This window comes from Mobula hypostoma, chromosome 10 (genome assembly GCF_963921235.1).
Source record: "Mobula hypostoma chromosome 10, sMobHyp1.1, whole genome shotgun sequence".
In the NCBI taxonomy this organism is placed as follows: domain Eukaryota; kingdom Metazoa; phylum Chordata; class Chondrichthyes; order Myliobatiformes; family Myliobatidae; genus Mobula; species Mobula hypostoma.
In genome coordinates, this window is record NC_086106.1 from 119,164,861 (window position 1) to 119,453,218 (window position 288,358).

At 43.0% G+C, this 288,358-nt stretch overlaps 1 protein-coding gene across 1 annotated transcript; it reads left to right on the plus strand.

The window, feature by feature from the left end:
• Nucleotides 1–5,939: 5,939 nt before the first annotated feature.
• Nucleotides 5,940–184,929, plus strand: LOC134353154 (melatonin receptor type 1B-like). Its single transcript, XM_063061122.1, has 3 exons — nucleotides 5,940–6,780; nucleotides 171,407–172,265; nucleotides 184,866–184,929. Exons 1-3 carry the CDS (start codon nucleotides 6,600–6,602, stop codon nucleotides 184,906–184,908), a joined length of 1,083 nt encoding a protein of 360 aa, XP_062917192.1. The 5' UTR covers nucleotides 5,940–6,599; the 3' UTR covers nucleotides 184,909–184,929.
• The last annotated feature ends 103,429 nt before the right edge of the window (nucleotides 184,930–288,358 follow it).

Below are 288,358 nucleotides of genomic sequence, written 5' to 3' on the forward strand. Positions count from 1 at the left end.
TAAAGTAATGCTCTGCAGTGCCAGTGACATGGGTTCACTTCTTGCTGCCGTCTTTAAGGAGTTTGTATGTTCTCCCCGGGTGTATGTGGGTTTCCTCTGGGTACTCTGATTTCCTCCTATATTCCAAACATGCATGGGATTAGTCAGTTAATTGGTCACGTGAGTTCAATTAGGCAGCCGACAGTATCTCTAAATAAAATGAAATGAGTGGAGAGGAAAAAAGATAGATAGTGCAATATAGGAATAGTGAGGTAGTGTTTAATCATTCATAGCCCTTCAGAAATCTATTGGAGAGCGGTAGAGGCTGTTGCTGAGATGTTAAGTATGCATCTTGATAATTTAGTATCAGCTCTCTTCTGAATATTATTGACATGTCTGCTTCTACCTCCCTTAGAATTCAGCCTGAGGAACCAAATTGCAAAGAGTTATCCATTCGTCTGTTGGTCATTATCTCTGGTTTCAGTCTTTGTGCCAATTTTGGATTTAATTTGCAAGCAATCCTTGAATCCGTTTAACAGGTTTACATTCTGATCCATAGGAACTCGTTAAAAGCCACGCAACACTGTGATCACCTCCAAAACTCTGCAGAACGTTCTTTCCAGATGCAAGGTGTGTTTGGAAGTCTTTGCACGTGCATTATTTCCAGAGATTTGATCACATGTGCTCTTCATGAAACTAACTGCTGGTGCTATCCATTGAAATTCGACCTGGCACACATACAACTTTTCAGTCCGCAGAAGTCTCTTGAACCTCTGCAATAGATTAGTTTAGTTTATTGTCACATAGATCAAGGTGCAATGAAATTACTTGTTAGCATGAAGCTCACAGAGTAAGTGGTATACATGGTAATAATACATACAACAACAAACACAGCAGACATTCTATAACTTTGCACAGGAGAGCATTCTGACCAGTTGCATCACAGCCTGATATGGAAACACCAATACCCAGGAATGGAAAAGTCTACAGAAAGTGGTGGATACAGCCAGTTCATCACAGGAAAAGCCCTCTCCACCATTGAGCACATCTACAAGGAGCAGCACCACAAAAAAGAAGCATCTGTCATCAAGGGCCCCCACCATCCAGACCATGCTTTCTTCTCATGGCTGCCATCGGGAAGAAGATACTGTCATGGTCCGGTTCGTGAAGTCCGTATTCCCGTTCACGGTCCGGTCCATCGACCCTTGCACCAGGTTTTCCTGTTTACCCTGTTTCTGTTCTTGTTTAGCTCTAATTGAGGCAGCTGATGCTCATTGGGGCCGGCTGCATAAATAACTCCAGAGACCAGGAAGTGGTTGCTGGATTGTTCTTGTCCTTACTCCTTGTATCCCTTCCTCTGCCTTCTGTTTCCTCGCCTGAAGCCCTGCCTTGTCTTGCCGGTAACTCTCGCGTCGCCTGAAGTTCTCGTCTCGCCTTGTTTTGCCAGAAGCCCTGCCTTGTCTTGCCGGTAACTCTCACCTCGCCTGAAGTTCTCGTCTCACCTTGCATTGCCTGAAGCCTTCCCTTGTCTTGCTGGTAACTCTCGCCTCGTCTCGCCTGCAGTCTTGTCCTGGAGTCACCCTGTACCTAGCTCCCTTCCTGTCCCTTGCCTCCGCCCAGGTAAGCCAAGCCGTCTTGCCGTTACCTGCGGTTGGTTCTGTCCCTTGCCTCTGTCGGGTGGTGATCCGCGCCCTGCCCAGGTGATCCGCGCCCTGCCCAGGAGGAGCCTGCCTCGCCTCTAGCCTCAAGCCTGAAGACTCCAGCCTCCTGCCTCCTGCCAAGCCTTGTCTCTAGCTTCTAGCCTGGAGCCTGCCTAGCCTCAAGCCTGAAGACTCCAGCCTCCTGCCTAGCCTCAAGCCTGAAGACTCCAGCCTCCTGCCTAGCCTCGCCTCGTCTCCTGCCTCCTGCCAAGCCTCGCCTCAAGTCTCTAAGACTCCAGCCTCGTCCTGCCTGCCAGCCAAGCCTCGTCCTTGCCTAGTTCTGGGGTCCGAGCCAGAGGCAAGACCCAGGTACTGGGTCCTTGTCCAGTCTCTGGCTCAGAGTCCAAGCCCGGGCTCCTAGCTCTCTTGTTCAGTCCTGTTCCAGGTTCCTGGTTTTCCTGTCCATGTCCTTGCCATTGCCCTGTATCCTAGTCCTGTCCCTAGTACTTCAGTGTCTGTGTCTTGCGCTTGGGTCTGTTCCCAGCCACCGCCCTGTGACAGATACAGGTTGAAGAACAGTTAATACCCTTGAAAAATAAGGCTCCTGAACCAGAGCGGACTTGAGGACAACCTGAACCCGCACTCACCCTCAACTCACTCCACAACCTGTGGACTCACTTTCAAGGACTCTGCAAATCATGTTCTCAGTATTATCTATCTATCAATAAATTTATGTACTTATTTATTTTCTTTTATTATTTTCACAGTTTGTATTTGTGTGTAGTTTTTCATTGATTCTATTATGTTCTTTATTCTGTCTTACACACCTGCAACAAAATGAAACACAAGGTAGTATTTGGTGACATATATGTACATTGATAATAAACTGACTTTGAACTTTGAATATTGTAGTGCAACCTGAAGGAGTGCCAAGAAAATACTGAAGGGAAATCTGCAGAATAACTCAGAGTCTGAGAACATGGTAGCACCAGTGGGAAGGGGATGTGAAAGAGGTGACTGGTTCAGGTGTCTGATAGTAGTGGAGAAGAAGCTGTTCTTGAGTCTGGTGGTCCAAGCTTTTTGGCTCCTGTATCTCCTTGACCCCTCTGGTCTGAAACATTTATCTCTCTTTGTCGATGTCCTCTGATGTCTATAATGAAAGGCCTAAATAGAGTGGATGTGCAGAGAATGTTTCCAATACACATCTCAAGAACATGCTGAAATGTCCACTTATAATAATTATACAGATGATCAATAATAAATGATGGCACGCATTCACATCCAAGTATCCAGATCCCCTTTCTAGTTGATTACACCAGTGTCCACAAATCTATCAATGACTTATTCACTAGTCATGACCATTAGAGGAATCACATTCCAAGATTCTAGTGCGAGAGTCTAGGAACCTGTGTGCACAGTCTGAGTATACAAGGCCGCCCCTTTAGAACAGAGATGAGGAGAAATAAGCTAGAGAAAGTGTGGAATTAATTTTCACAGACGGGTGTGGAGACCAATTCATTGGGTCTATTTAAAATGGAGATTGATAGGTTCTTGATTAGTAAGGGCATCAAAGACACAGGGATAAGGCAGGATAATTGGGTTGAGAGGGAAAATAAATCAACCACGGTTGAATGGCAGAGCAGACTCGATGGGCTGAATGGCCTAATTCTGCTCCTATATACCCCCCACCTTTCTGATTTTTATAAATGACCTGGATGAAGAAGTAGAAGGATGGGTTAGTAAGTTTGCTGATGATATAAAGGTTAGGGGTGTTGTGGATAGTCTGGAGGGTTGCCAGAGATTACCCTGGGGCATCAATAAGATGCAGAACTGGGCAGAGTAGTGGCAGATGGAGTTCAACCCAGATCAGTGTGAACCAGATCATCTCGGTAGGTCAAATATGAAGACAGCATATAGTATTAATGGTAACTCTTGGCAGTGTGGAGGATCAGAAAGATCTTGGGGTCCATGTCCATAGGACACTCAAAGCTGCTGCGCAGGTTGACAGTGTTGTTAAGAAGGCATATGGTGTGTTAGCATTTATCAGTCTTGGGAATGAAGTCAAAAGCCATGGGGTAATGTTACTGCTATATAAGACCTTGGTCAGAACCCACTTGGAGTACTGTATTCAGGTTCTGGTCACCTCACTACAGGAAGGATGTGGATACTATAGAGAGAGTGCAGAGATTTACAAGGATGTTGCCCAGATTGGAGAGCGTGCCTTATGAGAATAGGTTGAGTGAACTTGGCCTTTTCTCCTTGGAGCGACCTGATAGAAGTGTACAGTGGTATGCAAAAGTTTGGGTACTCCTGGTCAAAATTTCTGTTACTGTGAATAGCTAAGCGAGTAAAAGAAGAACTGATTTCCAAAAGGGATAAGGTTAAAGATAACACATTTCTTTAATATTTTAAGCAAGAAAACTTTTAAATTTCCATTTTTTTTCAGTTTCAAAATAACAAAAAAGGAAAAGGACTCAAAGCAAAAGTTTGGGCACCCTGCATGGTCAGTACTTAGTAACACCCCCTTTGCCAAGTATCACAGCTTGTAAATGCTTTCTGTAGCCAGCTAAGAATCTTTCAATTCTTGTTTGGAGGTTTTTCACCCATTCTTCCTTGCAAAAGGCTTCTAGTTCTGTGAGATTCTTGGGCCGTCTTGCATGCACTGCTCTTTTGATCTTTTGAGGTTTATCCACAGATTCTCGATGACGTTTGGGTCAGAAGACTGAGGGCCATGGCAAAACCTTCAGCTTGCACCTCTTGAGGTAGTCCGTTGTGGATTTTGAGGTGTGCTTAGGTTCATTATCCTGTTGTAGAAGCCATCCTCTATTCATCGTCGGCTTTTTTACAGACGGTGTGATGTTTGCTTCCAGAATTTGCTGGTATTTAATTGAATTCATTCTTCCCTCCACCAGTAAATGTTCCCCGTGCCACTGGCTGCAACACAAGCCCAAAGCATGATCGATCCACCCCCGTGCTTAACAGTTGCAGAGGGGTTCTTTTCATGAAATTCTGCACCCTTTTTTCTCCAAACATACCTTTGTTCATTGCGGCCAAGAAGTTCTATTCAAAAGGTTCAAAGGAGCATCTAAACAAGCCTGATGCATTTTGGAAAACAAATCCTGTGGATTGATGAAGTTAAAATCGATAGTCAGTGGCTTTTTCCTTGAGCTAAAATGGCTAACACAAGGGGGCATAGTTTTAAGGTGCTTGGAAGTAGGGGATATCAGGGGTAGGTTTTTCCCACAGAGAGTGGTGGGTATGTGGAGGGCACTGCCAGCGGCAGTGATAGGGGTGAATACAATGGGGTCTTTTAAGAGACTCTCAGATATGTACACAGAGCTTAGAAAAATAGAGGGCTATGTGAGTGGGTAATTCTCGGCAGCTTCTAGAGTAGGTTACATGGTTGGCATAATATTGTGGGCTGAAGGGCCTGTAATGAGCTGTAGATTTCTATGTTCTATGTTTTATGTTTTATGGTCTTACGATCTTATAATACAAACATTTTCCCCTTATTACTTCCTAACATATGCAGGTTTATTATTTTCTTTTTATTTACTGCTAATTGATGTGTGCCCTCCCTGTACATACTGCTCATAAAACAGAGGACGTACATGGCTTCTTGAATAAAACACAGTTAAGTGTGATTCAAAGTTGTTTCTAGTCGTACGGATAAGTTCGTGTGTGCACGGGTGGGATGAAAAGCTTACTTGCAGCCACGGAGCGGCAGATAAGCAGCTTTCGCAAGATAAAACATACTGTTAATCAGGCGGAAGGCATACACAATTTTAACAGGAAAAAAACACATAACAAAATAAAAAAAATGTTCCCGTTAGAGCAAAGTGGTCAGTCCTGTCATAGTTGTGATTAGCGCATTAAACTGTACCGCAATGATTAGGGCTTTGCCAATCAGTTCAACCAAATTCTGCATGGTTACTGAGATAAGAGACAGAGTAATATGATATTCAATATACACCAACGCGCACAAAATGCTGGAGGAACTCAGGACTGCCAAATTCGGCTCGTAACGTCGACTGTACTTTTTTCCAGCGATGCTGCCTGGCCTGTTGAATTCCTCCAGCATTGTGTGTGTGTTGCTTGGATTTCCAGCATCTGCAGATTCTTCTCTTGCTTACAATATATGCCGGAATATTTTTCAGACTCGTGGGCCGGAAGGGCCTCTTACCGTGCTGTATCTCTAAATTAAAAACAATAAGAAGGAAAGTTCAGACGCAGGGTTTCGACCCGAAACGTCGTCAATTTCTTCCCTCTCACAGATGCTGCGTGACCTGAGTCTCTCTAGCAGTTTGCTTCGCCCTCTCACAAAATACAGTCCATGCCCAGGTACAGACGGGATAAATACTTCCCCTCGCTGCGGATTTGATGAAAGTTTGGGCGGAGGGACAGGGACAGGGGATGGTCTCGTCCTAGAGTCAGCCCGGTTGCAGTGCGTGGGTGTCGAGCCTGAGCTGTCGCTAGATGGCGCTCTCTTCAGGTTATTTTTCACTCCGACCACTTGGCGAGGAGACGGAGAATGGCCGGGGACCAGAGGGAGGAGGGGTGGTATCCTTACAACAGGTTATTATTAGTGATGCTGTCTCCCCAGAGCCGCCCTACAAATAATAGTGCCGGAGGCTGTGCACATGGACAGGTCGGAGAGGTGACGTGAACGGAGGGGCGCTGAATATTTCGGTGGCCCACCCAGCAATGACAGAGGACTTCTATATAAAGATAGTGCACGGGTTGACAGGAGAGAGCGCAAACGCAAGTGTGCACTCAAAATAAGTCTGCAGCAAGGACGTTTGCGGAGACTCGATGGGGCTTGAAGGGAGTGAACTTCGCGAACTTTGAAGGAACCAGCGAGAGGAATGGGGATGATCGGTCAGCCGTCTCGGAGAGACTCTCAGTCAGCTTGGCCCAAGGCACGCTGAAGGGACTCATTTCATCCACTGAAGGTCGGAGGTTGAATGCAAAGCGGCGGAGATGTCGGAAGATGGGAACTGTTCGGAGTTGATCTCCTGGGCATCCGAGCGTACTCCTTCGGCCGGGGTTGGAGTCACAACGGCGCTGGCCGCGGTCCTGATCTTCACCATCGTGGTGGACATCCTAGGGAATGTACTGGTCATCATCGCGGTCTTCAGGAACAGGAAACTGAGGAACCCTGGTAAGGTAGAACTGGCAGACTCGCTTATGAAACTTAGAGATCTGATCAACCACTGGATGCCAGATGATCGCTGGCGATATGAGCGCCTTCACACACGGGTGAAGCAAGACACGGAGTTTGGAAAATACCTGAGCGACTGTTGAATTAAATCCATTGGGTTGAATGTCAGGTCAACTTAGTTACAAGAAATGGGGATTACATTATGAAAACACCCTCCTGTTTTCACCAACCCTTACAACTTCCTGAGGCGAATAAGTAGTGGCCTGTGTATTTGGAAAACACAGTAAAGTATTTAAGTAGTTTCCGAAGTCCGGATCAGTTGTATTGCGTTTCTTAGTCCAGATCCATAGGCTAACCCGGAATGATAGAGATACGTTGATTAAAAAAAAGATAACGATTATTTTGTTCTTTGACCATTAATTTAGAGAGCAAGTTCCCACAAGCAAAACAAAACTTCCCCAGAGGTTGTGAATAATCAACAGGAAATGCAAAATAATTTAATAGAAGTAAATTCGGTATTTAGAATTGTAATCGCGCACGCTGCAGATCAACCCAAAAGACAGAATACAAACGGCAGGTTGTGTTATTTCCGGGTAGCTTGTCTAATCTGATCACAAATTGCAATACATAAGTTCAACGTACAAAGTACATTTATTATGAAAGTATTTGTGCCACATACAAACTTGAGATTCATCCTGCAGACAGCCACACAACAATAAAAAGCACAACAGAATCCACGCAAAATTAAACCCATACAACAAAGACCAATGCGCGAGGAAAGAACAAATGGTGCCAACAATAAAAAAAGTGAACAATAATGGACAGAGCTTGAGTCGCAGAGTTCTCCGAAAGTGAGTCCACAGAGCGGAGCTAGTTCAGCGCTGATTTCACTAATACTCCAGGCTAGCCTGTGTCAGCCAGCACACACACACTAGGGACAGATCATAACAAATCATATATATTCTTGTACCCGTATAACCATAAACTAACAGTTAACACAGAATGTGGATTCCGGATTAGCCTCTACAGCCAGCGGCAGACCTACTAATAGACAACCGCTTCGGAGAACATCATACTCGACTCGAGTGATCGCACTGCTAAAAAACCCACAAACCAACTCGAAACATTCTCAAAGCACAATGCAAGGAGAAATTACAGACTTATTGTATATCGTTTCCAAAAAGTATCAACTGCCAAATTGATTGAAGTAACTCCCTTCTGTTTGAGCTGCTTTATCTTTTTTAAATACTTATTAGACATAGAAGTTAAGAAAAATTTCCTTTAACGAAACTGAATAGATTGTGTTTGTTAATAGATTGTCTTTGTTAATCTGATTCAAGGATCAAAAATATGCAGATTAACATTAAAATCTCTAAAGCAAGGTTTTAGTGAACAAGAATATGGTTATATATCCAATTGACTTTAAGACCATAAGACATGGGAGCAGAATTAGGCCATTTGGCCCTTTGGGGCTGCCCTGCCATTTCATCATGGCTGATTTATTATCCCTCTCAACCCCATTTTCTTGCCTTCTCCCATAACCTTTGATACCCTGACTAATCAAAAACCTATGAACTATTAAGGTAAGATATTTGATTCCATAAACCTGCAAGATATAGGAGCAGAATTAGGCCATTTGGCCCATCGCGTCTGCTCCACCATTCCATAATGGCTGATTTATTATCCCTCTCAACCCCTTTCTCCTGCCTTCTCCATATAACCTTTGACCCCCTTATTAATTAAGAACCTATCAATGTCTGCTTTAAATGGTTTATCCTCCACGGAGTTTGTGATAATGAATTCCACAGATTCACCACACTCTGACTAAAGAAATTCCTTCCCATCTTTGTTCTGGTTCATGTGGATTTGACAGGAACAGCAGGAAGCCCTTGTTGGACAGTAACTTACCTATCTGTCAAGTCTGGGCAATAAAACTTCACAAGATGTATACATAATGGTCGACTTACTGAACTGTAAGGGGAAGTTCCAAAAATAGATTTGAGGGCATTGCTGAGCGGCTGGATTTCTGTCAAAGTAAAGTGCTGTACTTTGGGGCAGAAGTTAGCACAATGCTGTTATAGTTTATATGGTGTTCTAGGGTTCAGAGTTCAATGCCAGCGCAATCTGTAAGGAGATTGTACGTTCTCCCATGAACCACATGGATCTCTGCTGAATGCTCTGGTTTCCTTGCACAGTCCTAACAAACTGGTTAGATTTGGTTAGTAGTAGGTTAATTGGTCATTGTAAATTGTCCTGTCATTAGGCTAGTGTTAAATAAGTAGGTTGCCGGGCGGTGTGGTTCCTTGGGCTAGAAGGCCTTTGTTCCACCCTGTATCTCTAATAACAAAAATACATTCAATGGTGCAGAGTGTTACAACGGTGGCGGTTTAACTTGGGAGCCAAAACCTAATCTGATTTGTCAGCCACATAGAAGCAATGCATGTCACCTTCGGGGGATGGGGGGAGCTGTAATCTCACCAGCCACAGGATGTCAACAGCCTGCGGGAAGCCCCAGAGGCCTCTGAGGAAATGTAATAACGTTGAAGGAATCTTTTCTGTATAATGAGCAGCTGTGCGGCACCTGGTGCAAGTGTATCTGTGCCCAGCGATGTGACTGGCAATGTAAAGAAGTCAGCTCTCACATTCCGGCAATACTCTGCACACTGTACTCTTTGCACTGTCGCTGTACTGGGAGCTCTACAGTACAATGTGGCAATATTTCCTGGAATTGCAAAATTAGCCTCGGGCACTGATCATTTCACCAGCACTCTCTGTGATGTTTGAGCGATGAATTTCTGCCTACTTTTCCTGGACAATCAATAGGCGGGTATTACTGGAGTACCGTAGTGGCTCAGAACTGACACAGACTTCCCTGAGACACAAGAGGCTCTGCAAATGCTCGAAATCTTGAGCCACACACAAAAATTGCTGGAGGCACTCAGCAGGTCAGGGAGCGTCTCTGAAGAGTCGATGCATCAGACCAAAGCCTCAACTGTTTATTTGCCTTCAGAGATGCTGCTCGATCTGCTGAGTTCCTCCTGCATTTCAAAGTTCAAGAAGTTCAAAGTAAATTTATTATCGAAGTACATACTGCATATGTCACCACTTACAACCCTGAGATTCATTTCTTTGTGGCCATTCACAGTAAATGCAAAGAAACACAATATAATCAATGAAAAACCACACACAAATGACAGACAGCCACTGTGAAATGTCCAAATAAAAAATAAATAGGGATTATTAATAATAATAATAAAATAATAACAATAATAATAAAAAAGTAATAAATAATATTGAGAATATGAGTTGTGATGTCCTTGAAAATGACATTTTGTGTGTATTTGCACAGAATTGCCCAAAGTAGGGTATCTCATATGTCAGGATGGAATTTAAACTTTTAACATAGCCTTCAGCTCCAGATAATTTTGCGGCAGACTGGTGATAACTCAGCACGGGCAAGGGGGCAGCTGGCAACCTTAGCTAACACTGAGACAAACAATCCATACTTATTAGCTCAGGGAGTGTGTGCCTCAGCATCACAAGCAGGTCAGCGTTTGCCAGAGTATTAACTGTGTTTCAACTCTGTAAACTGGGAAGATAAATTGAGTGATTTAATGCTTTTTCTCTTTTTAATTGTCTTCAATAGACTGCTGTTTCTTTGTTTAGCTAACTAAATATAGAGTCAGTGGTCACTTTCTGAAGTACAACTGTGCACTTGCTCGTTAATGCAAATATCTAATCAGCCGATCATCTGGCAGCAACTCAATGCGTAAAAGCATGCAGACAAGGTCAAGAGGTTCAGTTGTTGTTCAAACCAAACATTGGAATGGGGAAGGAATGTGATCTAAGTGACTTTGACCACGGAATGATTGTTAGTGCCAGACAAGGTGGTTTGAATATCACCAAACCTGCTGATTTCCTGGAATTTTCACGCACAATAGTCCAGAGTTTATAGAGGATGATGTAAAGAGAAACAAAAAATCCAGTGAGTTGCAAAAAATGCCTGTTAATGAGAGAGGTGAGAGGAGAATGGCCAGACTGGTGCAAGCTGACAGGAAGGTGTCAGTAACTCAAATAACCAACAGTGGGGTGCAGAAGAGCATCTCTGAATGCCCAACACATCGAAACTTGAAGTGGATGGGCTACAGCAGCAGAAGAATAGGAACATACACAGAGTGGCCACTTTATTAGGTATAGGAAGTATAAGACAATATTGAATGTGTTGATTGAATGTGCGAGCTGTATTAAAATGTAAATGTATGAACAAAGTAATGACAGTTAAGCAGAGCATAATTCCCAGATTATATATGTATACTGTCATCATTTGATCTATGAAAATCTTAATTTACATTAAAGATTATGGGTGGCGCTGTTTTATTGCGCCTGCAATTACCACTCAGGGTTTAATTCCCGCTGCTGTCAGTAAGGAGAAGATGGCGACGCGACGCAGTGCGTGCGGCCTCTCCAATGAAATGATATCGTATTTGTTAAATAGGGGCCATATGCAATTCTGATTTGATGGAGACAGAGGATAGAAGCACGGAGGAACATCTGGAGAAACTTCTGAAATGCCTGCTTCGCTGCTGCTGCTACTGTGCGATTGAGAACCTCCGGAGGGAAGGGCCCAAATCCTCGGCTTTTTCTGTTGCTGGCAGCTGGGGCTGGGGTCAAAGCGTTTGGCAGAGATGGTGCTCGGTGCTCGGTGTCGGAGGCTTGAAGTTTTCCGACGACTCAGAGTTGGACTGTAGTCGGGTGCTTCCAGGATGCTGCATCGGCAAGTTTGCAGCGCTGGTAGCTCATGGCAGGAAGAGAGTTTTCTTCCTTCTCCCGTCTGCATGAGATGATGGGACTTCCGAGAGACTTTGAGCTTTTTTTTACCGTGCCCATGGCCTGTTCTTCATCAAATTACGGTATTGCTTGCACTGTTGTAACTATATGTTATAATTATGTGGTTCTTGTCAGTTTTTCAGTCTTGGTCTGTCTTGTGTTTCCGTGATATCACACCGGAGGAACATTGTATCATTTCTTAATGCATGCATTACTAAACGACAATAAAAGAGGACTGCGTGTCCTCATAATCTAAACAGGAGTTTGTATGCTTGCCCCGTGACTGCATGTGTTTCCTTCAGGTGCTCCAGTTTCCTCGCACAGTCCGAGGACGTACAGGTTAGAGTTAGTGAGATTTGAGCGTGCTACGTTGGCTCCAGAAGTGCAGCGACACTTGCAGGCTGCCTCCAGCACCATACTTGATTTTACGCAAACAATGCATTTCACCGTCTGTATTGATGCTTCGATGTACACATGACAAATAAAATTAATCTGTTTCTTTTCATTAACTATGTTCAGTGACTGTGCTTTTAAGTGTGTAGCATCTGAGATAGGATAAAATCTCATTGGAAAGATGAATAAAAAAAGTTAACGTACTTACAATGAACTATAAACATCATTATAGGTTATATCATCTGCAGAGTCATACTCAAGAATTATATTTAAAAAATTCAATATAACGTGATTAGTAAAGATTTGATTCTCATTTCCAACTCTTGAACTTCGTGTTGCAATACAATGACCTTTTTTGTGTTGGTTGTCCGTCATATCCTACCCTGACAAGATACCTGTGGGGGAGGGCTTTTAAGGTGAAAACGCTGCCGCACTGGGGGTGCTTCCACTCTGTCAGCCTCAGAAGTCTGGGTCCAGTGGTTTGAATGGTTATCACAACTCGGGTCTTCCTTGGTTGCAGTAGGTGACCATAAACGCAAAATAATCTGCAGATGCTGGGGTCAAAGCAACACTCACAACATGCTGGAGGAACTCAGCAGGTGGGGCAGCATCCGTGGGAAAGATCGGTCGACATTTCGGGCCGGAACCCTTCGTCAGGACTGTAGAGGGAAGGGGCAGAGGCCCTATAAAGAAGGTGGGGGGAGGGTGGGAAGTAGAAGGCTGGTAGGTTCCAGGTGAAAAACCAGTAAGGGACCTTTCCTTTTCTTCACCTTTCCTGCCTATCCCCCCCCTGCTTCCCCCCCCCCACCCCTTTATCTTTCCCCTTACTGGTTTTTCAGCTGGAACCTACCAGCCTTCTCCTTCCCGCCCTCCCCCCACCTTCTTTATAGGGCCTCTGCCCCTTCCCTCTACAGTCCTGATGAAGGGTTCCGGCCCGAAATGTCGACCGATCTTTTCCACGGGTGCTGCCCGACCTGCTGAGTTCCTCCAGCGTGTTGTGAGTAGATGACCATGACTTCTGTGCATTGTCGTACCCTTCATTCTCCACAAAGAATTGCAGAACCATCTTTCTGGCCACGGTGTTTCATTGTAGATCTCATTCACCCAGTCTGCCGGATCTGACTTCACATGCTGGGACAGGCAGGTCCCGATCTCACTGCGGTATGAGGCCTGCCAGCTACACTCGCCTGGTTTAGCCCGTCTATTGAAGCGGTGTACCGGGCTGTGGCCACTGTCCCATGCAAACAGCTCCTTGGAGCCACAGATTCAAGCTGAGTGTCCGGTGGGGACCGAACGTGAATGAGCTGCCCCAGAATGGACACAAGCCCCTTCAGCAGAGGTGCTACCCCATACTCCCTAACTCTATTATAATGTACATTGTACATTGGTTTTAAAATCAAAACATAAACACTTCCTTTTAAGCCTGAGTTATAGGGATGTACAGATGACTGTATAAATCTTCAGCACCTTTAGGTTCAAGGGAATAAATCACAATGGTGAAATAAATGAACTTGGAGAAATGAAATATATTAAGGTCTGGGTCCAATTTCAGATTTAAAACAAAACTTGACTGAAGTATTTGAACAAAAATATTAATTGTGAGGATGAAGTTGTGTTGATTTAGAACTACTGTTAATAGCTTTATCTTAATGTATTAACTTGCAATTAATGCAAGGTATCTGATTCTTCCCAGGAGGTGAGATTGCCTGATAGAGCATTCACAGGATATATAGGCAAAAACTGTTGCAGCAGTACGGGTCATAAGCTCCAGAATTTCAACTCTAAAACTCTCAAACACTAATTCAAGAGACAAGTCCTGACATCCAGACAAAGCAGAGTGAGGAGTATGTAAGCTGGAGTGTGGGGTTAATTATGTCAGTTGTTTGTAAATGTGCACTTTGATTGAAAGACAGAATATTCTCAGTAGGTCAATCAGCATCTGTGGAGAGAGAAAGGGAGTTAGTTCTTCAGGTCAAGATCACTGACTGTAGTCTACCATCACTGCGGGACTTGTACGTGTCCAAGACGAAGATGGGGACAAGAATATTCATTGCAGACACGACCCATCCAGCAAACTACCTTTTCCAAAACCTCCCTTCTGGAAGGTGTTAAGGGTATTCAACCAAAAATTTCACAGCACCTTAAAAGTTCCTTCCCCCAGATAGTTAATCTGACCAACTGTTTTAGCTAGTCCCCCAACGCCCGCTGTCTATTCTCCCGTCACAGCATTAAACTATAAACACTTTAAACCATTTTTTATAATGCTGTTTACAATGTAAATACATGCTGGTATTAATGTATTTATGCACATTTTATTCCATATCTGTACTTTAAACTCTAACTTTATTTTTAAATGATTTGTGATTCTTTATGATTGTTCAATGTTGCTCTTTGTTGCATGTCACTCCAACACACCACACATAATACACGCAAATGTCTATGGTGAATAAAGTTGATCCTTGATCCTTAATCCTCCATTCTTGATTTCTTTAAAACTCCCCATATCTCCTTCCTCCCTGTTCAAAACTCTTACTGCTTATTCTCCCAGACAGAAAATCCTCAGCAGATAAGATAGCATCTGTGGCGAGAGGAAGAGGGTTAATTCTTCAGGTCAAAGATATTTCATTAGAACTCTTCACATCTTCTTCCTTCCAGTTCAACATTCTTTCTGCTTTTTTTCCCCTGTCATGCTGCGTATTGTCGTCTGCAGGACTGAATGTGCAGGAGTGAATACTTTTCATTGAGAATCAGTCCAGTGCTGCTGGCAATGGACAGTCTGTTTCTCTATCAGCTTAATTCAGTTTAAGACAATTGGCACAAGTTTGTAGGTAATGGTGTTAGCAACTTCCTGAATTGTTCTCTTTCACTTCTTTATTATGCTCTGCACTAAGGGTTTGACCTTCCACTTTAGTTTCCCTGTTCAAACTGAAGTATGCTGGAGGGATGTTGAGCTGTTTGTCGTCTCCCAGTCAGGAAACATTGCAGGATTTTTTGAGGTGGATTGAACAGATGTAAGAAACAAAGTCAAAAGTCTAGTCATGCGGAATGGCATCCTAACTAACTTCATTATCCAGGCAACAATCTACTCATTCAAATTTGTCAGAAGTGTGAGTTGAAATGTTCATGCCTACAGGGCCTGAATTGCTCTATTTAGGAATGCTTACTGTGTGATCACGTGTTGGTCTCTGATGCAGGTCATGTACAGTAATGGTTGATAAACCGCAAACTAAAAACTGCGATTCAACATTATTGGCAGAAAAAGGACCTGAAGTTCACGGGGTCACCACCAGAGGGATCGTGCTTTGATTGTTCCAGTTCATGCTAACCACACTTCAGAAGGACACAGGTAGAAAGAGTTGCAAAGAGAGATTATGGAATATAGGCCTTCATAAATCAAAGTATTGAGTACAGGAGTTGAAATGATATGTTGAAGTATAAGGTGTTGATGAGGCCTAATTTGGAGTATTGTATGCAGTTCTAGTCACCTACGTGCCTACAGGAAAGACGAACCATAAGACGACAAGACATAGGAGCAGAATTAGGCCATTCAGCCGATCGAGTCTGCTCTGCCATTCCATCATGGTTGATCCTGGAACCCACTCAATCCCATACACCTGCCTTCTTGCCATATCCTTTATGCCCTGACTGATCAGGAAATTAACAAGTTCCGCCTTAAATATACCCACAGACTTGGCCTCCACCACATTCTGTGGCAGAGTATTCCACAGATTCACTGCTCTCTAGCTAAAAAAAATTCCTTCTTATCTCTGTTCTAAAAGGTCGCCCCTCAATTTTGAGGCTGTGCCCTCTAGTTCTGGATACCCCACCAGAGGAAATATCGTCTCCACATCCACCCTATCTAGTATTTCAACATTCAGTAGATTTCAATAAGATCCCCCAGCATTCTTCTAAATTCTAGTGAGTCAAATGCTCTTCATATGTTAACCGCTTCATTCTCAGAATCATCCTCGTGAACCTTCTCTGGACTCTACCCAATGACAACACATCCTTTCTGAGATATGGAGCCCAAAACTGTTGACAATATTTCAAGTGCAGCCTGACTAATGTCTTACATGGGCTCAGCATTATCTCCTTGCTTTTATATTTTATTTCCCTTGAAATAAATGCCAACATTGCATTTGCCTTCTTTACCACAGACTCAGCCTGTAAATTAACCTTCTAGGAGTCCTGCATGAGGATTCCTAAGTCCCTCTGCACCTTTGATGTTTGAACCTTCTCTCCATTTAGTGATAGTCCTCACAAGTGTTCCTTTTGCCAAAGTGATGTCTTGTACATTTCCCAGCACTGTATTCCATCAGCCATTTTGTTGCCCATTCTTCCAATTTGTTTAAGTCCTGCTGCAATCGCATTGCTTCCTCAGCACTATCTACCCCTCCACCTATCTTCATATCATCTGCAAACTTTGCCACAAAGCCATCAATTCCATTATCTAAATCACTGACAAACAATGTGAAAAGTAGTGGTCCCAATGCTGACCCCTGGGACACACCACTAGTCACTGGCAGCCAACCAGAAAAGGCCTTTTTATTCCCACTTGCTACCTCCTGCCTTTCAGCCATTCCTCTATCCCTGCCAGTATCTTTCATGTAACACCACAGGATTTTGTCTTGTTAAGCAGCCTCATGTGTGGCACCTTATCAAATGCCTTCTGAAAATCCAAATAAATGACATCACTGCTTCTCCTTTATCCACCCTGCTTGTAACTTCCTCAAAGAATTCTAACATTTTGTCAGGCAGGATTTCCTTGACAGAAACCATGTTAACTTTGACTTTTTTATCATTAGTATCCAAGTACCTTGAAACCTCATCCTTAATAACAGACTCCAATACTTTCCCAACCACAGAGGTTAGGCGAACTGGCTTATAATTTCCTTTCTTTTGCCTTCCTCCGTCTTAAAGAGCGGAGTGACATTTGCAACCTTTCAGTCCTTTGGGACCATGCCAGAATCAACTGATTCTTGAAAGATCATGACCAATGCATCCGTTATCTCTTCAGCAACCTCTCTCAAGACTCTGAGATGTAGTCCACCTGGTCCAGGTGACTTATCCACCTTAAGATCACTCCTGCTCCCTGACATTCTCTCACAGACCTCTGGCACACGGCTAGTGTCTTCCACAGTGACGAGAGAGGCAAGGTACCCATTAAGTTCATCTGCCATTTCTTTGGCCCTATATCTACCTCACCAACATCATTTTCCAGTGGCCCAATATCAACTCTCACCTCCCTTTTACTCCTTATATAACTGAAAAAAAACTTTTAATATACTGCTTTATACTATTGGCTAGTTTGCCCTCATATTTCATCTTTTCCCTTACCGTCTTTTTAGTTGCCTTTTGTTGGATCTTAAAAGCTTTCCATTCATCCAAATTCCCACTCACTTTTGCTACCTTGTATGCCCTTTTCTTGGCTGTTATGCAGTCCTTAACTTTCCTTGTCAGCCATGGTTGCCTATCCCTGCCATTTGAGAACTTCGTCTGTGTGACATAGCTATCCTGCGCCTTGTGAACTATTCCAAGAAATTTCAGTCACCGCTCTGTCATCATCCCTGCCCCTATCCTCCTCCAATCCACCTGGGCAAGCTCTTCTCTCATGCCTCTGTAATTCCCTTTATTCCATTGTGATACTGATTCATGTGACTTATGCTTCTCCCTCTCAAACTGCAGTATGAATTCAGTCATATTATGATCACTGCCTCCTAAGGGCTCCTTTGCATTAAGCTCCCTAATAAGATCTGGGTTATTACACAACACCCAATCTAAGATAGCCTTTCTCCGAATAGGCTCAAGCACAAGCTGCTCTAAAAAGTCATCTCTTAGGCATTCAACAAATGGGAAATAGTGAAGTGGTGGGGGGGCATTACTGGAAGTTCGAGAGATTGATGTTCATGCTAGCAGGTTGGAGGCTATCCAGAAGGAATATAAGGTGTTGTTCCTCCAACTTGAGTGTGACCTCATCACGGCAGTGGAGGAGGCCAAGGATAGACATATCGGAATGGGAATGGGAATTAAAATCAGTGGCCACTGGGAGATCCTGTTTTTTCTAGCAGACGGGGTGTAGGTGCTTGGCAAAGCAGTCTCTCTATCTACGTTGGGTCTCATCGATATACAGGAGACCCACACCGGGAGCACTAGACACAGTAGGTGACCCCAACATACTCACAGGTAAGGTGTCACCTCACCTGGAAGGACTTTTTGGGGTCCTGAATGGTAGTGAGGGAGGGGTTGCAGGGGCAGGTGTCGCTCTTGTTCTGATTGCAAGGATAAGTACCAGGAGGGAGATCAGTGGAGAAGAATGAATGGACAAGGGAGTCACGTAGGGAGCGATCACTGCAGAAAGCAGAAAGTGGTGAGGAGGGAAAGATCTGCTTGATGGTGGGATCCCGTTGGAGATGGTGGAAGTTGTGGAGAATTATATGCTGGACACAAAGGCTGGTGGGGTGGTAGGTGAGGACAGAAGGAACCTTATCGCTGGTAGGGTGGCGGTATGATGGGCTGAGAGCAGACGTGTGTGCAATGGAAGTGATACGTTCTATAGATGCTGCCTGGCCTGCTGATTTCCTCCAGTATTTTGTGGGTGTTGCATGGATTCTCTGACCCTATGCCACCTCTTCTATAGATATAATTACAACTATTACCAAAGAGTCACACCACCGCCTATGCCTTCCAGCCTGTCCTTTCGATACAAAGTATATTCTTCGATGTTAGGCCTTCTTTCAGCCATGACTCAGTGATGCCCACAACGTCATACCAACCAATCTCTAATTGTGTCACGAGTTGGTCCATCTTATTCCGAATGCTACGTGCATTTAAATACAGCATCTTCAGTCCTGCATTCTTTGCCCTTTTGAATTTAACTCCTTGCTCTATCTGCATTTGTACCTAATCATTGGCTTGTCCTTCCTTACATTAATGTTACATCCATCATCGACTTATAAACCTGCTCGCTCTTCCTCAGCTCTAACACACTGGTTCACATTAGCTTGCCATATTAGTTTAAACCACTCTCAACGGCTCTAGTAAATCTGCCTGCAAGAATATTGGTCGCTCTCAGATTCAAATGCGACTGTTCACTTTTTTGCAGGTCACACCTGCCCCAGAAGAGGTCCCAATTATCCAGAAATCTGAATCCCTGTCCCCTGCTCCAATTCTTCAGCCACGCATTTATCTGCCACCTTATTTTATTCCTATCCTCACTGTTGTGTGGCACATCAATAAGTTTGAAAGATTATGGAGAACATTTACAAGAGTTTTTCTGATACCTGAGGCTTTGGGTTAAAGGTGAAAGTTGAAAATGTCTGGACTTTATTCACCTCAGCTGCCCATCACTTCCTTCTGGTGCCCCTTCTCCTTCCCTTTTTCCCATGGTCCTCTCTACTCTCCTATCAGATTCCTTCTTCAGTCCTTTACCTTTTCCATCTATCACCCCCCCACAGTTTCTCACTCCCTCCCACCTTCCCCATCCACCCACCACCCCCCTCACCTGGCTTTACTTGTACTCCTTTCTTTCTCTTATTATTTTGCCTTCTTATTTTGCCTCCTTCCCCTTCCTTTCCAGTCCTGATGAAGGGTCTCAGCCCAAAACATCAGCTGTTTCTTTCCCTCCATAGATAGTACCTGACCTGCTGATTTCCTCCATGTGTTTGTGTGTGTTATGGGTTAATTGAAAATTGTGAATGAGCTCAGATTTGTATGTGAGTAGTGGAATCTGTGGAGGAATTTATGAGAATGTAGCACAAATAAATAATGAGATTATTGAAGGTTTGATGTAAGTGGGCACTTGACATTTGATAGGCTAAAGGAGCTTTTCCCCTGTTGTATCTCACCATGACTCACCATCAATGATGACATTTCAAGAGTGAATGAAGATGCGCAGAATTTGAAAACGAGCAATTAATACAGCTGGCTTGCAAAACTGTGGAAAATTTCTTGAGATAAGTATGGATAGGATAACTCTTCTAGGATGTCAAAGTTAATTGCATATTTGCTCGTTCATCATGTGCCATGTAGTATGATGTGGATAACCATACTACATGGCACATGACCATGATTGTTCTTGGCAAACTTTCTACAGAAGTGATTTGTCATTGACTTCTTCTGGGCAGTGTTTTTACAAGTCGGATAACCCCAGCTATTATCAATATTGTTTAGTGATAGTCTGCCTTGCGTCAGTAGTCACATAACCAGGTCTTGTGATATGCACCAGCTGCTCATACGACCGTCCACCACCTGATCCCATGGTTTTGTGTGACCCTGATCGGAAGGGCTAAGCCTTGCCCAAGGGTGACCTGCAGGCTGCCACCCAAAATGGCATATTGCAGGTCTTTAATTTCTTGACAATTTAGCATAGCGGTGATCACAATACCACTTCAGCTTGGGGCATTAGAGTTCAGGGTTCAGTTCCAGCATCCCCTGTAAGCAAGGTTGTACCTCCCTTCCCACGTGCATGTGGGTTTCCTCCCATGTTCCAAAGATGTACGGGTTAGTAGGTTAATAGGTGATTGTAAATTGTTCTGTGGTAAGGCTGGCATTGAATCGGTGGGTTGCTGGGTGGTGGGGCTGGAAGGGCTGGAAGGTCTGTTCCATGTAGTGTCTCTAAAATAAATCAGCATTTGACCATTACATCTCTTCCATAAACACCATTTGATACTTCATATTTGGTATTTGCATTCCTACAGGCATTCCAACAGTGCAGAGGCTGGTGCAGCACTTTACAGCACCAGCGATCACCAATCGGGGTTCAATTCCCACCACTGTCTGTACATTCTCCCCGTGTCCGCAGAGGTTTCACTTTACCAATCGGGGTTCAATTCCCACCACTGTCTGTAAGGATTCTCCCTGTGTCCGCAGAGGTTTCACTTTACCGATCGGGGTTCAATTCCCACCACTGTCTGTAAGGAGTCTGTACATTCTCCCTGTGTCTGCAGAGGTTTCCTCTGGGTGCACCAGTTTCCTCCCATTTTCCAAAGAATTTTGGGTTAGGGTTAGTAAATTGTGGGCATGTTAAGTGAGAACATGGCTACACTTACGGGCCATCCCAGCACATCCCCAGATTGTGTTGGTCATTGACGCAAAGAATACATTCCACTGCGTGTTTCATTGTTTCAATGTACATGTGACAAATAAAGCTAATCTTAAACTGAAATTCCATTAAAAAATTATGAGCATTTAATCCAGTAAGTAGAAACTGTGCAGCCAATTGTGCTGAGTGATTTTGTTCATCTTGATGGTAATGTTAATGAGGACACACAAGAGACTGCAGACGCTGGTATATGGAGTAACACACAAAATGCTGGAGGAACTCAGTAGGTCAGGCAGCATCTGTGGAATGAAATGGTCAGTTGACAATTCACATTGTGACCTTTCATCGATTTTCCCTTTCCACTGTCCACTTCCCTCCATAGATGCTGCCTGACCCACTGAGTTCTTCTTGCTTAGTGAGGTGATAATCTACTTCCATATGTAAATGAGAAGTCCTTATCCCTCAGCTTTTTATAGTTTTATAAGCCAACAAAAGAGTTGTTTTCTCTCTCCCCAAGGTTATTGTGCATGTGAGGGCCTCAGCAGGGATAGCATTGGACCCCCTCTACCTCACACCCACCCATTCATCTTTCCTTCTCAAAGTTTCTGTTTGGAGCGAAGGGGAATGAGAGGGAACTTGACAGAGGTGCACACGAGGATAAGAGGTATTGATAGAACGGACAGCCAGCACCTTTTCCATAGGGCAGAACTGGCTAATATGAGAGGGCATAATTTTAAGGTGACTGGTGGAAAGTGTATGGAGAATTGTCAGAGCAGGTTAAAGGCTAGGATCCCTGTGGTATGTAGCTTACCTCCTGACTCCCCAAACCCTGTCCACCATCTACAAGGCTCAGGTCAGGAGTGTAATGGAATACTCACCACTCGCCTGGATGAGCGCAACTCCATCAACACTCAAGAAGCTGGACACCATCCAGTACAAGACGGCCCACTTGATTGGTACCCCTTCCACAAGCATCCAATCTCTTCACCATCGACAAACAGTTGCAGCAGTGTGTACTATCTACTAGATGCACTACAACAACACACCAAAGTTCTTAAGGCAGCGCCTTCCAGACCCACGATCACTACTATCTAGAAGGACGAGAACAGCAGATATCTGGGAACACCACCACTTGGAAATCCCCCTCCAAGTCACTCACCATCCTGACTTGGAAACATATCGCCGCTGCTTCATTGTCGCTGGATCAAAATCACGGAATTCCCTCCCTAACAGCACTGTGGGTGTACCTACACCTCAGAGGCTGCAGCGGTTCAAGAAGGCAGCTCATCACCACCTTCTCAAGGGCAACTAGGGATGGGCAATAAATGCTGGCTCAGCTGGCGATGTCCACATCTTGTAAATGAATAAAAAAAGATTGATTTTTTTACACAGTGCCAGAGGTGGTGGCAGAGGCAAATACTTTAGGTAGATGGATGAAAGAAGAAATGGAGGGTTCCATGGGAGGGATGGGTTTGATTGATCTTGGAATAGGTTAAAAAGTCAATAGAACATCATGGGCTGAAAGACCTGTGCTGAGCTGTATTGTTCTATGTTCTATGATTTATTACCACTAACTGAAACACCACTGAGAAAGATTTGGGAGTTCACATTCTGTAACCAAATGGAGTCCAGATATCCAGTTTCCCTGCAGCCACAGACCTCCTCATTCACACTCACATTCTATGCTCTTGTTCGACTGGCTAATGGACGCATTGAACTTTTATCTCAGGGGGCTGCATTCACATCCAATGTCAGCAGTGGCACTGACTCACATAGATATAATTAGCCATAGAAGCCAACATTTGAACATACCTGTAAAGTAGGTTTAGTGCAATAACGGATGTTGTTTACTTGGATTTTCAGAAGGCCTTTGACAAGGTGCCACACATGAGGCCGCTTATCTATATAAGAGCCCTTGGTATTACAAGAAAGGCACTGGCATGGAGAGAAGATTGGCTGACTGGCAGAAGGCAAAAAGTGGGAATAAAGAGGGCCTTTTCTGCTTGACTGCCAGTGACTGGTAGTGTTTTGCAGGTTTGGTGATGGGAACACTTCTTGTCACGTTATATGTCAGTGATTTAGATGACAGAATTGATGGCTTTGTAGCCAAGTTTACTGCTGATGTGGAGATGGGGGGGGGCAGGTAGTGTTGAAAAAGCAGGGAGTCTGCAGAAGGACTTACAGTAGATAGGTTGGGATAATGGGCAATGAAGTGGCAGATGGAATAAAGTGTTGGGAAGTGATTGGCCATGTGCTTTGGTAGAAGGAATAGAATCATAGACTATTTTCTAAATGGAAAGAAAATTCAAAAATCAGAGGTGCAAAGGGACTTGGGAGTCTATGTGCTGGATTCTCTAAAGAAGGGATTTCCAACCTTATTTCTGCCAAGGATCAATATCATTAGGTGAGTGGTCTGTGGACCCCAGGTTAGGAACCCCCGTCCTAAATGTTATCTTGCAGGGTGAATCAGTGGTGAGGAATGCAAATGCAACGTTAGCATTCACTTCAAGAGAATTGGAATATAAGAGCAGTGACGTAATGCTGAGACTTTATGAAGCATTGTCAGACTGCACTAGAAGTATTGTGAGCAGTCTATCTAAGAGAAGTTGTGCTGACATTGGTGAGGGTCCAGAGGACGTTCACATGAATTATTCATAGTAGCATAGCAGTTAATGTAACATTTTGCAATGCTGAAAATCAGGCTTCAGTTCCCATCACTCTCTGTAAGGAGCCTGTACCTTCTCCAGGTGCTCTAGTGTTCTCCTACATTCCAAAGTCATATGGGTTAGTAAGTTGTGGGCATGCTATGTTGGCATCAGAAGCATGGCAATACTTGCAGGCTGTCCTCAGACAGTGATAGCCATTGACACAAACATCTGTAGGCTTCATTGTTTCATATATACATGTGGCAAGTAAAGCTAATCTTTTTTCTTTGTATTCCTGGTATGATTTCCCTGGTTAGGATATAAAAGATGTGCTCTATCCAGTCCTACAACTGGAACTACAGCAGGGGAGCCTTTATATGGTTGACTTTGATAAGGCAAGACCATAAAGCTAAAAGACATAGGAGCAGAATTAGGCCATTCAGCCCATCACATAGGCTCCACCATTCCATCATGTCTACTTTAATTTCCCTCTCAATCTCATCCTCCTGCTTTCTCCCAATAACTTTTGACACCCTTACTAATCAAGAGCTTATCATCCTCTGCTTTAAATATACCCAATGACTTGGCCTCCACAGCCATCTGTGGCAATGAATTCTGCAGATTCACCACCCTCCGGCTAAAGAAATTCCTTCCTCATCCCCCTTCTGAAGGGACAACCTGATATTATGAGACTGTCCCCTTTGGTCCTAGACTCCTCCACAGTAGGAAAACCCTCTCCACTCTATGTAGGCCTTTCAATATTCAGTAAGTTTCAATGAGATCCCCCTACTTTGCTTCAAAACTCCAGTGAGTACAGGCCCAGAGCCATCAAAAGCTCCTCATACATTAACCCTTTCATTACTGGGTTGCAACATAAAAAATTGAATGTTGCATGTCTCATTCCTCTCCCCACCCCATTCCCCCACCCTGATTGTCGATTAGCTTTTTTTTGGTAATTTAATATTGTACTCCACTATACCTTTCTTGCATATCTGTTTTAATTTCTCCAGGACCAAGTTTTGGAATATTTTGCATTGATCTTCCAGGTAGGACATAACTTCAATGGTGAACTTCTGTTTTTATATTTCTCTTTTATGCTGCAACAGATCTTCCTTTCAATGTGGGCTTTGTATGTTGAGCCAGCATTTATTTGCCCATCTCGAATTGCTTTTGAGAATGTGGCAATAAGCTGCCTTCCTGAACTGCTGTGGTCGCTGAAGAGTGAGTTCCACAATTTTGACCCAACCATAGTGAAGGAATGGTGATGTATTCTGATGTCAGTATAGTGTGTGGCTTGGAGGGCAGCCTCCAGGCGGGATTAAGTGCACGTCGGGTGCCCAATTGCTCTTGCAGTATAAGGCGTGAAAAGCAGAGGGTCCTGTGGCAAAGGCAAGCCCTACAATTTTGTCAAAAATGCACATAGTCTTTGGCTGAAGGTTCAAGTTTAATTCTTTCAACCATATATGAAAACCCATGAATGTGGCCATCTCAAACAGCTTTACTCTTGGGCCAAGGTACAAAACACAGTACCAACGGTGATACACACCACAAGACACATATAGCACATATAGGATATCAGTAAAATACAGTCATATAAAAATATAGTGCTGAGTCCGTGAACGTTGCAGCAGTCTGCAGTTGAACACAATACGGCTTGCCTTCTGCCAAGTGAACACTGGGGGGCAGCACCAGCTCCAGCTTGATTACCACGCCAAGCTGAACTCTCTAACTATCTAACAGTTGACAGGGTATTAGATTATGAGAACACGCAGTCCTCTTTTATTGTCATTTAGTAATGCATGCATTAGAAATGATACAATACTCCTCCGGTGTGATATCACAGAAACACAGGACAGACCAAGACTGAAAAACTAACAAAACCACATAATTATAACATATAGTTACAACTGTGCAACAATACCATAACTTGATGAAGAACAGTCCACGGCACAGTAAAAAGGTTCAAAGTCTCTCGAAAGTCCCACATCTCACGCAGACGGGAGAAGAAAGAAAACTCTCCCTGCCATGCCCGATCAGCCCTCCGACACTGAGTACCGAGCACCATCTCTATCCGAACGCTTCGACCTCAGCCTCGGTTGCCAGCAGCAGGCAAAGCCAGGGATTTTTGGGCCTTCCCTCCGGAGATTCTCGATTGCACAGTAACAACGGCAGCGAAACCAGGCATTTCAGAATTTCTCCAGATGTTCCTCTGCTTCTCACGTCTGTCTTCATCAAATCAGAATTGTCCATGGCCCCTATTTAACAGATACGATATCATTTCACCGGAGAGCTGCACGCGCTGTGCCGCGCTGCCATCTTCTCCTCCCGCTGTGTACCAGGAATACCGGGTATTCCTGGTACACCGGCCACCTTTCACAGTGCGGTTGACTAAGATAGGTCAGAGGAAAACCAGGACCATAAGTTTACAGTCATCTTACTGGAAACTTACCTTAACCCCCACCTGTCCTCATTCAAGCCAAACCCTCAGTCCCCCTGTCTCATTCACACGATTGTTGCTCCCACTATGTCTGCCCTGCTTAAATCTAACTTTATTTTAGCCTTTGTCAAGTGCCTAATAATCCACACAATCTCAAGCTCGGCAGAGAACATCGATAGCAAGCATCCAGATAAGCGATGTCACACCCAATCACACAAAGTGCTAGAGGTACTCAACAGGTCAGGGAGCAACTGCAGAGGGAAATGGACAGTCAAAATCCCTCAACTGGACTGCAGAATCAGTGACATCTGGCAGGCTGGATGGGGTGTCCTGATCCCAGATGTGGATTGTCCTCATCCCTCCATTGCTGTTGCATTCCTTACAGATTTCCTCCAGTATTTTGTAGTTTGACCCAGATTGCAGCATTTTCAGTCTCCTAAGTCTCATGTCTGCTTTTTGTTACTGTAAATTTGATCACAGAACCTGGTAAGAGGCTCTTCAGTCCATAGTGTCTGTGCTGACTCTCAGAATTAGAATCAGGTTTAATATCACTGGCATATGTCATGACATTTGTTTTCAGCATGGACAATGCAAAATAAAACAATAAATTACATTAAGATATACGTAAGATATAAATTAGTGCAAAAATGGATTCGTTGTCCATTCAGAGGTCTGAGGGTGGAGGAGAAGAAGATGTTCCTGAAACATTGAGTGTGTGTCTTCAAGATCCTGTTCCTCCTCCTTGATGGCAGCAATGAGAAGAGGGCATGTTCTGCAAGGTGGGGTCCTTAATGACAGATGTTGCCTTCTGGAGCCATTAACTGTTGAAGATATCCATGATATTGGGATGCTGAGGATGGTGAGGATAGGGTGAGGATGATGAGGATGATGAGGATGATGAGAATGGTGAGAATGGTAAGGATAGGGGGGATAGTGAGTATACTGGGATGCTGAGAATGGTGGGGAAAAAGACGATGATGAAGATGTTGATGGGGAGGATGGTGAGGATGGGGAGGATGGGGAGGATGGTGAGGATGGTGAGGATGGGAAGGATGGGGAGGATGGGGAAGATAGGGAAGATGGGGAGGATGGGGAGGATGGAGAGGATGGTGAGGGTGGTGAGGATGGTGAGGCTGGTGAGGATGGGGAGTATAGGGAAGATGGGGATGGGGAGTATAGGGAAGATGGTGAGGATAGTGAGGATGGGGAGGATGGTGTGGATGGGGAGGATGGTGAGAATGGGGAGGATGGTATGGATGGGGAGGATGGTGAGAATGGTGTGGATGGGGAGGGTGGTGAGGATGGTGAGGATAGGGAGGATGGTGAGGATGGTGAGAATGGGGAGGATGGTATGGATGGGGAGGATGGTGAGAATGGTGTGGATGGGGAGGGTGGTGAGGATGGGGAGGATGGTGTAGATGGGGAGGATGGTGAGGATGGTGTGGATGGGGAGGATGGGGAGGATGGTGAGGATGGGGAGAATAGGGAAGATGGGGAGGATGGGGAGGGTGGTGAGGATGGGGAGGATGGTGTGGATGGAGAGGATGGGGAGGATGGTGAGGATGGGGAGAATAGGGAAGATGGGGAGGATGGGGAGGGTGGTGAGGATGGGGAGGATGGTGTGGATGGAGAGGATGGTGAGGATGGTGTGGATGGGCAGGATGGGAAGGATGGGGAGGATGGTGAGGATAGGGAGGATGGGGAGGATGGGGAGGATGGTGAGGATGGGGAGGATGGTGTGGATGGGGAGGATGGTGAGGATGGGGAGGATGGGGAGGATGGTGAGGATAGGGAGCATGGTGAGGATGGGGAGTATAGGGAAGATGGTGAGGATGGGGAGTATAGGGAAGATGGTGAGGATGGTGAGGATGGTGAGGATGGGGAGGATGGGGAGGATGGTGAGGATGGTGAGGTTGCTAGAATGAGATTTACTCTACTGAAAAACCTTTTGCCTGTCCATAACGTACACACAATACTTGGTGGAGTCAGCTTAATGCAGTCTTTCTCTGAAATTCATTCTTCTGAAGTCAGAAATCTGAAAATTCAGAGCCAGAGTTTTGCAACACAGTGATATGGTAGTGTGCACTGACCCAGTTTCAGTTCCATCACTGTTTATCAGGAGTTGTACATTCTCCCTGTAGTTTCCCCCGGTACTTCTGTTTCTTCACATATTCAAAAGATGTTCAGTTTAGTAGACCTAGTTGGTCACATGGTGTAATTCGACTGAAATCTTTTTTAAGCCCTAATGATTGTTGACTATACCTCTTTTCTCCCTGTGTCCTGTAAAATTACTGAGCTTTTTGTTAGTCCATTTGCTTCAGTTGCATCTGTTCCCAGGATGCAGCTTTCCTTTCCAGGTCATCAGAAATGTCCTCCTTCTTCAAAGGATATGGTTTCCCTTACTGATCACTGATACTGCTCTTACCCGCATCTCCTCCATTTCCTGAACATCCACACTCACCCCATCCTCCCGTCGCCTTAACAGTGACAGAGTTCCTCTTGTCCTTACCTACCATCCCATGAGCCTCTGCATCCATCACATCATCCTCCACAACTTCCGCCATCTCCAGAGGGATCCTACCACCAAATACACCTTTACCTCTCCCCTTCTCCCTGCTTTCCACAGGGATCACTCCCTCTGTGATTCCCTTGTCCATTCGTCCCTTCCCACTAATCTCTCTCTCAGCATTTATCCCTGCAGGCAGCCAAACTGCTAGACCTGCCCATTCACCTACCCCATCACTTCCTTTCAGGGCCCTGAAGAGTGCTTCCAGGTGAGACGATATCTGCTGAGGTCGTCTATTGTATCCAGTGCTCTTGATGCAGCCCTCTCTAAGATCTCTTGTAAATTGGGGAACCGTTTTGTAAAGCACCTGTGCTCCATGCGCCACAAGTGGAACTTCCCGGTGGTCAAATGTTTTAATTCTGATTCCCATTCCCATTCTGGCATGTCAGTCCATGGCCTTCTCTTGTGCCAAGATGAGCCACCCTTAGGGTGGAGGACCAACACCTTATAATCTTAAACTCAGGGTAGCCAACAATCTGATGGCTTGAATATCGATATCTCCTTCTGGTAAAATAAATACTTCCGTCTCCCCCCCCCCCTTCTTCTATTTTCCCATTCTGATCTCTAACCTCTTCTCACCTCCCTTGACCCACTCCTGTGTTCCTTCCTCTTTCCCTTCCTCCTATGGTCCACTCTCCTCTCTATCAGATTTCTTCCTCCGGAGAGGAGAGTGGACCATAGGAGAAAGGGAAAGAGAAGGGAACACAGGAGTAGGTTTACTTTTCCTTCCCACCTGGCTTCACCTTTCACCTAGCTATCCTCCTTCCCTTCCCCCCACCTTTTTATTCTGGCGTATTTCCCCTTCCTTTTCAGTCCTGAAGAAGGGTTTTGGCCCAAAAACGTCAACTCTTTAAACATTTTCATAGATGATGCCTGACCTGCTGAGTTTCTCCAGCTTTTTGTGTGTGTTACAAATAAATAAAAAAACATAAGCACGAGGAAATCTGCAGATGCTGGAAGTGGAAGGGTCTCGGCCCGAAACGTCGACTATACCTCTTCCTAGAGATGCTGCTTGGCCTGCTGTGTTCACCAGCAACTTTTATGTGTGTTGCGTTAAATAAAAAGCATACTTCTGCTACTACGTTGCACAATTAGCTGCGATAAATTTTTAGTAAATCCAGTTAGTCACACCCAAGTCCTCATGCCCCTGGCCTAGTAGATCCTCCTGTATGCTATATATCTGATTCTATTCTAATAATCACTATGAAATCTACTTCCACCACCCTTTCTAGTCATGTATTCCAGAACGATTTGGTGCGTAAAACTAACTTTTAACCTTCTGCTTCTTTTTGACGACTGTTATGCATCTGTTTCTACAAGTTACCAATGAAAATAGCTCATATGAGTTTTTGATGGGCTCTATATCAAGGTGTCTTTAGGGACTTTCGTTATTGCTTGCACAGTAGGGGGCGGGGGGGTGGTACCTCTGCTGGTGCAAGTGGGGGAGGGTTGCTGCTTGTGCGTTGGAGGGAGGCTTTGGGGTTCTGAAGGCCTATCATTCACTCTTCAGGGTTTCTTGTTTTGTGAATGTCTCCGTGAAGAGTAAGAATTTCAGGTTGTATACCTGTACACATTTTCTGATATTAAGTTGAACCATTTGGATTATTAAATAGCTTATCGAATAATGGTGAGTTGGAGAACAGGAAGGCGATAGAGAGCTTACTGACGGTGTCATGACAACAAATCCCCCTTAATGTCAACAAAATTTTAAGGTGACTGGAGGAAAGTATAGGGGGAACGTCAGGGTTATGTTCTTTACACAGAGCATAATGAGTGCTTTCTGGATTTTGTATCTTCTGCCTAATGGGAGAGAGGAGAAGGGAGAATGCCCATGGTAGGTGGGGTCTTTGATTGTTGTTGTGGTTATCCCTCGAGGTCGAGGATGATAGTCTTCATTCCGAAGAAGTGGCCCACAGAGTGAAGACGCCTGTGCGTGTGTTTGTTTAACGTGTACTTGATGTTGCACTCCAAGAAGCACACGATACTTCACAAATCAACCAATTGATTCCAGTGGCGTGGAAACCATGACGATTGGAGCTGATTGATTTGTTGCAGCCTTCATCTGCCTCCACAGCCGTTGAGTTTGAAGTAACTTCGTCTGCCTGTTCCACCATTGAGATCTTGGATGGATTGTTCTTTGTCAGGGAGCTCACCCTCGACCTTACCACCATGGGTGACCCAACCAGGAGCATAGCTCCAGACGGCATTGCTCTCGAGATCACAGGACCAACAAGCTTCTCCACCACGACAAGGTGACAATCCATGGAGAAGGGGGGGTCTTTGATAATGCTTTCTACAATACTGAGGCAGGGAGAAATATGGACAGAATTCATAGAGGGGAGTCTGGTATCCATGATGTAGAGGAAGAGATATTAGGGGCATTTAAGAAACTCTTAGATAGGCACATGGATTATAGAAAAATGGAAGGCTCTGTAGGAAGGAATGGTTAGATTGATCTTCGAGTATATTAAAATGTTGTCACAAAATTGTGGGCCAAATGGCTTGTACTATGCTGTAATGCTCTACATTTTGATCTTCTTTCCTGTTTACCTGCACTGCACTTTCTCTGTAGCTGTTAGACTTTATGCATTGTTACTGTTTTACCTTGTTCTTCCACTTCAATGCACTGTGTAATGATCTGATCTGTATGAACAGTATGCAAGACAAGCTTTTCACTGTGTCTCGGTACATATGACAATAATAAATGGATCAGTTCAATTCAATTTACTCTTAGAATTTTAGACCTCTTTTATCCTTTTGATCATCTCTACCCCAGTGAAAAGAGCTTTCACTCTACAGTCACTTCAAAGGCTTGGCATCGCATGGCATGTGTCAACCAGTGTACTCATTCCCGTTTCTGTACCATCATTGTTCTGTATCACATCAAATGCTGCTGGCAGATCATCATCTTGGCTCTTTGGTCTTGTTGGTCTGCCAACACATCGAGATGTCGGTAGAGGGATTCTGCCCACTGGCACATTCCAGACTGCTGGAGTAGGTACTGCGGGTTAAACTGAAGCTTGGTGCAGTCACCGCAAGGGCTCAGTGGGGTAGGACCATGATGTAGGGATCTACTGCTGGAGAGGGAGGGGCTGGGTTGAGGGGAGGAAGCCCCTCAATTATTATTGTAGCAGTATATCACCCCAGAGTAGTGGCAGTAGTGTTATATAAGCTCAGATAATGACACACTAGCCGCAAAATCAGAACACGGACAGAAGTCTTCACAGTATGAAATAAACAGCACATTCACTGTCGTTCTCAATATATATGTGATAATAAACGAACCTGAGTCTGAAAACTGATGGAAAATAAATGCTGGCATAAAGTGAAGCAGCAGGATGTACAAACAACATTGCCTTTGAGTTTATCTGCAGCAGTCACTCCAGGTAGCTAGTTCACTGAGGCTTCTCACAGTCTTAACTTGATTGGTGGTCCACCCACTAGTTAGCGATTACAAAGATGACCAGAATGACAGCCAGGTTCAATATCACTGGCGCATGTTGTGAAAGGTTCAGAAATCTGACGGCAGAGTAGAAGAAACTGTTCCTAAAATATTGAGTGTGTGTCTTCAGGTTCCTGTACCTCCTTCTTGGTGGTGGTAATGAGAAAAGGGCATGTTCTGGGTGATGGGGGATGACGGAAGCCCAATTTTTGAGGCACAAGCTTTTAAAGGCATCTTCAATGTTGGGTAGGCGAGTGCTCATGATGGAGCTGGATGAGTATCTATCTTAGTCATAGTAGTCATAGTCATAGTCATACTTTATTGATCCCGAGGGAAATTGGTTTTCATTACAGTTGCACCATAAATAATTAAATAGTAATAAAACCTAAATAATTAAATAATAATATGTAAATTATGCCAGGAAATAAGTCCAGGACCAGCCTATTGGCTCAGGGTGTCTGACCCTCCAAGGGAAGAGTTGTAAAGTTTGATGGCCATAGGCAGGAATGACTTCCTATGACGCTCAGTGTTGCATCTCGGTGGAATGAGTCTCTGGCTGAATGTACTCCTGTGTCCAACTAGTACATTATGTCGTGACATTGTCCAAGATGGCATGCAACTTAGACAGCATCCTCTTTTCAGACACCACCGTCAGAGAGTCCAGTTCCATCCCCACAACATCACTGGCCTTACAAATGAGTTTGTTGATTCTGTTGGTGTCTGCTACCCTCAGCCTGCTGCCCCAGCACACAACAGCAAACATGATTGCACTGGCCACCACAGACTTGTAGAACCTGCAACTGCAACTTCTTCTGATCCTGTGCAGTGGCCCCTCTACATCAATGATCAGAGGGAAAGTACCTACCAGATCTTGCATGGCCTCAGTTATCACTGAAGTAATCCGATTCCCAAAGAAACCCAGCGCCAATAATTATCAGCAATCAAAACGAAGTTCATTAATTACGACACACAGAACAAAAATAATGCTGGTGAACGCAGCAGGCCAGGCAGCATCTTTAGGAAGAGGTACAGTCAACGTTTTGGGCCGGGACCCTTCGTCAGGACTAACTGAAAGAGGAGATAGTAAGAGATTTGAAAGTGGGAGGGGGAGGGGGAGATCTGAAATGATAGGAGAAGACAGGGGGGGGAGGGGAAAGTTGATTGGCAAAAGGGATACCAGACTGGAGAAGGGAGAGGATCATGGGACGGGAAGCCTGGGTAGATAGAGAAGGGGGGAGGGGAGCCCGGAGGGTGGAGAGCAGGCAAGGAGTTATAGTGAGAGGGACAGAGGGAGAAAAAAAAAGAGAGAGAAAAAAAGGGGGAAAAATAAAAAATATATAAAAAAATATATTAAATAAATAAATAAGGGATGGGGTGTGAAGGGGAGGAGGGGCATTAACGGAAGTTAGAGAAGTCAGTATTCATGCCATCAGGTTGGAGGCTACCCAGACGGAATATAAGGTGTTATTTCTCCAACCTGAGTGTGGCTTCATCTTGAAAGTAGAGGAGGCCGTGGATAGACATATCAGAATGGGAATGGGACGTGGAATTAAAATGTGTGGCCACTGGGAGATCCTGCTTTCTCTGGCGGACAGAGCGTAGGTGTTTAGCGAAACGGTCTCCCAGCCTGCGTCAGGTCTTGCCTATATATAGAAGGCCGGATCGGGAGCACCGTACGCAGAAAGTGCAATATTATAATTCTATTTTCAGAGACTGGCATTTGGAAAAAACAAACCATAGCATATCTAATATTCTGCTATTAATTACTTTCCTGTTTTTTGACACTTTTAATATTTATCTCTAACACAGTAATAGTAGAAAGAGTGTGCTTTATTGCTGTTGTTATTGGCTATAAATTACTTCATTGTATATAGTTCAGCAATTACAGTTTTATTGTGCCTTGTCTTTGTTGCTTAACACTTGAGTTTACTTAAACAAGGGAATCAAATGATGTAAAACTGTTCAAGTGGATTGCATATAGTTCAAAGTAAATTTATTATCAAGGTCCATATATGTGTCACCATAAACAGCCCTGAGATTCATTTACTTGTGGGTACTCACAGTAATTACAAAGAAACACAATAGAATCAATGAAAGACCGCGCACAAAAGGAGGGGCAAATCACCAATGAGCAAAAGATAACAAATAGTGCAAATACAAAAAAGAAAAAAAATAAGCAATATATATCGAGAATGTGAGACGTAGAGTCTTCGAAAGTTAGTCCATAGGTTGTGGGAACAATTTAGTATTGGGGTGAGTGAAGTGAAATTATTCCCTCTGGCTCAAGAACTTGATGGCTGAGGGGGAATAACTGCTCCTGAACCTGGCGGTGTAGGTCCTGAAGCTCCTGTACCTCTTTCCTGATGGAAGCAGTGAGAAGAGAGCATGATCTAGATGGTTGGGGGGAAGGGGGTGGGTCGTTGGTGATGGATGCTGCTTTCCTGCAACAGTACTCCATGTTGGTGTGCTTAGTGGTGGAAGTCTCTGTGTAGATCATTAGCTGGATACCCATGTTCAAGCCTCAGTTTTTATTAAACTCACTGACTGTATGGCCAAAAAGTTGGAAGAAATATATTACATTCATCTAGAGCTTGGCACATCCTTAAGTAATGGCAGAAACATTCAGAGCTGAACTTACACTCAATTACCAATATTATAATGTAACATACAGTCAGTGGCCACTCTTATTAGATATACCTAATTCAACTATCTAATCAGCCAATCATACGGCAGTTCAGTTGTTCAGACCAAATACCAGCATGGGGAAGAAGTGTGATTTAAGTGATCTTGACTTTGATTGTTGGTGCCAGACAGGGTGGTTTGAGTATCTCATAAACTGCTGATTTCCAGGTATTTTTGGGTACAACTGTCTCTGGAGTTTACAGAGAATGGTTCAAAAACAATAAAAAACATCCAGTGAGTGTCAGTTCTGTGGGTGAAGACAAGTTGTTAATGAGAAAAGTGAGAGGAGAATGGCCAGACTGGTTCAAGATGACAGGACGGCGACAGTAACTCAAATAACATGGTGCAACAGTGATGTGCATCTCTGAACACACAACACGTCAAACCTGACGAAGGGTCTCGGCCTGAAACGTCGACTGTACCTCTTCCTAGAGATGCTGCCTGGCCTGCTGCGTTCACCAGCAACTTTTATGTGTGTTGCTTGAATTTCCAGCATCTGCAGAATTCCTGTTGTTGTACACATCAAACCTTGAAGTGGATGGACTGCAGCAGCAGAAGACTACAAACATACAACCAGTGGCCACTTTATTAGGTACAGAAGCCATCTAATCAAGTGGCCACTGAGTGCATTTGTCATGTTTTATCATGACATAAAAGGAAACCATTCAGCCCATCAGGTCTGTGCTAGATCTCAGAACAATCACATCAATCCCATTCACTGCAACCTCTTCTCTCTCAGTTACCAATAAACTCCAGCCTAGCACCCACCTACATTAAGAATAATTTAGGGATGATCAAGTATTCCAGCCACATTAGCCTATTAACTACATTAACATACCAATCATTGGATGAGAGGGCGTGTGCTATAATGAGAGGTTAGACAAAATTAGGTTGTTTCTCTGGAGCATAGGAGGCTGAGGGGAGATCTGATGGAGGTTTATACAATTATGAGAGGCATAGATAGAGTATTCAGACAGGTTTTTTAAAATCCGGGGTTGAAATGTGTAATACCAGAAGGCATTCATTTAAGATGAGAGGGGGTAATTTCAAAGAAGATGTGAGGGGCAGGTTTCTTATACAGAGAGTGGTGGGTGCCTGGAATCTCCCAGCTTCTTGCTTCATTCCACCCCTCCCTCCTCCTACCCCCACTCATCCACCTTCACTTTTACCTGTCACTTGTCAGCTTGTACTCCACCCCCCACCCTCTGCTTTCCAGTTCTGGTTTCTGACCCTTCCTTTCCAGTCTTGATGAAGGGCTTCAGCCTGAAATGTTTTCTGTCTGATCACCTCCATAGATGTTGCCTGACCTGCGGAGTTCCTTCAGCATTTTGCCTGTGTTGCTGAAGATCTCCAGGTTCTGCAGAATCTCTTATGTTTATGATCTGCAGACCTTTGTTGCCTCTAGCTATCAACTCCCATTGTCTGTCACTATTTCCACTCTTCCCATCTCCATCTGCCTTTACCCTTCCTCACCTGGATCCATCTATTGCTTGGTGACTCTTGCTCACCTGCCCCTTCCCCCCTTTACCCTGGCCATATCTCCTCTGATCTTTTGGCATTCCCTCAACCACTGCTGCCTGATCTGCTAAACCGGAATTCAGCTGCAGGATTGGAGAAAGCTGCAGAGGGCTGTAAACTCAGTCAGTGGTGGATCTATCATTGAGAACATCCATTACCCAGCACAAGCCCTCTTCTCATTACTATTGCCAGGGAGACTGAAGCAACACGCTCATTGTTTTATCCTTCTTTGCTGTCAGATTTCAGAACCAACTATGTTGTATGACGTGGGTGATTATGGTCTTTCCATGACCATGATTGTTCTTGGCAAATTTTTCTACAGAAGTGGTTTGCCATTGCCTTCTTCTGGGCAGTGTCTATACAAGACGGGTGACCCCAGTCATTATCAATACTCTTCAGAGATTGTCTGACTGGTGTCAGTGGTCACATCACCAGGACTTGTGGTATGTACCGGCTGCTCATACAGCCGATCGCCCCCTGTTCCTATGGCTTCACGTGACCCTGATCGGGGGGAGGGCTAAACAGATGCTACACCCTGCCCAGGCTGTGGAGGGAAGGAGCGTCTTACACCTCCTTTGGTAGAGATATATCTCCACCCTCATGAATACTACCTCACTCGTTTTGTTCACGTTTCGCACTATTTACATTTTTCTTATTATAATTAATAGTATATTTTCTGTATTGCACTGTACCGCTGATGCAAAACAACTACTTTCACGGCATATATTTGTGGCAATAAACCTGATTCAGATTCTGAATTCCTCCAGCAATTTGTTTGTTTTTTTTTGCTTCTCCCCCCGTTAACTTCAGTAGTTTGATGACTTTTTGGAGGATGTATTGGTTCTCCACAGAAATATAGTTAGCTGGACTGTATTGACAGGAATTGTCACAAAATATCAGCTACAGTTATTGGTCCTAGTGCAGGATGGCAGGGTGATTACACCTTCATAACAATATTACAGATATGTCATTGTCAGAATGCGTCAATAAGCATGAGGTTTAAAGTTTGAAGGATTGTGTATGGACTCACACTTATTTCATGACATACATGCAGGAATATTTTATTGCTATGGTACAGAGTTGAACAATGAAAGATGGTCATGTGCCATATTGGGCTAAATGATTTTGATGTAATGGCTCCAGGAACCATGTATCAGGGATTTTATTGTGAGGAAATTTTCCAAGGACAAGGTGATGCCTCAAAGAAGATTGCAAAGCACTAATGCAAAATGCAGAAAGTTAGACTTGCATTTGAATAGTCCCTCAGAAAAACATGCTCAACCATTTAACCACTGTAGATCAGCACTCACAGTTGCTTAACAGGCAGTTAGGCTATCAAATTGCAAATATTAAATTGTGTATAAAGTACAGGGATGAAGGATGAGCCAGCTAGGATTGGGTTTGTTTGGTGAAGGCTAAATTTTGAGGTGAATGGACATCGGGAGAATGATAAATGCAAAAGACTCTGCAGGTGCTGGAAATCTTGAGTAATACACATATACACACACACACACACACACACACACACACACACACACACACACACACACACACACACACAAAATGCTGCATGAACTCAGTGAGTAGAACAGCATCTATCGAGGGGAGTGCTATCCAAGGATAGTCACCTTATCGTGGTGGAGAGGTTGGTGAGTTCCTGAGTTCCTGAAAGAGATGCCATTAGGACCTTAGCTCCAGTAGGGTTATTCATGGTGATAAGGTCAGGGGGGTGGTTCCAGACAACAAACGATCCAATCAAGACCTTAATGGTGGAGCCGGCTGGAAGATGATGGAACATCACAACAGCAGTGAGTGTGGAGGAAGGCTGCAGTGGTGAAAGGTCCCCGGTTGTCCTGCATTCCATACCACTGGCCCCTAACCCCATGTGGTGACTGTCCATGCAAAAACCTCCCTATGTCAAATTAAGTCAAATGAAGAGGGATAACCCCTTAAGGGAACTTCATACCCGAATAGAGTGATTACATTATTACTACTGTGTAGACTATAATATCATGTTGCTACTATAATATTATATTACTACTATAATATCATGTCTTGATTATTGCCACATTTATCATTTCTACCCCATTCCACAGTCCAAGGTGTGCAAACATAGTCGGCAGACTGGCAGTAATCCAGAATTCTGGCTTTTTGATCAAAAGGCATGAGTTTGAATCTTTAAAAAAAAGATTCAGTTTAAAAGTTTCAAAGGTTCATTTATTATCAAGGTATACAACTCTGAAATTCTTCTTCTCCAGATAGCGATGAAACCAAGAAAGAAAAGTACAGCAGCATTTCATCAACCCCCAAATCTCGCCCCCCCCGGCACCAAAAAACGAACAAAGACAGAACAGGCACATTGACCCCCAAATCGTTCAATTGGCCTGGGTGTGAGGTTGAATCGCTCTGGATGCCGAGCTTGTTTGAAGAGCTTGAGAGCGGCTCTGGGCTGGGCCCAGAGCAAGTCATTGGGTGGTGTGGTCTAGGCCCAGTGCTCGGGTCCTAGTATGAGGTACCTTACACCGTTTAGACAATCTAAATGCTGGCTCAGATCGGAGGCGAGAGCTGATTTCACTCGCTCTCTGTGATCTTCACTCCTCTCTCCAGGGCGCTGAAGCCTTTCGCTGTTCTGTTGTTTGGTCAATTTAAACATTGGCCTAGACAGACTGAAAAGACAGGGTGTCGGTCAGGATGAGAGCCCATTTTGCTCGTTCTCCGTGATGGTCATCCCCATGGCGCTGAGGCCATGAAGTCTGTCCTGGCTGCTGTGCTCCGTACCTGCTAATATGAGGAACTTATAAGTGAGGCTTTGGGCCTACACTGAGATGCTCCAGTGTTCGGATCTGAGGACCCCATTTTGGTTTGGACTGCTGTTGTTTGCATGTCTTGTGTTTATTTTCTTTCTCTTATGCATCGAGTGATGGTTTTTTTTTGCTCTTTTTTTCTTTTAATGTTTTTTTCAGGTTTCTTGCTTTGTAGCTACTTGTGAGCAAGCAAATCTCAAGGTTGTATAATTTATACATTCTTTGATAATAAATGAATCTTGAATCTTAATCTTGAAATCCCCTTCCCCCGCACACAAAAAAATGAGAAAGATTGGGCAAAAAATAGAAAGTATAAAAACAGTGAGACTGAAAAACATGTCCATGGGCCAAGTCCATATCCAAAATGCAGAAAACCTGGATAACATTGTCCAGGCACAGTAGCAGTTTCCCTCTCCGATACCAGAGTGATCCCACCAGATATCAAAAAGCAGTCTTTCCACTCCAACAGCAGAGTGATCCCACCAGCAAGCAGAAAGCAGTCTCCCCTCTCTGGCAGCAGAGTGATCCCACTGGTGGTCAAAAGGCAGTCTCACCTCTCCATAGCAGAACGATCCCACCAGTGATCAAAAGGCAGTCTCACCTCTCCGTAGCAGAGCAATCCCACCAGCGATCAAAAGGCAGTCTCACCTCTCCGTAGCAGAACGATCCCACCAGTGATCAAAAGGCAGTCTCACCTCTCCGTAGCAGAACGATCCCACCAGTGATCAAAAGGCAGTCTCACCTCTCCGTAGCAGAGCAATCCCACCAGCGATCAAAAGACAGTCTCCCCTCTCTGGAAACAGAGCGATCCCACCAATGATCAAAAGGCAGTGTCCCCTCTCTAGCAGCAGAGCGATCCCACCAGTGATCAAGTACTGTAAATTGCCCCTTAGCGTGTGGCTGAGTTGTTAGAATCTTAGGTTGGAGAGGTGGGATGTTGAATGGATTCTAAAGCAAATTACTGGGGGAATGGCAATGGTCTGAGAGCTGGCATAGATTCAATGGGCCAAATAGCTTTCTTCCACGGCAAGGAAACATTTGAATCATCTACACTTAAGTGGTGGAGTGGAACTTGGATAACTAACGACATGCCACAAAACAAGTCTGAATCCAAGTTTGCTGGAGGCTGAAGGCTGCAGAAGACGGTCTGTCCTGGCTTTAGAGGACTCTGTATGTGTGTGGGTGGGAAGGAAGGATGGGGCTTGTTTTGCTGTTGTTGTTTTGTTGCTTGCTGTGTTCTGTGTTGTTCTGTCAAACTTTGTGGGCATGCTGGGTTGGCGACACTTGTAGGCAGGCCCCCGGCACAGCCTCGGGTGTGATGGATGTTAACGCAAATGATGCATTTCACTGTATAAACTTGAATTGATAAACAAACTATTAGGTTCAATCTTGAATAAATTAAGCTGAGATCCAAATAGAAATTTAAATAACACCATAACCTAATTTAGAATAAGTCAAATGGTTTTGAGCACAAATTGAATTCTGAGATTGAACTATTACTTCAGGGTGCCTTGCAGATACACTTGGTAGCCACTTCAGGTATTCCCCCCTGTACCTAATAAAGTTACCACTGAGTTTATGTTCATAATCTTCTGCTGCTGTAGCCTGTCCACTTCAACGTTCGATGAGTTGCACTTTCTAAAATGCTCTTCTACACACTGCTGTTGTAACATGTGGTTATTTGAGTTATTGCCACTTTCCTGTCAGCTTGAACCAGTCTGGTCATTCTGACCTCTCTCATTAACGAGGTGCCTTCACCCACAGAACTGGCACTCACTGGATGCTTTTTGGTTTTTTTGCACCATTCTCTGTACACTCCAGAGATTGTTATTCATGAAAATCCCAGAAGATCAGCAGTTTCTGAGACACTCAAACCACCCTGTCTGGCACCAACAATCATTCCATGGTCAAAGTAACTTAGATCACATTTCGTTCTCCATTCTGATGTTTGGTCTGAGCAACAACTAAACCTCTTGATCATGTCTGCATGTTTTTATGCTTGGAGTTGCTGCCATATGATTGGTTGATTAGATATTTGCATTAATGAGAAAGTCTACAGGAGTACCTAATAAAGTGGCCACTGAGAGTGTAAGCCAAATAAGCATTGCAAAAAGTCCACTGATCTATTGGTTATGAGCACCAGACCACTTTTAAAGATTTCTCAGCATCATTCTGTCAAATGCAGGGCAGAACATTTTCAATTTAATGACATGGGCTGCTTCGTATTTATTCTGCAACTCTGCTTCTTCTTCCTTGCAAAGATGAAACTTGTGTTACATTTGAGCAATGTGTGCATGATCTTCATGGCCTGGATTCATCAAAGGGAAGTCTAGCTCTGGAGAAAGTTGGCAACCATCATTGATGCCAGATGTTAAAAGGCTTTGGCAAAAGAGAGGCTCTGCTTTCAAGGGACCAAGATACTCCATTGCCCTGGATATACTTCATAGTATTATCTGAGTGCACAGCAATCTGGAAGGAAGCTATTTATTCCATTGTGTTACCCTAGCTCTTTGAAAGATTCAATTAGTCCCACTCTGCTGCTCTTTCTTTCCTGATCATCATTAAAAACCCCACCATCCAGGCCATGCTACTACCATTGGGAAGGAGGTCCCACACCACCAGGCTCAGGGATGGTTATTATCCTTCGACCATCAGGCTCATGAACCAGTGTGAATAGCTTCACTCACCACAGCTCTGAACAAATTCGATGACCTACATACTCACTTTCAAGGTATATTTGTAACTCGTTTTCAGTATTACCTTATTATTTATTTGCAGTTTCTCTTCCTTTACAGATTGGTCACTTGTCAGTCTTTCTTTATGTATCGCTTTTCATAAATTTTATTTTTTTTGCCTACAAATGAATCTCAAGGTAGTATAGGGTGACATTATGGACAGTTAAGAAACTCTTAGATAGGCACAGGGATGAGAGAAAAATAGAGGGCTACGTAGGGAAGGGTGAGATTGACCTTAGAGAAGGGTAAAAGGTTGGGACAACATTGTGGACCGAAGGGCCTGTACTGTGCTGTTGGTGTTCAATGTTTTATAAACTTACTTTGATAATAAATTAATTTTGAACTTTGATAGAATAGAATCAAATTGAATTTTATTGTCATTGCTCAAGACAATGAGATTGCAGTGCCACTCCAGTCCATCGAAAGCAGATATTTACAATGCAAGGGGTACAGATTAATTAAAAAAAGAACCTGCTATCGTCTACTTATTGGCTATATAATCGAGTTCTCCATTGGAAATTACTATTAAAGCTGCTCCTGATCATATACAGTATATACATCTTGGACACCACTCCCCATCTTCAGGCACTGCATTCTGCACCATGGCAAAAATACTTCTCATTTGCCACTTTGCTCTTTTGCTAATTGTCTCTGCTGACCACCAGTGGAAACAGGTTCTCAGAATAAAAATCCTTCATTTATTTTCATCTTTCATTATATCATCCCCTTTTCTGTTCTGAGGGAACAATCTCAGCTTTTCTGAAGTTCCACATTCATGCTGTCATATTAGGAAAGCTCTTCTGCACTCTCTCCATGGTGAGCAATCTGATGTGTAGTTCCCAGAAGAGATCTGAGCACTGGGGCTACAATCTATCCAGTGATATCAGTTTTGAAGAACCTTCCTGCTGTAGCATTCAGTGCTTCCATCTAGAGCCAGGAATCCCTGTGTGTTTTTGACAGTATCAGACCGCAACAGAGTTCAGAAGAAATAGGGGCAGAATTAGGCTATCTGGCTGACTGAGTCTGCTCTGTCATTTCATCATGGCTGATGCACTTTCCCTTCCACCCCAGTCTCCTGCCTTCTCCACATATCCTTTCATGCCCTGACTAGTCAAGAATTTATCAACCTCTGCCTTAAATATACCTACTGATTTGGCCTCCACAGTGGCCTGTGGCAAAGAATTCCACAGATTAATCACTCTTTGGCTAAAGAAATTCCTCCTCATCTCCATTCTAAAAGGATGACCTATTCTGAGCTGTGTCCTCTATTAGACTCTACCACCATAGGAAACATCCTCTGCACATCCACTCTATCAAGGCCTTTCAACATTGGATGTATTTCAATGACACCCCTCATTCTTCTGATTTCCAGCGAATACAGGCCCAGAACCATCGTACGCTCTTCATATGACAAACCTTTCAATCCCAGAATCATTTTTGTGAACCAACTTTGAACCGTCTCCAGTACCAGCACAAACTTTCTTAGATAAGGAGCCCAAAACTGCTAACAATACTCCAAGTGAGGCCTCACCAGTGCTTTATAAAGCCTCAACATTACATCCTTGCTTTTATATTTTAGTCTTCTTGAAATGAATGCTAATATTGCATTTGCTTTCCTCACCACTGACTCAACCTGCAAGTTAACCTTTAGGAAATCCTGCACAAGGACTCCCAAGTCCCTTTGCAGCTCAGATTTTTTTTGTATTTTCTCTTCATTTAGAAAATAGTCAATCATTTAATTTCTTCTACCAAAGTGCATGATCATACACTGACACTGTATTCCATCTGCCTCTTATTTGCCCATTCTGGTAATCTGTCTACATCTTTCTGTAGTCTCTCTAATTCCTAAAAGCTACCTGCCCCTCCACCTATCTTCATATCATCCGCAAACTTTGCAACAATACCATCAAATCCATCATCCAAATCATTGACATATAATGTAAAAAGGATTGGTCCCAAAACAGACCCCTGTGGAAAACCACTAGTCACTGCCAGCCAACCAGAAAAGGCTTCCTTTATTCCCACTCTTTGCCTCCTGCCAATCAGCCACTGCTTTATCCATGCTAGTATCTTTCCTGTAATACCATATGCTATCAGCTTGTTAAGCAACCTCATGTGTGGCAGCTTGTTCAATGGCCTTCTGAAAATCCAAGTACACAAAATCACTGATTCACCTTTGTCTATCCTGCTTGTTATTTCTTCAAAGAATTCCAACAGATTTGTCAGGCAAAAATTTCCCTCGAGGAAACCATGCTGATCTGGACTATTTTGACAATTGACTCCAACATTGTCCCAAACACTGAGGTCAAATTAGCTGGCCTATAATTTCCTTTCTTCTGCCTCTTTCCCTTCTTGAACAGTGGTGTGACATTTGCAATTTTCCATTCCTCTGGAGCCATGCCAGAATCTAGTGATTCTCGAAAGATAATTACTAATGCCTCCACAATCTCTTCAGCTACCTCTTTCAGAACCCAGGGGTGTATACCATCTGGCCCAGGTGATTTATCTAACTTTATACCTTTCAGTTTCCCAAGAACCTTCTCCCTAGTAATGTCAACTTCACACACTTCTTCCCCCGACACTCTCGAACTTCCGGCATGCTGCTAATGTCTTCCACAGTAAAGGCTGATGCAAACTGCTTATTCAGTTCATCCACCATTTTCTCGTCCCCCATTACTACCTTTCCAGCAGCATTTTCCCATTGTCCTATTTACCCTCTCGCCTCTCTTTTACACATTGTGTATCTGAAGAAACTTTTGGTATTCTCTTTAATATTATTGGCTAGCTTACTTTTGTTTTCATTGCATTCTGTTGTTTTTTAAAAGCTTACCAATCCTCTAACTTCCCACTAATTTTTGCTCTATTATATGTCCTCTCTTTGGCTTTTATGTTGGATTTGACTTCTCTTGTTAGCTGCAGTTGTGCTATCTTGCCTTTAGAATACTTCTTCCTCTTTGGGATGGATATATCCTGCATCTTTCAAATTGCTTCCAAGAATTCCAGCCATTGGGCTCCAAATCTCAGAAAGTATGTGTTGTCATTGGGAGAGTCCAGAGGAGGTTCACGAGGATGATTCCAGGAAATAAGGGGTTAACAAATGAGGACCGTCTGGCAGCTTTGGGCCTGTACTCACTGGAATTTAGAATTATGCTGGGGGATCTCATTGAAACCTACCAAATGTTGAAAGGACTAGATAAGGTGGATGTGGAGAGGATGTTTCCTATGGTGGGAGTATCCAGAACTAGAGGGCACAGCTTCAAAATTGAGGGGTCACTCTTTAGAACAGAGGCAAGGAGGAACTTTTTTTAGCCAGAGAGCAATAAATCTGTGGAATGCTGTCCCCCAGACTGTGGTGGAGGCCAAGTATGTGTGTATCTTTAAAGCGGAAGTTGATTGTCTCCTGATCAGTCAGGCCATCAAAGGACCTGTCGAGAAGGCAGGTGTATGGGGTTGAGTGGGATCCAGGATCAGCCGTGATAGAATGGTGGAGCAGACTCGCTGGGCCGAATGGCCTAATTCTGCTCCAATGTCTTATGGTCTTATGATCTTATAATCTTCTTTCAGCCATGGTTCAGTGATGCCCACAAAATCATACAAGCCCATCTGTAATTGAACTACAAGTTAATCTACCTTATTCTGTATACTGCGCGCTTTCAAATATAATACCTTGAGTCCTGTATTCACCCTTTTCGATTTTGTCTGCCTTTTACATTGCAACTCATCCTGTTGACAGCTATTTTGCCCCATCATCACCCTCTCCTTTCTAGCAGTCTCGCTACACACTGCCTTTGTTTGTAAACTATCTCATCCTCAGTACTATCACTCCATTTCCCAGCCTCCTGAACAACTTTAGCAAACCTGCCTACCAGCATATTGGTCCCCTCCAGGTTCAGGTGTAACCCATCCATTTAGTACATTTTGAAGAGATTCCAATGATCCATAAATCTGAACTCCTGCCTCCCCCTCCTGCACCAGTTCCTCAGCCACGCATTCACCTGCCAAATCATCCTATTCTTACCCTCACTGGCGCTTGCCACAGCCAGCAGTCCAGAGATGATTACCCTGGAGGTCCTGTTTATCAGCTTTCTACCTAGCTCCTTAAAATCTCTCTTCAGGACCTCCTCACCTTTTCTTCCTGTCATTGGTCCAAATACGAATCAAGACTTTTGGCTGCTCACCCTCTCCCTTTAGAATTCCATGGACCCAATCCAAGACATCCCTGTCCCCGACCCTGGAACCTGGGAGACAACATACCATCTGGGTGAATCTATCACGCCCACAGAATCTTGTCTCTGTTCCTCGGACTATGGAATCTCCTATCACCACTGCAGTCCTCTTCACCTCTCTTCCGTTCTGAGTCGGAGCACCACCCTCAGTGCCAGATACCTGGTCACTGCAGCTCCCCCTGGTAGATTACTCCGTCAACAGTATCTAAAGTGGTATACTTATTGTTGAGGGGAACAGCCACAGGGGTCCTCTGCACATTTCCCCTCCTTCTCCTGACAGTCTTCCGGTTACCAGTGTCCTGAAACCCAGGGGTGCCTACCTCCTTGTAGTTCCTGTCTATCACCTTCTCATTCTCACATATGAGCCGAAAGTCATCGAGCTGCAGCTCCAGTTCGTTTATACGTTCCTTGAAGAGATGCAACTTGGTGCACCTGGTGCAGATGTGTTTATCCAGGAGACTGAAGGTCTCCCAGAGTTCCCACATCTCACACACAGTTCAAAACACTGCGGCTGGAGCCACTCTCACTGCACTGATTGTGCCCTAAGAGGTGACGAATGAAGAGTTAAGAACAAAAAGAGAAACTTATCAGATACTTTACCTCGCCCTAGCCTGATGAGCCAAAGCCACTCCAGACACTGACGCACTCACAACAATGGCTGCTCTGCTTCTGTTATTTTTATTTGCTCTTTCTAATGACTTGCACTTGGTGATTGGTCACAGTCCAACTCTGAAAATCTGCTGTGAAGTTCTGACTTTTCAATCTTGAGTGCAGACTTAATTAAAAAGATAGCTCTTTTTACATACTCTTGCGTGGTGATTGGTCACAGTCCAACTCCAAAAGAACTGCCATGAAGTTTTGCATTTTTAATCTTGAGTGCGGACCTGATTGAAAAGGAAGCTCTTTTTGCACACTCCCAATCAGTGATTAGTTGCAGTCCAGTTCCAAAAATGGCCACAAGTCATAGTCATAGAGCACTACAGCACAGAAACAGGCCCTTCAGCCCACCTAGTCCATGATGGACTGTTATTCTGCCTAGTCTCATTGACCGGCACCTGGACCATAACACTTCATACCACTCCCATCCGTTTACTTATCCAAACCTCTCTTAAATGTTGAAATCGAAACAGCATCTACCACTTCTACTGGCAGCTCTCACAACCCTCTGAGTGAAGAAGTTCGCCCTCAGGTTCCCCTTAAATGACCCTTAGTTCTAGTCTCACCCAACCTTGGTGGAAAAATCCTGCTTGTACTTACCCTATCTATACCCTTCATAATCTTGTGTATCTCTAATCAAATCTCCCCTCATTCTCCTACATTCCAGGGAATAAAGTCCTAACCTGTTCAACCTTTCCCTACAACTCAGGTCCTCAAGTTCCAGCAGCATTCTTGTATATTTTCTTTGTACTCTTTCAATCTTATCGATATCTTTCCTGTAGGTAGGTGACCAGAAGTGCACACAATAATTTATTGATGTGTAGTTCTGGTCTCTCTATACCAGCACTTGCATTAATACTGAGTGATTCGATTAAATTGCCTATCCTCATCCTTACTGCCATAAAGCACCATACTCTTCTTCAGCTCGATAATTAAATGTTGATCACATACCAAGTGCCGGAGGAGCTTAGCAGTTAAGAAACATCCATGGAAGGAAGTGGACAGTTGATATTTCAGGTTAAAGTATTTAGGGTAATGAACCTCTGAAATTCTCTGTCCCAGAGGGTGTTGAAGATCAGATCATCATATATATTTAAGGTGGAGGTACCTAGATAAATATTTGTAAGATTTGTAAGACCTGACACAAAAGAGAAGTTGAGACCAGCATAGATCACCTTAAAAGTACGGATGGAACCATTGAGTAGCAAGAGGTGTCTCTGCCCTCTGTCCCTCTATGAAATGCTGAAATTCCTCTTAGTACCTCCTCACAATGGCATAGCAACTCAGTATGCCATGTACTTACTCACTCAAAACTGTCCCTAAAGCAGAAAACCCTCCATGCAGCAAGTGAAGGTGGCAAAGCAAATGGTTGTCATTTTGCAGTTTAAGTAACCTTTTTTTAAATGTGGAATTATGAAGGAAGTGCAATTACGAAGAAAGCATGGCAGCACCTCTATTTCCTTAGGAGTTTGCGAAGATTCAGCATGAATGTAAAACTTTGACAAACTTCTATAGATGTACTTATGGTAGAGAGTGTATTGACTAGTTGCATCACAGCCTAGTATGGAAACACCAATACCCTTGAGCGAAAAATCCTACAAAAAGTAGTGGATACGGCCCAGTCCATCATGGGTGAAGCCCTCCCCATCATTGAGCATATCTAAACAGAGTGCTGGCAGAGGAAAGCTTCATCCATCATCAGGAAACACCATCACCCAGGTCATGCTCTCTTCTCACTGCTGCTATCAGTAAGAAGTTACAGGAGCCTCAGGACTCACACGTCCAGGTTCAAGAGGAGCTATTACCCCTCATTGATTAGGATCTTGAATCAGAGGGAATAACTTCACCCAATTTCACTTGCTCCATCACTGAACTGTTCCCACAACTTATGGATTCACTTTCAATGACTCTTCATCTCATGTTTTCAATATTTATTGCTTGCTTGCTTGCTTGTTTGTTTGTTTGTTTGTTTATTTATTTATTTATTTTCTTTTTTCTTTTGTATTGACATGGTTTTTTATCTTTTGCACATTGGTTGTTACCTGTCCTTTCAGGTGTGGTCTTCCATTGATTCCTTACTGGATAATGATATTTACTGAATATGCCCTCAAGAAAATGAATATCAGGGTTGCTTTTACACATTTATGTTTTGTTAATAAATTTACTTTTAATTTTGATTATGGAACATTAAAGCCTATGACTTTAATGCAAATATAATGGGTTGTCTGTGCTTTGATGTGGATGGTGGCTTTGCTGGAGATGGCTGCTTACCTGCTGTTTGCTGTTCAGTGCACCTTTGACTCTGTGCCAATGCACTGCAGTGTGGAACACGGAGATGTGCTGCAGATTACGTGCCAGCGTGCGCACTTCTCGTTCTAGCACGGGACACTTATCCAACTTGGAACGGCTGTAGAATAGCAATTAGAGACCTTATTCAAGTGAACATCATAGAGCTATTTTGGAAATATAATTAATGAGAATAAAATGAACATACAAATTGTAAGTAGTTGCAGCCACATGGTCCTCTAAACCTGCTCAGGCACTCAATAAGATTACACCTGTTATTTCAACTCTCCATTCTGTCTATCTCTGGCAACTTTTCATCCTCATGATTACAAAGAATTGTCCAGCTGTTGGTATAAAGAAGTTTTATGGCTTTTTTTTTATGCAACACTCAAGATGCTGGAGGAACTCAGATGATCAGGCAGCATTAATAGAGGGAAAAGAATAGTTGACGTTTCAGGTCGAGACTCTTCATCAGCACTGGGGCGGGTCCTGATGAAAGGTCTCAACTAGAACCATTGGTTGTCTACTTCCCCCCACAGATGCTGTCTGATCTCCTGAGCTCCTGCAGCATCTTGCGTGTTGCTCTGGCATTTCCAGCATCTGCAGTCTTTTTTGGTATCTCTATTTAACTACGATTTTGTTTGTTTCCCTTATTCACTATATAATTGTTTTATCTGAGTACCATTAGCTTGTTACGTTTCTGTATTTAATTATTTTAAAACAATTTTAATTTTTATTACTTTAATCTAATCTAACTAGGGCCACAGTTCACTTGAATGTCTACACTCTGTAATCTTCAAAGGTGGCAGGGTAGAGATACATGTCCACCAAAGGAGATGTAAGATGTCCTTCCTTCTTCTAGCCTGCAGATCACCCTTGGGCAAGGTGTAGCACATGCTTAGCCCCTCCATCCCTCACTCCAGTCAGGGTCACGTGAAGCCATAGAAGCAGGTGGTAGATGGTTACATATCACAAGTCCTGGTTAGCCGACCACTGATGCCGGGCAGACAATCTCTGAAGAATCTTGATAATGGCTCGGGTCACCCGTCTTGTAAGGACACTGCCCAGAAGAAGATATTGGCAAACCACTTCTGCAGAAAAATTTGCCAAGAACAATCATGATCATGGAAAGACCATGATCACCAACGTCATATGACAGTGCATAATGAGCAAACAAATGGATCACCTAAATCCCAAGTGTGCTATAAAGAGATTGCTCTAGAAAGCATTAGAATGGGAATTCATTCTAATACACTCTCCAAGGGAGTAGATCTTCTACTATCATTTTATCTTCCCCAAGGATCCTCACCATGTCGTGATGGAGAGGCTTGTGAGTTCTTGAGATCCTGCGAGTGATGCTGGCTAGAGTTTAGCCATCTGGTGTTTAGGTCCTGGTAGGGTCACCTCTGGTAGTAAGTTCAAGGGGAGATTCTAGACAAAGAGCAATCCAACGAAGACCTCAAGGATGTGTGGTGGCTGCCCATGCATCGGCCTCTCCATGTTAAACAAAGTCACACACAGGCATTCTCCATTAGGGGATAAAACCCTTTTGGAGAACAATGTATTTGACTTGAGTGATTGCACTGCAGTACTTTATAAAAGCATCCAACTTTATGATTATGAAGACACGTAGTCCTCTTTTATTGTCATTTAGTAATGCATGCATTAAGAAATGATACATTATTTCCTCTGGTGTGATATCACAAAACACAGGGCAAACCAAGACCGAAAAAACTGACAAAACCACATAATTATAACATATAGTTACAAACAGTGTAACAATACCATAACTTGATGAAGAAGCCCGTGAGCACAGTAAAGTTCAAAGTCTCTCAAATGTCCCACATCTCACGCAGACGGGAGAAGGAAGAAAAACTCTCCCTGCCATGCCGACCACAATCCGACTCTGAGTCATCCGAAAACTTCGAGCTCTGATCTGCTCTCCAACACCGATACTGAGCGCCATCTCTGTCTGAACGATTCGACCTCCTTCTTGGTCGCCAAAAGCAGGCAAAGCTGGGGATTTTGAGGCCTACCCTCCGAAAGATTCCCGACCACACGGTAACGACAACAGCGAATGGACGTTTCAGAAATTTCTCCAGGTGTTCCTCTGTGCTTTCACGTCTGTCTGCATCAAATCAGAATTGTCCACGGCTCCTACTTAACAGATACGATATCATTTTTCACCGGAGGGCTGCGCACACGCAGGTGCGCTGCCATCTTCTCCTCCCGCCTTTACACGATTTATGTTAAGTGCGGAGGGATCTAAGTATTCTTTTAACTGTTTTGTGGCAATAGGTGAACTAATTTTGTTTTCCCATCCTTACTTACCTATGCTGCCTTTCTTTTGTTTCTTTGGATTAATTTTATGGATCAGTCTAAGTCCCATTAAAAACTGGAATGGTTCCACAATTGCACTTTCTCAAAAATGCCAGCCTTAATATTCATAAATAATGGTTGGATGGCTTAAAATATACTGTATTCTGTGTTTGAAGAACACTATGTACTATTCTATCTCGCTTGGAGTTGTCCTTGAGCCATGAATGGTGAACGAATTTTATATTCAGGTGTATGATATTGGCCCTGGAAATTAGAATCAGAATCAGGCTAATTATCACTGACTTACACTCAGTGGCCACTTTATTAGGTAGCTCCTGCATCGAATAAAGTGGTCACTGAGTGGATGTTCGTTGTGCGTTCAGAGATACTCTTCTGCATTCCTCTGTGGTAATACGTTACTAATGCGTTATTTGAGCTACTGTCACCTTCTGTCAGCTTGAGCTAGTCTGGCCATTCTCCTCTGACCTCTCTCATTAACAAGATGTTTTCGCCCACAGACCTGCCGCTCACTGGATGATTTTCTGTTTTTCACACCATTCTCTGTAAACTCTAGAGACTGTGGAGTGTGAAAATCCCAGGAGATCAGCAATTCCTGAGAAACTCAAACCACCCTGTCACAGTGAGTGTTGGCAATTACTGAACCCAGGTACGAAGGAACAGCAGACCCCCATGTAGAGGCAGAAACTGAAGGTTATACATGGGGATTTCAAGAGGACATCGGTGGCATGACTGAGCAACACTGCGAGACAAATCATTCGCGACACAAGGACTCCATGATGGGAGTCTGCATTAAATAATCATAGAAAGCGGAAAATCCGAGCCAGTCACAATTAACTTGAGAAGATTAAACAGAAAGTACAGGGGCTTAACGACTCCAGTTAATAGAACATTTAATGTTCTTGAGTAACTTCGAAGTCCAATGCTCTACGGTATGCTGCAGAGGCTTGTAAGGCTCATGACAACTCCATCTGGCACCGAGATTCATTGCATGGTCAAAGTCACTTAGATCATATTTCTTCTCCCTTGCTGATGTTTTGTCTGAGCAACAACTGATCCTCTTGACCGTGTCTTCATGCTTTTATTCATCGAGTTGCTGCCACATGATTGGCTGATTCGATATTTGTATTAATGAGCAGGTGTATGGGTATGCCTAATTAAGCGGCCACTGAGTGTATGTCGTGAAACTAAGTTAACACAGCATCTGCAAATGAAAGCATTTGTGGTTATAATTTGCAGTTATAATTTCCCATTCTGCACTTGCAGAGAATTCCATTGCATGGATTATGATGTTCCATAATAGGGATTTTTGGCACTCAAGGAATTGTTTTGCTGTTTTTCTGATATGCTGGTGCAGAATTTCAGCTTCATTAGCTGATCTCAGCAGCCTCTACTCTGCTTCAGAAGCTCATTCCGCAAAAGTTCATTGGGATGACACTTCAGAAACAGAGTGCAGCGTGTATTTCCCACTGTTCAACATTGTTAGTGTAAGTGAACGGATGCAGCGAACCACTTGGGCTGCAAGTTTATCTGACTGCTACAGCTTACAGACTTATGGTTGCAAACGTGGTGTTCTCCAAGCACTTGGTTTGCTGTTTAATATGGTGAAGTTATTTGTCCATATCCTGTAATTACTGAAGAGGCAGTATTCATTAAAGTTTGTCTGTTTGTTTATTTATTTCTATCTTTCTTTTTCTTTCCTTCTCTCTCTCTCCCTCTCTCACCTCTTTCTCTCTTTCCCTTTTTCCTTTCTCTTCTTTTTCTGTTTTTCCCTTCTTCCTTTCTCTCTCTCCTCTATCCCTATGTCTCTTTCTATCCTCCTTCTCTTTCTTTCTCTAGTTCATTCCCCGTCTCTTTCTTTCTCTCTTTTTTGTCTTTCTTTCCTTCTTTTCTCTTTCATTGTTTCTTTTCCCTTTCTCTCTTTTATTTTCTTTCTCCCTTTTCCCTTTCTGCTGTTTGTTTATGTATATTCTTTCTTACCCCTCTTTTTTCCTTCCATCCATCCCCCTCTCCCTCCTTCCCTCCTTCCCCCTCTTTATTTTCACAATCCATCTTTCTCTTTTTCCCAGTTTCTTTCTCCCTCTCCCCGTCTTTCTGTTGTGTGATTTATTGAAACGCATAATGACCAGACTTGGCAAAATGAGCAAACGGCCTCAATCACCACTTGGACAGGGGCTCCCGGGTGAAGACCCTCCTCTAAAGCAGAAGGACCAGACCTAAGCTATGATTCTCCGTCACCACCTAGTGTCTCTGCTTGGAGTATCATTGCCCGAGAACTGCAACCTGCCTGTGTTCACAGCAGCGGCCGAAGAACAGTTCAGTGTGGACAATGGAAAACAACGAGGCAGGAGGGGGCAGTGGTGGCAGAAACAACAGATGAGAAGAATAGTACTGTTTAATTTACATTTGCTTCATAAACCATCAGTTATCAGTGTATTCAAGAGCGTAAGTATTCTCTACTGTATTCGGATGTAATGGTACTGTCTGTCTGTCTAGGTACTATATCCGATGCGGACTTTGGTGACCATGGTTTTCCATATAGATCTATCCTTCGTTTTTTGGATGACTTCCATTTCCTCGATGTGTAGCCACCCGGCTATGCTTTTGATGTACATAAGCCGGAGTCTTCCTCTAGGTTTACTCCCCTCAGTCTTTCCAGAGAGCATGAGTTTTTCTAGTTCATCTTTCCGCATGATGTGTCCTAGGTAAATGTAATGGTACAGGTAAAAAAAATTGGAGATTAGCTTTACCTGTCACATGTTCATCAAAACATTGAAACGTACAGTGAAGCAGTCGAAGGGTATGCTGGGGCAGGCAACATGTGGTGCCATGCTTCCGATGCCAACATAGCATGCCCGTGGACAAAAGGGTACTACAGATGCTGGAAATGTAGAGCAAGCAACACACACACAATGTGCTGGAGGAGCTCAGCAGGTCAGGCAGCATCTATGGAAGAGAATAAGCAGTCGCCATTTCGGGCCGAGAGTTTTTATTAGTCCTGATGAAGGGTCTTGGCTTGAAACATCAACTGTTTGTTCCCGTCCATAGATGCTGCCAGACCTGCTGAGCACATTGTATGCACAGCAAGCCCACAACTCACTAACTCTCACCCTACAACTTTGTAATGTGGGAGGAAACCAAAGCAAAGAAGTCAGAGTTATAGAGCTACACACACAAAGTGCTGGTGGAACACAGCAGGCCAGACAGTATCCATAGGAAGAAGCGCAGCCGACGTTTCGGGCTGAGACCCTTCATCAGGACTAACTGAAAGAAGAGATAGTAAGAGATTTGAAAGTGGGAGGGGGAGATCCGAAATGACAGGAGAAGACAGAAGGAGGAGGGAAGAAGCTAAGAGCTGGAAAGTTGATTGGCAAAAGGGATACAAGGCAGGAGAAGGGAGAGGATCATGGGACGGGAGGCCTAGGGAGAAAGAAAGCGGGAGGGTAGCGCCAGAGAAAGATGGAGAACAGGCAGGGAGTTATTGTGAGAGGGACAGAGAGAGAGAGAGAAAAAAAGGAACGAATAAATAAATAAATGAATGAATGAATGAATGAATAAATAAATAAATAAATAGGGGATGGGGTAGGAACGGGAGGAGGGGCATTAACGGAAGTTAGAGAAGTCAATATTCATGCCATCAGGTTGGAGGCTACCCAGACGGAATATAAGGTGTTGTTTCTCCAACCTGAGTGTGGCTTCATCTTTACAGTAGAGGAGGCGTGGATAGACATATCAGAATGGGAATGGGATGTGGAATTAAAATGTGCGGCCACTGGGAGATCTTGCTTTCTCTGACGGACAGAGCGTAGATGTTCAGCAAAACGGTCTCCCAGTCTGTGTCGGGTCTCAACAATATATAGAAGGCCGTACCAGGAGCACCGGACACAGTATATAGAGTTATTGTGCACTGCAGGACAGAAACAGTCCTTTTGGCTGATCTATTCTGCCATTCTGAGTAGTATAAATTTATGGACATACAATCAGTCTATGCATCTAACAGTTACTTGTACATTGTGTTTTACAGCATTGCTTTTATATTGATATTTATTGTTTTTTTATTGAGTTCTCTATCCTTATTGTGTTTTTTATGTTGCATCAGATCCGGCATAACAATCCTTTCGTTCTCCTTAACCCTTGTACTGAAGAATGACAATCTTGAATCTTGAATCTTGAGTCAAAAAGCCAGATATTAACAAGCACCTTAAAGAAGTCAATTTAATATAAAAAGAGGGTTAAGGGGAGACAGCCAAGTATCTTGCTTTTTTTAATAAAGCCACCTTACTGTTTCTTTTCCTTCAAATCATCTCAGGTTCCAAATGGTCTTGACGTACCCTGAGACATTCAGATGCCATCAATCCAGACCCTTTGATCACAAAGGAGAAAGTTTGTTCCCGAGACCTTTAAATTCAAAGTTGACAGTTCAAAGTTCAAAGCAAATTTATTATCAAAATATAAATGTATCACCATATACTACCCTGAGATTCATTTTCTTGTGGGCATTAGCAGCAGAATGATAATAGAATCAGTGAAATACTATACACAAAGACTGACGAACAACCAAATTGCAAAAGACGAGAAACTGTGCAAATACAAAGTAAGTAGATAAACAAACAAACAAACAGATAAATTGATAGATAGATGGATAGATAGTTAGATAGATAGATATAGAGCACATAAGTCGTAGAGTCCTTGAAAGGGAGTGCATAGGTTGTGGAATCAGCTCGGTGTTGAGGTGAGTGAAGTTATCTACGCTGGTTCAGGGGGTTGAAGGGTAAACTGCCTTGGTCTGGTTTTGGTCAACAGAACATGACATCAGAGTCATGGGTCTCTTCTGATGGATTCAATTATTTCCCACTTAACGTAATCAGTTGCTATAGACCATCGATTGAGCTCCTTCAGGATTGTCAGCAGGAAAGAAATTGAAATGTACCCACTAATCACTTACCTCTTTTTCATTGGGCTCTGCCTTGTGGCCGGTGTGATTTGGAAGTCATCAGGGATTAGTAGGTTCTTTTGAAGGTGGTAACAATTTTTACCACTGCTGCCTGACACGGTGATTGCTCTATCCTTCCCAAGCAGACCCTGTGAGTAAGCACTTGTGAAGGGCAGGAGCTGGGATTGATGTTGACAGTGTTCAAGATGGATCTAAATGAAACAGGGTGAAAGATTCCTGAAAATGGTGCAACAATGTACGTAGATTACAACTTACTTATATTTACATTGAACATTACAGCACAGCACAGGCTCTTCAGCCCACAATATTGTGTCGACCTTTTAACTTACTCTAGGATCAATCTAACCCTTCCCACTACATACCCTCCATTATTCTGTCATCCATGTACCCAACTAAAAGTTTCTTAAATGCTCTCAATATTTTTACCTCTACCAGTGCAATCCACGAACCTACCACTCTCTGTGTAAAGAACTTACCTCTGACATCTCCTCCTATGCTTTCCTCCAATCACCTTGAAATTATGCCCCCCTTGTATTAACCATTTCAGCCCTGGGACAATGTCTCCGTCTGTCCACTCGATCAATGTTTTCTACTATTGTGTACACCTCTATTAGGTCACCTCTCATCCTCCTTCGCTCCAAAGAAAAAAGCCCTAACTCACTCAACTTTTCCTCACGAGACATGGGCTGCCGGCAACGGTGGTGGAGGTGGATAAGATAGGGTTTTTTAAGAGACTTTTGGATAGGTACATGGAGCTTAGAAAAATAGAGGGCTACAGGTAACCCTAGTAATTTCTAAGGTAGGGACATGTTTGGCACAACTTTGTGGGCCGAAGGGCCTGTATTCTGCTGTAGGTTTTCTATGTTTCTACATTTCTATGACACGCTCTCTAATCCAGGCAGCATCCCGGATGCAGCACAATAAAGTGTTAGTTAATTTATTAGCAAACACTAAATTGTCTTATGAGTAACACACACAAAATGCTGGAGGAACTTGGCAAGTCAGGCAGCATCTATGGAAAGGAATAAAGGGCCTACGTTTCAGGCCGAGACCTTTCATCAGGACTGCAAAGGAACAGGGTAAGAAACCAGAATAAGAAAGTGGGGGGAGGAGAAGGAGAACAAGCTAGAAGGTAAAAGGTGAAACCAGATGAGGGTGAAGGTAGTTGGGTGGGGTGTGGGGGGATGAAGTAAGAAGCTGGAAAGGAGAGCTGGAAAAGGTAAAGGGCTGAAGAAGAAAGAATCTAATAAGAGAGGAGAGTGGACCACAGGAGAAAGGGGAAGAGGAAGGGCATCAGAGGGAGGTGATAGGCAAGTGAGGAAAAGGAGTAAAAGGGGACGTGAGATCATATTTTTTTCTATTATTTTGTAGAGGTGGTGGTAAATAGACTTTTCTGGTTCATCTATCGCTAATAAGCAGTTGGATCGGAAGGTGCAGAATCTTTATGGGTTGAGCTAAGAAATTGCAGGGGTAAAAGGACCCTGATGGCAGTTATTTATAGGCCTCTAAACAGCTGCAGTGATGTGAACTACAAATTACAACAGTAAATAGAAAAGGCTTGTCAGAAGGGCAGTGTTATGATAATTGTGGGGGATTTTAACATGCGAGTGGATTGGGAAAATTAGGTCGGCACTGGATCTCAAGAGAGAGAATTTGTAGAATGTCTGCAAGATGGCTTTTTAGAACAGCTTGTTGTTGAGCCTACTAGGGGATCGGCTGTACTGGATTGGGTACTGTGTAATGAACCGGGGGTGATTAGAGAGATTGAGGTGAAGGAACCCCTAGGAGGCAGTGATCGTAACATGATTGAGTTCACGGTGAAATTTAAAAAAGAGAAGCCGAAATCTGATGTGTCGGTATTTCAGTGGAGTAAAGGAAATTATAGTGGCATGAGAGAGGAACTGGCCAAAGTTGACTGGAAAGGGGCACTGACAGGAAGGACGGCAGAGCAGCAGTGGCTGGAGTTTATGTGAGAAGTGAGGAAGGTGCAAGGCAGGTATATTCTAAAAAAGAAGAAATTTTCGAATGGAAAAAGGATGCAACCGTGGCTGACAGAGAAGTCAAAGCCAAAGTTAAAGCAAAGGAGAGGGCATACAAGGAAGCAAAAATTAGTGGGAAGACAGAGGATTGGAAAGTTTTCAAAAGCTTACAAAAGGAAACTAAGAAGGTCATTAAGAGGGAAAAGATGAACTATGAAAAGAAGCTAACAAATAATATCAAAGAGGATACTAAAAGCTTTTCAAGTATATAAAGAGTAAAAGACAGGTGAGAGTAGATATAGGACCGATAGAAAATGATGCTGGAGAAATTGTAATAGGAGATAAGTAGATGGCGGAGGAACTGAATGAGTATTTTGCATCAATCTTCACTGAGGAAGACATCAACAGTATACTGGACACCCAAGGGTGGCAGGGAAGATAAGTGTGCGCAGTCACAATTACGACAGAGAAAGTACTCAGGAAGCTGAACAGTCTAAGGGTAGATAAATCTCCTGGACCAGATGGAATGCACCCTCGTGTTCTGAAGGAAGTAGCTGTGGATATTGCAGAGGCATTAGCAATGATCTTTCAAAAGTCGATAGATTCTGGCATGGTTCCAGAGGACTGGAAGATTGCAAATGTCACTCCGCTATTTAAGAAGGGGGCAAGGAAGCAAAAAGGAAATTATAGACCTGTTAGCTTGACATCGGTGATTGGGAAGCTGTTGGAGTCGATTGTCAAGGATGAGGTTACAGAGTACCTGGAGGCATATGACAAGATAGGCAGAACTCAGCATGGATTCCTTAAAGGAAAATCCTGCCTGACAAACCTATTACAATTTTTTGTGGAAATTACAAGTAGGCTAGACAAGGGAGATTCAGTGGATGTTGTATATTTGGATTTTCAGAATGCCTTTGACGAGGTGCCACACATGAGGCTACTTAACAAGAAAAGAGCCCATGGAATTACAGGAAAGTTACATACGTGGATAGAGCGTTGGCTGATTGGCAGGAAATAGAGAGTGGGAATAAAGGGATCCTATTCTGGTTGGCTGCCGGTTACCAGTGGTGTTCCACTGGGGTCCGTGTTGGGGCCACTTCTTTTTGCATTATACATCAACAATTTGGATTATGGAATAGATGGCTTTGTGGCTAAATTTGCTGACGATACGAAGGTAGGTGGAGGGCCCGGTAGTGCTGAGGAAACAGAGAGTCTGCAGAGAGACTTGGATAGATTGGAAGAATGGGCAGAGAAGTGGCAAATGAAATACAATGTTGGAAAGTGTATGGTTATGCCATTTGGCAGAAGAAATAAATGGGCAGACTATTATTTAAATGAGGAGAGAATTCAAAGTTCTGAGATGCAACGGGACTTCGGAGTCCTTGTACATGATACCCTTAAGGTTAACCTCCAGGTTGAGTCGGTGGTGAAGAAGGCGAATGCAATGTTGGCATTCACTTCTAGAGGAATAGAGTATAGGAGCAGGGATGTAATGTTGAGGCTCTATAAGGCGCTGGTGAGACCTCACTTGGAGTACTGTGGGCAGTTTTGGTCTCCTTACTTAAGAAAGGATGTGCTGACATTGGAGAGGGTACAGAGAAGATTCACTAGAATGATTCCGGGAATGAGAGAGTTAACATATGAAGAACGTTTGTTCGCTTTTGGACTGTATTCCTTGGAGTTTAGAAGAATGAGGGGAGACCTCATAGAAACATTTCGAATGTTGAAAGGCATGGACGGAGTGGATGTGGCAAAGTTTTTTCCCATGATGGTGGAGTCTAGTACGAGAGGGCATGACTTAAGGATTGAAGGGCACCCGTTCAGAACAGAGATGCGAAGAAATTTTTTTAGCCAGAGGGTGGTGAATCTATGGAATTTGTTGCCACGGGCAGCACTGGAGGTCAAGTCATTGGGTGTATTTATGGCAGAGTTTGATAGGTATCTGAGTAGCCAAGGCATCAAAGGTTATGGTGAGAAGGCGGGGGAGTAGGACTAAATGGGAGAATGGATCAGCTCATGATAAAATGGCGGAGCAGACTCGATGGGCCGAATGGCCGACTTCTGCTCCTTTGTCTTATGGTCAGGAACCCAAGCTTTGCGCCTGTATCCGGCCACCCATATACTGAACTCCTTTGCTGTTAGCTTCAGTAGTCTTAGCTTTCCATAAATTCTATTGAAGTAATCTAGATGAAGATTTGCTCCATTTGTCACATATACAGATTGTGCAAAAGTCTTAGGCACGTACATATAACTAGAGTGTCTAAGACTTTTGCACAATACAGTATTGTCAACGTGGCGTGGAGAGTGAGTTTGTAAATCTGGTGCCTGCAACGGATGTTGGGAGTGGCGAGGGTGGGCCGCTGTGGGAGGGGTGCAGTACAGGTGGCAGAAGAGTGCCAGGGCGGGGCGTGGTGTGGGTGCAGACTCACTCGACTCTGAGACACCAGGCCAGGTTATTTGATTCCAAACAATTGGTTTATTGATCATTACAGAATGTCTCTCTGGTGCTTCCCACTCCCTTCCCTTTCCCTTCCTCTTTTCCCACCATGATTCCCTTCTCCCTGTCCCTTCCCAATCTCAGTCCACAATAGAGACCCATATCTGAATCAGGTTTATCATCACTGACGTATGTCATGACATTTGATTTTTTTCGTGGCAGCAGTACAGTGCAATACATAAAATTACTACAGTACTGTGCAAAAGCCTAAGGCACCCTGGCTACATACTGTAGACGTTTCTAAGACTTTTGCACCATACAGTACATCGAAACATTGAAAGATACAGTGAAACCCGTTGTTTGTGAGGATCGTGCTGGGCAGCCCACAAGTTCACCATGTTTCTCCCACCAACATAGCATGTCCACAACTCACCAGTCTGAAGCAGGTCCCTTTTTTGGAGTGTGGGATGTAAGAGGAAACCTACGCGGTCATGGGGAGAAAATGCAAACTCCTGTGGGATTGGACTCTGATCAGTGAGAACTGGCACTGTAAACTGATGCACTGACCACTATACTACTGTGCTGCCTCTGTAATGAGGTAAGTGAGAGCATATCTGGAGTACTGGGGGCACTTGCCTATCTAGGGAGACTCAAAGCCCTGGGGTCAGAGTTCACCAGCTCTCCTCCTCAGGGCCTGCCAACTTCATTCATTGACCAAAGGGATATCTGATCTTCATCCTCAGCGCCTGTCAACATGACATCCATCCATGGGGATTGTTGGCGTTTGACTGTGAAGCAATCCTACCTGGACTGCCACCAGTGACTCCGGCCCCTGACTCTTCATTTGCTGCCTCAACCTCTAACTCCCCCTCACCCCTGTCCCTAAACCCTAACCTGCCCCCCCCGATTCCCTGGTGCTCCCCTCAAAACCTTCCCTATGAATCAATAAAACGACTCTCTGATCCTTGATCTCGACGGACATTGCAGCTCGGCTCCACCTTGACCAGAAGGTACAGGTACATTAGGGTACAGGCCCCTTATGTGCTGTGCGGAGGTTTGATTCTGTACGAGCAGCTCACCAAAAAAGGCATGGCCCACACATCTCCCATTCTTTACAGAGATGGTGTGGTGTCCTAGCAAGAGCTACATAAGGAAGAAAGGTCCTGAGAATATCGGCTAAAATAATTCACATGAAGCTTCCAATTTTTAATTACTTTTCCTTAGTCTCTGATACTCCTGTGTCTGTCAAAATTGAGAAACAGTGCGATCCCTTTTCCAGGCAATTACACAATCACGGATGCTGATTATAGTGGGGAAGATTGCAGCAACATACCTATGGAGAACTCATTGGCAGACTCCACAGCTTCTCTGTTTAACTGAATATGTCTGTTCTGAAGGATTTTGTTAGGCTTATTCCAGTGAATGTGTTGCTGTACTGTCCAATGGCTGCCTCTACATTCCGTGGCCTATTTTAAAAATATCTCCTGTATCTAATAAAGTGGCCACCGAGTGTATGTTCATGGTCTTCTGTTGCTGTGGCACATCCACCTCAAGGTTTGATGTAATATGCATTTGGAGATGCTCTTCCGAACACCACTGTTGCAATGTGTAGTTAATTAAGTTACAGTTGACTTCCTGTCAGCTTGAACCAGTTTGGTCATTCTCTGACCTCTCTCAATAACAAAGTGAACTGCCACTCGCCGGATTGTTTTTGTTTCTCGCACCATTCTCTGTAAACTCTAGAGACTGGTATGTGTGAAAATCCCAGGAGATCAGCACTTCCTGAGAAGACTCAAACCACCCTGTCTGGCACCAACCATCATTCTATGGTCAAAGTCACTTAGATCATATTTCTTCCCCATTCTGATGTTTGGTCTGGATAACAACTGAGCCCGTTGACCACGTCTGCATGCTTTTATGCATTGAGTTGCTGTCACAAGATTGGCTAATTAGATATTTGCATTAACAAGCAGGTACACAGGTATACCTAATAAAGTGGCCACTGAGTGGCTGGCTCACTTCTATCTTTTAACTGGATTTGTTTTGAAGAAAAATCCTTATTGAGAAGTGCAATGAAGTTTATTTTATGTATATATTTTGTTAGAGATACAGCAGAGTAACAGGCCCTTCTGGTCCAACGAGCCTGTGCTGCCCAATTACAACGTTCTGTGGATATGGAAGACGTGTTGTCTCCCAGGTGATGTATTGTCTCCCAGGTGCCAGGGTCAGGGATGTCACAGATCGGGTCCACAGCATTCTTAAGGGGGTCAGAGAGCAGCCAGAACTCATGCTATATATTGCTGTCAGCAACAGACTGCAGGTACAAAAGTGGGTGAGGTCCTGAAGAATGAAAATAGGGAGCTAGGAAGGAAGCTGAAATGCAAGACTTCAAGGGTAGTAATCTTGGGGTTGATGTCTGTGCCACACACCAGTGAGGGAAAGAAAAGGATGATTTGGCAGATGAATTGATGCAGGGGGGCAGAATTTCAGATTTCTGGGGAAGGTATGCTCTGCAGAAAAGGGATGTGTTACACCTGATTTCAAGAAGGGCCAATGTCCCTGTGAGCAGGTTTGCCGGAGCTGTTTGGGAGGGTTTAAACCAGGTTGGCAGGGGAATGGAAACCGGAGTGATTATGTCAGAGGATGGAGCAGTTGATAGAAAGGTAAGTGCAGTGCATGGGGAGGCTGTGAGGAAGGATAGGCAGTGGAAAGGGCATAACTGCAGTTGGTGATGGGGTTGAAATGTCTTTTTTAATACAAGAAGGATGATGAACTTAGAGCATGGACCAGTACATGGAACTATGACGCTGTAGCCATTATATAGACTTGTCTGTTACAAAAGTAGGAATGGTTGCTGGATGGTCCAGGATCTAAATCATTTACAATGGACAGTGAGGAAGGTAAAATAGGTGGAGTAGTGGCATTGCTAATCAGGGGTAATCTCAGAGCTGGACATCATGGAGGCTCATTTACTGAGTCAGTGAGGGTGAAGTCAGAAACAGGAAGGGAGCAATCATTATACTGGGAGTATTCTATAGACATCCCCCCACCTTAATAGCAACAGAGACACTGAGGAGCAGATCAGTAGGCAGATGTAATCATCTCTAAGCAAAGAGAAGCTGAGCTAGATTTAGATAAATAGAGTCGTACAGCAGGGAATTTTGGAAAGTAGCAAAGATAGCAGGGTTCTTGGCACCATAGTAGCATAGTGTTTAGTGTGACATTATTACAGCTCGAGATATTGTAAGCTTTAATTTCAATGTTCTCTGGAAGGAGCCTCTGTACGTCCTCCCCTTGAAATGCTTGGGTTTTTCAGTTTCCTCCCACAGTCCAAGGTTAATTGGTCATTGTGAATTGTCCCATGATTAGCTTAGGGTTAAATTGGGGTTGTCGGGGGTTGCTGGGGGTGGTGTAGCACAAAGGGCTGGAAGGGCCTACTCCATGCTATATCTTTAAATTAATAGAAAATAACCATTAAAATGGAGTAAAAACTTCTCTAATATTGATTGTCACCTCCTTAGCGCTGAAGGTTTGGATGGGGTGGCATTTGTTAGGTGTGTCCGTTCAGGACTCCTGATACAATACAGTATGTGGACATGCCAACCAGAATAGAGATCATGCTGGTTCGAGTGCTGGGTAATAAACCAGGACAGATGACAGATCTTTTAATGTTATTAGTTAAGATCTTGGGAGCGTAAATTAGGAGAAGTCTGGTTGCCTCGCTATAGGAAGGATTTAGAAGCTTTGGAGAGGCTGCAGAAGAGATTTATCAGGATTAGAAAACCATGCCTTAGGAGGAAACATTGAGTGTGCAAGGACTTTTTCCTTTGGAGCAAAGATGGATGAGAAGAGACTTGATAGAGGTGTATAAGGACATAAGAGGCATACTGTAAATAGAGTGGACAACCACAGATTTTTTCCCAGGGTGGTAATGGCAAATATGAGAGCTCATACTTTTTAAATGTGCTTGGTGGAGAGTATAGGGAGGATGTCAGAGGAGGGTTTGTTTTTACAGAGTGGTGAGTTCATGGAACATACTGTCAGTGGTGGTGGTAGAGACAGAGACATTAGGAGTATTTAAGAGACCCTTAAGTAGGCACATGGATGATAGAAAAATTGAGGGCTACGTGGGAGGAAAGTGTTGGATTGACTTTGGAGTGGGTTAAAAGGTCAGCGCAATATTATGGCTCGAGTGTCCAGAACTGTACAAGTGTTCAGTGTTCTGCAGACTTTGAAACTGTTCTATCTTCTTGACACCAGTAGAAATAGTTTCAGTCATGGCTTTCAAAAGCAATTATATCACTACTCACAGGAAAGCATTATGCAGCTCTCCTGGAGACAGGATTAATTGAGCTGCTCTTCAAAAAGTAGAAGTCTCGATGGACTGAATGGCCCCTTTTGTGCTGCAGCAGTTGTGTAAGGAAAATAAATTAAATCGTAAATATTATAACTCAGTACAGGTAATATATTCCAATCTGAACTCATCATTTCCCTGTGGTCCGATTGTTTATTCCATTATATGTCTTATCTGCAGTTGTTAGTTTATTGTCATATGCAGTAGCATTGAATTAAATTCCTTGTTTCCATGAAGCTCTCAGAATAAACATGGTATTAGTAAATAGACCAATTAATACACTGAGTGCCATACAGCAGGAGAGTACAGAGATTGCTGTGTCTTCTGAAGTAGAGCAATACAAAATGCTAAAGTGGTTAAGTACGAAAGTAAGAAAATATTAAGGACCATAAGAGATAGGAGCAGAATTAGGCCATTTGGCCCATCGAGTCTGCTCCACTATTCAATCATGGCTGATCGTTTTTTCCCTTCCTTAGCCCCACTCCCCGGCCTCCTCCCCGGTAACCTTCGTAGCCGTGTCCAATCAAGAACCTATCAAGCTCTGCCTTAAATTGGAAGTAGTTGGGAGATCCTCAGATACGAAATTGGACATAGGTCTTGTTGCAACACACATCAAAGGGTCTTGGCTTGAAACGTCGACTGCACATCTTCCTACAGATGCTACCTGGCCTGCTGCGTTCACCAGCAACTTTGATGTGTGTTGCTTGAATTTCCAGCATCTGCAGAATTCCTGTTGTTTGTGTTTATAGGTCTTGTTGCATTTATTGAAATATTCTTTTAGATTTTTACAATGGTGTAATTTCTGACCCTAAAATAAGCAAAGAAAAACAAAAAAATAAATAAATAAGTGGTATATTTTTAGAAAAAAGGGTGCCATGGTATTGTAGCAGTTAGCATGACACTATTACACCTCGGGACATCAGAGTTCGGAGTTCAATTCTGGCACCGTCTCGAAGGAGCTTGTGCATTTTCCTTGTAACTGTGTGGGTTTCCTCCAGGTGCTCTGGTTTACATAGAAACATAGAAACATAGAAAATAGGTGCAGGAGTAGGCCATTCGGCCCTTCGAGCCTGCACCGCCATTTATTATGATCATGGCTGATCATCCAACTCAGAACCCAGCCTTCCCTCCATACCCCGTGACCCCTGTAGCCACAAGGGCCATATCTAACTTCCTTTTAAACATAGCTAATGAACTGGCCTCAACAGTTTGCTGTGGCAGAGAATTCCACAGATTCACCACTCTCTGTGTGAAGAAGTTTTTCCTAACCTCGGTCCTAAAAGGCTTCCCCTCTATCCTCAAACTGTGACCCCTCGTTCTAGACCTCCCCAACATCGGGAACAATCTTCCCGCATCTAGCCTGTCCAATCCCTTTAGGATCTTATACGTTTCAATCAGATCCCCCCTCAATCTTCTAAATTCCAACGAGTACAAGCCCAGTTCATCCAGTCTTTCTTCATATGAAAGACCTGCCATCCCAGGAATCAATCTGGTGAACCTTCTTTGTACTCCCTCTATGGCAAGGATGTCTTTCCTCAGATTAGGGGACCAAAACTGCACACAATACTCCAGGTGTGGTCTCACCAAGGCCTTGTACAACTGCAGTAGTACCTCCCTGCTCCTGTACTCGAATCCTCTCGCTATAAATGCCAGCATACCGTTCGCCTTTTTCACCGCCTGCTGTACCTGCATGCCCACTTTCAATGACTGGTGTATAATGACACCCAGGTCTCATTGCACCTCCCCTTTTCCTAATCGGCCACCATTCAGATAATAATCTGTTTTCCTATTTTTGCCACCAAAGTGGATAACTTCACATTTATCCACATTAAATTGCATCTGCCATGAGTTTGCCCACTCACCCAACCTATCCAAGTCACCCTGCATCCTCTTAGCATCCTCCTCACTGCTAACACTGCCACCCAGCTTCGTGTCATCCGCAAACTTGGAGATGCTGCATTTAATTCCCTCATCCAAGTCATTAATATATATTGTAAACAACTGGGGTCCCAGCACTGAGCCTTGCGGTACCCCACTAGTCACCGCCTGCCATTCTGAAAAGGTCCCGTTTATTCCCACTCTTTGCTTCCTGTCTGCTAACCAATTCTCCACCCACACCAATACCTTACCCCCAATACCATGTGCTTTAAGTTTGCACACTAATCTCCTGTGTGGGACCTTGTCAAAAGCCTTTTGAAAATCCAAATATACCACATCCACTGGTTCTCCCCTATCCACTCTACTAGTTACATCCTCAAAAAATTCTATGAGATTCGTCAGACATGATTTTCCTTTCACAAATCCATGCTGACTTTGTCCGATCATTTCACCGCTTTCCAAATGTGCTGTTATCACATCCTTGATAACTGACTCCAGCAGTTTCCCCACCACCGACGTTAGGCTAACCGGCCTATAATTCCCCGGTTTCTCTCTCCCTCCTTTTTTAAAAAGTGGGGTTACATTAGCCACCCTCCAATCCTCAGGAACTAGTCCAGAATCTAACGAGTTTTGAAAAATTATCACTAATGCATCCACTATTTCTTGGGCCACTTCCTTAAGCACTCTGGGATGCAGACCATCTGGCCCTGGGGATTTATCTGCCTTCAATCCCTTCAATTTACCTAACACCACTTCCCTACTAACATGTATTTCGCTCAGTTCCTCCATCTCACTGGACCCTCTGTCCCTTACTATTTCTGGAAGATTATTTATGTCCTCCTTAGTGAAGACAGAACCAAAGTAATTATTCAATTGGTCTGCCATGTCCTTGCTCCCCATAATCAATTCACCTGTTTCTGTTTGCAGGGGACCTACATTTGTCTTTATCAGTCTTTTCCTTTTTACATATCTATAAAAGCTTTTACAGTCCGTTTTTATGTTCTCTGCCAGTTTTCTCTCATAATCTTTTTTCCCCTTCCTAATTAAGCCCTTTGTCCTCCTCTGCTGAACTCTGAATTTCTCCCAGTCCTCAGGTGAGCCACTTTCTCTGGCTAATTTGTATGCTACTTCTTTGGAATTGATACTATCCCTAATTTCTCTTGTCAGCCACGGGTGCACTACCTTCCTTGATTTATTCTTTTGCCAAACTGGGATGAACAATTGTTGTAGTTCATCCATGCAACCTTTAAATGCTTGCCATTGCATATCCACTGTCAATCCTTGAAGTGTCATTTGCCAGTCTATCTTAGCTAATTCACGTCTCATACCTTCAAAGTTACCCCTCTTTAAGTTCAGAACCTTTGTTTCTGAATTAACTACGTCACTCTCCATGTTAATGAAGAATTCCACCATATTATGGTCACTCTTACCCAAGGGGCCTCTCACGACAAGATCGCTAATTAACCCTTCCTCATTGCTCAAAACCCAGTCCAGAATAGCCTGCTCTCTAGTCGGTTCCTCGACATGTTGGTTCAAAAAACCATCCCGCATACATTCCAAGAAATCCTCTTCCTCAGCACCTTTACCAATTTGGTTCACCCAGTCTACATGTAGATTGAAGTCACCCATTATAACTGCTGTTCCTTTATTGCACACATTTCTAATTTCCTGTTTAATACCATCTCCGACCTCACTACTACTGTTAGGTGGCCTGTACACAACTCCCACCAGCGTCTTCTGCCCCTTAGTGTTACGCAGCTCTACCCATATCGATTCCACATCTTCCCGGCTTATGTCCTTCCTTTCTATTGCGTTAATCTCTTTTTTAACCAGCAACGCCACCCCACCTCCCCTTCCTTCATGTCTATCCCTCCTGAATATTGAATATCCCTGAACGTTGAGCTCCCATCCCTGGTCACCCTGGAGCCATGTCTCTGTGATCCCAACTATATCATAATCATTAATAACAATCTGCACTTTCAATTCATCCACCTTATTACGAATGCTCCTTGCATTGACACATAAAGCCTTCAGGCGTTCTTTTACAACTCTCTTAGCCCTTTTTAATGCTTGCCCTGGATTTGTCGGCCTGCCACTTTTACTTTTCCCCTTTGTACTTTTTGCTTCTACGCTCACTTTACACCCCTCTGTCTCTCTGCACTGGTTCCCATCCCTCTGTTGTCCGGGAGGCTTGGAGACTCCAGGGCCTCCCACATCCGACACCGAGAACAGCAAACTGCCCTCACAGTCATAATGCCCCTCTCCTCAAATAGCAACAGAAAATGAATGTCAAACCTTCCTCGCCTCGCCCGCTTCCGCCTAAGCCCGGTGAGCCGAAGCCCTTAAGGTTTCCGCTTACTTTCCAAAGATGTACTGGTTCGTAGGTTAACTGGTCATTGTAAATTGTCCTGTGATTAGGCTAGGGTTAAATATGCAGGTTGCTGGGCGGTGAGGCTCTTTGTGCTAGAAGGGCCTGTTCTGTGCTGTACCTCTAAATAAAAAAAATTAAAAAGAGGAATAACTATGTTGTTCAATAGAGAACATAGAAGAAAAATCAAAAAAACTCAGGATAAGATGTTAATATCCCTTGTGCCAATGGGCCATGAGCACATGCTCAAGACTGCCTTGATGTTGGGAGTGACACAGGGTTGACACGCCAGGGTTTTCAAGTGGGCGCCCTCCTTCCTCGATGTTTCATCAATTAGCCCACTACTTCTGCGGAGGGCTCGAGAATTACTTCTAGCGTCCCAAAGTCACCCCCTATTGTGACTTCCCAGTCTCTTGATGCTATCTTGGAGCCCAGGAGAGGTCTTTTTGCTTGATCCAAAGCCAGTGACTGCTTCTTTCTGCTGCCTCTGATGGTTTGCCATAGAATCTGACCATGGATCCCTAGCTCCTTCAGCAATTTGATGCCGGTTGTGGCTATAAACCCCCTACAACCCACTTCCACAGGAGAAAGTGGTTTCCCAGCCCCGTCACTGAGCTTCAGCTGCTAGATCTGTATGGCATAGCCTCTTGCACTAATGTGCTTCAGCCACTGAGTCCTCCCATGGGACTGTGAGTTCCACAATGTGGACAATCTTAATGAATTGGACCAGAGAACCAGATCTGGCCCAAGGTTGGTGGTAGAAATTTCTGGTGGAAAGGTGAGTTGTTTATTGACATCCATCAGCTTTTTCCAGTCAAGGGCCATATTCATCTGTCCTGTTTCTGGCTTAGGAGGGAGATTAGTTGGTCTTTTCCCTCCCTCCCAGACGAATGCTGCTGGTGTCAGAGTATTAGTCATTCTAGAGGGCAAAGATTTGGTTGTTCCTCCTGGTCTTGATTGCCACTGGTAGACTTGTGTGAGGCTGGTTTTGCAGTTTGCCTGTATATGCTTGAAGATTGCCAGAATTGGGCACGGGGAACAAGTTGGATCCTCACCGAACCACTGGTCGAGGTTTTATTGAGGGAAGCATATCATTTGTAGCTTTGATGAGAAAGCTAAGTGTGTTTGCTTCCATCTCCCATATGTCCTTCCAGCTGATGTTCCTCCTCTCAGTACTTTCCCACACATCCATTGCCCCTGCTTAGCCAGAGAGACAGCCCTTGCACTTCTGTCTGACTCTTCTTGTCACCGCATTTCCTCGACAACCATCTTCCTTTGCTCGAGAGTTGTGGCCTTGTGCCAGGTGGGTCCACTTGCTGCCAGACCAAAGCCAACCCCGTCCTATTGGACTTGCCCCACAATGTCTCTATGCCTAAGGATACTGTTGCTTGCTGCACCGCATTGGCGAAGTTCCATTTCCGCCCAGTTGATAAGGTCTGTGCAGCGTTACTGATGGTCTTGTCACGAGAGTCTTTGAGTGTCATTTGTAGGTGCACCTTAGAACACTTGAATTCCTCTGTAAGGCTGGTGAAAGGTAGTTCAAGGACTCCTTTACCATAGAGACTGATGATACTGATACACCTTGGGTCGCCGAGCCACTTCTTTACGAACCACATAATGGTTCACTTGGCTTCTTTATTAGTGGGACCGCATAGCCAGCGAGTGGCCACATCATCCGGAGTGGGAGTCCAAACTGTAAGCACTAGCGCTTCAGTTTTCCTGGAAGTGTAGTCTTGTTGATGTCATCCAGCCATTGGCGATGTGTTGCTTTAGTTGCTGCACCTGCTCTCTGTCCACGAGGCTGGCACTGTACCACCTACCTAGGGTTTTGACAGGCTATTCAAACACTGTGGGAATTGGATCATAACTGATGAAGAACTTTATGTCTTTCAGCATTCCCTTGACTATGGAGATGCTTTGTGATTTGCTGGGTTTGATGTTCGTTCTGCCCACTTGATGTTTTCCTGCCACTTGGTGCATGCTGCAGTAGTGGTCAGTGTTGAACACTACAGCACAGTTCAGGCCCTACTCTAATTTCAGTTTAACCCTTCCTTCCCACATAGCCCTCCATTTTCCCATCATCCACGTCCCTATCTAAGAATCTCTTAAATGTCCCTAATGTATCCACCTCTACCATCACCCCGGCAGTGCGTTCAACACCTACCACTCTGTGTAAAAAAAATTATCTCTGACATAAATCCTATATTTTCCTCCAAACACCTTAAGATTATGCCCATTTGTATTGGTCATTTCCTCCCTGATAAAGGTCCCTGGCTGTCTACTCAAATTATGCCTCTTACCATCTTGTACACCTCTATGAACTCACCTCTCATCCCCCTTTGCTCCAAGGAGAAACACTCTAGCTTGCTCAACATATACCCTCCAATCTAGGCAGCATTCTGGTGAATTTCTTCCACACCCTCTTTAAAGTTTCTACATCCTTCTTATACTAAGGTGATCAGAACTGAACACAATACTCCAAGTGCGGTCTAACCAGAGTTCTATGGAGCTGCAACATTACCTCGTGGCTCTTGAACTCAGTTCCCTGAATGATGAAGGCCGACACACCATACGCCTTCTTAGCAACCCTATGAAGGCATCGCCTTTTGAAAATGTCCTCGATCATGGGGAGGCTGGTGCCCATGATGGAGCTGACTGAGTTTACAATCCTCTATAGTTTTTTTCCGATCCTGTGCAGTGGCCCCTCCATACCAGATGGTGATGCAACCAGTTAGAATGCTCTCCACAGTATTTCAGTATAAATTTGCTGGAATCTTTGGTGACATATGAAATCTCCTCAAACTCCTAATGAAATATTGTCACTGATGTGCCTTCTTTGTAATTGTGACAATATGTTGGGCACAGGATAAACCTTCAGAGATGTTAACAACCAGGAGCTAGAAGCTGCTCCCCTTCTCACTGCTGACTGGTGAGGACTGGTGTGTGTTCCCTCAACTTCCCCTTTCTGAAGTCTACAATCAAGACCTTGGTCTTCTTATAATGAGTGTAAAGTTGTTGTGGCACTAATCAATACAACTGATCTATCTTACTTGAAGAACAAGGATTGGTATTGTCAAATATTCACAGTACAGATCATCTCATTTGGGCCAACATGTCCGTTCTGGTGATTGTGCTCCATACAAGTTTCCTATTTTTTGGTATCCCATCCACCACCTTAGATATTTCCTCTCTTCACCACTGTTATATTGCAGCTTCAATCTACAAAATGCCCTGCAGTTAATCGCCTAAGGATCTCTTAAATTATCAACCTCTACCACCAAAAAGCATCAAGGGAACAGATGCAGGGAAAGGTTTCCCTCCAAGTCACACGCCATCGCAAGAAGGAAGTAAATTGCTGTTCCTTTGCCATCAAAGGTCTAAATTTAGTAACACCATCCTCAGAGCAGCTAGAGGGAACCTTTACCGAAAGGACTACAACAGATTGAAGAAGGACCCTCATCATCACCTACTCAAGGGCAGCATCAGAATCAGAATTAGAGTCAGCGTTATGATCATTGACATACGTATGTCATGAAATTCATTGTTTTGTGGCAGCAGTACAGTGCAATAAATAATAAAATACTATGAGAAATATATTAAAAAATTAAATTAAATCAGTTGTGCAAAAAGAGCGGAAAAATAGTGAGGTCATGTTCATGGGTTTATTGTCCATTCAGAAATCTGATGGCAGAGGGGAGGCAGCTGTCCCTGAAATGTTGAGTGTGTGTCTTCAGGCTCCTAATAATGGTTTTAATCAATATAGTTATAGAATCATAGAAACAGGCTATTCGGTTCACTGGCCATCGTGGTGGCATCCGTTACTCTCGTGAGACCATGGATCTGTGCCTGGAAAGTCTTGCTTCAGTCTGTGTTGGTAGAGCAGTGTCTGTTGTGGCTGTAGAGGCCCACACGGGAGTGACAGTCTCGGCTGCAGCGACTGCACTTGAAGGCGCTGTCCTCCAGTGTTGTCTTGGTGCTGTTTTTCCCATGAGTGCACGTTTCTTCAGCAGCAAGCCTCTGCTTTTCTTCTCCCTTTTTTTAAGACCTTTGCATAGTTCCAGCCTTCAGTGAGAGCGATCACTTGCGTCCCACCTCTCGACGTTCATTTTCAGTGACTTCATGTCTCTCTTGCAAACGCCTTTGAAACGAAGATGGGGCCGCCCTTGTGCTCTATTGCCGGAGGCCAGTTCCCCGTACAGCAGGTCTTTTGGGATCCTCCCGTCTGACATGTCATGTACGTGGCCCAGCCAGCGGAGATGGCGTTGTTGGAGCAGGGTAATGAGGCTGGGTATCTGGGCGCGGGCCAGGACCTCATTGTTGGTGACTTGGTCAATCCACTTGATGTCCAGGATGAGTCTTAGGCTGCGAAGGTGGAAGGCGTTGAGACACCACTCTTGTTTGGAGTAGAGGCTCCAGGTCTCGCTGCCATAAAGCAGTGTGCTGAGGATACAGGCCCTGTAGACTGTAACCTTGGTGTGCGTCATCAGCTTTCTGTTCTCCCAGACTCTCTTTGTCAGCCTGGCGAATGTTGAGGCTGCTCATCCGATCCGTCTATTGATCTCGGGGGCTAGGGAGAGACTGTCTGTGATGGTGGAGCCAAGGTATGTAAACTCGTGAACTATCTCCAGCTTGTAGTTGTTGATGGTAATGGCAGGGGGGTGCTCAACACCTTGGCCCAACACGTTGGTTTTCTTCAGGTTGATGGTCAAGCTGAAGTCCTGGCAGGCTCTTGAGTAGCTGTCCATGAGGCATTGCAGTTGCTCTTCAGAGTGTGTTGCCAGTGCTGCATCATCTGCAAACAACATGTCCCTGATGAGTACTTCATGAACCTTGGCTTTCGCTCTCAGCTGGGACAGACTGAACAGCCTCCCGTCCGATCTGGTGTGGAGGTAGACACCATCAGTTGATGTTCCAAAGGCATGCTTCAGCATGACTGTGAAGAAGACGCCGAACAGGGTGGGGGCAAGCGCACAGCCCTGCTTCACACCGCTGCGGATGTTGAAGGCCTCCGAAGAAGAGCCGTCGAACTGAACGACGCCCTTCATGTCTGTGTGGAATGACTGAACTATCCTGAGGAGCCTCGGGGGACAACCAATCCTGGCGAGAATTTTGAACAGGCCGTCTCTGCTCACGAGGTTGAAGGCCTTCGTAAGGTCAATGAAAGCGATGTAGAGTGGTTGTCTTTGCTCTCTGCATTTCTCTTGTAGCTGTTGAAGGGAGAAGATCATGTTGATTGTGGAGTGTTCTGACCTGAAACCGCACTGAGACTCGGGATATACCCTTTCGGCTATTTTCTGCAGTCTGTTCAGGACCACGCAGGTGATGACCTTCCCAATGATGCTCAACAAGGAGATTCCCCTGAAGTTGTTACAGTCGCTTCTGTCCCCTTTGTTCTTATATATGATGATAATGTTGCAGTCTCTCATGTCTTGCGGCACTGCTCCCTCTATCCAGCACTGGCACAGTAGATTGTGCAGGTGGTTTAGCAGGATGCCCTTTGTGCATTTGATGGCCTCTGGTGGAATGCCATCCAATCCTGGTGCCTTCCCAGTGGGCAGGCTGTCGATGGCTTTACTCAGCTCTTCAGCAGTTGGCAATGCATCCCGTTCCTCCATGACAGTCAGGTATTCCAGGGCATCTAGCACGCTGTCCGAGATGCTGTTTTCTCTGGAGAAGAGTTCAGAGTAATGCTCCATCCATCTCTCCATCTGCTTGCCTTTGTCATTGATGGTCTTGCCTGTTATGGTTCTCAATGGTGCTGTTTTGCTCTGGGGTGGCCCGATGGCTTTCCTGATCCCCTCGTACACTCCATAGATGTTGCCTGTGTCAAATGATGACTGAATGCTTTTGCATAGTTGTAGCCAGTAGTCATTTGCACAGCGTCTGGCTGTTTCCTGGGTGTTGCTTCTTGCTGTCCTTAGCGCTTGCAGTGTTGCCTGGATGGGTAGCATTTGTGCTCTAGTAGTACAACACGCTTTACCTCGATTACAGCGGTGAGCTTACTTGAGCTCACTTCAAACCAGTCCTGTGTCTTGCCCCGTTTCTTCCCGAAGGCCTTGAGGGCAGTGCTGTGGATAGTGTCCCTGAGAGAGTCCCATCTCTGCTGAGCATCCCCTTCCGGTGGGTCTGCAATAAGAGCATCCTCCAGTGACTTGATGAACTCTGCAGCTTTGTCTGGGTGTTGTGTCTTACTGACATCGATGCACTGCTTGCCCGGAGGCTTGACGCAGTGCATCTTCTTTGGCCGAAGTCTGATCTTGCAGCAAACCAGAGAGTGATCTGTGTCGCAGTCGGCACTCTGAAAGGAGTGAGTCATGAGCACGTTTCTCGGGTGCTGGTGTCTTGTGATTATCAGGCCTAACTGGTGCCAGTGTTTGGAGCTACTTTGTGCTGAGCTTTGGTCTGGAAGTAGGTGTTGGTGACACACATTTTATGGAGCATGCAAAGCTCAAGCAGTCGTTGCCCGTTGTCATTCATGCTGCCAATCCCATACCGCCCCAGGCAGCTTGGCCGGGAGTCGTGGTCGGCGCCCACTCTGGCGTTGAAGTCACCAAGTAGCATCAACTGTTCCTGACTTGGGATCTCCTGTATCATCGTTGAGAGCTGGTCATAGAACTTGTCTTTGTGTCTTGTGTAGAGTAGAGGGTTGGGGCATAGACGCTGACAAGGTTGACAGGCCCGTCGGATGTGTGGAGTCGAAGTGAGAAAATCCGCTCCGTCCCTTTCTCGCTAGGCTCTACCATCTTCAGCAGTGAGTTCTTCACGGCAAAGCCGGCACCATGCTCTCTGGTCTCGTCTGAGCCCTTCCCCTGCCAGAAGAAGGTATAGTCTCTTTCACGTAGGGTTCCCGATTCTGCGAGACGTGTCCCTTGGAGCGTTGCAATGTCCATTTGGAGTCTGGACAGTTCATTGTTAATCACTGCTGTCTTGTGTGTGTCGCTGATCTCCCAAAGGTCATCTAATACAGCAGTGGTCATGGTCCATATATTCCAGCATCCTCGTCTGAGTTGTGGCTTCTTTTTTTGTCTTCTTGTTGTGCCTGATGCAGTGTTTACAGTCCGCAGTTTGGGCTACCTGTATCCCTAAGCCCCTGCACCCAGTGGAGCGGGCAGACCGTGGCAGGACAGCACCTAATTGCCTGGGGGCTGCCCAGCTTGAAGCGGACGGTAGCTGTCCCGTGAGATGTGATGGTCTCTCCCTCCGTCTGCTGGCGCCTTGCTCTACGCCAATCAAGCGCAGATTGCTGCTTTCCATGTTGTGCCGTCGCGGTGAGGCGACACTGGAGTGTCCTCTCCAGGGCGCAGGCCTGGGTAAGGTTGTATGGAAGACCGGCAGTTGCCTATGCAGCAAGTCTCCCCTCTCCACAACACCAATGTTGTCCAAGGGAAGGGCAAGGGCCAATACAGCTTGGCACCAGTGTCATCGCAGGAGTTGCCAGAACGAGGTTGAAGGCAACGTCGGACTGCCTTAGGGATTCCAGCTCCGGATTTGTCCTCAGGGTTTACTCCCGAAGCCTTTCGCGTGAGTGGGTATGGCCGCAAGGCAGCAGAGGTTTGAAATCAGAGCTTTCCCTCTCTTAGGTGGACTGCCTTCCCAGGCTGATCAGCTCCATCTACCCGAAGCACTGGTTTTAAGGCACCAGGACCCGCCTTCACCCCTTCTCCTGTCAGTAGAAACAGTTCCACCGGGCTTAGAGGCTAAGCCACACGAGAAGGCCAGGAGTTGGACTTGGTTGTCAGAGGCTATTTGAGTCGCCTGCCGTGAGGAGCACTGTTAGGTAGTGGGAGCTTGTCCCCACTACCACTCCTCGGCTTGACAACCTTGGAATTATAGTGTTCATCAAGCACCCATTTATACTATGCTAATTAATTGCACTTTATTCTCCAACACTCCTATCAATGTCCTCAGATTTAATCACTCGTATAAACACTATACACAATGACAAATTGACCATCTATCTGCTTGCCTTTGTAATGTGGGAGAAATCCACAATCTACGGGGTCGGAGGGAACCCAGGTCCCTATACTGCAAACTATATACTGGTAGAACCAGGGATCAGGAGTGAACGCATGTCATTGAAGTTGTAAGAAAGTGGCTCTACCAGCCGTGCCAGTGTGTGTAAAGCCTGTGCTTCCTTCTCATTAATGGATTAACAAATCATCATTTCCTTTTGGTTTATTGTTGTCACAAATACCAAGATGCAGAAAAAGTCTGTGTCTTGGTCAATGTGACAATTTTAAATGCACGATGCATTGAGGTAGAGTAAGTTAAAGCAATAACAATAGTCATAGTTATAGTCATACTTTATTAAGCCCGGGGGAAATTGTTTTTCGTTACAGTTGCTCCATAAATAATAAATAGTAATAGAACCATAAATAGTTAAATAGTAATATGTATATTATGCCAGTAAATTATGAAATAAGTCCAGGACCAGCCTATTGGCTCAGGATGTCTGACTTTCCAAGGGAGGAGTTGTGAAGTTTGATGGCCACAGGCAGGAATGACTTCCTACGATGCTCAGTGCTGCATCTCGGTGGAATGAGTCTCTGGCTGAATGTACTCCTGTGCCCACCCAGTACATTATGTAGTGGATGGGAGACATTGTCCAAGATGGCATGCAACTTGGACAGCATCCTCTTTTCAGACACCACCGTGAGAGAGTCCAGTTCCATCCCCACAACATCACAGGCCTTACAAATGAGTTTGTTGATTCTGTTGGTGTCTGCCGCCCTCAGCCTGCTGCCCCAGCACACAACAGCAAACATGATCACACTGGCCACCACAGATTCGTAGAACATCCTCAGCATCGTCCGGCAGATGTTAAAGGACCTCAGTCTTCTCAGGAAATAGAGACGGCTCTGACCCTTCTTGTAGACAGCCTCACTGTTCTTTGACCAGTCCAGTTTATTGTCAATTCATATCCCCAGGTATTTGTAATCCTCCACCATGTTCACACTGACACCCTGGATGGAAACAGGGGTCACCGGCACCTTAGCCCTCCTCAGGTCTACCACCAGCTCCTTAGTCTTTTTCACATTAAGCTGCAGATAATTCTGCTCACACCACGTGACAAAGTTTCCTACCATAGACCTGTAATCAGTCTCATCTCCCTTGCTGATGCATCCAACTGTGGCAGAGTCATCCGAAAACTTCTGAAGATGACAAGACTCTGTGCAGTAGTTGAAGTCCGAGGTGTAAATGGTGAAGAGAAAGGGAGACAAGACAGTCCCCTGTGGAGCCCCAGTGCTGCTGATCACTCTGTCGGACACACAGTGTTGCAAGCACACGTACTGTGGTCTGTCAGTCAGGTAATCAAGAATCCATGATACCAGGGAAGCATCCACCTGCATCGCTGTCAGCTTCTCCCACAGCAGAGCAGGGCGGATGGTGTTGAACGCACTGGAGAAGTCAAACAACATGACCCTCACAGTGCTCGCTGGCTTGTCCAGGTGGGCGTAGACACAGTTCAGCAGGAAGACGATGGTATCCTCAACTCCTAGTCGGGGCTGGTAGGCGAACTGGAGGGGATCTAAGTGTGGCCTGACCGTAGGCCGGAGCAGCTCCAGAACAAGTCTCTCCAGGGTCTTCATGATGTAGGAGGTCAATGCCACCGGTCTGTAGTCATTGAGGCCGCTGGGGCGCGGCGTCTTCGGCACAGGGACGAGGCAGAACGTCTTCCACAATAGAGGAACTCTCCGGAGCCTCAGGCTCAGGTTGAATACATGGCGAAGTACTCCACAATGCAGAATAAAGTGTAAACGAAAGAGCGCAGTGTAGGTAAACAATAACGTGTAAATCATAATGAGGTCGATTGGGAGGCCAAGAGTCCATCTTATCATATAAGAGGTCTGTTCAGGAGTCTGATAACAGTGGGATAGAAGCTGTCCTTGACCCACGTGGAACCTGCTTTCAGATGTTTGTACCTTCTGCCCACTGGGGGGGGTGAGTGAAGAAGAAAGAACGTTCAGAGTGGGTGGGGTCTTTGATTCTGCTGGCTGCTTTACAGAGGCAGTGAGAAGTATAGACAGAGTCCTTAGAGAGGAGCCTGGTTCCTGCAATGTGTGTATGTTTTGCAGTCATATGCAGAGTAGTTGCCATACCAAACTGTGGTGCATTCAGACAGAATACTTTCTCTGATGCCTCGATAAAAGTTGTTAAGAGTTGGAGGGAACATTTAATTAGTTGCATTTTGAATCTCTTAATTTTACCATCTCATCTTCATTAAGTGAATGCAAAACTACTGGCTGAGTAAAAAGTTTCCCCTAACTGGATTTATCAGTGACTATCTTGTATTTTTGGCCTTGTTTCTGGGTGGAAAGTCCCTCCCAACATCTATACTACTAATAATAAAAAAAATGTGTAATCAGGTCATCAGAAAGCAGGGGCCAGAAACTCACCCTGAACAATTTTATAATCTCCTTGTATCAGTATGATTTCGTTAAATTCTCAACGGAACACCTTACCTATTAAGGAGAGTTCGCAGTTCCTGCCAACCTTTTCAAGATCTGAGAAAGAACACACAGATGTAGTTCTTAAATCCGCCACAAGATGCTGCCAACTTAGCTCTTGTTTTGTGAGCTATTTTCCTCTTTGTATAGAGCTTTACTTTATCTCAGTCAGCTCACTCACTGGTAAACATACTATGTAAGTGCAAGCTATATTGTTGCTGTTACCCAGCCTGTTGGACTGGTTGAGGTCATTGGTCATAAGGCCATAAGACATGGGAGCAGAATTAGGCCATTTGGCCCATAGATCATGCGATCCATCCTGTTGATAACCCTCTGTCCATAACTGCTTTTTTATATGCTATCACTACATGTTGCTGGCATTTGTGTATGGTTACGTACCAGCAGCAATAGATCACAAATTGAGTCAGGCTTTGATGTTAAAACCACTATATTTATTAGTTTCTACTCAAAATATAGAAAATTAAATGAAATAAACAGAAGTTAACAGTGTTATGTGTGTGTGGCTTCCAAACTGTCAAGCTTACGAACAGTTCTTAAAATCTTAAGATGGCAAACTAGAAAGGCCCAGTAATCCGCGGAATAAATGAGGGGAGAAACTTGTAAATCCACATTAAAATGTAGGGAGGAAGTGATTACGAAGAATTCCAGAGGTTCCACACTGGAAAAACAAAGTAACAGTTGCCGAAGATTTTATCCGTCGAATTGTTCCGAAATCCACGTAGAAATATCACAAAGGTGACAGCCACGGAGTATTCCTTTAGCGCAAGTGGTTACCACATAACATACCCAAAACCATGTAAGGGTTAACAAAAGTGGTTGCCACAGGATACTCCAACAGGATCCACGTGTAGATCATATGAAGTGACAGTCGCACATCCAATGTGCACTGTGTGCCATTAATCAACCCAATCCTTTGGGCATAGGAAGGTATCAGACTTTACCCATTCGTAGTGAGCTGTTCCTGCCCACAGTCCAAAGCTTCCACTCTCACTCTCTCTCCTCTGAAAGTCCCAGCGGTCTGTCACAACTTGTTATACTGATGTCATTGTCCCGCCTCATCCAGATTTTAAAATGACACTCACAGTAAATGGAACCGTGGTCACGTAAAAGTACACTGTAAGTGAGACCACATACCATGGCTTGTAACTGTACCAATATGGATTCTTTCTGAAGAGAAATCATGCTTATTTTAAAATAATTTTGGAAATTCATGTCTGAATTATTTTTCAGCATCACATAATCATAAATGTAGTAAAAGGAAGGTATTTTCGCATAACATAAACACAAGCTTTTTCCACTGTGGTTGGATGAAACTAGAACTAGAGGTCATGGGTTAAGGGTGAAAGGTGAAATGCTTAAGGGGAACATGAGGCAGAACTTCTTCACTCAGAGGATGGTGTGAGTGTGGAACGAGCTGCCAGCGGAAATGGTGCATGAGGGTTCGATTTCATCATTTAAGAGAAATTTGGATAGGCAGATTAATAATTAAGCAGAAACTAGATGGGCTGAAGGGCTGAATGTGTTCTCTGATGATATGACTCTATAAGATCCTACAGATGCTGGAAATATTGATCAACCCACATGAAGTGCTGGAAGAACTCAGTAAGTTAGGCAGCTTCTGTGGAAGGAAATAATTTGTTGACTTGGACACGGGTCTTGGCCCAGAACATCTATTTTTTACTTCCATGCATAGCTGTGGCCTGACCTGCTAATTTTATTTAAGTGTATTTATGATCAAATTGATTGCTTTTCTCATTTTTCACTTGGGAACATATTGTTGCTGCGGTGATGAATCGGCCAAGTGGAGTGGATGGGCAGATAATGCAGGTTAGAAAGTAGTATTGGGAAGGGCAGATGGTAGTCATCAATTCATCCTACCAAAGGATGGTAGTCATCAATTCATTGTTCTAGAAACATCTTCTTCCCCTCTGCTGTCAGACTTTTGAATGATCCATGAACCCATGAAGACTACCTTGCTATTCCTCTTTTGCATTACTTAACTACTGGAAATAAAGAGAGTCCTTTCTGGTTGGCTGCCTGTGATTAGTGATATCCCACAGGAGTCTGTGTTGAGACCGATTTTTTTTTACATTATATGTCAATGATTTGGATGATGGAATTGATGGCATTGTTGCAAAGTTTGCAGATGATATGAAGATAGGTGGAGGGGCAGGTAGTTTTGAGGAAGTAGAGAGGCTACAGAAAGTCTTAGGCAGTTTAGGAGAATGGACAAAGAAGTGGCAGATGGAATGCAGTGTTGGGAAGTGTATAGTCTGCACTTTGGTAGAAGAAATGAAAGGGTTGACTATTTTCTAAATGGAGAGAAAATACAAAAATCTGAGGTGCAAAGGGAGCTGGGAGTCCTTATGCAAGATTCTCCAAAGGTTAATTTGCAGGTTGACTCTGTGGTGAGGAAGGAAAATATGATTTTAGCATTAATTTCAAGAGGACTCAAATATAAAAGCAAGATGAAATGTTGAGACTTTATAAAGCACTGGTGAGGCCTCACTTGGAGTATGTGAGCAGTTTTTGGCCCCTTATCTTAGAAAGGATGTGCTGAAACTGGAGACGTTCAAAAGTCGTTCACTAAAATGATTCTAGGATTGAACGGCTTGTCATATGAAGAGCGTTTGATGGTTCTGGACCTGTGTTCACTGGAATTCAGAAGAATAAAGGATGATTTCATTGAAACCTATCAAATGGTGAAAGGCCTTGACAGAGTGGATGTGGAGAGGATGTTTCCTATGGTGGGAGAATCTAAGACCAGAGGTCACAGCCTCAGAATAGAGGGGCGTCCCTTTTAGAAAAGAGATGAAGAGGAATTTCTTTTGCCAGAGAGAGGTGAATCTGTGGAATTCTTTGCCACGGGCAGCTGAGTTTATGTATATTTAAGGCAGAGGTTAATAGATTCTTGATTGGTCAGAGCATGAAGGGATATAGGAAGAAGGCAGGGGATTGGGGCTGAGAGGGAAAGTGGATCAGCCATGATTAAATGGCAGAGCAGACTCGATGGGCCAAATGGCCTAATTCTGCTCCAATATCTTATGGTCTTATTTATTTATGTGGGTATGTGAATATGTATGTATGTATGTATGCATGTATGTATGTATGTATCTACCATTTTATAGATGACATCCATTAATATATTTGTTTATTAATTTGCAACATAGTACATTTTTCATATTGCACTGTACTGTTGTCACAAAACAACAAATTTTATGACGTATGTCAGCAATAATAAACCCGATTCCGATTCTATCTGTCTGTTGTTCCCAGGGTAGATCAATGTGCAGCAGAGTTAATCGAATACACTCAATGCTCACAATTCCAGAGCAGGTTGTTTAAGAATATCTTTCTTGTGTGCTTGTGTAAGTGACTCTCTGATCCAAACTAACAAAAAAACTTTTTGGAAATGCCCAGCAGGTCAGGAATGAAGAAATAGGGTAGAAGTTTTACGTCGAAGTCCTGTCAACACAATTTAGACAGTCCTGAAAACGGTTCTTTGACATAAAATGCAAGATGCTTCTCTTCTCACAGAAACAGCCTGACTCTTTCTACTGAGTGTGTCTGGCATTTTTGTTCGATTTCAGCTTTCCAGCATTTGCAGTTTTTTGATTATACAGTACTGGGCAGAAGTCTTAAACACATATGTAGACTGTAGCTAGTGTGCCTAAAACTTTTGCAAGGTAATGAGGAATTTTATGTATTGCACTGTACTGCTGGTGTCACAAAAAATAAACAAATTTCATGACATATGTGAGTGATGATAAATCTGATTCTGATACAGGTCTCTATTGTAGACTAAGAGTGGGAAAGGGAGGAGGGACAAGGGAATCATGGTTGGGAAAAAGGTAAGGGAGAGGGGAGGGAGCAGGAAGCACCAGAGAGACATTCTGTAATGATTAGTAAACCAATTATTTGGAATCAAATGACTTTGCCTGGTGTCTCAGGGCTGGGTGTGTCTGCACCCGTGCCCCCGCAACTCTTGACACTCTTTCTTTGCCACCTGTCCCACACCCCTCCCCCGGTGCTCTACCCTCACCATTCCCAGCAGCCTTTGCTCCTTTTCGCTGAACACCTACGCTCTGTCCACCAGAGAAAGCAGGATCTTCCAGTGGCCACACATTTTAATTCCACATCCCATTCCCATTCTGATGTGTCTATCCATGGCCTCCTCTACTGTCAAGATGAAGCCACACTCAGGTTGGAGGAACAGCACCTTATATTCCGTCAGGGTAGTCTCCAACCTGATGCCATGAACATTGACTTCTCTAACTTTTGTTAATGCCCCACCTTCCCCTTGTACCCCATCCGTTATTTATTTATTATAAATATATATATATATGTTCTTTTTTTTTCTCTCTCCTTTTTCTCCCTCTGTCCCTCTCACTATACTCCTTGCCCATCCTCTGGGCTTCCCCCCTCCCCCTTTCTTTCTCCCTAGGCCTCCCGTCCTATGATCCTCTCATATCCCTTTTGCCAATCAACTGTCCAGCTCTTGGCTCCATCCCTCCCCCTCCTGTCTTCTCCTTTCATTTTGGATCTCCCCCTCCCCCTCCCACTTTCAAATCTCTTACTATTTCTTCTTTCAGTTAGTCCTGACGAAGGGTCTCGGCCTGAAACGTCGACTGTACCTCTTCCTAAAGATGCTGCCTGGCCTGCTGCGTTCACCAGCAACTTTGATGTGTACTGCTTGAAATTCCAGCATCTGCAGATTTCCTCGTGTTTGCATCCTTTGCTCCTGCCAGTTTTACGAACTTGCTGTCTGCTCCACAATGACAAATACAATACTGCGCTAAGGCCTCAGGCACCTTAGCTATACTCATGTGCATAGGGCTTTTGCGCAGTACTGTATCTGTGAGGTATCACATGGAGTCGGAGAGTCATAGAGCACTACCTCACGGAAACAGGACTCTTGGCCTATTTAGTCCATGCTAACCTGTTTCGCTGTCTGGACTCTTTTACACGGACCTGGACCATATCCCTCCATATCCTGCTCATCTATGTATCAGAATCAGAAGCGGTTTAATATCACTGGCACGTGTCATGAAATCTGTTGTTTTATGTCAGCAGTACATTGCAACATCCAGTAATGAAAACTGTTATTTAGAATAAGGAGTATATGTGAAAAAATCAAATTAGTAGTGCCAAATGTGAGGGAAAAATATTGAGGAAGTGTTTATGGGTTCAATGTCCTTTTAGAAATCTGATAGCAGAGGGGAAGAAGCTGTTCCTGAAATACTGAATATGTGTCCTCAGGCTCCGGTACCTCCTCCTTGATGGTAGCCATGAGAAAAGGGCATGTCCTGGGTGATGGGGGTCCTTAATGATGGATGCTGCCTTTCTGAGGCATCACCTTTTGAAGGTGGCCTGGCTGCTGGGGAGGCTGTTGCCCAGGATGGAGCTGGCTGAGTTTACAACTTTTGGCAGCTTCTCACGTTCCTGTGCAGTGGCCCCCTCCATACCAGATAGTGATGCAACCAGCTAGAATAGTCTCTGTGGTACATCAGTAGAAATTTGTGAGTGTCTTTGGCGACAGACCAATTTTCCTCAAACTCCTAATGAAATATAGCTGCTGTTGTACCTTCTTTGTAATTGCATCAATATGTTGGGCCTGGAATACTGTAGATCCTCAGCGATATTGACAGCTAGGATCTTACCTATCCATGTACCTATCATAATTTCTCTTGGATGTTGAAAGTAGACCTGAATCCACCACTTCGACTGGCAGCCTGTTCCACACTCACATCACCCTCTGAGTGAAGAAGTTCCCCCTCATGTTCCCCTTAAACACTCTGCATTTCACCCTTAACCCATGGCTTCCGTCCCTAGTCTCACTCAACCTCAGGAAAAAAGCCTGCATGTATTTACCCTATGTATATCCCTCAATTTTGTATACCTCTATCAAATCCCCGATTCTCCTACACTCCAGGGAACAAAGTCCTAATCTATTCAACTTTTCCCGATAATTCAGGTCCTCAAGTTCCAGCAACATCCTTGCAAATTTTCTTCATACTCTTACGTGCTTATGAATATCTTTCCCATAGGTAGATGTCTAGAATTGAAGTGAATTTCGTGCCTCTGAAGTGGGAATATTGTGGACAACCACTCATTTTTTATTACTTATTGATGGGATGTGGGCATCTCTGGCAGAGCCAGCATTTATTTCACATCCCTTATTGCCTTTTGAGAAGTGGTGATGAGGACCCACTCGAATACGTGTATATAGTTTACTGATAATAGACTTGACTTGATGACTTGACTTGAATGATAGTGGTCTTCTGGTGAAGATGCCCCCACAGTGCTCAAGAGTAGTGTTCCAGGATAATGATCCAGTCAAAATGAAAAATTAACAAATTATTTTCAACTGAGGATGATAAAACTGCTTAAAGTTGGTAAATTGGGTTATTGGCTTTATTGGTCACATGTACATTGTCCTGTATCAGACTGATTGCAAGAATGCAGTAAGTGCATATGCGGCCAATTGATCAAGTGGTGAATCGACTGGGCTTCCTACATGCAGGAGGCACTCTCTTTTGGGCACAGGCACTCGAGTGCGCATGTCTTTTCATCTTGTCGACCCTGATTTGTTGCTCCTGCACTGTAAGTTTCCCAGTGTTTGACTCAGTAAAAACATTTAATTATACTACCCCGTTGCTGTTCTTGCTCCATGCAAATGTAACATACATCAAAACATGAGGTGAAATGCATTGTTTTGCACTTCAGGGTACTTGGAGGCACACAATAGAATAGACCGAACTCAGCATGGTTTCTTAAGGGGAAATCATTCCTGGCAAATCTGTTGGAATTATCAGGCAAGAAAGACAAAGGAGCCTCCAAGAGGACCACAATCTCGTCAAGGGTTTGGGGGCTTGTGTGCCTCAATGATCCAGAGAGCTATGCTGGCTGGGGTCAGGGCTTTATGCTTTGGCTTTTGGTCGGGTCACTTATGCCAAACAGGTCAAAGGTAGAACCCAGACTAAGAGAGGTCCACCAGTCCTCCAAGTTTGGGGATTCAGCTCAGGGCGAACAACCCTGACTGTTCAAACAAAACAACAATGAAGAATCCTTCTACATCTCAGTGTGACGGCATTTCTGAGTCTCCTCCACGTATATGACTGACAGTAGTGAAAACTGAGCTACTGACATGATGCAGGAAGTCTTGAACAGCACCAGAGATGGAGGATCTTCACTGCAGCCATAAACGGCAGTGGTGTTATGGGCAGTAGGTTGGTGGGTAAAGACAAAGTGAATGCTGTTTACTTGGATTTTCAGAAGGCCTTTGACAAGGTGTCGAGCGTGAGATTGGTAAACAAGACAGGATAGTATTGCAGGAGAGACACCAGCATGAACAGAAGATTGGCAGTAAAGTGAGTCTGGTTGCCTGCTATTGACTAGTGTTGCATGAGGGTCAGTGTTGGATCTGCTACTTTTCACATTATACCGTTAAGTCAATGATCTCGATGCAAGAATTGATGGCTTTGTGGAAGTCTGTGGATGATACAAAGAGAGGTCAGGGTAACTGGTCTTCTTTCCCATGCCGTTACCAAGAGATGTGACACGACTGACATTGTCACACTTTTCTCATCCGTCAGGCGTTGGATGGGTTTTGTTAAAATCAGGTACCAACTTAAGGTCAACAACAGGATTTCTGCAGATGCTGGAAATTCAAGCAACATACATCAAAGTTGCTGGTGAACGCAGCAGGCCAGGCAGCATCTGTAGGAAGAGGTGCAGTCGATGTTTCAGGCCGAGACCCTTCGTCAGGACTAACTGAAGGAAGAGTGAGTAAGGGATTTGAAAGTGGGAGGGGAAGGGGGAGATCTCTGCGGAATGCAGAGGTGGGGGGGAGGGAAAGATGTGCTCAGTGGTGGGATCCCGTTGGAGGTGGCGGAAGTTACGGAGAATAGTATGTTGGACCCGGAGGCTGGTGGGGTGGTAAGTGAGGACCAGGGGAACCCTATTCCTAGTGGGGTGGTGGGAAGATGGAGTGAGAGCAGATGTACGTGAAATGGGGGAGATGCGTTTAAGAGCAGAGTTGATAGTGGAGGAAGGGAAGCCCCTTTCTTTAAAAAAGGAAGACATCTCCCTCGTCCTAGAATGAAAAGCCTCATCCTGAGAGCAGATGCGGCGGAGACGGAGGAATTGCGAGAAGGGGATGGCGTTTTTGCAAGAGACAGGGTGAGAAGAGGAATAGTCCAGATAGCTGTGAGAGTCAGTAGGCTTATAGTGGGATTTAGATAAATACTTGAAAGGGTAATGCTTACAGGGCTATGAGGAATGGATTATTTCACAAAGATGCACGGGTCAAATTGTCTTTTCTTGTGCCATGTGGTTTTATAAGTGCCACAAATAGATAAGGTCACCTACTTTCATTATGTGTACCACCAAGATTTTGTAATCCAGATCAACAGTGATTAAGAAGTGAACTTTTAGGTCCAGGTACAAAGTGGATGGGAAGACATAGATCCCTGTAGGGAATGTTCCAGAAGTTGGGCAGATGGGTCACTGAAATGCAGTTCATGCATTAGAGGATGAGAGAACAGCTGGAATGGGAATGGATGAAGAACCTTTGAGATTTATACTTCACTTCGAATTAGAGAATACATCGATGAAGGATAATTGTAACAAAGGCATAGAAATTAATTCTTACTTTTCTCAGCCTGTGTGATTTGGGATGGCTTGTAGCATATCCTACAATCTCTTGACATAGCTGGAATTGTTCAGTCTGTTTGTAATCAGGTCATAATGATGGAAGAATGTATCTTATTATTATCAAACCTTCTAATAATCTGATTAATGTCTTTATAAGGGAAAGAGCGCATGGACATGTAAATATTTTGTGGTTAATCTGTAAAGTGAAGGACTTATTTATTTCAATGGAACAGTGGTTGCAAGATCCATGGGATACTCACAGCTAATGTCTGAGCAGACACTCAGTGGCATCCCTCCTGTACATAGTAAAGAGGCCACTGAGTGTGTGTTCACAGTTATCTGCGACTGTAGTCCATCCACTTTAAGGTTTGACTAGTTGTGCATTCAGAGATGTTCTTCTACATACCACTATTGTGTAACACATTGTATTTGAGTTACTGTCACCTTCTTGTCAGCTTGAATCAGTCTGGCTATTCTCTTCGAACCTCTCTCATTAACAAGGTGTTTTCGCCCACAGAACTGCTGTTCACTGGATGCTTTTGTTTTTTCACATCATTCTCTGTAAGCTCTAGAGACTGTTGTGCGTGAAATTCCCAAGAGATCAGCAGTTTATGAGATACTCAAACCACCCTGTTTGGCACTAACAATCAAAGTCAAAGTCACAAATTACATTTCTTCCTCAAGCTGGTATTTGGTCTGAACAACAACTGAACCTCTTGACCGTGTCTGCATGCTTTTATGTGTTGAGATGGTGCCTCAAGATTGGCCAATTCAATATTTGCAGGTTTATAGGTGTACCTAATAAATAAGCAGGTGTACTGGTGTATCTAATAAAGTGTCCACTGTGTGTAGATCTCAGGATTGCTAATTAGCTTCTTATTCACTGTAATTGGAGTTGTATGGGATTGGTCTATTAATGTCACATGTACTGAGATACAGCTTTTGTTTGCATGCATCAGGATAAATAATTCTGTGTGTAAATACATCAAGGTAATAAAAAGGAAAACAAAATGCAGAATATTATGTTAGAATTGCAGGGAAAGTGCAGTGCAGGTAGAAAAAAATAACATTTAATAAGAGTGTTAAAAAACAGAGAACATAAAGTATAGAACAATGCAGTACAAGAACAGAAACTTCAGCCCATTATATTGCGCTGAACTAATTGAACTAATGACATGTAGTCCATATAATCTCCACTCTCTGCATTTTCACATGACTTTCTAAGAGCTTCTCAATACCTTTAGTTATTTGTTTAGAGATACAGTACAGTAGCAGGCGCTTCTGGCCCAGTGAGCCAGTGCCACCCAGTTACACTCATGTGACCAATTAACCTACCAACCCATGCCTCTTTGGAATGTGGGAAGAAACCAGAGCCCCCAGGGGAAACCCACGCGGTCACGGGGAGAATGCACAAAAGAGGGGGGCACCTCTATTGTATCTGCTTCCACCATGACAAGCTAGATTGAGCAATCAAGATCTGCTTGCGTAGAGTGCCCACAGCTGTTAAAGTGAAAGAATAAATGGACACTCATTTAAAACGGTAACGTCTTCCTAAACATTTCCGGGCTATCAAGATTTCTTCTTTTAGTGCAAGAAGAGGCCAGTTCAAAAGCCCAATAACAATGGGATAGAACCCTTGTGCTATTTTGTGGCAGCAAAAGGAATTCAGTGCAGGTGCTATGGATAAAGCTTGGAAATGTTTAGGAAGCTGTTACTGTTTTAAATGAACATCCACTTATTCTTCCTATTTAGCAGCTGTGGGCACTCTGTGCAAGCAAAACTCATGATTGTCTAGGCACAGGTATTGAGAGCACTGTGTGAAATCTGAGAAAAGATGGAAAATGCCTGAAATACCCGGTTGGTCAGCCAGCTTTTGATGAAAGGTTATTGAATGCAGGCATTGACTCTGTTCTCTCCATACAAATCTGTCTGCCAGTGTTAGAAATATCAACATTTGCGTAGAAGACCGTGTGAGCAGACAGTACAGCAGAGATTCACAAAGACATTGGCAGGACTGGGGGATTAAATTTATAAGGACAGATAGATGAAGAGTTACTAGTTCTCTTAAGAAAGAAGTCCATGGGAAGAATTAATTAATTAAAGTGTGTATAATAATCATTTGATTATTATCTGCTGTGTCTTGTGACGTAGGCGATCATGGTCTTTCCATGACCATGATGGTTCCTGGCAAATTTTTCAACAGAATTAGTTTGTCATTGCCTTCTTCTGGGCAGTGTCTTTACCAGATGAGTGACCCCAGCCATTACTCTTCAGAGATTGTCTGTCTGGTGTCAGTGGTCACATAACCAGGACTTGCAATGTGCGCCAGCTGCTCATACAACCATCCACCACCTGCTCCCATGGCTTCATGTGACCCAGGTCAGGGGGCTAAGAAGATACTGCACCTTGCCCAAGGGTGACCTGTAGGCTAGCAAAGGGAAGGAGTGCCTTACATCTCCTTTGGTAGAAACGTATCTCCTCCCTGCCATGTTGCAATAGTCAAGATGTGGCTTAACCAGCGTTTTATAGTGTGCAGCGTACCTTCCTGACTCTCGAACTCAGTGCCTTGACTAATAAGTGTGAAAAGTAAGGAGTCTTTTATTAAGCAGAGGAGTTAATAATCTTGGACATACATTTTAGTTAATTCGTAGAAGGATCTGGGGAAAATTGAGGCAAGATCCTGGATGACCTCTTGAAAAGATATGATCTCCTAGGCTGAGAACTAAGGGATTAGAACAGTGAGTGCACAGTGCATTTGTGAACAGTGGACCCAATGGGCAGAATGGCCTTTTACTGTATAAATTTCTATGACTCCAACAAAGCTTTGTACAACTTTATGAGAGGTTACATTTAAAATGCATTAAGTGTGTTCAATGTGCAGAAGCTTTTACTACACTTCACTGTCAATGTCATGTTTTGCATGCTAAACCTCTCAAAGCGGTGACTTCTGTGATCTGTATTTGGGAGCTGTTTTAGTGCACTGGCTTCCTTGGCAGGGATTGTCTCTGTCTCTGAGGAGCTTGATTAAAAATATTATTGTAATTAGGATGCTCTGGGATCCTTATTAGTGTTCCCATGAAGCTCGTAATTGAACAAATGAACCACGAACAAAACACAAGCCGTGCCACCAGGGGCTTTGAAGATGTCATGTCTGCTGCGGAGTTTGGCAGCCTCGAATGGAGAGCAAATTCCTTTAATCAACAGAAAACTTTGTGAACAATTGACTCATGGTGAAAGGCCCGAGTTATCAAAGAATCCACTGTAATTTCCATTTGGGATAACACTTCACAGGCACACTTGTGGCATGTACAAAATGCTGGACGAACTCAGTGGAGGGGAATAAACAGTCAATATTTTGGGTCAAGAACCTTTATCAGAACTGGGGAAAAAAAGGGGGATTGCAAACTGGAAGGTGATAGGTGAAGGTAGGTGGGTGGGGCAGGGGCGGCGATATGAACAGCTGTGAGGTGAGAGGTGGGAAAGGTAACGGGCTGAAGGTGGGTGGGGATGGTTGTTGATCTGCTGCTGCTTGTGTGTGGGAGGGGGACTAGAGGGGCTTTGGGGTTCTAATGTTTTTACTGTCATTCATTCTTTGGGGCACTTTTCTGTTTCTGTGGATGTCTGTGAAGAACAAAAACTTTAGGAAGTATATTGCATACATTTCTCTGATACTAAATGGAGCTATTGAACTATGGAACTATTGAAGAAGGAATCTGATAGGAGAGGAGAGTGGACCGTGAAGGAGAGGCACTAGAGGGAGGTGATAGGCAGTTGAGGAGAAGAGAAGTGGTAAGAGGGGGAGCCAGAATGGGGAATGGATAAAGAGAGAAGTGGGAGGGGGAGAAATACCAGAAGTGAGTTTATGAGCTGTACAAGCTAAAAGGTGATAGGTAAAGCCAGGTCATAGTCATAGTCATACTTTATTGATCCCGGGGGAAATTGGTTTTCGTTACAGTTGCACCATAAATAATTAAATAGTAATAAAACCATAAATAATTAAATAGTAATATGTAAATTATGCCAGAAAATAAGTCCAGGAGCAGCCTATTGGCTCAGGGTGTCTGACCCTCCAAAGGAGGAGTTGTAAAGTTTGATGGCCACAGGCAGGAATGACTTCCTATGACGCTCAGTGCTGCATCTCGGTGGAATGAGTCTCTGGCTGAATGTACTCCTGTGCTCGACCAGTACTTTATGTAGTGGATGGGAGACATTGTCCAAGATGGCATGTAACTTGGACAGCATCCTCTTTTCAGACACCACCGTCAGAGAGTCCAGTTCCATCCCCACAACATCACTGGCCTTACGAATGAGTTTGTTGATTCTGTTGGTGTCTGCTACCCTCAGCCTGCTGCCCCAGCACACAACAGCAAACATGATCGCACTGGTGAGGGAGGGAGAAAGTGTGTGGGTAGGGGAGGGGAGATAAAGTGTATCTTACACTTTACCTCAGTACACAGTGCACTCTAGGATGCTTATAAACATACTATAGCTTTGTAGTTTTCATGATAGTAATCTGGCCTTGATAGTCACTTAAAAATTATACAGTATATGTAGCTAGGGAGCCTAAGACTTTGCACAGTACTGTGAGCTGTTTTTCATATCATTTCCTGTGTGGGTTAATTTTAATTTGATTTAAAGCACATGGTGGAAAGACATCTGTTATGTTTTATAACTTCAAAACATTAAACTAATTCAAAGGAAGGCACGGGAGTCCGGAAATGTGGGACTAACTTCATGTTTATTTTAAGTGAGGCATGCGTGCATCATGTGGTAGCGTGACGCTGTATGCATTTCACGTATTTATACATATAACTCATAATACCATATTAAGCAAACAAGAATGCTTAATCAATCTATATACAAGATTACTCACATGTTACTTGAATGTTAAACACACAACACTCCTCCCTGCTTAGCTATAAACCCCAACTCAATAGAGAATGCATCTCAGCTATATACACAGTATATTATGAAATACAGCTATAGCATAAAATATAGTATAGCATGATAAATTTTAAATTGTCCCATTCAAGCCTAAAGATTTAATATTTGTAGAGGTTTCTTACTCTTGTGGGATAACATCTTTTTTGTCAAAGGGGATCATTCTGCTTGGCAAATGAGACTCGTGATTGTGAAAACAATCTCAGGTTCTGGGACCTCTTCTCTGGTGGTTGTAGGACTTGATTCTGAGACTGTAAGAAGTGGTTCTGACAGTTCTGGACACCTTTCTTCTCCTTCCTTTTTCTTCTTCTAGTTTGTGCATCTTGATCTTGGGAAGATGCATTTAGATCACTGGAATATTCTTTTATTAATCCTTCTATTGCTCCCTTTATGATCTAATCTCTCCTCTTCGTTTTCTCATCCATGATATCATCTGACAAAACCCCCATTTCCATATCTCCATCGACTCCTTTCTTTTTGGTCTTCTATTCATCCGTCTGGACTTTGGTCTTTTGCATCTACTTTTACAAGCAGCTTTTTGTCTTCCACTTGAAGTCCATGCAATCACCTTAATGCACGCAGAGTAGACTCTGGTTCTTTACTGAGTTATTGCAACTTTCCTGAAGCTTCTTGAACTCTCTTCCAGCTTAAAACAAAGCCCCATTTCACAAGTAACTGCCTGATTAACATATCAGAAATTTTCTCAGATATGTCGCCTACAAAAACAGTTGTAGTCAGACCACTGCTTTCGTCACTTTCATAGTTGCTCTGAGCAGCATGGTCCTTCCTTAGTCCGATACGCTTTTCAGCCAGAAGTAGTGAGGTTGGCGCCAACACCGGTTTGCCCTTTGTTGGGGAATGGTCATGTTGTACAGCATGGAGAAAGTCGTGGCATTATCCAGTATCTTTTAAAATTTGCTTCCAGTTGACTGGATTGTAGGGAATATGGCATGCAAATGGTGGACAGATCTCCCATCAGATTGCAGTTGTCTTAGTTAATCATGCCCCCAGAATGTTGGTCCTCCTGTTTGTACCACACCCAAGCGGAAGGTGGCTTGCTTCTTGCTATATTTCATTGTCACATATGTCATTCCCACAGGAGTTATCTTTTCTCCAGAATAAGTTCTTAGCTGGACATCTACCGGCTTCAATTTAGTATATTTTAAATACCTCTCAAACTCGAATTGTGGAATGACTGAAACAGCTGAACCAGTGACTAATTTCATTTTAATTAACTTCTCGTTCACTTTTGGTGTAAACGATATTACTAGTCTATTGCTAGTTTTCACATTGTCAATCTTAAGGCTACATAGTCCTGTGTCACTCTCATCATTATCAGGTTTTTCAACAGCAGCATGCAGATTAGTGCTCATTTTGAAACTGCAACTTGAGTTTTTAGCTTTTTCTCTTCCCTGAGCAGTCCATTTACTTTTGTCTACCTGACACATTCTTTGTATGTGTCTTACTTTGTCGCATTTTCTGCAAGTTTTGCCTTTTAATCTGCATTGGTCTTTTGTATGTGAGCCCCTGGCACAACAGTAACACAGTTTGTTAACCCAAGCAGGATTCTGTTTAAATGCTGCAATTTTGTTCACACTCGTTTTCATTCCTGACTGCAACTCAGTTGTGTCTCTGTCTGTAGTTTCCATTGAAACAGCAATTTCAACTGCTTTTTAAATATAAGTTGTGCTTCAGTTAGGAGCTGTTTTTGAACTCTTTCTTCTAAGATTTTAAGTACTAAATGATCTCTCAGTGCATCATTAAGACCATTACCAAACTGATAATGCTCAGACAATCTCTTCAATGCTGAAATGGTCTCCCTTCTTTTTGATTCTGCTTATGAAACCTAAAATATTCTGCAATCAACAATGGCTTTGGTTTTAATTATTCCTGCATTACTTTGACAATATCAGCAAAGGTCATTTCTGCTGATTTGGTTGGAACAGCTAACCTTTGAAACAAGCTCTATGCCTGTAAACCCTATGAACTCAGCAAAATTAGCATTCCTTTCTCATTGGCCATTTCATTTGCTTCAAGATACTGTTAAATTAGCAGTATACATGAGCCAGTTACCCATTGTGTAATCAGACTCATCAATCTTTCCACTGTAGCCAGCCATTTCTGTTTTTTTTCTGTGATTATTATCACCAGGCACTCACTCTTTATGAACCTGTGAATTTTTCCGTTTTCTGACTTTTTAAAAAAACTGAATCGTGTCTCTACATATCCTGGGATGCTTTTTTTCACCGTTTCTAGCTGTGCTTTTTTTGTTGTTGAAATGTCTCACTGTGCTTCAACAGGTTGATAGCTGTCTTGGGTTTGTTTTAAAGATAGCTCATCACCAGTGTTATGTTTTGTAACTTCAAAATGATAAACTATTTCAAAGGAAGACACAGGAGCCCAGGAATGCGGGTTTAACTTCATGTTTACTTTAAGCGAGGTGTTCACGTGTTACGTGGTAGCGTGGTGACATGTGCTATTCACATATTGATGCATATAATCCAGAAATAATTATTTAAACAAACAAGAATGATTAATCAGCCAATATATATTTAAGATTACTTGAATATTTTTGAAATATTAAATATACAACATCCATCTCCATCCTCTCTTTATCTGCCCTTGAAGCAGCATATCTGTGAGTCTCAAGTTTTTGTTAATATTGGCAAACATTCAGTAAATACAGTACTGTGCAAAACTCTGAGGCACCCTAGCTATATAAAAATATTTGAATTGGTTTCTAACCATATATAGTACTGTGCAAAAGTCTTATGCATTTTGCACTGTACTGTATATGGTTAGAGACCAATTCAAATATTTTTACTTATTTAGTGATACATCACGGTAACAAGCCCTGCCGTCCCATCTATACCCATGCGCCCAAGTAACACGTCTTTGGAATTTGGGAGGAAACCAGAGCACCCTGGGGAAACCCTTGCTATCAGGAAGAAAATGAACAAATTCTTTACAAACAGTGACAAAATTGAACCTGGGTTGCTGATGCTGTAAAGGTATTCCACTAACCACTACACTACCATGTTGACCTTTGCTATTTTGTGTAATGTAACATTCATAAAGATATTAGCTTGAAAACCACGACAATAAGTGAAATCTAAAGCAGAATCATGTTCATTATCAGATCTGTCTTATATGATATGATATGAAATTTATCATTGTATATTATATTGTTTATATATTTATTCAGAGATAGAGCGCAGAGCGGGCCCTTCTGACCCAATGCACCACTTAGCAGCCCACCTGCTTAATCCGAGCCTAATCACTGGACAATTTGCAGTGACCAATTAAGCTAATAATCAGACTCGCTATCACAGCCATATACCCCTTCTTGGAACATGCCTCCGTCGCCAACTTACTCCAGTTGGCTTTAGGATTCGTTTCCAAGCCTCTCAATTTGGACCTTCTGAGGATCCCAGGTACTCACATTTTATTGACTCTGCCTCTCACCGCTTCTCCCGTCAAGCTCTGAAGGCGACTCTCTCCGCCATGAGGAGGTACTTGGTGTCCCTATCCCAGACCCTTCCACACCTTCGGGACACTTTCTTCGCCGTCTGTAATGGTCCTACCCGTTATTTCATCCTCCGTCGGATTCACGCCTGCAATCGCCGTTTTTTTGACTTTGTCATGTTAGGCAAAGATCGCAAGATCCTACATCTACGGACTCCAGAGCCTGCTGGCCCTGAAACTAGCAGGCATGAACTTCAGATTGCGGCCCCTGCCATTGATCTCACCGGCTCCAACATCTCAGGGCATATTCAAAACCCGGACTCCAGCAACGACCATGGACACCTTCACAGCGATTGCGCAACCACCAACTGCGACGCCAGCCTTGAACTCCAGGCCGGGTCTTTATGTGCTGCTGTTGTGACTCCCATCTCCCCTTCCCCCACCATCACTCCGCAGCCCCGTCTTCCTCAGATCCCACCGTCAGCTCCTGGGCCCTGAGAGGCTCCATCTTCCTCTCACCCCAACCCTCCCCTCTCCATTAACACCCCCAGCCTCCCCCCTCCCCCCTCTGATCCCAGCTCTCATCCGTGCCGGGTCTTTACCATCCCCTCCGACCTTCAACTGTCGGAGGCAGAGCGCTCTGTCCTCAGTAAGGGCCTCACCTTTGTCCCCCTTCGCCCACACCTCAGCGAGTTCCGTGTTCGCCATGATGCGGAACTTTTCTTCCGCCGTCTCCGTCTCCGAGCCTACTTCTTCAGCAAGGACTCTTCCACCCCCACCGATGACCCCTTCTCCCGTCTTCAACCCTCCTCTTCTTCATGGACACCCTGCTCTGGTCTTCTGCCTGCTCTGGATCTCTTTATCGCTAATTGCCGACGGGACATCAACCGTCTCGACTTTACCGCACCTTGTCCCCATTCCAACCTCACTCCTTCGGAACACTCTGCTCTCCACTCCCTCCGCACTAATCCTAACCTTATTATTAAACCCGCCGATAAGGGGGGTGCTGTTGTAGTCTGGCGTACTGACCTCTACCTTGTCGAGGCACAGCGACAACTCGCGGATACCTCCTCTTATTTACCCCTTGATCGTGACCCCACTAAGGAGCACCAGGCCATTGTCTCCCACACAATCACCGACTTTATCCGCTCAGGGGATCTCCCATCCACTGCTACCAACCTTATAGTTCCCACACCCCGCATTTCCCGTTTCTACCTCCTACCCAAGATCCACAAACCTGCCTGTCCTGGCCGACCTATTGTCTCAGCTTGCTCCTGCCCCACCAAACTCGTTTCTGCATACCTCAACACGGTTTTATCACGCCTTGTTCAATCCCTTCCGACCTATGTTCGTGACACTTCTCACGCTCTTAAACTTTTTGATGATTTTAAGTTCCCTGGCCCCCACCGCTTTATTTTCACCATGGATGTCCAGTCCTTATATACTTCCATCCCCCATCAGGAAGGTCTCAAAGCTCTATGCTTCTTTTTGGATTCCAGACCTAATCAGTTCCTCTCTACCACCACTCTGCTCCGTCTAGCGGAATTAGTCCTTACTCTTAATAATTTCTCCTTTGGCTCCTCCCACTTCCTCCAAACTAAAGGTGTAGCTATGGGCACCCGTATGGGTCCTAGCTATGCCTGCCTTTTTGTTGGGTTTGTGGAACAATCTATGTTCCATGCCTATTCTGGTATCTGTCCCCCACTTTTCCTTCGCTACATCGACGACTGCATTGGCGCTGCTTCCTGCACGCATGCAGAACTCGTTGACTTTATTAACTTTGCCTCCAACTTTCACCCTGCCCTCAAGTTTACCTGGTCCATTTCCGACACCTCCCTCCCCTTTCTAGATCTTTCTGTCTCTGTCTCTGGAGACAGCTTAAACACTGATGTCTACTATAAGCCTACTGACTCTCACAGCTATCTGGACTATTCCTCTTCTCACCCTGTCTCTTGCAAAAACGCCATCCCCTTCTCGCAATTCCTCCGTCTCCGCCGCATCTGCTCTCAGGATGATGCTTTTCAATCTAGGACGAGAGAGATGTCTTCCTTTTTTAAAGAAAGGGGCTTCCCTTCCTCCACTATCAACTCTGCTCTTAAACGCATCTCCCCCATTTCACGTACATCTGCTCTCACTCCATCCTCCCGCCACCCCACTAGGAATAGGGTTCCCCTGGTCCTCACCTACCACCCCATCAGCCTCCGGTTCCAACATATTATTCTCCGTAACTTCTGCCACCTCCAACGGGATCCCACCACTAAACACATCTTTCCCTCCCCCCCTCTCTCTGCATTCCGCAGGGATCGCTCCCTACGCAACTCCCTTGTCCATTCGTCCCCCCCATCCCTCCCCACTGATCTCCCTCCTGGCACTTATCCGTGTAAGCGGAACAAGTGCTACACATGCCCTTACACTTCCTCCCTTACCACCATTCAGGGCCCCAAACAGTCCTTCCAGGTGAGGCAACACTTCACCTGTGAGTCGACTGGGGTGATTTGGCGAGACCCGACGCAGACTGGGAGACCGTTTTGCTGAACATCTGCGCTCTGTCCGCCAGAGAAGGCAGGATCTCCCAGTGGCCACACATTTTAATTCCACATCCTATTCCCATTCTGACATGTCTATCCATGGCCTCCTCTACTGTAAAGATGAAGCCACACTCAGGTTGGAGGAACAACACCTTATATTCTGTCTGGGTAGCCTCCAACCTGATGGCATGAACATCGACTTCTCTAACTTCCGCTAATGCCCCACCTCCCCCTCCTACCCCATCTGTTACTTATTTTTATGCACACATTCTTCCTCTCACTCTCCTTTTTCTCCCTCTGTCCCTCTGAATATACCTCTTGCCCATCCTCTGGGTCCCCCCTCCCTTGTCCTTCTTCCCGGACTTCCTGTCCCATGATCCTCTCATATCCCCTTTTGCCTATCACCTGTCCAGATCTTGGCTCTATCCCTCCCCCTCCTGTCTTCTATCATTTTGGATCTCCCCCTCCTACTTTCAAATCCCTTACTCACTCTTCCTTCAGTTAGTCCTGACGAAGGGTCTCGGCCTGAAACATCGACTGTACCTCTTCCTAGAGATGCTGCCTGGCCTGCTGCGTTCACCAGCAACTTTGATGTGTGTTGCTTGAATTTCCAGCATCTGCAGAATTCCTGTTGTTTGAAGCTAATAATCAGTACGTCTTTGGAGCATGGGAGGAAACCTGAGCAGCCCAAGAGGACGCACACAGTCATGGGGAAGACGTGTAAACTCCTAAGAGACGGCACCAGAATTGGACTCTGGCGACCTGAACTGCAGTTGTGTTGCACTAACCGCTATGCTATTCCCCTGTGTTTTGCAACAGCAATACAAGGCGAAGGCATAAGATTATTATAAATTAGAAATAAATAATTTATTTTGTGTCTATAAATAGTGCAAAAATTGGAATCAGGGGTTTACAGGTGTTCACGGGTTCACAAACTATTCAGATATCTGGTGATGGAAGGGAAGAAGTATATATAGTTAACTTAAATAAGTAGTGCTAAAAATAGAAATACAAAACATAGTGAGGTAGTGTTCATAGGTTCAATGTCCATTCAGAAATCGGTTGGCTGAGGGGAAGAAGCTGTTCCTGAATCGTTGAGTGTGTGCCTTTAGGCTTCTCTATCCCCTCTCTGATGGCAGCAAAGAGAAGAATGCATGTCCTGGGTGATGGGGTCCTTAATAATGGACACCACCTTTTTGAGGCATCGCTCCTTGAAGATGACCAGGATACTATGGAGGCTAGTAGCATGATAGAGTTCACTAACTTTACAGCTTACTTTGATTCTGCCCCTACCGCACCCCCTGCTTCCCCCACCCCTAATACCATACAGTAATACAGTCAGTTAATGAACTGTTTTCTTATCTGTTAGATGAGACTTCAAGCTAAGGCCTTGTCTGATCATTAAGTGAACTGAGGAAGAAGAAGGGAATCATCTCCAGTGTCTTGGCCAGTATTTACCTCAGTTCTAATGAATGGTTTTCAAACTGAAAGTTTCCACAAATATTGCTTGACCTGTTATCTGTTTCTAGTTCTCTGATTTTATTTATGATTTCCTATATCTGCAGTTTCAAAAAAATTAATATTAATACTTTATTTATTATTTCTAAAACAGATTATCGGCTGGTGAGCGTAGTGATGAGTGTAGGGTTGTAAATACTGGCAAGAATCAGTCAGATTACAAAATAATAGGAAGAGAAGCGGAAATTAATAATATCTACTGGAAGCATTGAGTTCAGAGGGCAGCATCCATGATCAATGACTCTCACCATCTGGGGCATGCCACCTTTTCGCAGCAGGAAGCCCGAGGTCCCACACCAACAGGTTCAGAAGTAGCTACTTCCCTTCAACCACTGGCTTTTGAACCAACTTTTCTGCTGATTTGGTTGGAACAACCAACTTTGCTATCAGATAAGGATTTAAAAAAATTTTTGGAGAGACAAATTACTCTTTTTTTTGAAGAGATACGCGGGAAGAGACTTCTAGTCTTATTATATGGGATGCCTTTAAGGCTTATGTCAGAGGACAAATTATTTCTTATACTGCAACTATTAAGAAAAAAGCTAATAAAGAGAGAATTGAACTAGCTAATCAGTTGAAACAATTAGATCAAAAATATGCCTTGGCTCCAGATTGTAGTATATTAGTTGGATGGATTTATCTTTTTGAATACATGGTTATGTATTTTAAATGGATTTAAGATGATTGTCGTTAGTTTGGTGTTAACTATTGTTAGACATAATATGAAAATATTTGGAGTCTGTTTATTTCTTTATGTACTCTTTGTTATTTCTTTTTGGTGGTGGTAACGTATTACTTTGTAAGCAGGGGCTGCTATCTGGAGACAGAGGTCAAGGGTCATTAGAGTAGCATGCTGTCCACCTATGGACGGTTTCTGGGTTTTTGGGGGAGGTAGTGGATCTATTAGATTAGTTTTTTTTTTGACTGGGCAGTCCTGAGAGATTTTTTTTGTCAATTATCTTGCTTTTCTTTCTGCTCGAGTCATGCTTTGTCCTTTCCTCGGATTTAGTTTGCGCCTGCGCATTAGCTTACTTTATAAAATTTTAAAATTAAACTTTAAATATGGATCTTAATAAAATTAATATTATATCTTGGAATTTGAAAGGTATGAACCAACCTATTAAGCACAGAAAGATTTTTAAGAAATTAAAAACACTTCATGCGGATATTTTTTTTGTGCAAGAGACTCATACCCGTAGGCAGGATGAAAATCGTTTTTTTAAATTTTGGAAGGGACCCTTATTTCATTCTTTATCAGTAAATCAAATAAGAGAGGTATCTATTTTTATTCATTCTAAAATCCCTTTTGTACATTTTAATACCGTTACTGATTTAATTGGAAGATATTTAATTGTTACTGGTCTGTACGTGGTCAAAAGGTGGCTTTGCTGTGTGTTTATGCACCTAATATAGATAGTCCTGAATTTTTTAAGAAGCTATTTTCTGTGCTGCTGAATTTAAATGAATATAAGTTGATTATGGGTGGTGACTTTAATTGCTGTCTCAATCCGTCGATTGACAGATCGTCCACCAATCTGTCACTTCCTGATAAAACTGTGACTTGTATTAATTCTTTTTTATTAGAATACGGTCTGGTGGATATTTGGAGATTTAGACATCCTAAAGAAAAAGATTTTTCTTTTTTTCACATGTATACCATAAATACTGAAGAATTGATTATTTTTTGCTGGACACGCAATTGGTGCCCTCTGTTGCTGATTGTGCGTATGATGTGATTGCGTTATCAGATCGTGCACCCGTGAAACTAACTTTGAAGTTTTCTGATAATATCCTGAAGTTACCTCAGTGGAGATTTAATGTTTCATTGCTACAAGATTCAACCTTTGTAAATTTTATTAAAGAACAAATTTCTCTATCCTTTGAATTAAATACAATAGTCATAGTCATACTTTATTGATCCTGGGGGAAATTGGTTTTCGTTACAGTTGCACTATAAATAATTAAATAGTAATAAAACCATAAATAGTTCAATAGTATTATGTAACTTATGCTAGGAAATAAGTTCAGCCTATTGGCTCAGGGTGTCTGACCCTCCAAAGGAGGAGTTATAAAGTTTGATGGCCACAGGCAGGAATGACTTCCTGTGATGCTCTGTGTTGCATCTCGGTGGAATGAGTCTCTGGCTGAATGTACTCCTGTGCCCAACCAGTACATTATGTAGTGGATGGGAGACATTGTCCAAGATGGCATACAACTTGGACAGCATCCTCTTTTCAGACAGCACCGTGAGAGAGTCCAGTTCCATCCTCACAACATCACTGGCCTTACGAATGAGTTTGTTGATTCTGTTGGTGTCTGCTACTCTCAGCCTGCTGCCCCAGCACGCAACAGCAAACATGATCGCACTGGCCACCACAGACTCGTAGAACATCCTCAGCATCATCCGGCAGATGTTAAAGGACCTCCGTCTCCTCAGGAAATAGAGACGGCTTTGACCCTTGTTGTAGACAGCCTCAGTGTTCTTTGACCAGTCCAGTTTATTGTCAATTCGTATCTCCAGGTATTTGTAATCCTCCACCATGTCTACACTGACCCCCTGGATGGAAACAGGGGTCGCCGGTACCTTAGCTCTCCTCAAGTCTATCACCAGCTCCTTAGTCTTTTTCACATTAAGCTGCAGATAATTCTGCTCACACCATGTGACAAAGTTTCCTACTGTAGCCCTGTACTCAGCCTCATCTCCCTTGCTGATGCATCCAACTATGGCAGAGTCATCAGAAAACTTCTGAAGATGACAAGACTCTGTGCAGTAGTTGAAGTCCGAGGTGTAAATAGTGAAGAGAAAGGGAGACAAGACAGTCCCCTGTGGAGCCCCAGTGCTGCTGATCACTCTGTCAGACACACAGTGTTGCAAGCACACGTACTGTGGTCTGCCAGTCAAGTAATCAAGAATCCATGACACAAGGAAAGCATCCACCTGCATCGCTGTCAGCTTCTCCCCCAGCAGAGCAGGGCGGATGGTGTTGAACGCACTGGAGAAGTCAAAAAACATGACCCTCACCGTGCTCGCTGGCTTGTCCAGGTGGGCGTAGACACCGTTCAGCAGGTAGACGATGGCATCCTTAACTCCTAGTCGGGGCTGGTAGGCGAACTGGAGGGGATCTAAGTGTGGCCTGACCCTAGGCCGGAGCAGCTCCAGAGCAAGTCTCTCCAGAACAACTGAGGGGATGTCAAATTTGGTTACTTGGGATACAATGAAATCTTTTCTTAGGGGACCGTTAATTTCATACTCAGTAGGTTAAAGAAGAAAAACCAAGGCGGAACTTTTAGTGATTACTAATAGGATTAAAGAAATAGATAAAGTTTATTCAGCAATGCCTAGTGAAGATCTCTTTAACGAAAGGGTGAAACTCCAAACGCAGCATGATTTGCTTTTGATTTTTCCCATTGAGCAGCAACTTCTTAAATCTAAAAGTCAATTTTATATCCAGGCAAATTATTGGCTGGTCAATTAAAAACAAATATGGCTAGAAGACATCCTGAAAATACGAAGACCTGATAGAACTGAAACTGTTGATCCTTATGAAGTTAATAAGGTATTCATGGATTTCTACTCTAATCCTTATAAATCTGAATTTTCAGACAATATTACTTTTTTGAATCGATTTTTGCAAAAATTGAATATACTTAAAATTTCTATTCAAGATATAAATATATTAGATGCACCTATTAAACAAGAGGAAATAGCAAGGGCTATATCCTCTTCTCAACCAGGTAAGGCCCCGGGACTGGATGGATATACAGTGGAATGTTTTAACACTTTCACTGAAATACTCACACCTCATTTATGTCATTTTTTCACTGACTCTGTATCCCCTGGGATTCTCTCGAAAACTTCTTATGAAGCATCAATCTCAATAATTCCTAAAAAAGATAAAGATTTATCTGAATGCGCTTCCTATAGACCAATCTCCCTACTGAATGTGGATTTTAAAATTCTTTCTAAGATCTTGGCTAATAGACTTGGGAGTATTTTAGTGTTATTTCCAATGATCAAACTGGATTTATTAAAAATAAATATTCGCAGTTTAACATTCGAAGATTATTAAACATTATTCACTGTTCTCCATCTAAAGAATCTGAATGTGGTGTTTCTCTTGATGCAGAGAAAGCCTTTGATAGGGTGGAGTGGTCTTACTTATTTGAGGTTTTGGAAAGATTTAATTTTGGTCCGGGATTTATTTCCTGGATCAAATTGATCTATCAAGCCCTTACAATTGATTTATCTCCTTACTTTAGATTATACAGCGTTACCAGGTAGGGATGTCCTTTTAGCCCTTTATTATTTAATTTGGCTTTAGAACCCCTTGCTATTGCTCTTAGTGATTCTATTACTGTTCAGGGTATTAAGAAAGGGGACAAAGTACACAAGGTTTTGTTGTATGCAGATGACCTGTTAGTCTATATTTCAGATCCTAGGAAATCTATTTCTTCTATGTTATCTATATTTTCTGAATTCAGTAGTTTTTCTGGATATAAATTAAATTTACATAAAAGTGAGTTATTTCCCCTTAATAATTACTCGGATCAAAATCATCAAGTACCTTTTAGCATTGCTAAAAATTACTTATCTTGGTATTAAAATTACTAAAAATTTTAAGGACCTCTATAAATATAATTTTCTCCCATTAATTGATTACACCCAACAAATGCTTTCTAAATGTTCAGCTATGACATTATCATTAATTGGTCAAATTAATGCTATTAATATGATAGTTCTACCGAAATTCTTATATATATTTCAGGCAGTTCCTTCCTTTGTTCCTAAAACGTTTTTTGACAGAATGGACTCTATAATCTTATTTTATATTTGGAATAATAAAAATCCTAGATTGAGTAAACCCTTATTGTAGAAATTAAAAAAAGGATGGTGGTATGGCTTTGCCAAATTTTATAATGTATTATTAGGCAATTAGTATTTGATACATTACTTTTTGGATTCATTATTCAGACATACATGAATGTCCTTCATGGTTGGAATTGGAGGAAAACTCGGTAAAGTGTTTCTCTTTGGCTCCTTTATTGGGAGCTCCTCCTTTATGTTTTCTATGATTAGTGGACAAGATTTTAATCCCATTATTAAACATACATTAAGAATTTGATTTCAGTTTCGTAAATTTTTGAGTTAAACGATTTTGTTCTTTCTAGTAATATCCATCTCAATTATTTTTTTAAGCCATCAATTTTGGATAAGGCCTTTTTAATTTGGAAAACCAAGGGAATAACAACTTTTTCAGATTTGTTTTCAGGGGATTGTTTAATGTCTTTTTCTCAGTTAGTGGATAAATATGATTTATCTAATGTACACTTTCTTAGATATTTACAAATTAGGAATGTCTTACGTAGTTTGCTGCCAAATTATCCTTCTGCTTATCCACCTAATACGACAGATGCCCTTTTTCAGCTTAAACCACTTCACAAAGGGTTGATAGCTATAATTTATAAACGGTTATTGAATTTACGAATGATATCTAATGATGAAATTAAACGTGCTTGGGAATTGGAATTTCAAGAGTCACTTTCAGATAATCAATGGAGTAAATTTTTTCATTTGGTGAATAACTCATCTATTTGTGCCCATCATTTCTTCATACAGTTCAAGGTAGTGCATCGGGCCCATATGTCAAAGGATAAACTAGCACGTATTTTTTCCAACATTAATCCTGTTTGTGACAGATGTAATATTGAGGTGGCCACTTTAACTCATATGTTTTGGTCTTGTATAAAGCTAGATAGTTTTTGGAGAGATGTTTTAAAAACGCTATCAAAAGACATGGATCTGGACCTACAACCTAATTTACTTACGGCAATCTTTAGGATGATCCCATCGGAAGCAGGAAATATTCCTGTTTCCGCTCAACGTATGATAGCCTTTTCAACTTTATTGGCTAGGAGAGCCATTCTATTGAAGTGGAAGGATTCTAATCCACCTACTGTCTTTTTTTGGCTTTCCCCCATTATGTCCTGTCTAAGTTTAGAGAAAATAAGAAGTCGGAGATTTGATACATACTTTAAATTTGAGCAAATCTGGCGACCTTTTATCCAATATTTTCATTTAATTTGATTTATTACTCTTCCAATTATTCCTTTTCGAAGTTTTAGATTTGATCAGAAAGTTGCATCCTCAGAATGGACTGCCCAGTCCCCTTTTCTTTTCTCTTTTTCTTATAGTGTAGTGGTTTTTTACCTTCTCATTTTAAAAATTTAAAGTTTTTTTTCTCTCTCTACGAAATGATGAGGAGAATTAGTTGCCTTTCTTTTTTATTATATATTACATATTTGCTTAATACTATGTATGATTTTGATAATGTCTATTTCAATTTCTGTTTGTATTGTTATTGATATATATATTTAAGATAATTCTCCTCTTGTTTGTATATATGCTCATTCTAAATCAATAAAAAGATTAATAAAGAAAGAAAGATAAAAGGCGTGTTGAAATTAAAACTAAGTATGATCTTCTTTTAACGTATCCAATTGAAACTCAACTTCTAAAAGGTAAAAGTCAATTTTATATTCATGGAGACAAAACATGGTAATGAATAATTTTTTAGACCAATTAAACATTCCTACACTTTCTGATGATAACCGAAAACAGTTGGATCAACCTATTTCTTATGAGGAAATTGCCGAGGCTGTAATAGGTTCATTGCACTCGGGGAAGGCTCCGGGTCCCAATGGATTTTCTGCAGAATTTTATAAGGCTTTTTCCTCGTTGCTTATACCTCATTGATACTCAGGCCTTTCGGACTCCTTTAAGTTGGGTAGGTTGCCACAATCTTTTTATGAAGCTTCTATTTCGCTCATTCTTAAAAATAATAAGAATCCAACTGAATACTCTTCATATAGACCTATCTCCTTACTTAATGTTGACATTAAAATCCTATCTAAAGTTTTGGCACGTAGGATTGAAAATATTTTACCTTCTATCATTTCTGAAGATCAGACTGGATTTATTAAAAACTGATATTCCCATTTTAATATTCATCATCTATTAAATGTTATTTATTCTGCTTCTAAAGAGATATCAGAATGTGTGATATCCTTAGATGCTGAGAAAGCTTTTGATTGGGTTGAATGGAATTATTTATTTAAAACTTTAGAGAAGTTTAATTTTGGGCCCAATTACATTCAATGGATTAAATTACTTTATTTATCTCCTTCTACTCGGGTTCTTACTAACTCTCAGAATTCCAAACCATTTAAACTTAAACGTGGAACTAGACAAGGTTGTCCTTTGAACTCGTTGCTTTTCGATCTAGCCTTAGAACCCGTAGCTATTGCTTTCTGAGAATCTGATGATGTCACTGGTATTTTAAGAAGAGGTATTGTTCACAAAGTTTCACTTTATGCTGATGACCTATTGCTTTATATTTCTAATGCTGAGACTTTAGTACCTTCTGTCCTTTCCTTACTCTCCTGTTTTAGTCAGTTTTCAGGATATAAACCTAATTTTCATAAGAGTAAACTTTTTCCTTTGAATAATTTGCTATCAATTAATACTAACCTTCCTTTTAAAATTGTAAGTAATCAACTTACTTATTGGGGTGAAACAATTACTAAGAATTATAAACAATTATTTGAAGAATTTTTTTTACCTTACCGAGTTATGTAAAAGGGGCACTATCAAAATGGTCGCCCCTTTCATTATCGTTGATTGGCTGAATTAATTCTATTAAAATGACTATCTTGCCTAAATTCTTATATACCTTTTTCAGACCCTACCCGTTTTTATGCCTAAATCCTTTTTTGATTCTCTTGATTCTATCATATCTTTATATATATGGAAAAATAAACTTTCTTGACTAAATAAAATTCATCTTCAAAAACCTAAAAAGAATAGAGGTTTAGCTTAACCAGATTTTAGGTTTTATTACTGAGCAGTCAATATACGGAACCTCACATTTTGGTTATATTATATTAACCGAGAGGACTGTCTGGTTTGGGTTTCTTTAGAAGCTAACTCTGTTAATAAATTTTCTATTATCTCTCTGCTCGGATCCTCAGTTCCTTTTTTCTAAGTAAACTAACAGATAGTTTTGTAGTTAAACATACTTTGAGGATTTGGGTACAATTTAGAAAATATTTTGGTTTATTGAGATTTTCTCTTTCAAGTCCCATTTTTTCTAACTATTTTTTTAAACCTTCTATGACTGATGTAGTTTTTAAAGATTGGGATAGACTGGGTATTAAATGCTTCCAGGATTCATTTGTTGGAGGACGTCTCTATTCGTTTGAGCAGATGTCAGCTAAATATAGCTTAGCAAAAACCCACTTTTTTCTATATTTACAAATTAGAAACTTTCTGCGATCTCAACTACATACATTTCCTAAAAGTCCCAATTAGAATTTATTTGACTTAATTTTTAATTTGAAACCTTTTCATAATGGATCTATATCTAACATCTATGCTATGTTGTTGGGAATGATAAACATTCCTTTAGGAAAAATTAAAAATCTCTGGGAACAAGACTTTTAGATTTCAATTTCTGAGGAAACTTGGAATGAAATTTTTAAATTGGTTAATACCTCATTGTTATGCGCCCGTCATTCCCTCCTACAATTTAAAGTTGTCCGTAGGGCCTACATGATTAAAGATAAGCTGTCTTGTTTTTATTCGGATATACGTCCTTATTGTGACAGATGTAACAATGGAGAAGCTTCACTAATTCATATGTTTTGGACATGTCCGAGTCTTGAAACATATTGGAAGGAAGTTTTCCAAACTTTTTCTGTACCTTTTAAAGTAAATTTTAAACCTAATCCTTTGACTGCCTTATTTGGTATTGTTGGAGGAAAATGTATTATTTTAGAGGCAAGCAACACACACAAAAAATGCTGGAGAACGCAGCAGGCCAGGCAGCATCTACAGGAAGAGGTACAGTCGATGTTTCAGGCCGACACCCTTCGTCAGGACTAACTGAAAGAAGAGATAGTAAAATCTCATCTTGCACTACTTATGTTAGCTAATTCAAAGGAAGAGACAGGATTCTGAAATGTGTGTCTTATTTTGTGTTTTCTTTAAGCAAGATGTGCACATATCGCGTGGCAGCGTGATGATGTATGCAATTCATGTATTTTTGATGAATTATATAAACAACAAGTGTTTGCACGTGGCCAAGTGGTTAAGGCATTCGACTAGTGATTTGAAGGTCGCTAGTTCGAGCCTTGGCTGAGGCAGCGTGTTGTGTCCTTGAGCAAGGCACTTAACCACACATTGCTCTGCAATGACACTGGTGCCAAGCTGTATGGGTCCTAATGACCTTCTCTTAGACAACATCGGTGGCATGGAGAGGGGAGACTTGCAGCATGGGCAACTGCTGGTCTTCCATATAACCTTGCCCAGGCCTGCACGCTGGAAACTTTCCAAGGCGCAAATCCATGGTCTCATGAGACTAACGGATGCCTGTAGAGAAGGGACGTGCTCAGATGGACGGTTTGAGATGTGTCTATTTTAACACACGGAGTATTGTGAAGAAAGTGGGTGAGCTTAGAGCGTGGATCAGTACTTGGAGCTATGATGTGGTGGCCATTACAAAGACTTGGATGGCTCAGGGACAGGAATGGTTACTTCAAGTGCCGGGTTTTAGATGTTTCAGAAAGGACAGGGAGGGAGGCAAAAGAGGTGGGGGCGTGGCACTGTTGATCAGAAATAGTGCCACGGCTGCAGAAAAGGTGGACGTCATGGAGGGATTGTCTACTGAGTGTCTGTGGGTGGAGGTTAGGAACAGGAAGGGGTCAATAACTTTACTGGGTGTTTTTTATAGGCTGCCCAATAATAACAAGGATATTGAGGAGCGGATAGGGAAACAGATTCTGGGAAGATGCAATAATAACAGAGCTGTCGTGATGGGAGATTTTAATTTCCCAAATATCGATTGGCATCTCCCTGGAGCGAGGGGTTTAGATGAGATGGAGTTTGTTAGGTGTGTTCAGGAAGGTTTCTTGACACAATATGTAGATAAGCCTACAAGAGGAGAGGCTGTATTTGATTTGGTATTGGGAAATGAACCTGGTCAGGTGTCAGATCTCTCAGTGGGAGAGCATTTTGGAGATAGTGATCATAATTCTATCTCCTTTACAATAGCATTGGAGAGAGATAGGAACAGACAAGTTAGAAAAATGTTTAATTGGAGTAAGGGGAATTATGAGGCCTTAGGCAGGAACTTGGAAGCTTAAATTGGGAACAGGTGTTCTCAGGGAAAGGTACGGAAGAAATGTGGCAAATGTTCAGGGGATATTTGTGTGGAGTTCTGCATAGGTACGTTCCAATGAGTCAGGGAAGTTATGGTAGGGTACAGGAACCGTGGTGTACAAATGCTGTAGTAAATCTAGTCAAGAAGAAAAGAAAATCATACAGAAGGTTCAGAGAGCTGGGTAGTGTTAGAGATCTAGAAGATTATAAGGCTAACAGGAAGGAGCTTAAGAAGGAAAATAGGAGAGTCAGAAGGGGTCATGAGAAGGCCTTGGCAGGCAGGATTAAGGAAAACCCCAAGGCATTCTACAAGTATGTGAAGAGCAAGAGGATAAGACATGAAAAAATATGACCTATCAAGTGTGACAGTGGGAAAGTCTGTACGGAACCGGAGGAAATAGCAGAGGTACTTAATAAATACTTTACTTCAGTATTCACTATGGAAGAGGATCTTGGTGATTGTAGTGCTGACTTGCAGTGGACTGAAAAGCTTGAGCATGTAGATATTAAGAAAGAGGATGTGCTGGAGCTTTTGGAAAGCATCAAGTTGGATAAGTCACCGGGACCGGATGAGATGTACCCCAGGCTACTGTGGGAGGTGAGGGAGGAGATTGCTGAGCCTTTGGCGATGATCATCAATGGGGACGGGAGAGGTTCCGGAGGATTGCGGTTGTTGTTCCCTTATTCAAGAAAGGGAGTAGAGATAGCCCAGAAAATTATAGATCAGTGAATCTTACTTCAGTGGTTGGTAAGGTGATGGAGAAGATCCTGAGAGGCAGGATTTATAAATGTTTGGAGAGGTATAGTATGATTAGGAATTGTCAGCATGACTTTGCCAAGGGCAGGTCATGCCTTATGGGTCTGATTGACTTTTTTGAGGATGTGACTAAACATATTGATGAAGGAAAGGCAGTAGATGTAGCATATATGGCTTTCAGCAAGGCATTTGATAAGGTACCCCATGCAAGGCTCTTTGAGAAAGTAAGGAGGCATGGGATTCAAGGGGACATTGCTTTGTGGATCCAGAACTGGCTTGCCCACAGAAGGCAGAGAGTGGTTGCAGATGGGTCATATTCTGCATGGAGGTCGGTGACCAGTGGTGTGCCTCAGGGATCTGTTCTGGGATCCCTTACTCTTTGTGATTTTTATAAATGACCTGGATGAGGAAGTAGAGGGATGAGTTAGTAAGTTTGCTGATGACACAAAGGTTGGAAGTGTTGTGGACAGTGTGGAGGGCTGTTAGAGGTTACAGTGGGACATTGGTAGGATTCAAAACTGGGCTGAGAAGTGGCAGATGGAGTTCAACCCAGATAAGTGTGAAGTGGTTCGTTCTGGTAGGTCAAATTTGATGGCAGAATATAGTATTAATGGTAAGACTCTTGGCAGTGCGGAGGATCAGAGGGATCTTGGGGTCCGAGTCCATAGGACGCTCAAAGCAGCTGCACAGGTTGACTCTGTGGTTAAAAAGGCATACAGTGCATTGACCTTCATCAATCGTGGAATTGAATTTCGGAGCCGAGAGGTAATGTTGCAGCTATATAGGACCCTGGTCAGACCCCACTTGGAGAATTGTGCTCAGTTCTGGTCGCCTCACTACAGGAAGGAAGTAGAAACCATAGAAAGGGTGCAGAGGAGATTTTTTTTTTAAGATTAGATTAGATTATGACAACACTCAGTCCTCGTTTATTGTCATTTAGAAATGCATGTATTAACAAATGATACAATGTTCCTCCAGTATGATATCACAGAAACACAAGACAGACCAAGACTAAAACTGACAAAAACTGCATAATTATAACATATAGTTACAACAGTGCAAAGCAATACCGTAACTTGATAAGAGCAGACCATGGGCACGGTAAAAAAAAGTCTCAAATTTCCGATAGTCCCAACATCTCACGCAGACGGTAGAAGGGAGAAACTCTCCCTGCTATGAACTTCTAGTGCAGCAAACTTGCCAATGCAGCATCCTGGAAGCACCCAACTACAGTCCGACTCTGAGTCTGTCTGAAAGCTTCAAGCCTCCGACCAGCCCTCCAACACCGAGCACGAGCACCATCTCTGCCGAGTGCTTTGACCCTGGCCCGGCCGCCGAGGATTTGGGGCCTTCCCCTCCGGAGATTCTGGATCACACAGTAGTGGCAGCAGCGAAACAGGCATTTCAGAAGTTTCACCAGATGTTCCTCCATACTCTCACGTCTGCCTCCATCAAATCAGAATTGTGCATGGCCTCCTACTTGACAGATAACAGATATTCATCAAAGGAGAGTTTGCGCTCACTGCTTTGATTTACGAGCATGTTGTCTGGACTGGGGAGCATGCCTTACGAAAACAGGTTGAGTGAACTCAGCCTTTTCTCCTTGGAGCGGCAGAGGAAGAGAGGTGACCTGATAGAGGTATATAAGATGAAGAGAGGCATTGATCGTGTGGATAGTCGGAGGCTTTTTCCCAGGGCTGAAATGGCTGCCACAGGAGGGCACAGGTTTAAGGTGCTGGGGAGTAGGTACAGAGGAGATGTCGGGGTAAGATTTTTTATGCAGAGAGTGGTGAGTACGTGGAATGGGCTGCTGGCAACGGTGATGGAGGCGGATACGATAGGGTCTTTTAAGAGACCTTTGGATAGGTACATGGAGCTTAGTAAAATAGAGGGTTATGGGTAAACCTAGTAATTTCTAAGGTAGGGACATGTTCGGCACAACTTCGTGGGCCGAAGGGCCTGTATTGTGCTGTAGGTTTTCTATGTTTCTATGTTTCTATTTTGCATTGCTACTAGTACTACCTCAATGCAGTGTGGAATGATCTGATCTGAACCATATGTGAGACAAGTATTTCACTGGACCTCAGACCGGTTTAAGTCGCCACTGATGAGGCAGAGTGACAATTTGTTGGTAGAAAACACAACTACTAACTACGTTATTAATCACACTTTTTCTGGAAAACAATCACTGCAATTGATAGCCAGTAACTTTTGGAGTTGAGCTTTTGAACCGCCTGTGTAACCTGGCATTTTTGCAGTGTGGGCTGGAGTCTCGAAGGTGCAGGTCAGTTGCGGTGTGGCGTGTAGGGGCCGAGTGGTGGGGCGTGGACTTGAGAGCGAGGAACAAGCCGATGCTTGACCAGTTTAAGTGCCGGGCCAGATTGGAAAGGTCAGGGACGGGCCAAATCAAGGTGGCGGGTCCCAGCCTGAGAGTGTATTGAAGGAGCTGGACCTGTGTCCAAGAGAATGAATTGCCCACTGTTCGGCCGATTCAAGTGCTGGGTCAGATTGAAAAGGTTGGGGCTGTTTCATGGGTATCTGTAGAAAGAAGAATCTCAGGGTTCTATACTGCATACACAATTTGATAATAAATGTACTTTGAATTTTGAATTTTGTACATGTGCCAATAATTAACCAATTCCAGTTTTAATTCTAATTTTGGTCTGACTGGTATAGGATGGTGAAGTATCAGTGCAGCTTAACCTGAACCCGCAGTGTCCTGGTGCAATGGCAGGAACCCCATCTACTAAGTTAAGGTTGACAGTCTGGTGTCTGTCAATCAGTTAAAGATTATTTACAGGACTGACCTGGATTAGGAACTGAGAGGAAGGCTCCTTGCTGGGCACTTCATGTGAATTTGTAAATGGAAAACAACGGAGTGACTGGAAATCAGCTGGAAACCCGTGGAGTATGTGAGACAGCTGTGGAGAGCAAAGAGAGGGCTGTTAACAAGACAAGATGGAGGCTGCAGCGAAGAGTGGGGGAGCTAAAGAACCTGCAGCCTTGAAAAGGAGGCAACTTGGTTGAGGGCTGTTGGTGAAGGGAAACCTGTACAGAGTGGCTTATTAACACCTAATTTTCCTCAATTTGCATGAGCAAACTTCTGGATATGAATACCACAGACTCCTCCATTAAAAGGGTGGCACGGCAATGGCAGCAATTAATGCCACTTAATTATCCACTCCCTCAATATCCGCATTGCACAAAACTTTCATTTGCAGCTCCATGGAGCTTTAGTTAGACCACACTTGGAGTATTGTGTTAAATTCTGATTGCCTCATTATAGAAAGGATTTGGAAGCTTTAAAGGGGATGAAGAGGAGATTTACCAGGATGTTACCTGGATTAAACAGCATGTCTTATAAGGAAAGGTTGAGTGAGCTAAAACTTTACTCTTTGGAGGTGTACAAGATATGAAGCATTGATAGAGTGGACAGCCAGTTCCTTCCTCCAAGGAAAGAAATAGCTTACACGAGGGCGCATAATTTTAAAATAATTGGAGGAAAATATGGACGGGATGTCAGAGGTAGATTTTTTACAGAGAGTTGTTGGTGCATGGAACATACTGCCAGAGTTTGTGATTCAGTAGGGTCATTTAAGAAACTCTTAGATTGGAACACGTTTGAGGAAAAATGGAGGGGTATGTGGAAGCGTTATATTGATCTTGGAGTAAGTTGAAAGGTTTCCACAACGTCATGGGACAAAGACGCTGCATTGTTCTGTTCAGTTCTATGTTCTATGCTCTAATGTGAAATCTTAAATTGTTAAGATGTAATGAAGCAGCTACAGAACCTTCTCAAGGGGGAGGGGGAGCCACCAGAAAAGTGTTGTGCATGTGGGCACAAATGACATAACTAGAGAAAGTGACGAGGTCCTGCGGATGAATATAAAGAGGTAGGGAAGAAGTTAATGAACGGGAATTCAAAGTTAATAATCTCTGGATTACTTCCAGTGCCATGTGCTAATGAGTTTAACAGTAGGAGGATGTGGCAAATAAATGTGTGGCCAAGTCATTGGTACTGTTTGATTTGGTTCAGCATCCTCTCACAATCTACCAAAACTACGGCAAACTGTCAGACCAGCAGTAAAGGTCATTGACCGCAGTCTACCATCAATGCAGAGCTTGTATGTCTCCAGGACAAAGAAGTGGGCTGGAAAAATTATTTCTGATGCTACCCACCCTGCAAAATGCCTTTTACAAAAGCTCCCTTGTGGAAAGCACCAAAGGGCTATTGAAACAAATCTTCATGCCATTTTAGAAATGTCTTCCCCAAGGCAGTTAATCAGATCAGCCATTCTAATTACTTTATACTTTACTTTATACTTTATACTTTATTGTTGCCAAACAACTGATGCTAGAATGTACACTCATCATAGCAATATTTGATTCTGCGCTTCCCACTCCCTGGATTACAAATATTAAATACTAAAAATAGTAGAAATTAGTAAATATTAAAAGTTTAAATTATAAATCATAAATAGAAAAATGGAAAGTAAGGTAGTGCAAAAAAACCAAGAGGCAGGTCCGGATATTTGGAGGGTACGGCCCGGATCTGGGTCAGGATCTGTTCAGCAGTCTTATCACAGTTGAAAAGAAGCTGTTCCCAAATCTGGCCGTACGAGTCTTCAAGCTCCTGAGCCTTCTCCTGGAGGGAAGAGGGACGAAAAGTGTGTTGGCTGGGTGGGTCGTGTCCTTGATTATCCTGGCAGCACTGCTCCGACAGCGTGCGGTGTAAAGTGAGTCCAAGGACAGAGGATTGGTTTGTGTGATGTGCTGCACCGTGTTCACGATCTTCTGCAGCTTCTTTCTGTCTTGGACAGGACAACTTCTATACCAGGTTGTGATGCACCCTAGAAGAATGCTTTCTATGGTGCATCTATAAAAATTAGTGAGGGTTTTAGGGGACAGGCCAAATTTCTTTAGTTTTCTCAGGAAGTAAGGGCGCTGGTGGGCCTTCTTGGCAGTGAACTCTGCTTGGTTGGACCAAGTCAGGTCACTTGTGATATTGACCCTGGGGAACTTAAAGCTCTTGACCTGTTCCACTTGCGCACCACCGATGTAAATTAGATCGTGCGGTCTGCTACTCCTTCTGAAATCAACAACCAATTCCTTCGTCTTGCTGACGTTGAGGGATAAGTTATTGTCTTCGCACCATGCCACCATGTTCTTAATTTCCTCTCTGTACTCAAACTCATCATTACCCGAGATAGCCCATTAGCCCATCCCCACCCCCTCTATCTATGACCCTCATCACTACACTGCACTGTAAACACTTTAAGTCACTTTTCATAATGTTCTTTACATTGTAAACACATGCTGGTATTAATGAATTAATGCACATTATATTCCATATCTGTACTTCTAACCTTTTTACATACAGTATTTCCTTATATTTGTTGAATGTTGTTTTTGTTGCATGTTGTGCCAACACACCACAGCAAATTTCCAATACATGTAAATGCCTATGGAAAATAAATTTAATCCTTGATCTTTCAGATTGTTTGGTTTGAGATCTCTTCTGGAAGAGGGGCGATCTGTACAAAAGGGATGGGTAACAGCTGGACTAGAGGAGGACCAATATTCAGGCAGACAACTGCTGGGGGTGATTGGTAGGCTATGGGACCCCAAGTGTCTGGGAGGCAAATGAGATACTGTAAAGTGGTGCATACGTCAGTAATAGCAAGTTGAATAGGTACTGCAGGTAGGAGAATAGGCTGAAGTGAGGAAAGGCTATTGGGTTAAATTGCATTTACTTCAATGTAAGAGGTGTAACAGGTAAGGCAGATAAAGATAGAGCTTGGATAGCTGAACAGGTCTGTGACCTTATAGCTATATTAATATATGAGGATTTCTCCTGTTACTTCACTGTGGAGAAGGACATAAAGACTTTGAATCCAGGAAAAGTAAATCCCATCAGGGAGGATGTACAGGAACCTTTGAACTTACACCACCAGGTTCAGGAACAGTTATTACCCCTCAACCATCAGGCTCTTGAACGAAAAGGGGATAACTTTATTCATTTTCACATGTCCCATCATTGAAATATCCCCACAACCTATGGACTCACTTTCAAGGACTCTTCATCTCATGTTCTTGATATTTATTGCTTATTTATTTATTATTATTGTTTCTTTTTTTATTTGCACAGTTTGTTGTCTTTTGCACACTGTTAGAATGCCCAAGTTAATGCAGTTATTCATTGATTCTATTATAGTTATTATTCTATGAAATATTGTCCTCAAGAAGTGATGATGCTGGTGAGGTAGTAATGGGAGGCAAAGAGATGAACTTAATTGTACTTTGTGTCTGTCCACTGTAGAGAACATGAGCAGTATGCCAGAGGTCTATGTCAGGGAGCAGAAGTGAGAGCCATTGCTATTACAAAGGAAAAAGTGCTAGGCAAACTCAAAGATCTTAAGGTGGTTAAATCACCTGGACTAGATGGACCACATCCCTGAATTTTGAGAGAGGTTGCTGAAAAGATAGCGGATGTATTGGTCATGATCTTTCAAGAATCACTTGATCCTGGCGTGGTCCCAGAGGAGTGGAAGATTCCAAATCTCATTCCACTCTTTAAGAAGGGAGGAAGGCAAAAGAAAGGAAATTATAAGCCAGTTAGTCTAACCTCAGTGGTTGGGCAATTGTTGGAGTCTATTATTAAGGATGAGATTTCGGGATACTTGGAGACTAATGATAAAATAAGTCAAAGCCAGCATGGTTTCTGTCAAGGGAAATCTTGCCTGACAAATCTGTTGGAGTTTTTCAAGGGAGTAACAAGCAGAGTGGACAAAGGAGAGGCAGTGGATGTTATTTACTTGGATTTTCAGAAGGGATTTGTTAAGGTGCCACACATGAGGCTGCTTGACACGATAAAAATCCTATGACATTACAGGAAAGATACTGGCATGGATAGCAGAATGGTTGACAGGCAGGAGGCAGTGAGTGGGAATAAAAGGGGCCTTTTCTGGTTGGCTGCAGGTTACTAGTGGTGTTCCTCAGGGGTCAGTATTAGGACTTCTAGTTTTCACATTGTTTATCAATGATTTGGATAATGGAGTTGATGGCTTTGTGGCAAAGTCTGTGGATGATATAAAGATAGGTGGAGGGGTAGGTAGTGCTGAGGAAGCAATGCGATTGCAGCAGGACCTAGGCAAGTTGGAAGAATGGGCAAAAAGTGTCAGATGGAATACAGTGCTGGGAAATGTATGATAATGCATTTTGGAAAAAGGAACAAAAGTGTGGGCTATTATCTAAATGGGGAGAAGGTTCAAGCAGCAGAGGTGCAAATGGATTTAGGAGTCCTCATGCAAGACTCCCAGAAGGTTAATTTACAGGTTGAGTCTGTGGTAAAAAAGGCCAATGCAATATTGGCATTTCTTTCAAGGGGAATGGAATATAAAAGCAAAGAGATAATGCTGAGGCTTTATAAGACACTAGTCAGGCTGCACTTGGAGTATTGTCGAAGTTTTGGGCCCCATATCTCAGAAAGGATGTGTTCTCATTGGGCAGAGTCCAGAAGAGGTTCACAAGGATGATTCTGGTAATGAAGGGGTTAACATACGCGGAGTGTTTGGTTGCTTTGTGCCTGTACTCACTGGAATTTAAAAGAATACATTGGGATCTCATTGAAACCTACCGAATGTTGAAAGGTCTAGATAGGGTGGGTGAGGAGAGGATGTTTCCTATGGTGGGGGTGTCCAGAACTAGAAGGCACATCTTCAAAATTGAGGGGTGACCTTTTAGAACAGAGGTAAGGAGGAATTTTTTATCCAGAGAATGGCGAATCTGTGGAATGCTCTGCCACAGACTGCAGTGGAGGCCAAGTCCATGGGTATATCTGAATCATTTCCTGATCGGTTAGAGCATCAAAGGATATGGTGAGATGGCAGGTGTAAGGGGTTGAGTGGGATCCAGGATCAGCCATGATAGAATGGCAAAGCAGACTCGATGAGCTGAATGGCCTAATTCTGCTCCAATGTCGTTTGTCTTACGGTCTAAAATGAATCCCAGGGTTGTGAAATGTGACTCTGATAATAAATTTACTTTTAACTTTGAACTTTGGGGAGAACTTGAGGATAATCCACATAACTGCTGAGGGTGCTAGATGTTTTAGGAGGTATGAATGTAGACAATTCTCCAGAGCCTGACCAGGTTTATCCAAGGATCTTGTGGGAGGCTGGAGAAGAAATTGTGGGAGCCCTGGCTGAGATATTTAAATCATCATCTGCAAATGTAGCAAATGTAGCAAATGTTATGTCTGTATTTTAAAAGGGTGGCAAAGACAAATCTGATACAGTAACTGTATTGCAGTAAGCTTAACATCTGTGGTAGAGACTGTACATAACTGGTGAGGACTCTTAGGGATTAAATATACATACATCTGGAAAGATGGTGGTTGTCTAGGGGTAGTCAGCATGTCTTTATGCATGGGAGATCATGTCTTATAAACTTGATTGAGGTTACTTTTAATGAGGAGACCAAGAAAGTTGATGAGGGCAAAGAGATAGGTGTAATTTATATGAATATCCATAGATAACGTTCCACAAGGTAGGCTGCTCTGGAAGATTATATCACCTAATTGGATATAGAATTGGCTTGATGGTAGAAAGCAGAGTGTGATTGTAGAAGGTTGTTTGTCAGAATGGAGGCCAGTGACTACTGTTGTGTCCCAGGGTTTAGTGCTGTAACCAATGTTGTTTGTCATCTGTATCAACAATTAGGATAAGAATGTACAAAGCATGGTTAATAAGTTTGCAAATGACAGTAAAGTTGGTGGTAGGGTGGACAACAAAGAAGGTTATCAAAATTATAGGTGGATCCTGATCAGCTTAGTAAATGGGCCAAGGAATGGCAAATAGAATTTAAACTCAGAAAAATGTAAGCTGTTACATTTTGGATAGTCAAATCCAGGTAGGATTTTCACAGTGAATGGAACAGCAGGAGTCTTGGGAGGGACCTTTTCAGAACAGGTATAAGGTTAGCTAAAAGTGGAGTCACAGATAGAGAGGGTAGTGAAAAAGGCTTTTGGCGGACTGGTCTTCGTAAGTCAGAGCACTGAGTATACAAGTTAGGAGGTGACTGTGCAATTGTACTAGTGAGGCCACACGTGCAGTATTGTTTTCAGCTCTGATTTCCTTGCTATAAGAAAGATGTTATTGAACTTGGAAATCTGCAGAAAAGATTTGCAAGGATGTGGCCAGGACTTGAGGGACTGAAATATAGGCAGGGTTTGGACAGGCTAGGATTTTATTCCTTAGGATTTTAAGACTGAGAGGTGATCTTATAAAGGCATTTTAAAATCATGAAGGGCTTAGATAGGATGAATATACTCATTTTTCCCTAGATCTGGGGTATCAAGATTCCAAGATTCAAAGTGCATTTATTATTAATGAATGTATAAATTATATAGCCTTGAGATTTGTTTGTTTAACAGGCAGTTGAAAATCAAGCAACCGGAATTAAATAAAAATAAAAATAAAACCAACCTCCAGTGCCCACAGAGAAAGAGAAGAAAAAGCGAATCAGGCAAACAATAGAAATGAGAAACAACAACAGCATTTCGAACCAAATTGAGTCCTTAGATCCAAATCCCTGGAGTAGCCCAGAGTAGGCCCAAAGCCTCAGTATTCAGTTCATCATCAGTTCAGTTATTCAGAGCTATAGGATATGGGTTTAAGGTGAGAGGGGACTTGAGGAGCAAATTTTTTACACAAAGGCCAGTATATATGTGGAATCAGCTGTCATGGGAGGCGGTTTAGGCAGATACAACAACAACTTCTAAAAACAGTTGGACAGGTATATGGATTGGAAAGGTTTACAATGTTATGGGCAAATGGGACTACCTTAGATGGGGCATCTTGGTCAGCACAGACCAGCTGGGCCGAAGGGCCTGTTTCCCTGCTGTACGACTCTATTTATCTACATCTAGCTCAGCTTCTCTTTGCTTAGAAATATCTTGTCAGTGAATGACTACATCTTCTGTGGTTTGAGAATAATTTGGGTTTAGTTGGAGCACAGTCTATTAGAGGTCTTTGCCAAATAATTAAGCTGCATTACTTTGCAGGAATATAAAGATATCATGAGCATAAACCATCAGTAATACACCAGTTAAAATTCCAAATAAGTATTGTATAAAGTATTAATACAATTACAATGCTTTGAACTGAGGCTGCATGAAGAATATGGTCTTAACTAAAAGAAAGACAAGATAGATATTCTGGTTTGAAATGATTGAAAAAGGACAACTCATTCACTTTATTAAACACAAATGATTCTGCAGATTCTGGAAATCCAAAGCAAGGCACGGAAAAGATGAAGGAACTCAGCAGGGCAGGCAGCAGCTATGGAAAAGAATAAAGAATCAGAGTTTCATGCTGAGCCTCTCCATCAGTCCACACTCACTTTAATTTAACTCCGAAATGAGATGCCGACATTAGTAAAAGAGCTTTTCTGATGTTGCTGTGAAATACTCATTGTAACAGTCATCAAATTTGCAGGCTTTGTGAAAACATGATCATAACTGACTTCTCATTCTCCAGGTGCTCTGTCAAACTGAAAGTAATTTTTATTTATAAGATGAAAAGCGAGGGATGAAAAGGCACGGTGCAGTGAAAATCTATGTAATGTGTATGGCTCTATGCCTGGTGTAATATCATTTGAACATCATTGTTATTCAATCTCATAACAGATGTCTGTTGGTTTTAGAATTATTAGTTGTGGGTGTGCATGATGATTATATGATCTGTGGCTTAAGATGCTTCAACTATTTAGATGCTGTGAAAACTTCTAGCGAATTTTAATACTTTCTTTTCACTGGATTTAGGTTAGATCCTTGGTCAAGCAAGGCCAACAACTTACTGTATGCACCCAGTCAAACAAGTGAAGACCCAGCTGACTCAAGCTCCTTTGGATAAATGATTGTAACATTGCCATTGTTGGGTAATGCATATTTCTATGGGTCAACTGGAAATTTGTTTGCATAATACTGCTTTATAACAAAGACTATTATGACAGCCTATCCACTGCTCTCTGCACTGCATTAACACAGCCTTTGGCTTCATCTGTAAAAGACCAGCTGAAATCCAAACCTCAAACCTGGCTCCAAATCTGTTTAGGTTAACTTAAGGTGAGGAAGGCAAATGTAATGTTAGCATTCATTTTGAGAGGACTAGAATAAAAAACAAGGATGTAATGCTGGGTCTTTTCACAGGCATTGGCCAGACCCCACTTACTGTATTGTGGCAACACACATCAAAGTTGCTGGTGAACGCAGCAGGCCAGGCAGCATCTCTAGGAAGAGGTGCAGTGGACGTTTCAGGCCGAGATCTTTCGTCAGGACTAACTGAAGGAAGAGTGAGTAAGGGATTTGAAAGTTGGAGGGGGAGGGGGAGATCCAAAATGATAGGAGGAGGGGGAGGGATGGAGCCAAGAGCTGGACAGGTGATAGGCAAAAGGGATACGAGAGGATCATGGGACAGGAGGTCCGGGAAGAAAGACAAGGGGGGGGGACCCAGAGGATGGGCAAGGGGTATATTCAGAGGGACAGAGGGAGAAAAAGGAGAGTGAGAGAAAGAATGTGTGCATAAAAATAAGTAACAGATGGGGTACGAGGGGGAGGTGGGGCATTAGCGGAAGTTAGAGAAGTTGACGTTCATGCCATCAGGTTGGAGGCTACCCAGATGGAATATAAGGTGTTGTTCCTCCAACCTGAGTGTGGCTTCATCTTTACAGTAGAGGAGGCCGTGGATAGACATGTCAGAATGGGGATGGGATGTGGAATTAAAATGTGTGGCCACTGGGAGATCCTGCTTTCTCTGGCGGACAGAGCGTAGATGTTCAGCAAAGCAGTCTCCCAGTCTGCGTCGGGTCTCGCCACATCGGGAGCACCGGACGCAGTATATCACCCCAGTCGACTCACAGATGAAGTGTTGCCTCACCTGGAAGGACTGTTTGGGGCCCTGAATGGTGGTAAGGGAGGAAGTGTAAGGGCATATGTAGCACTTGTTCCGCTTACACGGATAAGTGCCAGGAGGGAGATCAGTGGGGAGGGATGGGGGGGACGAATGGACAAGGGAGTTGTGTAGGGAGCGATCCCTGCGGAATGCAGAGAGAGGGGGGGAGGGAAAGATGTGCTTAGTGGTGGGATCCCGTTGGAGGTGGCGGAAGTTACGGAGAATAATATGTTGGACCCGGAGGCTGGTGGGGTGGTAGGTGAGGACCAGGGGAACCCTATTCCTAGTGGTGTGGTGGGAAGATGGAGTGAGAGCAGATGTACGTGAAATGGGGGAGATGCGTTTAAGGGCAGAGTTGATAGTGGAGGAAGGGAAGCCCCTTTCTTTAAAAAAGGAAGACATCTCCCTCGTCCTAGAATGAAAAGCCTCATCCTGAGAGCAGATGCGGCAGAGACGGAGGAATTGCGAGAAGGGGATGGCGTTTTTGCAAGAGACAGGGTGAGAAGAGGAATAGTCCAGATAGCTGTGAGAGTCAGTAGGCTTATAGTAGACATCAGTGGATAAGCTGTCTCCAGAGACAGAGACAGAAAGATCTAGAAAGGGGAGGGAGGTGTCGGAAATGGACCAGGTAAACTTGAGGGCAGGGTGAAAGTTGGAGGCAAAGTTAATAAAGTCAACGAGTTCTGCATGCGTGCAGGAAGCAGCGCCAATGCAGTTGTCGATGTAGCGAAGGAAAAGTGGGGGACAGATACCAGAATAGGCACAGAACATAGATTGTTCCACAAAGCCAACAAAAAGGCAGGCATAGCTAGGACCCATACGGGTGCCCATAGCTACACCTTCAGTTTGGAGGAAGTGGGAGGAGCCAAAGGAGAAATTATTAAGAGTAAGGACTAATTCCGCTAGACGGAGCAGAGTGGTGGTAGAGGGGAACTGATTAGGTCTGGAATCCAAAAAGAAGCGTAGAGCTTTGAGACCTTCCTGATGGGGGATGGAAGACAATAGGGACTGGACATCCATGGTGAAAATAAAGCGGTGGGGCCAGGGAACTTAAAATCATCGAAAAGTTTAAGAGCGTGAGAAGTGTCACGAACATAGGTCAGAAGGGATTGAACAAGTGGGGATAAAACCGTGTCGAGGTATGCAGAAATGAGTTCGGTGGGGCAGGAGCAATCTGAGACAATAGGTCGGCTAGGACAGGCAGGTTTGTGGATCTTGGGTAGGAGGTAGAAACGGGAAGTGCGAGGTGTGGGAACTATAAGGTTGGTAGCAGTGGATGGGAGATCCCCTGAGCGGATAAAGTCAGTGATGGTGTGGGAGACAATGGCCTGGTGCTCCTTAGTGGGTTCACGATCGAGGGGTAAATAAGAGGAGGTATCCGCGAGTTGTCGCTGTGCCTCGGCAAGGTAGAGGTCAGTACGCCAGACTACAACAGCACCCCCCTTATCGGCGGGTTTAATAATAAGGTTAGGATTAGTGCGGAGGGTGTGGAGAGCAGAGCGTTCCGAAGGAGTGAGGTTGGAATGGGGACAAGGTGCGGTGAAGTCGAGATGGTTGATGTCCCGTCGGCAGTTAGCAATAAAGAGATCCGGAGCAGGCAGAAGACCAGAGCGGGGTGTCCATGAAGAAGAGGAGGGTTGAAGATGGGAGAAGGGGTCATCGGTGGGGGTGGAAGATTCCTTGCCGAAGAAGTAGGCTCGGAGACGGAGACGGCGGAAGAAAAGTTCCGCATCATGGCGAACACGGAACTCGCTGAGGTGTGGGCGAAGGGGGACAAAGGTGAGGCCCTTACTGAGGACAGAGCGTTCTGCCTCCGACAGTTGAAGGTCGGAGGGGATGGTAAAGACCCGGCACGGATGAGAGCTGGGATCAGAAGGGGGAGGGGGAAGGCTGTGGGTGTCAATGGAGAGGGGAGGGTTGGGATGAGAGGAAGATGGAGCCTTTGAGTACCCAGGAGCTGATGGTGGGATCTGAGGGAGACGGGATTGCAGAGTATTGGTGGGGGAAGGGGAGACGGGAGTCACAACAGCAGCACATAAAGACCCGGCCTGGAGTTCAAGGCTGGAGTCGCAGTTGGTGGTTGCGCAATCACTTTGAATGTCTCCATGGTCGTTGCTGTAGTCCGGGTTTTGAATATGCCCTGAGGTGTTGGAGCCGGTGAGATCAATGTTCTTTATGTGCTGCTATTGTGACTCCCGTCACCCCTTCTCCCACCACGACTCTGCAACCCCGTCTCCCTCAGATCCCACCATCAGCTCCTGGGCCCTGAGAGGCTCCATCTTCCTCTCACCCCAACCCTCCTGTCTCCATTGACACCCCCAGCCTCCCCCCTCCCGCCTCTGATCCCAGTTCTCATCCGTGCTGGGTCTTTACCATCCCCTCCGACCTTCAACTGTCGGAGGCAGAACGCTCTGTCCTCAGTAAGGGCCTCACCTTTGTCCCCCTTCGCCCATATCTCAGCGAGTTCCGTGTTCGCCATGATGCGGAACTTTTCTTCCGCCGTCTCCGTCTCCGAGCCTACTTTTTCGGCAAGGACTCTTCCATTCCCACCGATGACCCCTTCTCTCGTCTTCAACTCTCCTCTTCTTCATGGACACCCCGCTCTGGTCTTCTGCCTGCTCTGGATCTCTTTATCGCTAACTGCCGACGGGACATCAACCGTCTCGACTTCACCGCACCTTGTCCCCATTCCAACCTCACTCCTTCGGAACGCTCTGCTCTCCACTCCCTTCGCACTAATCCTAACCTTATTATTAAACCCGCTGATAAGGGGGGTGCTGTTGTAGTCTGGCGTACTGACCTCACCTTGCCGAGGCACAGCGACAACTCGCGGATACCTCCTCTTATTTACCCCTCGATTGTGACCCCACTAAGGAGCACCAGGCCATTGTCTTCCACACCATCACTGACTTTATCCGCTCAGGGGATCTCCCATCCACTGCTACCAACCTTATAGTTCCCACACCTCGCACTTCCCGTTTCTACCTCCTACCCAAGATCCACAAACCTGCCTGTCCTGGCCGACCTATTGTCTCAGATTGCTCCTGCCCTACCGAACTCGTTTCTGCATACCTCGACACTGTTTTATCCCCCCTTGTTCAATCCCTTCCGACCTATGTTCGAGACACTTCTCACGCTCTTAAACTTTTGGATGATTTTAAGTTCCCTGGCCCCCAACGCTTTATTTTCACCATGGATGTCCAGTCCCTATTGTCTTCCATCCCCCATCAGGAAGGTCTCAAAGCTCTACGCTTCTTTTTGGATTCCATACCTAATCAGTTCCCCTCTACCACCACTCTGCTCCGTCTAGTGGAATTAGTCCTTACTCTTAATAATTTCTCCTTTGGCTCCTCCCACTTCCTCCAAACTGAAGGTGTAGCTATGGGCACCTGTATGGGTCCTAGCTATGCCTGCCTTTTTGTTGGGTTTGTGGAACAATCTATGTTCCGTGCCTATTCTGGTATCTGTCCCCCACTTTTCCTTCACTACATCGACGACTGCATTGGCGCTGCTTCCTGCACGCATGCAGAACTCGTTGACTTTATTAACTTTGCCTCCAACTTTCACCCTGCCCTCAAGTTTACCTGGTCCATTTCCGACACCTCCCTCCCCTTTCTAGATCTTTCTGTCTCTGTCTCTGGAGACAGCTTATCCACTGATGTCTACTATAAGCCTACTGACTCTCACAGCTATCTGGACTATTCCTCTTCTCACCCTGTCTCTTGCAAAAACGCCATTCCCTTCTCGCAATTCCTCCGTCTCCGCCGCATCTGCTCTCAGGATGAGGCTTTTCATTCTAGGACGAGGGAGATGTCTTCCTTTTTTAAAGAAAGGGGCTTCCCTTCCTCCACTATCAACTCTACTCTTAAACGCATCTCCCCCATTTCACGTACATCTGCTCTCACTCCATCTTCCCACCACACCACTAGGAATAGGGTTCCCCTGGTCCTCACCCACCACCGCACCAGCCTCCGGGTCCAACATATTATTCTCCGTAACTTCCGCCACCTCCAACGGGATCCCACCACTAAGCACATCTTTCCCTCCCCCCCCCGCATTCCGCAGGGATCGCTCCCTACGCAACTCCCTTGTCCATTCGTCCCCCCCATCCCTCTCCACTGATCTCCCTCCTGGCACTTATCCGTGTAAGTGGAACAAGTGCTACACATGCCCTTACACTTCCTCCCTTACCACCATTCAGGGCCCCAAACAGTCCTTCCAGGTGAGGCAACACTTCACCTGTGAGTCGGCTGGGGTGATATACTGCGTCCGGTGCTCCCGATGTGGCGAGACCCGACGCAGACTGGGAGACCGCTTTGCTGAACATCTACGCTCTGTCCGCCAGAGAAAGCAGGATCTCCCAGTGGCCACACATTTTAATTCCACATCCCATTCCCATTCTGACATGTCTATCCATGGCCTCCTCTACTGTAAAGATGAAGCCACACTCAGGTTGGAGGAACAACACCTTACATTCCGTCTGGGTAGCCTCCAACCTGATGGCATGAACATTGACTTCTCTAACTTCCGCTAATGCCCCACCTCCCCCCGTACCCCATCTGTTATTTATTTTTATACACACATTCTTTCTCTCACTCTCCTTTTTCTCCCTCTGTCCCTCTAATATACCCCTTGCCCATCCTCTGGGCCCCCCCCCTTGTCTTTCTTCCCGGACCTCCTGTCCCATGATCCTCTCGTATCCCTTTTGCCTATCACCTGTCCAGCTCTTGGCTCCATCCCTCCCCCTCCTGTCTTCTCCTATCATTTTGGATCTCCCCCTCCCCCTCCAACTTTCAAATCCCTTACTCACTCTTCCTTCAGTTAGTCCTGACGAAGGGTCTCGGCCTGAAACGTCGACTGCACCTCTTCCTATAGATGCTGCTTGGCCTGCTGCGTTCACCAGCAACTTTTATGTGTGTTGCTTGAATTTCCAGCATCTGCAGAATTCCTGTTGTTTACTGTATTGTGAGCAGTTTTGGTCCCCTTATCTAGGAAAGGATGTGCTGGCAATGGAGAACGTCCATAGAAGGTTCACAAGAATGATCCTGAGAATGACAGGGTTAACATATAAGGAGTGTTTGGTGTCTCTCGGCTTGTACTTGCTGGAGTTTGGAAGAATTCATTGAATCATATCATTTATTGAAAGGCCTAGATAGAGTGGATGTGGAGAGGATGTTCTCTATAGTGGGGGAGCTTCAGAATAGAAGAACTTCTCTTTAGAACAGAGATGAGGAGGAATTTTTTTTAGCCAGAAGGTGGCAGATCTGTGGAATTCATTACCATGGGTGGCTGAGGAGGCCAATTGATTGTGTGTATTTAAAGCTAAGGTTCATGAGATCTTGATTACTAAACGTGTCAAAAGTTATGGAGAGAAGGTAGAAGAATAGGGTTGAGAGGGATAATAAATCAGCATTAATGGAATGGCAGAGCAGACTCGATGGGCCTAATTATGCTCCTATGATCTTATGGTCTAACTGTCGCATATTTACTGGAGTCTACAATTGTCACTCCAAAACATCAATGCTAACTTTTCAAAATCCTCTAGGTTCCCTGGCAGGAATGGAGATCTATTTCCCAGGTCAATACCCCTAGTGTTGAGGCATTAAACCTGCTCAGCCATCTTCTGTAGCTGGGCCAGATAGTTTTCATGTCTGATATCAGACTCTTGAACCAAACAGTCTATTATGAGCAAAAGATTTCCAGGACAGAGGAAGTGTCTCAAGGATTTCCCCAAAACTTTCTTCAAAGTAATGTAACATTCTCATTGTTTCTTGGGAATTCCTGGTCAGTAACTATTTGGACTGGCAGAAAAGCATCCAGGAATGCAGTGAGTACTTTGAGTCTTGATAATCACAGTGCATGCAGGCATAATGCAAACACCAGTCGGTGTGCATCAATAGAAATACCTCTCCACACGCCTGATAGATTGTGTGCTTGTCTGAAATATGGCAGCATCTGCTGATTCCATATTGGAACAAAGCTTTCCAAAAGCAGTATAGTCTTCCCAGTGTAGCACTGCAATTGGATACCTGCCTAGAAATGTGTATAACTAGACCATGCTTTCCTTCTCAAACAAAAACAGCAAGTACCAGAAACCCATAGGGACATTTCAGAGACTCTTAGATGATCACATGGATGAAAAAAAATGGAGGACTATGTAGGAGGGAAGGGTTCAAATTTTCTGTTGTCAATGTGCCTATCAAAGAGATTTCAAAGAACATTTATTATATAAGTATGTATGCAGTGTGCAATCCTAAAATTCGTCTTCTCCACGGACAGTCATGAAGCAAAGAAGAGCCATAGAACCAACCGTTTCAATGAAAAAATATCAAACCCCTCTCCCCTCTCCATGCACAAAAAAATTGCACAAAGGCAACTAAATAAATAAGTGAAAACACAGAATATAAAACACAGAATCAAAAGGCATATTTCAGTTCAGTGCCTTAAATGTCCGTAATGTATCGGCCTCCGCTCCTTCCTTTGGCAGTGCACTCCACATATGTATTACTCTCTTGTCACGTACGTATCACCCTCTGTGTAAAACACTTTCCTCTATACCTGTACATCCCTCCAATCACCTTAAAATTATCCTCCATGGTATTGCCAATTTCTGCCCTGGGAAAAAGTCTGGCTGTTCAATCGATCTTTGCCTCTTATCATCTTGTACATCTCTATCAAGTCACCTCTTATCTTGCTTCACTCCAAGGAGAAAAGCCCCAGCTCGCTTAACCTATCCTCATAAGACATGCTCTCCATTCCAGGCAGCATCCTGATAAATCTCCTCTGCACTTTCTCTAAAGCTTCCATGTCCCCAAGATCTCCCCATTTACGTTCCTTTCTATAATGAGATGACCAGAATGGAACACAATTTCCTAGGTGTGGCCTAACCAGGGTTTTGTGGAGCTGCAACATTATTTTTCAGCTTTTGCACTCAGTCCCATGACTAATAAAGGCCCACATGGATACACATTGATAACCAGCCTATCAAGTTGGGCAGCATCTTTGGGGGATCTATGGATGTGGACCTCAAGATCCCTCTGTCCTCCACACTAAGAATCCTTCCATTAAATCTGTATTCTGCCTTTAAGTTTGACCTTCTAAGGTGAATCATCTCACACTTTTCCAGACTGAACTCCATCTGCATTGTTTGACACGAGCATATAAATGTAACCTTGGTCTACAGTCATAAGGAAAAAGTTCAATAAATGCCATTGAAAATGTATGTTACCACGACCAACAGGGATCTTTTTAGAAGGGCAAACAAGAGAAAATCTGCAGCTACTGGAAGTGCAGAACAACACACACAAAATGCCAGAGGAACTCAGCAGGCCAGATAGCATCTATGGAAATGAGTTAACAGTCAACGTTTTGGGCCAAGATCCTTCATCAGAACTGGTATCACTGGGTGGTGGGGTGGAGATATGTCTCTACCAAAGAAGGTGCTAAATACTCCTTCCCTCCGCTAGTCTGCAGGTCATCCATGTGCAAGGTGTAGTACCTGCTTAACCCCCAATTCAGGGTCAGGAGGTGGATGGTGCATATCCCAAATCTTGGTTATCTAACCACTGACGCCAGGCAGACAATCTCTGAAGAGTATTGATAACAGCTGAGGTCACCCGTCTTGTAAAGACACCGCCCAGAAGAAGGCAATGGCAAACCACTTTTGTAGAAGAACTTGCCAAGATCAATCATGGTCATGAGTCTATGATCGCCCACGTCATACGACACGGCACATAATGATAATGATAATGATCACTTTATAGCAGTTGTGTGTTGCCCTTAACTGATGTGGAGAAACATCATATGATAATTTTGCACAAAGATGCACTATGAAGCATCACAATCTCTAAGTAAGAAATGTACCACAATTTGACCTTCAGCAAACAAATACATTTTTCAGTTTGAAAGACAGAAAGAAATGACTGTGAAACCCTAATGGAACATCATAACGATAACAGCGCCCCAATTAAAGATAGAAAAACATTGTGTTGGAACAGTATAATATCCAAGGGCAAATGAAGAAAAAAAAAGAAAACCAATCAAATTGACATTCTTGAAATTTAAGACATATTGTTTGGAGTTGGATTTCACCCATTTTGGTGGCTCTAAATCATGGAGAGAGAGAGAGAGAGAGCGCATTAGAGTGCTGGCTCAAAGAATTAAAATTGGAAATGGAATTACTCCCCCACCCCACCATTGACATGCTGCTCCCACCCCTTCTGCAAGTCAATGAGCCTCCAAAGAGGCATTGAAGGCACTTGCTCAGTGTTCATTACCTAGGCCAAGGCAATGGAGTCAGGCTGCTCAGGAGGAAGCTCCTCACAAGTACAGTGTGACTGAAGAGATCACCTTGAGCCCAATGGAGAGAGGGTCCACTGTACCTCAGACCATCCCAAGTGCAAGTGTGTATCACTGGCTACGCAGTGGATTATGTACTCAGTGATACACAATCCGCTGGGTATATTTACTCTTCCATTTTGATCTCTATGAGCACATAGAACATAGAACAGTACAACACAGTATGGGCTAAATGGCCCCCATGGATGTGCCGACGTATTAACCTACTCCAAGATCAGTCTAACCACATAGTGCTTCATTTTTTTTTTGATCCATGTGCCTAAGAGTCTTTTGAATGTCCATAATGTATCTACCTCTACCACCAACTCCGGCAGCAAATTCCACACACCCACCACTCTGTAAAAGAACTTTACTTGGACATCCCCCCAATTAACTTTCCTCCATTCTCCTTAAAATTATGCCCCTTCATATGAGTCATTTATGTCCTGGGAAGAAGTCTCTGTCTTTCATCTCTATCTACGCCTTCTTTCATCTTGTACATCTCCATCAAGTTACCTCTCATTCTCTTTTGCACCAGATTGAAAAGCCCTAGCTCGCTCAGCCTTTTCTCATAAGATCTTTGCACTGGTCTTCAAACCTCTCTAACCTACTTTGAAATTTCTGAGTGAGTTTTAAGAAAAGAACATTTCAGAAGAATGACTGTATGCAAATTGAAGCATTCAGTAAAGTGAAAAGGGTCTAGTGCTCTCCTGGTGTAAATGACAAATAAACTCTTCTTGGGCTTCCAGCTGGGTACAGGTATCGATTTTAACCGACGTTTCAATGACAAACTCTGCCATTTTCATCAGGGATGATGCCTGGGCATGTCTAGTCTGGGGGTATAAATATAAAGGAGTGAAGAAAGGGAGGAGTAGTGTGCTATTATGCCCTTACCATTGTCCCAGATTCTGACTCCACAAAGGATGAGCAGATTAAGTTAGAGCATCATTCCTGACTTGGATAAGGAAGTGAAAGGGTGGGTTGGTAACTTTGCAGGTGACACAAAGTTTGGTGGTGTTGGAGATAGTTTAGAAGATTGTTGAGATTTACAACAGGTCACTGACAGGATGCAGAGCCGGGCTGAGAAATGGCTGATAAAGTTCAAGCTAGAAAAGTGTAAGGTGATTCTCTTTGGAGGTTGAATTTGAAGACACAATACAGAGTTAATGGTAGGGTTCTTAGCAGTATGGAGGAACAGAGGGAAGCTTGGAATCCATGTCCATAGATCCCTCAGAGTTGCTGTGCAAGTTGTTAGGGTTGATAAGAAAGCGTATGGTGTTTAGCCTTTCATTAGTTGGGCATTTGAGTTCAAGAGCTATGAGGTAATGTTGCATCTCCACAAAACCTTGGTCAGACAACACTTGGAATATTGTGTTCTGTTCTGGTTGCCTCATTATAGCAAAGATATGGAGGCTTAGGGCATAGAAGAGATTTACCAGGATTGCCTGGATCGGAGAGCATGTCCTATGAGGATAGGTTAAGTGAGTTGGAGCTCTTCTCTCTGGAGTGAAGGAGGATGAGAGGTGACTTGGTCAAGGTGTTCAGGATGATAAGAGGCATGGATTGAAAGGACAGCTGGAGACTTTTTCCCAGGTTAGAAATGACTAGTATGAGGGGGGAATAATTTGAATGTAGAGGGGGAGATGTCAGATGTCTTTTACACAGGGTGTGATGGCTGTATGGAATGTGCTACCAGGGATGGTGGTACAAGCAGATACACTCGGGAGATTTATGAGACTCTTAGATAGGCACATGGGAGATATAAAAATAGAGGTCTATGTAGGGGGGAGGGTTTAGATCAGGGGTCCCCTACCTTTTTTGCACTGTGGACCGGTTTAATATTGACAATATTCTTGCGGACCGGTCGACCTGGGGGTGGGGGGGGGTGGGGTGGTAGTGTTGCCAATGGACAAGAGCAGCAGTCATATATGTTGTGTTTACCCAGTAAGGACTACAATGACCATGAAGCCTTGCGCGGGCACCAGTGCGCATGCGTAACCTGCGCATGTGTGTACCAGCCGATTTTTTTTCTGCAAATCGTTTTTGGCGATTCTGTTTGGGGGGAGGGGTTAATTACGACCAGAATATAGGTGATAAGTGGCTAATACACTCAATTTCGTTTCTAAAATGATTTATCTAACGAATTCAATATTAAACACACAGCGCATATTTTCCTCGTATGAATATAGTGATAAGTCAATTATCAGGGGAGGACAGGGGAGCTTAAAGTAAGCGTTGAACAAACTTCCAGTAGAAGTGGTAGAGGCAGGTTTGATATTATCATTTAAGGAAAAATTGGACAGGTATATGGACAGGAAAGGAATGGAGGGTTATGGGCTGAGTGCAGGTCAGTGGGACTAGGTGAGAGTAAATGTTCGGCATGGACTAGAAGGGGCGATTACGGTACCGGTCCACGGCCCGGTGGTTGGGGACCACTGGTTTAGATTGATCTTAGAGTAGGCAGAACATCATGGGCTGAAGGATCTGTGCTGTGCTGTGCAGATGCATTGAACCATGTTCAATGTTATCTGGTGTATCATGTTTCACAGGGGGTTACCAGACAATAATAGGCTGAGAATGGAATCTTGCTGGGGAAGGGAGTTGGGCTGTGTGAGGGTTCCGTGAGTGCTAGCCTGCAGAAGTCAGATGTGGTCACATATTTGGGATGATTTCCCCATGAGGCCGGCATGGCTGCAAAGTGAAATGGGTGTGAGCTGTCAGGCAGGAGATAAGATGGAGTGTGAAGGAATTCTTTAACAAGCTCTTGGAAGTACCACGAATGAAATCGAAAGCAAACATGAGGGAAAGGTTCCATGTTCAATTGTAAACAGCAATTGCATTACATTTCCATGCAGGGAATATCCCATAATTTTATTCTGTTTTTTGAGATACAATGCAGAATAGGCTCTCTGTCCCTCTGACCATCAACCCCCGATTTAATCATAGCAGAATTACGGAACAAATTACGATCAATTAACCTACCAATCAGTACATCTTTGGAGAATGGGAGGAAACTGGAGCACCCGGAGGGAACCCACGTGGTCATAGGGAGAACATATAAACTCCTTACAGGCTGCGTCAGGAATCGAACCCGGGTCACCTGTACTGTAAAGCGTTGCGCTAACCGCAATGCAACCATGCCACCCTAAAAGATGACATGCTCTGGCTGGGTCAAGCAGTCTGTTCTGTGGTAGGTTCAACATTGTTCAATAGATTTCAGTATTTTTCTCCAAATGCCTCACTTTATTCTACATTTTGTCATTGCTTTATCATTGTACTATCTCAATGCACAGATGTAATAACATGAATGTATGGATGGCAGACAGAAAAAAAGGTTTTCACTGTACCTCAGTACTTAACATCGCTGGCGTTTAGGGCAGCAATGAAGGTCCTCCATCTCTGGTGCTGTTCAGGGCTTCCTGCATTATGTCAGTAGCTTCTGCACCATCTTCACTTTTGTCTCGGGCTTAAACTCAAGAATACCATTGCACTCAGATGTACAAAGATTCTTCATTGTTGTTTCCGTAGCAGTTTTCTTTGGTCAGTCATGCTTGTTAGCCCTAAGCTGAACCCCCAAACCTGGAGGACTGGTGGACCACTCTTAGTCTGGCCTCTACCCTTTGATCTGTTTGGCATGGCTGACCCTACCAAGAGCCAAAGCATAAAGCCCTGACTCCAGCCAATGTAGTTGGGGCATGCAAGCCTTCAAGCCACGACAAGATTGAGCCCTCAGTAATCGTGGCCAACTTACCAATTTATTTAGCGTACACCACCAACCAGCCTTTGGTTGATTTTCAGCTTGTTTGTCCTTGCTGTGGTTGCTGCACTTAATTTCACATAAGGAAATTTGGGACAACCTTTTATCACAATAAAGGGTTTTGTGCAGAAAACTTCTGTGTTTCTACTTTCATCACTGAAGACAATATCTATGCATTATTGTTTTTGCAGAGAACATTTGATTAAAAATAGAACAGTGAACAGATGCATTACTCAATGTTTCAATTTGCATGCAGTCACTCTTCTGAAGTTTTCTTTTAAAACTTACCAAGAAATTCCAAAGTAGGTCAGAGAAGTTTGGAGACCAGTGCAATGCTCTTATGAGGGTAGCTTGGGTGAGCTAGGGCTTTTCTCTCTGTAGTGAACAAGGATGAGAGGTAACTTGGTAGAGATGTACCAGATGATTCAGTGGACAGGTAGAGACTATTTCCCTGGGCGGAAATGGCTAATATGAGGGGCATAATTTTAAGTGATTTGGGAAAAGCTAGGGGGATGTCAGAGGTAGGTTTTTTACACAGAGAATGGCGAGCGTATGAAACATGCTGCCAGAGGTGGTGGAGGAGGCAGATACATTGGAAATATTTAAGAAACTGTTAGATAGGCACATAGATGATAGAAACATTGAGGGTTGTGTGGGAGGGAATTGGTTTTAGATAGGTTAAAAGGCCGGCACAACATCGTGGGCCAAAGGGCCTGGACTGTGCTGTACTGATTTAGATTCTATGGTATCTGCACCAGGGATCCCCGTCCAAGGAGTTGGCTGCATTTTCAAGGTCATTGTTCTGTGTTTTAATTCCCGCTCCAGAGAATATTCAGAGACTTTGGTGCTGTTCCGTACCGGTTATCAGCTGAACATTTAACTTGTACTTGAAAACATGCACCAAGTCAAAGCTGTACGGATTTCTGTAGTGTGTCTCTGGCCTCAGGGTATAAGGATGTGAAACCCAGGAGCAGACATTGGATCTCCAGCTCCCTGGTGCTACTCTGTCAGTCTGTAAGTTCCTGGCTGATTTGCCTTTAGCTCTATTTTCCTGCCTGTTAATTCCCAATTCCCCTAGAACTGGTGTGAATGAGTTCTCCTGGAAATTATTGAGAACTACTTGAGTATTTGGAAGGCTCCAAGTTAATATTTTCCCATCACCATCCAGAGTAATTTCAGTAGGTGAAAATTATTTTATTTTTTTTCGCGCCACTGTCTGTAAGAAGCTTGTATATTTCCCCATGAGTGAATGGGGTTTCCTCTGTGTTTCCTCTGGTTTCCTCCCACACTCCAAAGACGCACGGGTTAGATTCTGTGAGTTGCGGACAGGCTATGATGGTGCTGGAAGTGTGGCAACACACTTGCAACCTGCCAGGCACAATGCACTCCGATTTGATTTGACACAAATGACACATTTCACTGTATGTTTTGATGTACATGTGACAAATAAAGCTAATCTTCATATTTTAGTTTTATATATTTAGAGATACAGCACTGTACAGGTTCTTCAGAGGCAACGAGCCTGTACTGCCCTGTTACACCCATGTGACCAAGTAAACTCCTAACCCACACACCTTTGGAGTGTGGGAGGAAACCCTTGTGGTCGCAGGAAGAATGTACAAAATCCTTATAGACAGTGGCGGAATTGAAGCAGGGTCACTGGTGCAGTAAAGCTCTACACCAACTGCTGCACTACCATGCCATCTTAACTCGGGTCAAGCTTGTACCTTTGAAACTTGTCAGCTCACAAATGATATTGGGCTGGGAAGAGGGAGAAGAGGTGGGGACATAGCCTGTGTGCTGCTTGCAATACTGTACTCAGATATTTGCTGCTTTCTTGTGTGAGTAATGAGCTCTTCAGGCCTGTGCGGGGCACCAGAGAGCATTGGGCTCCGAGGTTTTTAGAATTGGTTAATTGTTTAACGAGAGTCATTAATTATTTAAAGTTCCTTGTGTTCTTTCTCGAGCATCTCGCTCTTTGTAATGTGGTCTCCTGGTGCTTTCTGTTTAAGTTTATTTTGATAAGTTTGGGATTCTGTGTTACTTGTATTATTTAAGTGGATGCCTGTTTAGCACTAATTGTGGGGTCCTAGTTTTGAGAATGTTGCTCGTGGTATTGCTCGGCTGAACCAACGATGTTCTTTTGGAACTATTATGAATAATGATAATTCATTATTAGATTAACATGGTGCTACCGAATTTGTGCTCCTGATAGTCAAGAAGCTAAGAAATCTGACTAAAAACATCTCCAAAATACCTTTTAGAACCATAGAACCACAGAACACTACAGCACAGAAAACAGGCCATTCGGCCCTTCTAGTCTGTGCCAAAATTTTATTCCGCTAGTCCCATTGACCTGCACCCAGTCCATAACCCTCCATACCTCTTCCATCCATGTATCTATCCAAAACACAAAATAATCTGCAGATGCTGTTGTCAAAGGAACACTCACAATGCGCTGGAGGAACTCGGCAGGTCAGTCAGCATCAGTTGAAAAGATTAATCGACGTTTCGGGCCGAAACCCTTCATCAGGACTGAAGGAAGAACTTTGGGGAGGGTTTGAAGAATGCTGGTAGTTGGAAAAAACAGTAATTTGAAAGACAAAGGGGTGGGGAAGGGGAAGCAGGGAGGTGATTGGCATGTATCTATCCAATTTGTTCTTAAAACTTAAGAGTGAGCCCGCATTTACCGTGTCAGATGGCAGCTCGTTCCACACTCCCACCACTCTCCGAGTGAAGAAGTTCCCCCTAAATCTTTCCCCTTTCACCCTAAAGCCATGTCCTCTCGTGTTTATCTCTCATAATCTAAGTGGAAAGAGCCTACTCACATTTACTCTGTCTATACCCCTCATTATTTTGTAAACCTCTATCAAATCTCCCCTCATTCTTCTACGCTCCAAGGAATAAAGTCCTAACCTGTTCAATCTTTCCCTGTAACTCTACTCCTGAAGACCTGGCAACATCCTAGTAAATCTTCTCTGCACACTTGCAATCTTACTGATATCCTTCCTATAGTTAGGTGACCAGAACTGCACACAATATTCCAAATTTGGCCTCACCAATGTCTTATACAACCTCGCCATAACATCCCAACTCCAATACTCAATACTTTGATTTATGAATGCCAGGATGCCAAAAGCTTTCTTTACCACCCTGTCCACCTGTGATGCCACTTTCAGGGAATTATGTATCTGAACTCCCAGGTCCCTCTGTTCCTCCGCACTCCTCAGTGCCCTATCATTTACTGTGTATATCCTACCTTGATTTGTCCTTCCAAAATGCAACACCTCACATTTGTCTGCATTAAATTCCATCTGCCATTTTCTAGCCCATTTTTTCAGCTGGTCCAGATCCCTCTGCAAGCTTTGAAAGCCTTCCTCGCCATCCACAACGCCTCCAATCTTAGTGTCATCAGCAAACTTGCTGATCCAATTTTCCACATTTTCATCTAGATCATGATGGACACAACAAGCAACAATGGTTCCAGCACAGAACCGTGAGGCACACCACTAGTCACAGGCCTCCAGTCTGATAATCAATCATCCACTACCACTCTCTGTCTTCTCCCACACAGCCAATTTCAAATCCAGTTTACAACCTCTCCATGGATACCTAGTGTCTGAACCTTCTGAACTAACCTCCCATGTGGGACCTTGTCAAAAGCCTTACTTTTCTGAGATAAATTGTGTTAAATTATCACCACAAACAGTGAAGGGGCTAGCGATGGTGAGGGAGGTTCAGGGGGATGGGCAATGATGGTGTGTTGCAGAATCATTGCAGGTGGAGTTCCGATACCCATACAAGTGGCCTGGCAGCGGAATTGGATCGCTCTCGGTGCTAAAAAGAGAAGTTGTGGCCTAGGCAGAGAAGTTCTGATGCTCGTTTATCTGGCCAGGGTGTGAGGTTGAATCATTCTGGGTGCTGAACTGATTTGAAGAGCTCGAGAGAGGCCTTGGGCTGGGTGACGGAATCCTGGCCCGGAGTGAGTTGCTGGGCAGCATGGTCTAGGCCTGGACCTTTCACAGCAGCTGTGCGTGGGGACTAGCGAAAAGTATGATTCGCTGTTTAGACAATTTAAATGCTGGCCCAGATTAGAGGCCAGAGTCGATTTCGCTCACTCTCCATGATTTTCACTCCTCTCTTCAGGGTGAGGAGCCTTTCACTGTTCCACCATTGGGTCAATTTAAATGCCGGCCGACATAAACTGAAAAGACAGGGCGTTGGTCAGGATAAGAGCCGATTTTGCTTGTTCTCCACGATGGTAATCTCCATGGCACTGAGGCTATGAAGAGTGCCCTGGCTGATGTGCTCCATGCCCGCTAATATTTCTTTTGGATTTCTTGCTTTGTGGCTTCCTGTGAGTAAGCAAATGACAGGGTTGTATAATTTATACATAGTTCTGTAATAAATGCACCTGAATCTTGAATGGTAAACTCTCATTTCTGTCTCTACATGGGTCTGTATTTCCCCTACACTTGGGTTCCGATATTGCCGGCACACTTCGTGATGGTGTGAGGTGCAGACCATGTGTGACTGTGTTAACATGGGTTGAATGTGTGGCATGTGTACAAAACTCCATTTGTACAAAACTACTTGTCAAATGTTGCATTATCCTCTACGTGCACTCTAAAGTCCTGACTGCATTCAGCAGTTGATTTTACATTGCACGATGTACAAAATGCGTCCTACACAGGATTGAGTTTCTACGCCTTTGCTCTTTGACTGAGCCATTTAACTGAATGCTCTGTCTCAAATGGATGTAAAACTCAAAGGGTTGTTTTCTCTGCAGTGACAGAGGCTGAGGCAAGGGACCATCGCTAGCCCCTTCTCTGTTTGTAGAAGTTTATACAAGTGTGAGAGGTGTAGGTAGAGTGGACAACCGGTAGCTTTATTCCAGAGTCAAAATGTTTCGAACTAGGGAACATGCACTTAAGGTGAGAGGAGAATAGTTCATAATCATAGAACATACAGCACAGTACAGGTCCTTTGGACCATGATGTTGTGCTGATTTAAACCAACTCTAACCCTTCCCTACCACATTGCCCTCTTTTTTTCTATCATCCATGTGCCTATCTCAGAATCCTTAATGTACCTGCCTCTACCACGTACCCAGCAGCGTGTTCCATGCACCCACCATCTCCTGTGTAAAAAAATTCCCTCTGATACCCACCTCCATACTTTCCTCCAATCACCTTCAAATTATTCCCCATCTTATTAGCTGTTTGCACCCTGGAAAAAGTCTCTGGCTGTCCATTCAGTCTATGCCTTTTATCATTTTGTACAACTTTGTCGGGTCACCTATTAAACTCCTTTGTTCTGAAGAGAAAAATTCCAGCTCACAAACCCATCCTCGTAAATACACATTCTCTGTTCCAGGCTACATCCTAGTAAAACTTCTCCGCACCCTCTCTAAAATGTTCATATCCTTTTGATAATGAGGTGAACAGAACTGAACACAATACTCCAATTACAGTACAAAAGTCTTAGGCACATACATATGGCTAGGGTGTCTAAGACTTTTGCACAGTACTGTATTTGTCAACATGGAGCAGAGAGTGAGCTCGTAAATTTGGCGGGAGCAAAGGATGTTGGGAATAGCAAGGGTAGGGGTTTGGGACAGGTGACAGAGGTGGGGGAGGTATGGCACGGGTGCAGACATACCCTGACCTGAGACACCAGGTAAGGTCATATGATTCCAAACAACTGGCTTATTGATCATTACAGAATATCTCTCTGGTGCTTCCTGCTCCCTTCCCTCTCCCTTCCCCTTTTCCCAACCATAAAACCATAAGACACAGGAGCAGAATTAGGCCATTCAGCCCATCAAGTCTGCTCCGCCATTCCACCATGGCTGATCCTGGATCCCACTTAACCCCATACACCTGCCTTCTCGCTATATCCTTTGATGTCCTGACTGATCAGGAAACGATCAACATCGGCCTTAAATATACCCGTGGACTTGGCCTCCACCGCAGTCTGTGACGGAGAATTCCACAGATTTACTACTCTCTGGTTAAAAAACTCACCCCTCACCTTTGTTCTAAAAGGTCACCCCTCAGTTTTGAGGCTGTGCTCTTTAGTTTTGGATACCACCACCAGAGGGAACATCCCCTCCATATCCACCCTCTCTAGTCCTTTCAACATTTGGTAGGTTTCGTTGAGATTCCAGTGAGTACAGGCACAAAGCTGCCAAACACTCCTCATATGTTAACCCCTTCATTCCAGACTCACCCTTGTGAACCTCCTCTGGACTCAGTCCAATGAGAACACGTCCTTTCTGAGATATGGGGCCCAAAATTGTTGACAATACTCCAAGTACAGCCTGACTAGCATCTTAGAAAGGCTCAGCATTATCTCCTTGCTTATTATATTCTATTCCCCTTCAAATAAATGCCAACATTGCATTTGCCTTCTTTACCACAGACTCAACCTGTAAATTAACCTTGGAGTCTTACACAGGGACTGCTTAGTCCCTCTGCACCTCTGATGTTTGAACCTTCTCCCCATTTAGATAATAGTCCACACTATTGTTCCTTTTACCAAATTGCATTATCATGCATTTCGCAACGTAATATTCTATCTGCTACTTTTTTGCTCATTCTTCCAATTTGTCTAAGTCCTGCTGCAATCATATTGCTTCCTCAGCACTACCTACCCTTCCACCTATCTTCATATCATCCGCAAACTTTTCCACAAAGCCATCAATTCCATTATTTAAATCATTGTTGAACAAAGTGAAAAGTAACAGTCCCATTACTGAACCCTGAGGAACAATGGCAGCCAACCAGAAAAGGTCCCTTTTATTCCCACTCATTGTCTCCTGCCTGTCAGCCATTACTCTATCCATGCCAGTATCCTTCCTGTAATGCCATAGTACTTTATCTTGTTAAGCAGTCTCAAGTGTGGCACCTTATCAAACGTCTTCTGAAAATCCAAGGAAATGACATCCACTGCTTCTCCTTTGTCCACCCTGCTTGTAACTTCCTCAAAGAATTCTAACAGATTTGTCAGGCAAGATTTCCTTTGACAGAAACCATGCTGACTTTGACTTATTTTATCATTAGTCTCCAAATACCTCGAAACCTCATCCTTAATAATAGACCCCAACACTTTCACAACCACCGAGGTTAGGCTAACTGACCTATAATTTCCTTTCTTTTGCCTTTCTCCCTTCTTAAAGAGCGAGTGATATTTGTAATCTTCCAGTCCTCCGGGACCATGCCACATTCAAGTGATTCTTGAAAGATCATGAACAATGCATCCGTTATCTCTTCAGCAATCTCTCTCAGGACTCTGGGATGTAGTCCATATGGTCCAGGTTGTTTATCCATTTTAAGACCTTTGAGTTTGCCTAGGACTTTTTCCTTTGTAATAGCATGGCACTCATTCCTGCTGTCTGACACTCACTGACCTCTGGCACACTGCTAATATCTTCCACAGTGAATACAGATGCAAAGTACCCATTAAGTTCATCTGCCATTTCGTTGTCCCCCATTACTACCTCACCGGCATCATTTTTCAGTGGTCCAACATCAATTCTCACCTCCCTTTTACTCTTTACATAACACAAAAAAAGACTTTTGGTATCCTGCTTTATATTATTGGTTAGTCTGTCCTCATATTTCATCTTTTCCCTTTTTATAGCCTTTCAATTGCCGTTTGTTAGATTTTAAAAGCTTCCAAATCATGCAACTTCCCACTCACTTTTGCTACCATATATGTCCTTTCCTTGGCTTTTATGCAATCCTTAACTTCATTTGTCAGCCATGGTTGCCTATCCCTGCCATTTGAAAATTTCTTCCTCTGTGGGACATACCTATTCTGTGCCTTGTGAATTAATTCCTAAGGTAAGAACATGTTTGGCACAGTTGTGGGCCGTAGGGCCTGTGTTGTGCCATAAGTTTTCTATGTTTCTATGTTTCTACAAAGATTCAAAATTTTCTGACCCTATGTCACCTCCTTCTAAAGATGTAATTCTATCTCTTACTAACAGAGCCACACCACCTCCTATGTCTTCCTGCCTGTGCTTTCGATGCAAACTATGTCCTTTGATGTTCAGCTCCCAGCTATGGCCTGTCATGACTTAGTGATGCTCACAACGTCATACTGACCAATCTCTAACTGCGCCATGAGTTTGTCCACCTTATTCTGAATGCTACGTGTATTTAAATACAGTGCCTTCAATCATACATTCTTTGCCCTTATGAATTTTGCTTCTGTGGTACAACTTAACTCTTTTCTCTGTCGGTATTTGTACCCAATTATTGACTTGTCCTTCCTTACATTCATGTTACACCCATCATCTACTTGTAAATATGCTGGCTCATCCTCAGCTTTATCATATTGGTTCCCATCTCCCTGCCTTAGCTTAAACAACGCCCAACAGCTCTAGTAAATCTGCCTGCAAGAATATTGGTCCCCCTCGGATTCAAGTGCAACCTGTCCCTTTTGTACAGGCCCCACCTGCTCCAGAAGGGGCCCCAATTTTCCAGAAATCTGAATCCCAGCCCCGTGCTCTAATTCTTCAACCACACATTTATCTGCCCCCTTTTTCTATTCCTATCCTCAGTGTTGTGGCACGCTCAACAATCCCGAGATTACTACCTTTGAAGTCCTGCTTCTCAGCTTCCTTCCTAACTCCCTGTATTCTTTTTTCAGGACCTCCTCCCTTTTTTTCCCCATGTCATTGATACCAGTATGTACCATGACTACTGGCTGCTCACTCTCCCTTTTCAGGATATTGTGGATGCGTCCAGAAACATCACGGACCCTGGCACCTAGGAGGCAACTTCCACACATGTTTCCTTTCGTGTCCATAGAATTGCCTATCTGTCCCCTAACTATAGAGTTCCCTATTACTGCTGCCATTCTCTACAGTTCCCTACCCTTCTGAGCCACAGGGCCAGACTCAGTGCCAGAAGCACGGCCACTGTTGCTTCTGCCAGGTAGGTCGTTATCCCCTCCCAACAGTACTCAACCATGATTCCCCTCTCCCTGTCCCCTTTCCACTCTCAGTCCACAATAGAGACCCATATCAGAATCAGGTTTATCATCACTCACATATGTCAAGAAGTTAGTATTTTTTGTGGCAGCAGTACAGTGAAATACATAAAATTACTACAATACTGTGCAAAAGTCTTAGGCATTCTAGCTATATATATATATATATATGTGTGTGTGTGTGTGTGTGTGTGTTTGTGTGTGTCTAAGACTTTTACACAGTACTGTAAATCAAAGGAGATGTGTGGGGTAAGCTTTTTAGCCAGAGTATGGTGGGCGCCTGGAATGTACTGCCAGGGGTGGTAGTGGAGGCAGGTACAATGGAAGTGTTTAAGAGGCTCTTAGGCACAAGAATATGCAGAGAATGAAGGGATACAGATATGGATATGGACATGGCCATGTGCAGGCAGGAAGGATCAGTATATTAGGCATTATTAGCTTAATTATTTCAGCACAATATCGTCTGCTGAAAATCAGGAATAAAAATAAGAAATATTGGAAACAGACCAGGCAGCATCTGTGGAAAGAGGAACTGCTACCAATTTAGGTCACAGATCTTTCATCAGAATTGATACAGGGTCTTTGACCCGAGGCAATAACTGTTTCTCAAGCTTCGGAGCTAAGCTAAGAAGGTCAACACCTCCAAGAGGACCACAACCTTGTTGTGGGTTAGAGGCTTGTTTGCTTCAATGACATGGAGAGCTATGTTGGCTGGAGTCTGGGCTTTATGCTTTAGCTCTTGGTAGGGTTTAATGCAATGCCAAACAGGTCAAAGGGTAGAGGCCAAACTAAGAGTGGTCCACTGGTCCTCCAGGTTCGGGGTTCAGTTCAGGGCTAATGACCCTGATTGGGAAGTAAAATTGTTATGGAAACAGCAGTGAAGAACATACATCTGAATGGCCAAGGACAGAGAGAGCTGGAGTATCTTCATTGCTGCCCTAAACACCTGCGGTGTAACGGGCAGGAAGTAAGAAAGTCAAAAATTAATATAGTTTTTTTTGAATTGCTAGATCTAATAAAGTAATGTACCTCATTCTTATGGGAAATCATAAAAACAGATAAATTTCCATCTAATATATCATAAATCAATATACTCAACCTCATAAGACAGTATTGAGTAGAAACTGGGAGACTCTGAGTTGTTCTAAAAGATGCCATTTTTGAAGAATGGGGGTTGAGTTGTCCCTGGTGTTCTGACCAATATTTTTCTGTCAATCAACATCTGAATTGGAAGATCTGGTTATCAGCACATTCCTGTTTTCAGATTGTCTGTGGTGTTTTGTATATTACCTTATTAGCTAACATGATAATAACTAAACTGTCACAGGTCACCAGCTTCCCAAGTATAAATCAGGTATAAACACCATGCTTTACTAGCATGAGTGAAAATAATAAATTCATATTTCTGAGGGACGCATCAGAGCTTGCAAAGTTTGTTCTATGATGTACATGCAAGCCTGGGGAAAGTACCGGTTACATGCACGCAACACTAAAAGTATCAGCAGCAATAGAACACACCTGGAGTCTGGTTTTTGATGTTAAAATCCACTATCTTTATTAGTAACTACTAAATGAAGTAACTTAACCAGGTGATCACAAGTTAGCAGTGTTATGCAAGTATAGGTGTATAAATAAATTTCCCAAACTTATTCAGGCTCAGGTGGCAAGAGTTACAGTCTTACAATGGAATGTAAGAAAGTTCATTTCAATCCTCAGGTTAATTAATGCGAGATATTTGTAATCCAAAGGTGAATGTTGTGAGAAGGCAAATACGTCGATATTCCACTGATTCCACGACAGCAATACAAAATAAAAATAGCAGTAGGTTTCATCTTCAAAGTTGTTCCACTCCACGCATGAAGTATCACCAACAATAGCTTATCGCAAAGCGGACCATCTTCAAGGGAACCACCACCCAGGCAAGGGTAGACACACCGGTAGATTCCACACGGTTACCCCAAACACACAACGTGATAGCTACTTATCCAGTTCCATGTCATACAAAGTAACTCCAACAGTGATTTGCCAAGGGGTACTGTCTTCCAGTGAAATACCACACCCAGACAAAAGGTGAACACACATTTGGTATTCACAAAGGTTTTCCCTCACCAGAGGACCCACTGCTGTGGATTAACTATGTGACAATCACATTTTCGTATTTGAATGGAATCAAACTCACCCTTACGGGCTACTGGGAGAGAGTCCAAACAGTGACCTCTTTGTCACTAGGTTTCTTCTGTTTCAAACCTTCCTCTCCCCTCCTCTTTCTCTGCAAACTTCTTCTAGTTGCAGCACTTTGTGAGAGTCAATTATCAATATTCTGGATCGATCTCAACTCACCCCTTTTGGGTTACTGAAAGTTTAAACCAGCGACCGACTCACTGGTGTCTTCCACTGACCGAAACCATCTTGACTCTGAGCATGTGTTTGTGTGCGTCTGTAAGAGGATCATCTGACCTTGCTTATTCAAAACAAGCCACGAGAAACCGTAAACATTCATGGTCCATCAAACAACTCCATCTCTCTCACCATAGTAACCAAGCAATTTTGCAGTCAGCAGAAATCCAACAGTGTCCCAAAAGTCAGTCTCATTCTCTTGGTGTTCTAAGGTGACAGTCCACAGAAAAAATGAATCCTAGAGGTATATAACAGTCCATATAACAGACGTTGCATATTTAATTAAGTGAAGCGCTTTGGGATGTTTTGACCTCATTAGACAGCAATTATCTTCCAGGATTTTTACTTTGTGTGCTGGCCAATGTGTCCATCAAGTGGGTTCTGGCTCTGTCATAAAGAAGACATCTTTCAAAATAAGTTGTGTCTGTCTCTTGACCTTCCTGTCATGGAACTTGATGTGCTAGAATTCAGTTACAAGATACTATTAATCTCAACAGTCGCATTGTTGAACTAATTATTAATTTGGCTTCTTTCTGAATTGTACTTTGTAGCTTGTTACAATATTACTGCCATTATTATATAAGACATCATTTGAGATCAATCTATGGTTTTTCAATCTGTGCCAAAACAATTTTATTCCTTTGCTAAAATTAGTTTTATAATTTTCTCAATCTTTCTAGTTCCCAATTAATCTTCTCAAGTGCTCGCTGTTAACCGATGTTACTTAGTTTCACACATCCTGTATTATGCGCCCAGCCCTTCACTGGCTGAACAATTCCATAAAATTTACGATCTGACTGAAATAATAGAAATTCACCTTTTCCAATTATTCAGCCGTCCACGAAATTGATAGCGAAAACCAAACTGCTCCCTAGCTGCTGAATTCAGAATTTATTTCAGCCCCATACCCAGGAGGTGTCAAAGGAGGGATAAAAGTTGATTTGCCCGTCTGAAGTCATGTTGGTGTTGAAGAGGTAATGAAAGGGCAGGATTTTGGTGTCAGCGGGCACAGCATGGGGCTCTCTGTTGTAATCTACTTGTTATCTTACGTCTGGGCCAACAGTCTTAACAGTCTCTTGTTTCTACTGAACATTGGTTTGCGAGGCTGATTATATTGGTTTATGATAATATCAGAAATTCATCTGGTTTTTGTGATATCCCCAAAAGAATGAGCTATATTATTTATTTTATTCAATCTAGCAATTCATAAAACTATATTAATTATTACCATTATTAAAGGTGCTGGAACAAGGTCAGCAATATCCTGAAGGATCCCACCCAACATGCTCACAGACTGTTTGTCCCACTCCCATCAGGGAGGAGGCGACACAGCATCCACACCAGGATCAACAGACTCAAGAACAATTACTTTCCCCAAGCTGTCAGGCTCATCAACACCTCCACCCACTAAACCACCCTGGATTACATTTACTATATAAAACCATAAGATATAGGTAGATAGAAAGGTAGATACTTTATTGATCCCAAAAGGGAATTAACAGTGCAATAGTTGCATTACAGGAGCACAGATTTACAAATATTAGAAGAGAAAATAAAAACAAATAAATTACCTTAAAAATAAGATGCACAAGATTTACAAATCAAAGATGACAAGATTTACAAGATTTACAAGTTCACACTGATAAGATGGTAGTGCACAAATTACCGTAATATTATACAGTAATAGGTGCACATTCACACTCTCCAGATAAGAAGTGATGCACAGTATTGCACAGGGTGTTTGCGATAGCAAGGTGTGGCAAACAGAGCTAAACAGAGCTTAAACCGAGCTCTGGTAAACAGAGGTTAATAACAGTCTAACGGGAGGGAATAATCACTTCCCCTGGAGACAGAGGAGCAAATTGAGGCCATCTGGGCCTGTCAAGTTTCATCTGCCATTTCAGCACGGCTGATCCATTTTTCCTCTCAGCCCCAGTCTCCTCCTTCTTCCCATATCCCTTCATGCCCTGACCAATCAAGAACCTATCACCCTCTGCCTTAAATATACAAAAGGAATTGTCCTCCACAGCCAACTGTGGCAAAGAATTACACAGATTCACTACCCTCTGGCCAAAGAAATTCCTCCTCATCTCTATTCTAAAAGGACATCCCTGTATCCTAAGGTTGTGTGTTCTCTGGTCCTAGACTCAACTACCATAAGAAACATCCTCTTCACATCCGCTCTATCAAGGCCTTTCACCATTTAATAGGTTTCAATTATGTCACCTTTCATTCTTCTGAATCCCAGTGAAGACAGTCCCAGACCCACAAAACACTCTTCATACGATAATCTGTTCAATCCTGGAATCACTTTTGCGAATCTCCTTTGAACCTTTTCCAGTGACAGCACATCCTTTCTAAGATAAGGGGCCCAAAAGTCCACAGTTCTCACCAAAGACTCAACCTGCAGATTAACCTTTAGGAAATCCTGCACAAGGACCCCCAAGTCCCTTTGCACCTCAGATTTTTGAATTTTTTCTCCATTTAGAAAATATTTAACCCCTTCATTTTTTCTACCATACAGATCCCGACACTGTATTCTCTCTGCAATTTGTTTCCCCATTCTCCTAATTTGTCTAAGTCCTTCTGTCGTCTCTCAATTTCCTCAGGACTACCAGCCTCATCCACCTACCTCAGCCCATTTTTCCAGCTGGACCAGATCCCACTGCAAGCTTTGATATCTTTGTCCCTCATAATTTTTTACACCTCTATCAAATGGCCCCTCATTCTCTTACTCTCCAGTGAATAAACTCTTATCTATTCATCCTTTTCCCTATAGCTGAGATCCTCACGTCCCAGCAAAACCCTTGTAAGTATTTTATGTACTCTTCCAGTATTATTGATATAAGAGAGCTAGGTTGAAAGCTGAGAAGTAGGACCTCCCAGTTAGTAATTACTCGATTGCTGCCTGTGCCACGCGCCAGTGAGGGTAGAAACAGGATGATTTGGCAGATAAATGCGTGGCTAAGAAGCTGGCACAGGGGGCAGGGCTTCAGGTCCTTGGATCATTGGGATCTCTTCTGGGGGAGGTATGACATGTTCAAAAGTGACGGGTTGCACCTGAACCCGAGGGGGACCAATATTTTCGTGGCAGGTTTGATAGAGCTGTTGGGGAGGGTTTAAACTAATTTGGCGGTGGGGGGCGCGGGGGTTGGTGGCAGTGGTAACTGGAGTGAAGGGATCTCCAGATAGGACAGATGGTAATAAAGTAAAGAGAGCGTGCAGTCAGATTGTCAGGAAGGGCAGGCAGGTGATGCAGCCAATAGGCTGAGTGTCAAATCATTAGGGATGCAGAATCAGAAAGGATAGCAAATATGATTCTCAAGGTGTTGTATTTAAATGCGCATAGTATAAGAAATAAGGTGGATGATCTTGGTGCAATATTACAGATCGTCAGGTATGATGTTGTGGCCATCAGTGAATCGTGGCTGAAGGATGGTTGTAGTTGGGAGCTGAATGTCCAAGGTTACACATTGTATTGGAGATATAGGAAGGTAGGCAGGGGAGGTGGTATGGCATTACTGGTAAAGAATGGCATCAAATCAGTAGAAAGATGTGACATAGGATCGAAAGATGTTGAATCCTTGTGGGTTGAGTAAAGAAACTGCAAGGGTAAAAGGATGTTTATGGCAATTATATACAACACTGGCTGGGAGGTGGACCACAGGCTACAACAGGAAATAGAAAAGGCGAGTCAAAAGGCCAATGTTATGGTAGTCATGAGAGATATTGGTCAATTGGGAAAATCAGGTTGGTAATGGATCTCAAGAGAGTGAGTTTGCTGAATGCCTAAGAGATGGCTTTTTAGAGCAGTTTGTCGTTGAGCCTACTAGGAGATCAGCTATACTGGACTGGGTGTTATGTAATCAACCAGAGGCGATTAGGGAGCTTAAGGTAAAATAACCTTTAGGAGCCAGTGATCACAATATGATTGTGTTCAATTTGAAATTTGATAGGGAGAAAGTAAAATCTGATTGAGTAGTACAGTATTTCAGTGGAGTAAGGGAAATTACAGTGGTACGAGAGAGGAGTTGGCCAAACAAAATTGGCAGGGATGTCAGCAGAGTAGCAATGGTGTGCGTTTCTGGGAAAAATGAAGAAGGTGGAGGACATGTGTATTCCAAAAATGAAGAAATACTCAGATGGTAAAATAGGACAACCGTGGCTGACAAGGGATGTCAAACCTATTGTTCAAGCAAAAGAAAGGGCATACAATAAAGCAAAAATTAGTGGGAAGATAGAGAAATGGCAAGTTTTTAAAAATCTACAGAGAGCAACTAAAAAAAAGATGAAATATGAAAGCAAGCTAGGAAATAATATCAAAGTGGATAGTAAAAGATTTTTCAAGTATGTTAAAAATAAAAGAGATGAGAGTGGATATAGGACAGCTAGAAAATGAGGAAGGAGAAATAATAATGGGGGACAAGGAGATGGCTGATGAACGAAATGAGTATTTTGCATCAGTCTTCAATGTGGAAGACACTAGACTGGGCGTATGCCTGATGAGAAGGAAGAGAAATGGGTGCAGTTACTGTTACCAGTGCCCAAAAAGCTGGAAGACCTAAAGGTACATATTCACCCGGACCAGAGGAACTGCACCCTAGGGTTCTGAAAGAGGTAGCATTAGAGATTGTGATTCCATTACAAATTGGGAAGGGGAGTAGAAGATGGTGGCGCAACGCAGCGCGCGCAGCTGCTCCAGAGTGATATCGGTATTTGTTAAGTAGGTACGGTGCACAATCCTGATTTGATGGAGACAGACGTGAGAAGCATGGAGGAATATCTGGAATATCTAAACTTCTGAAATGCCTGCTTTGCTGCCGCTGCTACTGTGCGATTGAGAATCTCCGGAAGGAAGGCCCCAAATCCTCGGCTTTGCCTATTGCTTTGCGGCCGGGGCCAGGGTCAAAGCGCTCGACAAAGATGGTGCTCGGTGCTCGGTGTTGGAGGGCTGGTCGGAGGCTTGAAGTTTTCAGACGGACTCAAGAGTCCACTGTGGTCAGGTGCTTCCAGGGTGCTGCTTTGGCAAGTTTGCAGCGCTGGAGGTTCATGGCAGGGAGAGTTTTTCTTCCTTTTACCATCTGTGTGAGATGATGGGACTTTCGAGAGACTTTGAGACTTTTTTTTACATTGCCCATGGTCTGTTCCTTATCAAATTACGGTATTGCTTTGCACTGTTGTAACTATATGTTATAATTAGTGGTTTTTGTCAGTTTTTCAGTCTTGGTTTGTCTTGTGTTTCTGTGATATCATACTGGAGGAACATTGTATCATTTCTTAATGCATGCATTACTAAATGACAATAAAAGAGGACAGTAAAAGGTGTGTCCTCATAATCTAATCTAATTAGAAATGGTCTTTCAAAAATCATTGGACTTTGACAATGTGCCAGAGGACAGGAAAACTGCAAATGTTACTCCACTCTTTAAGAAAGGAGGAAGGCAGCAGAAAGCAAATTATAGATCAGTTAGCCTGAACTCATTGGTTAGGAAGATGTTGGAGTCAATTGTTAAGGATGAGGTTATGGAGTACTTGGTGACACAAGACAAGATAGTACAAAGTTAGCATGGTTTCTTTCAGGAAAAATCCTGCCTGACGAGCCTGTTGGAATCCTTTGAGGAGATTACAAGTGGTATAGATAAAGGGGATGTAGTGGATGTTGTATATTTGGACTTTCAGAAGGCCTTTGACAAGGTGATACACATGAGGTTGCTTACCAAGTTAAGAGCCCGTAGTATTACAGGAAAGTTACTAACATTGTTAGAGCATTAGCTGATTGGTAGGTGGCAGCGAGTGGGAATAAAAGGATCCTTTTCTCGTTGGCTGCCAGTGACTAGTGGTGTTCCACAGGGGTCGATGTTGGGACCACTTCTTTTTATGCCGTATTGAAATGATTTAGCTGATGGAATAGATGGCTTTGTTGCCAACTTTACAGATGATACGAAGACTGGTGGAAGGGCAGGTAGTGTTGAGGAAACAGGCAGGATGCAGAAGGACTTAGACAGATTGGGAGAATGGGCAAGAAAGTGGCAAATGAAATACAATGTTGGAAAATGCATGGTCATGCACTTTGGCAGTAGAAATAAATGTGCGGACTATTTTCTAAATGGGGAGAAAATCCAGGAATCTGAGATGCAGAGGGACGTGGGAGTCCTTGTGCAGAACACCCTAAAGGTTAACTTGCAGGTTGAGTTGGTGGTGAGGAAGGCAAATACCATGTTAGCATTCATTTCAAGAGGTCTAGAATACAAGAACAAGGATGTGATGCTGAGGCTTTATAAGGCACTGGTGAGGCCTCACCTTGAGTATTATGAACAGTTTTGGGCCCCTCATCTTACAAAAGATGTGATGGCATTGGACAGAGTCCAGAGGAGGTTCACAAGGATGATTCCAGGAATGAAAGGTTATCATACGAGGAATGTTTAATGTCTTTGGGTCTGTGCTCGCTGGAATTCAGAAGGATGAGGAGGTATCTCACTGAAGCCTTTAGAATGTTGAAGGGCCTAGACAAGGTAGATGTGGAAAGGATGTTTCCTATGGTGGGAGAGTCTAGGACAAGAGGGCACAGCCTCAGGATAGAGGGGCGTCCATTCAAAACAGAGGTGCGGAGAAATTTATTTAGCCAAAGAGTGGTGAATTTGTGGAATTTGTTACCACGTGCAGCTGTGGAGGCCAATGCCCTAATTCTGCTGCTATATCTTATGGTCTTATAGTCTTATATCTTTCCTGTAGGTATGTGAGCCGAGCTGCACACAATATTCACCAGTGTCTTACACAACTTCAATCTAACATCCCATTTACTGATCTGTATCCATTCTCAGATCTCTTGGTTCTCCTGCACTCCTGTGTGCTCTGGCTTCTGCTGCTAAGCCATACTCCGGTTTGTTCTTCCAAAGTGCAACACCTCACACTTGTCTGCAGTAAATTCCATCTGACATTTTTCGAGCTGGACCAGATCCCACTGCAAGCTTTGATAGCCTTCTTTGCTGTCTACCATGCCCCCAATCTTGGTGTCATCCACAAATTTGCTGATCCAGTTTACCATATTGTCATCCACATCATTGATACAGATGACAAACAATGGATGCAGCACTGATCCCTGCAGCACTCCAGTAATCATAGCCCTCCAGTTAGAGAGGCAGCCATCTACAACCACTCTGGCTTCTCCTGCGAAGCCATTGTCTAACCCAATTTACTAACTCATCCCGAAGCCCAAGCTCAGTGCCCTGTCATTGGCTGTGTTAGTCTTAACTTGCTTTGTCCTCCAGAAGTGCAAAACATTTGGTTGTTAGACTACTTGTTTAAATGGAGATGAATAAGAGGAGGCACTGGGACCATGATTTACAGGCACTTGGCGTGAGAAGGAAATAACTAACAGGGTTAAGAGCATCAATTAATGATTATCGTGATAACGGCTCTGTCTCTCAACATTCATCTGAGATGGGCGACATGAGTGTCTGCTGATACAGGACACGGGAAAAATAACATCACTGGCTTCCCTCTTCAAATTCACACATTAATAAATTTGCATCACATTTGTGAGTGAGCACACCTTAAGCAGGGGAAACAGACAGAGATCAGAAGTGATGTGTTCAATAAATAAGAACTAATTAACTCCTTGAATTTGCAAGTTTATGGGGCCTGCAAATTTCCAACCTGATTATTCTTAATTTTATTTGGTATAAGCCTTATTGACAGAAATATATGGATTTTATCTGCCTAGAAGAAAGTAATTAGGTTTTGTATATCCATGCCAAGATTAAGCATTAAAGAATGTTTTGATCTAATCTAGTTACCCATACTTGCAGTAAATATTCCAATATCCTTTGTCAGATTTCACTACAATCAAAAAATAGTGTAGAACATATTTGCTGCTTGTCATAATCAGAGTCAAAGGGTTTACAGAGAATTTTAATAGTTCTCATCCAGGTTCTTAGCCTTTGGAGAGTCCTGGGGCAATAGTGAAGATTGAAGCTCAAAGGCCAATCAGAAGTTCAGGTGGAACCTTAAAGGTTGATGGGAGAAACAGATCGAAGCCAAAATTTCAATTGGAGGTCCAGATTTGAAGCCCGAAGGTTGATCAAAGTTGACAAGTCGAGTCCTGATGTCCGCAGCCCCAAGTTTAGAAATCTCTGCGGGTGCGCTGGGGAAGTCAATGGCCCAGTATCTGCAAATACACCAGTTCACTGGAGGCCAAAGAAGATGGCCTGTCCTGGGTTTAGAGGACTGTGCATGTGGGTAGGTGGATAGAGGGAAGGAGGAAAGGGTCTTGTTTCGCTGTTGTTGCTTTGTTGCTTGGTAAGTTCTGTTTTGTCCTGTTCTGTGTAGTTCTCCCAAGCATTGTGGGCATGCTACATTGGCACCGAGATATAGTATGCCCACACATACAACAGTTGCAGTCTGTCTCCAGGATATCCTAAGATTGTGATGGCCTGTTAGCGCCAATGTCACATTTCACTGTATGTTTTGGTATACATGCGATAAATAAATCTGAAGCTGATCTGATCTGTTTTAAAGCAAACAGAATATTAGAACTTCAAAAGAGCTAATTCATTTAGAGTGGCATGGTAGAGTAGCAGATTGCGTAACACTTTATAGCACTAACGATCAGGGTTCAATTCCCTCCGCTGTCTGTAAGGAGTTTGTACATGACTGTGTGGGTTTCCTCTGGGTGCTCTGGTTTCCTCCCATGTAGGTTAACGGGTCAAATGGGTGAAACTGGGTGGTGTGGGCTCATTGGGATAAAGGGTCGGTTATTATGCTGTATCTCTAAATTGTATAAAAGGGTGTCTCTGCAGGCACTGACTGTTGAAGTATTTGAAGAATAGTGCTCTAAAGTATATAGGAGTGGTAAACTGTCGGCTGTTTACTTCTCCAAGGTTGTTTTGAAAAATGAAACTTATTTGTAGCTGACAAAAGAGCTCAGCTTTGCAAGCATCAACCAATCTCCAGCAAAGTATTGTTGCAGAAGCACTTATCAATTTGAACAACTGGCTATGACAAATTCTTCTCCATCTCTACAGGACACTGTATAACTTTAATTAGGAAGTCTAAAGAGAAACAACTTTTCATTTTAAAAATTGCTGCCATTCATTAAGTAAAAGGTTACTGCATGACTGTCAGGATAATAAAAGCTTTATTTAAGTCACAGACCAAACAAAATATCTGTGTGACTTTATTATTCATGTGATCCTTATTTATCAGGTGTCCTTGATGAGGCTGGCATTCAAAAAACTGTGATTTTATTGGATGATATGCTGAGGCTTGCTTAAGTGTGTCTAACCCACTTATTTCCTTCATGCGGTTGATCCTTACAATCTTTGAGTTGTAGGTTCATGCTTGGTCTCAGCCTAGTTGTTAGAACGGATGGTAAAGTTATTTCTGGTCAGCTATTACTGTCTGGTTTGGTATCGCATCTTCTCACAATGTAACAAAACTACAGCGACCTATCAGACCAACTGAAATGTCATTGGCTGCAGTCCACCATCACTGCAGAACTTGCACGTGTTCAGGGCAAAGAAGTGGACAGGAAAATCATTCTGGACTCTACATTACCTATCCAGCAAATTATCTTTTCTGAAAGCTGCCTTCTGGAAAGTGCTATTAAAACAATAACTTCACGCTATCCTAAAAGTTTTATCCCACAGAAATCTGATCAACTTTTCTAGTTAGCCATTCCACCCACCTCAGTCACTATACTGCACTGTAAACAATTTAAACCACTTTTTATAATGCAGTTTAAATTGGCATTCAACACCATAATTCCCACCAAGCTCAGACAAGAAGCTCAGAGACCTCGGCCTTCTCCCTGCCTGTGTAGCTGCATCCTGGATTTTCCGTCAGATTGCCAGCGGATGGTAAGAGTGGGCTCCCTCACCTCCAACCCTCTGACCCTGAACACAGGTGCCCCTCTGGGCTGTGTACTAAGCCCCCTCCTTAACTCCCTGTATACCCATGACTGTGTCACCACCACAGCTCCAATCTGCTAATTAAATTTGCTGAAGATACTACACTGATTGGCCTAATCTCAAATAATAAAAACGCAGCCTACAGAGAAGAAGTCATCACCCTGACACAGTGGTGTCAAGAAAACAATCTCTCCCTCAATGTTGCAAAAACAAAGGAGCTGGTTGTGGACCACAGGAGGAATAGAGACGTGCTAACCCCTATTGACACCAATGGATCTGGGGTTGAGAGGGTGAACAGCTTTAATTTCCTCGGCATAAACTTCACCAAAGATCTCACGTGGGTCTGTACATACTGGCTGTGTGGTGAAAAAGGCACAACAGCACATCTTTCACCTCAGACAGTTGGAAAAGTTTGGTATGGGCCGCCAGATTCTAAGAACTTTCTACAGGGGCACAATTGAAAGCATCGTGACTGGCTGCATCACTGCCTGGTATGGGAACTGTACTTCCCTCAATCGTAGGGCTCTGCAGAGAGTGATGTGGCTAGCCCAGTGCATCTGTAGATGTGAACTTCCCACTATTCAGGACATTTACAAAGACAGGTGTGTAAACAGGGCCCAAAGGATCATTAGAGACCAGAGTCACCCCAACCATAAACTGTTCCAGCTGCAAACATCTGGGAAACGGTATCGCAGCATAAAAGCCAGGACCAACAGCTTCTTCCACCAGGCCATCAGACTGCTTAATTCATGTTGACACAACTGTATTTCTATGATTTATTGTTGTACATACTATTTATTATAAATTACTATAAATTGCACATTGCAAATTTAGACAGACACGTAATGTAAAGATTTTTACTCGTCATGCATATGAAGGATGTAAGTAATAAAGTCAAGTCAATTCAATTCAATTCAAAAACACATGCTCTTATTTATGTATTTATGCACATTTTATTCTGCTTCAATACTTTAACCTCTAAATTTATTTTTAATACAATAAGTCTTTATTCTTATAATTCTTGAATGTTGTTGTTTATTGTTGAATGTTTCACAGCACACCACAGCAAATTCCTAATATATGTTAATATATTCAGCAAATAAATTTGATCCTTGATCCTTGATCTTCAAACCTTGGTCCTCCTGGATTGGCCAATGGTAAAACTAACAGACTTCTTGCTCCCAATTCATTATCTTTCACTGAAAGTGGTCACTGACTGAGGCCAGGATAGTAAAGCTTGAGGATCCTCTGCATCAGAATACTTTGAAAGTTATATTGTTGAGTATACTAACTGCAGTAGCTCAGTTTGAGATTGGCAAATACATAATTGTGGGCATCACTGAGCCTTGGCTGAAAGTAGATCACACAGTTGGGAGCTTAACATCCATGTATACACATGGTACTGAAAGGACAGGCAGGTAGGCAGAGGGGATGGGGTGGCTCTGTTTGTAAAAAAATGAAATCAATCCTTAGAAAGGGGTAGCATCCTGCAGGATTGGAAGATGTAGAATCCTTGTTGACAGAGTTAAGAAACTGCAAGGGCAAAAAGACCTTGAAGGAGTTTTCTAAAGGAAGGATGAGACAACTGTGGCTGACAAGTTAGGTAAAAGACAGCATAAAAGTAAAAGAGAGGGGATATAATCCCTAAGAGAGAGAGCAAAAATTAATGGGAAGTTAGAGGATTGGAAACTTTTAAAAACCAACAGAACGGTACTAAAAAGACCATAAGGAGAGAAAGCATGAAATATGAAGGTAAACTAGCCAATAATATAAACAAGGTTACAAAAAGTTTTTTCAGATATATTAAAAAGTAAAAGAGAGACAAGAGTGGATACCAAACTGCTCGAAAATGATGCTGGAGAGGTAGTAATGGGAGACAAGGAAATGGTGGATGAACTTAATAAATATTCTGTGTTCTTCACTTTGGAAGATACTAGCAGTATGCCAGAAAATCTAGAGTGTCGGGGGTAGAGTGAGTGTAGTTGTTATTATGAAGGAGAAGGTGCTTGGGAAGTTGAAAGATCTGAATGTAAGTAAGTCACCTGGGCCAGATGGAATACATGCCAGGATTTCTGAAAGAGGTGGCTGAAGAGATTGTAGAAACATCACTAGATTCTGGAATGGTTCTGGATGACTGAAAAATTGCAAAACTTTCCAATCCACTCTTTCAGAAGGTAGCGAGGCAGTGATCAGTGTTGGTACTGCTTCTTTTTATGGTAAATGTCAATGATTTAGATGATAGAATTGATGGCTAAGTGACCAAGTTTACGGACAATACAAAGATAGGTAGAGGGGCAGGTAGTGTTGAGATGACATGGAGTCTGTAGAAGGAACGCACATCAATTCTGTAGAAGGACTTGGACAGAATGGGAGAATGGGCAAAGAAGTGGCAGATGAAATATAGCATAGGGAAGTGAATGGTCATGCACATTTGTTGAAGGAATGAAGGTATAGTCTATTTTATAAATGGGTAGAAAATTTAAAAATCAGAGGTGCAAAGGTACTTGGGAATCTTTGTGCAAGATTCCTTAAGGGTTAACTTGCAGGTTGAGTGTGTGGTGAGGAAGGCAAATGCAATGTTAGCATTCATTTTGAGAGGACTAAAGTATAAGAGCAAGGTTGTAATGCTGAGGCTTTATAAGACATTGGACAGGCCTCATGGAGCATGTTGAGCAGTTTTGGGACCCTTATCTTAAAAAAAGATGCAATGGCATTGGAGAGGGTCCGGAGGAGATTCACCAGAATGATTCCAGGACTGTAAGTGTTAATATATGAGGACTTTTTGATGGCTCTGGAACTGTACTGTCTGGACTTTAGAAGGGGGTATCTCACTGAAAGGTAGAATGGGTATGAAGATGTTTCCTTTAGTGGGCGAGTCTAGGACCAGAAGGCACAGTCTTAGAATACAAAGATGCCCAGAACAGAGGTGAGGAGGAATTTCTTCAGTCAGTGGGCAATGGATCACTGGAATTCCTTGCTAGAGATGACCGTGGAGGCCATCATTGGGTATATTTAAAGTGGAGGTGGATAGGTTCAAGATTAGTCAGAGCATCAAAGGTTGCAAGGAGAAGGCAAGAGGATAGGATTAAAGGGGATAATTTACTTATCTAACAACACAGCATGGAGTAAGCCCTTCTGGCCCTTCAAGCCATTCCACCCCAGCAACCCCATAACCCTGATTAATCCTAACCTAGTCATGGGACATTTTGCAATTACAAAAGCACATGAGGAAAACCCATGCATTCCAAGTGGAAGACATACAGAGACTCCTTACGGAACAGCACCCAGATTGAACTCTGAACTCTGGAAATGAGCTGTGATAGCATTGTGCTAACGGCTACACTACTGCGGCACCATGATGGAATGGTGGAGCAGACCTGATGGGCTGAATGGCCTAATTCTGCTTCTATGTCTTATGGTTTAATTTTTCCAATACTTTTTTTTTCTGAATTCCAACTTCTTAAATTCCTGTTATGGATTTGTAAGTAAATCTTTACTCTCGAAGCAGTAATTGCAGTTTTCTCCCATGTTATTAGGACTCTTGCTGGCAATTAAAACTAGCAAAAGTTACTGGTGTCATATTTAGGATTACACTAGTTTATCAAGTTGTACTCTATTTCACAAGTCACTGTGTGTTGCATCTATTGGTACAAGTTTTAATGTTTGCTCTCCGACTGTGATTAGGTGATTAAGCAGTAATCACAATGTAATGCTAATCCTAATCATAGCCCTATCAATATAACTCACACGCAATTTCACAACTCTGATCAGTACCTCAGTAAAGCAACACTGTCAACTTTGAAAATTGTGCACTTAGTTTTTATTTGATCTAATTGCTGATTTTGGTAAATTGGCAAATTGGTTTATTATTGTCACATGTACCAAGATACATTGAAAAGTTTGTCTTGTGCATTGTTCATACAGATCAGTTAATTGCAAAAGTGCATTGATGTAACACAAGTTAAAGCAGTAATAAAGTGCAAAGTAAAGTGTTAACAGTTACAGAGAAAGTGCAGTGCCGGAAAACAATAAGGTGAAAGGTCATAATGAGGTAGATTGTGAGATCAAGAGTTCTTATTGTGCTCAGGGATCATCAGTTGTCTTTTAACAGGAGGATAGAAACTGTCCGTTGGGCCTATTAGTAAGTGCTTTCAGGCTTTTGTACCTTCTGGCCAAATGGAGGGTGGACTATAGAGAATGTACAGGGTGGCTGGGGTCTTTGATTATGCTAGCTGCTTTACTGAGGCAGTGAGAAGAGTTGACAGAGACCATGGAGGGGAGGCTGGTTTCCTGATATGCTGAACTTTGTCCACAACTCCCTGCAATTTCTTGCAGTCATGTGCAGGGTAGCTACCGCTCCAGGCCATGGTCCTTCCAAGTAGGATGCTCTCTATGGTGCATCAATAAAATTTTGCGAGGGTTAAAGGAGACATGCCAAGTTTCTTCAGCCTCCTGAGGAAGAAGAGATGCTGTGATGTCTATCTGGTTGGGCCAGGAAAAGCTATTAATGATTTTCACACCTCGGAACTTGAAACTCTCGATCTTCTTGACCTTAGTGATGTTGATATAAGCAGAAGCACGTGGATCACCCCTTCCCCGTACACCCCACCCTCCATCTGAAGTCAGTGACCAGCTCGAGTGTTTATTCTAACTCAAAGCGCTTCCACGTTTGTATCATACAGATGCACGATTATATTACTGCAATCTGTGCCCATGACTTACTTGTGTAACTATATTTACATACGTAACAAGTATATGACAGCCACTAGACCTCATGTTCTTCAGCTCCTCGTTTTTGGGTCAAATTATTTCAATTATGTTCTTATGAAATGGCAGGGATGGTTTACTCATTGGAAGGAACAAGTTGCCTTTTGAGATACAGCTTATTTAATTAAAAATGTGTAATAATTTATCACAGCAATTAATCTTAGACCTCCAGCGAGTACCAATGAATTATTTTTGTGTTGTAACGAAGAAAAATGTAGCTGCTGATTTACATGAACTGAAGTCCCAAAAGTCATCTTTAATTTACAGATAAATCTCTACTTGCCAATCATTTACAGTAAGTTTTTTTCCATCTCACCTCACATCACTCCTGGACTGATCACCGAACACAACCACGGACTATACAACTCATGTTCTAGGTATTATTTATTTATTTATTTGTACAGTTTGGCTTCTTTTGCACATTGGTTGCTCGTCAGTTTTTGTTTCTATATAGATTTTCATTGATTCTACTGTACTAAATTGTTCTACTGCTGCTGTGAATTCCCACAAGAAAATAAACCTCAGGGTAGTACATGGTGACATGTAGATAGTGTCATGTGTGACGCCAAGCAGAGCTACCAGACGGTTGATGCTAATGAGAGAGATAACGGAAGACAATGGAGAAACATTCAAAATGCTAATAAGAGAGAAGAGAAAGATTAATGAGAAAGAAACACAATTCCAATGTTGGCGTCTGCAACAGGCCGTTTGCTTTGAACCTGAACTGTTTGAAGTTTAATGGATAGGTGATACCCCAGCAGGGGGATAAAAATAGCAGGTTTGTTAAGGCAGGGGACACACGCCACGAGACCCTGGAAAGAGCAGTGTGCCCCACAAGGTGGTGGGAGATTGGAGGACCGGTTCGTGGGAATCGGTCAGAGGCTCACAGGGTGTAAAGGTACGATCGGTGGGAACCTGGGGTGTGTGTCCACCCTTGCCTGGGTGCCGGGTTCACCACGGAAGAACGATCGCATCCGGAATGGAGGGGTCACAGTCAGTGACCACTGCTGGATCAGAAGGCATCGAAAAGGTTTGCCTGAAACCAACTGCATCTCTCACTCTCTCTCTCTCTCTCTCTCTCCCCAACGGTACAACAACAGCGATTACTTCAAACTGCACTAGACTGAACGGAACTCTGCTTCACTTAAGACTGATCATTTTACCCCTAGACTGCAATAGAGCTTGGTTGGTTCCTATTACCCTATTTCTGTGTATATGTGTATACTATCATTGCTAACCGGTTACACTTATATCCTTGTGATTAGTACTATATTGCTTATTTCTTTAATAGAACTTTATTAGTTCTTTGTAATCACAGACTCCAACATGTGTTCCATTTCTGCTGGTTTGGCAACCCAGTTACGGGGTACATAACAATAGTTTGATAATAAATTTACTTTGAACTTTGAAATTTCCTTTGAAGCTTAAACTTCTTTATGGATCAAGGACTGTTTAATCATTAATTCAGTAATTTGGAGATACAAGCCCTTCCATCTCAGCAACCCACCAACCACCTACCTTAGCCTAATCACAGGATGATTTAAAATAGCCAATTAACCTACTAACCAGTATATCTTCAGGTTGTGAGAGGAAAGTGGAGCACCAGGAGTAAAACCCATGCGGCCACAGGGAAAATGTATGACCTCCTTACAGCGGACATCGGAATTGAACTCCGACACCCCAAACTGTAATATTGTCTGCTACACTAGCATGGTGCTCCATTCAATTTAGAAGCAACTTTCTGCCTAAATTCAGATAAATCATTGCATTCACATAACTTAAACAGTACCTGCACACTAACAGATTACCTCAGTGAATACTACCCTGCTGTGCAAACATTAAAGTTACTTGCTCTAAGATTTTATTGAATTGCTTGATTAAGATATCTGCAGTTATCAATGTGCCTCATTTCCCCTACTCATATTTGACTGAAGTCCCTCTGACATTTCCAGAATAGGAAATTAGGATTTATTTTGGTAGGCCAGCCCAAGAGAATATTTCCACTGAAGCCAAAGCAGCAGTATAGTTGTTCTGGCAGAACACTTTAAGAGAATCTTGTCACGCAGTCCACTGATTCTTAAATAAGACTCTCATAGTCCATAAAGGGTCCTTTAAAAGTAGTATCACAAATATGAACAAATCTTCAGATGCTGGAAACACAAAATGCTGGAGGAACTAGAGGACGCAACCTCAAAATTGAGGGGGTGACCTATTAGAACTGAGGTAATGCGGAATTTTTTTAGCCAGAGAGTTGTAAATCTGTGGAGTGCTCTGCCACAGGCTGCTGTAGGGGTCAAGTTTGTGGATATATTTAGGGTGGAAGTTGATAGTTTCCTGATCAGTCAGGGCATGAAAGGTTATGGCGAGAAGGCAGGTATATGGGGTTGAGTGGGATCTGGGATCAGCCATGATGGAATGGTGGAGCAGACTTGATGGGCTGAATGGCCTAATTCTGTTCCTATATCTATGGTCCTATGGTCTAATCCCTCGGGATCAATAAGGTATATCTATCTATCTATCTATCTAATTTAGCAGGTCAGGTAGCATCTATGGAAATGAATAAACAGTTGATGTTTCAGGCCAAGGCTCTTCTTCAGAACTGAGAAAGGCAGAGAAGAAGAGGAAAAGAAAGAAATCTTTCTTACTGTGGCTTCTCCTCAGTCTTTCCAGTCCTGATGAAGGGTCTTGGTCTGAAATGTCGACTGTTTATTCAATTTATAGATGCTGCCTGCCTGCTTGGTTCCTCCAGCATTTTGTTTGCATTCGTTTAAAAGTACCCTATAATCAGAGGAATGGGTGTGAAATTAAATTTAAAATCAAGCTGTCATTATGCTGGGTGTGATTTTATACCAAAGCCAGATCTCTTTCTCCAGGAAATATTTGGATGAGGAACAGAGAAGAAGTAGAATCAGATTTAATATGTCGTGAAATTTTGTTGCTTCATGGTAGGAGTAAGGAGCAATAGAAAATACTATAAATTACAATAAGAAATTTATATAAAATTAAGTTAAATAAGTAGTGCTAAAAGACAGTGAAAGTAGTGTAGCAGTGTTCATGGATTTGTACATTGTCTGTTCAGATATCTGATGGAGGGGAAGAAGCTGTTCCTAAATCACTGTGTGTGTTCTTTTCGACTCCTGCACCTCCTCTCTGATGGTAGCAATGAGAAAAGGGCATGTCCTGGCAGTTGGGGTTCCTTAATGATGGATGTCGTTTTTGAGGTACAGATCACCTTTTGAAGGAGTCCTTGGTTCTGGGGAGGCTGGTGTCCATCATAGAGGTGACTGTGTTTTCAACCTCCTGCAGCCTTTCCTGATCCTGTGCAAATGGCCCCTGCGTACTAGATGGTGATGCAACAAGTTAGAATGCTCTCCATGCTGCATTTGCTAGAGTCTTTGGTGACATACCAAATCTCAAACTCCTAATGAAATATAGAGAAATGAAATAGATGTCTTACTGTAACTAATACAACACATTTCTTTAAAGCGTTTATCAAATTGACCAGCCCTTATCACAGTGCAGTTTGTGATCGTTTGCATGGTCACATTGACTGAACTTCCAAAACACCATTTTTCAATACTTTGGGACATTTCATAATCAACATCAACGCTATAGTTCTTCCTCTTGTAAACTGAGTGAAGATAATTCGCTGTGTCCCCAACCTGCAAAGGTTGCTATCAAAAATCAGCAGAATTCAGCTAAAGGAAGTCTGCAGAAGGACTTTGACAGATAGAACAATGGGTAAAGCAGTAGCAGATGGAATACAGTGTAAGAAAGTGAATGATCATGAACTTGGTATAAGGAATGAAAGTATAGACTGTTTTCAAAAAGGGGAGGGAATTCAGAAACTGGAGGTGCAAATGGACTTGGGAATCCTAGTGCAGGATTCGTTAAAGGATAACTAAGGATGGGTGAGTAAGTTTGTGGATGACACGAAGACTGGAGGAGTTGTGGATGGAGCTGTAGGTTGTCAAAGGTTACAAGAGGATATAGGCAGGATGCAGAGTTGGGCAGAAAAGAGGCAGATGGAGTTCAATCCGGATAAGTGTGAGGTGATGCATTTTGGAAGGACAAAGCAGAAGGCTGAATACAGGGTTAATGGTCGGTTACCAGAGTGTGGATGACAAAGGGGCCTTGGGGTTCTAATCCATACATCCCTCAAGGGCGCTGCACAGGTTGATAGGGTAGTTAAGAAGACCTATGAGATGCTTAGAAATTCATTAATAGGGGGATTGAGTTCAAGAGTAGAGAGGTCATGTTGCAACTCTACAAATCTCTGGTGAGACCACACTTAGAGTATTATGTTCAATTCTGATCACCTCATTATAGGAAGGATGTGGAAGCCAAGGAGAGGGTGCAGAGGAGATTTACCAGGATGTTGCCTGGATTGGAAAACAAGTCTTATAAGGCAAGGTTAGCAGAGCTGGGACTTTTCTCTTTGGAGCGTAGAAGAATGAGAGGAGACTTGATAGAGGTCTACAAGATTATGAGAGACATAGATAGGGTGGATGGCCAGTACTGGTTTCCCAGGGCATTAATAGCAGACACCAGAGGGCATATGTACAAAGTTAAGGGAGGGAAGTTTAGGGGAGATATCAGGGGTAAATTTTTTACACAGAGGGTTGTGGGTGCCTGGAATGACTTGCCAGGGATGGTGGTGGAGGCTAAAACATTAGGGGTATTTAAGAGCCTCTTGGACAGGCACATGGATGAAAGAAAAATAGAGGGTTATGGGGTAGTGCGGGTTTAGTACTTTTTTTGGGGATTATATGGGTCGGCACAACATCCGGGGCCAAAGGGCCTGTACTGTGCTATAGTGTTGTATGTATGTATGGTTCTGATAACTTGAAGGTAGAGTTGGTGGTGAGGAAAGGCTAAAGGTTACAGGGAGAAGGCAGAAGAATGGGATTGAGAAGGAAAATAAATAAGCCATGATCAATGGTGGAGCAGACTCAATGGGCCAAATGGCCTAATTCTGCTCCTCTATCTTAGCATACTGTATGCTCTAAAATCTGAAGAACTTCAGAGCATCAACTATTTAATGGGCCACTTCTTTCAAGTCCCTAGGATCAACGTCCATTAGGAGCCGATGATTTGTTAGCGTGGACCACCGACTACTGTCAGGATTGTAATTTCCCAGAGTTCTTTTTTCCCTTCAAAACCTTGGGTTATAGCTCTCTTGGGGATGTTACTTGTATCTTTATAGTGAAAACCGATGCAAAATACCAGCTTCATTTATCCATTATATTAATATTCGTCATTATTAATTTCCCAAACTTGCTTCCTACAGGACCAATGTTCTCCCTTCCTACAGGAGTAATGTTCTCACTTCCTAAAGGAGGAAGAGAGAAAGCAGGGAATTATAGACCGGTTAGCCTGGCGTCAGTGGTGGGAAAATTGCTGCAGTCAATTATAAAGGATGAAATTACGACACATTTGGATGGCAGTAGCAGGATAGGTCCAAGTCAACATGGATTTATGAAGGGGAAATTGTGCTTGACTAATCTTCTAGAATTTTTTGAGCATGTAGCTATGAAAATGGACAAGGGAGAGCCGGTTAATCCAGTGTACCTGGACTTTCAGAAAGCCTTTGATAAAGTCCCACATAGGAGATTAGTGGGCAAAATTAGGGTACATGGTATTGGGGGCAGAGTACTGAGATGGATTGAAAATTGGCTGGCTGACAGGAAACAAAGAGTAGCGATTAACGGGTCCCTTTCGGAATGGCAGGCGGTGACCAGTGGGGTACTGCAGGATTCAGTGCTGGGACCGCAGCTGTTTACAATATACATTAATGGTTTAGATGAAGGGATTAAAAGTAACATTAGCAAATTTGCAGATGACACAAAGCTGGGTGGCAGTGTGAAATGTAAGGAGGATGTTATGAGAATGCAGGGTGACTTGGACAGGTTGGGTGAGTGGGCGGATGCATGGCAGATGCAGTTTAATATGGATAATTGTGACGTTATCCACTTTGGTGGTAAGAACAGGAAGGCAGATTATTATCTAAATGGAGTCAAGTTAGGAAAAGGGGAAGTACAACAAGATGTAGGTGTTCTTGTACATCAGTCACTGAAAGCAAGCATGCAGGTACAGCAGGCATTGAAGAAAGCTAATGGCATGCTGGCCTTTATAACAAGGGGAGTTGAGTATAGGAGCAAAGAGGTCCTTCTGCAGCTGTGCAGGGCCCTGGTGAGACCACATCTGGAGTACTGTGTGCAGTTTTCGTCTCCGAATTTGAGGAAGGACATTCTTGCTATTGAGGGAGTGCAGCGTAAGTTCACAAGGTTAATTCCTGGCATGGCGGGACTGTCATATGTTGAAGGATTGGAGCGACTGGGCTTGTATACACTGGAATTTAGAAGGATGAGAGGGGAGCTGATTGAAACATATAAGATTATTAAGGAATTGGACACGCTGGAGGCAGGAAGCATGTTCCCACTGATGGGTGAGTCCAGAACCGGAGGCCACAGTTTAAGAATAAAGGGTAGGCCATTTAGAATGGAGTTGAGGAAAGACTTTTTCACCCAGAGAGTTTTGGATATGTGGAATGCTCTGCCCCAGAAGGCAGTGGAGGCCAAGTCTCTGGATGTTTTCAAGAAAGAGATGGATAGAGCTCTTAAAGATAGCAGAATCAAAGGTTATGGGGATAAGGCAGGAACTGGATACTGATTGTGGATGATCAGCCATGATCACAGTGAATGACAGTGCTGGCCCGAAGGGCTGAATAGCCTACTCCTGCACCTATTGTCTATTGTCAGCATGGCTTTGTACATGTCTAACCAATCTTATTTTCAAGAAAGTTACCAGGGAAGTAGGTGAAGCCAAGGCAGTGGATGTTGTCTACATGGACATTAATAAGGCATTTGACAAGGTCCTGCATGGGAGGCTGGTCAGGAAGGTTCAGTCACTTTGCATTCAGGATGAGGTAGTAAATTGGATTAGACATTGGGTTTGTGGAAGAAGCTAGAGAGTGGTAGTAGAAAGTCGCCTCTCTGACTGGAGGACTGTGAGTAGTGCTAGGCCACAGGGAATGGTACTGGGTCCTTTGTTGTTTAACATCTATATCAATGATCTGGATGATAATGTGGTCAACTGGATCAGAAAATTTGTGGATGACACTAAGACTGAGGGTGCAGTAGACAGTGATGAAGACTATCATGGCTTGCAGAAGGGTTCTGCATCAACTGGAAAAATGGGCTGAAAAATAACAGAGGGAATTTAAAGTAGGCATTTGTGAGGTTTTGTTTTACACAGTGAATGGTATTTACTGAGGAGTGCTTTAGAGTAAAGGGGAAATACAGTTATGTAATTAATTGAAAGTGGCATCACAGGTAGATAGGGCCATAAAGAAAGCTTTTGGAACATAGGCCTTCATAATTCAATGTATTGAGTACAGAAAATGGGGCGTTATGTTGAAGTTGTATAAACATTGGTAGGCCTAATTTGGAGTATTATGTGCAGTTTTGATCACCTACCTACAGAAAAGATTGAAAGAGTGCAGAGAAAATTTACAAGGGTGTTGCTGGGTCTGGAGAATCTGAGTTATAAGGAGTGATAGAATAGGTTAGGACTGCATTCTTTAGAACACAGAAGTTTGAGAGGAGATTTGATAGGGGTATACAAAATTATGAGGGGTATAGGTAGGGTTTATGCAAGCAGGCTTTTTCCGCTGAAGCTAGGTAGGACTACAACCAGAGGTCATGGGTGAAGGGTGGAAGGTGATAAGTTTAAGGTGATCATGAGGGGAAGAGGAAACTTTTCACTCAGAGGGTCGACAGATTGTGGAATTAGATGCTAGCACAAGTGGTGCATGTGAGTTCGATGTCAAAGTTTGAGAGTTTGGATAGGTACATGGATAATAGTGGTATGGAGGGCTATGGTCACGGTGCAGGTCGATAGAAGTAGGTAGTTTCAATGGTTTTGGCATGGACTAGATGGGCTGAAGAGCCTGTTCCTGTGCTGTACTTCACTATAACTCTACGTTGTTGGAGATGCACATTGCAGGACACTACTACTTACGGTGTAAGTGTAGCTCATCATTTAAGAGCCCAAGCCCAAATATTGTTTGGGTCTTGCTGTATACAGACATGGAGGAACTGTGAATGGAATTGAATTGGATTAGGGCAGCATGATTGCATGCGGTTAGCACAATAGCTTTACAGTACCGGTGATCATTGATCAGTGTTGATTTCCTGCCACAGTCTGTAAGAACCTGATCACTTAAATATAGAATGGAGAAATAAAAGGCAAATGAGGGTTTGAGGTGAAATTACTTACTTGCTGCTCAATATTCCACTTGCATTTAGAGCAGTAATGAAGGTCCTCCATCTCTGGTGGTGTTCCGGGTTTTCTTCATCATGCCAATAGCTTCCCCTTGGTTTTCACTGCTGTCAGTCATGCAAGTCCCAGGTAGAGACTCAGGAATGTCAGATGTTGAAGGGTTCTTCTTTGCTGTTTGAATAACAATTCTGTTTGACCAGTCGGTGTTGTTGTCCCTGAGATAAACCCCTGAACCTGGAGGACTGGTGGACCATGCCTAAACATGAGTAAGTCTGCAGATGCTGGAAATCCAAAGCAATACATACAAAATGCAGGCTAGGCAGCATCTATGGGCAAGAGTACACAGTCGTCTCATGAAGTCCTGATGAAAGGCCTCAGCCTGAAACATCAACCGTTTTCTGTTTTCCATAGATGTTACCTGGCCTGTTGAGTTCCTCCAGCATTTTGTGGACCACCCTTAGCCTGGCCTCTACCCTTTTAGCATGGGTGACCCTACCAAGAGCCAGAGCATAAAGCCCTGACTCCAACTAACATAGCTCTCCTGGTCACTGAGGCATGGATGCTTCCAAACCCAGTGACAAGGTTGTGGTCCTCTTGGAAGACATTAAATTAAATGTGATAAAGTGTTTAAGTCATAGAGTCATACAGTACCAAAGCAGGCCGACAGACTCGCATGCGAAGTGTCGCCTCACCTGGAAGGGCAGTCTGGGGCAATGAATGGTGGTGAGGGAGAAGGGAAGGTGCAGGGGCATGTGTAGTGCATGGCCTGCTTGTAGGGGCAAGTGTCAGGAGGGAGATCAGTGGGAAGGGACTAGTGGACAAGGGAGTCACATAGAAAGCAATCTCTGGGAAGTGGATATGTGGGAGGTAGGGAGGGAAAAGTGTGCTTAGTGGTAGGATCCCGTTGGAAATGGCAGAAATTATGCGGAATGAAGCACTGGATATGGAGTCTCGTGGGGTGATAGGTGAGGACAAGGGAACCCAATCCCTGATATCTTGGCGAGAATTATTATCTTTAATTATCCCTAGATGGAAAATGATATATTTTCAAAGTCATGAATAGAGATGATGATTTAAAACTGTATCCATAAATTTTCCAATTTTCTTTGCAGGTAATATCTTTGTCGTCAGCCTTTCAGTCGCCGATTTGGTTGTGGCAGTTTACCCCTACCCTCTGATTTTATTTGCCATCTTCCAAAATGGATGGACGTTGGGTGATATTCACTGCCAGGTTAGTGGATTCCTGATGGGTTTAAGTGTGATCGGATCCGTTTTCAACATCACTGCGATCGCAATCAACAGGTACTGTTACATCTGCCATAGCTTCAGGTACGAGAAGCTATTCAGCTACAAGCACACAATCTGCTACCTGTGTCTGACCTGGATCTTAACAGTTATCGCGATCATACCAAACTTCTTTGTGAACTCTTTGAAGTACGATCCTCGTGTGTTCTCCTGTACATTTACACAAACCGTAAGCTCTTACTACACAATTGCTGTGGTCGTGGTACACTTCCTAGTCCCCATCGGCGTGGTGACCTACTGCTATCTGCGAATCTGGATCCTGGTCATCCAGGTCAAACGACGAGTCAGACCCGAAGAACCAAAGTTGAAGTCCAGTGACTTCAGAAATTTCCTCACCATGTTTGTGGTCTTCGTGTTGTTCGCTGTTTGTTGGGGCCCTCTGAACTTCATCGGCTTAGCTGTGGCCATTAACCCTCCAGCGGTCGCACACAAAATCCCAGAGTGGCTGTTCATCACGAGCTACTTCATGGCGTACTTCAACAGCTGCCTTAATGCAGTCATCTATGGACTTCTCAATCAGAACTTCCGAAAAGAGTACAAGAGAATACTTCTGTCACTATGGTCTCCCAGATTGTTCTTTAGTGACCTGTCAAAAATAGGGACAGATGCAGTGAGGAGCAAGCCTTCTCCAGCACCAACCAATAACAATGTAGCAGAAGAAAATGTGTAAGAAAATGTTTGAATGAACTGATTGCTCATTTTGATCTGTATCATTAATGTGCCATGCACTTTTGCTTGATTTATTAATGCAATAGAATTTATTTTAATTACTATAAGCCTATAATCTCAAATGTTCCAAATTTTAATTGCATATAAGAAGTAATTGAAAATATTTCTGTGAGGAGTTTGGCTTGATAGATGATATTCTAAACATACCGGCATGATACTCTTCCAGATTGACAGCTTAGATCCTTTAATTCTCAATTGCACTTTTATGGAAGAAGAATAACTTTATCACAATTCTGTCTTGTTTTATTTTACCTTAAATCCACAAAGATGGCAAACCCTGGCACATTGTTTCTTCAGGATCCTGATTCTGCATATGTGAGCCTAAATCCTACGATTGCTTCTCCAAAACTGGTCAAAGATATCAGCTATACTACATGCATTTCTTAAATGTCACGTTAAAGGTTGCTCTAAAATAAACTGGATATATGAGATATATACTCAATAGCCACTTTATGAGGTATAGGAGTGGAACCTGTCATGGTCTTCTGCTGCTGTACCCATCCACTTCAAGATTCAATGTGTTGTGTGTTCAGAGATGCTCTTCTGCGCACCATTGCAACACATGATTATTTGAATTACTGAGGAAGAGGAGATGGTGGCACGACGCAGCGCACAGCAGCCACTCCGATGAATGATATCTGTTATCTGTCAAGTAGGGTGCCATGCACAATCCTGATTTGATGGAGACAGACGTGACAGCATGGAGGAACATCAGGAGAAACTTCTGAAATGCCTGTTTCGCTGCTGCTGCTACTGTGTGATCCAGAGGAGAAGCCCCAAGTCCTCGGCTTTGCTTGTTGCTCGGCGGCCGGGGTGAGGTCGAAGCGCTCGGCAGAGAATGGTGCTCGGGAGGCTGTATCAGAGGGGCTGGTCGGAGGCTCGAAGTTTTTGGACGGACTCAAAGTCGGCTGTGGTCGGGTGCTTCCAATGCATTGGCAGTTGTCGGCGCCTGGAGGTTTATGGCAGGGAGAGTTTCTCCCTTTTGCCACCTGCTATCAGGACTATCGGGAGTCGATCGGAACTTTGAGACTTTTTTTTACCGTGCCCATGGTCTACTCTTTATCAAATTATGGTATTGCTTTGCACTGCTGTAACTATATGTTATAATTTATGAGGTTTTGTTAGTGTTAGTCTTTGGTTTGTCCTGTTTTTTTGGTGATATCACTCTGGAGGAACATCGTATCATTTCTTAATGCATGCATTTCTAAATGACAATAAACGAGGACTGAGTGTCCTCATAATCTAATCTAATCTAACCTTCCTGTCAGTTTGAACAGTCTGGCCATTCTCCTCTGACTTCGCTCATTAACAAAGCATTTTCGCTCACTGGTTGTTTTCTTTTGTTTTTCACACTATTCTCTGTAAACTCTCGAGACTATTGTGCACGACAGTCCCAGGGGAGTTACGAGCAGGTGTACAGGTGTACAGGTGTAGCTAATAAAGTGGCCACTGAGTGTATATTTTAGGAACTAGTGTAAGGACTGTATCTGAGGATTTCAGGTAACTGTACTAAAGTGACCTGTGGGAATTTCCTTGCCCATCACTTACCAAGCTCTAGTTCCCCTTTTTAGACCGGCTGTCTCCTAACTATTTTACAGTCTAGATGAAGTATCTCAACCTGAAGCATTGGTTGAGCCAGAGTTCTTCCAGCAGATTGCGTTGTTGCTCCAGAGCCCACATCTGCGGTCTCCTGTGTCTCTGAATTTCCTTTTATGTTGGTGGTAATTATGTCCACCATCCAAACTGAAAGACCTATATCTGAGCTCATAAAGTTCATTACTTAAGATAGATAAGATTTATGAGGAAAATGCAAGCGATTCTGCGCTTGCAGGAAATCCAGCATGACTCACACAGAATGCTGGAGGAACTCAGCTAGTCAGGTAGCATATCTGGAGAGGAATAAACAGTTGACATTTTGGGATGAGACCCTTCATCAGGACTGGAAAGGAAGAGGGAAGAAGCCAAAATTTAGTAGGTGGGGGAGGAGAAGGAGTACAAACTAGAAGGCCAGGTGAGGGGGAAGGGAGGTTGGGTGGCGGAGAGGTGATAAAGTGAGAAGCCGGGAGGTGACAGATGAAGAGGTGAAGGGCACTAGAGGGAGATGATAAGCAAGTAAAGAGAAGAGAAGGGATGAGAGGGAGAGTCAAAATGGGAAATGGAAAAAGAGAAAAGGGGGAGAAATACTGGAAGTGAATTTATGAGGGAAAATCATTTTAGGCAGAAAGTGACTCTGATCTGACCCTCACTGTCTGCTAGAGAGGTGGAAAAGTCAGTTTAAAAAAGGAATTGGATATGGACCTACTTCACAGGACCATGGGGAAAATATGGGGGGGGGTGCACGAGGGAAAGGACTGATTGGTTTAAAGAGGGCTAGCAGGTAGTCAATGGGCCAAATGGCCTGCTCCTTAGTCTGTTAAACACAGAAAGTGGAAAATTTTTAGATATTTAAGAAATCAAGGGATGCACAGTTGGTGCCAGAATAAAGTAATGAAAAAAAAGCATGAGCTATGATTTTCTTGGATGACAGATCGGTCAAGTAGTCTCCCCTTGCTTCTGTTTTCATATTCCCTTCTGTTTTCCCTTTCCCTGGCAGACCAATAGATGATGGAGACACAAGAGACTGCAAATGATGGAATATGAAGCAGCATACAAAAAGCTGGATGAACATTGTCAGGTCAGGCAAGCAGACAATGATTTGGACTGCTGAAAGGGATCCATATCATCATTGTACATTTCCCTCCATAGAGGCTGCCTGGCTTGCTGAGTTCCTCCAGCTCATCTTTTAGAGTATGTGGTTTCCATCCCGTTCACTTGCTCACAGATCATTGACTACAAGAGGAAGAAGCCACAAGTGCGTGAGACAGTCCTTATTAGGATTTCTGTGGTAAAAAGGATCTGTAGCTTTAAATCACTCGGTGTTATCATATTAGAGCAAGGGTTCCCAAACTTTTACATACGGTTAAGCAAGGAGTCTGTGGACCCCAGGTTGGGAACATTGTGTTAGAAGACCTGTCTTGAGATTAGCATGCAAGTGCCATAACAAAGAAGGCATGACAATACCTCTACATTGTTAGAAACCATAGAAACCATAGAAAAACTACAGCACAGAAACAGGCCTTTTGGCCCTTCTTGGCTGTGCCGAACCATTTTCTGCCTAGTCCCACTGACCTGCACACGGACCATATCCTTCCATACACCTCCCATCCATGTATCTGTCCAATTTATTCTTAAATGTTAAAAAAGAACCTGCATTCACCACCTCGTCTGGCAGCTCATTCCATACTCCCACCACTCTCTGTGTGAAGAAGCCCCTGCTAATGTTCCCTTTAAACTTTTCCCCCCTCACTCTTAACCCATGTCCTCTGGTTTTTTTCTCCCCTTGCCTCAGTGGAAAAAGCCTGTTTGCATTCACTCTATCTATACCCGTCATAATTTTATATACCTCTATCAAATCTCCCCTCATTCTTCTATGCTCCAGGGAATGAAGTCCTAACCTATTCAAATTTCCTCTGTAACTGAGTTTCTCAAGTCCCAGCAACATCCTTGTAAACCTTCTCTGCACTCTTTCAACCTTATTTATATCCTTCCTGTAATTTGGTGACCAAAACTGAACACAATACTCCAGATTCGGCCTCACCAATGCCTTATACAACCTCATCATAACATTCCAGCTCTTATACTCAATACTTCGATTAATAAAGGCCAATGTACCAAAAGCTCTCTTTACGACCCTATCTACCTGTGATGCCACTTTTAGGGAATTTTGTATCTGTATTCCCAGATCCCTCTGTTCTACTGCACTCCTCAGTGCCTTACCATTAACCCTATATGTTCTACCTTGGTTTGTCCTTCCAACGTGCAATACCTCACACTTGTCAGTATTAAACTCCATCTGCCATTTTTCAGCCCATTTTTCCGGCTGGTCCAACTCCCTCTGCAGGCTCTGAAAACCTTCCTCACTGTCTACTACACCTCCAATCTTTGTATCATCAGCAAATTTGCTGATCCAATTTACCACATTATCATCCAGATCATTGATATAGATGACAAATAACAATGGACCCAGCACTGATCCCTGTGGCACACCACTAGTCACAGGCCTCCACTCAGAGAAGCAATTCTCTACTACCACTCTTTGGCTTCTACCATTGAGTCAATGTCTAATCCAATTTACCACCTCTCCATGTATACCTAGCGACTGAATTTTCCTAACTAACCTCCCATGCGGGACCTTGTTAAAGGCCTTACTGAAGTCCATGTAGACAATATCCACTGCCTTCCCTTCATCCACTTTCCTGGTAATCTCGTCAAAAAACTCCAATAGATTGGTCAAACATGACCTACCACGCACAAAGCCATGTTGACTCTCCCTAATAAGTCCCTGTCTATCCAAATGCTTGTAGATTCTGTCTCTTAGTACTCCCTCCAATAACTTACCTACTACTGACGTTAAACTTACCGGCCTATAATTTCCCGGGTTACTTTTTGATCCTTTTTTAAACAACGGAACAACATGAGCCACTCTCCAATCCTCTGGCACCTCACCTGTAGACAGCAACATTTTAAATATTTCTGCCAGGGCCCCTGCAATTTCCACACTAGTCTCCTTCAAGGTCCGAGGGAACACCCTGTCAGGTCCCGGAGATTAATCCACTTTAATTTTCCTCAAGATAGCAAGCACCTCCTCCTTTTCAATCTGTACAGTTTCCATGATCTCACTACTTGTTTCCCTTAACTCCATAGACTTCATGCCAGTTTCCTTAGTAAATACAGATGCAAAAAACCTATTTAAGATCTCCCCCACTTCCTTTGGTTCCACACAAAGCCGACCACTCTGATCTTCAAGAGGACCAATTTTATTTCTTACAATCCTTTTGCTCTTAATATACTTGTAAAAGCTCTTTGGATTATCCTTTACTTTGACTGCCAAGGCAACCTCATGTCTTCTTTTAGCCCTCCTGATTTCTTTCTTAAGTATTTTCTTGCACTTCTTATACTCCTCAAGCACCTTATTTACTCCCTTTTTCCTATACATGTCATACAACTCCCTCTTCTTCTTTATCAGAGTTGCAATATCCCTTGAGAACCAAGGTTCCTTATTCCTATTCACTTTGACTTTAACCCTGACAGGAACATACAAACTCTGCACTCTCAAAATTTTTCCTTTGAAGCTTTCCCACCTACTGATCACACCTTTGCCAGAGAACAACCTGTCCCAATCCACGCTTTTTAGATCCTTTCTCATTTCTTCAAATTTGGCCTTCTTCCAGTTCAGAACCTCAACCCTAGGACTAGATCTATCCTTGTCCATGATCAAGTTGAAACTAATGGTGTTATGATCACTGGAACCAAAGTGCTCCCCTACACAGACTTCCGTCACTTGTCCTAACTCGTTTCCTAACAGGAGATCCAATATTGCATCCCCTCTAGTTGGTCCCTCTATATATTGATTTAGAAAACTTTCCTGAACACATTTTACAAACTCTAAACCATCTAGACCCCTAATAGTATGGGAGTCCCAATCAATATATGGAAAATTAAAATCCCCTACCACCACAACTTCATGTTTCCTGCAGTTGCCTGCTATCTCTCTGCAGATTTGCTCTTCCAATTCTCTTTGACTATTGGGTGGTCTGTAATACAATCTCACTAATGTGGCCATACCTTTCCTGTTTCTCAGCTCCACCCATAAGGACTCAGTAGACAAGCCCTCTAATCTGTCCTGCCTGAGCACTGCGGTAATATTTTCCCTAACAAGCAATGCTACTCCCCCACCTTTCATTCCTCTGCCTCGATCACATCTGAAACATCGGAACCCTGGAATATTAAGCTGCCAGTCCTGCCCTTACTGTAGCCAAGTTTCACTAATTGCTATAACGTCATAATTCCACGTGTTAATCCATGCCCTCAACTCATCCACCTTCCCCGCAATACTCCTAGCATTGAAATATATACACCTCAGAAGATTTTTACCACCACTCACAACCTTTCTATTAGCGGATTTGCTTGAACTTTTAACATCATTTATTTTCACCCCAGCCACACTGTCAGCTCTGGCACTCTGGTTTCCATCCCCCTGCAAATCTAGTTTAAAACCTCCCCAATAGCACTAACAAACCTCCCTGAAAGGATATTGGTCCCCCTGTAGTTCAAGTGTAACCCGCCTCTCTTGTACAGGTCCCACCTGCCCCAGAAGAGGTCCCAATGATCCTGAACTCTGAAACCCTGCCCCCTACACCAGTTCCTCAGCCTCATGTTCATCTGCCAGAGCATCCTATTCCTACCCTCACTGGCACGTAGCAGTAGCAATCCTGAGATTACCACCCTCGAGGTCCTGCTTTTCAACTTCCTACCAAGCTCTCTATACTCACTCTCCAGGATCTCCTCACTCTTCCTTGCTATGTCATTGGTACCGATGTGCACCACGACATCTGGCTGATCACCCCCCCACTACAGAATGTCATGCAAGTGATCAGAGACATCCTTGACCCTGGCACCCGGGAGGCAACAAACCATCCTGGATTCTCTGTCACAACCACAGAACCTCCTATCTGCACCTCTAACTATCGAGTCCCCTATCACTACCGCTCTCCTCTTTTTTCACCCTCCCTTCTGCACTGCAGAGCCAGACTCAGTGCCAGAGATCCAGCTACTGCAGCTTGTCCCAGGTAAGTCATCCCCCTCAACAGTATCCAATGCGGTATACTTGTTGCTGAGGGGAATGGCCACAGGGGAACCCTGCTCTGCCTGCCCTTTCCTCTTCCCTCGCCTGACAGTGACCCAATTTCCTGTTCTCTGCTCCTTTGGTGTAACTACCTCCCTGTAGCTACTATCTATAATCTCCTCATTCTCCTGAATGATCTGCCGGTCATCCAGCTCCTGCTCCAGTTCCCTAACGCGGTTTGTTAGGAGCTGCAGCTGGATGCACTTCTTGCAGGTGTCGTTGTCAGGGACACTGGAGGGCTCCCTGACTTCCCACATCCTGCAAGAGGAGCATTCCAACATCCTGCCTGGCATTCTCTCTACTCTAAACAATCTGAACAAAAAACTTACCGGAACCTACCCTGGCCTCTGCCTGTTCTCGCCGAAGTCCTGTTGAGCCAAAGCCGTCCCACTCTGACTCAGACAACTCCGACGATGGCCGCTGTATATGGCGGTCTGTTTTTAAACCTTGGCGTGCTAGGTCACACGCCTGCACATTGCAGACCCTTCTCCCCGAGCAGTGTTTAAAAAAAAAATGACTTTTTCTACCCGATTTCTTCACTCCCTTCTCAGCTGCTTGCTTCGACTGAAACAAGAACCGTTGAAAATATTCTCTTTTTGGGTAGATTTGACGTTCATCAAAAACTTTGACAAACTTCTAGCACAGTGGAGAGTATCCTAATTGGTTGCATCATGGTCTGATATGGAACACCAATGCCCATGAAAACAATGGATACAATACAGTCCATCACAGGTAAAGCTCTCCCCACCATTGAGAGAGCTGCCACAAGAAAACAACATTCATCATCAAGACCCCCACCATCTAGGCCATGCTCTCTTCTCACCACTACCTTCAGGCAGGAGGTACAGGAAGCCTTAGATCCCACACCACCAGGTTCAGGAACAGTTATTTCCCTACAGCCATCAGCCCCCTGAACCAGCATGGATAACATCACTCTCCAGAATTCTGAACTAATTCTACAGTCTACAGACGCACTTTCAAGGACTGTTTACAACTCTAGTTCTCCGTATTATATTCTTTTCTTTGCAGTTTGTCTTTTGCACATTGATTATTTGTCTGTATTTGTTTATGTATAGTTTTTTGTAAATTCTATTGTATTTCTTTATTTGCCTGTAAGCACCTGCGAGAAAATGAATCGCAAGGTAGTAGACATATAGTAATATATACATAGTTAAGTAATAAATTTTACTTTGACTTTCAGCTAAAATCTCACTGAATAATAGAACCGGCATTTACATGTTTTTCACTTGGCTGTTCACGTCTGCTGGGAACTCATTGTCTAACTTGATCTTGCATTGTTTTCTGTAGGAAGAGGTACAGTCGACGTTTCAGGCCAAGACCCTTCGTCAGGACTAACTGAAGGAAGAGTGAGTAAGGGATTTGAAAGTTGGAGGGGGAGGGGGAGATCCAAAATGATAGGAGAAGACAGGAGGGGGAGGGATGGAGCCAAGAGCTGGACAGGTGATTGGCAAAAGGGATACGAGAGGATCATGGGACAGGAGGTCCGGGAAGAAAGACAAGGGGGGGGGACCCAGAGGATGGGCAAGAGGTATATTCAGAGGGACAGAGGGAGAAAAAGGAGAGTGAGAGAAAGAATGTGTGCATAAAAATAAGTAATAGATGGGGTACGAGGGGGAGGTGGGGCCTTAGCGGAAGTTAGAGAAGTCGATGTTCATGCCATCAGGTTGGAGGCTACCCAGACGGAATATAAGGTGTTGTTCCTCCAACCTGAGTGTGGCTTCATCTTTACAGTAGAGGAGGCCGTGGATAGACATGTCAGAATGGGAATGGGATGTGGAATTAAAATGTGTGGCCACTGGGAGATCCTGCTTTCTCTGGCGGACAGAGCGTAGATGTTCAGCAAAGCGGTCTCCCGGTCTGCGTCTGGTCTCGCCAATATATAAAAGGCCACATTGGGAGCTCCGGACACAGTATATCACCCCAGTCGACTCACAGGTGAAGTTTTGCCTCACCTGGAAGGACTGTTTGGGGCCCTGAATGGTGGTAAGGGAGGAAGTGTAAGGGCATGTGTAGCACTTGTTCCGCTTACACGGATAAGTGCCAGGAGGGAGATCAGTGGGGAGGGATGGGGGGGGAAGAATGGACAAGGGAGTTGTGTAGGGAGCGATCCCTGTGGAATGCAGAGGGGGGGGAGGGAAAGATGTGCTTAGTGGTTGGTTCCCGTTGGAGGTGGCGGAAGTTACGGAGAATAATACGTTGGACCAAAAGGCTGGTGGGGTGGTAGGTGAGGACCAGGGGAACCCTATTCCTAGTGGGGTGGCGGGAGGATGGAGTGAGAGCAGATGTACGTGAAATGGGGGAGATGTGTTTAAGAGCAGAGTTGATAGTGGAGGAAGGGAAGCCCCTTACTTTAAAAAAGGAAGACATCTCCCTCGTCCTAGAATGAAAAGCCTCATCCTGAGAGCAGATGCGGCGGAGACGGAGGAATTGCGAGAAGGGGATGGCGTTTTTGCAAGAGACAGGGTGAGAAGAGGAATAGTCCAGAGAAACAACACCTTATATTCCATCTGGGTAGCCTCCAACCTGATGGCATGAACATCGACTTCTCTAACTTCCGCTAAGGCCCCACCTCCCCCTCGTACCCCATCTGTTACTTATTTTTATGCACACATTCTTTCTCTCACTCTCCTTTTTCTCCCTCTGTCCCTCTGAATATACCTCTTGCCCATCCTCTGGGTCACCCCCCCCTTGTCTTTCTTCCCGGACCTCCTGTCCCATGATCCTCTCGTATCCCCTTTTGCCTATCACCTGTCCAGCTCTTGGCTCCATCCCTCCCCCTCCTGTCTTCTCCTATCATTTTGTATCTCCCCCTCCCCCTCCAGCTTTCAAATCCCTTACTCACTCTTCCTTCAGTTAGTCCTGACGAAGGGTCTCGGCCTGAAACGTCGACTGCACCTCTTCCTACAGATGCTGCTTGGCCTGCTGCGTTCACCAGCAACTTTGATGTGTGCTGCTTGAATTTCCAGCATCTGCAGAATTCCTGTTGCTTGCATTGTTTTCCTTCTTTTTGGATGTTCATTAAATTCTGCCCACCGATAAGGTTCATTTCTATATATATGTATTCATGTATGAGAAATGTTGAAATGTTGTAACCACAGAAATGCACATAAATACTGAGTAACACAAGAAAGATTTGCCATCTGTCATAAACACCATTGCTAATTTTAAACCGAATAATTAAAATCAGTGTCACTTTTGGCATTTTTTCTCACTGTGGCTGAAATAAATAAAAACTAATGGCGTTTTTACTTGTTTTGCTTTAATGTAGGGGAACTATTTCCCACTTCAAAATAGATGTCAGTTTTGAGTTATGACTTACTTACTGCCTGTTATGTTGCTGGCGTTCAGGGAAACAGTAAAGGCTCTTTATCTCTGGTGATGTTCTGGGCTTCTTTCATCATATCCGTAGCTTCCTCTTGTTTTTCACTACTGTCAGTCATGCAATCCCAGGTGGAGACTCAGGAATACCGTCACACTCAGATATAGTAGTACTCTTCATTGTTGTTTCTGTAACTGTTTTGTTTTACCTGTCAGGGTTGTTGATAACTCATGTTGACAGTGTTATATTCTTTTATTTGCGCAGTTTGTCTTTTTCACATTGATTATTTGTCAGTATTGTTTATGTATAGTTTTTTTTGGTAAATTCTATTGTATTTCTTTACTTTCCTATAAACACCTGTGAGAAAAATAGAACTCCTGAACCTGGAGGACCAGTAGGCCACTCTTTGACTGGCCTCTACCCTTTGGCCTTTTTGGCGTCCATGACCCTACCAAGAGCCAAAGCTTAAAGCCCTAACTCCAGCCAACATAGTTCTCTGAGTCATTGAGTATGCAAGCCTCCAAACCATGACAATTTATTTTGAACTTTGAAGTTAACAAATACTTACGAAATCAAAAAAATTGCATGACTATAATGAAAGGTAATGTTGGCTGGAGTGATTTCCCCTGCAACTATGTCTGTTCTTTATTAAAGAGAGGCCAACTTCATCAGCCACAATGCCCTGTGTTCAACAGTTTTTGGGTATTGATACTGTTAGCAAAGGTAAAGCTCCAGGTTACTAGATATTTCAATAACCTATCCCATTTGCCTTAGATGTTTTTTCCCTGATGACTTGCCTTGGCCTGAAATGTTGACTGTTTATTTCCCACCATAGATGTTGCCTGATCTGTTAGGTTTCTCCTGCATTTTGAGTGTGTGTTCTTTCTCTAGGTTGGATTAGAAGTCAATGGAAAGCGTCCAGCTGGAATAGATGGAAGCTATCTATCTAAATAGATAGCTATCTATTTATAAAATTCAAATCAAGCAAGACAGAATCAATATATGAACAGTTCCCTAATCCCCATCCCCAACCAGTTTTGGAGGGTCACCTGGTGTAAGCGATATCTACTGGAAAGTAAGTCCGTCATTGCTTGAGTGGTGTTTGGGACTGAAAGGTCCCCTGAAGTGGCAGGTGGTATGTTTCGATTGCGACATCAGGATGTGCAGGGAGGACAGACCAGGATGCAAACCTCAAGGTTGTGCACTTGAGTTCGGAGACAGAAGATTGGCTGTTGTTGAAAGACTGACCTTGGTTGGCACATTTAACCTATCAGTAAGCTTTGCCCAAACAACAGGAATTCTGCAGATGCTGGAAATTCAAGCAACACACATCAAAGTTGCTGGTGAACGCAGCAGGCCAGGCAGCATCTCTAGGAAGAGGTACAGTCGATGTTTCAGGCCGAGACCCTTCGTCAGGTCCTGACGAAGGGTCTCGGCCTGAAACATCGACTGTACCTCTTCCAGTAAGCTTTGCCCATTGTTTCTTTGTTGGTGAGAAAAGAACTATTGAGACCAGTTGCACTTCCCACCTCTTGGTCTGCATTTGAGAATCAATATCCTTCCAGGTGTTTTGTCAGAAGGGGTTTCCAGATTTGTTTTAGATTCAGTCTCCTTGGCTGCAACTTCAAACAGGCCACACAAATCCTTCCCTTCTGACTGCAAGCAAGTGTTGAGCTTCAGCATCAACATATCCAGAAACTGGAGTAACAACCAGTTTCAGTGAAGACTCTATTTAGACATACAGTATAAATAGTTTTCCTTCATGGCTAAGTCTATTTATGGCTTCAACAGAGAGTATTCGTTAAATCTCATATGAGTACTCACATTGGCTTCGACGCTAGGATTGCAAAGTACCAAAATTTTTTGTAATTACAGCACTTATTGCCTCATTAAAGTTGCATTTACAGAAATGATTTTGTTTTGAAGCAGGAACTGCATTAATACCATAATGAATAATTATAATCACAAGAGCATGTAGGATTTATTGAAAAATCAATAAGTATCAAAGAGGCTAAGGCCCATTAATTATTGTCTGAAGTGTGCAATTTATCAGCTTGCATTTTCTTTTCCAAATTAGTACTTCTTAAAATATTGTTGGGAAGGCGAAGCAGATTTCTTTTTAAGGTGACATGATGTCATAGAGTTAAAATACAAATCTGGACTATCAAGAATAAATATCCCTTTAATCCTGCTGAACATATCTAACAAGAGGTATTTATGAAACAAAAATTGAGACTGAATCAGAATCAGAATCAGGTTTATTATCACCGGCATGTGATGTGAAATTTGTTAACTTAGCAGCAGCAGTTCAATGCAATACATAATCTAGCAGCGAGAAAAAAAAAATTAATGAATAAACCAGTAAATCAATTACTGAATATGTATATTGAATAGATTAAAAAACATGCAAAAACAGAAATACTGTATATTTAAAAAAAATGAGGTTGTGTCTAAAGCTTCAATATCCATTTAGGAATCGGATGGCAGAGGGGAAGAAGCTGTTCCTGAATCACTGAGTGTGTGCCTTCAGGCTTCTGTACCTCCTGCCTGATGGTAACAGTGAGAAAAGGGCGTGCCCTGGGTGCTGGAGTTCCTTAATAATGGATGCTGCCTTTCTGAGACACCGCTCCCTGAAGATGTCCTGGGTACTTTGTAGGCTAATACCCAAGATGGAGCTGACTAGATTTACAGCCTTCTGCAGCTTCTTTTGGTTCTGTGCCGTAGCCCCTCCATACCAGACAGTGATGCAGCCTGTCAGAATGCTCTCCATGGTACAACTATAGAAGTTCTTGAGTGTATTTGTTGACATACCAAATCTCTTCAAACTCCTAATAAAGTATAGTCGCTGTCTTGCCTTCTTTATAACTGTATCGATATGTTGGGACCAGGTTAGATTATCAGAGATCTTGACACCCAGGAACTTGAAGCTGCTCACTTTCTCCACTTCCGATTACTCTATGAGGATTGGTATATGTTTCTTTGTCTTACCCTTCCTGAAATCCACAATCAACTCTTTTGTCTTACTGACGTTGAGCCAAGCTGTTGCTGACCTCAGCACCTGGGAGGCAACACACCATCCGGGTTTCCCTTTCACATCCACAGAATCTCCTGTTCTCTCTAAGTATGGAATCCCCTATCACTGCCGCAGTCCTCTCCTGCCCCATTCCTTCTGAGCTGGAGAGACAGACTCCGTGCCAGGGACCCGGTCACTGCCATACCCCCTCAGTAGGTTATCCCACTCAACAGTATCCAAAGCGGGATCGTTATTATTGAGGGAAAGACCACAGATGCATTCTGTACTTGATGGCCATTTCTTTTCCCTCTCCTGACAGTCACCCAGATACCTGCTTCCTGCAATGCAGGGGTGTCCACATCCTTCTAGCTCCTATTACCTCCGCACTGTCCTCTGTGAGCCAAAGGTCATTGAGCCACAGCTAACACATCCTCTCAGGAGCTGCAGCTCAGTGCACCTGGTGCAGATGTGGTTATCTGGAAGGCTGGAGGTCTCCCAGAATTGCCACAGCTCACATAAAGAACACAACATAACCCCTGGAGCCAGTTTCACTGCACAAACCGACAAAGAATGTTTGACACCTTGTGCTTGGACGTGGCATGGATATCTATGTTTCAATAGGACTGTGGTACCGTGAGCAAATTAAGTGAAGGCAACCGGATCGATTACACAACAATGAGCTCCAACGATCATGTGCACGCTATGAACTAATATGTTTGTAATGGGCCTTTTTTCTTTATTTTGTTTGTCATAGTTTAAAATATGTTGTCAATACAATTTTAATCTCAATTTATACTGGTGTGAGCTAAATTATTGCTTCCTGATGAACAATTATTTGCATGGATGTGTCATTGGTCATACAAATAGAAATCTTACTTTCCCTTAAAGGAACATTCAAACCTCCTCTGCACTGCCTCCAAAGCCAGTATATCCTTCCTCAAGTATGGAGACCAGAACTGCACACAATACTCCAGGTGTGTTCTCACCAGTACCCTGTATAGTTGCAGCATGACCTCCCTGCTCTCGAATTCAATCCCTGTAGCAATGAAGGCCAACATTCCGTTCGCCTTCTTAATAACCTGTTGTACCTGCAAGGCAACTTTTTGCGATTCATGTACAAGCACTCCCAAGTCCCTCTGCACAACAGCATGCTGCAATCTTTCACTATTTAAATAGAACATAGAACATAGAACAGTACAGCACAGTACAGGCCCTTTGGCCCACAATGTTGTGCCGACCCTCAAACCCTGCCTCCCATATAACACCCCCCACCTTAAATTCCTCCATATACCTGCCTAGTAGTCTCTTAAATTTCACTAATGTGTCTGCCTCCACCACTGACTCAGGCAGTGCCATGCACCAACCACTCTCTGAGTAAAAAACCTTCCTCTAATATCCCCTTTGAACTTCCCACCCCTTACCTTAAAGCCATGTCCTCTTGTATTGAGCAATGGTGCCCTGGGGAAGAGGAGCTGGTTGTCCACTCTATTTATTCCTCTTAATATCTTGTTTGGTCCATGGCATTCTAAAAGGGGAAAGTGAGCAGCCTCACCTCTTGTCCTCACTTACCACACCACCAGCCTCCAAGTCCAGCACATAATTCTCTGAAACTTTTGCCATCACCAACGGGATCCCACCACCAAGCACATCTTTCCCTTTCCTCCACTTTATGCTTTTCGCAGGGATTGATCCCTATGTGACTCCCTTGTCCATTTATCCCTCCCCACTGACCTCCCTCCTGGCACATCCTTGCAAACGGAGCAAGTGTTACACCTTTCACTACACCTCCGTCCTCACCACCATTCAGGGCCCTAAACAGTCCTTCCAGGTGAGGCGACACTTCACCTGTGAGTCTATTGGGGTCATGTATTTGGTGCTTCTGGTGTGGCCTCCTGTATGTCGGTGAGACCTGACATAAACTGGGAGACCACTTCTCTGAGTCCACCAGAAAAAGTGGGATCTCCCAGTGGTCACCCATTTTAAATCCACTTCCCATTCCCATTCCGATATGTCCATCCATGGCCTTCTTCTCTGTCGGGATAAGGCTACACTTAGGTTGGAGGAACAACATCTTATATTCCGTCTGGGTGGCCTCCAACCTGACGGCATGAACATCGATTTCTCAAACTTCCAGTAATGCCCCCCACCCCCTCCCCCCTTCACCATTTCCCATCCCCTTTTCCCTCTCTTTCCCTCTCTCACTTGCCCGATCATCACCTCCCTCTGGTGCTCCTCCACTCCTTTTCTTTCTTTCATAGCCTTCTGTCTCTTTCACCAATCAACTTCCCAGCTCCTTACTTCATCCTTCCCCCTCCAGGTTTCACCTATCACCTTGTGTTCCTCTCTCCCTTCACCCCACCTTTTAAATCTACTCCTCGGCATTTTTCTCCAGCCCTGCTGAAGGGTTTCAGCTGGAAATGTCGACTGTACTCTTCCTAGATGCTGCCTGGCCTGCTGAGTTCCTCCAGCATTTTGTGTGTGTTAGCCAGAAGTCTTGGTACATATGGGCACCAATGACATAGGTAGGAAGTGGGAGGATTCAAAGATTCAAAGATTCAGAAAACTTTATTGTCATTCTAACCGTACATCAGCTCTGCAGGGCAGAATGAGACAGCATTCCTCAGGGGCAGTGCAATCATAACATAACAAACGCAACACTAAATAATAAACATAACAATAAATAGTAAAACACAACAGCCACATGTCAGTTAAAATCAGTTATAAGTGTCCAGTGCAAGTTAAAAGTGTCCAAAACAGAGTCAGGTGGAGCAGCTATTTAGCAGTCTGACTGCCTGTGGGAGGAGGCTGTTTAGTAGCCTTGTGGTTTTAGTTTTGATGCTCCTGTAACGCTTGCCTGATGGCAGAAGAACAAACAGTTCATGAAGAAGTTGTGAGGGGTCTTCAATGATGCACCGTGTCTTCTGGAGGCATGGACTCTGAAAGAGGTCTTGAACAGAAGGTAGGGAGACCCCAATAACCTTCTCTGCCCCCCTAACCACCCTCTGCAAGGCTTTTTTGTCGACAGCACTGCAGCTGGAGTACCAGGTTGTGATGCAAAAGGTCAGCACACTCTCAACCACGCCTCTATAGAATGTAGCTAAGATGTTAGTGGGGAGTGATGCTTGTTTAAGCTTCCTCAGAAAGTGCAATCTCTTTCCTGAAGAGAGAATTTAGGGATTTTGGGAGTTAATTGAAAAATAAGACCTCCAGGGTAGTGATTTCTGGATTGCTGCCTGTGTCACACGCCAGTGAGGGTAAGGATAGGATGATCTGATGGATGAATGTGTGGTTGAGGAGCTAGTACCGAGGGCAGAGTTTCAGATTTTGGATCGTTGGGATCTCTTCTGAGGAAGATCTGTACAAAGAAGATGATTTACACCTGAACCTGAGGGAGATCAATATCCTTCCTGGTATGTTTGCTTGGGCTGTTGGGAGGTTTTACACTAATCTGGTAAAGAACCAGAGTGATTAGGCTGAGTATGCGGCAGTTGGTATGTAACTAGATGTAGTGTGCATTGAGACGATGAGGAAGGACAGGCAGATGATAGAGCAAAATTGCAGTCACTTGGATTGAGTTTCAGGGACAAAACCTAAAAAGGTGATGAATACAGGACTGAAGATGTTATGTTTGAATGCATATAGTATATGAATTAAAGTAGATGATCTTGTTATCCAGACAGAAATTGACAGGTGTGACTTTGTGGGCATCTCTGAGTCGAGGCTGGAAGAAGATCATAGGTAGGAGCTTAACATCCAAGGATACATCTTGTATCAAAAGAACAGGCAGGGAGGCAGAGGGGATGGGGTGATAAAAATTAAATCAAATCTTTAGAAAAAGGTGACATTTGATCGGAAGATGTGAGTAGAGTTAAGAAACTAAAAGGGTAAAAAGACCCTGATGAAACCCTGACTGGCCTCCAAACATTAAGACCATAAGATGTAGGAGCAGAATTAGGCTATTCAGTCCATCAAGTCTGCTTGGCCATTTGATCATGGCTTATCTATTTCCATCTCAAACGCATTTTCCTGCCTTCTCCCCATAACCTTTTATGACCTGACATATCAAAAATCTATTAACCTCCACCTTAACTACATCCAATAACCTGGCCTCCACAGCTGCCTATAGCAACAAATTCCACAGATTCACCATACTCTGGCTAAAGGAATTCCTCCACATCTCCATTCTAAGTGGACATCTGGTCCTAGACACCACCACTATAGAAAACATCTTCTCCACATCCACTCTATCTAGGCCTTTCTACATTCAACAGGTTTCAATGAGATCCCTCCTCATTCTTCTAAATTCCAGTGAGTATAGACCTAAAGCCATCAAGCACTTCTTCTATGATAAGCATTCCGTTCCCAGAATCATTTTCATGAACCTCCTTTAAACCCTCTCCAATGTCAACGCATCCTTTCTTAGATAATGGGCCCAAAACTGCTCACAATACTCCAAGTGAGACCTCACCAGTGCCTTTTAAAGCCCCATCATTACATCTTTGTTTTATATTCTAGTTCTCTCAAAATGAATGATAACATTGCTTTTGCCTTCCTCACCACCAACTCAATCTGCAAGTTAACCTTTAGGGAATCCTACACAAGTACTACACAAGTCCCTTTGCACCTCAGATTTTTTTTATTTTCTTTCCTTTTAGAAAGTAGGTTGCACTGTTATTCTTTTCCAAAGTATATTACCATACATCTCACAACACTGTATTCCATCTGTCACTTCTTTGCCCATGATACTTAAGCATCCTTATCCACAGTTGAGGTGCCAGAGGATTAGAGATTAGCTAAAGTTATTCCATTGTTTAAGAAAGGCTTGAAAATAAGACTGGTATTATGGGCTGGTGAGCCTGATGCTAGTATCAGGAAGGTTATTGGACGATATTTTAAGGACCAGATATATAAATATTTGGATAGATAGGGATTGTTTACAGCAAGTCATCATGGCTTTGTGCATGATAAGTCATGTCTGATCAATCTAACCCATTTTTCAAGGAAGTTACCAGGAAGGTTGATGAAGGCAAGGCAATGGATGTGGTCTACGTGGACTTCAACAAGGCCTTTGACAAGGTCTCGCATGATCCCCGCTTTGCATTCAAGATAAGATAGTAAATTGGACTAGACATTGACTTTGTGGAAGAAGCCAAAGAGTAGTTGTAGATGCTTGTCTCTCTGACTGGAGACCTGTGACTAGTGGTGTGCTGCATGGATTGGTGCTAGGTTTGCTGTTGATTGTCATGTTTATCAACAATCTGGATGATGAGGTGGACCAAGACTCGGGCCATAGTGGACAGCAAAGAAGGCTATCAAAGATTGCAATGGGATCTGGACCAGCTGGAAAAATGGTCTGAAAAATCACAGATGGAATTTAATGCAGACAAATGTGAGGTGTTGCATTTTGGAAGGACAAACCAGAGGGGTATAACTTACACAGTGGAAGCTAGGGCACTAAAAAGTGTGGTTGAACAAAGCAATGTGGAAATGCTGATCCCTAATTCCTTGAAAGTTGAGACGAAGGTAGATAGAGTCATAAAGACAACTTTTGATATTTTGACATTCATAAATCAAGTTACTGAGTAGAGGAGTTGGGATGTTATATGGAAGCTGTGTAAGACATTGGCGAATATTGTGTGGAGTTCTGGTCTTCTACCTACAGGAAAGATGTAAATGAGAATGAAAGTGTACAGCGAAAATTTACAAGGATGTTCCTGGGACTGGAGAACCTGAGTTATCAGGAAAGGTTGAATATGTTAGGACTTATTTCCTAGAATGTAGAAGATCGAGGGAGATTTGTTAGTGGTATACAAAATTGAGGGGTATAGATAGGATAAATGCAAGCGGGTTTTCTCCACCGAGGTTGGGTGAGACCACAACTAGAGGTCATGGGCTAAGGGTGAAAGGTTGAAATGTTTAAGGACAGCATGAGGGAGAATTACTTCTCTTGAGCGCGGTGAGAGTGTGGAATGAACTACCAGCACAAGTGGTGGATGCAGGGTCGATTTTACCATTTAAGAGAAATTTGGATAGATACATGGAAGAGAGGGGAAAGGAGAGCTATGGTCCCAGTGCAGGTCGATGGGACTAAGCAGATTAATGGTTTGTCATGGACTAGATAGGCCAAAAGCCCTGTTTCTGTGTTGTAGTCTTCTAATACTCTATGACTCTATAACCTCTGCTCCTGAAAATTGACACAACAGGATTTCAGGGCAGTGAACCAGGCAGAACCATCTTCATTACTTCATCACTCATCCCGGAGGTGGGGATACCTACTGAAGAATGTATGGTGTTCAGCTCAATTTGAGGCAGGGGTACTTATCGAAGAATGTATTGTGTTCAGCTCAATTTGAGGTGGGGGTACCTATTGAAGAATGTATGGTGTTCAATTCAATTTGCAACCTCTCTAATAATGAATAGGAATTGACTACTATTGTCAAATGTACCTAGATATGGTGGAAAGCTTGTCTAGCATATTATTCATAAAATTCAATTCATTACACAGTGCACGAAGGTAGAACAAGGTAAAACAATAACAGAACGCAGAATGAAGTGTAAGGCTACAGAGAAACTGTGGTGCAGATATACAGATCATAACAAGGTAGATTGTGAGGTCAAGAGTCCAATTTATCATACTAGCATAATTTTTTAATTTTCCTTTGGATGAGGACTCGGTCCTGTCAGCCACTATCCTAGTGAATTTGCAATCATAAACACAAGAAATTCCACAGATGCAGGAAATCCAGAGCACAAACACAAATTACTGGAGGAACTCAGCAGGTCGGGCAGCATCTATGGAAATAAATAGACAGTCAACGTTTTGGACCAAGACCTTTCATCAGGACTGAACATGCATATCTTCTGTCCAATGTCAGAGGGGAGAAGAGAGAATCTCCATGTTGGTTGGGGCCTTTGATCATGTTGGCTGCTTTACTGAGGGAGCAAGATGTATGGACAGAGTGTGGTCAGTTTAGACTAGACATGGACAACAAGTGGGCTTAAATTGATAAGTGGAAATGAAACATTTACAACACATTTGCGATAAGTGATGACAATGTCCTAGAACAGCAAGACTAAACTCTTTCATGGCATTGCAAACATGGTAATGTAAGTGGTTACAGCACCAACTGTATGATCGGGGTTTGATTCCCACTGCTGTCTGTAAGGAGATTGTACATTATCCCTGTGACTGCATGGGTTTCTTCCAGATGCTTTGGTTTCCTCCCACATTCCAAAGAAATACGGATAGGTTTAGTCAGCTATGGGTGCCTAAAGCGTAGTGACAATCGCAGGCCGCCCAGCACAATACTTATTGATTTGATTCAATGCAAAACAGCACATTTCACTGTGTGTTTTGATGTATATGTGAGAATTAAAAATAATCTTTATAATAATCTGGTCAGATTAGCAAGGGGGGTATTTTAGTTACATCTGACTTTACTGGGAACATAGGTATTGAACAGAAATAAAACTCTCCTTTCCATTGATCCTATTATGGCAGTTGTGGTAAAGCAAGGGTCAAGTGCAGAGAGTGTGCAATCAACCCAGGCAAGAAGGTCCTTTAAAAGTAGCCTTTGAAAAGCATAGCTTCACTATGTGCAGCAGGAGCCTGGACCCATTTGTCATCCAGGGACAAGATAAGAATGTAATCGAAGAGTGCATGACACGTACACTAAGTAAGAGACAATTACTTTAAGAACTTCAAAATATCTTTGGTTGTTGGCTTGTAGTTTCTACTGACTTCTAAAATCTGTATTGCCTCTGGTGATTGATCATGCAAATAATGCATTTGAACATACACAAGATTGCCAGTTTGTCAATATCTATAACTATTACTCTTCAACCATCAGGCTCTTGAACTAAAGGGGATAACCACTCAATTTCACTTGCCCCACCTTCTTACTCTAACTTCTCCTCTTTCTTTCCAATCTTCATGAAGGGTCTTGACCCAAAGCTGAAACATCAACTGTTTATACTCTTTTCCAAAGTTGCCACCTGGCCTACTGAGTTCCTCCTACATTTTGTGTGTGTTGCTTTAATTTTCCATCAACTTCATATTTTCTTGTGTTTGGGCCGTATCTAGTAATTTTTGTAGGATTTTCTGTTCAAGGGCATTGGTGTTTCCATACCTGGCCTTAATGCAATAAGTTAATATACTCTCCACCACAAATCTATAGAAATTTGTCTAAGTTTTAGATGTCATTCAGAATCTTTGCAAACTTCAAAGGAAGTAGAGGAGCTGCTGTGCTTTCTTCGTAATTGCACTTACGTGCTGGGCCCAGGACAGATCCTCTGAAGTTAAAGCACTGAAGAATTTAAAGTGCGGACACTCTACCTCTGATCCCCAAACGAGGACTGGCTCATAAACCTCTGGTTTCCTCCTCCTGAAGTCAATTATCAGCTCCTTGCTCCTGCTGACATCGAGAGGGAAGTTGTTATTATGGCAGCCTTATTTTCAGTCTCCATCCAACATGCTCAATTGAGAACATCTCTAGAATGTGCTAGAATAATGCACATAATCACCAAATCAAATTACATTCAGTGGTCACTTTACGATGCGCCTCCTCTACGTAATAAAGTGGCTACTGAGTGTTTGTTCGTGGTCTTCTGCTGCTGCAGCTCATCCACTTCAAGATTCAACGTGGTGTATGTTCAGAGATGCTCTTCTGCACACCACTGTTGTAACACAAGGTTATTTGAGTTACCGTCACATTCCCGTCAGCTTGAACCAGCCTGGCCATTCTCCTCTGACCTCTTTCATTAACAAGGCATTTTCATCCACAGAACTGCTGCTCATTGGATGTTTATTTTTGTTGTTCACATTGTTCTCTGAAATATACAGACTGTTGTGTGTGAAAAATTCCAGGAGATCGGCAGTTTCTGAGATATTCAAACCACCCATTCTGGCACTAGCAATCATTCCACAGTCAAGGTCACTTAGATCACATTCATTCCCCATTCTGATGTTTGGTCTGAACAACAACCGAACATCATGACCATGTCTGCATGCTTTTATACATTGAGTTGCTGCCACATGATTGGCTGATTAGATACTTACAATTAACAAACAGTTGTACAGGTGTACCTATTAAGGTGGTCACTGAGAGTATGTTTGCAAATTTCACCTTAGGTTCTGTTGGTCACACAAGGACAGATCAGAGATCGAGTGTCGTGCTGCAACTGAATTAGCAGTGTGATGCACCGATACCCTGTTTTGACAATAAGATATAGAAGCAGAGGTAGGCCATTCGGCCCATTGAGTCTGTCCTGCCATTAAATCATGGGCTGATCCAATTCTTCCAGTCATCTCCACTCCCCTGCCTTCTCCCCATACCCTTTGATGACCTGGCTAATCAAGAACCTATCTATCTCTGCCTTAAATACACCCAATGACTTGGCCTCCATGGCCGCTCATAGCAACAAATTCCATAGATTTACCACCCTCTGACTAAAGTAATTTCTCTGCATTTCTGTTCTAAACGGACGTACTTCAATCCTGAAGTTGCGCCCTCTTGTCCTAGACTCCCCTATCATGGGAAATGACTTTGCCATATCTATTCTGTTCAGGCCTTTTAACATTCGGAATGTTTCTCTGAGATCCCCCCTTCATTCTCCTGACCTCCAGGGAATACAGCCCAAAAGCTGCCAGACGTTCCTCATACGGTAATCCTTTCATCCCTGGAATCACACTCGTGAATCTTCCCCGACCCCTCTCTAATGTCAGTAGATCCTTTCTAAAGTAAGGAGCCCAAAACTGCAAACAATACTCCAAGTCTGGTCTCATAAGTACCTTACAGAGCCTCAACATCACATCCCTGCTCTTATATTCTATACCTGTAGAAATGAATGCCAACATCGCATTCGCGTTCTTCATCACAGACTCAACCTGAAGGTTAACCTTTAGGGTAACCTGCACAAGGACTCCCAAGTCCCTTTGCAGATCTGCTTTTTGAATTCTCTCCCCCATCTAAATAATAGTCTGCCCATTTATTTCTTCCACCAAAGTGCATGACTATACACTTTCCAACATTATATTTCATTTGCCACTTCTTCGCCCATTCCCCTAAACTATCTAAGTCTCTCTGCAGGCTCTCTGTTTCCTCAACACTAACCGCTACCTTTGTATCATCAGCAAATTTAGCCACAAATCCATTAATCCCATATTCCAAATCATTGACATACATCGTAAAAAGCAACAGTCCCAACACTGACTCCTGTGGAACTCCACTGGTAACTGGTGGCCAGCCAGAATAGGACCCCTTTATTCCCACTGTTATTCCCTCTATTTTCTGTCGATCAGCCAATGCTCCACCCATGGTAATAACTTCCCTGTAATTCCATGGGCTCTTATTGTTGCTAAGCAGCATCATGTGTGGCACCTTGTCAAAAGTCTTCTGAAAATCCAAGTACACCACATCTACTACATCTCCTTTGTCTACCCTGCTTGTTATTGCCTCAAAAAATTGCGGTGCGTTAGTCAGGCAGGATTTTCCTTTCAGGAAGCCATGCTGGATTTGGCCTATCTTGTCATGTCCCTCCAGGTACTCCATAATTTCATCCCTAATGATTGATTCCAACAACTTCCCAACCACTGATGCCAGGCTAAATGGTCTATAGTTTCCTTTCTGCCGCCTCCCACCCTTAAATAGTGGAGTAACATTTGCAATTTTCCAGTCATCCGGTAAAATGCCAGAATCTATCGACTCTTTGAAATACCATTGTTAATGCCTCCGCAAGCTCTCCAGCTACTTACTTCAGAACCCAAGGGTGCATTCCATCAGGTCCAGGAGATTTATCTACCTTAAGATCATTAAGCTTCCTGAGCACCTTGTCAGTCGTAATTTTCACTGCACATACTTCACTTCCCTGACACTCTTGAATGCCTGGTTTACTGCAAATGTCTTCCACTGTGAAGACTGATGCAAAGTACACATTCAGTTCCTCTGCCATCTCTGTGTCTCTCATTACAATAACTCCAGCGTCATTTTCTATTGGTCCTATATCTACCCTCAACTTTCTTTTTTTTCAATATTTTTATTAATATCATATAAATTGCATGAATACAAATACAAAATTCATAAGGATACATGTAAATAATATGAATTACATTAGATTTAAATCACAGTAATATGATCGCAGTATCCCATATTCCAAATCAATTATGTGGAAGAAAAGATTGAATTATGAAATGAAATAAAATAAAATTATTGTATTTTATTGAAAAAATCTACCCCCAACTACCAAAATGAGCTGGTTGGTAAAAACAAAAAGAAGAAAAAAATACCTTACCATATGATATAATAAAAATAATGGCTCAGATCCATACTTTAATAACAGTTCAAAGATTATGAAAATAACTCAGAAAGGGTCCCCATAACATTAGAAAATCATGTTTAGAATCCAAAATCGAATAACGAATCTTCTCTAGATCAAGGCACAACATAACGTCAGACAGCCATTGAACACGAGTGGGCGGGGCGGCCTCCTTCCACTTGAGCAAGATCACCCTCCTGGCTTTAAGAGACATAAAGGCCAATATCCACAAATTAGATGGCTTCACTATCCTCAACAATACCAAACATGGCAGTCAAAGGATTGGGCTTAAAACTAACACTGAAGAGTACAGAAAAAGTTTGAAATACATCTTTCCAGAATTTTTCAAGGCTTGGACATGTCCAAAACATATGAATTAGTGTGGCCACTCCATTAGTACATCCATCACAGTAAGGGGAAATATCTGCGTAGAAACGGGAAAACTTGTCTTTAGACATATGAACTCTATGTACCACTTTGAAGTGTAATAAAGAATGACGAGCACATAATGATGAAGAATTAATCAATTTTAAAATAATCTTCCAGCTCTCATCAGATATGAAAATCTGTAAATCCTTTTCCCAATCTCCTTTAATTTTATCTAAAGAGGCCTTTTTCAGTCCCAGTAGACCATAAATGAAAGATATTGTATCGTTATCAAAGGGTTTCAGATTAAATTGTATCTATTATATTCTTATCTGGACTTGCAGGAAATGTATGTAATTGAAATCTTAAAAAATCTCTAATCTGTATGTATCCAAAAAAAGTGAGTATTGGAAAGGTTAAATTTCATTGAAAGTTGCACAAAAGAAGAGAGATTCCCTCCATCAAACAAATCCTGAAATCGTTTAATACCCAATCTATCCCATTCTTTAAAAGATAAGTCAATTAAAGATGGTTTAAAAAAATTAGAAAATATGGGACTTGAGAGGGAGAATCTCAATAAACCAAAATGTTTTCTAAACTGTAACCAAATCCTCAATGTATGTTTAACCACCACATTGTCCGTTAGTTTATTTAAAGATAAAGGATGCGAGGATCCAAGTAAAGAAATAATGGAAAATTTTATAACAGAGTTGACTTCCAAAGAAACCCTTATAGGGCAATTCTTTTACCCTTTTTATATTTAAAAAAGCTTTAAGTATCTTCTTTGATATTAGTTGCCAGCTTCTTTTCATAATCCATCTTTTCCTTCCTAATGACCTTCTTAGTTTCCTTCTCCAAGTTTTTAGAAGCTTCCCAATCCTTTGTCTTCCCAGTATCTTTGACATCCTTGTATGCCCTCTCTTTTGCTTTTACTTTGGCTCTGACTTCACTTGTCAGCCATGGTAGTATCTTTCTTCCATTTGAAAATTTCTTCTTATTTGGAATGTATCTGTCTTGCACTTCCCTCATTTTTCGCAGAAGCTCCAGCCATTGCTGCTCTGCTGTCCTTCTTGCTAGTGTCCCTTTCCAATCAACTTCAGCCAGTTCCCCTCTCATGCCATTGTAATTTCTTTTATACCAATGAAATACCGACACATTGAAATTTAGTTTCTCCTTCTCAAATTTCAAAGTGAACTCGATCACTGTTCCCTAAGGGTTCCTTAACCTTAAACTCTCTTATCATCTCCGGATCATTGTATAACACCCAATTCAGCACAGCCATTCCCCTAGTGGGCTCAACAACAAGCTGTTCTAAAAAGCCATCTCTTAGATATTCTACAAATTCTCTCTCTTGAGGTCCAGTACTGACCTGGTTTTCCCAATCCACTTTAATGTTAAAATCCCCAATGACTTTCATGACATTGCCCTTCTGACATGTCTTTTCTATCTCCTGCTGTAATTTGTAATCCACATCCTGGCTGCTGTTTGGAGGCTTGTATACAACTGCCATTAATGTCCTTTTACCCTTGCCATTTCTTAACTCAACCCACAGAGACTCGTAGTGTGAGACGCTGAACCCCGGTTTTCTTGACGAATGTGGCTCCAACAAGACTGCAGAATGTTGCTGGCGTTCAGGGTAAAGCAGCTTATGGAATGGACATACAACCTGCTATTTTAAACTTTTAATACAATGGCTACAGAAGCAGCCCTCAACCCAACCACCCAAACGACCTTCCAGCCCAGCTCTGACCCAACACTGACCTGACACATCACTTCAAGGACATCCTCACTCATGAAGCCAATTTACTTCCCCTCCACAACAACCCTTCAGCCAATGTGTGTACTTGATCTTAGCTGTTTATGATGAAATAAACGTACTTTGAAATTTGAACTATGTTGCGCTTGCCAAGGTAAAGGCCTTTTAGAGAGCAAATCCTATTCAATCATGCATGATGCTCCGGCTTTTGAAATGCTGAATCTTCAAAATAAAAGGTCATTGCCCACCTAGCATTAAGTCATTAACACATTTGAACTGCTGCCGTTTAATTTCTTGTTCACTGAATTTAATATCGCAGTGTTCATGCTAAATTCATATTTGAATTTGTTAAGAGTCTTTAATGTGATAATTCATGGTGAGCTGAGGGAGAAAAGGAGTAACACAGACTGCCTGAATTACTTTCCATTTTAGTTCCTCACTCACCTAGAAAGAAATCAATCAATAAATTCCCAAAATAGATATCAGATCATTGTTCGGGCTTTCACCAACTTTAGATATTGCATTATTTCCCTCTGTAATTCCTTTTATGCTGAAATATCAGAAGATTTTACTGCATTTTGTACTTATTTCAGTCCAGTGACTTGTTACTGGGTGCATGGGAGTTAGAGAATGCTGGTGAATAGGCTAGAGGAAGTTACAATGGAAGAGGGAGATAGCCTGTAATACCATGGATTCCACAACAATAACCTCTCACTCCATGTTAGTAAAACCAAAGAGCTCATTATTGATTATAGGAGGAGGAAATGGGAGGTCCATGAAGTAATCCTTATCAGGGGATCAGAGATGGTCAGAAACTTCAAATTCCTTGGTGTTATCATTTCAGAGGACCTTCCCTAGGTCCAGCAAGTAAGTGCCATTACAAAGAAAGCACAGTGGCCACACTACTTTCTTAGAAGTTAGTGAAGATTTGGCATGCCATATAAAAACTTTGACAAACTTGCATAGATGTGTGGTGGAGACTATACCGACTGTACTAATACCAAGGAATGGAAAATCGAGAAAAAATATTGGATAGGTAATAGTCCATGATAGGTAATGCCCTCTGCACCACTGAGCACATCTACAAGGAGTGCTGTCGCAGGAAAGCACATCCATTGTCAAGGACCCCCACCGTCCAGACCATGCTCTCTTCTCACTGATGCCATCAGAAAGGTGGTAGAGGAGACTGAGGTCCCACCTTCAGGGAACTATGCACCATTATTCCTAGATCCCTCTGTTCTACTGCATTCTTCAATGCCCTACCATTTACCATGTATGTCCTATTTTGATTAGTCCTACCAAAATGTAGCACATCACACATCAGCATTAAACTCCATTTGCCATCTTTCAGCCCACTCTTCTAACGGGCCTAAATCTCTCTGCAAGCTTTGAAAGCCTACTTCATTATCCACAACGCCACCTATCTTAGTATCATCTGCATACTTACCACCCCATCATCCAGATCATTAATGTACATGACAAACAACATTGGACCCAGTACAAATCCCTGAGGCACACTGCTAGTCACTGGCCTCCAACCTGACAGTTATCCACCACTACTGTTATATCCCATTTACTACTTCAATATTAATACCTAACGATTGAACCTTCCTAACTAACCTTTCATGTGGAACCTTGTCAAAGGCCTTACCGAAGTCCATATAGACAACATCCACTGCTTTATCCTCATCAACTTTCCTATTAACCTCTTCAAAAAATTCAAAAAGATTTGTCAAACATGACCTTCCATGCACAAATCCATGTTGACTGTTCCTAATCAGACTCTGTCTATCCAGATAATTATATATACCATCTCTAAGAATACTTTCCATTAATTTACCCGCCACTGACGTCAAACTTACAGGTCGATAATTTCTAGGTTTACTCTAAGAACCCTTTTTAAACAATGGAACAACATGAACAATACACCAATCGTCCGGCACCATCCCTGTTTCTAATGTCATTTGAAATATTTCTGACAGAGCCCCTACTATTTCTACACTAACTTCCCTCAAGGTCCTAGGGAATATCCTGTCAGGACCCGGAGACTTATCCACTTTTATATTCCTTAAAATTACCAATACTTCTTCTTCTTTAAACATCATAGTTTCCATAACTTTCCTACCTGTTTCCCTTACCTTACACAATTCAATATCCTTCTCCTTAGTGAATACCGAAGAAAAGAAATTGTTCAAAATCTCCCCCATCTCTTTTGGTTCCACACATAGATGTCCACTCTGATTCTCTAAGGGACCAATTTTACCCCTCACTATCCTTTTGCTATTAATATAACTGTAGAGACCCTTTGGATTTATTTTTACCTTACTTGCCAAAGCAACTTCGTATCTTCTTTTAGCTTTTCTAATTTCTTTCTTAAGATTCTTCTTACATTTTTTATATTCCTCAAGCACCTCATTTACTCCATGCTGCCTATATTTATTGCAGATATCTCTCTAATCTATCCTGCCAGAGCACCGCTGTAATATTTTCTCTGACAAGCAATGCAACACCTCCCCCTCTTGTGCCTCCGATTCTATCACACCTGAAGCAATGAAATCCAGGAATATTTAGTTGCCAATCACACCCCTCCTGCAACCATGTTTCACTAATAGCTACAACATCACATTTCCAGGTATCAATCCATGCTCTAAGCTCATCCACCTTTCTTACAATGTTCCTAGCATTAAAATAAATACATTTAAGAGATTTTCCACCTCTTACTCTCTGTTTATCACTAACCACTTTACTATCTCCTTTTTCTTCCTTCTCTCCTACATCTGTTCCTACACTTTGGTTTCCCTCCCCCCTTGTATCTAGTTTAAATCCACTGGAGCCTCTCTAGCAAACCTACCTGCAAGAATATTTGTCCCCCTCCAGTTCAGATGTAAACTGCCCTGCCGGAACAGGTCCCACCTTCCCCGGAAAACTGCCCAATTATCTATAAATCTGAAGCCCTCCCTCCTGCACCATGTCTTCAGCCACGTGTTGATCTGCGCTATCTTACTATTTTTAAACCCGCCTGCACATGGCACTGGTAGCAATCCTGAGACTGCTATCCTGGAGGTCCTGTCCTTTAACTTGGCGCCTAACTCCATGAACTCACCTTTCAGGACCTTCTCACTCTTCCTACCCACGTCATTGGTCCCTACATGGACCATGATATCTGGCTGCTCACCTTCCCTCTTGCGAATACCGAGAACTCGATCCGAGATATCGCGGACCTTGGCACCAGGGAGGTAACAGACCATCCGGGATTCTCAATCTCTTCCACAGAACCTCTTATCTGTCCCCCTAACTATCAAAACCCCTATCACTACTGCTCTCCACTTTTCCCTCCTTCTCTTCTGAGTTGAGGGTCCAGTCTCGGTGCCACAGGCGCAACCACTGCAACTTGTCCCTGTTAGGTCATCCCCATCAAGAGTATCCAAAATGATATACTTATTATTGGTGGCAACGGCCACAGGGGTGCTCTGCTCATTCTGTCTATTCCCCTTCCCTCTCCTGACAGTAACCCAGCTACCTGTCTCCTGACTCTTAGGGGTGACTATCTCTCTGTAACTCCTGTTTATTTCTGCCTCTGCCTCCCGAATGATCCAAAGTTCATCCGGCTCTAGCTCCAGGTCCCTAACTCGGTTTGTCAGGAGCTGCAGCTGGGTGCACCATTCCCAGGTGTAGTAACCAGGGACAATTGTGCTCGCCCTGACTTCCCACATCCTGCAAACGAAGCACTCAACTGCCCTAACTGCTGCTTCCATTACCTACTCTTAAGGTAATTAAATTAATTAAAGGAACTTACTCGGCCTTACCTCACTTGGAGTGAAGCTCGTCCTCAGCCTCTGCTTGCTGAAGCCTCTTGAGCCAAAGCCTTCCTACTCTGTCTCCCTCTACTCTGTCGCTTGCTCCATTAATCTGCTTTCTTTTTAACTCTCCCGCTGCCTCACAGTCCAACTTTCACACGCTTGCGCAGTCGTGCCCCATTCAACCGCTGAAGAAAGGATCCCCTTGGATCCATGGCTGCCTACTAATTTTGCTGTCTCTCCAGTGCCATTTTCCAGTGGTCTAATATCCACTTTTGTCTCTCTTTTCTGCTTTATATATCTGAAAAATGTTTTTGTTTCTGAATAGTTAGGAATAGTTAGGCTCTTGAATCTGAGGGGATAACTTCATTTAACTTCACTTGCTCCAGTTGTTCCCACAACTTGCAGGGACTCCACAGTCTCATTTACATAGTACTTGCTGCTTATTTATTTACTATTGCGTTTTTTTTGTATTTTCAGTTTGTTGTCCTTTGCACATTGATTGTTTGCCTGTCTTTGTTGCTGTGTTTTTTTTCAATGGTTATATTCTGTTTCTTTGTATTTACTGTGATTGCCCACAAGAAAATAAATCTCATGGTACTATACGGTTGACATATACTACTTTGATAATAAGTGAACTTTGAACTTTGGTCTCTTTGGAATGGTGAACATTGAAGGTGTGGACAATGTAGCTACTGTGATATCTTCTCCTTTCCTCCACTGTCAGGAGCCTAAAGGGACTCCATGGTTAAAAAGTTAAAATCAAAAGTTAAAGGGAATTTATTATCGAAGTACAATAAAGAACGGTCTAATTCTGCTCCTATGTCTTACTCCCTTATAAATAGTCAAATAAATAATGTAATACTGACTACATGAGTTGTAAATTCTTGGAAAGTGAGTCCATGGGTTGTGGAATCAGTTCAGAGTTGAGGTAAGTGTAGTTATGGTTCAGGAGCTTGATGATTGAGGGGTAATTACTAGTCCTGAACCTGCGCTAGTGTGGGGCCAAGATGCTTGTACTTCCTTCCTGTTGGTGTAGCAAGAAGACAGCATGGCCTGGATTGTGATCTACTTCACCATCGCCACCATCCTTCTCACAGCACATCCTTAACCACAGGGGATGCTCTTGTGTCCTTTCTCTTTCCACCATTCAGGGACTTAAACAGTTCCCTCAGGAGCAGTAATCCAGCTGTCCTTCTTCCAGTTTAGTTTTGGCTCTACTTCTTGTAAAATCATCTTGCCTACATTGGAGCAACAAAGCTCATATTTTGATGGCACGCTGGCATAACAGTCAGCATAATGCTACTGCAGTACAAGCGACCTGGGCTGGATTTCACCACTGTCTGTAAGGAGTTCGTGCGTTCTCCTCCTGACTGTGTGGGTTTCCTCTGGGTGCTCCAGTTTCCTCCCATATTCCAAAGATGTACAGGTTTGTAGGTTAATTGGTCACATGGGTGGCAGGGGCTTGTTGGTCTAGACGGTTCTTTTAGCATGCATGTACTATAATTCTGAATAAAAATAGATATAAATATTGCTTCAGTCTGTAAGGGTTAGCCTCATCTCTAGAAATCAATCTCTGTTCCACTTCCACTCTCTGCCTTTGACCTCCTTCTGTTAAGTTCCTAAAAATACTCCCATTATAGAAAGCTGTGTTATAGCAGAACAGGCTGTACTTGACCTTAAATTATAGATTTAAGCAATCATGACCTTGTTATAATCAGTGCATCCATCCTGGGCTCCTTTGCACCCCTATCGCTAACCTCCTGCCTTCTCCACAAAACCTTTGAAACCCTTGCTAATCAAGAACCTATCAATCTGTACTTTAAATATATCCAATGACCTGGCTTCCACTGCTGTCTGTGGCAATGAATTTCACAGGTTCATCACCTTCAGGCTAAAGTGAATGGAGGGAGGGCTGGCTACAAAATTATGCATAAACAGTGATAAACATATGATCTCACAGAGACATCTGTTGTATTTTCCCAAGCGTAACTTAATTGTGATCAATTGAATTGTATTAACACGTGTGAGACTGACACAAGATGGTCAAATGTGATATAATTTAAGAATAATTAAAAAATAGAACATAGAACATTATAGAACATCACAGGGGTTTCAATCCCCAATGTTTCAGTCCATTTTTCTATCATCCATGTGCCTATCTAAGAGTCTCTTTAATGTCTGTAATGTATCTGTCTCTACCACCGCTGCATTCTATGCACCCAGCATTCTCTGTGTTAAACAATTACCTCTAACATCCCTTCAATCACCTTAAAATTATGGCTGTCCACTTGATCAATCTCTCTTACAATTTTGTATATCAAGTCATCTGTTATCCTCCTTTCCTCTATAGAGAAATGCCCTAGCTCACTCAACCTATCCTCGTAAAGTCCAAAGTTCAAAGTAAATTTATTATAAAAGTACATAGATGTCTCCATATACGACCCTGAGATTTATTTTCTTGTGGGCATACTCAATAAATCCAATAACTGTAATAGATTCAATGAAAGACTGCACCAATCTATGTGCAAAAGACTAAAATATGTGCAAATATAAAAAGAAACAATATAAAAATAAATAATAATAATAATAAATAAGCAATAAATATCAAGGACGTGAGATGAAGTGTCCTTGAAAGTGAGCCTGTAGGTTGTGGGAACAATTCAATCTTCGGGCAAATGAAGTTGAGTGAAATTATTCCCTCTGGTTCAAGAGTCTAATGGCTGAGGGGTAATAACTGCTCCTAATGCTGGTGGTGTGAGTCCTCAGGCTCCTGCACCTTCTTCCGGATGACAGCAGCAAGAAGAGAGCATGACTTGGGTGTTGGGGGTCCCTACTGATGGATGCTGCTTTCCTGTGACAATGCTCCATGTAAATGTGCTCAATGGTAGACATGCTCCTAATATAGGCAGTATATTGTATATCTCCTCTGTACTCTCTTTAAAGCTTCCAAGTTCTCCGATTTCCCTATAATGAGATAACCAGAACTGAACACAATACTCCAAGGGTGGTCTAATCAAGGTTTTATAGAGCTGTAACATTACCTCATGGCTCTTGAACTTACTCCCCTGGCTAATGAAAGCCAACACACTGTATGTCTTCTTAACCACCCTATCTACCTACCCTGTGACTTTGAGGGATCTATGAATCAGAATCACGTTTATTATTACTGGCATGTGTCGTGAAGTTTGTTAACAGCAGCCGCAGTTCAATGCAATACATGACAATATAGAAAGAAAAAAAAAGTAAATCAATTACAGTAAGTATATATATGTATTTTGAATAGATTAAAATAGTCCAAAAACAGAAATAATATATATATATTTTTAAAAAATGAGGTAGTGTTCATGGATTCGATGTCCATTTAGGAATTGGATGGCATAGGAGAAGAAGCTGTTCCTGAATTGCTGAGTGTGTGCCTTCAGGCTTCTGTACCTCCTTCCTGATGGTAACAATGAGAAGAGTACATGCCCTGGGTGATGAGGAGTCCTTAATGATGAACATCACCTTTCTCAGGCACCGCCTTTGAAGATGTCTTGGGTACTATGGAGGCTTGTATCCAAGAAGGAGCGGACGAATTTTAAAACTGTCTGTAGCTTCTTTTGGTCCTGTGTAGTAGTCACAGCCCCACTCCACCCCCCCCTCCCCACACCAGACGGTGATGCAGCCTGTCAGAATGCTCTCCACGGTACATTCATAGAAGTTTACGAGTGTTTTAGTTAACAAACCAAATCTCTTCAAACTCTTAATGAAATAAGCTACTATTTTGCCTTCTTTATAGCTGCATTGATATGTTGGGACCAGGTTAGATCCTCAGAGATCTTGATACCCAAGAACTTGAAACTGCTCACTCTCTCCACTTCTGATCCCTCTATGAGTACTGGTGTGTGTTCCCTCGTCTTACTCTTCCCGAAGTCCACAATCAGCTCTTTCATCTTCCTGACATTGAGTGCAAGGTTGTTATTGCAACAGCACTCCACTAGCTGGTATACCTCACTCCTGTACACCCTCTCGTCTCCATCTGAAATTCAACTAACAATGATTGGATCACCAGTAAATTTATAGATGGTATTTGATGGTATTATAGCCACACAGTCATGGGTATAGAGAGAGTAGAGCAGTGGGCTAAGCACACACTCTTGAGGTACACTAGTATTGACAACCAGTGAAGAAGGGATCTTATCATCAATCCGCACAGATTGTGGTCTTCCGGTTAGCAAGTCAAGGATCCAATTGCAGAGGGAAGTACAGAGGCCCAGGTTCTGTAACTTATTAATCAGGTTTGTGGGAATGATAGTGTTAGGCACTGAGTTATAGTCAACGAACAGCATCCTAACATATGACTTTATATTGTCCAGTGATCTAAAGCCGGTTCAAGAGCCATTGAGATTGCATCTGCCATAGACCTATTGTGGCAATAGGCAAAATGCAGTGGGTCCAGATCCTTGCTGGGGCAGGAGTTCATTCTAGCCATGACCAAGCTCTTAAAGCATAGATATTAAGACAGCTCACACTATTCTTTTTAGGCACTGGTGTAATTGTTGCTTTTTTGAAGCAGGTGGAAACTTCCGACCGTAGCAGTGAGAAGTTGAAAATGTCCTTGAGTACTTTCACCAGTTGGTTGGCACAAGTTTTCAGAGTCTTACCAAGTATTCCATCAGGTTGGACAAGGTTCACCCTCCTGAAAGACAGCCCAACACTGGCCTCTGAGGCAGAGATCGCATGGCCACCAGGTGCAGCAGGGATCTTCACAGCTGTAGTTATATTCTCCCTTTCAAAGTGGGCATAGAAGGCATTGAGCTCATCTGATAGTGAAGCATCGTAACCATTCATAATATTGGGTTTCACTTTGTAGAAAGTAATGTCTAACAAACTCTGCTAGAGTTGCCGTGCATCCGATGTTGCCTCCAATCTCACTTAGAATTGCCTTTTCACCCTTATAATAGCTCTCCGCAAGTCATACCTGATTTTCTTGTACAGACCTGGGTCACCAGACCTGGATGACCAGAACCGCATGCAAAACTCTAAATGTGACCTAACTAGACTTTTGTAAAGCTGCAACATAACTTCCTGACTTTTGAACTCAGTGCCTTGACCAATAAAGGCAAGCATGCCATATGTCTTCCTAACCACCCTATCAACCTGTCTATCCACTTGCAGGGAGCTTTGAACTTGGATCCCATCATCCCTGTGCTCTTCAACCCTGTTAAGGGTTTTGCCCATAAAGCGTACTGTCTCTTTACATTCGACATACCAAGGTACAACACTTCATAATTGACCAGGTTGAACGCCATCTACCATTTCTCCACCCATACCTGCAACTGATCTATATCCCGCTGTGTTCTTTACCCATCATTTATGCTATCCATAACACCACCAATCTTCATATTATCTGTCAACTTACTAACCCACCCACCCAGGTCAATTATCACAGACAGCAGAGGTCCCACTATAGAACCCTGTAGAACACCACTAATCACAGACCTACAACTAGAATATGTTTCTTTGACACCACCCTCTACCTTCTAAGGACAGGCTATCTACGAATTCTAACAGCCAATTCACCATGGACCATGGATCCCATAAAACCTAATCTTCTGGATAAGCTGTTCATGACGGACTTTGCCAAAGGCCTTACTAAAATCCATCTAGACAGCTGTACCTTTATCAATCACCATTGTCACCTTGTCAAAAAACTCAGTCAAGTTAGGAAGACATGACTTATTCTACACAAAGCCATGCTGGTTTTCCCTAATTAGGCCATGGTTTTCCAAATGCTCATAAATCCTACCCCTAAGAATTCTCTTCAACAATTCCTTACCACTGACAAAAGGGTCACTGGTCTACAGTCCCTTGTTCACAATGGAACAACATTAGCTTCTCGTCAGCCCCATGGTCAAAGCCCCAGTAATCTCTTCACTTGCCTCTCTCAATAACCTGGTGTATACCCAACCAGGCCCTGGGACCTATCCACCTTAATGCCCTTTAAGAGTCCCAATACTACCTCCTTCTTTACTTTGACATGCCCTAGCATTTCAATACTCTTGGCACTGATTTCCTTAACCTCCACATTCTTCTCTTTGGTAAATATTGATGTAATGTACTCATTAAGGATCTCACCTACATCCTCCACATCCAAGCAAATGTTCTCCCCTTTATCCTTGAGTAGCCCTACCTTCTCCCTAGTTATCCTCTTGCTTCTGATGTATGTGTAGAATGCCTTAGGATGCTCTTTAATCCTACTTGCCAAGGACTTTTCATGGTTCCTCCTGGTTTTCCTGATTTCCTTCTTGAGTTCTTTTCTGACTTCTTTATAATCCTCAAGAGCTCTGTTTGATTCGAGCTTTCTAAGATTTACATACTTTTCCTTTTTCTTCTTGATGAAATTCTTCACCCTCGATATCAAATGTTCTCTTACCTTGCCATCTTTATCCTTCCTTCTGACTGGAACATACCTGTCCTGTACTCTGTGCAATTGGTCTTTGGCACCCTCCACATGTCAGATGTGGACATGCCCAAAATTAGCTGTTCCCAATTAACTTTCCCTAGTTTCTGCCTAATACTCTTGCAATTTGACCTGCTCCAGTTTAATACTGTCCCACAAGATCCATACTTATCCTTATCTATAGCTATACTAAAGCTTAAGGTGTTGTGATCACTGATCCTTAACAGCTCACTGACTGAAAAGTCAGTCACCTGGCTGACTCATTACCCAACACCTCAGCCCCTCCTCTTGTTGGACTATCGACGTATTGATTTAAAATGCCTTTCTGGGTGCACCTAACAAATTCTGCTCCATCTAAACCTCTTGCGTTGGCAAGGTCCCAGTTGATTTTAGGGCAGTTAAAGGTGCCATTTAACCGCTTGTCTGTATATCTGTTCCTCAAAGTCCGAATGGCGATGAGGGGAGAGGGGTTCCGTCATTCAATCCCATCAGAGTGATTGCTCCCCTCCTATTTCTGAGTTCTAACCATATAGACTCAGCAGGCAAGCCTCCATTATGTCCCAGCGGAGTCCGGCTGTCATGTTGTTGCTCATTAATAGTGAACTCCTCTACCCCATTAACCTCCCTCTCTATCTTTTCTCAAACATCAAGACACTGGGGCATTAAGCACCTCAGCTAAGTCTCTGAGCTAAATCTCTGTGAATACCACATCACGTCTCCCAGTATTTCCTCTGCCGAGCCTTTCTTTGTTAATGATGGAGATATTGTTCTCTCTGGGTGGTGTGGTGGAGATACATCTCCTCCAAGGGAGATGTAAGGCACTCCTTCCTTCAACTAGTCTGCAGGTCACCCTTGGGCAAGGTGCAGCACTGGCTTAGCTCCCATGGGAGCCATGGGAGCAGATGGGGAATGGCTGTATGAGCAGTTGGTGCATATCACAAGTCCTGGTTGTGCAGCCACTGACACCACACAGACAATTTCTGATGAGTTTTGATAATGGATCGGGTCACCCATCTTGTAAAGACAACGCCCAGACAAAAGCAATGGCAAAGTGCATTTCTGTAGAAAAATTTGCCAAGAATAATCATGGTCAAAGACCATGATTGCCCACATCATACGACATGGCATATATTGATGAAGGTGATGCTTCTCCCACATGAGGTCCTACAAAATAGTGATGCCCTGGAACCTGAACGTTGAAACGGTGCTAACTATATAGTGTTGATGATGAGTGGGTGGAGAGGAGACACATTTCTTCTGAAGTTGATTTGCATCTCCACAGTCTTGAAGGCACATATCAGCAAAGGGTTGATAAAGTTCAAGCTTCAGCTTATCGCTGACTTTCGCTGCCAGTCGTTCAAGTTTTTTTCCTTAACTTCAATCATATTTTATGGTGGATTAACTAGTTAGCATGAACCTGAACTTTTATTCAATTTTCAATGAAAGAACTCCATGCATATTTGAAAACACAGTTTTCTTCATGATGTAAGGCATCAATCAGGTTCAGTGAAGTATTATTCCACACATACCATCTGGTCAATGTACATTGTATGCATATAATTCACTAAGACAATTCGAGGATTTACTGTATGACTTTATTTTCTTGATGGTTCAAGCACATGATATGTTCATGTGCAAACAGCATCCTCCTACTTTATGGAATAAATTGCTCATTGAGGCATTTTCTATCTGCAAAAAGTCTTCCTTTTATACTCAGTTCAGTGTTGTTGTGAGTCATCATCTCTAGTTTATGAGCCTGGTGGTTTAAGAGTAAGAACTGTTCTTGAACCTAGTAGTATGGGACCTAAAGCTCCTGAACTTCTTTCATAGAATAGAAACATAGAAAATTTACAGCATGTTACAGGCCATTTGGCCCACAATATTGTGCCAGCCATGTAATCTGCCCTAGAAGCTGCCTAGAATTTCCTTATCGCATAGCCCTCTATTTTTCTAAACTCCATATAACTACCTAAGAGTCTCTTAAAAGACCCTATTGTATCACCTCTACAACCTTCACTGGTAGTGCTTTCCATGCTCTGTATGAAAAGCTTACCCCTGACACCCCCCTTGTACCTACTTCCAAGCACCTTAAAACTACACCCCTCATATTAGCCATTCCAGTCCTGGGAAAAAGCCTCTGGCTATCCACACGATCAATGCCTTTCATCATCTTATACATCTCCTTCAGGGCACCTCTCATCCTCCGTTGATCCAAGGAGAAAAGGCCAAGTTCACTCAACCTGTTCTCATAAGGCATGCTCTCCAATCCAGGCAACATCCTTGTAAATCCCCTCTATATAGTATCCACATCCTTCCTGTAATGAGATGACCAGAACTGAACACAGTACCCCAAGTGGGGTATGACCAGGGTCCTATATAGTTGTAACATTACCACACGGCTCTTGAATTCAATCTCACGGTTGATGAATGCCAACACACCATATGCCTTCTTAACAACACGGTCAATCTGCGCAGCAGCTTTGAGTGTCCTCTGGACTTGGACTCCAAGATCTCTTTGATCCTCCACACTGCCAAGGGTCTTACCATTAATACTATATTCTGCCATCATATTTGACCTACCAAAATGAACCACCTCACACTTATCTGGGTTGAACTCCATCTACCACTTCCCAGCCCAGTTCTGCATCCTATTGATGTCCTGCTGTAACCTCTGGCAACCCTCCAGACTATCCACAACACTCCCAACTTTTTTGTTGTCAGCAAACTTACTAACCCACTCTTCTATTTCCTCATCCAGGTCATTTATAAAAATCACAAACAGAAGGAGTCCCAGAACAGATCCATGTGGAACACCACTGGTCACTGACCTCCACGCAGAATATGACCAGTCTACAACCACCCTGTACTTCTGTGACCAAGCCAGTTCTGGACCCACAAAGCAAGGTCTCCTTGGATCCCATGCCTCATTACTTTCTGAATGAGCCTCGCATGGGGAACCTTATCAAATGCCTTACTAAAATCGATGTACACTACATCCACTACTTTACCTTCATCAATGTGTTTTGTTACATCCTCAAAGAATTCAGTCAGGTTCGTAAGGCATGACCTGCCTTTGCAAGACCATGCTGACTATCCCTAATCAGATTATGTCTCTCCAAACACTCATTAATACTGCCTCTCAGGATCTTCTCCAACAACTTGCCCACCACTGAAGTAAGACTCAACTGGTCTATAATTTTCTGGGTTATCTCTGCTCTCTTTCTTGAACAAGGGAACAATGTTTGCAACCTTCCAATCCTCTGGTACTTCTCCTGTTCCTATTGATGATGGAAAGATCATTGCCAAAGGCTCAGCAATCTCCTCTCTCACTTCCCACAGTAGCCTGTGGTAGATCTTGTCCAGTTGCGGTGACTGATCTAACTTAACACCTTTTCAAAGCTCCAGCATATCATCTTCCTTGTTATCCATAAACTCAAGCATTTCAGTCCACTTTAAGTCATCCCCACAATTGCCAAGGTCCTTTTCCCTGGTGAATACTGAAGCAAAGTATTCATTAAATACATCCACTACCTCGTCCATGCACATGTTTCCACTCTCACTCCTGATTGGACCTATTCTCACAAAGCTCATCCTCTTACTCTTCACGTACTTGTAGGATGCCCTGGGGCTTTCCATAATCCTGCTCGCCAAGACCTTTTCATGGATCCTTCCAGCTCTCCTAATTTCATTTTTGAGATCCTTCCTGGCACCTTTGTAATTTTCTTTTTAAATCTTTTTATTGAATAAGTATACAAAAAGGTAAGCCATATAGGCACTAATACACTGTTAGAATATAATAAAATTACAGGAGATATTAATACAGAAAAACAATGATACAAACAATGTAATTTAAACATAACATACTAAGGTAGCATAATAGTATACTAATTTTTATATATATATATATCAATAGAGAAAAGGAAAAAAAAACCCAAACCACCCCCTCAAAAAAAAAACCCACCGTGCAACTAAACTAAAAGCAAAGCAAAGCAAATGGGCTATCTTGGAACCAAGTAGAGTTAAAGAACTTAAAATCACGTCCTCAAACCCGACCTCCATTAAAAACAGTAAAAAAAAAACAAGAAAGGAATATAAATATGGAGCAAAAAAGAGAAGAAAAAAAAATTACATTAAATGAAAATATTGAATAAAAGATCTCCAGGTCTGTTCAAATTTAAGTGAGGAATCATAAAGATTGCTTCTAATTTTCTCCAAATTCAAGCATAATATCGTCTGAGAAAACCAAAAAAAGGTAGTTGGAGTATTAAGCTCTTTCCAATGTTGTAAGATACATCTTTTCGCCATTAAAGTAAGAAATGCAATCATTCTACGGGCTGAAGGGGAGAGATTACTGGAAATTTTAGGTAATCCAAAGATAGCAGTAATAGGATGAGGAGAGATATCTATATTCAATACCTTTGAGATAATATTAAAAATGTCTCTCCAAAAAGTTTCCAGAGTAGGACAAGACCAAAACATATGAGTTAAAGAGGCTATCTGCTCCAGACATCTATCACAAAAAGGATTAATATGAGAATAAAAGCGAGCTAATTTATCTTTGGACATATGTGCTCTATGAACAACTTTAAATTGAATTAGGGAATGTTTAGCACAGATAGAGGAAGTATTGACTAATTGTAAAATCTGCCCCCAGTCATCCACGGAAATGATAGAACCCAATTCCTGTTCCCAATCTACCCTAATCTTATCAAATGGAGCTTTCCTAAGTTTCATAATAATATTATAAATCATAGCCGATGCACCTTTCTGACATGGATTAAGGTTAATTATAGTATCTAAAATATATGTAGGAGGAAGCATTGGAAAGGAAGAAAGTATATTACTTAGGAAATTTCTAACTTGTAGATATCTAAAAAAATGTATTCTTGATAAATTATATTTATTAGATAATTGTTCAAAAGACATAAGGGAACCATCTAAAAATAAATCCAAAAACCGTGAAATACCCTTAGTCTTCCAAATTTGAAAAGCACGATCTGTAAAAGAGGGAGGAAAAAATATGTTACCTAAAATAGGAATCGCTAGCCCAAATTGGTTAAGATCAAAAATTTTCTGAATTGAAACCAAATACGTAAGGTATATTTAACCATCGGGTTAGAGACCTGTTTGAGGCGTTTTAAATCAAAAGGAAGAGAGGAACCTAAAATAGAGCCAAGTGTATAGCCCTGAACAGATTGTAATTCCAATGCTACCCATTTAGGAATGGATAGTATATCCTGGTCAAGTAACCAAAATTTCATATGTCGAATATTAATTGCCCAATAGTAGAATCTAAAGTTAGGTAATGCTAAACCTCCATCTCTCTTAGCTTTCTGTAAATGTATTTTACCCAGTCTTGGGTTTTTATTTTGCCAAATAAATGAAGAAATTTTTGAGTCAACTTTATCAAAAAAAGATTTTGGAACAAAAATCGGTAATGCCTGAAATATATATAAAAATTTTGGCAGAAAAAACATCTTAACTGCATTAATACGACCAATCAAAGTTAAATATAATGGAAACCATTTAGATGAAAGTTGAATAATATGGTCAATTAAGGGTAAAAAGTTAATCTTAAATAAATCTTTGTGTTTACAAGTAATTTTAATCCCAAGATATGAAAAATAATTATTAATCAATTTAAACGGAAAGTTATGATATAAGGGAAGTTGTTTATTAATCGGGAAAAGTTCACTCTTACTAAGATTTAATTTATAACCTGAAAAAAGACTAAGTTGTGCTAATAACTCTAAAACAGCAGGGATGGATTTTTGGGGATTAGAAATATATAAAAGTAAGTCATCAGCATAGAGTGATATTTTATGGGACTTTAAGCCCCGAGTTATCCCAGTAATATTTGGAGATTCTCGAATGGCAATTGCAAGAGGTTCTAATGCAATATCAAATAATAAAGGACTAAGAGGACAACCTTGTCAAGTACCTCGAAAAAGAGGGAAAAAAGGTGAGCTTAAAGAGTTAGTACGGACCGAGGCCACAGGAGAATGATATAACAGTTTGATCCAAGATATAAATTTCGAGCTAAAATTAAACATTTCAAGCACCTTAAATAAGTAAGGCCATTCTACTCCATCAAAAGCTTTCTCAGCATCTAAAGAGATAACACACTCAGGAACATTTTGTGAGGGGGTATAAACAATATTTAACAGTGTGCGAATGTTATAAAAAGAGCAACGACCTTTAATAAAACCCGTTTGGTCTTCCGAAATAATAAAAGGAAGTACTTTTTCTAATCTGTTTGCTAATAACTTAGAAAAAATTTTAGAATCAACATTTAATAAAGATATTGGTCTATAAGATGCACATTGAGCAGGATCTTTATCCTTCTTTAATATTAGAGAGATTGACGCTCTATTGAAAGATTCGGGAAGTTTACCAAGTTTTAATGAAGCCTCGAAAACCCTACAGAACCAAGGGATTAATGAAGGTGCAAAACATTTATAAAATTCTGCGATAAACCCATCAGGGCCAGGAGCTTTCCCCAGGTTCATCTTTGTAATTTTCTAGAGCTTTAACAGTACCTAGTTTCTTTAACATTTCGTAAGCTTTTCTTTTCTTCTTAACTAGATTTTCTACATCCCTTGTACATCTTTTATTTTCTGATAACAGCAGCGAGAAGAGAGCGTGGCCTGGATGGCTGGGGTCATTGATGATGGATGCTGCTTCACCATTTCTCCAATTTCTTGCTGGTTACAACGGGTAACTGGAGGAATATCTGGAGAAACAATGTATGCTGATCGCAAGAGACTCAATGTGCACAGACAGCACAGACAATAGCAAAGGAAGGAGATACTGAAGAGAAGAAATTTATAGTTTAAGATGAGTAGAAGTGAAAACAATATTTGTACACGTGATTGATTCTGACAAGCAAAGATAGAAATATTGGCAATCAAGACTTCCTGCTCTATTTATAAATTATTTTTTTAGGGGAGGCACGGTAGCATAAGGTGACCCAGTAGTGAAATGGTTTGCTCCTGAGCTGTACTGTTCTATGTTCTATGCTCAATGCTGGAGCAGTATTGTAGAGAACAGATTGCAAAGAGCTATCTAACCCATTCAGCCAGCGGAATTTTCATTTTAACATATTGATTGCCTACTCATTCACAGCTGTCATCTGCCTAATGTAGCGGTAGGCTGCACTTTGGCAGATTTTTACCAGTAGCTCTTGGAATGATGCCGGTGGTAGATAAACATTTAGGTTCACCTTGACTTGACTGCTATTAATATTTCTAATTCTGGCTCAACAGGTGAAATAAAGCCTCCTGAGGCCTGACTCTGACAGAAGTTAAAACACCAGACCCTACAAACTCTAGCTGAAGAATATAAACACTTTGCTTTTATTTTTGAGAATCCAAATTGTTTGATGTCTCTGGTAATTCTGTATTCATGCTTTTTCTTTTTCTGCTCTGAAGGGGGTTTGCAATGGAACCCCAGCAATGAAAATCTTTCCAGAAAAGCAAGACCACATTTGGAGTATCGTGTTCAGCTCTGGTCATCTCATTATGGGAAAGCCATGGAAGATTTAGCTCAAGTTTATGATCATTTCAACTGTATATAATACATCTATACCGCCAAATGAAACAACCTGGACCAAGGTGCACAACTCAGTACATATAACTCCCACACAACACATGAAGCAATATTGCCACAAGTAAATGAACAAATAATAAGTTGCAATCATGGCACAAGATAAAAAGTAAACAGTATAAGGCTACTAGTGTTGAGTCCTGGGTGGTGGCAGCGAGTTCAGTGGTCTCAAGATCCAGGGGAAGAAGCTGTTTCCCATCCTAATAGTCCTTTGTCCTAACGCTGTGGTATCTCCTGCCTGATGGGTTGTTGGGCAGATGGGAGAGATTATTGACAATGCTTTGAGCCCTGCATACGCAGCGCTCCTGGTAAATATCTTGAATTGGTGGAAGAGAGATCACAATGATCCTCTTAGCAGTGCTTAGAGAGGGTTCAGAGGAGAACAAAAATATCCCAACAAAATCCCCAGAATAATATTTTAACCATTAATGATGTTTTTTAAGGAATATATTCAGGTCTATTGAAAGGAGGAGTCAACAATCTCTGTTATCAGCAGGGACTCAACGCGAAGTGAGTTTTAGGACACGGGGATAAGTTTTTTCTTTACTTAGAGATCCAGCATAGTAACAGGTCGTCCTAGTCCATTGACCCTGCTCTGCTCAATTCCACCCATGTGCTCTACTAAGATGTACTCCTTCGGAATGTGGAAAGAAACTGCAGCAACCAGAGGAAGCACACACAGTCAGGGGGGGAACACGCAAACTCCTCTCGGGGGAGGACACGCAAGCTCCTTACAGACGGTGCTGGAATTGAACCTGGGTTGCTGGTGCTGTAATAGCGTTATGTTAGCTGCTATGCTAACGTGCTGTCCCACATTTAGACAGATGATAATAACCAGATTTAATCCTGTTCACTGTATCCCACACAGACCCCTGTGTCTCTAAGAGCCAGGGACCAACATCTTCAAATCCTTTTTCACATTGCTCATTATGTTTGTTTTGGAATGCATCGATATAGAACATTGAACATAGAATAGTACAGCACAGTAGAGGCCCTTCGGTCCACAATGTTGTGCCGACCCTCAAACACTGCCTTCCATATAACCCCCACCCACCTTAAATGCCTCCGTATACCAGTCTAGTAGTCTCTTAAATTTCACTAGTGTATCTGCCTCCACCACTGACTCAGGCAGTGCATTCCACGCACCAACCACTCTCTGAGTAAAAAACCTTCCTCTAATATCCCCCTTGAACTTCCCACCCCTTACCTTAAAGCCATGTCCTCTTGTATTGAGCAGTGGTGCCCTGGGGAAGAGGCGCTGGCTGTCCACTCTATCTATTCCTCTTATTATCTTGTACACCTCTATCATGTCTCCTCTCATCCTCCTTCTCTCAAAAGAGTAAAGCCCTAGCTCCCTTAACCTCTGATTATAATCCATACTCTCTAAACCAGGTAGCGTCCTGGAAAATCAATTCTGTACCCTTTCCAATGCTTCCACATCCTTCCTATAGTGAGGCGACCAGAACTGGACACAGTACTCCAAGTGTGGCCTAACCAGAGATTATAGAGCTGCATCATTACCTCGCGACTCTTAAACTTTATCCCTCGACTTATGAAAGCTAACACCCTATAAGCTTTCTTAACTACCCTATCTACCTGTGGACATGTACCCCGAGATCCCTCTGCTCCTCCACACTACCAAGTATCCTGCCATTTACTTTGCTCTCTGCCTTGGAGTTTGTTCTTCCAAAGTGTACCACCTCACACTTCTCCGGGTTGAACTCCATCTGCCACTTCTCAGCCCACTTCTGCGACCTATCAATGTCTCTCTGCAATCTTTCACAATCCTCTACACTATCTACAACACCACCAACTTTTGTGTCGTCTGCAAACTTGCCAACCCACCCTTCTACCCCCACATCCAGGTTGTTAATAAAAATCATGAAAAGTAGAGGTCAATATCCATTTACAGCCACTGTACTGTGTCCTAGAAAAATGCAGTGTTTAAAGAAAGTAGTCAACACCACTTTCTTAGGGGCAAATAAGAACAGATATCAAATTTTGACATTGTTATTTCTTCTGCTTTCACCCATGAGGAGTGAAACTAGATTAAATATAGCCCGATCTTAAAAGCACAATAAGCAATAAAATTATACCCAGGGCCATGTTTTTTTTACCATTAAACTATGACTTTTTCAGAAACTTTAGGCAAGAAAACTAAAGTCCATGTGATTAAAACGATTGGGATTGTTTCCAGGGAAAAAAAAACATCTCTAAAGGGATAGAAAACAATGATTATTTGTGGATACAGGCCATCCTTAGATTATGAACATCTGACTGATAGATGCCATAACCTAAAAACAAACTCTCACAAATTTTAAAAGTCAAATGTATGTTCATGAATTTGTGCTGGTGCACAACAGAACCAGTTTCCCTCATGCACTGAGTGTATAAATCCAAACAAAAGTTCGGAGGAACTTTATGAGGATGATAATAGAAATGACAAAGTTAACATATAAGGAACTTTTGATGGGTCTGGGCCTGTAGTTATTTTGAACATTATTATTGCACATTGGTAAATTATTATTGTGTGTATTATTATTCTGTACTTTATTATTAATTATTATTATTATTGCAGAGTGTTTTTAAATGTTGCCGCTGTAACAAAATAACTTCCCACTTGTGATCAATAAAGTACTTATTATTATTATTATTAGTTGCTGGAGTTTAGAAGAATGAAGGGGGTTTGCATTGAGATCTATTGGATTTGAAAGGCCTAGAAAGAGTGGACGTGGTAAGGGCGTTTTTTCATCAGTGGGGTCGTCTAGAACCATGGGCACAGCCTCAGAATACAAGGACACCCCTATTGAACAGAGATGAGGAGGAATTTCTTTAGCCAGATGGTGGTGAATGTGTGGAATTCATTGCCACGGACAATTGTGGAAGCTAAGTCATTGGGTATATTTAAAGAGGAGGTTGATAGGCTCTTGATTCCATAAGTTCATAAGACCGTAAGACATAGAAGCAGAACTAGGCCATTTGGTCCATCGGGTCTGCTCCGCCATTTTATCATGACTGATCCATTTTTTCTCTCAGCCCCAATCTTCTGCTGTCTCCCTGTAGCCCTTTATGCCCAACCAATCAAGAATCTTATCAGCGTCTACCTTAAATATTTATAAAGACTTGTCCTCCACTGCTGTGGCAATGGATTTTTAATGGTGTCAAAGATTACAGGGGGATGGTAGGAGAATGGTTTGAGAAGGATAATAAATCAGCCATGATTGAATGGTAGAGCAGAAGTGATGGGCTGAATATCCTTATTCTGCTCCTGTGACCTATGATCTCGTGTAATGGGGACACATGATGGCAACAAAACTTGTGTCTCCCACACAAATGTCTATCTTCTTTATAGCATCTTATTTGATAGCAGTGATTCTTTACAAACGCTGTGCTGTTACATCTTACCAAATTTTCCCTTTAAGGTGCCTCCTAAAAGGATACACATGATGGTAGTGCATCTAAGGAAACAAAAACCATCACATTGGAAGTTAAAACAGATATAATTAAGCAAAGGGAGAAACAATATCAAAACTTGGAAATTTTTGGGGGTTTCTGCACTTGCGGGGGTGAGAGAAAATTTACAAGAATTTTTTCAGGACCTGGGCACCTGAGTTGTAGAGAAAGGTTGAATAGGTTAGGACTTTATGACTGGAGTGGAGGAGAATGAAGGAGGATCTAATAGCGGTACACAACATTATGAGCGGTATAGATAAGCTAAATGCTCAGGGGCTTTTTCCCCTCAGGTTGGGTGAAACTACAACTGGAGGTCATAGGTTTAGGGTAAGAGGTGAAATATTTAATGAAAATGTGAGGAGAAACTCTACTCAGAGGGCAGTGCGAAGGTGGAACAAACTGCCAGCAGGAGTGGCAGATGTGAGTTCAATTGTAACATTTATGGGAAATTTGGATAGGTACATGGATAAGATTCAAAGTTCAAAGTAACTTTATTAACCAACTATGTCTACAGTCTGTCACCACATACTACCTTGGGATTAATTTCTTTGAAGGCATTTACAGTAGAACAGAGATATATAAAAGAATCAATGGAAAATGACATGCAAAGACAGCCAAATAACCAATGCACAAAAGAAGACAAAAAAATCATAAATAAATAAATAGATAGATAGATAGATAAACAGTACGGAGACCATGAGTTGTAGAATCTTTGAAAGTGAGTCCATAGGTTGTGGAATCAGTTCAGAGTAGAGGTGAGTGAAGCTATCCATGCAGTTTCAGGAGCCTAATGGCTGAGGGGCAATCACTGTTACTGAACCTGGTGGAGTGGGACCTAAGGCTCCTGTACCTCCTTCCTGACGGAGTAGTGAGAAGACAGCATGGCCTCATGGAGGGGTGATGATGGATGCTACTGGCTTGGGGCAGCGCTCCTCGTAAATGGGCTGAATGATGGGGAGGGCTTTGCCTGTGATGGAATGGGCCATATTCAACTCTTTTTGAAGGCTTTTCTGCTTTTAGACATTTGTAAACGGGAGTAGGCAGAGTAACAAATCAACAAGATGCGCTGACAGATCTGTTTCTGCTCTATCACTGTATGATTCTATGACTAGTGCTTCAACAGTAAACACTATCAGGAAGGATGAAGCGTGCATTCTTAAGCATGTTAGATTGCTCAATGTTGGTAGCTGTCATTGCGATGCAGTGAATTTGTTACTGCGGAGCACGTTAAAGATGGTCCCCAAATTGCTGATTTGGATGTTTGAAGATATGACAATGAGAGTGAAAGACATTGTAAGTAGAGGGTGAATGATCAGATTTAATTGCATAATATTGAACTGCAATTGGAAGCACCAATTGCTGACCATGTTGCGGTGAACGTATTTGCTGTTGCTTTGGCTCAAATAATTAGGGATGTTATTGTGCTGAACAAGTGTTCAATGTGGACAAGGCTGAATTATAGAGCACAGGACACGAGAAAACCTGCAGATGCTGGAAATCCAAAGCAACAAACACATCAATTTCTCTAACTTCCAGCAATTGCCCCCTCCTCTTCATCATTCCCCCCTCCTCTTCACCATTCCCCATTCCTGTTTTACTCTCTTACCTTATCTCCTTACCTGCCCTCAGCTGCTCCTCCTACTTTCCTTTCTTTCATGGTCTTCTGTCCTCTCCTACCAGATTCCCCCTTCTCCAGCCCTTTATCTCTTTCACCAATCAGCTTCCCAGCTCTCTACACCCTTCCCCCTCTTCCGGTCTCACCTATCACCTGCCACCTTGTACTTCTTCCTCTCCTCCCCCTACCTTCTTAATCTGACTTCTCCTCTTTCTTTCCAGTCCTGATGAAGGGTCTCAGCCCAAAACGTTGACTGTTTACTCTTTTCTATAGGTGCTGCCTGGCCTGCTGAGTTCCTCCGGTATTTTGTGTGTGTGTTGCTATAGAACACAGGACATAGAACATAGAACATTACAGCACACAACAGGTCCCTTGGCCCATGATGTTATGCCAACCTTTTGACCTATTCTAAGATCAATCTGGGCTAGCCAGTGGTGTAATGGCATCAGCACTGGACTTCAAGGTGGATGGTCCTGAGTTACAATCTACTTCCGTATCTTGCCAGGAAAACCTTATGGACAACTACACTATCCATAGCGTCGTTATAACTCAACAGCACACAACAACAACAAAGATCAATCAAACCCATTCCTCCCCACGGCTCTCCATTTTCCTTTCCTCCGTATGAGTCTCTTAAATATCTCTAACATATCTGCCTCTACCTCCACCCACTTCAAGGCTTGGCTTGTTGTGCATCCAGAGATGCTCTTCTGCACACCACTATTGTAACGCATGATTATTTGAGTTGCTTTCACCTTCCCGTCAGCTTGAACCTGTCTGGCCATTCTCCTCTCACCTCTTTCATTATCCAGGCATTTTCACCCACAGAGATGCTGCTCACTGCATTTTTTTTGTTTGTTTTTCGCTCTATTCTCTGTAAACTTGAGAGACTGCTCAGCGTGAAAATCCCAAAAGATCAGCAGTTTCTGAGTCACTCAAACCATCCCGTCAGGCACCAACAATCGTTCCACAGTCAAAGTTACTTAGATCACATTTCTTCCCCTTTCTAATACTTGATCTGAACAACAACTGAACCTCTTGACCATGTCTGCATGCTTTTATGCATTGAGCTGCTGCCACATGATTGGCTGATTAGGTATTTGCATTAATGAGCAGGTATACAGGTGTACCTAGTAAAGTGGCCATTGGGTGTATATCAGTGATAATAAACCCGATTCTGATTGTTTTTTTAAAATTACAGAACACTTCAGTTTCCTGATATTTACTGCAAAGTTGATTGTAATTGTTTTTGCAGTTGTTTAATTTTTTTAAAATAATTGAACTCTGCATAATGAGCTTCTGCCATGGAGCTCCTGGAAATATTACACCACAATTTCTAAGGACAAAGAGCCAATAAACAGAAAACAGATGACGGTATCAGATGTCTTGGGCATTATGCCTACATTATGCAACCTTTAATAATAATGTCTAATTGCAAAGCATCAATATTTGACCAATATTATGATTTAAAGCACAAAATAACAAGATATAGCACTTCAAAGTGAATTCTGATGTTTGTGAGCAGGCTTTGTGAATTATTCAAAGGGGCAATTGATTAAATAATAGCTTTATAGTTACATTGAAAATCTTTCACAAAGTTTACTTGTAAAGAAAGAGAAATGTTGCCCGAAGGAGTTAGAAGTAACCCAGGGAGAGACACTGTCACTGTTTTAATGAAATCTAGTGATTTAATGATTTGAAAATATCCGGAACTAACTGCATCACCATCGTCTTGCCACAACATAGCAGTTAGACTGGCACATGAATAGGCAGGAATTGAAGGGATATAGACCATGTGGAGGTAGGTAAAATAAATTTAAATTGGAATCATGGTCAATATTGTGTCCTGAAGCCTGTGTCTGTGCTGTACAGTTCTATGTGCACTTTCCCTCTGAAATTAGAATTTCCAGTGTCAAATATAGCTGAGTAGCTTTCATTATTGTTTGTTTAAAACAAAGAAGACAATAATTTGTACAAACCTTGGGTATCTCCCAAAGTTTCTTGTTCAATACTTCAACTGAAAGCTAAAAGAGATGAGCCGCAAACAGTTAGGTGTCCCAGTCTTTATCGTAAGATGATTTGAGAACAGATCTGTACAAAACCTACTGCTAATGTGAGGTGGTCTGTAACTAAACACAGACCATATTACACCACCAGAGACTTGGCTCTAACTGGGTTTTCCTTTTGCAAGTCTGTCTTTTAAGACGCAGCAAATCAAAAACATGAGAAAGTCTGCAGATGCTGGAAGTCCAAAGCAACACACAGAAAATGCTGGAACAACTCAGTGAGTCAGGCAGAATTCATGGAAGTGCTCCAACAGTCAACGTTTTGGTTGAGACCTTTCTTCAGGACTGCAAAGGAAGGGGAAGATGCTAGAATAAAAAGGTGCGGGGAGGGGAAGGAGGACTAGCTGGAAGGTGATAGGTGAAGCCTGTAGGTAGGAAAGGTAAAGGGCTGGAGAGGAAGGATTCTAATAGGAGAACAGAATGGACCACAGGAGAATGGGAGGAAAGAGGGGCAATGGGGGAGGTGATAGGCAGGTGAGGAGAAGAGGTAAGAGGCCAGAATGGAAAATGGAAGAAGAGGGGATTTTTTTTTGCACAGTCTTTTTCAAGTTCAAGTTTATTGTCATCTGACTGTACATGTATACAATTAAATGATACAACATTCCTCCTGACCCACAAAACACATATCACACCCAGCACATACACCAAAATATTACCACAGATAAGTTAATAAAATGTAATTAAAAATGTATGCAGTGCGCAGTAAACGGCTAGCTGTCCTCGTGACAGGACCTTGGTGGTGGTGGGCATTTATTAGTCTCATACCCTAAGGGAAGAAGCTGTAACTCAGCCTGGCAGACCTAGTCCTGATGCTCCTGTATCTCCTTCCTCATGGTAGTGGGTTAAAGAGATTTTGGATTTGGGTGGTAGGGATCCTCAACAATGCTTTGGACTCTGCATCTGCAATGCTCCCAGTAAGTGTCACAAATAGCAGGGAGAGAGACCCCAGTCATCCTCTTGGTGTTTTTTTACTATATTCGTTAGGATCTGTAGGAATACTTAATGGTGTTCCTGTAGAAAGTCGTTAGAATAGAAGCTCGGAGCCTTGTTCACCTGAGTTTTCTCAGAAAATATAGATGCTGCTGTGCCTTCTTAACTAGTGAGGAGGTGTTGTGGGTCCAGGTTAGATTTGTTATGTGCACACCAACTTTGTGCTCTTTACTCTCTCCACGGCAAAGCTTTTGATGTGCAATGGAGAGTGACCCACCTGCACTTTCCTGAAGGGCACAATCGTCTCTTTTGTCTTGTCCACACTGAGACTCAGGCTGCTGTTCTCACACCACTTGACAAACCTCCCTACCTCCTCTCCGTATGCCGTCTTGCTATTGTTGCTGATGAGGCCGACCACTGGGGTATCATCAGCGAACTTGATGATGGTGGGCTGGATCCGGCAGTGCAGTCGTGAGTCGACAACAGACTGAACACGCAGTCCTGGGAGGCGGTGATGCTCAGTGCGATGGAGCTTGAGATAAAGTTTTGGAGTCATAGAAAAGTACAGCACAGAAACATGCCCTTCAGCCTATCTAGTCCATGCCGAACCATTTCAACTCCCATCGTTGCTGTGAACTTGGACTGACTGGGTTCTTTCCATTAGGAAGTCCAAGATTCAGTTACAGAGAATGTTTCGGGTTCTTAGGTTCTTCAGTATTGTGTAACGTGTCTATTGTCTCAAACTACATGTTTGTGATGGTGTTGCCAGCAATCTTTTCCTTATAGTTATACCTCTCCTTACATGAGTGTGTAAAACAATAAACTTGACATGGTGGGCTGAGGGTGACCTGTCAGCACGGTTAAGGATCTTTAAAAGATAAAAAAAAGATGGGCTTTATTTGTCACATGTACACCGAAACATAGAGTGAAATGCATCAATGACCAACAGCGTCGAGAATGTACTGGGCAGCCCGCAAGTGTCGCCGCATTTCTGGTGCCAACATCGCACGCCCACAAGTTACTAACCCTGACCCATAGGTCTTTGGAACGTGGGAGGAAACCGGAGCACCCGGGGGGAACACGACAGTACTAACTTCTTACAGACAGAACAAACATTGAAGGGTACAATACAGGAACAGGCCATTCGGCCCACATTGTTGTACTGAACCAATTAAATTAGTGATCAAATAGCTAACTAAATTATTCTTTTCTGCTTTGACAATGTCCATACCCCACCATTTCCTCACATTCATGTACTAATCTAAATGTCTCATAAAGTCCCTAATATTTGTGCCTCTGGTACCATCCCAGGCAACATATTCAAGGCACCCACCACTCTCTGTGTCCCTCCCATCTCCCATGAAATTACACCCTCTTCTCTTAAATGCATGCCCTCTGGTATTAGACATTTCAACACCTTGAAACGGATATTTTCTGTCTATTCGATCTATGCCTCTCATAAATCTTATAAACCTGTATCAGCACGTGCCCCCCCCCATTGCTCCAGAGAAAATAATCCAAGTATCCAAGTTTGCCCAACCTCTCATATAGCACATGCACTCTAATCCAGGCAACATCCTGGTAAACCTCTTCGACACCCTCTCCAAAGCTTCAACATCCTTCCTGTAGTGGAATGACCAGAACTGTATGCATTACTCCAGATGCGGCCTAACTAGAGTTGTATAAAGCTGCAACATAATTTCCTGAACTTTGAACTCAATGTCTTGACTAGCATGCCGTATTCCTTCTTTACCACCCTATCAATGTGTGTAGCCATTTTCATGGAGCTATGAACTTGGAACCCAAGATCCCTCTGCTCATTACCACTGTTGAGGATCTTGCCCTGAACAGTGTACTGTCTCTGCACAGCATTGTGCATTGAACCCTGATTGATTGCTGGTGCTGAACAGCGTTTTGTTAACCACTATGTCACCAGTGTGTCCTGTAAAGGAATGGGATTAACGTAATTACATTGAAAGCTGGCACAGACTCAATGGCCGAGTAGTCACCTTTTGCGTGTTAAGGAACTATGAGAAATACAGAGATCAGAATTGAATCAGAATCAGGTTTAATATTGCTGACATATGTCATGAAATTTGTCGACTTTGCTACAGCAGTACAATGCAATACATAATAATGGAGAAAAAACTGTGAATTACAGAAATATACATATTTAATAGTTCTTTCTTTTTCAATCTTTCTATTAATTTCATAAAATGAAAACATAACAAAGCAAAAATACAAGTAGTAGGAGATACATTGTTACAGTTAAAATGAGTAATTGTGAAACCATATAGTATAAATTGACAAAACTCCCAATCGTGTAGAATAACAATGAGTAACACAAAGCAAAAAAAAACTGAAGAAAAATCATGAAAAAGAAAAAAAATAGAAAAAACAAACCCCATCCACCCAGAAAAACTAAACAGAATTAGTAAACTAAACTAAAAGACTTGGGCAATACTAACAAGTTGAAAATGGGAAAAAAGAAAACCTTAGTGTCGATGACTCCATTCCTAAATAAAACAAGTTTGGAAATAGTCAAATTACATCAAATGAAAATGCTGAATAAGTGGCCTCCAAGTTTTTTCACATCTAATAGAAGGGTCATAAACTGCACTTCTAATTTTTTCCAAATTCAAACATACCATAGTTTGTGAAAACCAATGAAATACAGTAGGAGGGTTAATCTCTTTCTAATTCAGCAAAATGGATCTTCTAGCCATTAGAGTAAGAAATGCAATCATCCTACGTGCTGAAGAGGTTAAATAATTTGAATCTATCATTGGTAATCCAAAAATAGCAGTAATTGGATGGGGTTGTAAGACTATATTCAAAACCGTGGAAATAATGTCAAAAATATCTTTCCAATATTTTTCCAACAAAGGACATGACCAAAACATGTGAGTTAAAGAAGTTATCTCGGAATGACATCTATCACATATAGGATTAATATAAGAGTAATAACGAGATAGTTTATCTTTGGACATATGAGTCCTGTGCACAACTTTAAACTGTATCAACACATGTTTAGCACATGTAGAGGATGAATTAACCAATTGAAGAATTTTTTTCCCATTTTTCGATCGGTATAGTAATCTTAAGTTCTCTTTCCCAGTCGGCTTTAATTTTATTGGAAACATCAGGGCATAAATTCATAATTCCCTATTCCCATGCAGGTACCTATTTATAGATGCTTACCACTTAAATTGGTTACTGATTCATTTATATATTTAGGGATAACAATTACGAAAAAGTATAAAGATTTATTTAAAAACGCAAACAATTTCTTACCCTTAATTGATCAGATTAAACTTTTGTTTACTAAATGGTCACCAATCTCTTTGTCTTTGATTGGTTGGATTAATGTTATTAAGATGATCATTTTGCCCAAATTTTTATATGTATTTCAATCGGTTCCAATTTTTATCCCAAAATCTTTTTTCGATAATGTAGAGTCAAAAATTTCCTCATATATATGGCAGAACAAAAATCCTAGGTTAGGTGAAAGGTATTTACAGAAACCTAAAAAGGAGGGGGGACTTGCCCTCCCGAATCTTAGATTTTATTATTGGGCAATTAATATTCGATATTTAAAATTTTGACTACGAGATTTGGATGTATCTTTAAATCCACATTGGGTAAATGTTGAATGTAATTCATTACAAGGGTTTTCCTTGGGTTCGATTTTAGGAACTTCCCTTCCTTTTACTTTTTCCAAACTGTATAAACAAATGAATAATCCAATAGTTAAGCATACTTTACGTATATGGTTTCAATATCAAAGATTTTTTGGGTTTAATCAATTTATTTTAGCAAGTCTTATTATACCTAATTTCCTTTTTCAACCCTCCACTATGGATCAAGCTTACTCTGATTGGAAAACCAAAGGTATAATTCGTTTTCGTGATTTATTTCTGGATAATTGTTTCATGTCTTTTGATCAACTTTCTAATAAATGTAACTTACCCAGATCTCACTTTTTTAGATATCTACAGATTAGAAACTTTTTAATGACTGTTTCTCCTAATTTTCCACACTTATATCCAATGGACACTTTGGGAAAATTTTTATATTTAATAGTTAAATTTAAATAAATAGTGCAAAAAATGGAATTTAAAAAAGTAGTGAGGTGGTGTTCATGGGTTTAATGTCCATTGAGAAATCAGATAGCTGAGGGGAAGAAGCTGTTCCTGAATCACTGAGTGTGTACCTTCATGCTTCTGATGGTAGCAATGAGAATAAGACATGGCCTGGGTGATGGGGGTTCTTAATGACGGAGGCCGCCTTTTTGAGGCATTGCTCCTCAAAGATATCCTGGATACTACGGAGGCTGGTGCTCACGATGGAGCTGACGAAGTTTACAACTCTCTGCAGCTTATATTTCATCCTGTGCTGTAACCCCTGCCCCCGCCCCGCTACATGCATACCAGACAGTGCTGCAGCCAGTTAGAATGCTCTCCACGGTACAGCTGTAGAAATTTCTGAGTGTTTTTGGAGACATACCAAATCTTCTCAAACTCCTAATGAAATATTGCTGCTGTTGTGCATTCTTTGTAGCTGCATTGATATGTAGAGTTCAGGTTAGAATCTCTGAGATATCGATGCCCAAAAACTTGGAATTGCTTGCTCCTTTCACTTCTGATCCCTCTCTGAAGACTGGTATGTATTCCCTCATCTCACCCTTTCTGAAGTCTTTTGGTTCTTTGGTCTTACTGATGTTGAGTGCAAGGTTGTTGCTATGACATCACTCAACCAGCTGATATACCTCACTCGTGTACACCTTCTCATCACCATCTGAGACTCGGCCAACAATGGTCTGTAAACAAACAACTGCTAGTACTGGATATCTGAGTTAATTGCAGAATAGTTTCTGGTAGAATCAATGAAAATCTGCAAAAATAAATTTGTGCAAAAGAACAAACGGTGCAAATACAAAAAAGAAAAAAAAAACAAAATAATAATAATAAATAAATAAGCAATAAATATTGAGAACAAGTGTTGTGAATGCAAGAATATTCCCAGCAGGTTCTTGTTTCTTATAAAGCATTATGCCCTCTCAGATCGATTGAAAAGATTTCAGGCAATGTTTAGAAGAGGCGGAGATAAAGTATTCTTATCTTGTCTCATTCAATATTCAATGTTCAAAGTAAATTTAGTATCAAGTATGTATATGACATTATATACTATTTGAGATTAATTTTCTTGCAGGCGCTCACAGTAGAACAAAGAAATATGTTAGAATCAAAGGCTGAGACTGATAAATAACTAATGTACAAAAGAAGACAAACGGTTCAAATACAAAATTAATAACAATAAATATATAATACTGATGGGTTGTAAAGTCCTTGAAAGTGAGTCCATAGGTTGCGGAATCGTTCATTGCTGGGGCGAGTGAAGTTATTCATGCTAATTCAGGGCAATAACTGTTCCTGAACCTGGTATCTCTTTCCCAATGGCGACAGTAAGAAGAGACCATGGTCTGGAAGGTAGGGGTCCGCGATGATGGTTGCTGCTTCCTTATGGCAGCGCTCTTTGTAGACGTGCCCAATGGTGGGGTGGGCTTTTCCTGTGATGAAAATAGGGAGGCTTTTGTGATCTGTTTTAGTATTAGATTATTAGATTATGAGGACACGCAGTCCTCTTTTATTGTCATTTAGTAGTGCATGCATTAAGAAATGATACAATGTTTTTCCAGAATGATATCACGAAAACACATGACAAACCGACTTAAAAACTAACAAAAACCACATAATTATAACACATAGTTACAACAGTGCAAAGCAATACCGTAATATGATAAGAACAGACTGTGGCACAGTAAAAATCTCAAGGTCTCTCGAAAGTTCCATCATCTCACGCAGACGGTAAACCTTCAGCGCTGCCAACTTGCCGATGCAGCATCCTGGAAGCACCCGACCACAGTCCGACTCTGAGTCCGTTGAAAACTCCGAGCCTCCGACCACCTCTCCGACACCGAGCACCGAGCACCATCTCTGCTCAGCGCTTCGACCCTGGCCCCGGCAGCAAGCAATAGGCAAAGCCGAGGATTTGGGGCCTTCGTCTCCGGAGATCCTCAATCGCACAGCAGCAGCGGCAGTGAAGCAGGCATTTCAGAAATTACTCCAGGTGTTCCTCCGTACTCTCACGGCTGTCTCCATCAAATCGGATTGTGAACGGCCCCCCGCTAGTTACACAATACGATATTCATTCGGAACGGCCACGTGTAGGAAGGATGTGGAAGCATTGGAAAGGGTACAGACGAGTTTTACCAGGATGCTGCCTGGTTTAGAAAGTATGCATAATGATCAGAGATTAAGGGAGCTGGGCTTTACTCTTTGGAGAGAAGGAGGATGAGAGGAGACATGATAGAGGTGTACAAGATAATAAGAGGAATAGATAGAGTGGACAGCCAGCACCTCTTCCCCAGGGCACCACTGCTCAATACAAGAGGACATGGCTTTAAGGTAAGGGGTGGGAAGTTCAAGGGGGATATTAGAGGAAGGTTTTTTACTCAGAGAGTGGTTGGTGCGTGGAATGCACTGCCTGAGTCAGTGGTGGAGGCAGATACACTAGTGAAGTTTAAGAGACTACTAGACAGGTATATGGAGGAATTTAAGGTGGGAGCTTATATGGGAGGCAGGGTTTGAGGGTCGACACAACATTATGGGCCGAAGGGCCTGTACTGTGCTGTACTATTCTATGTTCTATGTTCTATGTACTGCGTCGCGCCGCCATCTTCTCCTCCCTCCCTCCATCCTGTGCATAATATTCTGTTACGGATCAGTGTCAAGCACAGTAGGGAGGGCTCTTCTGTGATGGACTAGGTTGCATCCACCACTTTTTGTAGGCTTTTCCATACCAGGCTGTGATGCATCCAGTTAGGATTCTCTCCATTGTGTATCTATAGAAGTTTGTCAATATTTTAGGTGACAAGCCGAATCTGCGCAAACTTCTAAGAGAGTAGAGATACTGCTGTGCCTTGATCGTGTCATGCTCTGCATGGAGTGGGTAATCTGTTACAACAGTAGCTACGCTTCATGAATACTGTATCTATACTTCATCGACTGTAGAGAACTGGGGCATCCTGCGGTGACAGAAAAGCATTATTTTTAAATAGCCTGGTGAATGTTACTGTGAGTGCTTCATTCCTGTGTTTTCCTTGTTGCTGTTGTCTAAGCAAAGCTTTAAATGGGATGTTTTATAGTCATATGCAAGCTGTTAAACTGAAGATAATAAATTGCCCTCAATGTTTGATGAATGCCAGGTTTAACTGGTGTCGTGGTTATGCAGTCTGTTTCCCCTTTTATCCCACGGCAAAAAATGGGAAGAGCATTGATACTCTTATAATGTGTACATATGGAAAATCAAAGCTCGTATAGGTAATGGTTGCCATACGGTGTTTAGCTCGCTGTTCGGTGAGGTTTACTCGTCTCTGCGCTGAACTGAGGCTGTGCCTGTAACTAACTGGCTCCTGGATCGACTGTGACTGGCTTTGTGGCTGTGAACTCACTTTCTGGAACTTCAGATCTGAATGTGATTTGCTTACTTTTATTGCTTGCACAATTAGTTTTTTTTCTCCTGCACATTGGGTTTTTTGATGGTATTCTTTCTAATAAGGGGTTCTATTGGGTTTCTTTGTTGTGCGGATGCCTGTGAGCAGATGAATCTCAAGTTTGTGTATAGTATGCATACTCTGATAATAAATATACTTTAAACTTTGAACTTTAAAGTGAAACTGAGAGTTGCTGCAGCTGGGGTAATTTGTTGGTTCTCTCTATATGTTTTATTATGATGATTATGAAGACACGTAGTCCTCTTTTATTGTCATTTAGTAATGCATGCATTAAGAAATGATACATTATTTCTTCCAGTGTGATATCACAAAACACAGGACAAACCAAGACTGAAAAAACTGACAAAACCACATAATTATAACATATAGTTACAAACAGTGTAACAATACCATAGCTTGATGAAGAAGTCAGTGAGCACAGTAAAGTTGAAAGTCTCTCAAATGTCCCACATCGCACGCAGACGGGAGAAGGAAGAAAAACTTTCCCTGCCATGCTGACCACAATCTGACTCTGAGTCATCCGAAAACTTCGAGCTCTGATCAGCTCTCCGACACCGAGTACTGAGCGCCATCTCTGTCCGAACGATTTGACCTCCATCTCGCTCGCCAAAAGTAGGCAAGGCCAGGGATTTTGAGGCCTACCCTCCGAAAGATACACGACCACACAGTAATAACAGCAGCGTACGAGCGTTTCAGAAATTTCTCCTGATGTTCCTCTGTGCTTTTACGTTCATTCTCCATCAAATCAGAATTATCCATGGCCCCTATTTAACGGATACGATATCATTTTCACCAGAGAGCTGCGCACGCACGGTGTGCTGCCATCTTCTCCTCCCTCCGTTCAGTGATTTAAAGTGATTACATGAGGAATGATGAGGATTCAAAGAGAATACCAGGGAAAGGTTGATGAGGAATTCAACTGCACACTGCTGCAACATGCATGGAGTTGGGATCTTGGACTATATTTTTTTGTGTGACTGTATTTTAGTGATAACTTATATGTTCTTGTTATCTTGTAGGTGCCTTGTGCTGTGTGTGACTGTTGGTTTTGTGTTTTGTACCTTGGTCCCAGAGCAGCACTGTTTCATTTGGCTGATTCATGGATATTCGTGTATGGCTGAATGACAATTAATCTTGAACTTGAAATGTGAACTTGATAAAACCCCAAGGATTGGTTGGAGATCCAGATAGAAGTGCCAAGGTCGGTGGGATGTCCAGTTTGAAAGCCATATTTTAAGCGGAGGTCCAGAAGTTGAGAGGTAATGGTCTAAACCCTGAGTCGGTGAAGGTCTGCCAATTCACAAGTCTGCTGGAGGCTGGAGGCTGGAGATGGCCTGTGCTGGGGTTAGATACTGTGTATGTGCATGGGTGGATGGATAGGAAGGAAGAACAGGGCCTGTTTTGTGGTTGTTACTTTGCCATTTGTTAGTTCTGTTTAGTTTTATGTTGTTCTGCTGAGCATTGTGCACATTTTTGGTGCCAAAATGTGCAGTGACACTGGTGGGCTGTCCCCAGTACCTCCTCAGATGTGTTGGCTGTTAATACAAAGAACATACAGTAATTCACTGTATATTTCAATGTACATGTGAAAAATAAATCGGAATTTGAACCTGCATTGGCACGTTGAACAAGTAGGCTACAACTATACACGTGAATTACAATGGAAAAACATGCGAGGTTATCCACTTCGCTGGGAAAAAGAAATGCTGTCTAATGTTTAAATAGCGAGTGATCCGAAAGATGCTGATGTTTGGAGAGTGCTGGGTGCCCTTGTAAACAACTCATTGGAGGTTCACATTCAGCTCCCACATTCCCTTGGTGAGATAAATGCTATGTTGACTTCTATTACAAGAGATTTGAGCGTAAGTTCAAGATAAAAATTAAACTGCTGGAGGGAATTGAATGGGTCAAGCACGATCTGCAGAGGGAAAGGAACAGAAGGTGTTTTAGGTCGAGACTGAAAGACAGCGGGGAGATAAGGTGGTGAATCTGTGGAATTCATTGCCACTGACAGCTGTGAAGGCCAAGTCACTGGGTATATTTTCAGCAGATGTTGACAGGTTCTTCATTAGTAAAGGAGTCAAAGCTTATAAGGAGAAGGCAGGAGAATGGGGTTGAGAGGAATAATAAATCAGCCGTGATGGAATAGCAGAGCAGAATCAATAGACTGAATGGCCTAATTCTGTTCCTATCTCTTATGGTCTTCAAATAAAGACATGAGAGGAAGGGTGAAGTACATGGGACACCTCAGTACCATTACATGATTCCTAATATACTGTCATATTATGTATTGTTCATAAAATATAATTCAGATATAATTCCTGAAATATATATTTTATTTATCCAGTTGATGTTTCTGGACTAGGCCTTAAATCTGGGTTCCAGTATATGCAATCTTTTGTGTTTCCAAAAATTGAGATATCTTAATATAATTATATGGAGACTTAGTGAGACTGTATTTGGAATATTATGTTAATTTCTGATCCCCTTGGCTATAAAGGATGTATTTCTAGCACAACAACACATGCAAAATGGTGGAGGAAATCAGCAGATCAAGACAGCACTTATGCAACAGAACAAATAGTAGACATTTCTGGCTGAGACCCTTCATGGGTCCCGATGGAGTGTTTCAGCTCAAAATGTTGACTGTTCTCTTCCATAAATGCTGCCTGACATTCTGAGTTCCTTTAGCATTTTGTGTGTGTTGCTCTGGATTTCCAGCATCTGCAGAATCTCCTCTGTTTATAGCAGAGAAACTTGGTGAAGATTCAGCACGTTGGTTCTTAGGGTGGTGTTTCTTGTATTGAAGAAAGAGGTGTGTTGTCATAGAAACATATAAAATTCATATAGGTCTCCATCAGCTAGGTGTAGGGACGATATTCCACCTGACTTAAGGAATCTAGAATTTAGGGGCAATGTTTTGAAAGAAGAGTTAGTCCACTTTGGAATTCAGAAAAGATGTATTTCTTCATCAGAAGGTGGTGAGTCTTTGGAAATGTGGAGCCTCAGTCATTGAATTGACCCAGGAACAGAGATTTCTGGATATTACTGAAATCAAAGGGTAAAGGAATAGTGCAGGAGGAAAGATAAAGGATCAGCCTTGACCTTGTTGAATGCAGAGCAGGTTGGGAGATTTTTGCCCCTATTTCTTACAGAACATAGAACATTACAGCACAATACAGACCCTTCGGCCCATGATGTTGTGCTGCTCTAACCTACTCTAAGATCAATCGAACTCTTCCTTCCTATATAGCTCTCCATTTTTCTATCATTCGTGTGCCTGTCCAAGAATTTCTTAAATATCCCTAATGTATCTGCCTCCACCACCACTGCTAGCATGGCATTCCACACAACCACCACTCTCTGTGTAAGAAAATGTACCACTGACTCCTGGCATCCTCCCTAAACTTCCCTCCAATCACCTTAAAATTATTAGACCGTAAGACGTAGGAGCAGAATTAGGCCATTCAGCCCACTGAGTCTGCTCTGCCATTCCATCATTGCTGATTTATTATCTCTCTCAACTCTGTTCTCCCGCTTTCTCCCCGAAAGCTTTGACACCCTTACTAATTAAGAACTTATCAAGTTCTGCTTAAATATATTCAATGACTTGGCCTCCCCAGCTGTTGTGGCAATGAATTCAACAGATTCACAAAAGGCTGGGGAAAGAAATTGCTCCTCATCCGTGTTCTAAAGTGGCATCCTTGTATTCTGAGACTATAACCTCGGCCCTCAACTCCCCTACTATAGTAAACATCCTCTCCACGTGCACTCTATCTCGGGTTTTCAATATTTGTAACACTCCCTTGCATTAGCCATTTCTACCCTGGGAAAATCTTTCTGGCCAGTCACTCATCCTATTCTTCTTATCATTTTGCACCTCTTCCTCCTGCGTTGCAAAGAGAAAAGCCCTGACTTTCTCAACCTGTCCTCATAAAGCAATGACCTTTAATCCATGCAGCATCCTGGTAGATCTCCACTGCACCTTCCTGCATTCTTCTAAATGTTATATGTCCTTTATTAAAATCCATGGCACTATTTTCTCATTTTTGAGAGAAATCTTTCACCTGTTCACATTATTTAGAATAGTAGTGCGATCATTCAAGTTGAGTAGGATGTTTTCATCAGGGGTTGTCTTTTGGAGGATCATCAGGTGGCTGTAGAGGCTGATTTGGGATCCACATATTCTGGTGCAGTGTGGACACGAGTAAGTGGTGAGTGGTTGGGTCTTTTGGTCGTTCGGTCTCTTCTTTTGCAGCAGCCACTGGTCTCTGCGGCACAGTGGAGGTCGTTCTTATGTAGCGCAACTCCCTCTTGAACAAATTTCCTCCAGATGCGTCTAATGAGTGCAATATCTTCCCAGATTTTAGATGTACTGTTGTATTTCCTCAGGATGATGTTATCTTTGAAGCATTTCCATTGCCCACCAGGGGCAACCGATTGGTAGTAAAGGATCTGTTGGGGAGATATGAGTTAGTCATCAAGATGACATGACCTACCCATTGGAGTTGGTGCTGCTTTATTGTGGTGGAGAAACTGTTCATTTTGACCTCCTCCAGTACTCTTGTGTTACTGCATCTGTCCTTCCAGATGATCCTCAAAATATTTCGTAAGGCTCTTTGATGGTATAGTTCCAGGGCTTTCAGTTGTCTACTGTAGGTGGTCCATGGTTCAGCTCCATACAGTCATGCAGGAAGGATGACTGCTCTATGGACCAGAGGTTTTATTTGGGCCTGTAGATCATGGACTCTTTTCCTTAATCTTGCCTAGGGCTCCACTAGTACTACTCAGGCACTTGTTGATCTCTGAGTCGATGTCTTCTTTGGAGGAGAGAATGCTGCCAAGGTAAGGGAGAGTGGTTTACATTTTCAAGTGTGATATCATCAGCTTTTATGGAGGACCAGATAAGTGGCTGGATGAGTGGTGGCTGATATAGGACCTTATCTTTTTTATATTCAAAATAAGACCCAGGGCTCTATATGCTTTGGCACAGGTATTCAGGATACATCGGAGGTCTTCTTTAGAATGTGCTGTGATGGTGCTTTCATCTGCATACTGAAGTTGTATGACAGTGGTGGTGCTGACTTTGTTCATTGCCTTGAACTGGTTGAGGTTGAAAAGACTGCTGTCCATTCTAAACATGATTTGGATTCCCTGTGGTAGGTCTCGGCCAATAAGGTGAAGCGTGGCAGCAATAAAATTTGCAAATATGGTGGGCACAGTGATGCAGCCCTGTTTGACTCCTGTCTTCACAGTGCAGGGTTCTGAATCTGCGCCATTGTTGCTGAGTACTGTGGCTGATATGCCATCATGCAGCTGCCTCAGTATTCCTAATGGCTTGTCAGGACAGCCATGTCTTGATAGTAAAGTCGAGGCTGCTTGGAGGTCTAGTGTACCTATAAGCATTTTCAAGTATCCCTTTTCTCCGCGGCAATGAGGTGCTACTGTGTAGGTTGGTCGTGCTGCCACAATAACTTGAAACTGTCTCTGTTGCAGAAGAGAGTGTTTGTGATGGTAAGATTGTACTCTGCAGATGTGGCAAAAAAATCTGATTTGATGTTACCAATGCCTCACTTCCTATGGTACCATTCCAAAGATTGAAGTGCAGACTGACACCAGCATTGAAGTCTCCAAGAGAATTATCTTATTCTCCTTGGGGATGCTTGTCAGTGTCATGTCTAGGAAAGCATAGAAGGCCTCCTTTTCATACTCATGTGAGTCCAGAGTTGGTTTATAAACACTGATTATGATTGCCATCTGGTAGTTGGCAAGCACCAAACAGATCGTCATGAGATGTTCACTGATTCCCATGGGAAGTTCAGAGAGTTAGCTGGTTCTTTATTGCAAACCCAACATCATAGATCCTGCAAACAACAGGAATTCTGCAGATGCTGGAAATCAAGCAACACACATCAAAGTTGCTGGTGAACGCAGCAGGCCAAGCAGCATCTGTAGGAAGAGGTGCAGTCGACGTTTCAGGCCGAGACCCTTCGTCAGGACTAACTGAAGGAAGAGCCTTCATAGATCCTGCACTCATCAGCTGCCTTCCCTTTCCAGAAGAAGGTGTAACCACCCTTCTTCTCCCTCAGTTTCCCTTCATCTGCTAGACGGATGTCAGAAAGAGCAGTTAGGTTCAGTTCTCTGGTGGTGATTGCAGATTTCCTCTCTGGTCGACCACTGGTTGCACTATCTATCAGAGCGTGCATACTCCAGGCTCTAAAGGTCCTTGTTTCTGACTGCATACGGCGATCCCCCTGGACGCAGTACTCCAGTCAAGAGGTTTCGAGGCTGGCTATCTTTAGGGCAGCTTTGCCAACCCCTTCCTTGAGTGGAGTGAGAGGACTGAATCCTAGATTAGGCTACCCTGTCATGGGGGCAGCTACTGAAGAGCTCTTTCTGCCTCAGTCCAAGAACCCACCGACTGAATCAAACCCCCACTTCCCAATGTGCCAGCTCGTAACTAGGGGCTTCCAGATCTCACAATCCTGCTGCATTCACCGCTTGCTGATTGCCATGGGACTTAATCCAGGATGTTAGGATGGATTCCCTTGTGGAGAATGTCTGCGCATGACTTTGCTTAAAGTGGGGGGGCTGATGCATGGGCAGCCACCACATGGTCTTTGGCAAATTGACGATAGGGTCTACTGGCATGGAGGGTAAGATGACTGGGAAATCTTCACTGCTGCAGATTTCCTCCGCTTTCATGGCTGTTGTGATGTGTCGTCATCTTCTGTCGGCTCTATCATTGAGATCTTGTTTGGATCTTTGGATCTTTAGATCTTTCTTTCTGTGGAACCTTCCTCTTGACCTTATAAGGCATCCGCTAGTCTTGCGAGACCATGGATCTGCACCTGGAAAACCTTCACTCTCCAGGGCACAGGCCTGGAGGTATGGAAGACTGGCAGGTATGGAGGTATGGAAGACTGGCAGTTGCCCATGCGGCAAGTCTCCCCTCTCCACGACACTGATGTTGTCCAAGGGAAGAGCATTAGAACCCATACAGCTTGGCACTGGTGTTGTCGCAGAGCAATATGTGATTAAGTGCCTTGCTCAAGGACACAACACTCTGCCTCGGTTGGGGCTCGAACTCACGACCTTCAGATCGCTAGATGAATGCCTTAACCATTTGGCCACATGCCCACACTAAACTTGACCTTATGAGGAGCTAAATTCAGATGGAATCACTGTTGGGATCTCAGGAGCTCACAAGTCTCTCCACCATGACAAGGTGACATTATTTACAGTACTTATAGGTCACAGATTTTTTAAGAAACTCAATGAACTTATGTAATTGGTATTATAATCATTTGATTCAAGGAATGTGAAGACTTTCACTTATTCCAATATCTACCAGAATAACCTCCTGAAATCTTAATGACTTTTAAGTAAGTTTTGGGTGTGCTATGTTGACATTGAAAGTATAGTGAAAATTGCGAGCTGCTCCCAGCATACTTCAGACTGTATTAGTCATTGACGCAAATGGCACATTTCACTGCTTCCATTCAAATGTGGTAAATAAAACGCTAATTAAAAAAGTATATTTAACTTTTTGAGAGTGTCTTGTATATTTCTTGCTGGAATTAAACTTTCAATTTTGTCTTGTATTTTTTTCAAGGTGTCTCTTTGCATTACCTGCTTCAGCAATTGTTACAACATTCCATTTCTGAATGTCAGGTTTCCCAAATCACATTAAAGTTCACTTCCATCTGATTTCTTTCTTTCCCAGTTCATTTCACCATTTCACTTTGGCTTCAATTGTTACTCTTCTATTGCCTCCAGATTTGGCTGAACTGAGCTCAATCATGTTGAGTCTTCTACACATGAATCGCTCAGCTGGAGCAGAAACCATTGTGGGATATCTGATCACCCAACAGTTTTGCACAAAGATTTTTCTCAGTTCTTTACACTGGTGGGTGCATAGAACACCCTGCCATGTATGGTTTGCAGCAGCAGATATATTAGGGCATTTAAGAACCTCTTAGGCATGTGGAGTCATACAGGGTTATGCAGGAGGGAAAGGTTAGATTGAACTTCGAGGGCTAAAAGGTTGGCACAACATCTGGGGCCCCTGTATTCTGCTGTAATGTTCTATGTTCTATGTGCAGAGGGAATGCAGCACTGTTGGAGCTGCTATGGAAAGGGTTCATGAGAATGATTCCATTTATGAGAGGGTTGCCATATGAGGACCGATTGATGGCTCTGGGCCTGTACTCACTGGAATTCAGAAGAGTGAGGCGGGGGGATCTCATTGAAGCCTATTGAATATTGAAAGGTCTCAACAGTGTGATGTGGAGACAATGAATCCTCTGGTAGAATAACCTAGGACCAAAGGCAACAGCCTCAGAATAGAGAGACACCCATTTAGAACAGAGATGAGGAGGAATTTCTTTAGCCAGAGGGTGGTGAATATATAGAATTCGTTGCCACAGGTGGCTGTGGAGGCCAAGTTGTTGGGTATCTTTAAGGTTGAGGTTGACAGATACTTGATTAGTCAGGGCATGAAGGGTTACGGGGAGAAGGCAGGAGATTTGAGCTGAGAGGGAAATGGATCAGCCATGCTGAAATGGCAGAGCAAACTCAATGGGTCAAATGACTGATTTTTCTCCTTTACCTTATGGTCGTATGGTCTTTTGATGAAATGTTAAATAAAGGCCAAGTCTGATTGCACAGAAGCAACAATGTTCTAAAGTTTGGTAAACTTGAACACTTTGGTAACACTTATTTCTTAAGCCAATTATCTCCCCGTTGCACCATTTGATGCTGGGTAAAATGGTGAAGTCCTACAAGAGGACCACAACCTTGCTGTGGTATGGATGCTTGTATGTCTCAATGACCCTGAAAGCTATATAAGCTGGAGTCAGGGCTTTACGCTTTGTCTCTTGGTAGGGTCACTTATGCCACACAGGTCAAAAGTTAGAGTACAGATTAAGAGTGGCCTATCGGTCCTCCATGTTCAGGGGTTCAGCTCAGGGCTGACTGGCAAAACAAAATCGTTACGGAAATAGCAATGTGGGGTCCTTCTACATCTGAGTGCGATTGTATTCCTGAGTCTCCACTCAGGACTTGCATGACTGACAGTAGTGAAAACTGAGAGGAAGGTTCTGACACGATGAAGCACTGCCAGAGATGGAGGACATTCACTGCTGTCCTAAACACCAGCACTATAACAGTAAGCAAATAAGGTGAAGGATATGTGTGCATGTACTGCTGTTTATTAAGGTCCTCTCTGCCTCCTCTTCTGTGCCAGTTACCCAGAGCCTTCAATCTTCTGAGCCTTTAAACATTTATCTACTTCCTCTTCAAACAGCCCATTGATGTAGCCTCCACTAGCCCCTGGACAGTAAATGCCAATAATTCTCCAGCCTCTGAGAAAAAGAAGTTCCTACACTGCTCTGGTTTCAAAGACTATCCCTGACTCTTGTAACCTGAACTTTGATCAAGATTCTCCCATGAGGAGAAACTTGTCAGCTTCTTCATTGTCATGCCCACTCAGAATGTTTGAAGCTTCAGTAGGTTTACCAGACATTACTCTTATAGATCTAATGCCTTTGAATGATTCAGCTCTCCACTTAATTTTCTGTATTCATAGAAACATAGAAACATAGAAAATAGGTGCAGGAGTAGGCCATTTGGCCCTTCGAGCCTGCACCGCCATTTATTATGATCATGGCTGATCATCCAACTCAGAACCCAGCCTTCCCTCCATACCCCGTGACCCCTGTAGCCACAAGGGCCATATCTAACTTCCTTTTAAACATAGCTAATGAACTGGCCTCAACAGTTTGCTGTGGCAGAGAATTCCACAGATTCACCACTCTCTGTGTGAAGAAGTTTTTCCTAACCTCGGTCCTAAAAGGCTTCCCCTCTATCCTCAAACTGTGACCCCTCGTTCTAGACCTCCCCAACATCGGGAACAATCTTCCCGCATCTAGCCTGTCCAATCCCTTTAGGATCTTATACGTTTCAATCAGATCCCCCCTCAATCTTCTAAATTCCAACGAGTACAAGCCCAGTTCATCCAGTCTTTCTTCATATGAAAGACCTGCCATCCCAGGAATCAATCTGGTGAACCTTCTTTGTACTCCCTCTATGGCAAGGATGTCTTTCCTCAGATTAGGGGACCAAAACTGCACACAATACTCCAGGTGTGGTCTCACCAAGGCCTTGTACAACTGCAGTAGTACCTCCCTGCTCCTGTACTCGAATCCTCTCGCTATAAATGCCAGCATACCGTTCGCCTTTTTCACCGCCTGCTGTACCTGCATGCCCACTTTCAATGACTGGTGTATAATGACACCCAGGTGTCATTATACATTCCTTTTGGAAAGATATCTTTCTGTTTCTTAATACAAACTGAAAGACTGGAAACACTCAGCAGATGAGCGATGAGTTGCGGAATGAGAAATAAATTCCGTCGGATCCCATTATCTTCTCAGCCATTTCAAGTTCATTGTCACTGGACTGTACACATACAAACAAATAATGTTGCACCCACAAAACATATATCACACACGTCGCACAAAACAAATCAATACCACAAATAAGTTAGTAAAATATAATTCAAAGTGCATGTAGTGCGCAGAACAGGTAGACAAAAAATAGTAAGCTCGCTGTCCTAGTGACGAGACCTCAGTGGTAGCAGGGTATACGCTACTCTCACAGTCTCGGGGAAGAGGCTGTTATCTAGACTGGCAAGGTACCTCCTTCCTGATGGTAGTAGAACAAGGAGATTGTCCGATGGGTGGTAGGGATCTTCAACAGTGCTTTGGGCCCTTTGTCTACAATAGTCCAGGTAAATGTCACTAATAGGGGGAAGGGAGACCCCAATAATCCTCTCAGTGGTCTTCACTGTCCCCTGTAGAGTCCTGCTGTCTGATGCCTTGCAGGTTTGGAACCACGCAAAGATGCAGCTGGACAGGAAAGCCTTGATGATGCTCCTGTAGTAAATTATTAGGATGAGGCGAGGTGTTTTGCATGCCTCAGTAAGTGTAGCTGCTGCTGTACTTTCTTGTCCAGTGATGAGACATCGTGGGTCCAGGCTAGATTGTACCACACAATGATGCAGCCAGACAGGACACCCTCAATGTTGCTCCTGTAGGAAGTTGTTTAAAATGGGGGCAATGGTTTTCTTTCAATAGGGAAATTATCTTTAATGACTTTCAAAAAGATCATGTTTTCATTCTGTGATGTTTTGTCACTCCAAAAACTTACTGAAAGGAAAACACAATAGCTGAGATATGTCTGCTTAGTTTTTCTCTAGTGAAGTGCTCGGAAATAGTGTGGTGCCATGATGACATATGCCATACATCGACTTCTTCCATGAAGCCTGTAATGAATGATGTAAACCAACAAAGAATGCTTAACCAAACAATATATGCACAATATTACTCAAATATTACTGAAATATTAAATACACAGCACTTCATATAGAATGCATCTCAACTCAAATATGTAACGTATAGCTCTCTGGTCATCTTATACAAGTAAGTAAGTAAATAAATAAATAATACAACTACTGTATAGATATCCACAGCATAGTAAATTTTATATTGTCCCATTCAGGCCTAAGGATTTAATTGCTGTGGAGGATTTCTTACTCTTGAGGAATAATGTCTTTCCATACAAGGGGCGATCACTCTGCTTGGCAAGTTAGAGTTGTGGCTGTGAAACTACCTCAGGTTCTGGACCCTCCTCTGTGGTGGTCGTAGCAGCTGACTCTGGGACTGCAGGAACTGGTTCTGGCAGGAAGTGGTTCTGCTCTGGACGCCGTTCTTCTCTATCAATTGACTGCTCTTCTCAACTGATCAATGTGTCATCTCCAGATGACATCAGGCGTAATCTCCACGTGTAGGAGAGTGGTCCAGCTTTGTCCTTAATCTTTCCAAGTACCCACTTTTGATTACTTTTGTAGTCATTTGCTAGTCCAGGAGTGAAACATCGAACCTCCTTGTTTGAGGAGCCCTCAATTTATCTCAGCTGTTTGTCTTGCATACTCCTTCTGAGATTGGTTTTGACAAGATCCAAATGTGAGTCAAGGGATGACCCAGGAACAGCATCACTGGAGAGTCGGTTGTGGAGTGTGCTGCAGTGCTGTACGCAGGGATGAAATTGGTGAGCTTCTGGTTCAGCGTCAGTGTCGTGTGTTCTGCTGATATTGCTCGCAGTGCATTCTTTAGACTCTGGACACAACTTTCCACCAAGCCATTTGTAGCTGGGTGGGATGGTGTAGATGCAATATATCTTATTCCTTTCATTTTCAGGAATGACTGAAACTGTTCTGTTACAAACTATGGTCCATTGTCACTGATGAAGTGTTCTGGAACACCAATCCTTGAGAAGAGGCTTCTCAACGCATCAACCGTGTGCAAGGCTGTAGTGGAACACTCCTGGCCTCCTCATAGCTGCATCCATGTGAGCCCTCTGCCAGGGCAATGTAGGGCATTCCCAGGGAAGGAGAGGCACTGCTCTTGACACTTCTGGATGCTTTGCCATTCCAACCGGTGAAATGACAAGCTGATCTATCCCAGGCCACCAGACGAAGCTTCAATCCAACAGTTTCATTGAGCCATGCCTAGATGACTGGCATGTACCTCCTCTAACACTTCAGCTCTCAACTTGGATGCGAGAACAACTCTCAATTCCCATATAAGGCAAGCCCTGTAAAGGTCAAGTGAATCTCGGAGCTGATTAAAACCGGGGAACTGTAATTTCTACTGCATATTCCAGCCATTTTGGGTTGCTATGTAGACCTGAGCCAGAGTGGAGTCTGCTCCTGTTCCCTTTTGAATCATCTCTGCCATAATAGGGTGACTTTCGATTTGCGTTAGGGAGAATACGTCAAGAGCAGTGTCCTCTTTTGTAAATTTTTCAGGCATTTCTTTTTCCAAGGGTAAGTGGAGCAATCCATCAGCATTTCCATGATTAATTATCCTCATGAATTCAATCTTGTTATTGTGTCGTCTATAAAACAAAGCTCATCTCTGCATTCGCGATACTGCTATTAGTGCAACACCCATACAAGTATTGGTTGAAACATTTTACACCCCAAACAAGACTCAGGGACTCTCTGTCAATCTGAGCATAATTTTTCTCTGGCTCTGTAAGGGAACATAATGCAAAGGCTATGGGGCCTTCACTTCCTTCAGCCATAACATGAGACGTGACTGCACCAATAGCCGTAAGGCGAGGCATCACAAGTAAACTACACAGGATGTCGTAAATCATAATGTATGAGTACAGAGTCTGATGTCACCATTTCCTTTACCTTTTGGAAAGTCACTTCACACTGCTTTGTCCATTGTTATTTCTTCCTGATCTGTAGTAATAAATTTAAGATGTGGAGCACAGTGGCCAGGTTTAGCAGGAACGTATTATAGTAGTTGACAGATCCTAAATAGGATCAAAACTGTGACACGTCGATTGGCCTTGGGGCATCCACCAATGCATGAATTTTTTCAGCACACTTGTGTAATCCTTGAGTGTCAATGTTGTGACCATAGTAAGTGATGCTTGGTTTAAAAAATTCACACTTGTTGCATTGTGATTTGAGCCCATAATCTTCTAATCTTTTTAACCCTCCCTTGAGATTTTGGAGGTGTTCCTTGTCACCCTTACTGGTAATAATGGTGTTATCCAGGTAACACTGAGTACCTGGTCAGACTTGCAAAGTGCAGGTGCAGATGCTACTCCAAAAATAAGCCTATAATAGTAATAAACTCGATTGTGAGTGTTTATGGTGAGAAACACTTTGGACTCTTCCTCCAGCTCCATCTGTAAGTAGGCCTCAGCTAAGTCCAATTTGCTGAAGTGTTTCCTTCCAGAAAAGTTTGCAAAGATATCCTTTATCCTGGGCAGAAGGTATTGATTTACTTACAGTACTGGGTTGATGATGACCTAAAAATCAACATAGATTCTGACAGGACCATCCTTCTTGGCTACTGGGACCACTGGCATTGCCCATCGGCTCCACTCAACTGTGGAAAAAATTCCTTCAGCCTCCATGCAATCTAGATTACTGGCTACCTTATCTTGGATGGTATAAGGAACCAAATGTGCTTTGTAAAACTTGGGTGTGTCATGGTCCGGTCCGTGAAGTCCGCGTTCTGGTTCACGGTCCGGTCTGTGGATTCTAGACTCCGGGTCTTCTAGCTGTCCCTTGTTTCAGTTGGGCTTAATCATAGGTACCTGGTGCTCGTCTTGGGGCTGGGAATATAAGAGGCCCTGGGTTTGAGTGTGGTGGCTGGTTTGTCTTGTCAGTATTCTGTCCTTGCTTCTGTGAGGAAAGTCAGGCTATCTTTCCTGTTGCCCTGTGGTTGGCTATGTCCCTTCCTGTCCTTGCCTCTGTTGGGTAAGCCAGGCTGTCTTTGCTGTTACCCTGAGGCTGGACAGTTCCCTTCCCTTCGCCTTCCTTCTGGAGTGTTGCCCTGCCAGAGGGAGTCTGGAGCCTTGCCCTGCTAAGATAAGGAACTGTCTCTTGTTGAGTTGGAACTGTCTCTGTGTCCACGCCTGTGTTCGGTAGGTCTGTCATTTTGTGGAATGGCTGAAACAGTTGAGCCAATGTCCAGGCAACACACATCAAAGTTGCTGGTGAACGCAGCAGACCAGGCAGCATCTCTAGGAAGAGGTACAGTCGACGTTTCAGGCCGAGACCCTTCGTCAGGACTAACTGAAGGAAGAGTGAGTAAGAGATTTGAAAGTTGGAGGGGGGGGGGAGATCCAAAATGATAGGAGAAGACAGGAGGGGGAAGGATGGAGCCAAGAGCTGGACAGGTGATTGGCAAAAGGGATACGAGAGGATCATGGGACAGGAGGTCCGGGAAGAAAGACGGGGGGGGGGGGGGACCCAGAGGATGGACAAGGGGTATATTCAGAGGGACAGAGGGAGAAAAAGGAGAGTGAGAGAAAGAATGTGTGTATAAAAATAAATAACAGAGGGGGTACGAGGGGGAGGTGGGGCATTAGCGGAAGTTAGAGAAGTCGATGTTCATGCCATCAGGTTGGAGGCTACCCAGACGGAATATAAGGTGCTGTTCCTCCAACCTGAGTGTGGCTTCATCTTTACAGTAGAGGAGGCCGTGGATAGACATGTCAGAATGGGAATGGGATGTGAAATTAAAATGTGTGGCCACTGGGAGATCCTGCTTTCTCTGGCGGACAGAGCGTAGGTGTTCAGCAAAGCAGTCTCCCAGTCTGCGTCGGGTCTTGCCAATATATAGAAGGCCACATCGGGAGCACCGGACGCAGTATATCACCCCAGCCAACTCACAGGTGAAGTGTTGCCTCACCTGGAAGGACTGTTTGGGGCCCTGAATGGTGGTAAGGGAGGAAGTGTAAGGGCATGTGTAGCACTTGTTCCGCTTACAAGGATAAGTGCCAGGAGGGAGATCAGTGGGGAGGGATGGGGGGGACGAATGGACAGGGGAGTCGCGTAGGGAGCGATCCCTGCGGAAAGCGGGGGGGGGGAGGGAAAGATGTGCTTAGTGGTGGGATCCCGTTGGAGGTGGCGGAAGTTACGGAGAATAATATGTTGGACCCGGAGGCTGGTGGGGTGGTAGGTGAGGACCAGGGGAACCCTATTCCTAGGGGGGTGACGGGAGGATGGAGTGAGAGCAGATGTACATGAAATGGGGGAGATGCGTTTAAGAGCAGAGTTGATAGTGGAGGAAGGGAAGCCCCTTTCTTTAAAAAAAGGAGGACATCTCCCTCGTCCTAGAATGAAAAGCCTCATCCTGAGAGCAGATGCGGCGGAGACGGAGGAATTGCGAGAAGGGGATGGCGTTTTTGCAAGAGACAGGGTGAGAAGAGGAATAGTCCAGATAGCTGTGAGAGTCAGTAGGCTTATAGTAGACATCAGTGGATAAGCTGTCTCCAGAGACAGAGACAGAAAGATCTAGAAAGGGGAGGGAGGTGTCGGAAATGGACCAGGTAAACTTGAGGGCAGGGTGAAAGTTGGAGGCAAAGTTAATAAAGTCAACGAGCTCTGCATGCGTGCAGGAATGTCCAAATTCCATTTCAATCAATTTGCTGTTCATTTCTTGTGTGACCCATTTTGCTTGCCTATGGTTATTTTTTGTATTGTTAATCTTAGTTCTACTCTCATCATCAGAATTTTCATCAACAGCATGCAGAATAGTTCTCTTTTTGGAACTACAACTTGACATTTATCTTTTTTCTTTTCTGTGCAGTCCAGTTCTTTTTGTCTTCCCAATGTGCTCTTTCTATGTGTCCTAAGTGCCGTATTTTCTGCAAGTTTCGCTTTTAAACCTGCATTGGTCTGGTGTATATGAGCCCCTGTCACAAAAGTAACACAGTTTGTTCTTCTAGGCAGGTTTCTGTTTAGATGTTGCAATTTTACTCATGCTCACTTTCATTTCTGACTGCAATTCAATTGCATCTCTGCTGTTTTGATTGATCTGTCGATTTCCACTACTATTTAAATGTGAGTTGTGCTTCAGTTAGGAGCTGTTTTTGACTGCTTTCTTGAAAGATTCCACAAACAAAATGATCTCTCAGTGCATCGTTTAGCCTATCACTGATCTGACAATTTAAAAGCCTTTTATATATTGGCGAGACCCGACGCAGACTGGGAGACCGCTTTGCTGAACATCTACGCTCTGTCCGCCAGAGAAAGCAGGATCTCCCAGTGGCCACACATTTTAATTCCACATCCCATTCCCATTCTGACATGTCTATCCACCGCCTCCTCTACTGTAAAGATGAAGCCACACTCAGGTTGGAGGAACAACACCTTATATTCCGTCTGGGTAGCCTCCAACCTGATGGCATGAACATCGACTTCTCTAACTTCCGCTAGGCCCCACCTCCCCCTTGTACCCCATCTGTTACTTATTTTTATGCACACATTCTTTCTCTCACTCTCCTTTTTCTCCCTCTGTCCCTCTGAATATACCTCTTGCCCATCCTCTGGGTCACCCCCCCCTTGTCTTTCTTCCCGGACCTCCTGTCCCATGATCCTCTCGTATCCCCTTTTGCCTATCACCTGTCCAGCTCTCGGCTCTATCCCTCCCCCTCCTGTCTTCTCCTATCATTTTGGATCTCCCCCTCCCCCTCCAACTTTCAAATCCCTTACTCACTCTTCCTTCAGTTAGTCCTGACGAAGGGTCTCGGCCTGAAACGTCGACTGCGCCTCTTCCTATAGATGCTGCTTGGCCTGCTGCGTTCACCAGCAACTTTGATGTGTGTTACTGATCTGACAATGTTTGGCCAATTTCTTCAATTCAGCCACTTAAGCTGAAATGGACAACATGGACCATGGACCATAGACCATAAGACAGAGGAGCAGAATTAGACCATTTGGCCCATCAAGTCTCCACCATTCAATCATGGCCGATCCTTATTTCCCCTCTTCAGCCCCACTTCCTGGCCTTCTCCCTGTAACTTTTGATGCTGTGTCCAATCAAGAAACTATCAAGCTCTGCCTTAAATACACCCAACACCTTAGCTTCCACAGCTGCCTGTGGTAATATATCCACAAATCCACCAGCCTCTGGCTAAAGACATTTCTCCACATCTGTTTTAAATGGATGCCCCTCTATCCTGAGCCTGTGCCCCCTTGTCCTAGACTCCCCCATCATAGGAAACATCTTTTCACATTAACTCTGTCTAGGCCTTTCAACATTCAAAAGATTCCCCCTCATCCTTCTAAATTCCACTGAGTACAGACCTAGAGCTATCAAATGTTCCTCATATGATAACCTTTCATTCCCAGAATCATCCTTGAAAACCTCCTTAGACCCCTCTCCAAATCCAGTTCATCTTTTCTTATGAGGAGCCAAAAACTGTTCACAATACTCAAGGTGAGGCCTCAGCATCACATCCTTGCTCTTGTATTCTAGACCTCTTGAAATTAATGCTAACATTGCATTTGCGTTCCTCACCAATGACTCTACCTGCAACTTAACCTTCAGGGTATTCTGCACAAGGACTCCCAAATTCGTTTAAATCTCAGACTTTTGGATTTTCTCCCTATTTAGGAAATAGTCTACACATTTATTTCTTCTACCAAAGTGCATGACCATGCATTTTCCAACATTATATTTCATTTGCCACTCTCTTGCCCATTCTCCTAATATAAGTCCTTCTGCACCGTACCTGCTTCCTCAACATTCCCTGCCCCTCCACCAATCTTTGTATCATCTTCAAACTTGGCAACAAAGCCATCTATTCCATCATCTAAAACATTGATATACAGCATAAAAAGAAGTGGTCCGTACACCAACCCCGGCGGAACACCACTAGTCACTGGCAATCAACCAGAAAAGGACCTTTTATTCCCACTCACTGTGTCCTAACAATCAGCTAATGCTCTAACTGCCTTAGTAATTTTCCTGTATTACCATGGATCATGGGTTCTTAACTTGGTAAGCAACCTCATGTGTGGCACCTTGTCAAAGGCCTTCTGAAAGTCCAAATATACAACATCTACTACATCCCCTTTATCTGTCCTATTTGTAATCTCCTCAAGGAATTCCAGCAGGTTCCAATAGGAGAGTGGGAATGACTGGAAGAATTGGATCAGCCCATGATTGAATGGTGGAGCAGACTTGACGGGCTGAATGGCCTACTTCTGCTCCTATATCTTATGGTTTTATAGATTCAGCAAGCAAGATTTTCCCTTGAGGAAACCATGCTGACTTTGTCCTATCTTATCCTGTGTCACCAAGTACTCCATAACCTCATCCTTAACAATTGACTGCAACATCTTCAAACCACTGAGGTCAAGCTAACTGGACTATAATTTCCTTTCTGCTGCCTTCTTACTTTCTGAAAGAGTGGAGTGACACTTGCAATTTACTAATGCCTCCACTACCTCCTTCAGAACCCATGGGTGCAGTTCATCTGGTCTGGGTGACTTGTGTACCCTTGGGTCTTTCAGCTTATTGATCACCTTCTCCCTTAGAAGCATAGAAACCTATAGCACAAGACAGGCCATTTGGCCAATGCAGGCCATGTCTCTACCTTAGAAATTACTAGGCTTACCTATAGCCCTCTATTTTACTAAGCTCCAGGTACCTATCTAAAAGTTTCTTAAAAGACCCTATCGTATCCACCTCCACCACCGTTGCTGGCAGCCCATTCCACGCACTCACCACTCTGAGTATAAAAAAAACTTACCCCTGACATCTCCTCTGTACTCGTGTGGCAACTATTTTAGCTGTGGGGAAAAAGCCTCTGACTATCCACAAGATCAATGCCTCTCATCAACTTGTACACCTCTATCAGGTCACCTCTCATCCTCTGTCACTCCAAGGAGAAAAGGCTGAGTTCACTCAACCTATTCTCATAAGGCATGCTCCCCAATCCAGGCAACATCCTTGTAAATCTCCTCTGAACCCTCTCTATGGCTTCCACTTTCTTCCTGTAGTGAGGTGACCAGAACTGACACAGTACTCCAAGTGGGGTTTGACCAGGGTCCTATATAGCTGCAACATTACCTCTTGGCTCCTTAATTCATTTCCACAATTGATGAAGGCCAATACACCATACGCCTTCTTAACCACAGAGTCAATCTGCACAGTTGCTTTGAGTGTCCTATGGACTTGGACTCCAAGATCCCTCTGATCCTCCACACTGCCAAGATTCTTACCATTAATACTATATTCTGCCATCATATCTGACCTACCAAAATGAACCACTTCATACTTATCTGGGTTGAACTCCATCTGCCACTTCGCAGCTCAGTTTTGCATCCTATCAATGTCCCGCTGTAACCTCTGACAGCCCTCCACACTATCCACAACACAATCCTCCCTTGTAATAGTAACTGCACTCACTTCTCTTCCCTCGCACCCTTCAACATCTGGCACACTGCTCCTGTCTTCCACAGTGAAGACTGATGCAAAATACTCATTTAGTTCATCTGCCATTTCCTTGTCCCCTGTTATTATTTCCCCAGTCTCATTTTCTAGTGGTTCTATATCCACTCTCATCTCTCTTTTATAATTTACATACTTAAAAATGCTTTTACTAACCACTTTGATATTGTTTGCCAATTTGCTTTCACATTTCATCTTTTCCCTCCTGATGATTCTTTTAATTGCTCTCTGTAGGGTTTTAAAAGCTTCCCAAACCTCTGCCTTCCCCATAAGTTTTACTTTTTTGCATGCCCTCTCTTTTGCTTTTACATTAGCTTTGACTTCCCTTATCAGCCACGGTTGTTCTGTTTTGCCGTTTGAGTATTTCTTTGTTTTTGGAGTACATCTATCCTGCATCTTCCTCATTTTTCCAGAAACTCAAGCCATTACTGCTCTGCTGTCATCCCTGCCAGCATCTCCTTCCAATTTACTTTGGCTAACGCCTCTCGTCCAACTGTAATTTCCTTTACTCCACTGAAATACTTCTACTTCAGACTTCACTTTTGCCTTGTCAAATTTCAAGTTGAACTCAACCATATTGTCATCACTGCCTCCTAAGAGTTCTTTTACCTTAAGCTCCTTAATCATCTCTGGTTCATTACATAGCACCCAATCCCCTGGTAGGCTCAAACACAAATTGCTCTAAAAAGCCATCTTGCAGGCATTCAACAAACTCACTCTCTTGAGATCTATTTTCAACCCGATTTTTGTAATCGACCCACACGTTGAAACCTCCCATGACTGTCATAACATTGCCCTTTTGACATAACTTTTCTGTTTTCTGTTGTAATCTGCAGTCCACATCCCAGCTACTGTTGGGAGCCTGTATATAACTGCCATCAGGGTCCTTTTACCCTTGCAGTTTCTTAACTCAACCCACAAGGACTTAACATCTTCCAATCACATATTTCTACTGATTTTATGCTGTTCTCTCCTAGCAGAGCCATGCCACACCCTCTGTCTACCTTCCTAGCCCTCCGATACAAGGTGTAACTTTGGATATTTAGCTCCCAACTACAACCGTCCTTCAGCCACGCTTCAGAGATGGCCATAAAATCATACCTGACAATCTATAATAGTGCAACAAAATCATCCACCTTATTTCTTGTACTCCGTGGATTGAGATATAACACTTCTACTACTGTATTTGCTACCGTTTTTGATTCTGCGTCCCTAATGCACTGATACTCCCCCTGCTGGCTGCAATTATGCCCCATCATCGGCCTGCCCTTCCTGACAGTCTGATTGCATGCTATCTTTGCTTTTTCACCATCCATCCTATCCTGAGTCCCTTCACTCTGGTTCCCACCCCTCTGCCAAATAATTTTATACCCTTCCCAACAGCTCTAACAAACCTGTCAGTGAGAATATTGGTCCCCCTTGGGGTCAGGTGCAACCCGTCACTTTTGAAGAGGTCATACCTCCCCCAGAAGAGATCCCAATGATCCAAGAATCTGAAGCCGTGATCGCTGCACCAGCTTCTCAGCCACACATCTATCTGCTAAATCATCCTGTTTCTACCCTCACTGGCATGTGGCACAGGCAGCAATCCAGTAATTACTGTCCTGCTTCTCAGCTTTCAACACAGCTCTCCAAATTCTCTTTATAGGACCTCTTTGCTTTTCCTTCCTATGTCGTTGGTACCAATTTGCACCAGGACATCTGGCTGCTCTCACTCCCTCTCCAGAACGTTGTGGATGCGATCTGAGTCGTCCCTGACCCTGGCACCTGGGAGACAACATACCATTCGGGTCCCCCGTCCACGTCCACAGAATCTCCTGTCTGTTCCCCTGACTACTGAGTCCCCGATCACTACCGCTCGTCTCTTCTCCCTCTTTCCCTTCTGCCCCCCAGACCCATGCTCAGTGCCAGTAACCTGGTCTCCGTGGCATTCCCCTGGGATGTCATCCCCCTCAACGGGATCCAAAATGGTATACTTATTATTGAGGGGAATGGCCACAGTGGTGCTCTGCGCTAACTTCCCATTCACCTTTCCATTTCTCCTGACGGTCACCCAGCTACTTGCCTCCTGCAACTTCGGAGTGACTGTAACTCTGATTGATTATCTCCTCACCCTCCCACACAAGCCAAAGGTCATCAAGCTGCTGCTCCAGATCCCTAAAATGGGTTTCAAGGAGCTGCAGCCAGATGCACTTCACGCAGATGTAGTTCCCTGGGAGACTCTGGATGTCCCAGGACTCCAACATCTGGCATGAAGAACACACAGCAACCATTTATTACACTAGGTACAGTAAGAGGGGAAAAAAGGTGAACCTTAACAAAGCTCACCCAGAGCCAGCTTTCCCTTTGCGCCGAAGTTAGACACACCTACTCTCACCACTGGCCTACTCCCAATAATGACTGCCCCATTTTTCCCTTCTACAGTTTAAACAAGCATTGCCAACCTGCAAGAAACCTCATCTCTGTGGCCTGCTCCTGTCGCTGATTTGGCCATCCGATTGAGCCTGATTGCCTGTAAAACTGTCCTTTTAAACAAACGTCAGCGACCTTGTTTTTGGCTGCCCCTCTTTTTGATACACCTTATGAAATGTAAAGAATTATGCAATCAACAAGTGTTTCAGTTCTAAATTTTCCTGCATTACATTCATGACATCAGCAAAGTGCACGTCAGCAGGTTTGTTTGCAGCAGTTGAACTTCTAAGCAAACTGTTTTGCCACCCATTGTACTCAACAACATTGGCAATTGTTTCTCATTGGCTATTTTATTTGCTTCAAAATGCTGCTCAGTCATTTACAGTATACATCATCCAGCTATCTGTTGTGCAATCAAATGAATATATCTTTAGCCAGTCATTTCTCTTTTTTAAAAAATGTATTATTGTTATAATCACTGTTTATGAACCTATGGCTGTACTCATTGCTTGTTAATTTTGTCCATTCCTGCTTCTTCTTTTAAACTTGATCATCTCTATCCCCTTCAAAAGAAAAACATGCTACGCAGTTTTTTTAAGATTCAAACATCTCTCTTTCTCCTTCCTAAGAATGTGCTGGACTTCAGCAGGTAGGTGGTTGTGTGGGGTTTGTTTTAAAACTTCCTCATTGCCACCATGGTTTGGTAACTCCAGAAAGTATTTAAAAGAAAAACAAAAGAGCTGGGATGTTTCATACTTAGTTTTTCTTCAATGAGGTACTCACATATGACGTGGTGGCACATTGATATACGCCATTCATGTACTTCTTACATAGAAACCATAATGAATTATGTAAGCAAACAAACAATACTTAATCAAACAATATATTTACAATATTACTCAAATATTACTTTGTTTGAACTGTTACATTTGTCATGTAATCTTCATGAATCAGGGGCATGAAACACTTTAGTATTTTCCATGTGGCCACTTTTGGAATTGTCAACTTATGACCAACAAGTATGGATAAGGAATTGGGGCCCATGAGCAAAAAGAAAAATCTGCCTATTGGGTACTAATAAAACTCCACACCATCTTATAAGTTTCTTCCTGCAGGTAGTTAATCTGATCAATCATTCTAGTTATCTCCCACTCCCCTCTACTATTACCCTATTCACTGCTCCCCACTGTAAACATTTCAAACCATGTTTTATAATGCTGTTTACATTGTAAATACATGCTGGTATTTGTGCATTTATGCACATTTTATTCTATATTCATACTTTAAACTCGAACTTTATTCTTTTACATTATTGTTTATTTTTTGAATAAAGAATATTGTTTTTGTTACATGTCATGGCTACACACCACAGCAAATTTCTAATACGTACCACTAACGAAGTTGATCATTGAAACTTTATTCACTCTAAAAATAATTGCTAAATGCTTTTTTCTGAATATGCATTTAGTGGCTTTCACTGTAGATCAATATACTTAATATACTTTTATCAATATACTTTGTTTTTTCATCAGAGCCTCACATGATGTGCCTCCCTCACAAAATAACCTACACCAGTGGCTCGGTGATGATCCAACTTGTTCCCTGTGCCCAATTCTGGCAATCTTCAAGCATATACAAGCAAACTGCAAAACCAGCCTCACACAAGGCAGCTACACGTGGCGTCACAACCAGGTCTTGTAAAGTCTCACTCACAATGACAGCACAATTGAGGCCAAGAGGATAGGAACCAATTTCTTGGCCCCTAGAATGACTAACACTCTGACACCAGCAGCATTTGTCTGGGAGGGAGGGAAAAGACCAACTAATCTCCCTCCTAAGCCAGAAACAGTACAGATGAACATGGTCCATGACTGGTAAATGCTGGTAGATGTCAACAAACAACTCAGCTTTCCACCAGAAATTTCTACCACCAACCTTAGGCCAGACTTGGTTCTCTGGTCCAATTCATTACAGATCATCTACATTGTGGAACTCACAGTCCCATGAGAGGACTCAGTGGCTGAAGCATATTAGTGCAAGAGGCTACACGTACAGATCTAGCAGCTGATGCTCAGTGACAGGGTTGGAAAACCAGTTGGTCCTGTAGTAGTGGGTTGTAGGGGGTTTATAGCCACATCCAGCATCAAATTGCTGAAGGAGCTAGGGATCCATGGTCAGATTCCATCAGGGCCATATCAGAGGCAGCGGAAAGAAGCAGTCACTGACTTTGGATCAAATGAAAAGACCTCTCCTGGGCTCAAAGAGAACATGAAGAGACTGGGAAGACAAAACGGAGGGAGACTCTTGGATGCCAGAAGTAATTGTCGAGCACTCCGGAGATGTAGTGGGCTAATCGAAGAAACATCAAAGAAGGAGGGTCCCCACTTGAAACCCCCTGCAAATCAACCTTGTGCCACTCCCAACACAAAGATAGCGCTTGTGACCCATTGGCACGAGGGATATTAACCTTGTTCTGTGTTTTTTTTGGTTTTTAGAATGCAAATACAGTCTTTTTCTTGACCATTATCCAATAATTAATTGTACTTTTACTTCGTAATTGAAAGTATCATGTGGAGACTTTAAATATATTTGTTGAATCATGGTGAACCTCCAAACACTTACATTGGTCCCAAACTTTTCTTACACAAGTTATTTAGTTTTCACTGGTCTTTGCTTGGGCACCACCATCAATGAGGGGGTCAGCAGTGAAAACAATGACCAGCTTCAAGTTCCTGAGTTTTCACATCTCAGAGGATCTATCCTTGACCCAACATATTGATGCAGCCATGAAGAAGGAACACCAGTGTCTATACTTCATTAGGAGTCTAAGGGGATTTTCACCAAAGACTCTAGCAAATACTTAGAGATGTATGGTGGAATGTATTCTGAATGGTTGCATCATGGTCTGATATGGAGGTTCCAGCGCACAGGAGAGAATGAGCCTGCAGGAGGTGCCCCACCATTTTGGATATCTCCAAATGGGGATACCTTAAGAATGAGCATCCATCATTAACGACTCTCACCATCTGGAACATGCCACCTTTTCAATACTACTATCAGGGAAGAGTTACAGGAGCCTGAAGACCCTCATTCTGTGTTTTAGGAACAGCTTCTTCCCCTCCACCAGTGGATTTCTAAACAGTCAAAGAACCCATCAACATCATCTCACTGGTCCTCTTTCCCTATATTTACAGTATTTATTTCTTTTTCTTTTTACAGTACAGTGCAAATGTCTCAGGCACATATATATAACCAGGGTGCCTAAAACTTTTGCACAGTATTGTAGAAATTTTATATTTTGCATTGTACTGCTGCAATTTAAAAAAAAACACACAGATTTCATGACATATATGAGTGATGATAAACCTGATTCTGATATGGGTCTCTATTGTGGACTGAGAGTGGGAAGGGGACAGGGGGAGGGGAGTCATGGTTGGGAAAAGCGGAAGGGGGAGGGGAGGGAGCAGGAAGCACCAGAGAGACATTCTGTAATGATCAATAAACCAATTGTTTGGAATCAAATGACTTTGCCTGGTGTCTCAGGGCTGGGTGTTTCTGCACCTGCACCTGCACCAGCCCCGGCCTAGCGCTCCGTGTCTAGCACCTGTCCCACTCTCCTCCCATGGAACTTCATCCTCACCATTCTCAACACCCTTTGCTCCCGCCAGATTTAAAAACTCATTCGCTGCTCTACATTGACAAATATAGTACTGTGCAAAAGTATTAGGCACTCCTGCTATATATATGTGTCTAAAACTTTTGCACTATACTTTATTTTTATTTATTTGTTTCTTATTTATTTACTACTTTATTCAGCATTCATCCATTCATTCATCTATTTAATCTTTCGTAAATAGCATTGATACTGTTTCAAGATCCAGTAAAGAAAATGTCCAAGAAATATTTAAGTTTGGCAAAGTTTTCTGGTTTCTTTGCATTCAAACTGCCTCACATTTTCTTTCTCTGGCTGCAACCATTTAAATAGATGACTTTGAATGTGAAAATGCTTCTTCTGAGCTTTACATTGTGTTTGTGTTTTGATCTGAACACTTCTATTATTTGAAGGTATTCTTCTTTGAAATTTATGGCTATTGGAACATCCTCTTTGTTACAACAATCTTAGCACAGTAGTCTGAAGGATCTTTATGGATGATTTCCTTATATGTAGTTTCGTGAATATACATATTGTCAGCTGTAGTCAATTCTCATGAACATTTGGCTGAGCGTAGGCAAGTGCCTGATCTATTCTGGTACAGAATGTGCTTTCCCTTTAGAAATCCTGTGAAGTTAGCAATGGGTATTGTTCATAGCCAGACATGGCACCTGGTGCTCTCCACATAGTGAAACAATGTTTTCTGCTTTGGTTTGGTGTTGTCTGTCACTCGAGCATAACTTCCCTGAAACAACACACACAAAATGGCACTGGAGCTCAGTACAATGTGGCAACATCTATGGAGAGGAAGAAACAGTTGATGTTTCAGTCTGAGACCCTTCATCAGGACTGGAAGGGAAAGGGGAAGAAGCCCAGAATAAGAAGGTGGCAGGAGGGGAAAGAGTAGAAGCTAAAAGGTGATAGGCGAAACTTGTTGGGAGGGAAGGTGGATGGGTGATGGGAAGATAGAAACTTGTAGGTGATAGGTGGAAGAGCTAACGTGCTGAAGAAGATGGAATCTGAAAGGAGAGGACAGGGGACAATGGGAGAACTGAAGGAGGAGGAGCACCAGAGGGAGGTGATGAGCAGGTGAGGAAAGGTGATGTGGATGGAAAAAGAAATTGAAAACTCTGTCCCATTCCAAATCCGACTCCTCTCTGCCTTTATATGTACAGGGTAAGTCTTTCACCTGGGTTGATATGCACATTGACTTGCATTTTATCATTGTTAAGGTTTCACTGCTAACGTAATCGTCTTTCTGCAGAAGCAGTATTTGGGTTATGGTTAGAGATAACGGGTGCTTTGAATGTGAGCTGGGTCCTTTGTTCAGCAGGAAATGAAGAGAGAAGATGCTGGAAAGAACCGCTGGGGGACCATGATTTGATGGAGCAACATGCCAATTTTGACTGCGATGGGTGAATATGTATGACATTTGGAAGTGTTGACCTCCAACTTGTGCACATTTGACAGTTTCATTATAACGGGCCCTTTTTGTTTTATCTTTCCTTTCTTTACTAAACCTTAGTTAAGTTAATATTCAGAAGTATAATTCCTTTAATCGTATGTAGTGTGCTGTCTGTTATTCCTTGGCACTGAGTTGTAATAGGGTAGCAAATTACACAGTGTCTGCACAAACCGGGGTTTGGGTGGGAGAGCCGTCTCTGTCTCACAGATCTGGTGGGACCAGAGTGTGTCTTCCCTAGACTTGTGCAGCCAAGGAAACCAGGGAGGGTTCATTATTTACTTACACTGCACTCTTTCAGTAGCTTTTACACTTTGTTCTGCATTGGTACTGTTTTATCTTATTCTACTTCAATGCACTGTGTAATGATTTGATCTGTACGAGTAGTTTACAGGACAAGCTTTTCATTGAATCATGTTACATGTGACAGTAATAAACCGATACCAAAATCAAAAACTTTTAAACCCCGAATGCATGCAAGGATAGACTGAAACATTTCTATATACTTCCCCAAATCGCAGGAACTTTTCTGCACATTTCTCCAGCATCAAAAGCATCAAAACAGTTTTACCTGTCTTCCCAATGCTGCCTTCAAAGGTTTAATGGGCTCTCTCAAGCAATATCATTTCGGGAACTGGAGGTATTAGAGATTACGGTTACTGCATTAGAAGAACCCTTTATCACAGCTCAACCACAGAAATCACCTCTTGAAGCTGCTGAGGAGTGTTGGCATGGAGTGCATTCATTCATTAAGGGAAGAATAGCCCTTATAGGGAAGTCACTTCTGAAGGGTAACACATGCTGGAGGCAGTAATGACAGGGAGTTACCTGGGAGGTGAGGACAAAACTGCCCTTTATCAATGCCTATAATATTGGGCACCCTAATATGTCCCCCTTCCAGGTGTGAATACAACAGTGACATTGATCAGAGAAAGGGAAATGGAGTAGTAGGGCTGAGGATGGGGCAGTTGGTATACAAGTTGCTGCAGTGGGCACTGAGACTGAGGATGGACAGGCAGAAGATAGGGCAAAATCAGTAGGATGAAGTGCAGTGTAATATAGAGCAAAATCAAAAAGGGTGATGAATACAGGACTGAAGGTGTTGTATTTGAATGCATGCAGTATACGGAATAAGGTAGATGAACGGGTAGCGCAGTTAGAGATTGGCAGATATGAATTTGTGGACATCTCTGAGATGTGGCTGAAAGAAGATCATAGTTGGTAGCTTAACATCCAAGGATACACGTTATATTGAAAGGACTGGCAGGTAGGCAGAGGGGGTGGAGTGACTCTGTTGGTAAAAAATGAAACCAAATTCTTAGAAAAAGGTGACAAGCAGGAGAATTGGAAGAATCTTTGTGGCTAGAACTAAGAAACTGAAAGGGGAAAAATACACTGATGAGAATTGTATACAGGCTTCTGAACAGTAAACAAGATATGGGATATACATTTCAATGGAAATAGAAAAAACCTGTATTAAGGACAATGTTATGATAGTCATGGGGGATTTCAATATGCAGATAGATTGGTGCCAGATCCCAGTAGATGGAATTTGTAGAATGCCTAAGAGATGGCATTTCAGAGCAGATTGTGGTTGGGCCCACTAGGTGGAAGGCAATTTTGGATTGGGTATTGTGTAAAGAGCCAGATTTGATCAGGGAGCTTAAAATAAAAAGATACTTGGGAGGCAGTGATCATAATATGATAGAATTCTCCTTGCAGTTTGAGAGGGAGAAGATAAAGCCAAATGTATTAATATTACAATTGAATAAAGTGAATTACAGAAGCATGAGAGAATAGGTGATCAATGTTGACTGGAAGGGGACATTAGCAGGGACGAAGGGAGAACAGCAATGGGTTTAGCTTCTGGGGGCAATTTGGAAGGAGCAGGATAGATGCATACCAAAGACGAACAAGTATTTTAAAAGAAGGATGAGACAACCATGGCTGTCAGGGAAAGCCAAAGATAGCATAAAAGCAAAAGAGAGGGCATATACCATAATATAGCAAAAATTAGTGGGAAGTTAGAGGATTGGGAATCTTTTACAAACCAACAGAAGGCATCTTAAAAACAAACCATAAAATGAGAAAAAATTAAATATAAAGGCAAGCTAGCCAATAATATCAAAGAGGATACCAAAAGTTTATTCAGATATGTAAAGAGTAACAGATGTGAGTGGACATTGGGCATCTGGAAAATGGTGCTGGAGAGGTAGTAATGGGGGCAAAGAAATGACAGATGAACTTAAAAAGCATTTTGTATCAGATTTCATTCTGGAACACACTAGCAGTATATAGGAAATTCGAGTGTCAGGGGACAGAAATTAGTGTACTTGCTAGTACTAGAGCTGTTGGGTGTGGTTTAAACCAATATGGGGGGGAGGGCTGGGAACCAAATGATAGAGCTGAGGATGAGCCAGCAGGTTTACAAGTAGATGATGGGTGTAACATGAATGTAAGGAAGGACAAGTCAATGACTGGTTACCAATGCGGACAGAGCAAAGAATTAAATTGTACCATTGAGGCAAAATTCATAAGGGTGAAGAATGCAGGACTGAAGGTGCTGTATTTAAATACAGGTAACATTCAGAATAAGGTAGACAAACTCATGGCGCCAGTAGAGATTGGTCAGTATGACATTGTGGGCATTACTGAGTCGTGGCTGAGAGAAGGTCATAGATGGGAGTTGAACATCAAAGGATATGTCAAGACTATTGAAAGGACAGGCAGGAAGGCATAGGCAGTGGTGTGGCTCTGTTGCTAAGAGATGGAATTACATGTTTAGAAAGAGGTGACATAGGGTCAGAGAATGTCGAATCTTTGTGGGTAGCGTTAAGAAATAGTGAGGGTAAAAAAAACATAATGGGAATCATATATAGGCTTCTGAATAGTAGCCAAAATGTGGGTTTGAGATTGCAAAGGGAGCTGGAATAAGTATGTGCTAAGGGTAATAAGGACTTTGACAGATTGGGGAAAATGGGAAAACAAGTGGTAGACGGAACATAGCGTAGGGAAGTATATGTTCATGCACTTTGGTAGAAAGAATAAAGGTGTGAATGATTTTCTAACAGGGAGAGGGTTCAAAGATCAGAAGTGCAAAGAGACTTGGGAATCCTCATGTAGGATTCCCTAAAGGGTAACCTGTTGTTTGAGTCAGTGGTACAGGAGTTAATGCAATGTTAGCATTCATTTTAAGAGGACTAGAATGTAAGAGCAAAGATATAAGAGGCTTTATAAGACATTGATCAGACTGCACCTGAAGTATTGAGAACAGTTTGGGCCCTTTATCTAAGAAAATGGGTAAGAGTGACCATAATATGGTGGAATTCTTCATTAAGATGGAGAGTGACATAGTTAATTCAGAAACAAAGGTTCTGAACTTAAAGAGGGGTAACTTTGAAGGTATGAGACGTGAATTAGCTAAGATAGACTGGCAAATGACACTTAAAGGATTGACGGTGGATATGCAATGGCAAGCATTTAAAGGTTGCATGGATGAACTACAACAATTGTTCATCCCAGTTTGGCAAAAGAATAAATCAAGGAAGGTAGTGCACCCGTGGCTGACAAGAGAAATTAGGGATAGTATCAATTCCAGAGCATACAAATTAGCCAGAGAAAGTGGCTCACCTGAGGACTGGGAGAAATTCAGAGTTCAGCAGAGGAGGACAAAGGGCTTAATTAGGAAGGGGAAAAAAGATTATGAGAGAAAACTGGCAGGGAACATAAAAACGGACTGTAAAAGCTTTTATAGATGTGTAAAAAGGAAAAGACTGGTAAAGACAAATGTAGGTCCCCTGCAGACAGAAACAGGTGAATTGATTATGGGGAGCAAGGACATGGCAGACCAATTGAATAATTACTTTGGTTCTGTCTTCACTAAGGAGGACATAAATAATCTTCCAGAAATAGTAAGGGACAGAGGGTCCAGTGAGATGGAGGAACTGAGCGAAATACATGTTAGTAGGGAAGTGGTGTTAGGTAAATTGAAGGGATTGAAGGCAGATAAATCCCCAGGGCCAGATGGTCTGCATCCTAGAGTGCTTCAGGAAGTAGCCCAAGAAATAGTGGATGCATTAGTGATAAATTTTCAAAACTCGTTAGATTCTGGGCTAGTTCCTGAGGATTGGAGGGTGGCTAATGTAACCCCACTTTTTAAAAAAGGAGGGAGAGAGAAACCGGGGAATTATAGACCGGTTAGCCTAACGTCGGTGGTGGGGAAACTGCTGGAGTCAGTTATCAAGGATGTGATAACAGCACATTTGGAAAACGGTGAAATGATCGGACAAAGTCAGCATGGATTTGTGAAAGGAAAATCATGTCTGACGAATCTCATAGAATTTTTTGAGGATGTAACTAGTAGAGTGGATAGGGGAGAACCAGTGGATGTGGTATATTTGGATTTTCAAAAGGCTTTTGACAAGGTCCCACACAGGAGATTAGTGTGCAAACTTAAAGCACACGGTATTGGGGGTAAGGTATTGGTGTGGGTGGAGAATTGGTTAGCAGACAGGAAGCAAAGAGTGGGAATAAACAGGACCTTTTCAGAATGGCAGGCGGTGACTAGTGGGGTACCGCAAGGCTCAGTGCTGGGACCCTAGTTGTTTACAATATATATTAATGACTTGGATGAGGGAATTAAATGCAGCATCTCCAAGTTTGCGGATGACACGAAGCTGGGTGGCAGTGTTAGCAGTGAGGAGGATGCTAAGAGGATGCAGGGTGACTTGGATAGGTTGGGTGAGTGGGCAAATTCATGGCAGATGCAATTTAATGTGGATAAATGTGAAGTTATCCACTTTGGTGGCAAAAATAGGAATACAGATTATTATCTGAATGGTGGCCGATTAGGAAAAGGGGAGGTGCAACGAGACCTGGGTGTCATTATACACCAGTCATTGAAAGTGGGCATGCAGGTACAGCAGGCGGTGAAAAAGGTGAATGGTATGCTGGCATTTATAGCGAGAGGATTCGAGTACAGGAGCAGGGAGGTACTACTGCAGTTGTACAAGGCCTTGATGAGACCACACCTGGAGTATTGTGTGCAGTTTTGGTCCCCTAATCTGAGGAAAGACATCTTTGCCATAGAGGGAGTACAAAGAAGGTTCACCAGATTGATTCCTGGGATGGCAGGACTTTCATATGAAGAAAGACTGGATGAACTGGGCTTGTACTCGTTGGAATTTAGAAGATTGAGGGGGGATCTGATTGAAATGTATAAGATCCTAAAGGGATTGGACAGGCTAGATGCAGGAAGATTGTTCCCGATGTTGGGGAAGTCCAGAACGAGGGGCCACCGTTTGAGGATAGAGGGGAAGCCTTTTAGGACCGAGATTAGGAAAAACTTCTTCACACAGAGAGTGGTGAATCTGTGGAATTCTCTGCCACAGGAAACTGTTGAGGCCAGTTCATTGGCTATATTTAAGAGGGAGTTAGATATGGCCCTTGTGGCTACGGGGGTCAGGGGGTATGGAGGGAAGGCTGGGGCGGGGTTCTGAGTTGGATGATCAGCCATGATCATAATAAATGGCAGTGCAGGCTCGAAGGGCCGAATGGCCTACTCCTGCACCTATTTTCTATGTTTCTATGTTTCTAAAAGATGTGCTAGCATTGAAGAGGGTCTAGAGGCGGTTCATGAGAATAATTACAGGAATGAATGGGTTAATGTGTTCAAAGTGTAAATGTCTCTGGAACTGTATTCACTGCAGTTTAGAAGAATGATGGGCAATCTCATTGGAACTTGTAGGATATCAAAAGGTCTAGATAGAGTGGATGTGGAGAGGATGTTTCCTATAGTGGGTGAGTCTAGACCTAAAAGTCACTGACTCAGAATAGAAGGATGTCCTGTTAGAATAGAGATGAGAAGCCAGAGGGTGGTGAATCTATGAAAATTATTGTCACGGATGACTGTGGAGGCCAAGTCATTGTGTATATTTAAAGGAAAGTTTGATGGGGTCTTGTTTAAGCAGAGCATCAAAGGTTATGTGGAGAAGGCAGGAAAATGGGATTGAGAGGGATAATAAATCAACCATTATGGAATGTGGAGCAGACTCGATGGGCTGACTGGCCTTACTATGCTCCTATGTATTATTATCTTACTGACCAAATGTCAAAGGTCAGCAGAACTTTTACTGACTTCACTGGTACAACAATGAATTGCACGTAGCACCTCAGCAGAGGCTGCCTGTGAAGATCTTGCAGTGAGATTTCCGAGAGTGATGGTGACCTTGATTTTGACTTCTGAGGACAGGCAGGGCACTTTGTGACCTTGAACCAGAGGTTTTCTAAACAGAACTTAATGAGAACAACCATGTAAAAGGAAAGCCTGATGCTCTGTGAACCCAGGTGAAAGGATATTTGAAGGGTGGCATAGTAGCTTGGTGGTTAGGACAATGGCTTTACAGGTCCGACGGGTTTGATTCCCATCACTGTCTGTAGGGAGTTTGTAGAGTAGTGTGCAAAAGTCTTAGACATGTATATATAGGCAGCGTAGTAATTCTATGTATTGCACTGTACTGCTGTCGCAAAATAATACAAATTTCATGACATTTCTGAGTGATGATAAACCTAATTCTGATATGGGTCTCTGTTGTGGACTGAGAGTGGGAAGGGGGCAGGGAGAGGGAAATTATGGTTGGGAAAAGGGGAAGGGAGAGGGGAGGGAGTGGGAAGCACTAGAGAGACATTCTGTAATAAGCAATAATCCAATTGTTTGGGATCAAATGACCTTGCCTGCTGTCTCACTCAGGGCTGGTTGTGTCTACACCCCTGCCACCCCACCCCGGCACTCCTTCCAGGCCACCTGTCCCACACCCCTCCTGCCGCACTCCACCCTCAGCATTCCCAATCTTTGCTCCCACCAGAGTTACAAACTCACTCTCCACTCTGCATTGTCAAATACAGTACTGTGCAAAAGTCTGAGGCCCCCCAGCTATATACACATGGCTAAGACTTTTGCACAGTAATGTACATTCTCCCTGTCACTGTGTGGTCTCCTTCCACATTCCAAAGACTTTCTATTAAGGCTAATGAGTTGTGGGGACACTATATTGATGGTGGAAGTGAGACAACATTTACGGGCTGCCCAGCACAATCTTCAAAGTGTGATGGTTATAGCGGGCACATTTAATAGAGTTGTTAGGGAGGGGGATTTGGCAGGGGGATGAGAACCGGAGTGATAGGGCTGAGGAAGGGGAAAACAGATATAAATCAAGGATAGAGTGCAACAGAGATTATAGAAAGAGCAGGCAAGAGATGAGGCTTAATCACAGCCAGTGGCATGAGTTACAGGGTATGAGAGGCATAGTGCAGTTAAAACAGAAAGCAACAAACACAGGACGGAAAGTGTTAATGTTTGAATGCACGTAGCGTATGGAATAACATGGATGATCTTGAAATTCAGCTATAGATTGGCAAATATGACGTTGTGGCCATCTCTGAAACTTGGCTAAAGGATGGCTGCCTTTGGGAGCTGAACATCCAAGGATATACGGTGTATTGGAAAGATAGGTTGGCAGGCAGAGGGGGTGGTGTGGCTCTGTACATAAGAAACAATATTAAATTATTAGAAAGAGATGACATAGGATTGGAAGGTGTAGAACCTCTATGGGTTGAGTTAAGAAATGGCAAGGGTAAAAGGACCCTAATGGCAGTTGTCCACAGGCCTCCAAACAGCAGCTGGGATGTGGATTACAAATTACAGCAGGAGATGGAAAAGGCGTGTCAGAAAGGTAATGTCATGATAATCGTTGGAGATTTTAACATGGAAGTGGATTGGGAAAACCAGGCCAGTACTGGACCTCAAGAGAGAATCTGCAGAATGTCTAAGGGATGACTTTTTAGAACAGCTTGTTGTTGAGCCCACTAGGGGATCGGCTGTGCTGGATTGGGTGTTGTGCAATGATCTGGAGGTGATACGAGAGCTTAAGGTTCAGGAACCCTTAGGGAACAGTGATCACAATATGATCAAGTTCACATTGAAATTTGAGAGGGAAAAAATAAAATTCAATGTGTCGGTATTTCAGTGGAATAAAGGAAATTACAATGGCATGAGAGGGGAACTGGCCGAAGTTAACTGGAAAGGGACATTTGCAGGAAGGATAGCAGAGCAGCAATGGCTGGAGTTTCTGTGAAAAATGAGAAAGTGTAAGACAGATGTATTCCAAATAAGAAGAAATTTTCGAAGAGAAGAAGGACACCACTGTGGCTGACAAGTGAAGTCAGAGCCAAAGTAAATGCAAAAGAGAGGGCATACAAGGAAGCCAGAGCTAGTGGGAAGATAGAGGATTGGGGAGCTTTCGAAACTTGCAGAAGGAAACTAAGAAGGTGATTAGGAAGGAAAAGATGAATTATGAAAGGAAGCCGGTGACTAATATCAAAGAAAATACTAAAAACATTTTTAAGTATATAAAGGGTAAAAGAGAGTCGAGGGTAAATATAGGACCAATACAAAATGACACTGGAGATATTGTAATGAGGGATGCAGAGATGGCTGAGGAACTGAATGCGTATTTTGCATCAGTCTTCACAGTGGAAGACATCTGCAGTGTACAGGACATTCAAGAGTGTCAGGGAAGTGAAGTCTGGTACAGTGAAAATTACAACTGAGAAGGTGCTTAGGAAGCTTAATGGTTTCAGGGTGGATAAATCTCCTGGACCTGATGGAATGCACCCTTGGGTTCTGAAGGAAGCAGCTGGAGAGATTGTGGTGGCATTAATGATAATCTTTCAAGAATCGATAGATTCTGACATTGTACCGGATGACTGGAAAATTGCAAATGTTACTCTGCTATTTAAGAAGGGTGGGAGGCAGCAGAAAGTAAACTATCAACTTGTTAGACTGACCTCAGTGGTTGGGAAGCTGCTGGAATCGATTGTTAGGGATGAGATTACAGAGTACCTGGAGGCACATGACAAGATAGGCCAAAGCCAGCATGGTTTCCTGAAAGGAAAATCCTGCCTGATTAATGTACTGCAATTTTTTGAGGAAATTACAAGCAGGGTAGACAAAGGAGATGCAGTAGACGTGGTGTACTCAGATTTTCAGAAGGTTTTTGACAAGGTGCCGCACATGAGGATGCAAAGCAAGATAAGATCCCATGGAATTACAGGGAAGTTACCAGCTTGGCTGGAGCATTGGCTGATCAGCAGAAAACAGAGTGGGAATAAAGGGATCCTATTCTGGCTGGCTGCCGGTACCTGTGGAGTTCCACAGGGGGTCGATGTTGGGACCGCTGCTTTTTACGATGTATGTCAATGATTTGGACTACGGTATTAATGGATTTGTGGCTAAATTTGCCAATGATACAAAGATAGGTGGAGGAGCAGGTAGTGTTGAGGAAACAGAGAGCCTGCAGAGAGACTTAGATAGTTTAGGGGAATGGGCAAAGAAGTGGCAAATGAAATACATTGTTGGAAATGTATGGTCATGCATTTTGGTGGAAGAAATAAATGGACAGACTAGTATTTAGATGGGGAGAGAATTGAAAATGCGGAGATGCAAAGGGATTTGGGAGTCCTTGTGCAAGCTACCCTAAAGGTTAACCTCCAGGTTGAGTCAGTTGTGAAGAAGGCAAATGCAATGTTGGCATTATTTTCTAGAGGTATAGAATATAAGAGCAGGGATGTGATGTTGAGGCTCTGTAAGGCACTTGTGAAACCAGACTTGGAGTATTGTGTGCAGTTTTGGGCTTATTTTAGAAAGGATATACTGACATTGGAGAGGGTTCAGAGAAAATTCACAAGAATGATTCCAGGAATGAAAGGGGAATGTCTGGCAGCTCTTGGGTTGTATTCCCTGGAGTTCAGGAGAATGAGGAGAGATCTCATAGAAACATTTCCCATGGTAGGGATTCTAGGACAAGAGGGCATGACTTCAGGATTGAAGGACGTCCATTTAGAACTGAGATGCGGATAAATTACATTAGTCAGAGGGTGTAAAGTCTGTGGAAATTGCTGCCACGAGCAGCTGTGGAGGCCAAATCATTGAGTGTATTTAAGGCAGAGATAGACAGGTTCTTGATTAGCAGGGACTCAAAGGGTATGGGGTGAAGGCAGGGGAGTCGGGGTGACTGGAACAATTGGATCAGCCCATGATTGAAAGGCAGTGCAGACTCAATGGGCCAAATGGCCTACTTCTGCTCTTATATCTTATGGTCTTATGGTCTTATTAATTGTGCAATTCAGTTCCACATTGTCTCTCATGTTGGTGCAGCAACCATTTAACTAAACTTTTACTTAGATCTGTTTTCTGCCATTATAGCTGTTAAGTCCCAAATAATCCCAAGTCTTCATTCTGATTTCAGTATCCTTCCCCATCTGTGCTGTCTTCCTTTGAAAAAAAATCGCTATCAAACTGGTTCTACAGTCACAGCCTGAAATGACATTGATAGTACTTCATTGATACTGGTCCATCAATTAGATAATGCTTTCTGAAACTCCCACCAAACATGATTCTTTGATCCAAATTTGTAGCTTGCAATTTTGGTTTGATGAACTTTTGCACCACTTGCTAAACAAAACATTGCTTTCTCTCTGCGGTGCCAAGGGTTTGTTAACATATCTATTTGGAGCATTTTTCTATCTGAAGAATGGTTTTCCTGTATCTCTGTGCCTTTGTGTAGACACATTCTCAGCGGTATTATTAATTTCTACAATGTTATTTGCTCGGAAGGTGGCAAACCCATTGAGGAATTGGAAAATAATTGATTAATTTACCTTATATTAACAGTTATTAAGACAAAGCATTTTCCTTTGGACTATTCAAACATTGATATTCTGTTGATCAACAATGTAATTAAAGCCGCAATTAATTTATAGTGTGATTAATCCATTTAATTTGAAGATAAGAGGTGTGAGTCACTTTGAGCAGGTGGGGCTCATCAGCCATGGTTAGCAAATCATCCAGGAGAAAGAATATTCTAATCTCAAACTTCTACTGCCTCTCGACTATACCCACTCGTGGTGAAGACTTCGGGAGTAAACCCCAAGGAAAAATCCAGAGCTGCAGTCCCCAAAACAGACCTATGCTGAGTTCAATTCAGACGGCAACTCTTGTGACATCACTGGTGCCAAACTATATGGGTCTCTGCCGTTCTTTTGGATTCATCAGCTGCGTGGGGCGGGAGCGGGGCTATTATATAGGCAACAATGTGCTCTCCATATTGTACTGCCCTGGCTTGCATATCAAATGTAGCCAGCGAAGACGCAACATCCATTGTCAACCCCAACCAAAGGAGGTCCTATAATGAGGAGTGAGCTGCATATGGTAGACTGGGATAAAATACATTAAAATGTAAAACAGTAAACATGCAATGCTTAACATAGTATACAATTTACAGTACTGTGCAAAAGTCTTAGGTATATACGTGCGTGTGTGTGTATATGTATATATGTGTGTATATATATAATATATAATGTGAGCTTCTATAGATGGATGAAAAAGGAAAAGATTAGCTAAGGTTAACATGTACAATAGAGACTGAGATGGGAGAAGTTTACATAAGGACTGAATAAAATACTTGGAGTCTGGAAGAAGCCATATTCTCCCAAGGGATTTCTGTGCAGGACTACAAGTCAAGATCAAGTGAAGAATTTGAAGAAATGCGCTTAAGGTAAAATCTAGCACTGGACGAATTTATGGGCCTTAAAAAATAATAAATCCCCAGGACCTCTCGACTTGCATCTTAGGTTTTGAAAAACATACCTGTTGGGGGTGTATCAAAGGGAGTGATGAATCAGCATACAGGAGGGAGAATGAACATTTGGCTGAGTGGGACCATAACAACAACCTCTCACTCAGTGGCAGCAAGACCAAGGAACTGATTGTAGATTTCGGCAGAGCGAACGCAGAGGTCCATGAGCCAATCCTTATGGGAGGATCTGAGATGGAGGGTTAGCAACTTCAAATTCCTGGGTGTTACTATTTCAGAAAACCTCTCCTGGAACCAGCACATGTGCAATTGCAACGGAAGTATGCAGCGCCTCTACTTCCTCAGGAGTCTATGGAGATTCAGCATCACATCTAAAACACTAACAAATTTCAATAGGAGAGTGGAGAGTGTATTGACTGACTGCATCATGGCCTGGTATGGAAAGACCATTGCCTTTGAATGAAAAATCCTGCAAGAGGCAGTGGATTCAGCCCAGTACATCACGGGTAAAGCCCTCCCAACCATTTAGCAAATCTAGATGAAATGCTGTCATAGGAAAGCAGCATCCATCATCAGAGATCCCCACAACCCAGGTCATGCTCTCTTCTCACTGCTTCCATCAGGTAGAAGGTACAGACGCCTCAGGAATCACACCACTAGGTTCAAGAACAGTTTCTACCTCTCAGTCATCAGGTTCTTGAATAAAAGGGGATAACTACACTCACTTGCACCATCATCAAAATGTTCCCTCAACCAATGATACCTATAAATTGTGAGCACAGGACAAGTACAGACAGGAATGTGACTGCATATATTTTCCCCAAGCATCCTGGTTTACTCCACTATACCGATGATATAAGACCATAAGACATAGGAGCAGTATTAGGCCATTTGGCCCATCAAGTCTGCTCTGCCATTCCATCATGGCTGAATCCATTTATGTACTTATTGAGAGACAGCGTGAGGTAGGGCCATCTGGTCCTTCGAGCCACACTGCCCAGCAATCTGCCAATTTAATCCTAGCCTAATCATGGGACAATTTACAGTGACCAATTAACATACCAAATGATTGTGGGAGGAAACTGGAGCACCCAGAGGAAACCCACATGGTCATGGGGAGAATGTACAGGCAGCGGTGGGAATTGAACCCAGGTTAGCTATACTATGAATATCCAAGGCAGAGATTTATAACTTGTCTGTTACTGAGGAAAGCAAGTGATACAGGCTTTCTTCAGGAAAACACTGCCAAGTTAGATGACCAGCCATGACCTTATGTTCAAAATTCAAAGTTCAAAGTTAACGTACATGTATTATCAAAGTATGGATGCATTAAACAATCTTGAGATTTGTCTCTTTATAGGCAATCACAAAACAAAGAAACCAAAAATAACACATAAGAAATAGTAGACTATCAAACAACCAATGTACAGAGAGAGGAAAAAAAAGCAAACATATTGTGCAAACTATAAAAGTAAGCAAGTAGCTTTCAGAACAAAAGGTGAGTACATATTCACGAAGCCCAGAGCAGACGAAACAGGCCACAGCCTCAGCCTAGTTCAGTGCAGAGCTGAGTAAACATCGTGGAGCCGGCAGCAGTCAGAGAAGGTCTTGGCCACAGCCTCAGCCTTAGTTCAGCTGAGTGGTGAAGCAGGGACATAGGGCTGAATGGCCTTTCTTGTTGCTTTGTTTCATGTTCTTAATTGTTTGGAAGTCCTGATAATGATTGCTCGTTAGGTTTCTTAAAACAGTTAAAGTGGCTGAATAAAATAAAAACAATGAAATGTTTTTTTATTGCCATTTATCATATTACTTGATGTAAGTGATCACAAGGCAGTCACAGAGAAGGAAATAGATCCTATGATATCTTATGGAGCCATGTGACTACTATTAGTTGAAGTTCAAATTTAGATGTCATTCAATCATACACATTTTTCTGCTTCTTAAGCCCATCATGCCTACTTTGACATAGGCCACCACGAGCAGCTTGCCAGAATACTCTGTCCTGGACTGAAGGTTGATCAGAGTTGTACAATCCACATCAGGGCCGCGTAAAAAGAGCTACCTTTTAATCAGGAGGGTGATTGAGATTGGAAAGGCAGAGTTTTGCGGCAGTTTCTCTGGGTTGAGGGGTGACCAGTCAGCAAGAGGGCCAATAGGAATGATTCAAGGGCAAGTGTCGAGGCCATTCTTTTGGAGTGTGCCAACGTTTATGGTGGCTTTGGCTCATCAGGCTTAGGCAAGATCAGGTTTGGTGAGCTACATTGTATTGTAAGTTAGTCTCTCTGTCCTTATTTGTTTATTCTTCATCTGTTAGGACATAGTAGTTTAGTGAGAATGGCTCCAGTGTCTAAGACCCAGTCATTGTGGATTTCCCCTGGTAGGTCGGTCCCTCAATAGTATCTAAAGTTGTATAGTTATTATTGAGGGGAATAGCCAGAGGTGTACTCTGCACTGGCTGTATATTTTCCCTCCTTCTCCTGACAGTCACCCAGTTACCTCTTTGACAATTGTCCTCCTGTTCACACCCCCTCTCGGCAGGTGAATGCATGGCTGATGAACTGGTTCAGGGGGTCACAGGTACAGATTTATGGATCATTGGGATCTCTTCTGGGTAAAGTATGACCTGTACAAAACGGAAGGGTTACTCTGAACCCGAGGGGGCCCAATATCCTTGCAGGCAGGTTGGCTAGCGTTGTTCAGATGGGTTTAAACTAATTTGGTGGGGAATGGGAATGAGAGTGATAGTGCTGAAGATAGGAGAGCTGGTTTACAAACAGAGGCAATGTATAGTGAGACTCCTAGCAAGGTGAGGCTGATGATAGGGTAAAATTGCAGTCATTAGGATGAGTTACTACGTAAAGGTGGACAAAATTGAAAAGGGTGAATACAGGGCTAAAGATGTTATATATGAATGTGCGCAGTATATGAAATAAGGTAGATTAACTTGTAACACAGTTAAAGATTGGCATGTATGCTGTTGTAGACATCACAGATGTAGGAATCGTGGCTGGAAGAGGATGATAGCTGGGAGCTTAATATCCAAGGATATATGTTGTTTTGAAAGGTCAGGCAGGAAGGTAGAAGGGGTGATGTTGCTCTGTTGCTCTGTTGGTAAAAAATGAAATCAAATCATTAGAGGGAGGTGCACAGGGCCAGAAAATGTTGAATCCTTGTGGATAGAGCTAATGAACTACAAGGGTAAAAAGACACTGATGGGAGTTATATACTGACCCTCAAGCAATAGTAAGGATGTGGTGTACAAATTAAAATGGGAGATAGAAAATGCATGCCAAAAAGGCAATGTTGAATTAGTCATGGGGGATTTCAATATGCAGGTAGATTGGGAAAATCAGGTTGCTGCTGGATTCCAAGAGGGGGAATATTTTGAATGCCTACAAGATATGCTTTTCAGAGAAGCTCATTGTTCAGCCCACCAGGGGATCAGCTATGCTGCATTAGGTGTTGTGCAATGAACTGGAATTGATTAGAGCACTGAAGGTAAAAGAACCCTTAGGGGCAAGTGATCATAATATGATCGAATTCACCCTAAATTTTGAGAAGGAGAAGCTAAAGTTAGATATATCAGTATTACAGTGGAGTAAAGGGAGTTACAGAGTCATGAGAGAGGAGTTGGCCAGAATTGATTGGAAGTGAACACTGGCAGGGATGACGGCAGAATAACAATGGCTGAAATTTCTGGAAGCAATTCGGATGGCACGGGATATATATTCATCCCAAAGAGGAAGAAGTATTCCAAAGGAAAAATGACACAACCATGGCTAACAAGAAAAGTCAAACCCAACATAAAAGTCAAAGACAGGGTATATAATAGAGCAAAAATTAGTGGGAAATTAGAGGATTGGGAAGATCTCAAACATCAACAGAAGGCAACTAAAAAAGTCATTAGGAAGGTAAGATAAGCTAGACAATAACATTAAAGAGGATACCAAAAGTTTCTTCAGATACAAAAAGCATAAAAGAGAGACAAGAGTGGATATTGAATTGCTGGAAAATAATGTGGAGTAGTAGTAATGAGGGTCAAGAAAATAGCAGACAAACTGAATAATTACTTTGCATCAGTCTTTACTGTGGAAGACACCAGCAGTATGATGGAAGTTCCAGATGTCAGGGGTCATAAAGTGTGTGAACTTACCATTACTAGGGAGAAGATTCTTGGGAAACTGAAAATTCTGAAGGTAGATAAGTCACCTGGACCAGATGGTGTACACTCCAGGGTTCTAAAAGAGAAGGCTGAAGAGATTATGGAGGCATTAGTAATGATCTTTCAAGAATCACTAGATTCTGGAATGATTCTGGAAGACTGGCAAATTGCAAATGTCACACCACTCTTCAAGAAGGGAGAGAGGCAAAAAAAAAAAAATTATAGCCCAGTTAATCTGATCTCAGTGGTTGGGAAGATGTTGGAGTTGATTGTATAGGATGTGGTTTCAGGGTGATTGGAGGCACTTGATAAAACAGGCCATAGTCAGCAGGGTTTCCTCAAAGGAAAATCTTGCTTGACAAATCTGTTGGAATTCTTTGAAGAAATAACAAGACAAAGGAGAATTGGTTGATGTTGTGTACTTGGATTTTCAGAAGACCTTTGACAAGGTGACACACATGAGGCTGCTTAACAAGTTACAAGCTCATGGTATTACAGGGAAGTTTCTAGCATGGATAAAGCCCTGGTGGACTGACAAGAGACAAAGAGTGGGACCAAATGAAGCCACTTCTGGTTGGCTGCTGGTTACTAGTGGTTTTCCACAGGGGTCTGTATTGGAACTGATTCCGTTTATGTTATACAACAATAATTTGGATGATAGAATTAATGGCTTTGTTGCAAATTTTTTGACAACACAAAGATAGGTGGAGGGGCAGGTAGTTTTGAGAAAGTTGAGAGTCTACAGAAGATTAGGAGAATGGGCAACGAAGTGGCGTATGGAATACAGTGTCAGGGAGTGTGTGGTCATGGACTTCAGTAGAAGAAATGAAAGGGTTGACTATTTTCTAAGTGGAGAGAAAATACAAAGAAACTGAGGTGCAAAGGGACTTGGGAGTCTTAATGCAGGATTTCCTGAAGGTTAATTTGCAGGTTGAGTCTGTGGTGAGGAAGCACTCAATGTTAGCATTCATTTTAAGAGGACTAGAATATAAAAGTAAGGATGTAATGTTCAGACTTTATAAAGCGCTAGTGTAGCCTCACTTGGAGTATTGTCAGTAGAATTGGGCCCCTTATCTTCAAAAGGATGTGCCGAAACTGGTTCAAAGGAGATTTATGAAAATGATTTTGGGTTTGAACAGCTTGTCACATGAAGAGTGTTTGATGGCTCTGGGCCTGTATTTGTTAGAATTCAGAAAAATGAGGGGTGACCTCATTGAAACCTACCAAATGGTGAAAGGCCTTGATAGAGTGAATGTGGAGAAGATGTTTCCTATGGTGGGAGAGTCTAAGACCAGAGGACACAACCTCAGAATAGAGGGGTGTCCTTTAAGAACAGAGATGAGGAGGAATTTCTTTAGCCAGAGAGTGGTGAGTTTGTGGAATTCATTGCCACAGGCAGCTGTGGAGGCAAAGTCTCTATGCATTTTTAAGGCAGAGGTTGATAGAGGTCAGGGCATGAGGGGATATGGGAACAAGGCAGGAGATTGGTGCTGAGAGGAAAAATGAATCAGCTATGATGAAATGGTGGAGCAGATGATGGACCAAATGGCCTAATTCTGTCCTATGTCTTATGGTCTTATGACCCTGTGCCTTCCACTTTCACTCCACGACTTCATATGTCTTTTAAGCAATGATCCCTCCATCTGCCAATAATGAGCTCTATGGAGCTTCTGTTGTCGTTTCTGTAGCTCTGGGTTTCTAAAGGGTGGGGTTGCTTTCCCCATGCTCGGCTCCTTTTTCAGCCGTGCTTGGGACCGTCTGTGGCGGAGTTCACCGTACACATGTATACAGCTAAACGAAACATCGTTTCTCCAGGGCCAAGGTGCATAATGTAGCACATACAGTCGCACACAGCACATATGGTCATGAAAGCAAAATCAGTCACAAAATAAAATGAGCACAAGCCAAGTCCCTGAGGGCGCAGGGGACATTGTCCTGGAGCCACATTCCTGGAGGATTAAGCACACAGCAGTTCCTCATCTCGCTCTGGATCGGCTGCAGATGAAAGCAATCCAGTTTGGCTCACCGGGGAGTGAACACCGGACAGCAGTACTGAAGGGAGAGCCAGTCCGCAGAGACCAGTATGGAAATTATGCAAATTAAAACACTAGTGCATCATATGACATCCAGGCATCATAATTAGCAGCGTCTCAAACATAAAAGCATCAGCTTCAACACAATCCCAACATAGTGTCATAATCTGTTACAACAGATTTTAATTTCAAACTTGCTTAGCATTTTGAGAATTCGGAAAGCAAATTTCAACACTAACATCTGTTCATCACAGACAATGGCTGCTGCATACTGATTAATTGTTGCAACTTGTTAACCTCGGGATTTAATTAACATGTGATGCGTTAGTTGTGCTGCCAAATAAACGCTGCTGCTAAACCGAAGGATTATGTTCATTGGGCCATTCTTGCATGCAAGTAATTTACCTTTAATACCCGGAAAATTTGTGTAGCTCCCAGCGCAAATATGGTTTGGTCAATCAATATCAGGAATAGAAGCAACTAATTGAGTTAAATGCCAAATGCTTTCTGTGAAATGCCTTGTTTATTATCCAGTAATTAGGGTGTAGGGGTGTCCAGGGAGGGATTGCCTCTCTGGTGAAGGGGCTTGTCATGTCCATTCTGGGGTAACTCACTCACCTTTGCCCCCATCGGGCACTCAGCTCTCACCTGGGGCTCCAAGTAGCTGTTTACGTGCAACAGCGGCCACACCCTGGTGCTCTGCTTCGACGGGCAGGCTAAACCAGGTGAGTGTAGCCGGCAGCATCATAGCCTGGTGAGACAGGGGCATCCCTGTCTGAGCATGCGAAGCCAGCTCTGGCGGACTGGGCAGATGAGAGCTACGGTGAGATCCAACAGCCAGGAAGGTGGTTCTGTGGAGAGTGAAGGGCTTGACAAGGCACAGAAGATGCCATGGTCATCCAGTGCAGCCAAGGAAAACTCCAGTTTCTGACGCTTGTTCGTACCAGTGAATCCGGACTTCTAAGATTGAGGGAGTGGAACTGCCCCAGAGCAATGTCTTTTCCACTTTAAAAACTCTCCCGCACGGGTTTCCTGTCATCGTCGGACATAATGTACAACCACCATTAGGGGTACATTTATAGACAATAAAACCATAAGACATAGCAGTAGCATTAGGCCATTCAGCCCATCGAATGTGCTCCACCATTCCATAGTTGGTGATTTACTGATGTATTTATTTACTGGGTCACTACAAAACAAACTTCTGATTTGCCAAGGACAGAATGTGATGTAACCACAAAGTATTCTTTCATACCCCCAAAGGAAGTGTGTCACTACAACAAGGTTAGTATTTATTGTGTCAAACACTTAGCAGGACAGGCAGCATCTAGAGGAATACACAGCCGGCGTTTCAGGCCGAGACCCTGCACCAGGACTGGAAAGGAAGTGGGGGAAAAGCTAGAAGAAGAAGGTGGGGGCAGTGGTAGGTGAGTGGATGGGGGCGTAAGGGTTTTGAAGTTATGAAGTACGAAGATGGGAGGGAATAGGTGGAAGAGGTGGAAGAAGAGAAAAGAATCTAATAGGAGAGGGCAGTGGACTATGGAGGAAAGGGGAGGAGGAGAAGAACCAGAGGGAGGTGATGGGCAGGTGAGGAGAAAAGAAAGGGCGAGAAGGTAACCAGAACGGGGAATGGAAAAGGAGAGAAGGAGGGAAGGGAAAGAGTACAAGTTAGCAGGTGATAGGTTAGCTCACCCACCCTTGCTCCCCCTCATCTGACCACCCCACCTTCTGATTGTTCCTGAACCTGTTGCCTGTTTCATCTGTGTGCGTACAGATCAGAAAGAGACAGCCAATTTCCATCTCCAATAGTCTTTAATGAAGAAGATTGATTTTAATTACATAGGCACTTGTCATTTTTTTTCAATTACAGCTTTACTTAAAAATGCAAGTGGTAGAACATCCAATTTAAGCTCAGGTTCAAGTTCATTGTTGTAGATGTACATACACAGAGCATAGATGCCATGAAAGTTGGCTTTGTGCAGCAGCAGCTCGGGATGTTACAAGAAAACTTAAATTAGTTTGGAAGTCCGATGAAAGATTAGATTAGCTTTATTAGTCACATGTACATGTGAATGAGGAGAGATTTGATCGAGATCTACAAAATTATGAGGGGTATAGGTAGGGTAAGTTCAGGTAAACTTTTACCACTGAGGCTGGGTGAGACTAGAAGTAGAGACCATAGGTTAAGGGTGCAAAGTGAAATACTTAAGCGGAACTTCTTTGCTCAGAGTGTTGAATGAACTGTCAGCAGAAGTGGTGGGTGCAGGCTTGATTTCAAAATTCAAGAGAGGTTTCGGTAAGTTCATGGATGGTATGGAGGGCTGTGGTCTAAGCTGGCACAAGGCAGAATTACAACTTAGCACAGACTAGATGGGCCAGTGGGTCTGCATCTGTGCTGAGTGTTCAATGACTCTGTATCGAAACATTGAAACATACAGCGAAATGAGTCATTTACAACCGCGACTAAAGATATACTGGGGACAGTCTACAAGCATCACCCAGCTTCCAGTGCCAACATAACAAGTCCACAACTCACTAACCCTAACGTACATCCATTGGAATGTGGGGGCAAACTGGAGTACTTGAAGAAAACCCACACAGTCTTGGGGAGAAAGTACAAACTCCTTACGGACAGCAGAGGAAATTGAAGCTCGATCTTCCGATCGCTGGCAGTATACAACATTAGGCTACCATGTCGACCCACGGTTATTCATCTTGCCCTCTGGATTATTAGTTCAATAATATAACCACAATCCTACCATGTACCTTTCTGAGCATTTCAACTTTGGCAAGAATAAAAAGGAACCTTAAAGACGTAAATGCATTGTCACAAATTCGACTGTTCATTTCCGGCTATGGATGCTGCCTGACACATTGAGTCTTCCAGCTCCTTAATACGTTGCTGCAAAGGCATCAAGAAGTGTTTCTAGTTTCAAGTGGATATTATTTCAAAAAAGGTTGGATTAATTTATTGACAGATTGAAGCATAATTACTGGAGTGGAGGAAGTGAAAAGATAACATTAACAAAAGTCTAGCTTTATAGCTGGTGATCAAAGTGAATGAATCAGTATCTAGTAAGTTAGGATTTTCAGCACTGAATGTACAAATGACGTTATTTCATTCAACATTTGAGGTGTGGGCCGCTGAAAATGAACCCCAGCAGAACCATTTCCACTGACAGGAGAGGGGGCAAATGTGGGTTACTGGTGCCTTAAAACCAGTCACTTCAGGCAAATGGTGGGAAGGACTTTACCCGTGGTGGACTGGGCTGTATCCACTACTTTTTGTAGGATTTCCCATTCATTTCTGACACGTAGCTCTAACTCTACAAGTGCCTTAACTTGAGAATTACTTTTCTGGTCTGTCTGGACTCAGCCTTCATTTTGTTTTTCATTACATTTTACTGGGAGTCTATCCTGCCTCTCGAGGCAATTCCATCAATACCATTTCCTCATTTATTCCCCGTAACTTATTCTCTCACATTGGCCTAATCTGCTCCCGGGGATGGAGGTTTGTGGGAGTAGAAGGCACGAGGGCAAGCAACAGTCTCCTCCACAGGTTGTCAGAAGCCATGTTTGAGTCCAGAGTTTGAGGCCAAGAATTAAGATTCCTGTGTTCGGTGGGTCCTGGGATTGGTACCAAAGATTGATGTCCAAAGGTTGACAACCGAAGTGGTGGGGTGTGGAAGTCAAGGCCCAATGGTCGAAGCCCATGTTTCAGCATGTCTGGAAGTTGAAGGCTCAATGTCTACTAGTCTGTGAGTTTTACCAAGAAATAAAGTTTCAGCAAGGCCATCCACTCTCTAGTCTGGGCAGCATCCTTGTAAATCTCTTCTGTATGTTCTCTGGCTTGACAAAGTCTTTCCCGCACCAGGGTGACCCCAGCTGTACACAATACTCCAAGTGAGGCCTCACCGATGACTTACTGTATATAAGCGTAAATATGGAAATGGCCTGGAGATTAGGGAAGACTGGAAAGGGCCTGATATCAGGAAGGATGAGGAGGGCAGGAGATAATGGGTGGCAAGATGCACAGCTAGCAGAGATTGTATCTCACAGCACAAGGGTGCTGAGTCCGATACTGATCACTGCTGTTCTTTGTATTTTTTTCTTGGATTGCACGGGTTTTCCAAAATTCCAGACATGGCACAAAAAAAGAGGCAGGTGAAGCCAAGTGAGGGGAGGGGAAGGTGAAACTTGAGACAATGGCTGGAGGGTGATAAGCACGGGGGGGGGTGCACAAGGGCTATGCATATTAGAAGCTGATAAGGAAGAAGATAATGGAAATCATTAGGAGAGGTGAAAAGGCAGATGGAGCCTGGGAAGGGGTGGGTTTAATGGATGATGTATGTGGATGGTAGATGGATCGAGCCAGGAGGATGGAAGGAAGTTTTATGGGGTAATATGGGGGCTGTGGGGATGTATGGGGAGGAGGGAGAGAGACAGAGACAGACTGGCAGAGAGAGAGAGAGAGAGAGAAATACAGGAGGTAAGGGTTTTCTGAAACTTGGGAATAATGGGGAGGGGCTAGAGGAGACAGGGAAAGTGGGTGATAGATTGGGAAGGGAAGTGAGAGGGTGGGAAAAAAATTGTGAGGGGTAGGGGAAGGCTGGGGTAGCCTTCTGCCTAGTCCCATTTACCTGCATCCGGACCATAGCCCTCCATACCCCTCTCATCTATGCAATTATCCAAACTTCTTTTAAGTGTGCAATTGAACCTGTGTCCATCACTTCCACTGACAGCTCATTCTACCCTCACACCACCTTCTGAGTGAAGAAGTTCAATAGTTCTATTTAATATCAGCGAACGTCCCTGAAATTCTTACTCTTCACAGACATCCGCAAAAACAGAAGGGAATTCAAGGAATGAGTGACATTAGAACTGCAAATGCCCTCAACATCTCCTCCCAAGCACAAGCAGCAGCAAGGCATCAACCCTCCCCTCCCCCACTTACTTCAGCTAAAACAACTACAGATACTGGAAATCCAGAGTAGCACACACAAAATGCAAGAGGAACTCAGCAGTTTGTACATGCTATAGAGGATGAGAATCATTTTAATAGCAGGGCAATAGTTACTGGAGGCACTGTTTAAAATGGAAGAGATATGGGAAAGTTGGATATTGCTAACATTCATCTTTAATTGACATCGTCGCACAGTGGTTAGCGCAATGTTTTACAGCATCAGCTGTAAGATTAGGGTTCAATTCCCACATCTGGATGTAAGGAGTTTGTAAATTCGAACTGTGACTGCGTGGGTTCCCCCCAGGTGCAAGTTTGAATTGGATTTCCCCTAGGCACTCTTGTTTCCTCCCAAACTCCAAAGACGTGAGGTAAGAGTGCCGGAAGAATGGCGACACTTGCAGGCCGCCCCCTGCACACCGTGACTATGTTGGTCATTGAAACAAGCGAAGTGTTTCATTCAACATACATAAAAGTTGCTGATGAACGCAGCAGGCCAGGCAGCATCTCTAGGAAGAGGTGCAGTCGACGTTTCAGGCCGAGACCCTTCGTCAGGACTAACTGAAGGAAGAGTGAGTAAGGGATTTGAAAGTTGGAGGGGGAGGGGGAGATCCAAAATGATAGGAGAAGACAGGAGGGGGAGGGATGGAGCCAAGAGCTGGACAGGTGATAGGCAAAAGGGGATACAAGAGGATCATGGGACAGGAGGCCCAGGGACAAAGACAAGTGGGGGGGGGAAACCCAGAGGATGGGCAAGAGGTATATTCAGAGGGACAGAGGGAGAAAAAGGAGAGTGAGAGAAAGAATGTGTGTATAAAAATAAATAACAGAGGGGATACGAGGGGGAGGTGGGGCATTAGCGGAAGTTAGAGAAGTCGATGTTCATGCCATCAGGTTGGAGGCTACCCAGACGGAATATAAGGTGTTGTTCCTCCAACCTGAGTGTGGCTTCATCTTTACAGTAGAGGAGGCCGTGGCTAGACATGTCAGAATGGGAATGAGATGTGGAATTAAAATGTGTGGCCACTGGGAGATCCTGCTTTCTCCGGCGGACAGAGCGTAGATGTTCAGCAAAGCGGTCTCCCGGTCTGCGTCGGGACTCGCCAATATATAAAAGGCCACATCGGGAGCACCGGACGCAGTATATCACCCCAGCCGACTCACAGGTGAAGTGTTGCCTCACCTGGAAGGACTGTTTGGGGCCCTGAAGCATGGCAAGGGAGAAAGTGTAAGGGCATGTGTAGCACTTGTTCCGCTTACACAGATAAGTGCCAGGAGGGAGATCAGTGGGGAGGGATGGGGGGGACGAATGGACAAGGGAGTTGTGTAGGGAGTGATCCCTGCAGAATGCAGAAAGAGGTGGGAAGAGGGAAAGATGTGCTTAGTGGTGGGATCCCGTTGGTGGTGGCGGAAGTTACAGAGAATAATATGTTGGACCCGGAGGCTGGTGGGGTGGTTGGTGAGGACCAGGGGAACCCTATTCCTAGTGGGGTGGCGGGAGGATGGAGTGAGAGCAGATGTACGTGAAATGGGGGAGATGCGTTTAAGAGCAGAGTTGATAGTGGAGGAAGGGAAGCCCCTTTCTTTAAAAAAGGAAGACATCTCCCTCGTCCTAGAATGAAAAGTCTCATCCTGAGAGCAGATGCGGCGGAGACGGAGGAATTGCGAGAAGGGGATGGCGTTTTTGCAAGAGACAGGGTGAGAAGAGGAATAGTCCAGATAGCTGTGAGAGTCAGTAGGCTTATAGTAGACATCAGTGGATAAGCTGTCTCCAGAGACAGAGACAGAAAGATCTAGAAAGGGGAGGGAGGTGTCAGAAATGGACCAGGTAAACTTGAGGGCAGGGTGAAAGTTGGAGGCAAAGTTAATAAAGTCAACGAGTTCTGCATGCATGCAGGAAGCAGCGCCAATGCAGTCATCGATGTAGCGAAGGAAAAGTGGGGGACAGATACCAGAATAGGCACGGAACATAGATTGTTCCACAAAGCCAACAAAAAGGCAGGCATAGCTAGGACCCATACGGGTGCCCATAGCTACACCTTCAGTTTGGAGGAAGTGGGAGGAGCCAAAGGAGAAATTATTAAGAGTAAGGACTAATTCCACTAGACGGAGCAGAGTGGTGGTAGAGGGAAACTGATTAGGTATGGAATCCAAAAAGAAGCGTAGAGCTTTGAGACCTTCCTGATGGGGGATGGAAGTATATAAGGACTGGACATCCATGGTGAAAATAAAGCGGTGGGGGCCAGGGAACTTAAAATCATCGAAAAGTTTAGGTGTTTCATTGTATGCTTCAATGTTTTGAGTTATATATGAAAAATTAAGCTAATCTTCTCTTTGTCTGAATGGACTCAGCAAGGTTGTTGTTATAATGCTTAAGAAAAGCAAAAAAAGAAAATTATTTCTGTTAGGTGAGTTTTTTATTTATTATTTCTCATATCCTCAGATCCTCAGGGTTGTTTTGAAAATGTTTCATAACTAATTATGTTTTTTTGAGAGTAAGTGGGAGGATATGTATAATAAGGATAGACTGAAAAGGAACATACTGGGTATCAATATGTTGAGTGATTGTGTGAAAACTTGGCAAATGAGGTTTATTATGTGAAAGAATGAGAAAACTAAAGTAGGAAGAATCTAGAGGCAAACTATGATCTAAATGGCGGAATATTCCTATGGGTGAAGCACTGAGGTATCTCGCTGTTTTCTTGTGAATGACTCACAAAGCGCTGGCTGGCAGCTACATGAACACATATCTATTACAATACATGCGATTATTGTTTACAGAAGTGAAAGACCGAGTCTGGTGTAATTGTCATGATTGATATCGACTGTTCAGGAAGGATGTTTGTTTAGAATGGAGGTGAGAAAGATTCGTCTAGCCAGAGGTTGGCAAATCTGTGGAATTCATTGCAGCAGACGGCTGTGGAGGCTCATGGATGAGGAGGGAGTCTTAATGGATGGTGTAGAATAAAGAATAAAATTATGTATCTGCCTACACTGCTTTCTATATAACTGTAACCCTATATTTTAGTTTCTGGTACTGCCTTTCATTTCTACTTCCTTGATATCCTAAGGGATGAAATGTTTGGTATTGGTAGCATTGTACCTTGGCAGTAATAAACCAATTTATATTTAGAGTGTTCTTGCCCATATTGATGCCCTATCTTTTATAATGATGCTGTAGTTCTGGAAGTGTATTAGGCAATTTGCATACTGCAAGTTTCCATAAAGAACAAAAGGACATAGACTGAATATTTAATGCCAGGGTTTATTATCAATGGTTCCTTAAAGATTTTATAGCTGAGAGTGGTAGTAGGGATAAGCTCCGAATAGCGGGTGTCTCAAATAGACTCTGACAACCATGTCCAGCTCCTGGCCTTCACATGTGGCTTTGTTATTAAGCCCGGTGGAACCATTTCTATTGACAGGAGAAAGGGTGAATGTGGGTTACTGCTATCTTAAACAAGCCGCTTTGGACAGATACGGCTCATCTGCTGTGGTTGGCAGCCATCTAGAAGAAGGAAAACTCTGATTTCAAACCTCCACTACCTTGTGGCTATACCCACTCATGGGGAAGTCTTTGGGTGTAAATGCCAAGACATATCTTGAGTGGAGTCCCTAAGGCAGTCCCGTGTTGAGTTCAATACTGATTGGTAACTCCTGCGGCTACCAAACTGTATCCATCTCTGCCGTTCCTTTGAATTCATCAGCTACGTGGAGAGGGGGATCCAGCCACATGGGCAAAAGCTTGTTTTCCCTGGCTTGCAAATGATGTAGACAGCTGGGACACATCATCCATGATCGACCGCAATCAGCGGAGGACTTCCTCATTGTCAATACTGTACATCATTATTGACCATAACATTTGCTTGGATTTCCTCTTCATCTTCAAAATAGGTCTCAGGGATTATTTAACCCCAACAGAGACAGTGCGAAGACATCTACGTGGTCTTTCTGTTCCACATGCTTCCATTAAAACTTCTCCATGACCAGATGTACAGAGAGAAGAATGTATGCGACGTTTTGCTTTGAAGAGCTCCATGCTAAAACAGACACATTTAGATTCGATAAGATTGGCATTAAACAACAAAGCATACAGTGAAATGTGTTGTTTACATCAACAACCAAAACAGTAGAAAAGTGCTGGTGCCAGTCTGCAGGTGTTGCCATGCTTCCAGTGCCAACATCGCATGCCTACAACTTGCTACCCCTGACCCGCATGTCTTTGGAATGTGGGAGGAAACTGAAGCACCCGGAGGAAACCCACATAATCACTGGGAGAGCGTACAGACTCCTTATGGACAGGTGGGAATTGAACCCCGATTGGTGATTGTTGACACGGTAACGTGTGCTAAGTGTGCTAATCACTGCACTATAAATTTTTCGTTCCTCTCTGTGCCTTGTGGCGCATCGGGCAGCAATTGCCGTTTCTTTAGCATTTGTCTTTTATGAGGCTGAGTTGCTAGCTTGATACTCAACTCAGCACGTGTGGAAAGCGTGCAAGGAGCTGGCCAGATTCGAACCCAGGACCACTCGAAGTCCAACGTGAACACCAGCGGCCAGCACTACAGTATGATGCTGCCAATCAATCTTCTGCCAGTCAATCAGATTTTTGCTTTGAAGACTAACAAATAATGGAAAGTCTCTCTCAGGGAATGGCAAATGTCCCTTCTGGTGACCCTAAAGCATCTGCCACAGCTTTTTGTTCCAAATCAGAAAATTTTGCATCTATCTTACTCCAGTGACCTGTCACTCCAACCCATTATTGGAGATGACATTTTTCAGATGAAATGATTAACACAAGCCCTTCCACTTTCTCTGAATAGTGTAAGAAAGAAGAAGGGCTTGTGTTAATCAGAGACTTATTTTGAAGATAATAGGAAAGCCATGCAAGTGTTCAATATTTATCTGTTGATAATAATCGCTGAAGTTGAATGTCCAGTCAATATCCTCTTGTTCTTTGAGGAAACTTTCTGTGCACAAATTGGCTGACACATTTCCAGAATTACAGTATCGGTTCAGCATCAAGGACATTCCATTGGCTGCAAAACCCTTTAGGCTGATATGAATGGAAACAGAGAACAGCACAGCACAGCGCGAGCTTTTCAGCCCACAATGTTGTGCTGACCTTATTACCTACTCCAACATCAATCTAACCCTTCTCTTCCAATAGCTCTCCATTTTTCTATTAGCAATGTGCCCTTTTAAGAGTTTTTATAATATCCTTAATGTGTTTGCCTCTACCACCACCCATGGCAGAACCTACCATTCTCTGTGTAAAAATATATATCTGATATCCCCCCCTATACTTTCCTCCAATCACCTTAAAATTATACCCTCTCTCTGATTAGCCATTTCTGTCCTTGGAAAAGGTCTCTGGCTGTCCACTCATTTGATGCCTATATAATCTTGTACCCCTCTGTGAACTCACCTCTCATCCTCCTTTGCTCCAAAGAGAAAAGCCCTAACACGCTCAGTCTATACTCATTAGACATGCTCTCTAATCTAGGCACCATCCTGGTAAATCTTCTCTGCACCCTCTGTAAAATTTCCACATCCTTCCTATAATGAAGTGACCAGAACTGAACACAATATTCCAAGTGTAGTCTAACCAGAGTTTAACAGAGCTGCAGCATTAGTTCTTGAACTCAAACCCCCGACTAATGAAGTCCAACACAACACACACTTCTAAGCCACCTCATCAACTTGCTGGGCAATCTTGAGGGATCTGTGGATATGGACCCCAAGAACTCTCTGTTCATACACACTGCTAAGAACTTAGAGGAACATAAGGAATAGGACAAAACTGACCCATTCAATCTCCGAACTTCTGCTCCTCCACATTGTCAAGAATCCTACCTCAAACC

Coding starts and splice junctions, on each gene's coding strand:
- LOC134353154 (XM_063061122.1), top strand. CDS start 6,600: ATGTCGGAAGATGGGAACTGTTCGGAGTTGATCTCCTGGGCATCCGAG. Junction 6,781..171,406: donor CAGGAAACTGAGGAACCCTG/GTAAGGTAGAAC, acceptor TTTTCTTTGCAG/GTAATATCTTTGTCGTCAGC. Junction 172,266..184,865: donor AATGTAGCAGAAGAAAATGT/GTAAGAAAATGT, acceptor ATATCCATTTAG/GAATCGGATGGCAGAGGGGA.